At 41.9% G+C, this 259973-nt stretch overlaps 5 protein-coding genes across 6 annotated transcripts in view; 2 read left to right on the forward strand and 3 right to left on the reverse strand.

Annotated features, from left to right (window-relative positions):
* mkxa (mohawk homeobox a) overlaps positions 1–5653 on the reverse strand; it is a 28351-nt gene extending 22698 nt beyond the window's left edge. The window contains exons 1-3 of one of the 2 annotated variants that reach the window (XM_023401872.2): positions 5431–5651; positions 3839–4122; positions 1414–1573 (exon numbers count right to left, since the gene is read on the reverse strand). In XM_023401872.2, coding sequence (XP_023257640.1) covers positions 1414–1573; positions 3839–4014 — 336 coding nt within the window. In that variant the 5' untranslated portion in view covers positions 4015–4122; positions 5431–5651. Of the gene's footprint in view, positions 1–1413; positions 1574–3838; positions 4123–5430 lie in introns of both variants that reach the window. The other variant, XM_023401873.2, reaches the window with a different exon arrangement.
* An 11809-nt stretch (positions 5654–17462) lies between these two features.
* Positions 17463–55326, reverse strand: odad2 (outer dynein arm docking complex subunit 2). Its single transcript, XM_023401874.2, has 20 exons — positions 54518–55326; positions 53972–54129; positions 53318–53513; positions 53001–53107; positions 52295–52431; positions 50432–50548; positions 46199–46416; positions 45506–45643; positions 44441–44594; positions 38155–38301; positions 37622–37831; positions 36343–36576; positions 36010–36120; positions 35690–35844; positions 30933–31113; positions 30780–30841; positions 28236–28350; positions 23777–23965; positions 23329–23550; positions 17463–17665 (listed from the first exon to the last, which is right to left on the reverse strand). Exons 1-20 carry the CDS (start codon positions 54733–54735, stop codon positions 17549–17551), a joined length of 3186 nt encoding a protein of 1061 aa, XP_023257642.1. The 5' UTR covers positions 54736–55326; the 3' UTR covers positions 17463–17548.
* A 13700-nt stretch (positions 55327–69026) lies between these two features.
* On the reverse strand, positions 69027–204446 carry mpp7a (MAGUK p55 scaffold protein 7a). The gene is made up of 17 exons (XM_023401876.2): positions 204255–204446; positions 170817–170985; positions 157413–157531; positions 146489–146566; positions 136907–136987; positions 128435–128566; positions 113668–113749; positions 113077–113162; positions 112291–112365; positions 109991–110187; positions 109278–109342; positions 91661–91831; positions 85801–85881; positions 82090–82183; positions 78631–78739; positions 76670–76813; positions 69027–71451 (listed from the first exon to the last, which is right to left on the reverse strand). Exons 2-17 carry the CDS (start codon positions 170851–170853, stop codon positions 71272–71274), a joined length of 1731 nt encoding a protein of 576 aa, XP_023257644.1. The 5' UTR covers positions 170854–170985; positions 204255–204446; the 3' UTR covers positions 69027–71271.
* Positions 204447–206918: 2472 nt separating this feature from the next.
* waca (WW domain containing adaptor with coiled-coil a) lies at positions 206919–231361 on the forward strand. Its single transcript, XM_023401877.2, has 13 exons — positions 206919–207150; positions 207346–207376; positions 208233–208425; positions 218322–218413; positions 219116–219231; positions 219361–219470; positions 224164–224418; positions 226114–226236; positions 226825–226973; positions 227541–227665; positions 229440–229635; positions 229770–229897; positions 229993–231361. Exons 1-13 carry the CDS (start codon positions 207110–207112, stop codon positions 230060–230062), a joined length of 1629 nt encoding a protein of 542 aa, XP_023257645.1. The 5' UTR covers positions 206919–207109; the 3' UTR covers positions 230063–231361.
* A 6237-nt stretch (positions 231362–237598) lies between these two features.
* On the forward strand, positions 237599–242304 carry bambia (BMP and activin membrane-bound inhibitor (Xenopus laevis) homolog a). The gene is made up of 3 exons (XM_023401871.2): positions 237599–238161; positions 240063–240353; positions 241220–242304. Exons 1-3 carry the CDS (start codon positions 238086–238088, stop codon positions 241633–241635), a joined length of 783 nt encoding a protein of 260 aa, XP_023257639.1. The 5' UTR covers positions 237599–238085; the 3' UTR covers positions 241636–242304.
* The last annotated feature ends 17669 nt before the right edge of the window (positions 242305–259973 follow it).

Consider the following 259973-nt stretch of genomic DNA (forward strand, 5'->3'; position numbering starts at 1 on the left):
CCTTTGACACTGCTGCTGCTATTTGGGTGTCAGCTTGAATGTATGCATGTTTCAGATTGTGTGCGTGTGTGTGTGTGTGTGTGTGTGTGTGTGTGTGTGTGTGTGTGTGTGTGTGTGTGTGTGTGTTCACAGCTCGGCATCCCACTGTCCAACACAAAGCATTCCTCTGCACTCTGCTCGCGCTCACCAAAACAAACAGCTCCATCAGGCCCCCAAAATGAGAACCAGATTAAGCATCGTGGCCGGCGGCCCGAAAAAGCTGCCGCAGACTTTCTGAGGCCGTATCAGTGACCTTGTCAGCCAGATGATACTGTACATACACAGCTGAACGTGCCAGACACGAAACACACTCATATTCACCGCAGGGTTTTCCTCGAAGTGGTCAGTTTGTCAAGTTGTCCACTGTACTCTTGTGTTATCAGTAGAGGGTGCAATAGAACTTAAAGCATTAGAAACAAAAAATACAGTGCAACTTCAGCTACTGTAGAATCAGTGGTGGGTCGGATCTTTTTGGGGTCTCGTGGTGAAAGTGAAGATTCAAGAGACAAACAATAGAATAAGAAAGAAGGAAATATATGTCTGCTACACAAAATTATTTTTATTTTTCAAGATTTTTTTTACTTCCTTATGAAATTCCAAATAATTTAAACAAACAAATAAAACAATATAAGAAACTGACCAGCACTGCTATGTAGACATGCTTTTTTAAAGCAGTCTTAAGTAAAAAGTGTTGGGAAGCACTGCCCTGCCTTTATTTGTGACTGCGCTAAATTTTTCACATAATTGAAGAAGAAGAAGAAGAAAAAGAAGAAGAAGAAGTAGAAGCAGAAGAAGAAGAAGAAGAAGTAGAAGAAGAAGAAGAAGAAGATACATTTCTGCTGTATCTTTTTTTCAGAATCGTTTTACCTCTACTGTTTGTTCAAATAGGAAAAGAGAATAACTTTTGTGTTGAATATGAAATATGACAAGAGTTGACAGGTAGTAATTACTTTTTTAAGGGGTCATAACTCAAAGAGTCGCAGTCACAGACAGACAGGACTGCAAATTTTATTTATGACTACAAGTTTCACGTTGCTGTGAAATAAAAAAAAACAAAAGAAAAACAGGAAAAACTGCCAAATGTAGCATTTGGAAGAAAAGTAGAATTAACAATTCAACACTGCATGAGTGTTGTAAAATAAACAGTTCAAGATGTAAAAACACTTTCTCCTAATTGCAAATGCAAGTTAAAATCCAGCTTTTCAGACCTGATTAGAGAGACACTAAACCACAGAAACCAAATCTCACTTTTCCCCTCAGCGATCACACTCATGAATACTCTATAAATCCCCTCACTCCTTTTTTTTTTTTACTTATTCAGAACCATTTTTTTTAATGTAAGCAGCTTGACCGAGTCTACAGCAGTGGACTCACCTGGACCAGGGTCATTTGTGAGCCGAGGGCCAGCAGGATTTTCTCTGTCTTGGTGGGGTAGGGGTTGTCTCGGTGCTTGTAGAGCCACTGCTTGAGTGGCCGCGCCATGTCCTGCAGGGCCTGGCGCTTGTGTCGCACTTTGCCGCCGCTGGGACGACCCCTGCGGAGAAACAGGTAGAATAATGTTCAGTCGGATACCAGACGATAGTTCGAGTACACTACAGGAAGCTTTTAGTGCAGGATATGCACGCAGAGACATTAATGCCCATTTTGTAAGTGACTTATATGACTATGGAGTTTTTAGCATTTCATTTTTTGATTCAGATATAAATATGAAATGTAAAATAAATACACATGCAGGATATAGTTGTTCAATCATCAACATCAAGCTCAGCATAAAACATTAATTTAAACCAATTTCTCCTTTTTCCAAATTAAAGTAAAAAAAAAAAAGAGCCAGGATTATGTTGTTTATTGAAGTGAACCAAACAGTGTTACGCAGCTGCAAGTGGCGTCCTAAGTGGACCAGCATGTTGTCTGAATTAGTAAGTCATGACACATAGAGTGAACACTCAATACAGTATGCAATTTTCACACCCAGAGCACTGCAATTAGGCTAAGACACGTTGGATTAAAGCAAGAGAGACATGGAGAGTAAGAGAGAGAGAGAGAGAGAGAGAGACTGAAGCAGACAGACAGAGAGAGAGAAATGGCCAGTCGCAGTTTATTTTTCATTGTGTTTCCCACAAACCACCAACACGTCGCAAGGAAACAAACAAAAACATTTTACTCAGGCACACATTTTAGCGTTTTACACCCAAGAGAAGTGGATCGAGAACAATGTAGCCGGGTCACGAGCACAGCCAAGCCATCACACCATGGACTGACAAAGAAAGTGAAATTATACTTCTGGTTTTCCCTTACAGAAAAGAGCTGTGACACATGTCCAGAGGATGCTATAAAAACATCACATTAGGAATAAACCCTGGGTGGAGATTGAAAATATCTATCTGAAAGACCCAGCTCAGCAACTCAGTGGTGACTACAGCTACTATCAGCTCTTATAATAATACTGCAGTGGTTTTTTACGAAATAAAACCACATAATTCGTCAAGGAGAAACATGGACACCCTGTGAGTCCCTAAAAGAATATTTAAACATCTCTCATTGAAGTGCGTCTGAGTCTGTTGGTTTCCCTGAGCTGTGGAGGACTCGGTCTCACCTGTAGCTCCAGGTTTTATGAACCTGTAGATGTCAGTATGGTGCTGTGCTGTGCTGTGCTTCTCCCTTTATCTCACCAAAAAGCTCCATTGACTGCAGATGTAACATATTTTAGTCTAACCTCAAGTCTGCCTGAGGTCCATGTTCTACAAATATTTTCCTTGTAATCTAGATCGGTATGAACATCCTAAAGGACATTTTTACTCCGTGTTCTGAACTTCTCATTTAAGCACTCACACACACAAACACACACACACACACACACCTTTTTAATAATTTTATGTTCTTCATTAGTCCTGATGTTTCCCTTGAGGTGGCACTTTACATTCACATAAGTTCAATAATTCTTAATGTTCCTCTTTATGACTAAGGCTTCCCCTCACATGTGCCCGCTAAACATTCAAATAATACATAAACACACAACATCAGGACATGACCTTTTCTTACACCTGCTCCCTGTCACAGAAAAACGAAAGCAAATATATATTTCTGAAAAAAGCTCTAGATCCTTATGTGATCCTCTAGACCACACAGAGAGTTGAAGGACGAATTTATTTATTGGAAACAGATGGAGACCTCTAACAGACACGCTACTGAACACGGTTGACCTACTTATTAATTTTGAGATTAGGTGTTAACATCAACACCTAAATGAAGACCAGACTGGGAAAAGGGTAAATATTAATTCCCTGATCCATCAGATCTTATTGCATTGAAGCCACATGAAAAACTGGAACAGCAAATTGGTGTTTCAGCCTTGAGGTGTAAAGTGCAAGTAGTTTTCCACATGTAAACGTCATTCCATCTGGATCTTTTATCCGTGCGTAAATTTATGATTTTTGTGCGTAAATGTCTACTTCAACACAGCTGCAGAAACTAATCAATTTGACATTTAATGAACAGTTATGTATTATAACCCAACGATGCTCATCCGCATATATAGATCACCAATGTATCTTTATAGGAATGCGGCCCTATTTGAGCTTGATATTTCATAATCTGACTTAATTACGCGCACAAGCAGGAGAGATAACCACAGAGCTCTCATTGTTGTCCACTTTCTCACTTGTGCTGAGTAAAACAACCGTGAAATAGAGGTGTTCCTCATCAGTAAACCCCCGTGGGGCTTCCCGGACTCCAGTTAATCCACATGTTAATACAAGCCACACATGCTGCGTTAAACTCAGCAGAATGCTCCACATACCCGCTCCGCCTGTGTCTGATGGCCTGGTTGTCTCTGATGGTCTGGTTGCTGGAGAGGAGGTCTGGATGTTGCCCGTCGATGACTTCTAGATAGTTTCTGCTGCTCATTTCCACCTCCTTCGCCTTCTCCTCGAACAGGACCTGGCTGCTCAGCTTGTTAAACACAATGGTGTTCATCTTTGGCCAGAGAGTCCTCCGATTTCTCTGATGCGTAAAAATTTTTAAAAAAGGTAGAAAAAAAAAAGAAAATCTCCTCGGATTTGTCTCAGTGTCCCCGCGTCGCTCCTGTGGAACAAGTGGATATTTTTTTTTTTTTTTTTTTTTTTTTTTATACAAAAGATGGATTCGTATTTAATTCACAAACTGCGGTGTGGTCGTGAACTAAAATATGACCTTTGGTAGGAGAGGAGAAAAAACATGTCCTGACAAGACTTTAATATTAGATAATACACACTTCTGGCATAAATTATAATTTGATAGCTTCACTCTGATGTGTGTGATTAGGTCAACCCCCCCTACAATGTGCCTGCTCATACAAAATAGACCACATTAAACAGCCTGCAGATCATTTTCACTTAAAGCGGACCATGCATAACTGCGCTGTTGTGATGTGTCATTATAAGCTCGCTCTTTGTAAACATTTGCATCTGCGATTCCAATTCAGAAAATATTTGCGTGAACTCATGAAAGCCTTAAAATCCAAATAGTTGCTGGATGTTTTAAGTGTTGGTTTCATGGTGCAGGTATTTTTTGGAGACAAGTTAAAGAATAAAATCCTGAAGAATCAGCGCAGGTCCATCTGGAGTCATTTGGGTAAATACATTTGCGCAGTAATTCCGCGCTTTAACAAAACCCTATTCACGAGTCAAACCATTTATTTCTCTTATTCAACCTCAAAGCTGATTTTATCTCAGCAAAAGTGACAGAATTCCACTGGATTTCTATTTAATATGGTTTCACTTTATTTGCTCTAAACAACTGGGGAGAACAGAGGATTTACTACAGCACAATCTGCAGCACTGGCTCGGCGGTTTGGACTGTAAACACTTGATTTGGCTGAAAAAAAAAAATATGTAAAATTCAAGCGAGAATATTTCTGCCCTTCCTCCGCTGCGCTGCGGTCGCTTGTCGCTGTAAATCCTGAATGGTTTATTTTGGTTGGTGCTCTCCCATTTTAATGCAAAAACAAACAACCCTGCAGGCTCAGAAATGTCACATTTTGATTTTTCCTCTTCACTTTTCATTTGAAGATCTCTCTGTAGAGGCTCCTCATGATGTGGTGCTATCAGCAGCAGCCCGGTGCCAAATATGTAAAGTACCATGTAACAGTGATGTCCACTTAAATAAACAAAAACTTCATCCTGGCAGTGTATTTTGAATCTATGTCTATATCATATATCATATTTAGAAATATAGCCATGAAGACTAATGTCAGAATAAAAAACCTAAGTCCTGTCCATTCAAAGTTGGGTAAACAGGCTTTAGAGGGGTTTATCCTCCACTACATCCCTGCTCCAAACTTTAATAACCTGGATATATCGGTTCAGTCCTACAACAATAAGCAGTGTGAGTCAGTGTATGTCGGTTAGTTACCTGTCCCGGGCCCCTCCTGCGTCTCTCTGTTGTGTGTAACAATAATCCTGTTTCCAGTCGCCCATTCCCTGCTCACATGTTCATGTCCTGAGATCCTGAGCTCAAACCACACGGACCGCCGTCTCCTCCTCCGCTTTATCCAGCGGCCTGCGCTGCGCCGCCCGGGACTCTGAATATCTCACCCTGCTCATGTTTCCTAGCACACAGCCCGAGCCTGCGAACATACTGTCGATGGTTTAAGCCGGTTCTGGGGCCGGGGCCAGCGCAGGGAGGGAGAGGGGAGGGAGAGGGGAGGGAGGCTTCACGCTGCAAAAAGTAGGCTGTCTAAATCATTGAGTCCAAGGTAGTTTGAAAATGTTGTTTTTCTTGAAACAACTGTAACCAACTGACATGGGGCAACTTCCCGTTCCTTTCAGTGCTGCAGGAATCCTCTTCAGAGGAGTAGTTAATGGTTAATAAAACATCAACTAATGTTATATAGATCAATCACAAGCCATTTAAGTAACTGCTTTATGGTGGACGGTTAAATGAGCAGATCACTACCAGTCTTATTTAAATGCAGAATATGGTGCTACTGCCAGCAGCCATTTACCTTAGCTGAGCGCAAAGACAAAAGGGGGACCCTCTGACAAAATCCACTTCCCAGCACCATTAAAGCTCACTAATTACCCAATTTTATTTTTGCTTGTTTGATCTGAATAAAATATAATGTGTAATGCTTCAATAGGCATCAATAGAAATTTCACAACCTGGCAACTCAAAAGTTTTTTGATAGCAATAGCTCCTAATTGACTTTAAAGCTTGTTTTTTTTTTAAAGAGGTAATAAAGCCATTTCTTATAACTTATAAACCCTTAATAATTACATTATATCAGAATTAGTTCCCAATATGGCAGGATTGAACTGTATGAGGGCAAAATTTGCTGTTGGGCCCCTACTGTGACCCCACCCAACCACCTACTGCTCTCTGTGCAAAGTCTATGTACCTGTTTCCCCAATGTTTGCATTAAGTCTTCTACTTCTACAGTGCAGCATTACTTAATTATAGTTTGTAATAATGCAGGATCTTCCTTAGCAGATACAGTGCTTTAGTGGTGCAAATGCCCAAGAACACATTTGTCTTACTAACCTTACTAATGTACAGTGAACTCACTGCCACAAAGGGTCCTGGCCCCCGGTGCAGTTGGTTGGTAATCCAGCCTTGGTACCAAAGTATTTAATCTTGTGCCTGAGAAATTCCTAAAACCAAAGAAAAAACATTGGAACCAAGTAGTCTTCTCACCACAACTGCAGAATTTGTGACTTTCCATACAGAGGAAAAGCTCTCAGTGCTGAAACCGAGTCTCTTTGTGCAAGTGACATTTTTTACAGCCACTGCTCTGTGTATGGAGGAGTTATACCTCTGTCTGCACCAGGCAAACCTTACAGTGCAGTAAACCTGTTTTAAATGCTTGTAAGGATCGTATCATGTCAATTTACTGCAAGATCAAACCTCGATCCTAAATGGTCTCAGGTCAGATTTTTTAGTCTTATTCTTTTGTCACATTAGTTTTGAAACACCTTAGGAGTAACTTTCGTTGTATTCAGTACCTGGATAAAGTAATCTATCTTCTTTTTTTGGAACATCCTCATCTTCCAGCTGCTCCCAGAAGCTGAAGTCAGTTTGAAACACAGACCCAGTGCTTTCCCTGCAACGACAATTATTCCATCAGAATCAAACCAAACACAATCCAAGCTGGTTTTGGTGACATTCAGATTCTTACTGTATATAGCCATGCCACTGTTGATTACTCCCGATGCACCCTCTCATTGACTTCCATTATAAAAGCTGTCACATTATGGGCTCATGAGTCATTGCTTCTGTGGTCCTCAGCTGTGTGTTCCCTTGGGGTTTATCCAAGGTAGTGATTCGAAGGACGTGACTAAGCAGCAAGAGCCATATGAAGGGTTTGGGATCCGTGTAATTATTGTTTATTTGTACTTATTTTCATTTAACAGGGGAAGTTAACTTTTACTAACAGTTTGTGCAAACATGCTATGAATGGCCCAGTCATGTAATCATGTTAATTAAGGTTGGGGAGAGTTTATTTACTCAGGTTATACACAATATGTAAGTTTTTCTTCTCACCTGAAGTGAACTCGTGCTACCTCCCGTGACCTTGTCGCTGGTAGCCAAACCTACGGGTCAGCGCTCTCTCTCAGGGATGGGAAAATGTAGAGGCTTGTCACTAGGCATCTCTCTAATGTTAATTCACCTTCTCCAAGGTCTCTGCTTTGGCTCACTAGATCTGCTTCAGACTCTGTTGTCCAGTGTGGGCGTCCCAAACGATTCAACAGGTAGGAGCACCACATTAATCATGATGTCCTGCTTCGTGGGGGTTGGTGACATGGACTCTGCAGACAAACCCTGTGCACTGCTCTGTTTCATCTCAAGCTGGAGTTCATGAATTACACTGGCATCTGCTTTTGTTGTCCTCTAATCTTTGCAGCTCTACCAGTCACTTGCTAGACATTGTACAGATATTGGCAATTTTTGTGGTCAAATGATACAGGAGCTCTGAAATTCAGTCTTGTAATGGTTCAAAAATAGACTTTCATGTGACACCTGACTCTCTTAGGGAACTCTTAGTCTGGACCCTCTGAGTTTATTTTCAATTTCCAAGGGACGTGATCAACAGTCGTCAATCCAATTGACTCTGGACTCAATTAGATAGACTCACAACCAATCAGAGCATTGGCACATGCGATGTAGCTACCAGCTGGTAAAAATAAACATTTACCAAATCCTATCAGTAGTACGACAAGTACATCATCTTATCGACAAATGCTGTAAGTGCAGTTGTTTGATCTTCTTTTAGAGAAAATATACCGTCCAGTTCATTTAATACTGACCCAATATCAGATTCAACAGACCTCTCCACCTCAGTGGTAGCCATCTGAGTTGTTAATGAAAATTTGAGATAAATGGTTGTGATTGGCCTCACCTGTCTCTCGGTCTGAATGGGCGGGGGGGGGGCAGATGCACATGAGCTTGCTGATTGGTCTGGTTTCCAGGCTAAGGAACTCTTTAACTGTTACCTTCCTGTTGTGTTAGAAAAGGGTTTACACGTTTGGTGTTTGCAGGTCAAATTCACCCAGTGTTTGAATTCATTTAAACGAAAAGTTAAATCTATAAATTAACACATAAATAAAATTTATCCAAAGTGACTGACAAGTGAGGGATAACACTAACGCTTCAGTGCAGCAGGAGACCCTGGTGTAAGTAGTAAGTACTACATCTATTTCATAAGTGCAAGGAGATCAAGTAAAGAAGAGAATCTAAAGTGATAGTGAGGCATGAAAGGGTGTTTCCTTAACCTTCCTACCCTTCCTTCCCTAACTTTAAGTGTTTTTATTGTCTAAACCTTAACACAGACAGGATTGTGGATATGAACCTCAGACTCTGAGACAATGAGTTCACACATTTTATTTCACCATGCTAGACTTTTTACTTCTCCCTGGCATTTTGTTCCCACGACTGCTCTCCAATGAATTCAATAAAGAGTTACTGAAGGGAGAAAAAAGTTCTCCAAGCTACTGAACTCACTAACTGTTAGCCAGGAAGCTAGTTAGGACATGGGACAATAAGTTTTGTGCCATTGACTAATGTCTGCCAACTGTCTGCCAACCCATTCCTCTTTGGAGGAGCAGTTTATAAACAGAAAAGGGTTAAATATAAATGGCTGGAGAAACGCAGCTAATAAGCTACAGTACCATCACCTTTTAAGGTTTAAATCTTTGTGTCGAAGACGCAAAAATGATTCGTGGGGCCATAAATTATAATATCTTTGCCTCTGCAGTGTCAATTTAGACTTTTTGTTGTTTAATAATCACTGGAGTGGTCCTTTAATAGAGATCAAAATTCAAATATACTGATTTGAATCAGTGTGTCTGATATGTTATGGTCTGTATCCCAACATCTGGAGCTTCGTTTTCATGAATGCCAGGAAGGAGCCCTCAGTTTAACGTCACCCATACCTCTTCTGTCCAAGACAATGTAATTTAAATGTCAGAGTAATTTTGGGAGCATGCAGCTCTGTTCTTACATCTAATCTCTGTACATGTTTTATACACATATGTCACGCACTCTTGTATTGTTTTATATCACGTCTACTGGAATTCATTTGTATGTGGGTTTGGTCTGGGCTGCCAGAGGGCGGTTGCAGTGAAAGTTTTATTCCCTTGCACTCATAACATTTGTTTTCTCCGTAAACTTCCAATTTAACTCTGGTCCCTTTAAAGAAAACCCACCACTTACGGAGGCAATCAAATGTTTCTGCTTTTTAAAAAATAAAATGTTGCAGTAATGGATGAAGATCCGCATTATACAGCCTCAAATGTTGGACTTGTGTGTCTTTTTTGAGGCAGTGAGTGTAAAATTGAAAAGCAGACATTCATTACATGTTACAGATCCAGCAGGGAACACCCTGTTTTTGCCTCCGGGTACTTCATCATTCAATATGTATTAAAGGATCTGGCTATGAAAGGTGGCCATTACTTGAAATCAGTGTTAGCAAAATGTCAACACCTCAGGCCATTACAATCCAAATTATTTTTTAAAACCCCCGTCTCTGCACCCATAATCTGCCCCTCATTTAAGATGATGTTTTCACTCCAGACTTGGACTTAATTTCATCATGTAAACCAAGTTGGAACTATGCGCTGTAGCACACAGACTACTTGTAAAGCCACAGACATATTTGTTCAATAGTTTGCCAGCTTTGGTGGAAAATGTGACTGAGGAGAAAATTTGCAGGTTGTTTAAAATGACCCAATTACTGTTTTCAGAGAGGTTTTAAACATTCAGGACACTAATCAGCCAGTTGAAACGTGCGCCGCTCTGTACATGTCTACTGAAAGCAATCAAGAGTCAAAACCAAGTGTCATTAGATGTCACTGGGATTGCTCCTTGAAATTACAGTGGGGAATAATTGCAACTTGGAACACCCAGTGCTCTTTTAGTCCTCCCATCCTCTTGTTGTCTTTCTAAATACAACTTTCCAAGAATACACAAACGGCCAGTAAATAGGCACATACTACTTCACAGGGAGGAGATGCCAGTTCAGTATTCAGTGTACATGGAGGTGATGGATACATCTGTCAAGTAATATGCTTTCATTGTGAACTGGACCCTCAGATTTTCTTGCATTGTCGATCCAAGTTGAATTAAGTCAAACAAAGCGTGCTTTTTGTGCACCTAAGCTTTGCCAAAACTACTCACTCATGTTAGAATAACAAAGAGGCATATTCGACTCGGTCGTTTATAATGCCAGTGTGAAAACTTCAGTGAAATGTTTCAGTTATTCGCGTGTCATCGCCTCTATAATTCTGGTTGTACTATCTTTGGTTGTTGAGTCTCCAGGTATTTTTCTTTGTGAGCAGACAGTTGCAAAGCTCTGAAGTATTTGGGAGTGCTTGGGCAAACTGACAGACAGCAGTGAGCTAGACTGGAACGGGTGGTTATTTATGCATCGCGCAGAGGGAGAGGACATTTGTTAATGTCAGAATTAAAGAAGGTAAAAAAAAAAAAAAAAAAAAAAAAAAAAAAAAAAAAAAAAAAAAAAAGAAAGAAAGAAAAAAACATTGGAGTTTAGAGGTCGAATAGAAGAAAATGTCACATAAAAGAGATACAACACCACACCAGAGAAGAAAAATGCACTTTTGAACATTTGCCTAATTGACCACTTTTACAAATATTATTCTTAATTCTGTGAAGAAACTCAAGCCGGCAGCATCTACTACAGTTTTGTGCTTTGTGCTCATGTCTCAAAGTGTGCAATCAGTTACAGATTTAAATAGGATGTTCTATAATGCCTTGCTGATGATTTGTTGATTTGGTGCTATTCCCCCCAGTTGCATGTCTTCCCCTCAGGTCCAGAGTTGTGATAGCTTGATGAAAAGATTCTGATGAAAACTCTGGGATAATATAATTTTTGGTGGGGTGCCATACGGAGCTCTCAGGTTGGTTCACGATCCAGCGAGGGGAAACCTGGCCGCGCTTATGGCTCACAGCTGTGCAGCTGTGAGTGCGTGCCAATTCATCACTGTCTGCTGTGTGAGGGACTTGGCATTTTTGAGCATCTTTACTAGACAATATCCTTTGTCTGCAAATGAATATAACTGCCTGTTGGCTATCAGTATCCTCTCCTTTCCAGTTTGGTGTAAGTGCAAGGAGAAAACGTCAAGGCTTTAGGTCAAACGAAAACCATTGTGAAGCTGCAAAGTGCACCAAACATCACGTCAAGAGAGACAAGAAAGTTGTAGAGTGAAAAAAAAAACAGTAAATCAGTGTAAAAGAGAATAACTGCAAACATGTTGATGCTTAAAAAAAAGATGCATTTACCTTTTGAGGCCAATCACTGTAATTTTTTTTTTTTTTTAAAAGCTAGAGTCATACCTTCCAAGTTTCATCAAATCAGAGCAGTGGTGTCTAAGATTTCACAATTTCCTCAATTTCAAGGTCATGTACAGAAAAAAATGCTATGATCTGTTAATGCGGTTGACAAGCATGTCCTAAACCCCAGCCCCCCCATCCCTTCTTCTACCTTACACTGACTACAACAGACAGACAGACAACAGATCCGGTGAGTAAAGACTGTTTCATTAGAAATGCCTGGATGTTGAGAGCCGTAACAGTTCAGGATGAGCCAGGATGACTAATCTAACATAAATCCTGCACGGAGCCTTCCTCCAATCTGCTCTGCTGCTCATATTGATGGGAGGAAAAATATCTGTCTCACTATCAAGGCTCACAGTTGTCTGGTCACAGTAGAATTAATCTGCACCTCTGTGAAACAAGTGGTGCTAGAAACTTGGTGACATAGAGGCTCGCAGGGCTGGATGGCAAACTACAGACAATAGCTCTCCTGTCTGTCCCGGGCCTTTTCCTTCTCCCTGTCATCTAGTTCCCTGGTTTTACTCCATTGCATTCAACAAAGAGTTACTGAAGGAAGGAAGGAAGGAAGGAAGGAAGGAAGGAAGGAAGTTCTCTGAGCTAGTGAGCTTGCTAACTATCGATTGAAAGCTTAGTTTATACTTGAACAGGGCAGGCTGAATTAAACTCGACACGGCTTGGAAGCTAAAATAGCATCCTCTGTTTCAGTCTCTTAAGATTCTCTGTTTCCTCAGTGTACAGCGCTGTCACGATTGTTTGCTGTCGGTTAACGGTGCAGATTTGCAAATTTCACCAAAGTTTAACTAAATGCAAACATTGATGAAGTTTTGCTTAGTTCCTGTGAGCACATGAAGTGATCGCTTCCATTGGAATTAACTGAATTTGCAGCACATTCTTTTTGCCATTTTAAATACTGGCATGACCAGGCCTTTACTCTATTAAAACTATCTTCAAGATGAGATTGTCCAAAAAATGTGCACTGTTAGCATGATTCATCACTTCTTCCCCATGCCGCCATGCCAGGCAGGGGGGCAATGCGGCATTCTGGGCACACAAAAGCCAGCACAGGTACTTTATTGAGAATTTATTATGACACAAAGAATAATTTGATTAAAACAAAAATCTCTTCTGTGCTCAATCAATTTATTTGCTATTCCCCACAAAAGCACAAAATAATAAACTCTTTTGCATTCTTTCAAACTGCCGATTTTGAGGGCTCTCAACGCTTCACTTAATGACAGTGATTGAGAGTGCTTATTACTTATTATTGTGTTCTAACAGCAAACATGCAAACACATTTATTGAGCATGGGGGGGGGGGTTGTTTGCACGAATGAAATTAGGCTTTGCATGCTAATAATGTCTGTGCAAAATCTAATTTATGAGCCTGCAAAAACCTTTTTGTGTTCAAAATGTCCTATTACATAATCAGAACTGAGACACATATATAATGCCGTTCAGAGCAGATGTAAAAAGTTTTGTATTTATAGGTGGTTGGGAGACACTTCATAAGCATACTGAGACTTTAAGCTTCTTCTCACAAAAAAGCCTAACACTTGTAATTAACATATATGGCCAAAAGCCGCAGCTGTCATGAGCAATGAAGGTATTATTAATATTTTTGAGACCTTTATGGAGACATTACTCTTGCAGCCTTGAAATCCGACCCAGACGCTGTGGTATTTGCCCACTCATTTCTCTGTTTATTTATTGTCATGCCAGCTTGTTATTTACACTTTATGGAAGGGAATGTCAGGATTCATTAGTGCTGTGAAAGCTCTTTTAAAAATGTTCTCAAAAACCACTGAGAAATGCAAGTGGATCACAGGACAGCGCGTTAACCTTCTGAGGAGCGGAGAGTCGTGAGACGTTGCTGAGCGACTGAGGGGAGGAAACGGATGCAGGGAGGCTGAGCAAACAGCGTGTGAGCGGGACACGCGAAGGCTCACACCAACAGAACTGGTGGTGTGAGCATGCTGTAATGATATAAAAGCTAATTTACAGATTGAGAACAGAAGCCGTGTTCTCACCCTGGTCCTCAGCGACCGGGGAGCAGTGCTCCCTGTTTGGATGGAGCTCTGAGAAGCCGTTGTACACACGTATGTTTTTAATGGCAGCATTGCAAGCAAACCAAGCTGCTGCCACTGCTGTGCAACAGTTTGTAATTTTATATTAAAAATGGCCTTTAGACACTGAAGGGGACGAAAAAGCCACTTCTAATATTTGGAAAGAACTTTTACTGTTCATTAGTTTCTTTTATGAAATATTGCTGTAGAGCGCCTGGGGAGATGTGGGATCTTTAAAAAACATCAAAAGGTTAGTTCCACTTTAAAACAATTGAGCTTATATCACAATACACAGCTGACTCTCTGAAGGACTGCCTGACCAGAAAAATAAGCGATATATATTTATTACTCTGTCCACCCAAAATGTGGACAGACAAATCTCACGACTGCAGAAAGGATATTTCCACACATCACTCATGTGTAATATGTAATAAAGTCCTCGAGCGTGGTTGCATCCATCACCATGACCTATGGGAAACGTCTGCTTCAGTCTGGACGAGGTGAAGGTCAGGCCAATAGTGAGACACACCAGTTGAGATACAGGGGTGTGGCGGATGCCAGGGCCCACATGTTCCCTCAAAACAGGAGCAACAACATCAGGGATATCCCTCCACTATTTGGTTCCCTTCTGTGAAGCGATGAGAAGCACAGATCTTGAATGATGAGCAGGAAGGCCAAAGCCGGACGTAATTGCTGCTTCTGCCGAGGCGTGGAGGCATAACCTCTAATTTCCTGTGAATAATGTCCCTGTGTCGGACTGCAAGCCAGAGAAAGTGGCAGTTTCTTTTCTCAGAGGGTTTGTGGCTCAACTAATACACTCAACTGTGGCTTCATGACCAGTGGGCCTTACTTCTTCCAATGAGCCTCTGCCCTGTGCTCTGCAAGGTTCAACATCAGGTTCAGAAAGGAGAGTGAAGCACTGCCTCTTAACAACAAGTGTTTAAAGATGATAATCAAGGCTCATCAAAGTCTGAAGACATAATGAGAAGCCAGTGCATGGAGCTAGAATATGTTTCTCTTTTTACTGCTCAGCTTAAGATATCCATTCGAAATCTGACTCTACCTAAAATTAAGATTTATATCAACCTGATGTCTGTGTTCATTGAAGGGGCTAGTTCTCTGCTGCCGAACGTGGTTTCTTGCCGGCATTTGGTGGTGGTGATTGTCGCTTGACAAGCGCTTCAGCCATCATTGTCTTACAATACACCCTCTGAGCAGCGCTTCGTCTTCAGGGCAGCCCGGAGGCTACAATGAGTCGCTATCACAAAGTGACGAGACGAGCTGGGGCTAGCTGGTTAGCATGCTACCTTGAGCAGAAGAAAAGAGGTGACGCTGAGCTCATAACGTTTCTTCTAGTAAACAGCAGTTAATGTTAACGTTGGCTATGTAGCAATAGCAAAACTTACAAATAGCTCCTTTAAAGATGACCTGTGGATTTTTGACCACGAGCAGAGCTACAGCAATGCTATTATAAGACAGTTCCTATTTGTTTGTGTTGTTCACTTTCACAATTAGTTTCAGCTATTCCACAGATTGACAGTTTGTGGAAGTACGTAGTGGTGCACCACTAAAAGCAAAGAAGAAGAAGACTGTTAGTAGGGAAACACACATGTAAATAATACAGACTTAAAGTATATTAAAATACTTCATGAGGAAGCCAGGAAGGGATGGAACCTGACTAGTTCTTTCCCCCTGTTTTCAGTCTTCATCCCCAGCTAGCTTAACCACATCCTGATTCCTGCTCTGTACTTAACACACAAATATGAGATTGATACTGATCTTTGTATCTCAGTGTTGGAAAGAAAGCAAATAAGATATTCCCCAAGATATTGAACTACGCCTTTAAATTCTAAAAGGAGAACTAAAAGGAAAAGGAGCTAAAATGACCAGAAATTAAAGAGCGAACTTTAAAAGCATGAAAAAAACACTCAGCAAGAGAAAAGGAAGCAGCCACACATGAAGAAAACAATATGTTTCCTTCTTTGTTTGTTCAAGTGATTAAATGTTTTTCCTTTTAACATTTCCTCTGAATCAGTTCTGACATTAGGCATGCTGCAGAGGCCATAAAGCTTGCTGCTCAGAATTAAAGAGCCATTAATCATTGTGAATTTATTTGCTCTGAATAGTTTGGAGACAGTGGCTTCCTTCAGCTCCTAGTTTTGTGTTTTTGGAGGAAGTCGCTTCTTCAGAGTAATACGTTCAGTCGTGTACTCTCTCCTCCATCTGTGCTCTTCCAGTGACCCTCACTCGCAGCTGGTAGTGTTTAAACTTCAAAGAGTGATGAAGATTTTCAACCACATATTTTCAATGTTTGCTAATTTTCTATCTTAGCACGTGGCCGATATTAATGATGAAAGTCCCATGGGAGTTTGTGGCAGCATCTGTGGTTAGTGCTGAGCATCTAAGCTAACTGGTACCAGGACAGTGGGATCACAGAGACGGAGGGGCTGACAGACATGCTGAAGGGCGGTGGTGGAGGCTTACATCGTTTCACTGAAATGTGCTGTGCAAAAGGCTGTCGAGCCTGACATGGCCTGTTTATAATAAACAAGAACAGAAGACAAAAGGATCAGACGATCCCAGATCAGATACAATGAGCTACACCATTACCGCTGCTGTGTGGTCTGAATATGTACAGTGTAGAAAAAGACAGGATAATAATTAGGGAAATATCATTTAAAGAGATATGCAGCAACAAAAAATAATAACTAGCCTATTTTTGGAAATAAAAAACTGAGCAATTTGCTGCATTTTCCCCAAAATCCTTCATTAGATTGTTTTATAGTTGGTGTTGACTAAATGCCATACAAGTGCTTTGGTACAAAGATATTCCCAACTGGGCAAATATCTACACATTTTTGTTTTTACTGACAAAAATAATGAGCTTGTTTGTAAAATATCTTTTTTATTATTCATAGTAAATACCTCTACAAAATCTGAAATTACTGTAAATAAACTGAGTAATGTGGAAAATCCTGATTTTAAATTATATTCTTGTACATAATATCTGTGGTGGAGACAGAACACACTGTTGTTTTCCTAATTGTTATAGACATTTCTTATCCACTTATGATAACAATGCTGTGTTGTATTTACACACAACATTTGCGCAGACTCCGTGTATTCAGTAAGTTTTTCTATCTAGATGTCTTATTGCAGATTTTGTGTTTTCTGACTTTGAATGTTTTGCAAATATTCCTGAGTGTGGAGCATACAAGCTATAAAAGAGGAGGCTGGAGGACCCAAACAGATGTGGGTCTTGTTTAGATATTGTGGTCCCGTGTGGATTACTGAAGGAATGTCAGTACAGGGAACGCGGCTTCAGAGTGTTTCACTCCGATCAACGTATGGGGTATTTGGCAAAAGAACAAACATGAGAAGCATTTATTTTTATCATCACAATTTCAAAGTTGAGACAGTCAGAGAGCGAGAAGAGGGGCTTCCTAAAATGTTTGTATGAACTTCTGATGAGGTAATTGATGCAAGGATGAAAGTTCCCTACTGAAACGGAAGCAAGAGGGCAAATAAACACTCATCAATCAACACAAAACATTTTATTCAAAACCTTTCTCAGATAATTTGATACATATAGATAGATAAACATTTACATAAACACTTCCTTCAATAAAATAATCTGGCGTTCCTATTAGCCTGAGCCAGAAGTCGGATGTTGCGCACACAACCAGCAGCAGCTTCCTGGAGCATCTCATCATCAGAGCCCATCATCTGGATGAGGGGCTGTGGGCGGACAGGACAAAGGTCACAAGCGGCAGCAGGAACAGATTCTTGAAAAATCATTATTTTCCAACAGTTGAGCGATACACCTCATACACCTCGGTAGGCTGCTGTCCATGTTGCCATGTCAGCACCAGTGACTGCACACTACCACTGGTTATGGCTGCAAAGATATACAGTGGCTGTGCGGTGACAAATTCAAGCTGCACTGGCACGTGTCCCTCTGTGTGTGTGCATGTGTGTATTCATTGTGTGTGTGTGTGTCCTACTTGCAAACCATGCCTCAGCAAAGGGGTTACAGCTGCGAGCACACATGCTTCTGTAAGTTTGTTCAGATGAAAGTCGTGCGGGGCAGGCTCGACATTAAAAACCTGAGCATGAACCACACCACTCGACAGCCTTTCCGCCGCTCCAAAGGTCAGATTATATCCGACTATTAGTGGCTTGTGTAATGGATCTCGTTAGATCTTATTGCAGAACAAGGTTTGTTGCCTTCCAGAAATCTCTAGCTTTGGAAGTTTATTTTTTGGTTACATAAAATCTAACATTTTATGATTTTCGTATGTTCAAAGAGTTGTGTATTATGTAAAACTAAGCAAACAGGAACACACTGGATATATGGAATACCACTGAGTGGCATGTGTTTTTAGGGGTGAGCTTTTTTTTCCTGTTTTATCTGCAGCAAAATCACAACGTTATGTTTGTGGGCGGTTTTGGGGCTGAATCAAAATAAAAGTAAATGTAAGCATAAATACTCTGGTGCAAGGGATGAATCTAAATTTGTTCAATGTGTGCTGTGGGGTAAAATCACAATGGTGTGCCACTGAGGTTTCCTAAGCCACACTTTCAATTATTTTGGATAGTCTTGTTTACATCCATAATGAACCAACAGCAACATTACATCCTTCAACTAAGCACATGAGGACTCCCCGCTCCTACACGTAATTAAGCCTTGATAAATACAGTAACTGAGCGATTTAAGCCCCATATATCAAGGCCTTGTTCTCAACTAAATGAGAGGAGATTCTGAAAAAGATTCTTCCAACAAAGAGCATGCTGCAGCAGGCTTACACTGGTGTTTGGGCACCATCTGGGTAGTTTCCCTGGTTTCAGTGCAATAATGTCACATCCCCGTTGACCCTTCTGAGCAACACAGATGACAATATCTAATATCACTGTCAAAGCAGATGATCCAGTAACTAAGCCTCTTTAAAACTTACATCTATCCACTCGTTTAGATTTAGTTTAAGGCAGCAGGGTAACTCTGAAAACTTCTGGCTAATGTCCATTTTCTCAATTTCTGTCCCATCTTGTCTCCTTATTTAAAACTCTCATCCTGTTCAGTGTTGGTTCCACATGTTAACATAGGAAGTGATGGGATTCCTTTGTCTGTTTCACACAAGTGAAATGTCACTGTAAACTTTAATAATCATTTTCAATAATATTTTGTGCACAGACATTTCCTGATCTCTGTCCAGCTGATCATGTTTTCCTCTCAGGTTATCACTGTGTTCATAATGCATGTCAGAGCAGAGCTGAGGTTGACCCTGACCCTTCTCCATGTTACATGCAATCTTAAAACATTGTGCAGCACATTTGTGTGGTTAGCAAACAGCCAAACAGCCTGGGAGAAGACATTCCCAGGATTTTCAGCACAAAGATAAACAGTGAAAGGAAAACAGATGAAAGACGAGGTGAGCCAGCTTGTGTACGGGCACGAAAGCACTGCGGGCCTACAGTATAAATCCTTCCTGCTGATTATAATCACATCATTTTGTGGGGAAAGGCATACAGCAGTCCAAGATGTCAGCTCATCTCAATGCACCAGTGTTGAGGAGTTTATGTGAAACATTTGCCCTCAGGTTTTATATGGTTTTTAAATAGCATCCAAAACACCTCCAAAAGCAAACTCACATCCACAGGCTCCAGAAAACATGAAGCACACTGGACAAGTCTCTTTTGTGAAAAGAGAGGATGCCTGAGAAGTGCCAGAGGCAGCATTTTTGCCAACCTCATAGCATGTTATTCAGACGTCGCCAAATAAGGTCTCCCGAAGCGCACAGCTAGGCTAAGATAAGCGTGTCTCTCTTTGCTGCCTTTTTTCTAGTTTGCTCTTTCCCTCCCAGCTGGGAGCTCTGAGAATATAATACGCCACTTGTTAGATATTCCCTGACTGTGGTAACATGAACACTTGCCCCACGTTTGAAAACTGGATCGTGAGTTTTTGAGGTTTTTGCACTTCAGAGAGCTCCAGTGAGTCCTGACCTCCAAGAAGGGAGCTGAGGAACAAGCCCCCCCCCCTTGCTAAGAGAGGAGAGGGGGAAGAGAAGGCGTGCAGTCTGGGAGGGCTGCACATATTGTTGCATGTGTACACACACATCCTATCGCACACAGAGGTGTCATGGTGTTAAGTGCGCTCTGTTGGACCGCTTCTGCCTGCAGGAGTTCGAGTTGAAATTCCCCTGTGCCAGGTCTGACAGCCATTATGGCTCCATCAGCCTGTTGCCCTCTTTCCCAGCATTCCCATGTTTTAGACTCCACTGTGGAGGCAAACAGCACAAACAGACAGCAGTGTTTAGCTGGGCTGAGGGGAAGTTGGTCAGGGAAGTCAAGGTAAACAACATTCCCTGCAGCCTCCAGTGAGCCAGAGACTGTTAAGCTGCTTTTCTATGTCTCTAAAGAGGAAGAGGAAAAGAAGGGAGGGCAGCTTTCAAATCAGTGACTTTAAGGGGAAAGTTTCAATCTGAACCCTAAGCCTGTTCAACCTGAAGAATATGGCTTGGCATTTCTGATGTGGGCGTGAGGGAGAGAGGCTTAAGTCAAAGGCTCTAAAACATTACACACCATGGATCTCAACAACATGGTAGTCATAACAGAGCAGGAAACACACAGCGCCTGTATCATCTGCTCACCACACCCACAACCTGAAGTCATGTTACGCACAAACCAAGAGGAAACTTCAAAAGTAAACCTGTGATGCTCTGCTTGGTTTTTACTCCCTCCCTTACATTTGTGTAATTGCTGCCCCCCACAGCCCCACTGCACACTTTCACTCCTGCAGTCTGAGCATGTAAGAGGGAAAAAAATTAAAACAAACACTAACCATGCTGGGGCAGAAGTGTGCTCATGGCAACAAAAGTGCAAACGTTTTTCTCATTTAGATTAGTTAAAGCCCAAAATACATACCAGGACCTGGCAAAAGCCATGCTCTGGAATACCCGCAGTTGAAAATTACCAATAATTACCATCCGCATTTTGTAATTTTCATCAATTTACTTCACAAAGCTTTTCTTATGAAAGAGCCTCTTTAATACAAATAGCTGGCTGAAGCTGTCTACAAGGATTTATGGTTTCAGCAAACAATCCCCAGTCCTTTGGAAGCAATGTAAAGCACACAGGGAAGGAATGTTGATTTTGTACATGACACAAAATGAAGCGCATCCGTATAAAACTGCGAGATACCAAGAGTGGATGTCAAATCAAATGTCCAGAGCAATTCATCTCTAAGACTAAAACTCTCTTTTCCCTGGTATGTGTTTCCTGTGAGAGCGAGCACCTGGGTCACTTTTCTTGAACAAGGCCTGATACGATCCAATACATTCCACAGGTTTTGTCCAAACATGAATTTAAACAGATTTTTTTTTAGATGTTAAATACTCATAGCATTGAAACTAAATAACTGAATGGACAAAATTTGAATGTTTTGGTTGAGGCAGAATAAAAACACTAATATGGGTCACTAATGTGTTTTCCAGTGTGAAATACTTTCATTTCGATTCTTAATTTCCCCTGTGAATCTTAAGGAACTGGCTCATACACCATTATGTATGCTAGAGAGGAAAGTTACTTTCTAAAGCAGCTTTAGAGTAAGAGAGACCTTTGCTCATTCGAAACTGTATACTACACGTGGGTGAACATGTTTTGAGAGCTTCTCTACGGCACAGAAAAACTCTTTAAAATACGGTTGTAATAATACAAGAGGCACTCCAAAACTTACATAGGGCCATAAATTAGACACAGGGTCCTGTATCAATACGTGATAAACCCTCTCCAACCCATTCAGAAGTATTGGAGATATTGTTTTAACACATTCTCTTCACCAGCTGCCTGTATATCATGAAGCTGAGCATTACAGTGCAGACTGAAAGGTGGAGATAGACAAGCTCCCACACTGTAAATGTTTCCTCCGGGGTCAGGCAGGTAAGTATCAGCCGCCCCCGTCCAGACTGGCTGAGACTGAGGCCAGACTGAACAATGAGGCTGCCTGTGTTGTGTTTCCATGTCTGAGATTAGGAACAAATGCAATGCTGGTGCAGTTACGTGGCCTTTGGCAATTAAGCTCTTTAAAAGTCCAAAAATACATTATGGAGTAGTGTTGCAACTCTTAACTGGTACATTAATAAGGGCAAACACAGAGACAGATTAAAAAGGGTGGTATGTTTTGCACACACACACACACACACACACACACACACACACGTAAACACACACCCATAGTCACACACAAACTCACACTAGAATAGCAAATATAGAAACACACACACTCACTCTGAGCAAGAAAGAGGACTTGTCCAGTTTTTGTCGTGGCTCAAACTACAAAAAGCACTCAGCTTAACGACTTTTGCAAATTGGACATAACTCTTTCGGAACACCCAATGTTCAGTCCAGCTACCAATTATGGCTAGTGTTGAACCACATACACTGTAACAGCAGATCAAGCTAAAGTATACCATTTAATGAACATGGGAAAAAAATATCTGGCTGCAATAGCATAACCACTTCATAATTTATATTGCAGTTGTTATTTAGGGGGGGAAAAAAAAGGATTTAAAGTCACTGTGGCCACAAAAAGATTTCTCATGTGAAAGTCTTTGTATGTGAAACTTGATTGAATTAGAGAATGATAGCAATGTTTTCCCAAAATGCTGAAATATGGGTACATTACCATCTTTGACAAGACATCAGTTACGGGGTAATCTTAACATAAAATCTCTACGTCATTGTCAGAAACAAACATAAACAGTCTCTGGAGCTGAGCATGGAGAGGCAAAACAATGCTTGTTTCTTTTTGGAAGTGCACTACACAACTGCCATGATGGAGAAAGCTGGCGGATGTAGCATTACAGAAGAAGAAAAAAACTTGACTATAAAAAAAAAAAACATTGTTCTCTTTTGGTCTTGAACAGCTCTGACTAAACTCCTTGGCCTGAACCATATCGCTGCCGCATTCTACCCTGATGTCCAGGAACAGCCCTTAGCAACAGTTACCCCCAGCTACAGCCCTTTGACTTGTGCTGTAATGGCATCTAGGGTCTACCGGAGAAATGGCACTTTGCACACACTGAGCTGTTTGCTTTTCTGAATTCCCATGACGGCTAGAAAGTGGAGTCATGTTTCCGCCGCTGAATAAAACCCACTTTGTTTCTGCTCCATCGGTCAAAGGCTCTGAAAATAGTCACAGCTTTTCAAAGTTTATTACTCAGTGTTTTTCACACATTGCTAAAACAAGGGTGGTGGGAGGCCAAGACACATTTTCCTCAGTGTAATTATGCCAGATTTAGTCTCCAAAGCACGAAATAAACTAGATAAATAACTACTTTGTTAATTATCTATAATGAAAAGTAGTGAGGAGTTAGATATCCAGCTACAATGGTTCTAAAACTGACCTTGACCACTCCTTTCGAATGCATGGTGACGCAGTTCTGGGGGTCCTTGGACAGCTGATACAGGGCCATGGCTGTGCTCTCGTGGACTGCACTGTCCTTTGACTTGAGGTAGCGCACCAGAGGGGCCACGGCCCCAGCTTCACCAAACGATGCCCTGTTGCTGCCCCACATGCAGCATTGGCTGATAGCGTCAGCGAGGTGGCGACGGAGCCTGTCATCAGTCTGTGGAGAAGAGAACAGGAGACCAGTCTTTACAATGTAGAGCACAAGCTCAGCAAGAGACTCCTGGCAATATCTACCAATGTTCTTCTCATTAGTTGGATTTATGCTTCATTCAATAGGACAAGGCCAACTAAAATACATTGTAAAGACAGTTATTTGTATATTGACAATAACTACAGTGTTCTTGGGTAGTAAAACCCCGTTTCCAGCAATGAGGTGTACTTACTGTGTTAGTCAACTTGGCCAGCAGTTGGACAACCCCATAATCAGTGAGGACTGCCAGATTCTCCTTGTCTTTGGCTATTTTGGCGATGGCGGCACAAATGCTTGCCAGGACCTCGTTGTTTGTTGACTTCAGCAAATCAATAATCAGTCGCAATCCACCGACAAGGGAGCGCACCATTTCCCCTGCATCCTTTAGTCAAAGAGTCTGTTATTAGCTGGTGAGGAAGGAGGTAGTGTAATGGATGAGGAAAGAGAGGAGGCAGACAGGGGCATTTAAGCAAGGCAGACACAACAAAGGACACTAAATAAGTACAAACAAAGTATTTCCATCAGCTCAGGCAACAATCAGGGTCCCATTAGCGCAAACCAAGCATTAGAACTATCTTTAGCTGTGTAAAAAAAATGCTTTCAAAAATAAAAACACCCTCTTCTATAGTACAACTGTGTTTTGAATTCTTCATGAGCAAGCAATAAATCTGACATCTTTGTCAACCTCTCCTCTCACCCCAGCATGTCACGATGAAGAGGAAACATAGAATTTAGAGCTTAGGAGTGACATTTAAACCTTTTGCCCCAGGCTGACACACAGTGTAGACTCAATGCTTCATGGTTTGAATTCATGGCACCAGCTGGTACCACATAACTCCGGGCCACTTATGGGGCAATGCCTACCAAACCAAGAGGCTGTTAGGGAGTGCTGAGGGAACCACAGCGGAAGAGCTGGCAGATACACTGGCTTTAGTATGGCTTGGCACATCAGGCCACTGTTTAAAATCACAACTCACCGTATCGCCAGCCGCAGAAGAATACATCAAGGTGGCTGAGTCTGTAATGTTCAGTGCTTTGAAAATAGAACAGAAATTCCCCCAAAAACATACAATTATGGATCGCTGGATGCAAATCACAAAGCATGCTTAATTTGAGTCCATTTCGACATCAATCTACATGTCAAGAGCTGATGAATGGCGCAGTACTGTGGAGTACAGTAATCACAGAATTTATTATGTGCACTGGATAGTTGTTCTTCGATCTACAAATTATGGGATTTCATCAAATGCAGTGATGAGAAAAAGCAGGCGCTGATTTACAGTTTTAGTGTTCAGCTACTTTGGGGGAGTGTGATGTACTGCTGTGTTCTCCTCTCTAACAGAGAGCTCACAGCTGAGATCAGGTCAGGGTTGTGGTGTATGGGCCCTGTGATGCTGTGCCAGAGGATGAGCCATGGGCAGTGCAGGGTTTGGGGTGGGGGGGGGGGGGGGGGGGGGGGGGGGCCGGGGCCAGGAGCTGACCCCCCGACACACAGGAAGCCCTTCCTCAGGAATACTGATGACGGCTGGCCGGGAGTCCCTGCGACAGAGGAAGCTCTCTCAAGCCACCAGCTGCGATAGACTAGCCAGAATCTCTTTCATGGCCTGGACGGGCCCCCAGATCTGAAAACCACAGCATTATGAGGCTGCACACGGAAAGGTCTTTCTCACTATCCTCTCTCTCCCCTCCTCTTACTCAGGATGAAATGAAATAGAAAACACATTATCTAGTGTGCGTGATCTCAAACTGAGGGGAGCAGGCCAAGCTCAGCATGGCAGAAGCATGCCCTGACCCCTTCTCTGGAGCAATCAGGCTTCTATAACATACATGGCTACTATGTAAAGGAAAAATAAATCAAGCATCTCAATGTGCCTCTGCATTCAGGCAAATTAATGATACACCCCATTACGTGTGACTGGGAGGGTTCTACTTCCTTGATTGGAGTACAAAGATAATTGAATGATTCACTGCTTAGTCTACTGGTATGGTACTAAGTGAGTTGAAGTTGTGGACCTGTGAGCATGGAGCACAGCGTCTGTCTGTGGAGAGGCAGCAGAACTGTATGGAGCATCCACCAGATGCATTTATACCACAGCTCTTTCATAAATCCACTATGGAACTGCTAACTCAAACCACATGGGGTTTTTATCTAAATAACGAGTGCACCAAAGCAGCTGTATCAGGTTCCTCAACTCGATGGGCAAAGAGCACTATTTAGCTCTTGTCGTTGCCCCTGTCTAAGAAAAATCACCCAAAAAGCATGTTCATGAATTTCCCACAAAATTGGCACACTGACGTCCAGACAAACATTGTCAAACTTTGTTAGCGCTCAGTAGTGGGTCTGCAGTCCCCCTTCTCTCTGCATATGGTTGCCATGCATCATTTTTGCTACACTTCTGGGGCCAGAGAAATTCCAGCCAGCAAAAAAAAGCTCTTCGCCCCCAAGACACCTGCCTGGGCCCAATATATATTTAAACTTAACCAGATTGTCCCACTGACAAGCTGTTTACCTTAATCACAGCGATAATCTAATAGAACAACATTACGTTTGTAGTTGGAAATGATACAAGCGCCCAGCAGATCAAAGACCTGCTGATATGTAACTGAAATTAGAGTTGGTTGACAACATAGCTGTGTAATAGTAGGCTAAAGGCCTGCGATGATGGCATAAAGAAGCTCATAACGTATAGGACTCCACTAATTCAGCATTGCACCTATAACAATGTCAGACTCACAATGAACAGTTTTTTTTTAAAGTATTAAAATCAAAGCAGTAGAACCAGAGATATGGTCTTTTTTATTCCACACATGCTTCTTCATTGTCAAAGTCTGGCGCCAAAATTATCTACAATGCAACAAGATCGTCAACAGTTCAGTGGGAGATTTGGGTGTGTTATGCTAGTAGTGGCTTATAGCCTCGAGCCTCTAGCAGAGATGAGGAGCGGGCTACAGAAGTCTGGTCTTTTTTCTGACTCCACACCCCCATTTTTTTCAGTTTCAAACTTAAAGTCTTCAGCCCCAAACAACACTGACTCAAGTGACATCACTTGAGGACATTTGTCAGACTTCACACAGCTCCCTCTGGAGAAACAGAAAGTTTTATATAAATGTTTGCATATGCAGTATTAGTGACCATGATGGTATGTTGGTATGTGTATGTGTGTATGTTTCTTTAAAGAAAACTTGTGTCAAGTTTATGGACCAACAAAATTTCATTCTATGCACATTTATATCTAAAATGATATAAGTAGCATTCAAAGGCATGTTGTGGCTTTTTGCAAGCCATTTGTGCAGTGTTTTCTTTAGAGAAGTGGGTTCACAGAAACTGTGGGCTACCCAGTGCTCTATGCATGTATTGTGTGCCTCTTTAACTAGTAGCATGTTGAGGGAAGATTTTCAACTGGGAAATCAAAAGCCATGCCACAGGATATTACTCAGTCTTTCTCCCTGCGTTCTTCCCAATTCACCAATCCCAGTGTGCCAAGGCGGCTTCTCTGCTTCATATTAGCCCGAGGTTCATGTAAGCCTCCTCTAACACAGCTCTGCCCCTGCTAACCTCCCAGCAGCGGCAGGCTGGAGGAAGAGCTTAAGAGACAAGTATGGTGATATAAGCAGGCTTCGGGTTTGTGAGTGGGATAACCCTTTATTCTGAAACAACACAAACTCTGAAGAACTCTTTGATTTTCAGACCATCTATCTGCCTTTGGTGTGCTTCACTTGCACGGACCAGGCCTGCCATCAGGGGGGGTCAAAGGGTACAGATGACCCCAGCCCAAGCCAATACCAAGGTCACGCAAAGGTCTACGATTTACCCTTCAGTGGGATCAAGTACAAGAATTTACTTACTGACTTATATCCCTGACAATATAATTTATATGTATTTACATATAAATATATAAATAACAACATATGAAATGTGAATGTGAATTGTTTTGAAAACACATTGAAAACTATTTCAGCTTGTCATCTGATGACCCCCCTGGTTTAACTGTGGAGATGGTACGGTCAAAACACTTTTCCCCACATTCCCCTCAAAGAAGACAGCTGCTGGTCAATATCGACTGGTTGTGCAAGTGCATAACATTAATGTAATTTTTTTTTTTTTTTTAACTCTGACGCTGAATGTTTGCTCTCTCAATCCACATGAATATTGAAAAATATTTTCTCTCAGAAGAAGACTCAGAAGGGCTCGTCCTGAAGCGGTGCGGTCTAGACCGGAGCGGTCTGGACCAGAGCTATTAGAAAAAAAGAGTACCTTTGAAGCTTAAAAAAATACATGGGAAAGCTGAACTGTCCAACCTGTGTGCTATCTATCCAATTAATTGGTTTTGAAAATTTCCAGGCCACAGTTGCTGTGGCTGCTGTAGCAGTCAAGAGATGGTCAGGAAGGGATAGCAGCTAAAGAAGAGAGAGATGTTGGAGAGGGGGAGCAGTGCAGCCAACATGCTGCTGCAAGACAGGCAGCTAGGTGAGGTTGACAACAGCAAACACAGAGGATGCGGTGTGGATGAGGGGCTCTATTTTGGAAAATTTGGTCCCACTGTCTATAATTCCTAATGGCTGGCCTGGCAGAGACACAGGACAGAAGAAGAAGACAAATCTATGTCATGTCATGGAGGAAGTAAAAGGATCTTTACTTCACTGTACTGTACCTTTGCATTCTCAATGCATGGACAAAGGGCCCACGCAGCACTGGACTGAACATCTGGATTGGGGTTTTTCAATAAGGACCACACCAAGCGGACTCCATCAAGCTGGTCAATGATTCTGTAAAGAGAGAGAGAGAGTCAGTAAAGTAGTGCGAGAAAGGAGGGAAAGGAATAACTAAACAAAGAATAAGCAAAACCAAGAAAGTGTTAAGATTGTGTTTTCATTTAGATCCTTCCTTCAGCATTATTTCATACTTGAAAGATTTAAGAGAGCGATATTTTTTTCTCTTGCTGTATCAGTCTGGCCAGCAGCAGGCTTAACACAACCACAGCCAAGCAGGATCAAAGCATCAATCGATTTCAACAATGGCTTTTCATCACAACTTGCCTTCAGTCCTGCTCATTTCCTCTCCAGGCTTAAAATCCACCCACTGTCTGCTCACTCAAATCACTCTCCACGGGAAAGCTTGGCGATGCTAGGGCCAGAGGTTAACTTGTGTATCTATATGTCTGTGTATAGTGCTTCATACATGGATCTATAAATAGCAAGTGAGACAAACTTACACTTTATGTTGGTGGCTTGTTTTCCAACCAGAGCCAAAAAGAGGACCTCCTTCCAAATCAAACAGAGGCAGAGACAGGTCGCTCTGTATTTCATAGGGTCTGAGTGAAGTTTACTTAAGCATGAGCTGTGAGCTGTATTTCATGTTGTATACATGACTGTAGTCAAAACTGCAGTCAGGGTCTGGGAACCCAAAGCATTACGCCACAGTGCACCCGTTGTCTGGTATAAATAACATGTAACGTGTTCCCCATGTGTGCTTCCACCAACAAGGCCGACATTGAATGCTGTCATAATTACTTAAACACTCCCTAATCACAGTATCTCCGTGACTGGCAACGAGCGAACACTCATCAGGGACGTCCCCTGCGCCATCTGTCTTCCGTTTGCACATAAATCAGTCTAGAGGGATCATAACATCAGATTCCAGTGTGCGGGGCCTCTTAAATCCGAACCAAAAACAAAAGTGAAGCGTCATATCATCCGCCAAAACAGCTCCATCTTAGCATGAAGCAGGTATGAAACAGATTAGCAATGAAGTTGCAGCTGACAGTGATGGATTAGAGGAGGAGACCACAAACCCTGGAGGCATTAGACAACGTGTGTTCACTCTTGTAGATACACAGGATTCATTGGGGGAAGTGCTATGTCATCAACCACACACTGCCTACTGGTTGAGAAAGAAAACAAACATATGAGTATTTCATGGAAAACTTGAAAGTGATCAGTGCTTGTTTTGGGCTTTCAGTAGTTATGGATGACCTGAATCAGAATGATGATGAGAGAATGATAGCCCTGATAAACAGAGGGTGGTATTTGAGAAAAAGTTTGTGTTGGTAAAAATGAAGTCATGTTAACTGACAGGAAAGTTGTAGCTGCCGCCATAGTATCATGCGTACATCAGCGTAATATATTTGTTAGCTAGCCAAACACCATCAAAACGCTGGGAATCTGAAAAACAACTCCAGCCATGTTGGGTTGGAGCACCAAACAATCAGATGTGAGCTGTGTTCATTGCTCAGCAAACTACTATACATGTACATGTCCCAAAATAAGCTATCACCACAAAACATACACAAAGCAGCTGTTGAAATCAGAACTTTCTGTTTACAGAGAAGTGTAAACGCTGAAAGATTACAAGGTCTGGCCCAAATATATGTGACGTGAGAAAACATGGAGAACATGTTGAACCGGTGTAAAACACTTCTTTTATTGTGTGAAGTTTACCAGAGTTAGTGGCTTTATTTTGACATGTTTCACTTTTTATTCAATCCCTTGGTTTTTGCCTCCAAACAAATGTAATAGGCTCATATGATAGCATTAACAGCTAACTAACAATGTGAATTCAGACAATAAGCTGTATTTGTGTCCAGTGCTAATTAAGAATGGTCTTGTATTCCATAACAGCCTTGTAAAACCAATAGGCACAGATGGAAGGCACAATGTTCTGCAGTATTGAGGGTGAGGTTAAATGAACACAGAACAAAGACTGCTCTGGACTATGGTTCACTGTGTTTTCCCAGCCATGTAGTCTTGGACAGGGCAGGGCTTTAGGTATGTTCATCTGACCAGCTCAAGTCTTGACAGTGACCGCAAAGCTATAGTAAAACACTGGGAATTAAACCCCAACCATATTTAACACAGCAGGTACAATAAACAAAGCTTTTAAAATCTGCCATTAAGCTGGGGATGAAAGAGGAACCTACCTGCATAATTACAAATTAAGAGAACATAGATTTCTTTAAGCATCAGTCCGTGACAGGTTAATAGTACAGGAGTTGGTGTCATTCCCTTGTCAAAACATATGACATCAATACATGGCCAAGAATATGTGTTTGGAGCTAATTCAGTAATGACAGTGAGTAAGCCACTAATCGCATTTTAAGAGACACCTCACACGGGGCTGTTTGCCTTGTATAAACTGTACTGCAAACACCAAAGACCATGTTAGCTGGTTGGATGTACTGGAATAAAGAGCGACTTACGACATGTTATTCTTGTCTGTGGCACAAGCACCCACCGCCTTTGTTACATTCACAAGCAGCGCCTGTGCAAATGACACAAATAAAAATGAATCAATACAGAAACTTGTTTTAAACATGACATGACTGTATGCAGCAAGAGATGATTCAACATGCCTCGTTTGTTCCAACAAGCAGTTTAACTAGGGTCTTGATGCCTCCACACTTGTTGATGACGGCCTGGCTAGCAGGTATCTGGGCAAATTCTCCCAGGGCTCCAACTACATTTACCAGCACCTCTTCAGGCTGATTAGTCAGCAGGCCAACCAGGGTCTCCAGGGCTTTGTGCTTCTGAAACCTTGCGAAAGTGGGGAAGAAGAAGAGAGGCAGAGATCATATTAACTAATTGCATCACATTGATTCATTTATTACATCAAATGAAGGAACAAGAAGAAGAGTCTACAGCCATGCTAGAATCTTAGAGTGGCTGTTCTTAGGTATAGTGGTGGAAATTAGTGCCGAAGACAAAGTACAGCTGAGGATGATGAGAATGCAATGAAATTTGCGGATAATTGGTTATAAACAAAAGTACAGGATATATAAAAAACTTGACCATAGAGAAAGAGTGAGTTATTATAAAAATTGTCCTGAGGGGACCATGAATATCTGTAGAAAAATTGAATGCAATAATGAATGTCTTAAATAAATAACTTATGGTGGCACAATGAAGAGTCAAGCAGTCCCCAAAATCTTTAGGATGCATCACCTGGGAGCCATGAATGTTTGTACCAAATTTAGCGTCAAATTTAAGTCACTCGCAGACAGACAAAAGGACAGATCAACATTGCCATCGCTGGAGCCATCAGTAGTGTAAGTGACAGGTAGCAGTTACAGATCCTCTAGCTACATGGGCACTGATCTCTTACTGTATTCCAGCGGTACAAGCAGTTTTCCCACGACTGCTCACAGTTGTCCCTTGTACGTACTTTGCATAACTGAAGCTTTGCTGTGGCTTGGAAAGTCTCCCTCCCTCTTTTGCCGTGATTTTGCCTTGTTTGCCAGTGCTATAGAGTGGTAAACTATAGTAAACATTTAAAAGGGATATAATGCGGTTGCAAAAAACCTCAACAAACCTCTGATGTACAGTTAAGTTCTACGACTGTTTTTATTCACAGTTACGGTTGCTGGCATCATGGTCCGTAAGCTATTGTAGATGGCCAAGGTCATTTGGTTTTGGTCAGGGTCCACCGACAGACAGCCTATTCTTGCAAGTGAAAACACTGCTAATGAACAGAGTAGCTGCCAAAGTTAACTTCAGTGAAATTCACCATAAAGAAAAACAATGGTTTTCCTATGCCATCACTGAAGTGTCATCAATAGTTGACTACAGTAGAATTATCTTGTAATAACAGACATAACTTTTGATAAATGAATGGTAAGTCATGTCTATTTTTGTTAAGCCAGTCCCAACTCAAGTAATTACGTGATGGCAAGAGTAGCATTACACAAAGCGGCCTGAAGCAGCTTCTACTGCAAACACTGGGCTCCACACAACTGGAAGCTTATTAAAGCCCGTCAGAAGACACAGGAACCACAGTGAGGCTTCTGTGCAGCAGATTTTTATGATTGATTGTCTGCCTTTTCCTTTCCTCATCCATCTGCACTAGTCACACATTCAACTAAGTGCAGAAAGCTTAAATGCTGCCTGACTAACCAGGGTTTTTAGGCCGGCCCAAGTTAAAAATAAGACATTTCAGGGACCATGAGATGCTTAGCAGTAACCATGAAGAGAGATAGACACTCAATTAACCTGAAATTTAACAGACAGCTTGATCTATTTGAAAGAAAACAGCAGAGCAGTGAATAACTTGGGTGAGCACAGAAGTTTTGTGAGGCAAGGAGAAGTATCATTTGGAGGGACAATTATGGTCCGCTCATCACAGGACTGGAACAGAGGTAAGACGGAGGAGTAGTCAGTAATTGGAAGCAAACCCCACAATCTTGACCCTAAACATTACTGCACTGGCAAATAGAGTCCAAGACTTGGCGGTTGTGACTTTCCATTGCAAACTTATTCCCTTACTCTTTTGTTAAGGCTTTTTACAGCATTTTTGTGTCCATAACACCTCCGTATACAGGCTCTTGCAACCACATATCAATGCATCCATAAATCTGCACAAAATTATGTTTGTGTTTCCAAGCAGGACTTTTACAAAGGCAGTAAATATACTATAACCTTGGCACAGGTATCTCATCTCTGTAATGAAAATTTATACAAAAAAACACGAGCTTATGTGGTATTTAAACAAACACGCTTAACTTGAATGTTTTATAATTATATTTCGGGGCATCAATCATCTCTCATTTTGATGCATCATTAATCAGGAAAATGGATAACACATGCTGCTACTTGTCTTGAGTGGAGGTCCCCAGAGCCCTATACTGTCCAGACCACGCAAATCATCAGTCAAACAAAAGAAAAAAACATGTTGTTTGCAATGGACAACAAGGTCTGTTTCATTTGACCATGTACTTAATGACAGAAAAGAGGAAAAAAAATCCACTCTCTGCCTCCCATTATTGCTTTAGCAAAATATATTCCAAAATGATTTTCATTTCAGTACACCACTCAGCCTATGATTGATTCTGAAATGAGCGCATGCCCCTAAAACCCTGTCACCATTAGCAGCCTTGCCTTTTTGACAGTAATGGCTCAGTCACTCCATTCCAAGCTTTTGCCTGACCTAGACATTTTAAGTGATTCAAATAAGCCAGAGAGAGTATGAAAAAACAGATCCACTTACAGATTCAAGTGTGCATTAAAAACATTTGCTGTGCATCATGCTGGTTTCCTCCTGACAAGGAGGCCAATTTTCACCTTCATTCACACCCAACTGCCCACATTATCCAAAAAAACAAAATAAAACATAACACACAGGAAAAAACCACAAAATGAGAACTCTATTCATATTATGGCCCTTTGGGAAGCTCACTAACATACCTCTGTGACATGTTAAATTTAGAGTTGTGATATTTTGTGTTTGTTAATGAAGTGTCACTAAATGTGGTTCACATGTGATTATAATTATTTCTATTATTGTTATTATCAGTAGTAGCATAACTGTTTTACATCGCAACAGTATGACAAGTCATTACGTATGGCACAAGGCCTGTACTGGCAGCGACTGTATTAAGCTGCCACATTACTCATGGCCAGTGCAGTTAACTTGTTTTATCATTACGCCAAGCTGCAGTCAGAAGGGTTCCTAATCTGCGCCAATTTTGTTGTTTTTATAACAGTTTTTTTTTGTTGAAAAATTATTAATAAGCCATTTTAAAAGCTCAATTTTCTACCATCAAAATTGAACTGTCTGTCTAAATAATAACCCTGCTATTCTCTTAATAATGATAAATAATCATTTAAATGAATTCCTCCAAATGATCAAATGATTTCTTTCATGATATGGGTTAAACAGACAGTGATCTGTCCATCTTGCTTTAAAAGAATGTTATCGTCATGCTTCTGCCCCTGCAAAGGAATCCTCGCTTAACTCAATGTGGCAGCAGACACTCAGTTCCAGTTGGAGGACTTAACTTAGACTTTAAATGTAGGATATCATTCTGTCAGTTATGAAATATGACGTGCAGAAAGATCTGTGTGAGTGCTACTGAGCCTTTTTCTTGTTATTTTTAGAATTCCACTGCAATTTGAACTATACAGCATTTCTGAGTCAGAGGAAAAACATTTTCACATAATCTCACCTCAGCGAAAATCCTTAAACCTCAAAAACAGTCTTTATCATAAAAATGATTAAAAGACAATGTCTTATAATGTTCTTTGCTACACTGCAGAGAGAAGGTTTTGAATTGATTAATATGTTACTGAGGTATTAAATCACTGCATGTTTTTATATGTAATATCCCAGGCCTCACACTGAATAAGAAAATAAACACAGCTAAATCATTCTTTCAAGGGAGCACTGGAGGAAATGTATAGGTCTGCCAGGGCACAGTCTCCGGGCATTATTTATTTTAAAGGGAGAAAAATACTGACTTAACAATCATCTAACACTGAAGTGCAAAGTCAAAAACCCTTTCAGAACTGTCACTGCTGAAAGGACCAAGCTAAATGACACTTAAATAAACCTCTGCTTTACATGACAAATGATAAAAGGCTCTGTCAGCCTGCGTCTTCTGACATTAGAAAATCACTATCTTGAGGCTGATTCTTTCAGTATGCCTGCGACTGGTTCAGTACTAACAGGCCTGGACTAACATATCACTGAAGTCTATAAAATCAGCACATTTACTTCAGCTTTTGTTAACGGTGGAAAAGACTGAATTCTAGCGGTAAACACTCACATAAAAGATCAGACTTAATAGAATCCTTACAAAAACTTTACATTTTATGCAAATAATCACTTCAAACAGACACAGCGATAAAAGAAAGGCAGACATGACAACAGCGTGCAAACGGAAAAAGTTACACAACTAGTGATGAATGAATATGAACCCCCATAAAAGTAACATATGTGATGATGGCATGACGACGCTAATGCACGCAAGTTGGCTAACCCCTTGTGTTCTGTATCCTCTGCTGATATTAATATATTCACATACTATAAGGCTGCTGTTAACCACATCAGCGTAGCAATCCTATTTTCCAATAGTTATGGGCACACGTGGGTAAAATGCCTAATTGCTATTAACCCCCTTCTACACTGAGGCTCATTAGCTTGCTGTCCTTAAACACAGTAAGTGATTTGTCAAAGTCGCACTAATCTGTTACCACTAATTACAGACATGTAGTCATACATCCAAAAAGATATGGCTACAATGTGTTTCTGTATCTCTGGTATGTTAAGTTTGGTTGTGTGTTATTGTGTGTGCGTGTGTGAGAGGTAAAACAGTGAGACCCCTGAGCCTAGTCATACTTAGCCACATTCTCCGTGCTGATGGAACACTTCCAGATGGCCCCGGTGGCGGCGGCCAGGAGCTGCTTGTTGTTCACCTTGCCTAGCAGTGAAACCAGTGGCTGCAGACCATTGTACTTGCGCACAAGGTCACGGGTTTGCTTGTCCTCTGCACACTGTAAAGCAAACGAGAGAGGATCAAGATATATATTAATTCCTATATAGTCTGGGTCCAATGAGGAGACAAAGACATGTAAGAAAATTGTTTTGGTCCTTATCCTTTTTTCCGGTTCATTCAGGTTTTTCAGAGCATAAGAGAACACAGTGTGGAAAACAGGTACCTTGAAGATTGCACTTGCGCAATGCATTTGTAGCTCATCGTTGTCACTGTTTAGGTTTTTGACCAAATCGTTGATCATGCCCTCTGTCTGAATGGCAATCCTGTAACTTTCCTGTAGTGACACACCAATTAAGGAACCACAGAAACATGAATAATCTAAATGACATCACGTGTACTAGCACAATTTTTTTCTCATATTTTTCTTCATGTGTTTATTTTTCAAATTTTCCTATTTTAAAGGACAAGTTGTAGAATGAGACTGGCAGACTTTATTTCACAGGCCATTGTCTCGACAACTTGTGCCGCAAAAAGTGCAATCATATACCCCCCTCACCTTTGAGGAACACTCCTGCAGGGTCCCCACCACGGGGATAAGCATGTTCTCATCTCGCGACTTAAGCAATCGTCCAAGCAGCGGAATGCCTCCAGCCTTATGGATGGCCTTCTTGTTCTTGGCGCTCTTGCTGCAGCTCCACAATGCTAAAACTCCACAGCGGGCCACCTCTACATCCTTCTTCTGGTTTGGAGTCAGCGTGTCTAAATTCCAGCTAAAGTCCAACAGCTTTACCTGAGCAGAGACACAAAGTACACAAACGTACATGATGATAAACAGCAGACAGCAGGCAGACCACATATGTTTGAGTGGAAAACCTCTCATACACACATTTACACAATCCTGATGAGCTTGACATAAATTCTAAGACTCTGAAAAGTTTCTTGCAGGATTGGCGTGGTAATGGATGGTGTCAGATAGGAATAGCAAGTTATTGGCTGTGATTAAGGGTATAATTAAAACTCTATTACCACTGAGTCTGCAAGGATGAAAAAGCCAGAGATGTTAGAAGTGGAAAACTGTCAGGATAGATGTTAATGTTAGGCCTGAAAATCCCAGTGTGACGGTTTATGGCCATCATTCAGTGTTCTAATCCATCGTTCCTGGCCAGTGAGACGGAGTAGGCAAAGCTATTACCCACAGCACAGTTCAAAGGTGGTCTTGTAGCATAGCATGAAATTAATCTGCCTACGTGAGTGACTTGCACATGAGAACATCCGATTTGGGGCTGAGGAAAATATACAAGGCATGCAGGCTTTAATCACAGGTCCCTCTGTCAACAAACATGAATGCAGGTCAGAGGATGTAAGGGACATTCTATCTGTTTTACCAAAGCACCATTTCTGGGGCTTTTTACAAATGGATGGGCCACTATCTGGCATCTGCTGTACAGAGTGAAAAGGGCATGGGTGGATGATTGATGCACTGTGCATCAAAACAGTTCAGCAACATTTGGATATATGTTTTACACTTTAAATTAAAAGCAAATAGCAATCATAACATGTTGATTACATTGGAATAAGAAACCTTCCTGTTTTTCCAAACTTTCCAAGGTGTCTGTGGTTTAGCACAAAATGTCTGTATTAAATCAACAACTAACTGGCACAGTCATAAACAGACAAGCGTTTTAATGGAAAATTTGCATGCATAACATTTTTTTCAATAATGCCAACACAGAAAGATCGGGTTCTGGTCGGCAGTCTCTGCTGCACTCCACGCTGGCAGTACAGAGATCATGTTACACTAGCCTGAATTTACAATTTTCTGTCCTTAAACTCACCAGTTTCTTGATGCCGCCATAATGCCTGACGGTTCTCCTTGCCCTGCGGAACTTGGCCACGTTTGCGATAGTCTCAGCAGCTAAGGCCTTGAGTTCCGCAACTGGTGAGTCCAAAATCCTCACGATGTTCTGCAGACCTCCTATGTCAACAATGGTCTGACGGATTTGCACGTTGTGACTAATCTTTCTCAGTATTTTCAGAGATCCAATCTAATCGCAAACACACACACATACAGAAAACATTAATAGTAAGTCTGATACTTTAAAAATTATAGTTTAGTTTGATGGAAACCATTGTGTCCATGCCAACATAAGGCCTCCATCTAATAATAAATAATAATAATAAGAACAGGTTAAAAAACACCCACACATGTCATTAGGCATACTGGAGGGTAATTGCTACCCTGTGTCTTTAGAGGTACGCTCTCTAACCAGAACTAGTGTTTCTGTAACTAAAACACAGGCTGGCACACACAGAGGGCTCTGCTCATGCCTGCAGGCCATCCAGGTCCAGCTTTGGCACAGCTACTCACTTTGCATTTGACTTCATCTGTATCCAGCAAGTTAATGAGGACTTCAAGGCCACCTACATCCCGGATGGCCAGCTGGCACGTCTCCTGCATCAAATCAAAGTCCATCATGGCGCAAAGAGTGAGCACAGTGGCTGTCTGGTCGCCTGCCTGAAATAATAACGGCAAACATGAATGAATGAAAATGGGGAATGAAAAAGGAAGAGAGAAGAGAAAATTAAACATCAAAAAGACATTTGGAAAAGAGAGGAGGATACAGACCTCCCTCCATTACCGTGCCCCCCCCCCCCCTCCATTATACCACTCTTGCTGGGGTTGTATTGTTTATACCACAGCCTGGTAAGTGTTTAGCTTTGTGGTGGTAAGAAATTATTTGCTAACAGAGCACTGAGCTCTAACAACAGTGTCAAGCTCAGAATCCATTAGACTTTGCCCTTAAGATAAAAAAAGAACACTATTAGCAATTTTAAGACCTTAAAGTCCCCTTGCACACATGGGGTAGGAAATACAACTGAATAGGTCTTACTGTCACTGAACTATCATGATGACTAAATAAAAAAAACAATACACATATTTAAAATAGGGCATGTGAGGTCAAATCCTGACAGCAAATCTGCCTCTATTTTACTGTTTCCCAAATCTAATATCTAAATTCTTTGTTGTCTTTTTTCAGATTCTGCTCACGCTGAATAAATCCCTATGAAGTCCGAGCTGTGGACGGTTGTTGACAGCATTATGACACTTAAAATACCAGTCTTATCATATCAAAGTACTGCCCAGGCCGTCAACAACAGTGTTTTTATATTACCATATTTAGTCTGTATCATATGCACTTGCATAACAAACTTTGTTGACATGCAATGGTTTTGATCATGCAAGGGGGAAAAAATCAGTAGTCGGTAGTCAGTAGATAAAACAGAAGTTCATGGCACGAAAATGCAAGAGTTAGCTGCTGTAATACTAGACCTGCTACATGGCTTTGATATGTGACACTGAAACGTCCAGTCCAAAATTTCCTGGCAAGTGAACAATCAAATATTATTTCTTTTTTGCAGTGGTTTAAATGTGCCACAGATAGAATTCTCATTTAGTGGATTCAAGGACGCCTCCACCATTCAAGGCTTCATATGCCTTTATTGGTTGCACACTTCGCAAACAACTTGAGACTTCAGGGCCATCCTAAATAGATTATTTCAACCAAACATAAGAATGCAACATGTCCTGCTATCAGCTACCCACATAAGTAGAAAATAGCCCATCACTATATAGAAAGCTGGGGCAGTAATCTGTTTCATGTAGCCATTGGACGGGATGGCTCATCAGCGTAGGCCTTTCCCAAAGTTTCAAGTGGTGTTTGATCACATCTCCCTCACAAAGCAGAGCTCTGACACAGCAGGATAATGCCCACATGTTCTCCATATCATGACGCTAACCTAAATGTGAACCATTTGCCCATTAACAGCAGTGGATCTACTGCTTCCTTTGTCTCCTCTGTTCTCACTCTTCAAAGGATTCAGCAGGCACAGTTCCTACCTTGTAAAAACAGCAAAAAAAAGAGCTATGTTTAGGAGTGATAGCTGGGAGAACAGAAAACAGATCATATGCTTTCATTTTTGTTAGCTTTGGTCTTGAAGTATTGTCGACATTCTTTAAAACATTGACAACATCTGACAATCTTTTATGGTGAAAGATCTTTGACTCTCTCTGAGCATGATAGGAGCAGATGCTCAAAGTGGAATGAATTCAATCACTGTTCGACCTCTGAACATGAAAATCAAAAATTTGTTTAATATCTTTGCAGTATCATGGCAGATACTGGACGCCATGAGCTGCTGGCTTAGCATTTCAATCCTCAAGTAATAACAATTCTAAGTAAATTTTTTTTTTTTTTTACAAGGTATCGGGAAAACCAAATTTAATCTTTATAGGTATGCTTAATAAACCTGAGTGAGCTTCTACTACTCAAGACATTGGCAAATGCTAACAGCAGTGATGAATGTCTTAGTAAATTTTGCTGAATGGAAAACAAGATTAAGAGTGCCTAGCCATGTTTGCAGCTCTTTTAGGTTGTACTTTGGCACAGTGGTGATTTGAGCTAAATGCAAAAATATTATGGTAACGTGCCAACAATGCCAATTCTAACATGATGGTGTTTAGCAGGTAACACTTACCAGGTTCACAGTGTTAGTTTATCATGTTAGCATGCTTACACATACCAGTTAATACTAAACACAAAGTGCAGGTTGGTACGAGTTGTAGGCATTTCGTCAAAAGCAAAAGAACTGGGCAAGTTGAAATTTCAACATGATGATGGCACTAGATGAAAATTCAGAGGATCAAGTCATTAGAGTCTATGCTCTACGGAACTTGATTATCTGTAACTTTATCTGTAAATTTCACACCATTCGATCCAATAGGTCAAGATGTTTTACTCAAAACTGAAAACTGCCAGATGTAGGGGACATCTGTAGCAAATTTCAAATAGTTCTCAAGATATTTCACTCTGAATCACGACTGTCAACCTCGTGGTGGTGTAAGATGAAAGGTCAGGTAATCAGCAAAGTCAGCTGGATTCATCCTCTGAGGACCACGAATGTCTGTACAAAATATTATGGCAATCTATCCAAGAGTTTTCTGGACCAATGTGGTGGACCAACTGACTGACATTGCCACCCATAGAGCCATGCTGCTAGCATGGCTGAAAAATAACTGAACAATACAAATCACTGAGGTAAAACACAGAAGATTTTATAGATGATTGTATAAATACTTTATCCCCTTGTCTTATGGAATTACATGATTCAAATGGTTTCAGAGCAGATTAAGAAGTATGAAGGAATGAATTCCATCCATGAGGGAAACTTGATATCAGCCACTTAAAGATGCTTTATGCATTTTGTCTCTTCCTTTACTGCAGGTGTCTCGGCCAGAGCTACTAAATAGCTGAAGCCTTCACTCTACTGAATGGAGGTCTTATTCTAGTCTGGTTCCTCTGCAGCAGCAGACTGGATTCTTCAGACACAGACTGCCCTGCCTGAGCCACTCCAGGCCTATAAATCACAGCACTAAGCATGTGGGAGCAGGGATAGTGTTAATAGGGCTGTAAATGATACCCTGTTGACCTCAGGCCCTTTTCTTAATGGAGTTTTGTTGTGTATATTTTGTGCACAAGTGTGTGTGTGGCATGGACCTCATGCCAACAAGGCTGGACATGCATATTGAGTATAAGTGCTCAGATATGTAAGAGTGTATGTCATGCAGACTCGGGCCACTGCCAGTGCTTCATAGAGCTCAGTGTAAGGGAGAAGTACTGGGTCTTGGCAGAGGTCAAGCCATAGAGGATGCATGAGGTTTCATACGTCTCTGCAGTCTACAGAAGACTTAGAGGGAACGCTGCTAATGACAAGAACAAACCCAATCCTCCTGCTCTACTATGGGAAAGGTACTGTGGGACAGAATGAATGATTACTGGTTGTTTTTTACTTCATATTTGACATAAGATCTCTAACAACATAAAACTTGATCACTTAATAGGCCTTTCTGTCATAAAATGAGTGCAGTGCACAGTGAGCAAATGTCTAGTCACATCTTTGAGTTGAAAAGTTGCTTAACTCATGAGAAAGAATGATGTCATTATTCTTAAAAGTAAATTATCCAGATTAAACAGGTAGTGAATGCATTACAAGCAATAACAACAATGTTTTAATCGCATAAAAATGCCTTACTACTGAGAGCATAATTAGCTACAAATTTATTTTTTTTATATTTTAAATGAGCTGATACTGGCGACTGTTCATTAGAGCCAGGAATAGATTAGTGCAGCAATCAATAGAAGGGTTCTGTAGTACTATGACTGCCCAGCAGAGGGGGAGAAACTTTAATGAGTCCTGACACAAAAACATCCAGATCATCTTGTTTATCTATAAAACTTTTACACTTTTATAGTAATAGAAGTAAAATTTTAAAGCTGTGGAGAAATGTTGCACTAGTAGTGACACCTTTTGAAAGCTGTTTCATGAAACTTTTCTTTTAAAAGAAGGATGAAAAAAGGCATCTGCCCAGAAAAACAAGCAAAATATGAAAATTGGAAAAGGTCAATTATGAAAATGTTTACAACACACAATATTGCAATGTTTACCTGTTAACTAGTAACATCTTGTATATCAGACACAATATTTATATCTGTGAGAATATGAAAATTGTTTTGTGTTTGGAAAACCACAGGCCAACCTAACTGATAGCAGCTGGTGAATTTTGTTTTTAAACACAGACAAAACACATTTTGACATTTTCTGGCTTACTTGCTAGAGTTAAAATTGCTAAGATTTTCAGTCCTGACTAGTAAAACAACCCTTTAACCCTTAACTTACCCTTTCTTGTTTCCATAATCTACTGAAGGCCTAAATTTTGTAGATAACTATATAAATACAGTATACAGTCCATAAATATAAATGCTTAAATACAAAGTATGATAAAATGTTTGCTTATACCGTGGCACTGATGCATTACAGAATGGAGTAAAGAGGGTGAAATATGTTTAAATTCATCTCCCATGTCACTATGTTACAGACATCTCTTACAGTACATACACTGCACCAACACAATCACACAATATAAACCTATGTGTGGTAGCCATAGACTTAAAACTACACAGTGGATTTTGTGAGAGACCATGTAACCATTTTACAGGCGCAGATCTCTAGTCATACAGGTTTAAAAACAAAAACATTGGAACCCGAGGCAAATATTCCTACATAAATATCATTAAAACACAAAACAGAACATCCATGTGTCGCTTTACGAAAGTGTTAAACTTCCTAGAGTACAAACGGCTGTCTATAGTGCAAGGGAAAAGGGGAAAAAAGATCTCCTCCTAAAATAAAACAGATATTTAACTTGGCTCATGGTAAGTTTCAGCGTCTGATGGTAATGATATTATAAAATGACTACTGGACAAACCCCATAAATAACTGCGCTGTGCGGTTTCCAGAGAGATAGAAAGCTGGGACATGTTGGTTACTGCAGTGCTGCATCTTGTTGAAGCAGGAACACACACACAAACCTAAAGCTTACAATCCTGCTGAAAAGTATAAAATACACAAACCAGTGAGGTTTTTTTTTATTTTTTTTTATCTGAATTTGCCTCTTTCATATCGTTTAAATCTTTTTTTCCTTTCTGGAAAGGAGCAGCGGCCTGCTTTTAGAGTGGGAATTTCCTTCCATTATATTCTATTTTGCTAAGCTAAAAATATCTACCTCAAATTGAACTTTACAGCGACATTTTCTATAAAAGATTTACTCAGTTGTACTGTGACCAATCTTATTTAGCACCAAGCCACAGAACTCAAGAACACAAATCCTATACTGTAGAAAAATATATGTACACTATAACTACATGTTGAAATACCATTAACTCATTTAATTTTCTTTAAATTGAGGCAGCATTTAAGGTATTTTTACTGCTCAACAGTTTTACAACTTGCAACAAAACAGACTCCTGTCAAAATAAAGTAAATGCATTCCATTTTAATATAATCTGTCTAAATGATATTGTCCAGATAAACAGATAATAGTGAGGCAGGATAATCTCAGAAGTCAAGTGGTCGGAGGTATATTCCCAGCCAGTCTGGGTCATTGGTGTTCCTGTCCTCTTTTCTTTTCCCTCCATGTTTTGACACATTAATATTCACCATATGCCCTGTCAGACCTATCACAGGCGCGCTTCATTTTTATGCTTCTGCGGTGTGGGCAAACAGTGAGTACAGCTGCTGCCGTCAGACAGCTCTTTCCCCCAGCTCACATGTGCAACCAAACAGGCCTTTGTCAGAAACCAGGAATCCACGAGCAGAGCCAACCACTTCAATAGGCATCTTCCTACAAAGTGCCGCTTTAAATTGGAGAAAGCTAAACCTTAAAAAAAGAGGATGTCAAATGAAAATCTGGCATCCTCTTTTTCACTTTGTGACACCTGAGGCAACACAGACAGGTGGGATTGAATGATTGGAACATTACCTTTTGTGATCCCACATAACTAGGTTCTTCTGCACAGCCATTACTAAATATTACTTTCTGTGCTCTGCTGTTCAGAATAAGGTTTTTGAAAATTGAAAACTGATTCAGGTTAGCGTTGAAATTCTTGTACAGATGACAGGAAAGGAGCATGGACTTTACTGTTTCCTGTCAGCTGTGGCCTGCCTTCACCTGCAGTACTACAGCTCTCTGTACAAATTTCTATTTTGGTTTTAAATCCATTAGAAAAAAGAAACAGTCCAGGGGGACATTCCCCTACCTTGAGGTACTTGACCAGTTTCTGGATCTGCCAGTATTCTGGGGGCAGGTCTGTGTCACTCTCCACACGGCGCTCTGACTGCTCCTCTTCCTCCTCACTCTCCAATGAACTCTCACTGGAAAGTTCCACTGGCATGGCGCCTGCTGGGGTCTTACTGAATAAAAAAAAGAGCAGATAACAGTGCACTTCTGACCGCAGATAACAATCTACCAAGGTGTGGGACAGTGTAATAACTGGACAACACATAGCCAGACAAAAGGATGCAATATAATATCATGAAATGTGTTTTCCGGTGTGGAAAACAGCTTGGTCATCCCACACAAGAAGACAGATTAAGGTTTTTGAAATTCAAGTGTCAAGTTTGAACTTCCTCAGAATCAAAGCAGTAGGAAAATAAAGACTGGAATAATGTCATGGGAAGACTGGAGTCGTCATCATATACAGAGCAAAGACTCATGCTAGGCTATTGATGCAAACAGAAATGCAGATGGCTTTTTAAAGTTGCTTGGGCTGCTTGGATAACTGTATCATGAAAATTGGGCACTGTGGAGTAATGAAATTTGGTACACTTTCATATGGGGCCGCTGAGAGACAGTTCCCATGTACATACAAATAGCATTTCCAGGGGAGCATATTAGTGGAAGGAGCCAGCCGATAGGAGGGAGTGTTTTCCAGGAAGAAACAAGATAAACACTAAGCAAGACCTTCATGAAACTGCCAGGTCTACGCACCGTCCTGGGTGGTGTGTAGTCAAAATTGTGACTTAGTGAATGCACCCTGAGGTCTTTGTTGCATGTACACCAAATGATGAGCGGAAAAAAATAAACAGCAGCGAGAATCAGCTGCATCGATTTCTGATGCTAGCAACCATGTAAACAGGTTCTTGTTCAGCACATGGGCTGATAGATTTGCAAGTTTACACTTTCCACTTCAGATTTCATTGCTGGTAAAACAGCATTTTGTTCTTCTTCTCAGTACCAAAATCCTGTTTAAGTTACTCCACCTGCAGAGACAGAAAGAGCCCTGATAGATTCTGATGAGGGAGAACTAACGCAGGACACTTACATTTTCTGGGAGGACAGGCGTCCAGGTATAGAGGACACAGAGAATTCTGCTTTGATCTTGCTCTTGGCTCCCGGTCCCAGCTTTTTCTTCGGCATTGCACCAGCAGAGCTCTTACTAGATTTCTTTTCCTCTGCTTCACTGTAATGATGTGAAATAAGAGTCATTATGCCTGCTTCTATTTTGAAAATGGTTATTTTTCTAACATAATCATTATTTAACAACTTGAGACTAGAGTTCAGCAGGGTTTTTTGTTTTAGCTGTAGAGATACTTTTATCTGGAGCCAGTTTCTCCTCAAATGGGTACAGATATCACAAGGTACAGCTGCAACAGCTCAGCTCTTGCTAGATCTATTTATCAATCAAAGACCATATGTGACAGATCTTTTGGGGATTTTTTTCTAAGAGTTTTTTTGTCTGTAATTGGGCAGAAAGGGTTTCCGCACTGTGAATGTATTTATTAACTCAGATCATTGTGTAATCGGGAATATTTGCACTTGCCCTAAAATTTATAAACCATATAACCATCTCTTTATAATGTGTGACTGCTGGCAGACACACTGAACACATGTGGCAAAGGCTTGGCATCACTGTCATCTAAAGCTCTCCTCCTCAACAAGAGGAATCCCCGCCATGCACAGTATGTGGTAGGCTGAAGATATTTCAGGACACATCTTACGAGGAATTATCACATACCAACTTGGAAACGTGAGACCAAGATTCTTCCATCTCGGACATGGTACATAAAACTTCTCGCGGCCTGTCTTGTACAACGTCTGCTGTTGTCTCGCCTTGTCATGCACATTCTTTTCCTGTTGCTCGTAAGACCTCTGGGGTTGGCCTTGTTCCTTCTTATCAACCGATTCCACATGCTGAATCCTTTGTGTTGATGGAAGTTCTTCAACTGCAAAATCCTGTTTGTAAGGGGAAAAGACAGAGGCTGAAGTATAAGGAAAAAGACTCTCTTGATTTGCACCAAAATGTTATGTGGTGAGATGCTGTGTAGTATAAATTTCCGTATGTACTTGGGTTGTAAATTTCTCTGAATGATGCGTATCAAAACAAAATATTCCTTCTGATGTTCACTTGTGCTTCTTGTGAAACTGTGCACTATACTTTACAAAGTGTTGGCCATTTCATATCCATGAAGAGATTTTTTAAATAAATAGAACAGTATCAGTGACACATGAAAAGCATAAAATTCACATACAACATCATGCAGGCGTGCATAACAATTCAGCCTTTATTGAGGTATTGGAATTAAACCTCACTTTCCTGAATGCTTTACACAGAATAGGTCCCCCTCTGTTAATTGGCTGAACAATATCAAAAAGTTTATTGTTTCTGTACATTCCTCCACCTAAAACCTTGCAGCATGGCACAGACAAAGTAATGCCTTTGTGTCACTGTTCGGTTATGATTTTTTTTTCAAGCTCTGAAAGTCTTTATACCAAACTTTACAACCTATATATGAATGCCAATAAGACACATATGAATGGTTAGCAGGCAGGAGAGTTTTTAATCACAGACACCTGCTCTGCAGAAATAGCTCAGTCTGTCATTGGTTGTTAGGGGCTCAACATTTTTAAGGGAAGGGAAAAAGAATTAAGATGCATTTCTATGGGTTGTGTTCACGCACAAGCTGGAGCCAAGCATGCCCAATCACTTTTCCAAAGGCTTGTTTTTCATAAAACACAAAGTGACCTGCTATTGGAAACATAGAAGTCAATTCACCCAACCACAGACGCACAGTCTGACTTTATTAGGCTAACCAACATTTTTTAATTCTATTATATGTGAAATGGACAAAGTCCATGTGCATACGCAGAAGGGAACAGTACAAATTCCCTGACATGCCACAGTAAAACATCCTATTACAGGTGCCTTTCTGCATCTGAAAACACTATAGGCTTAGAGACAAATGCTGTACTAAGCCAGACTGACGCCTGTAGTTCTACACTCAAAATACATTTTTATAGCAGGTGACATTCAATTATTCGCTCTTATGTATTCATTTGTCTTTTTTCCAAGCAGTTGACTACTAAAACCTAAACCCCAACTATTTACATATGTTTGGGGGCCGGCTTGTATCTAATTACTTGATCCATATTGATGGAAAATCAGCAGGGAGGCAACTCTGAAGCCATTGGCCATAAAACATCTGTCAGTGGCATGATTCAAGCAGTTTCTACTGACTGATTATGACAGTGAGCCAGTCTATATTAATTTCAGGATGTGAATAACAAAAACAAATCTACAACCCAGGGAGTTTTGCTTTTCAGTGAGTGTCTTATGCATGCAAATACACAGCATGTCCAATTTCCAATCACGCTGTGATGTCAAAACAAATCCACAACACTGAGGAAAGAAGGCGAGTCTGCTTCCTCCCTGCGTTGCAGCCCCCGTCTCCTTTGGCTGCCTCTGCTCATCTGATTGAGGCTGTCTAATCTAATCGAACTGTTAAAAAAGACCTGCTTCCTCACATTGGAAACGAGCGGATATGTTTGGAGATTAGGTGTTGTTATCTTTGGCTATCACTCCCCCCAACTTTGGACTCTCCATGTTGCAATCAGGGAACTAAGCCAGGGCTATATGAGATTGTGTTTCTGACAGACACTTCTGCTATTACACTCTCAAATTCAAACTGGAATGGATCATGTCAACAAGATCACAAGATTAACAAGATTAATATGTCAGACATAGGATGCAAATGGCACCATTTAATTGCTTTTGTCATCAATCAATCAAATTAAGATCTAAGCAGTGCATTCTTAAGGGGTGGTTAGCTCAGAGGCAGAGAGAAGATATTCAGCAGTGACTGAAACAAAAGTTACAGGACACCACACAGCACATGCCAAAGAGTTAAGGAATTGAAAAAAAAGACCTTGACAATGATTTGTGCCTCCACAAACTGGTTCACAGTAAGTTTTACTGCGGCTGTCTGTCATTTTTAGATGATCCAGACTCAAGGCATCACTCTTCACACAGGACTCATAGAACATAAAAGCCTAAATGTCTTTTTTTTTTTTTTTACATGGTTCAGCCTGGCATTACTTGATGGTTTGTTAAAGCCTTCACTAACCCCGTTTCAGATTATTATGCCACCTTTAGATCTATCATTTACTTTAAATAATCACGCGGACCAATCACAATTTCACAAATATGAAGAAAGCAATATTATAAGCTATTAAAATGCACTATAAAGATGCTGTAATGTTAACATAAAAAATACTGCAGCCATCTAAAATCACTTCTTCTTCACTCATTCACTACTCCCTATATAATAGACACTGATTAGTTTACCCTGTAAAGGAAAGTAAATTGAGATTCCTGACACTTATCATAATCATTTTGCATCATCACTGACAGGAACAAAATCTCACATATATGTTTTTGCATCCATAAAATGAAGAGCACAGCATTGCAGGATTGTCAGCAAAAAATAGAAGTACTTGTCATGGGCCTTATGTGGTCATTTTTGAGGGCGCTACATGTATAAGCTTTCCACTGTTTTACTAATAGGGAGTGATTGCAGGCAAGCAAGTGGTACCTTAAGCTAAATGCCTATGTCATACGTCATAGTGAGCATGCTAACACGCTCACTATGAAACATGCTGATGTTTGGAAGGTATAAAATTTACCACATTCACTACCTTAGTTTAGCATGTTGCAGAATGTCTGTGCCACATTTTGTGTAATTCCACCTAGTAGTTGTTGCAATATTTCACTGGATAAGTGAAAACTGGTGGTGGAAAAGAGGAAAAGTTAGGAACTCATAAAAGTGATTAGGATTCATCCTCTGGGGAAAAGGAATATCAGTCCAATAGTTGTTGAGATATTTCAGTCTGGGCCAAAGTGGTAGATTGACATTGCTACCAATACAACCATGTTGTGAGTGTGGTTAATAAAAACGATTAAGCGCCAATGGCTGTCAAAGACAACTTACAGCAGTCAGTGTATTGAGTGACTGTCAGAATAAACCTTAACATGGAAAATCCCCTAAATTTTGTTAAACTATTTCTGTTGACTTTTGCCCCAAAAGCACTTTGCAAGCAGAATAGTTAAAATAAATTATCTGGCCCTTCAGAAGTCAAATAGTTTTGAAAAATTATTGGGGGAAATCACATTTACATATCAGTCCTTGTAGACAATGGTAAATTCTTCACTCAAATAGATGCACTATTGATTCTTGCTTTCAGAGTACAATTTGCACAGTGGGTAAATAATATTGTTTTTCATCATCTTTACACAGTTCATGCTCAGAATAACTTTATAACAAATCAAAAACAAAAAACTATACTGTAAAAAGGGTATACTAGACTAGACTATACTAATGCCTTTTCCTTTTTTAATACAAAGAGCAAATGTCCATTCAGAGCAGTAGTGGTCTTTAAAGGCTCTGATGAGCTCGTAATGACACCACATTTTCCAACAAACATCAGCATGAGTGAGAAAAAAAGATCATATTTTCAAATGATTAACAGATTTCTGAGAGCAGCTGGAATATATTATTGAGGTGATTTGTTATGTCATCAAATTATTAAAGCAGGAAATAGCACTACTGAATACATGATCCATATTTCAATGCCTATAAATGTGTGTGTGGAGGGGGTGGGTGGAGGGTGGTATGGGCCTCAGTCTTTTTGATCTTGGAAGAGAGAGGTCAATTCAGAAATTGTTCAGTACAGTGACAACCAGACACTAGCTCACTGGCATGGAACAGCACAGACCCTGATTACACAATCCTAACTCTGTTTATAAATATGAGTCACACAGCATCAGTGATCAAATCAGAGGTTTAGAGAGAAGGACATTGTTCATGGGACAAAGAGGCATTTCAACACCCATGCATCTTTGCTTTGAGAGCTAAAATTGAAGGCAACAAATAGAAGGTTTTAATATGATGATGATAATTGCAACTGCCTGTACCTGTTTGTTTATATTCTCAGCAAAATATGGAGATTGGCTCTTGAGAAGTGTTACCAGGTCTTTGTACATATCACTTGTTCGCTCGTAGTCACTCTCCGCCCTCTCCTGTTTTATGCCCTGTGAAAACAAAGTGAAAAACAGCCTCATTAATCCTAAAAACCACAATTATAATGTGACCCACATGTCAGCTAGAACAGCTGAGGTTAGAAGGCTCAGGGAATCTCTAGCCAGGCTCAAAGAGGAAGTGTAAAACCATGTAAACCACCAAATTAGGTTTAAGACACTACAGCTCTTTGAGGTTTCTTTTACATCAATGTCACCCATTTGGTGTTAGGTTGTAGTTTTTTCACCTTGGCTGAACTATTTCCAGGTGAAGAAACAGATACAGGAAGCCTATGGCTTGTCAGCAAAGTCACTGAAAAAGTGAAAGGTGCTGCAGAATGCAAAATCTAAGAAATGATTGCAGACACATTCAGAGAGATTACTGACACTTAGAAAGTATTTGATAGATCTCTATACAATAATACTTTTACGGAACTTTTGAGGGCACCTTTCAAGGCCAAATACTTAGATAGCTATGTGTAAAATCTTCATCAGTTTTAATGTTTTACTGCTGATACAAATATTATAGTATGTTAACATGAGAAAACATTAATAACTTAAATTTTGTATTTTGTCAAGTGACACTTGTATTGTAAATATTCTAAACCGATAACATGTCTACCTTTCTTAGATTATGGAGATCTACTCTTCATGAATGCACCTATGTTGGATACAGTATACTACTGTGCTCTACATTTTATTACTGGATGTAATTATCTTATACACCACAGTAAGTATGTAGACGTGCCTGGTACAAGGGTCGACTTATACATATAGTTCCTCCTTACCTGTGTACATGTACTGTTTATGTATAGCCTTTGTTCTATGCTCTACAGATGTCAATTCCTCCATTTAGGACAAAGTTGGGCATGAAAAAGCTTTTAAATATGCTGCTCCTTCCAGGTGGAACAATGTACATGGGACTTAATATTGTCAGGAGCAATTACTTGTGGTGAACACAAGTCCGTCTCATTTTTCTGGAAAAAAGCATTCTTGGACAATGTTTTTGGTACTAAATGTATTGTTTTTACTTAATTTTGGTAGTTTTGGAAACTCTTAACTGTTTATATATCTTAACGGATGTCTGTACTCTTTTGTAGCAGGTGACAGTTGTCAATCTGTTTATGTTGTCTGATTTATTGCTGTAACAATGTTTTCATGCTGTCTGCTTGCCCAGGCCTCTCTTGAAAAAGATTTTAATCTCAAAGAGACTTTTACCCAGTTAAATAAATGATCAAATAGAGAATGACAGCTATACTCTGTTATGAATTTTGGTGGTCTGGATTTTGTTTACATTTAGATCACTGATCATACCTTTGGTTAACATGACACCGATTTTCTGTAGGAGCACTGTATTGTTTATTAAGCATTGAATATTATGCTTGTTGTCTAACTTTGTAGTTATGTGGCTCCGGCAGTAATTTATCTAGCTGAATCAATGGTCTGACGGACTGTCACAGTAACTACATTTGGGAAGGTCTACCTGCACTCCTACCTACATTCAAGATTTATGATTGAAAAACAGAACAGAATAAATCTTTTCAAAATCCCTGGAGCGCAATAACATACAGAGGTGAATTAGCTGCCACTTAGCTGACTGTGCAATAATGAATTGGTCTGTCAGAAATTATTTGCCAAAAGGCTGGTTTACTTCTTGATAAGTAACCTCTCTGAACGTTTTCTCACACAGAGAAAAGAAACAATATTACGTCAACTCTTGCAGCTGATGTAGTCTACAGTTCTTTATCTTCTTAGTCTTACCCCATTGACAAAAACTCCGGTGGTGCTGCAGGTAATGTAGAGGTCCTCAGTGTCACAAGTTTCAATTACAAGGTGACAAATCTCACCATGCACCTGTCTCCAGAGGGGGGCACGGCAGCCATTCGTAAATTCATAATCTAAAAAAAACAAGGTAAAAGGAAAAAAAAGATTAAACCAATAAATTTTGCACCAACCTTTATAATATATATTGGAACATGGTATCAAGTCACAACAAAGGGACTAGCAGTGGAGCAAAAAGACAAATCATAAGAAACGTTTGAGCTGCTAAAGAGACTGACATAGCACTCAAAGGTCCACAGGTCTGAGGCATTAGCCCATGTTAGAGACAAAGTTTAACTTGCTATATAAGTCACCCACTAAAAATAGAGCCGCATAGTGACCATCATATTATAAATCTGGTTTGGAGAGTATTTTCATAGAAGGTGTCAATTCAACCTGAAAAAAGGGGACATAACTGCATTTATCACTTGGTGTGCACATGCCGATGGATGCTTTGCTAGGGCATGATAAATACATTGCAATTAAGAAAAAAATATGCACTGACTAATGACTGGAAACCGACAGATATAATGACTTCCATGTCTTTTGGTGCAGCAGAACACAGGCTTCTTATGCTTTGGAGTATACTGCATTAGCGTTAATAGCAATTCCTTGCAACCCAGTAAAATGTGGAGATAATTCAAACCTGATGTGTATCGAACCGACTTCAACACCCTCTTTTCCCCTTCACTGCAGAACCGTTTCAACAACTCCATGTCATTCTTTACTGCGGTGGGGTCAAGCCTGACTTGCCTGTAATGAAAATGTAGAAAAACAAAACAAAACAAATATCCAATTCATCTTGTTCATTCATGGTTACTTTTATAAACGTGCTGCCTGTTCCAATCAGACACAACCACATGTTGGAGTAAATCTGAGTGGATCTGACTGAAAGAGGATGTATGATGGATGGGAAATTTGACTGCGTGTGAGGAGAATAGGAGATAAAAGAGAAGCACCCACTCTGATATTTCTTCGAGAAGCTTGCTGAGGAGCTGTTTGTCCATATTTTGGAGCAAGTGAAAAAGCTTGACCTTGACCTCTGAGTCCTTTACTTGGTCTTTGCCTACCGGATGCAGCACATCGGTATGGGGGCCTTCTCCGTCCAACATGATAGCAAAGCAGGGACCAAGAATCTTCACCACAGGATCTCTATTTTCTGAACAATAAGAGAGGTTAGCCTTATCAAACCTTCAGTATCAGATGCTGCTCAGTGTTTCTAAAAATGTGAGTTGGGTTCATTTTGAAGTAACAATACAGCAGACCTATGATGTACTGTACTGTACCTTTTTTCCACACACATTTCTTTTCACAAACTGAGCCAACATTCCCGCTCTATAAAACATCTACCAGCAATGAAAATGAGTTATAACATATTCATCATGTATACCTCTGTCAGACAAATAAATATATAGTCTTATCTCTTTTGGCAGTGGCCCTAAAGTAAATACATATCTGTAAAAAAAGAAATACCAATGGCAGCATAATTGGATGGTTGTAGACAATAACAAAGAGGACAAAAAAAATTAAGTCTGTGGGTTATGGAGGTATGCTTGTGGCCGGACTACTTGGGATGTAAATGAGAATCAAATCTCATCTTGTGGTCATTGTGCTTACCTTCTAGACATGCTCGAACCTCCTCCAGCTTCTTATCATCTGCCAGATGAACCAGTTTAGAGAGCTGGCTGAAGCTGCGTACATAAACAGTAGGTGGGGAAAGCTTCAACAATGGAAGCCCTTCACTGTCTTTCTCATGGGACTGTACATCCAAGTCACTGTGGAGAAAAGAAAATGAAAGAATTGACACACCTCAGTATTATCTCTTTTATCATTTGTTTTGTATTAGATTATAATAATAACAACATAATAATCATATAAATGCCAACAAGATCAGACTCTGTATTTTTGTTTTTATACTCCTCTGCTTCCCAAATGTGAGCTACAAAGCTAACCACACACTGAAAGTAGACCATACTTTCTGATGAAATAAAATGGAATGTTCTCAGTCTTGCTGAAGCTGAAAAACAAATTAATTATGGCCTACTGCTTTGAGTACAGCAAAGGTAAAATACATTTGGACACCATGGTGACAGCATATCCTGCACAGACACGTAATACTGAGAGCACTGGCCAGCCAGCTGCCTGCTTCATGATTAGACTAACCTGATGTCATAGTCTGTTTTGAAATCAGATGCCACTAAAGTGGTACTCCATTGGAGCGGTGCCTCGAACACATGCTCTGCCTCCTGTGGGTGTTGGGAGCTGAACTGCTCCACAAAGCACAGGATCTCTTTCAACAAGGACTCATTCATCGGTGTGAACTCCAGTTTGCCAGTACCAGAGCTGGTCCACTGGGCTGCCTTGGTCAGTGATGCTCCCATTTCACCGGCAGGGATATTCTGAAACTAAACACAACAACACACTCGCTAACGTGACACCGGTTAGAAAAGCGGACACTGCTCACTAACGTTAGACCCGTTAGTAAAGGTGACACTGATGTTGACCGTCTTTAGTCAACAGTAGCCCAAATACAACCATGTTCAGCTTTTCCTCATTAACATAACATAAAGTATGTTTCTGCCATTATCTGTTACACCCATAAATTAACTGAAGTACAAACTTACCGAGAATTTCAAGTTGCTTTTCAATTTTAAAAAACTTTACCGACAGTTTTCGTCACCGGTGTCCATGGAAACCGCAGGCTCACGTTCCCTGGCATAAGCGTCCCCTTTGGTTGCTATGATACAGCCAAACACAACGGACAGCGAGTTGGGTCAAAAATCACCATACTCAAACTTTGAAAATTTAAAGATGAAACTGAAATAATCCACAAAGAGGAAGGGAGTCTGTGTGTTGCTATTGATATCCTGTTCAGTGTTTGCATTTTTTTTTTTTTTTTACAATTTAGCATATAGTGTCAAATATTCAGTGGTTTTATAAGTCACATATTCAATGAAATGCAGGGTGGCATTCCTTTCAGGCTCAGCTAAAAAGGCTTCTTGGCAATAATTAAATATGCACTGCCAGCATTTGCAATCTACTTGTGTTAAGCCTAACTTTAGATATGGTGTTGTGACCGTCATGGTCAGAGACTCTAAAATGTTAAATCAAATGTTGTCATAATAATAAAAAATCCCTGTGTGCCTTCCTTTTAGAGTGTCCGCATGACCGCATATTTGAGAGCCTATTTCCTCTCTCAGTGCTGGTCTGGCACTGACCTGCAGGCAAACATTGGGTAGTGAAAACAGTCTATTTGGGTGGATACTCTCTGTTTAGACACAGCAAATGAGTTCACTCAGTTCAACATTAATAAACTTAACATCAATCAACACAGGTACAGTATGTTGAACCTTATTCTTGACATGGAGAAGCAGGAGCAACATATTTTCAAGTGGAAAAGCCAATGACACATATTATATTTTTGAACATGTAAATAGGCGATAACACTGTTCTCTCTGTTATATGTTAAATCTTTTCTTTTCAAGACAAAAGCAATGCTCAAGAAAATTCTATGTTGAACTATTTTTTATTGTGCACACTGAGACCATCCTTACTCAAAAGTGATATGAAACAGAAACAGAAAGATATTGTGAAGCTTCATAGTAGGCGGGTTATACAAGTTCAAGCATGCTCCCAGACACATGATTTATAAATGGGGTGCAGACATGTTTTCATTCAATGTGATTAAACTTCTTCCCTCTTAAAGAACAATTCTGTGTCCTTATTGTATGGCAGCTGCCCACCTATGAAGTCCTAAGGCTGACTGAGAGAAGGGGTATCTCATGTCCGGTGAAACCACTGATTTCCTCTGGTACAAGCCTTGCTTGGCATACTGTCTACCAGGAGCGCCAATGGCGCAGAGACCTATCCCTCCAGCCTGGCGTGCATGGCGGCACAGGTGGAACTACTTTATCTCCTAAACCGTTGGGGTAAGTTGGACTGAGCCTGCATGTAAATCAATCACCAGAGATCCCCCGAAGGAGAGAAGTAGTAGCTCATCTCTGGTATCAAGAGATCATTCTGGATGTTGTTGTTGTTAGAGGACTGGATTTATGAGTTTGCTTCCCCCTCCAGGTATTTTATTTGGAACAAGGGGAAAGCTGTCTAAATTAAGAAGCATTGAGAATCTGTAACGTGGTGCTGGAGCTGGTGCGGCTGAAGGCAGTGGAGCTCAGACATACCAATGAGTGAACTCAGACGGAGCTGACGTAAAGCGTGTGCATCTGTGTGTGTCTGAGTCTGAAGCACTTGGGAGAAAAAAGAAGTGAAGAGGGATTGAAGACTAAAAGAAAAAGGGAAGAAAAAGCAGGATAAACGAGGGTCTTAATACATCTAACCCAGGGTCTCATTAGCGAGTCTAATTGCTGTTTGTTAAAAGGGATTAAATGAAACCTTCTCCCCAGCTTGGGTCTTTTACAAAGTAAAACAAATATGCTCCAAGCTCAGAAGCACCTGCTCGCTCTTAGATGTTCTCTGACTAAAACTTAATACAGCATAATAAACACAACTGCTCTCCGCGCTATTTCTCCAGTGCATGAGTTCAGTCACTGATTGAACTGCATGGAAACAGTCTGATGACACACGCAGAAAGGTACAGAGGCCAAGCTTCTTTACACATGGATATCATGATTGCATCCGTTCACAGTGTGTCCAACCTCCACAACACTCCATTAACACTCAGATTAAACATACACAAAGGCTGTGCGTGAGTAACAAGAGTGATGATGAGGAGGTACACAGACTACTGTTCCTGCTCCTGGTCTGGAGAGAGCTAGAGAGCGTGTCTCCTGTATTTTTATTCAGGCATTCGTGATCCACGGGGCTCTGATGTTTTTTCAGGCGTCATGTCAAATCCAGTTCAGTGCGGCTCATAGTTGTGCGGTTAAAAGGGGAAGGAAAGGGGTGACACTGGTCATTGTAATGAGCACCTGCGAGATGTGTCGCACTAATCCATGTGAAGTTCTAAAATAGAAAACAGTAAAAGTGAGTCTAACAAGAGGCCATGACCACATCCCCTGGTTGTAAAAAGCTGCAGAATCCCGTCTGTCCTTTCCCATAATCCTCTGTGATTTTAGGCATGGAGGATAACGGGCAAGTGCTTTTAAACAGGATTCAGCATGGGTGACTTATGATGGACAAGAAGCCTGAAGACCTGTCGTATAACTTTCTTCCAAGGAACAGTTTATGGCACACATGTGGTAGACTGCAATGTACTCTGAGTCACTATTATTTTAGTTTTTCCTTTTTTTAAAAAATCTGACAGACAATGGTGAGATCATTCAGTTGTTATGAATAATTGCCTTGTTCATTGACTGTTTAACTAGGCACCGTGGTTAAAGTAGCCAGTGGGAAAATGTCTAGGGTCCCGCTCACACTGAAAAAGAATGATTACAGAAGCAAAAACAGAAGTGTCAAAGAAAACTGAACAAGATTCCTCAAACACACAAAGCCTGAAGATCATCTCCATGTTAACCAATAATTGTGTGTCTTTACCCATCAAAATAAAGGCAATTTCACATTTGGTAATAACAAAAAAAAAAGAATTACTACAATGTTTGATGCATAATGTTCACTAGATGAAAATTAATCAAAATTGGTTCTAAATGAATCTCAGTAAACAAAACCTGATACTGCTGAGAAAATTTTTTGCAACAATATCGTTGCTTGAGCTTCTTATGAATATAAACCTGCAATTGTGGTTTTCAAATACTGTGTACAGTATGTATTTCAAGTGGCGATCGCATAGTGCCAGTGCTTTCTTTGGAGTGGATAGACGCTTGTCAAATATAGAAGTAACACAAGATTTATGGCCAGAGGGCTTCTGGGGGGGAAACCAATGACAAAGTCTACATCGACATGACTTTAAACACATTTTGTTTATTTTGGTTGTGATCCTGCAAAGCAACACTTGGCTCCTGTTGCAGAATCACCGAAGCGCTTTACAAGAGCTTTTATGTATCCCCAGAAAAGCAGAAAGACCAAATGTAACCACAAAACATATCTTTGAGAAAATCATATCACCATAAACTTGAATATTCCCAGCCCCTGTGACTGTGCTGATGTGCATACAGTGTTTTCTTAAAGTCTGCAGGTTGTCATTTAATATAAAAATAGAGAAACAAATATGCAGCCATGTTAACAGCATGGATGTTATGAGCAGATTAAAATGGGGAGAAATGGCTGCTGAAGTACAGATTATTATATATCTATACTGGATATAACATGATGAACATTTTTGTTGCCTAGCCCGCTGTGTGTTTAACTGAGCACCATGTAGCCCTTCATTTACCTAACTGTACACTTGATATCACATGTTTTACATAAAGTCGGGAGGGCTGGTGAGCTCAGTGCACGGTGTTAACATTTCCATTTGACCCCTGCGTTGGCCAGTGCCAAGGCCTTTTTCTAGTCAGAAGAGTTTTTCCACCAACTGGCCAAATATGAAATATTTAATGCCAAGTAGCTGGTTACAGCTCCATGTCTTGTCAAGCAAACACCATGTGCCAAAGTTCTTAGGTAATAATCCACCAAATCTCTATCAGCACCAGGGCAGCTATTGTTGGCTCTACTCTGAGGGAAACAGAGCGGAGAATTTACTAGAGATCAACTGAGTGGCACATTATTAAAATGAAGTTTCTCAGCCATGTTTTTTGTACTTCAGTCATGGTGACTACTCATGCTCATGTGATGAAGGGGAGATAAAAAATAGATGAAGCCCAGGAAATATATAATAGCAAACACCAAAAACTTTAAAGTCACGTAGACAAGGCACAAAACTCAGTCACTGATGGGCAGAAACCTTCTTAAATAGTGACGTAAATGTGTTGAATGGCAGTGGAAAAGAATATTCAAAAATCAATACAGATGAAATAGTTTTATTACAATTAAATATTACAAAACTATGTTAAAATGTACTAATGTACTAATAAAATGATTTACGATAAAAAACAACAACTATATATCTCACCAATAATTTGGTGAGAGACAACGGTAAGGATTGTTCAGGGTTCCACCATATACTCACCACCACACGCTCTTCACAGCAACTGAATTATTCCAAAGTCCCACTGCTGCTACCAGAATGAAACAACACATCACATCCTGAAGAAAAAATCTACCTGACTCTTTATGTATAAAAAGAGTGAACCCATCTTGCATGGTCATACACAAGAATAGTTCAAACAAAAACCAAACAGTACCCAAATGCTGGAATAATACTACTTGGCCCAAGATTATCTTTGTATCAATTCATTTACGGTAATTTGATTAAGAACAGCTTGATTTGGCAAAACGTACCATTTCTACACAGCACCCCTTCACTTCTTGCACACTTTATTGTTGTAGATTAAATTCCAAACGTTTACAGATGCCATTTTTGCCCCTCAATCCTCCAAAAAAACCCCCAAAATTAAAATTTTTATCAAAATGAAATCTACCACACAACTAGAATTGACGGTTGTATGTCTACACTAGTTGTCCAGACTCGTATATGCTTCACACAAACCTTTGACCCAGCAGCACAAACAATCTATACAATCACCACAGTTCCACAGTGGGCACCCAAGATTAGTGTCACCAGTTTAGGATCTGACCAAATGTGAAATATGGTCCCAACCTCTCCTTCTGTTCCTGAGTTATAGCGTTGTATAATGGTGGAATAATAGGGTTTGTGCAGAACATTATGATGTCACAGTGAAGTTGACCTTTGACCTTTTAGATCTAAAATGTCATCCCTTCATCATTTTATCCTGTTAGACATTTGCGTTTAACTGTGTCATAATTATCGTATGAATTATTGAGTTATATTTTGTGCTGTCAAAGTGACCCCTTGACCTCTGACCACCAAATTCTGATCAGTTCATCCTTGAGTCCAAGTGAACGTGAATGGATGATGAACAGACAGATGGGCACGTCGTCCCTCGCCCTTCTTTTCTAATTTCCCGTCAACTCTCTACTGTGAAAAATAAAAAATAAAAATGCCCCAAAATGGCTTAAAAAAGCAAATGTGAAAGCTGCCTTTGTCTGGTTCATGTGAGGATATCTTGACCCCACCTTGACCAGATAAAGGCCTCTAAATACCCTTGAGCTGGCACAATCCGTTCTGCTAGACTGATTGCTTTGCCTCCGCTCCCCCTTCTACTCGCCCGGAGATAGCAGCTGGTTCTCCTCTTTCAAGACTTTCAGCACACTTAAATAAAAACACAGATCTTCCCTCTCTTCCTTTCCTCTTCCCTTCACCTCCTTGCTCCTCTGTCTCCCTCGCTTCATCTCTTACAGTGTAATTATTATTTTGAAAGTGCGGGCTGAGAGGCCGTCCACATTTGGCACTGCCTCACTCGCTAACGCTCGAGAAGCTCTAATACAATTTGACTTTTACTTTATAATGTCTCCAGGAAGACATCAGGGGCCCTTTGTTCCTTCCCTCCCCTGTGTCAGGATGAAGGAAGAGCTGAGGTAGCAGCTGAAAACAGGAGAGAGGAGAGTGGGCAAGGCAAGAGGCAATAAAAAGCAAGGAGGGAGGGGAGAGGAGTGAGTGGTAGGCCTGTTTTTGGATAGGGGGTGAAGAAGAACACGTGGATGAAAAGAGCAAACTGAGATGAAGATAGATACTGAGTGGAAGATGGAAATGGAAAAGGTGGGGAAGGGAAGAGAGAGTGAGGACAGACAGAGAGGGCGACTTGTTAAGTGTAGCGAGAGATGAATGAGAGAGGAGGCTGGTCCCCTGTCCTCCCATCATCAGAGCAGGGTGCTGCTTCAGACCTTTATGTTGGTTCAGCTCCAGCGCTGGCGCAGTCAGGCCAATCAGAGAGAGGAATACTGCGCCTTGGAAATAATGAGACATCCTTGTGAAAGGCATGAAAAGAAAAAGACTTCCCTGTGAACAGACTAATATAATTTAGAGGAGACTCTGCCTGGAGACAACTCTGTTGTCCATCACATAATTTATTTTTAGCAAAGAACAGCACATTGTCGCCTCTCTCTATAGTCCTGATTGTCCTGATGTTATTCATAAGCAGTTCAGCTGAAGTGAGTTTAACCTTTAAACTTTAGCATTAGTATCAGCAGTAGTTTAGTGATTCGGGTATTTATAATGAAACTGCATCTTTTTTTCTGTAACAAAGATGATCTGAAGCAGTGTTAGAAGTTATAGAACTAGTCTTACCAGCTTTGTAGTATTCGTTATTCACTTTGTGTATGTACAGTATACAGTATAGTTTCAACCTAACAGGGTGATACAAATCATTACTATGACACCAGTTTGAGCGGAGAGTGAATGTTTAGCTTTGGAAGACGCTGTAAAACCTGTCTGAAGTTGAACTGCGCTGTGCTGAATTCCACAACATGCATGACTGTCACTCAGCCTTTTCCTCATGCGCCGCCAAGTCCATACTGAGCTCTAACAGGCAGCCACAGCAGGAGCACAGGTATGCAGTGAGATCAGCATCAGCTGGCTGCCAGGGTGGCCTGCGGTGTCATTACTCATGAGTGATGGCTGTCAGTAGTCTCTGTTTGATCCATGAGGCATTTATGGAGAAATAACTTGAGGGTTGATCACAGACATTAAGTATCATGTCTTTCTCTTTCTGCAGAAATGACCGTGTTACTGCACATGAAGAATGTTCTACCAGGAAACAAAAAATTTGACTGGCTAATGGTGAAACGCATTCAACACTAAAATAGCCAAGGTGCTCCAGTGCAATTAAACAGTCAGATATAGACTGATGCAAGTTCATGTTCCGTCTGAGCTCTTGCCAAGAAGTTGCTGATTCCAACGTTAAGATAACATTTTGGTAATTCACTTACATGTATTTTTACTTAAGTTCTTGCCGGTAATGTAGAAAAACTATAGGTAATAGTAATAAAAATGTTACTAAAAGCCAAATAGGCTACAAGCTATTTTAGCACTATTTATGCATGACGCCATATTTTTAGGGCCATTAAAAGCCTTGTATAACTCAGCATTTTGGCTGAAACAGCCCATTTCAAGCCTTTAGCTACAGCCTAGGGGAGTCACTGCAGAGGACGTTTGAGCATAGCTATCACTTGCCTATTGTTCCCAAACAGTAGCTTTTCTAAAAGAAAAGGACGGCTGCACTTAGGGAGTATCCCACTATAGCCACTTTGAAGTTAAAGAATTTTGGAAATACGATATGTTTCTCTACAAGTTTTCAACAAGCCAAGAAACGGCAGTCAATGTCTGCACTGTTCCAAGGCTAACAATGTAGTCTAATCACAAAGCTCCGAGGACTAATCAGCCTGTCTGCGGCCTGCGTGTGAGCTCCGCTGCTGCTCCGCTGCACAGACCGGGGGGGGGGGATTGGGTTCAGCCTCGCGGCGGGAGCCTCTGTGGAGGGCTGCGGAGCGGTCAGAGTGCCAGGCAGCCAGACTTTGGACCGTGGGCATTTCCTCTTTTCAGATGGCTTCAGTTTAAGGGGCGCTCCATTCTCTCAACCTCTGGCTGGCTGCTCACCAGCCCCTGTGGAGCATCACTCATTACGGGGGCCTGTTGTCCAAAGCCAAAATCTCAACTGCTCCCTAAGCTGCTGCTGCAGCACCACTCCCCGCCATCAACACCTGCTAACACATGACACACAGGCTCCGGCTGACTGCTGGGAAGAACTCCCTACTGCTTTCCCACCTTTGACTAACAAGGCCCTAAGCATCTCTTTCTTTTCCTGACGCCTTTGCTTGTCAGATGCCCCTTTCACTTGTCTTTTTTTTTTTTTTTTTGACCTCATGCTGCATTTCCTCAAAAACGCCTCTGAGTCTAAAAGTCATCACACTTGTGTGTAAAAATAACTGTTATTAGTTGGCAAAGGTGAACCTCTTTATGGTTTGTTTGTCTTAGGGTCCTGCCACATGGTTTCTCTCGTGTGAGTCACCACTGATTTAACAGTTTAACTTGTGTGGAACAGACCTTTTCGCAGATCTATCCTCTGTCCACCAGCTCTGGCCTGGACAAGACCTGGTAGCTCAGTCTCCTGTCTGCTCCACACATAATATACTGGCATCCTCACTGGACCTATGGCTCTTTATTGGAAATTACATCACCTCGTAAAGGGACGTGACCCATTACAAAATCACACTGCTTCTTGTTATTCTTCCTTTGCAAAGAAAAGTCACACTCCTACTCTCATTTAGTTCCTTTTTAATTCTTTCCACCTTGATTTAGTTTGTTTTTCATCACGTGAGCTTCCATCATGCCTTCCAGCTGGACAGGCAGGACATCAAGGCTGGACGAGTGCTTGATTAGAAACACAAACAGCATCCAGGGAGAGTGTACGCTCTTCCTCATACCTCACCATCTGAAAGAAGGATGACAAATTGTCAAAACATGATGTGCAGAGCATGTAGGTTCAGGGGCCGGGCCTTTTAGGATCTGGGAACAAGCTGAGCGATACATCTGTGATTGTCATGATCAGGGTCGAGCCCCTGTCAGCCCCTCACCGTGTTGATACAGACATGCCAAGAGCTCCTAACATGTCACCATGTTCCCCAGTACACGGCAATAACAACGTGAGCTCTACATGTCTGCTACAAGGTCTTTGCGTGCAGCGGGAGCACGCATTGGTGAAAGGATACACATTCTATCAACCTCTAGGGTTTCATTGGAGCGCTTGTTACACAGCTCATTAAGTGTGCCTCTGTTTTCTTAAAAGCACAGATTCATAATGTGATGATGTGTCCGTGTGGGACCACAGTACATGAAATCAAACTTATGTCTTCACATTTCTACGGGGAATCGAGCATATTCCTCCTATTAGCTCACATATGTCTTCTAAGCCGTCAAGACCACATATGTATTTCATATTTGGCAATCAAGGCTATTGTGCTAAAGCCATAATGTCTGCACACCTGCACAAGGAACAGATATTAGATAGAGAATAAATCTTAAAAACAATTAATTTATATCACTAATGGGCAGCTTTTAGCGTCAGATAAAGTAGAGATGATATGATTTGATGGAACTAGTAAGCCACTGCATCCCTCCTATTAAACAGACTCGCTGTCAGTTAGCAACCTTATACAATCAACTTCTGTCTGATGTCTTTTGTGGAGCAGTTCATACTCCAACAAATGAGGGTTCAATGAAAGCCAATAAGCTTCATTAGCTTCCCCTGTTTTGCCTCTGTTCCCTAAAAGATCAGCACTGCCACGACAGTTAGCTGATGGTCAGTGGTTTGATCCTTGTGGAGTTAGTTTACTTTGGATTTTACAGGGAGATTGTGTTGTTTTAAAGGCTGGTGACACCAAGACTTGGAAAAAGACACTACATTTACTCATTTGGCAGATGCTTTTATCCAAACCGACTTACAGGTGAGGCAACTCCGGGTTCAGAGTCTTACCCAAGGACACATCATGTGGACAGGAGGAGCTGGGGATCGAACCAAGAAACCCGCCATCAGTCCACACCCCACTCTACCACATGAGCCAGAGCTTATAGGAGCTGCACATACAGTATATTGTACCTGTGTTTTCACAAGGAAACATCATCACACTATGAATCTCTGCTAGTGTTTAATTTCCTTATTAATAATCATTTTTTTTATCAATGCTGTGGCTACCTTATACGAATCTCAAGGTTTGCTAAAAACAAAGCAGCACATTGCTATTATTACTTGATCAGTGTAAAAGTACAGTTACCTACATGTACCTACAACAAAGCACATTTAAAAGCTGTGTTTTTTTATATATACTGCCCTGTTATGTTAGAAGATTTTTTTATAATGTAAAACATAAATATGCCACTAACTTGATGAAAAATATAAAGCTGTCAGTGGGGAGATTTTGGTCTCATAATCAGTCATTCAGCCAAAAACATAAACTGATCTCTCTAGATCTTTCTGCAGCCCCTTTCAGTCTCAGCTCATCTGAAGCCCAGCGCAGAGCAACAAGCTGCTTACGTATCTTGGAGGTCTGGGCTCCGTCCCTGTGGTGTAGCTGCTGCCACATGGAGGTAACTCTAGCGGACTCAATATTAATGACCAGTGACCAGGGCCTCCTTGTAATCCACTTACCGTCATTACACCGGGTCAGCATGGCTACTGCTGCTGGGCTCTCATACCCCAGCTGGACGCACTGCTACATTCCATTTGAGTGGTGTATGGTTGGAAGGTGGAGAAACACTGTTTTGCTACTTACATTTGCATGTATTGGATTTTACAAAGTTGCATGAACTTGTTCAACTGACAGCGCCGCTGGAAACAAATCAGGACAATACAGACTATTAAAAGAATGCCTCATTGCAATGAAAACAGACACATTTGGAATGCAGGTGATATTTTTTGCCTTTCGTCGGTACTCACTCACCCCTAACAAGGGGAACTCACGGCAGTTTTGAGATGAATTTGTAGCACACTCGAGGAAGGTCCTGACCTCCAGAGTGCTCTAGCTTTAAGGATGACAGTTCAGATCTGTGTAATTAAAACTGCTTCAATAGAGGCCAACAAGGCTCAGGGGAAGGCCGCAGGGAAAGTTTAAGAAAATACAGGTGGACAGCTCCATACTCCTCTAACATAGTCAGTGCCTTTGTGCAACCTCGGCCCCTGTACCCTGCTTTAGCTCCACATGTGTCAGAGGAATTTTCAATGCACAGGACCCTCCAGATGAACTTTTACCCCTTGGACTCATTTACAAATGTACACACAGAGCAGAGTTAACCTGAACAGCCCCGGCAGACAGTGTATAAATACGCCACCCTGCATTAATGACCAACTGCGCTACGGCTATTAGACTGAGTGTGTTGTTATGATTTCCACATATTCTCATCAGCATGAAAAGGTGTTCTCAGGCCGGGGGAGGAACGAAGGGCATCCCCTGTAAATTTCTCACTCACCCACCCTCCCACTCTTAAAGTCCTGAAATTGAGAAATACAGCTCAAGGTAACATGCCCTGAAGACCTTTTGCGTACAGACATGAGGTAATGTTGAGGCTAATTAGGCCAAGGAGACAGGGTGGGCGGAAGCTCCTGGCCTGAAGCCCTATTAGTCTACAGTATAGTCTCCCTACGGTCAAGGGCATTTACCCCAGGATGAGGAAAACAGAGCGGCATCGCTGGCTGGCTCCTACGGTAAAGCCACGGTGATGGACTGAGTCACCACATGAAAGACTAGGCAAAGGCAGGGCAGAGGAATGCTGGAGAAAGAGAAGCGAGAGACTCAGAAAGAAAGGCTCATTCAAGAAAAAGATGAGAATACTCAGCAGGAGTCTAGGTCCCCCTCCTTCTTACCCGGCGTGCCCACTTCTGACGTTCATGATGTACAATTTGTCATGTTACAAAGGCAGGACTTATCACGTTGAGCCCCGTTCAGGATATTGGCCCTGACGCTGTAATTTTAACCTAGTAAATCAAAATGATTGCAGTGTATATCGTAACGCGAGACACAGACGTTTAGCTTTAATGGTTTCCGAAATGCGTCGGGGGACATTGTATGACATGTCGCTGGGCTTGGGACAGGACAGGCTTCCTGAATTTTCCACAACTTAATCCTCCCTTGTCTCACTGCTCAGCCCAATTCTCCCCCTGCCTCTGCCCTGCTTGTCTGGCTCTGGCCCTGATTTGCTAGACAATGGGTTCACTTAATGCATGGATTTATGGACATGAAAATAAATACATCACAAGGGCAAGAAGGAAAGCAATTCATGAGACCTTACTGCAGTGCAACAGGGGCAACATTAATCTTCGGGATCTGAGATAAAAGCTGAACCTTACTTACTATAAATCCTCAGATTCCAAACGCGTCCTGTTAAACGATTATAATCGTCAGACCAAAAGGGGAATAGATGGAGAGCAAGTCTTTGATTTGGTCAATGTCGGCGTTCATGTTGGAGCTGGGGAAACCATCGCTTTGGCCTTTACTCACATGGCAGCTCACTCCTCAAGGAATGATGGAGAAAGATGAATAAAGAGGAAGACGGAGATTTGTTATCTTAAATCAGGCAGGGGCTGCAGCCAGACTTTTATACAACTTTATGAAGATTTATGAAAGTGTCTCTCTCTTTGCTACAACTTACTGTAGGGCAACGCCATTTACTGCTGATTCTTCATCACATACACCAACCCAAATCTACACAGACAATATTTTTCAGTATTACATCATCACTCATCTAAAGTACCTTTGCATATGTGGCTGATCCCTGGCCCTTTGTTATCCATGTCAGGGGAAAACCTAATCTGTGAACACATTTCTGCTCAGTTAAAAGCAAATATAGCACAGCATTCAGGCTGATGCAACACTCATTACTCTACCAATGGCTTGGGCTCCTCAAGGTGCAGGATGATCACACGTCAAGGACCCCGAGAAGCAAAACAGTATGTCTGTCACTACCTTCGATGATGCTGCATCAGGCGCTGGTCATTTGTTACGATATAAAATGGTCCTGGGAGTTCAGGGAGTATCTCGCACCTGTAGGGCAACTGGAGTGCTATCAAAACAACAGCTCAACACCTTTGAAACGCAAGGAACAGCCTTCAGCGGATGAGATAGTAGGTTAGTAAAGACAAGTAGAACTGTGGAGTGAAACAAGACCACAGGAAAGACTAAAAACTGAAGATGGAAAAGGTGGCAGCAGCTATGTTGGCTCCTTCAAGTCTGAGATGAAGACACCTTTACCCGTGAGAGAAAATGTTAAGGAGGTCCTGAGCAACTGGTCTACCTTTTGTATTGCAGTGTGAAAGGAAATGGGGTCAATTCACACTCACTTAGAACCTCCAGTATGTCACTGTCAAAGCATTCCCTCCAATACTGAACTCCCTGGGACAATGCAAGGTGGCGTTTGTCTTGTGTTAAACATGGACCATTGAGCTTGATGGCTTTTGGAAGGGGAAAACATTGCTCACTCACTTACTCGCTCTCTCAGCTTGCCTTAGCTCAGAGGGCACAGTGGGCCAGCGCAGTGTTCCTGTATGTAAAGCTGGCAGCCCCTGAGTCTCCCCCCGTTACTCTGTTATCCTAATTAGGCAGAAAGACAGGGCGAGACAAAGGCATGGAATAGATGGTTCCTCTCTTCAGCCTGAGTGAGTGCCATTACCTCCTCCTGACCTTTTCTGCCACCTCCTCCTCCAACCTCACTGCATCCGCCTTGGCTGTAAACCCTGCCTCCCCTGCTCCACACAGCCATCAAAGTGAGCACTGTGGAAAAGAGGAAATGTGAAGGTTAGGCGACCTGATTTGAATCGGTTGGGGGATTTTTTTTTTTGGAACTTCATCAAGCGGAGGCCTGCCGAATCCTCCGGTGGGTTGCTGGTCGGAGGCTCAAGAGCCAACTTTTATCAGCCCAGCGGACCCCACCCCTTCACAGAACTACTGTTTTCAAAGGTCCAGTGACATCTGAGTTAGCAATTTGGTACACAGCTGCAGCAGGACACTGGGATTTAATTGGGCTGCACTGCTCTGGTGGTTTCAGCAGTCGCTGCATTCAGGCCCATTTTGGTCCAACAAATCTATTTTACGATCATACTCCACCTGGATTTCCGGGTAACAGCTAAAAGTGCATTTAAACCATATTAATTAGCATTTTCTTTTGCAGATTCAAGAAGTTTGTGATGATGACAAAAGAGTTTTTTGCTGCTGAAAATTTTCCTGATCCTTTTCCATCTTACACATCGTTGTTGACTGCTCTCTGTCCAGTTTAAAGACATGATTTAAATCAACACCTTGGAAATACAAGTTTAGTTGGATCTCCTTTAATATAAAATGCAGCAGTTATCAAGAATAATGTAAATTCAAACGCTTTGCCTCATAAACAGCATCTCATTTACAGCAAGAAATTAAAATCATTTTCTGGAGAATGTACAAATATGATTTGGATGAATTAAACAGATTTCAGAGGGGTCATATATGAAGAAATAAAAAAGTAAAAATCTTAATGTGAGATTAAAACAAAACAAAACAAAAAAAAATTGTGTGTTAAAATCCCTTTTAAAATGTATCTTATCTTTACTGAACAGCATATATACTCAAATTACCCTTTTTTTAAAATTGACAGAAATCAAATATATAAATATCATAGTTGTTGTGAGAAGGTTAAATAAATGCATCATCATAAATGATGATGACTTTGCAACTTGTGGTGGACATACAGCTGCTGTACAGCCAGTATAAAAGCCAATTTTAGAAAGTAAAAAAACTGTACGTTTATGGGAATTGTTTGACATTGAGGGAAATTAGTTTACTTGCCTACTTATGCCTATATGTTAAGTATGGCACTAGAGCCAAGAGGTGAATAGCTTAGCTTAGCATAAATACTGGACAAAGTTTAAAGCTGGCAAATTAACACATATAGATACACATACACAGAAACAAGTTCAAAAAATCACAACTTTAGATGCACTACTGAGTGTAGTTTTTAATTTTGAGGAATCAGGCTAGCTGTTTCCCCCTGCTGCCAGTCATGCTAAGCTAAACTAGCCACCACATGGCTCTACAGCATCGTACTTATGTATGTGTAGACATGTACTTCCAAAATGTTGCGCTTATAATCTGTAAAAAAAAAAAAAACTCTTCAACAGAGTGTCATTACATTGGCAGCAAAGATCTACAAAGGCTGTAACAATGTTAATGATAATGATAGAGCCATGATTTATTAATGACTAGCTGCTTTTAAAATCAGTTTCCTAGAAATCAGAGTTTAGTATTGCAATGATAGAAGTTTAAAAAAGAAAAGCACTGAGTAAATTAGACTGGGAATGGGAGACTCAAATTAGTAATATACTTCTAATGCTCATAAATTCAGGAGCGGCTACTTAGCATTTCTCTAAATTAAAATCCTGGAGGTGGGCTATGGACCCCGCTATTAGCAGCTGCGCTGAAGCCACTTTTATGTGAATAAAAATAAAGCCTCCACCCTAATAAAACAGAATTGTGAACATTTTCTTCTAGCAGACAGCCAAGAGTGTCCAGTTCTGGGACTTTAAATGGCAAAGCTGTTATGCTGGGCACCTTCATATGAAGAGTGGCTTTTCAAAATGCTCCTAAATGGAAATATATAACACCTAAATAAAACAGCTCTTTATGTGCTTTGTAGGGGGAAAAACTAGACTAGGGTGATGAAATCAAAACACTTGAGTGAAAGAAGAGATGCCTCGAATGTGAAAAGCTGTCAGAGAAGAGGCGACAGTTAAGAACAAGTTTCTCTAAAAGTCAAGATATGTATATAAAAAGGTATGCAAAAAAAAAACAACTGAAAGATAATAGAAAATATATTAATTTCTCTTAAATAAAATTACACTTATTGCCCTTACTTGAAAGTGTACCTGACAATGTTTTGTTTGGAGCAACAGTCATGGAAGCATTTTAGAAGCACAGAAATATAGTAAGACAGATGGCAAGTATGTTTTCTTTCCTCTCATTTTTCCCCTCAGAGGTTGTTTCTCTCACAGACATATACATGTAAGTTGTCCACCAAGAAGAAATATGTCAATCCCTTTGGTTTCTAATGGTCTAATGTTACAAACGCCATAAAGAAGGGGTCCTGGTTGGCAGGTTGCTCATGTGCTGGCAGGACTGCTGGCGCTACGATGGTCCAGGCTCGTTCCACATTCTGGTTTTGGACCAAAGAGCTCCAGCTCGTGGCCATGGTTGTGTGACCCAGACTGAGACCCAGTTCCATATCCAAGACCCATATTCTGGACGGACGCCCTCTGCCTCAACCCTGTCAGATCTGGTCAGACCTGGAGATTCACATCCAGACCGCAGCCCGAGGTCTAAATCCAACCTGATCCCAGGCAAAAACGTATTATTTTTAGCTCTGTGCACCTCAGGTATGGCGACACAGCAGTCTGGCGCTGTCTTGTTTTATTCCCGTTACTCCACCCACCCCCTCAACACCAGCCGCAGCAGATATAAAAAAGATAAAAACCTGCATATTTTTCTCAAAGCCCTTCCCTTTTCTCCTTTTACAGTAAGTGCGGGTCTCAGGAGTGAGTCCAGCTGACTGGAACCCAGTGAGTTTCCGTCTCAATTTTCTTTAATGCCAACCGCAGCTCACTGAAGGCCGCAGAGAGGTCGTCGTTCACTATGACCTTCTCAAACAGATGACCGTACTGAGTCTCCATCGACTGGGCCGTGCTCACCATCTCCTGAAAGTCCTCCTCCTGCACGGCATGTGAGAACAGAGGGGAGAGAGAGAGATGGAGGTGAATATGACACAAAAGGAGATATATTTGCACAAACCATGAAAAGCTGTTCATTTCAGGCTGTTCATCTGCAGGAAGGAGAAAGCACCAGCCACAGTAAACAAGAGGAGAGATAATTCATATACTGTAAACACAAATTACACAGCCTTGAACACGCAAATAAACATAAAGTGGCCCGCACAGAGCCCGTTATAACCTCCCAGAGACATGGTACCCACACATGAACCCTGGCACTGACCATGCACTGAAACCTCTACATACAACAACCTGACCTCAAGGAATTTTCATAATTTCCTCTGCAGAATACACACAGTTATCCAATTCAAAAAGAAAATACAATATCCTCAAAATAAGCGGAGGAAAAAAACATAACCATAATTTACTAAAGACAGACATGTAAAACGCACATTGCTGCAAGTCTGGATATTATATGTGTGACAGGGTGATGACAGCTTAAGGACAGTGCTGTTTCACTGTCGGAACCGAGATCTCAGGCAAACTTTAGGTGTGCAAAGATTTCTCAAAGCTGGAAGAGGCAATAATCTCGTCTGTACGTGTGCCTGAATGGGCGGAGCACGGGCGTAAGACTCGAGTCATGAATCAGATCATCTCAGACTTGACAAAATCAAAAAACACATTGAAGCTCAGTTTTGTCTCCCACACCGACGACTCTCTGACTTTGGCCTTTCGACTGGCATTGAGCCCAAAGGTGAAAAATGTACAGTCCAGGTGTGACAGGTGTGTTTGGCAGCGCAGACCAGCAGACAGACAGAAGCTAATACCTCGGCTCAGATATTATAAGCAGTTGTAATTTTGCCACAGGAAAACAAACTAAGGTGCACGTGATGTTTTCACTTAAATTTCATTAGATTTATTTGAATGTGATAACCACACATTTTTAAAAAAGCAGAGATTAATGCTTATTAATTAAATGACAATATTAAAGTTCAGAATTTTGACGTGACTTGGGACTCGGCTCAGAACCTTAGAGCCAAGACTTGAGACCTCTGGTACAGCACAGTTTCATCTGACAGGTATATCCTCCATCTTCCATTCACTTCTAGTGTAGATAGTATGATGATGAAGGAGACAATGAAGCACTATGTTTGGAAATGGAAATAAAACAGGTGAGATAAATGTGCCTCAATGCGTTTGTTGTGCACTTCAGGTACTGCAGCATCCGGTAAAAGAGGATGAGGACTGAGATTAGGGAGCTGTATAAAATGTTTGCATGCTGACATGGAGGCTTAAACCGGGGGTCCTCCAGGGAATGGAGAGTTTTCCAAGTCAGTATGCAAATCAGACGTCCAGTGTAAAGAATAAAACCATGTGCTTACTGTGAGGAACAGCCAAGTAACATATTTTTATCAGGCTGGGAGTAAATATTGCCGATCTGGGGCTCCTGTATTCATAGATAGAGTGTTCTGAAAGAGGCCAGGTATCTCTCCGCGGTGGTCCCTCTGAGGCTTTCTGGTTTCAGCTGTGTGGGCCCTGGCTCTTCCTGCCCTCGGTGCAGCAGCAGGGCTGAAGTGGCTGCACTGATTTAGCCTCATGCTTTTACTGGGAACACTCAACTTTAGATTTCTGGACAGATATGGTTTTATAGTGAATCCCTCTGCCAAACACACAATTATAAATACACACAGATGCACATTCATGCGCAGAAACTCAAACACACAAACACTCTCACACACACACGCACACACATGCTCCCACACCCACAAACATGCAGGATCAAGCTGAGTGTGTGTGTAAAATGTGTGTACACACATAAACACAGCCTTATTAAAGCTGAAAACTCCTAAACGGCTCAGTTTTTAGAGACGCTCCTTCCAGCCAGGAGTTCCTTCACAATGTTTCTGGTGGTTTTCCGCTTCATAATGGATTAGCTGCGCAGCTAAATATAAGCACTCATTCACTGTGACACTAAGAAAAAAGCCCTGTCTGCTTTTTTTGGCCTGGCTGTCGAGCATGTATCTACCTTGCAGTAACCCACTCATGCCATTTTGTGAGGAACATGAGATGGTTTTGTCATCCCGTATCTTGGAGGACGACAGGAAGCCTTATGGCGGAAACTGTTCCACTGTGGGACTATAGTCTCTGTCATGTGGACTGAAGCCCCCGCAGGACTTCCACTGTTGGACCAGGACTTAAAGATGACCACTGTGTCCAGCAGCCAGCAAGACAACCCCTCTGACCTGTCCTGGCAGCTGAATGAACCTGGAAGAGTGTGCGCTGCTTTGTGTGTGTGCTGTTTTCCATGTCCAGCAGCGAGTCTCTGAGCCTGACTCTTGTCAGGCCATTCCAGGTAAAAGAACATTAATCACAGCAGGAAGCTGCGTAAGGGACAGCGAGCTGGGCAGAGAGATGGAAAGAGAATCAGAAAACTAAAAAAAAATATTAAGATAGATGTGGGGAGAAATAAAAATGGCAAAATATGAATATAATGAAGGTAAAAGAGGCAAATGGAAAGCTGGGCAAGTCGGAGTGAGTGGATATTCTTTGGCATCCAGTGATCCGTGCTGGATCGCTCTCCTCAGAGGGCAGTTTGAGCTGATGCCACTTCTGGAGGGCCAGACATGAGAAGTAAAGCACCGGGGACTCATTTATCCCCACTGCCATTAGATTGCTTAATTTCCACATGAAATGATGTAGTGTCTTGTGCCTGTTTAAGTACTTCGCTCTAACACAGATAAATGGCAGATTTCATTGCACAATATGAGGCCACTGACTCTAAGTCTGGTTTTTACCACTGATGTTTCTCCTTTGCTACAGGCTTAAGTCAGTGAAATGTTTTTACGGCTTGTATTTTCACTGTTTTCTTTATTGAATTTATTAGATTTGTGATTTTACTGTGTCCGTTTTACTGTAAATTCTGTCTAAAAAGGAAAAATCCCCCTTACGGGACTATAAACCTTTTCAACACTTCAGTGGCACAAAACAGCATGTGTCTGCCCCAGGTATCATCTTTTAAAATACCACACACACACACACACACACACACACACACACACACACACACACACACACACACACACACACGCCACATCCTCAGTAAGAAATCTGATTTATTGACGCCAGTAAAACACACCTGTATTCTCTATTTAAATAAGTGTCGAAAACCAAACAGATCTTTACAAATCACTTTTGAACGATTGTGGTAATTTCACATAATGTGACATTTTCTAGACACAACCACCTAATTTATGTGTTGCATCAGACTGTTTTTGCTTGTTCCTGCATCGCGCTTCAGCTCCTCTTTTTGAAAACCCACTCTGAACCGTCTCCAGCTCAAACAATGAGGCTAAAGTCGGCCCCGCTCTGCTGAAACAATGAGACGACTGTTCCTCAGCCTTTATCATTAAAGCAGACCTGTCTCCGAGAGAAAAACAGCTGGCGGTGGATAGAATCTGTCTGAGATGACTCACCCAACAACAGCTTCTTCTGCGGAGCCTTTAATAGCAAATCTGTTGTGGCTTAAGTCCTGTCAGTGTACATCCACACAGAACCTGGTTTGTTACCTGGCTGAAATATGCCTCCATGTCACACAGTTTTATAGAGGTTTGTTTGTATTACTTGGGAGAATATAGAAGCTAATAAAGGGACAGTGAGCAATAAAAGCAACAACTGCGGTGGATTGTGAGCAGTCATCCTGTTTCTCATTGTGCTCTGGACCCTTGCTGGGAAACAAGGAAATAATAGAAGCTGACTTTGTGTCTGCATCAAGGTTTTAAAAGCTTGACAGCGAAATAAATATCTACGTGATGAATCGCAGTCGACCTTCAACTGAGATCTCGCCACACTCTGAACTTTATATGTGACAGCTCCTGGGTGCATCTGAGGGAGGAGAGCTGACTCTCTGAGGGGGAGGGGGACTCTGGGATCCAGCGGCTACACTCAGCTGGAAGCATGGTGTAAACCAACAGGTGACGCAGTGAAAGGCAGCTTGATTTGACACAAGTGATCCAAAATTTATGGTGACTTTAATAGTTGGGACACTTTGGTGCAGCGTGAGGTCAACACTGAAGCTTTTCAGGAGGTTTTTTATTTTATTTTGGGAACTACAGGTGCTGATTTCATGAGGTCTTTAAGATGCTCACCGTCCTGACAGGTGAAATTGTAAAGAAACCTTTGCAGCAGTAAAACGCTTTTGCCTGAAGGACGTGAGTAAGCGGGGGGGATTATTGTAAAAAAAAAACTATTATCTGTCCACATTCTTTGTTTATGTCCTCAGTAAAGAAACAGATAAATCATACATAAATAAACATTAGGTGCATCAGGTTCATCAACACTTCCCTCCTCCTCACAGCCGAGCTTCAGCTCAGACTTGCGGTCAGTCAGTCTCCATCTCTTTGATGGCCTTGTCTTTCTCTCTCAGCCTCCCTCTCTCTTCACCCCCCCGGCGTCATATCGGGCCACCCCGGGTGTATCGCTGACCAAGACCTTAGCTTTAATGTTGCTTGTGGTGATCCAGACACGCGAGCGAGCAAACGCCGGACCCGGTGAGGCTGGGAAAACCATCATCCACCTTCACTCCCCCTCTCCCACCCACTCCCCCACTCCTCCACCCGTCAACTTCACAGGAGCACACAACGTCGGCTAATTGGTTTCATCTGCGTCCCCGCTGGGCTGGGATAAAGGTGTGTGGAGGGATGACCTCATCACACACGCACGCACGCACACACGCACACACGCACACATCATGTACACACAGGGTCCAGATAGTGTTTCCGTCATTTCTTGTGCTGTTAATCCGTTAGGTGTAAAGCCATGTGTTTCTACAGTATAACAGCATCTCATCATCGGACTCCAAGTGTGTTCACCAAACGCAAAAAGGTTACACCCTGTGCACTCATTGTGTCAATACAAACTTAATAAATAAATGTATTTCACATGTCTGGAAGCCTTTTGTTGTCTGTGTCTATGCTGTATGTTTAATATTTAAATCTTAACTTAATGAAGCCCTTATTAGCTGTATCCTGTTATTTTCTGCTGTAATTACCTCGCAAGGTTCATTAAACTTTCATCTAACTTAATCTAATCTGAATAGCGCAGCAAATCAAACCTGACCCATCTGGTACTTCGAGCAGTTTAAATCTCTCTAAACAAGATATTATGTTGATCAATGTGATTCTGTGTGAGACGTAAACTTTCTCCCGTCTAGACATCCTCTTACCGTAAACGCTTTGGCCGATCCCTTGTCGTCCTTGCCCGATATGATCCTGGCGTTCTTTCTGGTCTCTCTCAACCTCTCAATTGCCGGCGGCTTCACAAACACCACGAAGGGTTTGAACTCGGCCGTCCGTAGGTGCTTTATCGTCTGGACGGAGACAAAAGAGAACAAATATGAATGTAGGAGCCGTGTGTGAAGTGTTGTCATCCAGCAACAAGAAGGGAGGACAGTGATAAAACAAGAATGTGAAAGTAATTTAATGTACATTTATCAATGGCATAATCATGAGGTGTCAAAAAAATGAGGAGTGAACTTAATGTAGGGGTTTCCAGCTTTGGGGGGCCGGGAACTCCCCAGGCGTCACAAATGTCAGGGGTTGTGAGATCATTAAATGAAGGAACCTTGGAAAAAAACTAGAATTAACGCCTTGCAGTTGTAGGTCATGACCATTTGGATACAAAATGTCATCACTTTATCCTTACGGACATTTCTGTTGAATTGTTTCTTGATTAGTGTAGCAATTCATGAGTTACGGCCGAAAAGGTGTTTTGTGAGGTCACAGTGACCTTAAACCTTGACCTTTGACCACCAAATTCAAATCAGTTCATCCTTGAGCCCAGGTAGACATTTCTGACAAATTTGAAGGGGAGATATAGAGGGACAACCTGAAAACACCTTGGCTGTCGCAGCGTGGAGGCATAAAAACTGAGTCTGATCAGTTGCCATGGATGATGTTCAAAATTAACTGACAACTCTGTTGATAATCAATTCATTATTGAAATTTTCAGCAAACATGTCAAACAATTTTTGGTTCCGGTTTTTCAAATGTGAAGATTTGATGCTTTTCTCTGTTTTATCTCATTGTAAATCTTTTTTTTATTTTGGACTGTTTGTCAAAAAAATAAAAGGATATAAATTGAACCAAGAAGCAAAAACTATCAACTAACAGGTCAGATCTCGTGACGACGGGGTTACCGTGTTGTAACGGTGGATGAAACAAATGACCAGCCTCTGTCTGCTCTTCTTCTCTCCTCTTTCTGGTGACAATTGCATGAAATAACACCAAGAATCTGGTCCTCCAGAGGTAAAAGAGAGGTCAGATTTGAGTAGCGGTGGCGTCAGGCTTTGGTCCCGCCTCTGGCTTCTCACTGTGCTAATAGGCAGTGGGTGCAAACCCACAACTGATAGGAAGATGAACAAAAAGGAAGGGACAGGGGAGGAAGCACTGGGAAGCATTCATCGTGGCTGCTCTGTAAGTCAAAGTGGGAGCAATAACATGCTTTGACACTGCCACTGATCTTATCCATGAGTCATGTTGGGGAATGGGCTCATTGTGGAGGTAGGGGGATGACTATTGGCTTACACCAGCACGCCACAAATGCTCACAAAAAACAAAAAAGTACATAAATAAATATACATACACCCACATAAGCTTCCACTGACGGGTTCTCACACTCTTTAGCTCAGGGCTCTGGGCTCAGTCTCAATGCTGCTCAGGCCAGGGTGGTTTGAGAGCGTGCCAGGCTAATCTATATAATGGTGTATTTGTGCCTGTGTGTCATTATCCACTGAGAGAAAACAAACAGAGAGGAGCTGGTGGGGCAGAAGCTGGACGGCAGATACAGGCCCGGCCCTGGATTAATGGGAATTGTGCTCAGGGGTTTTGTTGGGGCTCAGTGACAAGCCGGCCGTTTGTGTAGGGTCTGATCGCCACCACCCAAGACACATAAGCCAAAGAGGAAATCTTCAAATGGAGGAAATTAGCGGTAATTGCTCCCTCAAAATGCCCCCTTTAAAAACCTGCTTTTGGTAACCCAGTAAGCAGCCAAGGCCTCGGGAAACAGCCGGAGAAGAGAGATCTGCTTCCGAGATAGGTAGAGGCCGAGGTGCCGGGGGGCTAAAAATACAGGTGAGTGAGGGATGGTGGGATGACGAGATGCAGAGGAAGGGTTTGTATCACTCACGTGAGGCTGGACGTCCAACAGGCACACTTTGTCCTTGGAGAGGACGGAGCGTACAGAGTCTAAGCTTGTCCCGTAGTAATTCCCTTTGTACTCGCCGTATTCAATGAACCTGAGGTGGAAGGAGATTGGAAAGAGAGAGGGGTTGTTGATCATTCTTAAGTATTTTATGCGCATTAATGTCCCTTAGGAGTAACATTGGAATCCCATCCTAATCTGGCCGACTGTGTCAGCACAGTCCTGAGATTCATATTAGAAATAATGACATATATAAACCCTACAAATCCACAGAGACAGTGGGATCACTCTCTCAACCGCTGACAGATCAGAAGATAGCGTTCTCCAGCAGAACCTAAAAACCAGACACTTTGGCTGAGTGTGTTTTTATATAATCTCCTACGCTACCCTTTCAATCAGTAACACCTGTTTGTTCCAGAAAGACCACAAAGCTCCTTCAATCCACCAGGATTTTGGCCCTGCAAAGCAAACTGCATGGGTGTAAGCAAGCAAGCAAACTCTTTTCCACCAGATAATCTTCCCCCTTTCACACCAATCAGATGTCATGAGAGGAAAAAAAGAAAAGCCACCGGCGTATTTTTAGCTGAAAACAAGGAGGAAAAAAGGCAGCGAGCAGAGTAACGACGTGGAAAGAATTTGAAGCTAATAGGACGCCGTGCTATGTTTGCAGTCAGCTCATGACGACTGTGACCAACGGCATGTAAAAAGAAGGTTTTATGGTAATTCCGCATGTAAGAAAGTTTTACTCAGCTTCTTTTTTTTTTTTTTTTTTTTAAAAGGCAGGTTTAAATCTCAACAAACCTCATATTCCGTTATGGGAAATTCATTTAAGAGCTTACAGAAGCCTGTGTTTAAAATCTCACACCTTGCAGCAGCGTTCTGTGCCGTTTGACACCAGAGGAGAAGGTATATAGATCACAGCAAAGCATGCCAGTGGAGCTTAGTCTATATTAAGAGTATGGATTGTTGCCATTTTGACACTGAACAGGGCTTCCCTTGGGAAAGCTGTTGGAGTTAAACATACGTTGTTGTGGCCCCAGTTCACAGACCTTTTATTTCTGCGCATTGTTTCTGCTGCATGCAATGAGGCATAACGCAAACAAGTTCATCTCACCCCTCGCCTACTTCGCTGCCTTGTAATTTCAGAGTGGAGTGTCCCACGCATCCACCCCACATCACAGCCTGCCACTCACCCCTCCGACTCCCTGAAAAACATTGCATGCCTCGACCTGCACCGCAACATGGCCTAAATATACAGACCCCTTTCCCTTCTTCTCCCTGCATGCTCCGACACTCAGTATGCACTCACCAGCACACTTCCTTCTATGTCATATATGTTTGCGTGAGTAAATGTTGCATGTGCACCATACTATACATCTTTTTTTTCTTCCTCCCCCTCCAGCTCATGTGAGACCAGCACAAAAGGCATCAATCATTCCTATGACTATTACAACTTGGATTTCAATTTGTTGGCCACAAATGTCAAGGCGGGCCGTGGTGTGGCTGCATTCACAGAGAGCGCCTGAGGAAGGGAGGAAGCAGAGACGGGAGACCTCGGGGCCAGTGTCTGGAGATCTGTTACCGACACAGGGCCCGGCCCTGTCAACACCAGCTCACACTCGGTTACAGAGACACACAGACGACAGCGGGGAGGCTGTGTATGAACAGTGGCAGCAAATCCTGGACTAGTCATACTGCTGCACTGCCTCTAGTGGTTCACACACAGCGAGGGATTCTGTTGTTTTCATTAGGGTGAAGGTTCTCAAATGTCACATATTTAAAGGTTTTTCATTAAACTTTGAAATACTAAAACACCACATTAAACATCACATGCATGTGATTGGAAAACATGTCATTTCTTCTAATGTGATTAGCGTTGAAAGATTAGTCCATTAATTAATTAGCTGAAGTAAAAACTCATCAAGCAAAAATGCAATGTTTATACTGTTTTTAAATCACTGTAATTTGAATATCTTTGGGTTTTGGAGTGTTGGCTGGAATATGAACACATATGCTCAGTGTCTTGCAAAGTGCAATGGATTTTTGTCACTATTTTCCAACATTTTCTGACATAACAATTACAGAAAATAATATTTTTCTGTCATCATTATTTTACTGGCTGAGTATTACGGCCACTGTAAGAGAAAAACACATTGAAATTTTGAGAATAAAGGCAAAACATTTGGAGAAGAAGTTGATTGAAGAAGTAATGTTACAGGAATGAAGTTGTAAGTTCACAAGAAAGAGTCATAATACTGGAATGTGAAAATAGTCAACACTGTAGGGGGAAGAAAAAGTCCTATTATTTCCAGAATAAAGTCTAAATATTATGGGATGTTTCCTCCATCGTAGTAAACACACGAGAGCAATCTGTTCAGTTTATGTGTCACGTGAAGGTTGTGGATAGATTTCAACAATAAGTATCTTATTATAGATTTTTTTTTTTTGGGGGGGGGGGCTTTTTATGCCTTTATGACAGCACAGTAGAGAGACAGGAAATGGGGAGGCAGAGAGAGGGGGAATGACACGCAGTAAAGGACCGTCCGATGCGGGACTCGAACCGGGGCCGACTGCAGATATTATTATAGATTTGAAGACACTAGAAATCAAATGAAGTCTTTAAACAAAGAAAAGCATCAGCTGGACACCTGCTTGTTGGACAGCTGAGCCAGAGAGTGCAGAGATCAGCTCATGTTCATATGCGACATTTTGTTCTTGAAATTAAAACCCACTTATTTCATCCTAAATCAGTCAGACTTTATTCTCAGAGCATCATGTCTTTTTCTCGTAAAATGGGACTTTATTCTTGAAATGTTATGAAATATCTCCAATTAAACATATCTAGAATTTCTTTTCCCTTACACTGCCTTTATTAGTCCATTGTGTGAAATAGTAAAGTCCCATTATTAAGAAATAATTAGTATTTAAGATGAACTGGAATCAACTTTATGACTTCATGAAAAAGGCAGTCTAACTGAAAAGAAAATCTTCCTCTCGCCAAGTCATTTCTGTCTTTCATTGACTCCTGGTCTGGCTCTGGCATAATTATCAAAACCTGCGACAGTTCAACACATTACACACATTGCACATTTTGTGTTTGTGTTGTAAATGAAGAAAAGGAGGGAAGAGGACTCAGTGAGACAGAGAAGATACTTGGTAAAAATGGAAGTATTTGCAGAGCGGGGGAATAATCACAACATATGGAAGAAGAGTTGTGTGACCTTATTTTCTCTTGTTTAAACTTTGCTGTGTGCAGCCTGTCTACACTAGAGATTTATTGTTCACAAAGTGGAGCACCTGCAGTTTTAAGGCTCTTAAAGTTGTAAACATTGTTATCATTAATGTCTGTGGTGTGTGTCCACTGTGCCTGTCTTTGTGCATGTGTTGGTTGTGTCACCAGTTTGTTTTTTCTCCTTCTCTTATACCAGTCACTGTGGTACCTACTTGTTGTTGTGGATGTCCGTCTCAAAAAGGTTCTTGGAGATGAAGTGGTACTCCACGCCGTCGCTCTCCTGGTTCCTCTTGGCCCGACTCGTGTCTGAGAGAAGAGGAGAGAGAGAGAGAGAGAGTGATTACCTCAAACCCAGACTGTCTGACTCACTGTTGAGGCTGAAACCATCTGAACTGAGCCCCTTATTAACATCGCTGGAAGTCTGAAACATAGCGCGCTGGGCCATGCCAACCCTTGTATATATTATTGTGTAATAGCACTATAAAATACACAACCTGTAGAGCTGCAGCACTAAACTCAGACACTAAACTGACATTCAGCAGAGGTTTACTGTGTCTTATTAAATTTGTCTCTTGTAATGTGGCTGCAGAGCCTGTAGGAACAGAAGCTGTGGCGTTAGCCGGCAGTGCTAGCCGCTGCAAGGTAATTGAGTTTGGGAGCTCTCATTAACATCAAGTCTCTACATTTACTTGGCCGTAAACCATAAAACCTTGCTGTAAAAAGGGCGGGGGCGGGCGGCACGTGGAGAGAACGTGAGCAGCGCTGGTGGATTTGTAAGGGCCAAGAGGTCGACTCGCACTCCGGCTCGTTTCAGGAACGCTTCAAAGGTCAGAGGGGAGAGGTGTACACCCGTCAGACACTCCGACCAGCTCCAAAACAAACTATTAAACTTTTATCACCTGCAAACAAAACTGCCAAGTTCTGCTTTCCTCTCCTCTGAGTCTTTCTTTTTCGTCAGCATGTGTTGAGGCTGTGCCCTCGTAGTGGACCGGTGCCTTTGTTTTATATGGTCCAGACTGATCTACAGGGTTCATGGAAAACCAATGGTGTGATTTATACAATGTGTCACTAGCTTGAGAAGGAGAGACGGCCATAAATCCAACCGTTGTGGAGAAGACAGTGAAGAAGATCAATGACTTTCTGTCATCAGCCTCAGACAACAGTAGGAAAAACAGGAGAAGGCCTGAGCAGCCGTGTCATAAGATAACATATACTTATACCTCCCCGTTCAGAAACGTGTAAGACGCAGTGCCAAACGGCCTCTCCGTAGTTACACCAACACCATCCACCATGCATTATTTTGGCATCTGCTTTGTGGCACAGAAAATAATTACAGTGCAACAAAAGAATGTGCATCCGTTCATTCTCAATTCATGGAAAATATCAGTCAGCTTGGACTGGAATCAAAATGTTTAACCCCCTACTCTAATGGCTTATTGCAATGCTCCTTGAGTTTCTTAGATGACTGGTTTACATTTTACAGCGACAAGTAGAAAGAGAGAGAGAGAGAGAGAGAGAGAGAGAGAGAGAGAGAGAAAAAACCAAGGCTTAACCAGGGCCACAAGCCGGTGGTCTCCCCAGCTCCGGTTTTCAAATTAACAAAAAGAGGTAATGCTTTTGGGCTTAATCCGAAACAACAGCAAGTGTTAAACACATCCATGTGTCCACTGGCAGCAATCAAACATTAAAACGGAGGGAGATGAGATACTTTCCGAGTCTCTTTCCTCTCAATGAGAGCCAGCACTTGTGCCATACGTCTTCTATATGGGTCAGAATCAGACTGTCTGGGCTCTATTAAACACAGCATCACAGGTCACATTTGAGAGCAATTAACAGGCCTTGTGGAAAAAAAGGCCCCACCGATGGGATTTTAATACCAGGGACATTTCAAGTGTCAGACTTTGACTGGGACACATCCATTATGCCGCACGGCATGTAACAAACACGGCAATTAATATCAGCGGACCTCATATTTCCTCAAAACTCGTGTCGCACTTTCCCTCCAAGCCCCAGATGGTAACTACACAAGGACTAATGCCACTGCCGTGCTTAAATGTATAAATCAGAAAGATTTATTTGTCCCAACATGCTGGCTGTGGGACATCTCAGAGCTGCAAAAACCTAAAAAATGCTGGCAAAGTGTGGAGAGCCAGTCGTTTGCAGCAGGGCTGGATGGTGTTCAGAGTTATGGCAGGCTGTCGTTAGGTCCGTAAAAGGAGAAAAAGGGAGGCGACAGAGTGGGAGAAAGAGACAGAAAAAGACAGAAAGAAAGTGAGAAATAAATTGAGAGAGAAAGGAGAAAGAGTAGCTTGGTGCCAATTCGTGAAGCAGTGGAATGGCATGTCTTCAGAGGTAGAAAAACGCCATTTCCTCCATCATTTGGAGCTTGTCAGGCGGCCTGTGAAAAGCTGACAATTACACAGGAGGAGAACCAAGCGCCCAGGCCTTGACAGTACCAGCCGCGCTGCCTGAGATCTGCTGCCTGTGTGTCGGCGCGAGCCTTCATCGCTCAGGCGGCACAAGCACTGTCACACGCTGTGAAAACTTAACTGGAACAAGTAAGCTAAACATCCTTCACCTGAAGTGATTATTTTGATTTGTTGCTAAAAACTCACAGGGTGCACTGGAGCGCAGTGCAGTCGGAATTTGATCTGGCATCTTGTGCGCTTACATTTCTCTGTGAATGTGTTTCCAATGTGTTTGTCTGGGTGGACAGATGTACGAGAGGCTTCACGGGTACAAATGGATTCAGAAGATCTGAGAGGGAGGTGTGAGATCCACACGATGGGACGGCTGCAGTGTCAGTTGCTTCATGTTTGAGGGGGGGGGGTCCTTCCTCAGGTAACAAACATCAATGATGAAAATGCTGTAGACTTAAAGGCAATTTGTTCTTTTTGCTTATTGAATCTTCAGAAACACTTTGATGTTGTTGTTTTCACCTGGAAAATACTGGTGAACTCTAGAACTTGGTTGTAAAAGTTTTTGTTTCAACATTTCACCTTTTTCTGCAGTAAAAAGAAACCAGATCTTGGAAAGTAAAGAAAAAGTGTCCACTGCTCTCCCTTCTTCCTAGAATTGATCAGCGGTTCCCAACCTTTTCCAACTCAAGGCCCACTTCAATCTCTGAATGTTGGCAGCCCACACGACCACGTTCTCAGAGCACTTTTTATTTTAATGACAACAACTGAACATTCAGGAGTGAACTGAGAGCAGGGGAAGCTCAAGTCTTCTTTTTTTGTTTGATCACTTGTCGATTCACCGTCTGTCTCTTGGCTCTTTCATTTTTATTCTTCCTATTGCTAACCAGCTATCCATCTGATACCGATAGCAAACAAGTAAAACTTCCTATCATAAACCAATGGCTCATGACAGTGATCGAGATTAATATAAGAAAAAAAAACAAGGATCATTTTGCTTTAAAACATTGGTCGGCCCACTTGCAATACCTTTACGGCCCAGCAGTGCACCATGGCCCACAGGTTGGGAACCACTGGATTGGATGAAAATCAAGATGTGACATTCGGTTTGTGGGGGATAATTTGATTCCCTGACCGACTTTATATATTTTTTAAGTAGAATTTTAATGATCTATATTTTATGGAAAGTGTCCTTGAATTATCTTTCTAAGGAGGTTAAGTTTTGTCAGGATAATCACATCGAGCCGATCTCACAGCTCACACTTGTTTTATGAATCTGGCACCAAGTGGAGAAGGTCAAACGGTGTCTTCATTCACATTAAAATCTATTGGCCAATAACTATCAGATCTAAAACTGATCTCGTAAAAAGATTACGGTGGAAACACACACACACACACACACACACACACACACACACACGTAAGACGAACACATACACACAGTAGAATGCTGGATTTGACCACAGGCACGAACAGGGTATAACTCGGTGACATGAATGAACTTACGTGGGATGGTCACACTGAAGTGTTGAGCGTCGGTGATCAACAGCTTCCTCTTAAGCTCGTTGAAGCCGACACCTGTGGGTCCTACACAAACACAGAAACACAGGAAAATGTCACAAGTCTCAGAATCCATCACCACCTCCCTCTGAGCGAACCAGAGCCCAAGGTCCTCTCGTCTTCGCCACAATTTAGGTGAGAAAAAGAACAAATCATGTTTTGATGTGCCTATAATCACATTTAATATGCTAAATATTATCATCAGCATTTTAACAGATTCATCACGCATCAACATATTGTCAATATATTTAAGCAATCCAGTATTGTACTTCCATAAAGCTGAAGGTATCACAAAACACAAAAAGAGAGGCTCAAAAGATATCTTGGCTTTTAGGTCTCACTCTCCAGAAACACTCAATGTAATACAACTTGACAGGATCTTCCAGTTAAGACCCTCCCTGCACAGCAAACACAAACCTAGTTTATAACACAGGCTTTCTGTTAGTTTCAAGCCCAAGTCCATAAACAGGACAGTAACTCAGATGACATCATCTGGGTTATTTTTTAGAGTCGCAGACTACATTAAATTATAAATTTTCACATGTTGAAGAGGACTCATGGCGAGTGAAATGAGTGGTTTTTTCCTTTAAAACAAAAGTAAATAAGACTGTAAATTACAACAATGCACCTGCACCTTGTCTGTCAGTTTTTTTGATCAATTTACCACAGGGTGAATTTCATTTCATATTAAATTAAAAGACAATCAACCCGGTGAAAGCCTTTGGAGCAAAGATAATTGATTTAATATGACAAAGCTACAGGAACTCTACAGTTACAGTTAGTTTTTAACCGATTCCTCTCTCACTGTAGTTTGGCAGAACATTAAACTTCCAATATAAGTTCACAGTGAAGGCAAGAGAGTCTCTTCCCGCACTGATGCAAGTCAGCTGGATTTTCCATCACATTCCCAGTGGGGAAACTGAGGCAACGAGTGGGAGAGGAGAAGGCAGGAGAAACTATTGGAGTATTGACTATTGATGCATCCGTGGCTCCAGAGGCTGAGCATCCCTCTGGCACTCAGCAGAGGCCAACATGTGGAGACGGTAAAGTTCAATCAAACTGAGGAAATAAATTCAATTTAGATATTAAGGAACAAAGAAAATTTGCAAAACTGGTTTGAGCAAATATCTCATAAACCTATGTCGATCCTTATTTCATGCAAAATGCAGTTAGTAGAATTTTTTTTTACGTAACCTTGTTTACACTGGTTTCGATTTGATGGAAGTCACTCTCTCTTTCTTTCCTGTTTTCCCTCTCTGTCTCTGAAAGCCACCCTCCAGTGTTTCTGTTTTCGGTTCTACATCATCCTGATTTGAACCGACTGGCATCACCGTCATCAATGGACCGGACAAGAAATCAGTTTCGGAGTTACAAGTGCATGGCTCTGCGTCTCAGTGTTTTACCACAGCTCTGCAGCGTGTGGACAGTTAGAGACAGCGCTTGATCTGGGCTTGACATTCTTCGCATGCCTGACGTTCTGGGCAGGCACTACAATCGCATCGAACCCTATTGGAAATTCGTTTCTCCAGGCAAATGTGTTTAGCAGGCTGCTCGTCTAAAACAAATGGACAATGAGTTCACTCAGTTATGCGGATTAGGTGGAAAGAGAGGGAAAAAAAAAATATTTAAAAAAGACAAGCTCTGTATTTTTATGAGAGAGAGTGCTCCTGTTTCCTCGTGTGCTATCTGCGCTCTTTCTATACATTTTATTTGAGCGTGAAGGTTTTGGGGTGATCCACAACTGGATAAATAGGTGTGGACAACAAGGCTCTTTTCAGCATAACCTCTGCTTTACACACCAATTCACACCCCATGCATTACCTCTCCTTCTGCACCCAGTAACACATGGTTTTGAGTCCTATTGTGCGACTGCTGTAAGTGATAAAAGCTGTTTCCTCAGTGCCTCACACACAAGCCCGACTGTGAATTCAAAAGGACAAAAAAAAAAAAAAGAGAAAAATACCCCGACCCTCTTTAGAGCGACGGCACAAGGCATTCTGTGGTAACTGTCTCACATAAACAAGCACATGGCCAAGCGAAGACAGCAATCAATCTTAGCAGGGGGAGAGGGACTTTTTCAGTAAAAGAACCTGGGGGTTGAGAGCTCGGGTGATTTATTAAGATGAGGAAATGGAGTTCATTTTGAATTTGTTTCGGGAGCTCGGGAGGAATGCAGCGGTGCTGTTTGAACAAGGCCGTGGACCAATGTTGTTGTAGGTGCTGAAGGTGGCAGAGCGTGGTAATAGAGGCGCTTTTATGAGCCCTATCACAGGGGTGCAGACAGTCCGCCTGGCAGGCCACAAACCTCCAAGCAGGCTTGTTTGCTTAAATCTGACCGTGGACATCAGGGCCCGAGCACAGGGGACCGACTAACGGCCCCACTTCTGCACACTCGTAAAACCATTTTCACCTTGTACATCGCTCCCTTGCTTGCCACTTGCGATATCAATGGTGCATGGCAGCCGGCCTTCTTCAGAATACCTCAGACGACGATTAAAGCTGATTCCAGCTGTACCACCGCCTGCCAAGGGGGCCCGACAGGCCCACCATCAGGTATTTTACAAGCAGAAGCAGCGCCCTCTGGCCCTGTTCCACCGTCTGACCTTAAACACGCCACCTCTTTGTGCATTGTTTGTTTTTAACAATGCCCCAATACAACAGCAACAGTATAAATCTGAACGCCACAATAAAAACAGGCAGAACTCCCAAATTTTCTGGACTAAGCTGCAGTATTTACATTATATTTATGTGTTTTTTTTTCTCCCTCCATCTGTCTCTCTCTCGCGGTACTTCTGGCCTTACAGATCGCTGTGCCAGTAAAAGTGTCAGACTTCATTACCACACTCATTAGAGAAGCTGCCTTTAATATCGCAAGCTTAATAACTTCCAGGCCAAATGTGGAGCGCATCGAATGCAGTCTGCACAGAGAGGACGAGGCCAGGCCCGACGAGGCCGAGCTCAGGGCCCCCGGTGCCTCGACCCAGCCTCAAACCTCCCAGCCTGCCCCACATCCAGGGCAGGCGATATTACAGAGCTTCGCTGCTACCACATTTAAAGGATGACAGTGGTGCAATGTGGTAACCACAGATCATTTACAATCTACTACATTTTCAACAGTCTTAATATAGAGTTCCAATTTTATATATTTGGATACCACATAAACATTCACTTAGGAATTAGTGTATTTGAAATATGTTAGGGCTAAACCCCAAACTAAAAACTTTCAATTCATCAAAATCTTACTGCAAGTTCAGAGGGTCAAGTTACACGGAAATGTGGAAATCAGCACGCCATTTTGTCAAGTTAAATAATCTGATTTCTTTCACAACCACCAGCGGTTGGGTCAAACTGTTCATGCAGTATGTAAAAATATGTTTTTACTGGCTGTCTGATGTTATAAAAAGTATAAAAAACCCAGATAAGCATCTTGATTTGTTTTTGAAACAGATCTCAGACTCCATTAAAATGCAAGAGGTGGGCAGCGGGTCATTCATTAGTTGGTACCGTGAACCTGTGCGTCCACATTAATGAAAAACGCCTTTAGGCTTTAGGAGCGGGAGATGTTTGATATAAAAATAATATTGGGGGGAAAGGCTGGAGCAGAGCGGAAAAAGTACAGGACTGAGGCCAAGTCAGGCACGGAGAGAGTTCGGTCCCGTCTGCAAGTCCTACAATAACGCAGACTTTCCTTCTTCTTCTCTGAAGTACAGCTGATCAAATCTGCTAGTGACAGTTGTCATTTAAACCGACAAAAGCGTCACCTGTTACAAATGAGACGCCTACTTTTGTCAACCTCTGTCTGAAATCAACTATCCACTGTTATCATTAAGAATTTCAATTGTATATTTATAATATTAATTTATATAGCGCTTTTGAAAAAAAAAAAAAGAAGAGTTCATTAAGTTCATTGACAATCGAAGTAAAAGTAACAGAGGTTCAGAAGGCAATATAACAACAGAGCTGAAGGCCAAACAAAAGCAGGACAGAAGGTAAAGTTAACGAGGGAAGATATACAATATACTTCAGTATAAATAAGGTAAATTAGACAGAGTAGATGCCATATAAAAGCAATAAAAGGATGATAAAGAAACGATAAAAAGACGACATCATAAAAAAGCAAGTCTATAAAAATGGGTTTTTAGAAGTGATTTAAAAGAAGTCGTTCCAAAGGCGAGGGATCCCGAGGGCAAAAGCATTGTCACCTTTAGATTTAAGCCTCGACTTTGGAACGGCCAGAAGGCCCCAACCCGAGAATCTACGGCTGCGAACTGGCTCGCATGGGGTTAAAATCTTAAAAGGAGTTCAGGGAGGGAAGCGAGGATCAGGGTGATGTGATGTCGTCTGTTAAAACCAGTAAGAAGCGGAGCTGCTTCATTCAGAACTAGCTGCAGGCAGGAGAGTGCGTATCAGCCGTTATTATCACGGTAAACTGCTGCAAATGATCAATGGCTGGGATTGAGAGCGGTCAGAGTACAGGTCTGAAGCTGTTTTAAGAGCAGATACTTCTCGTGGAAAGTGATCTGAAAACACTTTTATTGAGGAATAACGTGTGCCTGAATAACAGAGAAAAGCAAGAGCAGTCAGAGAGAAAAGAGTTGGACAGAAAAGATTTCTAATAAGAAAAATCAAGAGACTCAGGGGAGATGAGGAAGGAGTGAGGGAGGCAGGGAAACATAAAGCAGATCTTTCCTTGGCCCTCCGCTTCGTTACGTCTGAAATTGTCCATAGGTTGTCCTCCAAAATTCTGGAAGTTAATTGAAAATATTTACATTAGCATGACAGGTGGGAGAGGTTCAGCATCCTCTGTGTGAGGCTGTGACACACTGGCAGGGAAACGGGCTCGCTAATTAGCAACATGCCTGATGAAGTCCATGCTCTGTGTGGCGTATTTAAGTGAACCAAGGCCTGGTTAATCAGGCTAGGAACACCACTCAAAAAAAAACAGAAAGAGTGAGACCTTGTTGCCAGTGGTATTCATTTCTAGATTCAACTCACAAATGCTTAAAAACTGCTGTTGGAATATCTGAAATGAAAAGTTGAAGACAGACTTTTGAGTCCTCATTGATGAATGGAAATAGATTGGAAGGAATCACACTGAAGATTTAGGGAATGTTTTGTTCCATCTGTGTCTGGGACATTCTTGTCATTTTTTTGCTACAAGTAACAAACCTAAAAAGGAAAATGTGGAAAAGCCTAGAACTCACTGATGGTACAGTTGGTCCCAAGAAATATTGAAGTCTTTACTGTCGCACCTGGCCCGGCACGTAGCTCCACCGTTCACTGGCAACACTCGTCTTCCAGCCACAAAATACAGAATGAGAAACCGCTAAATTCATTTCAAGACCTTGGCACGTTATAAAGCTTTCTGGAGGGCTTTGTAACACCCGCTCCTCAGGCGAGTGTTAACAATTCCATCAGCTTGAAAAATTGAAAGGACATTGAAAGTGAGGTGCCGTAAATGAAAGTATTAAAACTGACTGATTAATATGAGGTCTGCTCCTTCGATTCCATCCAGTGCTAAAAAGTCTGAACTAAAGAGGTCCAGGATGATTGTGAGAGAGTCCCCGCGTTGGGAAGCTCATTTCTGGGATGGGGGTCATGGGAGGGCAAGGCCGGGCCACCTGGGGCTTCTAGAGCGGCAGAGCTCTGAGTCACAGAGCCGTTTCTGTGATCTGTATCTGTCACCATGCTGGAAGGTGAGAATCTTTATTAAAATCTATGGTCTCTTCAGTGCCAGGTTTCACAGAAACAGAGGCGGCTGAAACTCAAAAAACAAAGGGTGAGGTAAGTTCTGCTCTCTACTCACCTACTAGGACCACCAGCCGGTGTTTACCCCCGCTCTGCCTGCGGTATGGGGTGACCTCCTCGTACGTGGGAACGTCAGCCATGTCATACATTTCGCTCTTCTTACACTCGTACATGGACTTGTTGGTCTTCTTGTCTCTCCTGCTGAGACGGAAGCTTCTCCTGAACCCAGCTGGAGGTCATGATGAAACGACAGAGGAGACGGAAAGAAACACATTAATCTACGAGATACACACACACAAAAAAGTTTGTGTCAGCACGTGTGTCTATGAGGGTGTGTGATTTCCATCGCGACTGTACGTACACATAAGCCTGCAGCTGTGCAATTCGATTTATGGTCGTTTCAGCGTCTTGGCAAACACCTCCAAGCAGCTCGATGTCCAATACCTAATATTGTATTGTGCAGCTCAGTTTTATGACAGCTATCTTTGCTGTAGGTGAAAGAAGTACCGCCTAACGCTCAGCCAAACAGTTTCCCTGGATATCACGCTCAAACACTTTATTCATATTTTCCCCTGGTGACATGTAATAGATGTTTTTTTTCTTCTTTTGTACGTGCACATACTGTATCTCCTGAGGACTGTGGTGAGGCTGCAGGACTAACAGCTACAGTATGTTGCAGTTTTAATAAAGGTGGGAAGGATTCATCCTCGTGGTTTCTGCAGTCAGATTTCTGTTCAGAAGAAAGTAGAAGTTCTTATCATGTAAGGTGGTTGGTTAATGGTTGTTCACATCACTGTCAGGCTATGATTTGCACTTCATTCACATCGCAATTTTAGATAGTGGTAGGGTATGTACAGTATGTGCCAGGACTATATACTGTATGTGTGTGTCATTTAGTGTAGAGAACGGTTTCCTCATGTGTACGGGACACTTTACAACAGCTGTCATCTCCGATTGGTTTATGGTGTGTGCCGTGTCCTCGGACTGGCTTCTTAACATACCGACATACCAACGGAGAGCGCACACGCCTGGATCTGATGATCTACAACAGTATCAAAAGGAGGAATTTACCCCTAATTTGAGGACTACAGTTTCATATCTATGACAGATGTTGGTTGAAACTAAAAGAAGAGGTAAATCTCCAGAACCCAGGATGTGTAATATCCTATTTCTGCGCTGGGTCATGGTTATTTTCAGCTTTCTTTTCTTCATTATTTCACTTAATCGGTAATTAATGAACTCAAAAATTCGACGCAAGATGCCAGAGTGAGATTAAGGCAGCATGAAAATTATGGACTGAGAGGAGAATCAAGAGCTGACAGAACTCCTGATAACCGCCTCCCCTTAATACTTTCCACAACATTTTTAAACCACTGCGGGGCTGTGCAGACATGCAGCAAAGAGAGAGAGTCTGCATTCTTCTCAGCTTGTTCTTTTCCAAACAGTCCCTTAATAAGGGACGGAGCGACGGGCCTGTGATGAGTTACAAATGAAACACACTGTAAGTCACTGGAGCACAATAATAATGTTTTTGCATGGACTTGTGTATATGTATGAGTGTACACACGTGCCCGAGCGCCGAATATAGTGTTACATTGAACATTGAGGGCAGACTTTGTTCCACTGTGGGCAAGCTGCGGCTTACGTTGTCTGTGCCATTCCTCCTGTGGTTAATCTACTCATTCAGCACCCCCCCCACCCCCCCACCCCGGGGGAGTATTACCCTCTGCCACACAGTGGAAAGCATACGCCACTCATTTCTCCTGTAAAGATATCAAACTGTAACCAATATCCACAGGGGTTGACATCATTACAATAAACAGTGAGAGTATAATGTTAATGCTATTCCACTGAAAGCGAGACGTCAATTTTCTGAAAGTTCAACAACCAACGACCCACAGTGGTCAGACATTTATCATGATATAAACACACTGCTGGCTAATTGGGCTTTAAGTAATACTATGAAAGTCATTAATTCTATCTGTCTTGGGAGTCTGACAAGCTGCCTTCTCATTGGCTCAGACCAAAAGCTCTCTCTGCTACTTTCCACACTGTACTGTAGAGCAGGTGCACAGAGCTTCGGTTCCTCAGTAATCTAGTATCCCTCAAATTCACTTAAACCCTCCCGGAGAGTGCGATCCAAATGATGGAAAGGATGGTAGCCAATGTGGAATGCTATCAGAGCAGGGACGTCCCTCTCTATCTTCAAGAATCTCTTTAAGTCTCATCTCTCATCTCTTCCGAGAGCTCCTCCTCTCCCAACACCTCTAACACCTTAACAGGTCTAATGGCGGGGAACACACTGCCTGCGTTGCATGTGCGTGGTGGCTGCATTGCTGATCTTCTGCAGCTCGCACGTTTGTGTGTGTTCACACCGGCTGCGTCTCTGCCACTGCCAGCTCTATCTGTCTGCATAGAGTTTCAAGCTTATTGTAGTGTCGGATTTCTTTTCATTAGGGGTCCCAGCAGCGAATGGTTGCAAATATCACCCACTTCTCAGGGACTAAAAGTGAAACTAATTGTCCGAAAGGTGGCACTATAATAATGTTTCCTGAAAAACGGCTTGGGCTACAGTCAAAATTCTTTCACCATTTTGATCTCTGAAATTTTCTGCATCTTTGCTCAAACGGTCTTCTGCTTTAAAAACGTAGACAACTATAGTGGAAGGTGTCAGTTTTATGTTATATTGCTGGTATGATGTGGATATGACATCATCAGGTCTTTTCTCTGTCTGTTTCTGCTAGACGCCGAATCCGTTAATCATGTGACGCAGCCGTGGCACACGCCACGCATCCAGTGTGTTCCAGGCCTAACTAGCACTTCCTATGCACTTCTTTTCAGTGCACTTCATCTGATCTCCTTGCACTTTATTACATGTAGTACTGTATATGTAGTCTCCTGCTGCACTGAAGCTTTAGTGACTTGTGAGTCGTTCTGGATAAAAGCATCTTCCAAATAAATAAATCTAAATGAAAATAAATAAAAGCCTCCTGTATCAGCGGGCAGCAACCCATCCCTCACCAAACCCCCCCCCAATCTCCTGTTCAGCACCAATGGAGACTTAGTTTGACAGTGGGGATGGAAATTAATTTGATCCAGAATTAAGGAATGATTCCCGTCTTGTTTGAATGAAGAAAGCCTGCCTGTTTGTCATGAAAAGCCTCAGTTATGTTGGAACACCAACATGTTTGTCACAGGATGATCCAAGCATGAGGGTTACAAGTAGAAAAGGAATGTATGATACTTGTGGTACCGAGATCCAGTACCTCTTCTAATGGTTTGACAGGTCAAAATCTAATTTGTTGACAATAGCTCTGTTTTGAATTTCCCTGGAATGAGAGCTGAGTAGTGGCAGTGTCTTGGAGTGTTTTTCTGCAAAGGAGCGCTGAGTGTCCAGGAATTTGGAGTTAAAGTTTCCTTGCTTAAATCTCTCTCACACACACGCACCTCATAATGGTGTGCACCAGGCCGTGACTGGGTAATTGCCAGAACTGCAACCGAAAACTTGTATGTGCTTGTACGCACACACACACACACACACACACACACACACACACACACACACACACACACACACACACACACATTTTCTCTCAATCTCTCTCTCTGCTCACAAACACATACAGACACTTTGATTCATTTCAGTGAAACAGAAACATGAAAAAAGAGGAGGAAAAAAAAAAGATGAGCATATTTAACACAGTGTAAACACAAGCTGTGACACACACACACACACACACACACACACACACACACAGACTCACACACACAATTGCTTGGAAGTCGCCAGCAGTCCTGCAAGCCCATTTTCCAGTGTGATAATATCTTACAGCCACGTAGGAAATTCAGCGTGTGCGTAAAGAAAGCGCCCGGAGGCCTCTGCAAACTGTGAATACAAACTGCCCACTCGGACACTAACATCCTGTGAATTACTACGACCCCACATCTGTAAAAGAAATGGCTACAACTGTAAAAGAAAAAAAAAGTAGAGTACAGTAAGACAAATGTTCATAAAAAAAATAACAGATGACTCAAAAAGACTCAGGTCGTTCATTTGCCAGTGGTTGTCTGAAAGAGGAGAAGCCTGAGAACAATACAAGCATCAGGTCTTCCAGACGTCACGCGTAGGCGATCACTGAGATGACAACACAGAGAGGAATAAAAAATAACTGCCGTTTTCCCTCCAATCAAACTTTATTTTGTGCGGAAAGTGCGGGGAAGCTGCAGGATCAGTCAAACCACCTGTTGCGAGGCCCCGGTGCAGTGAGGGCCACTGTCTAGGGGCCCGCGGCCCAACCAGAGGAGACCGTGCTGACAGCTGCAGAGCCATCCCCGGCCCTCCCAGCTGGGGCCCTCCCTCCTCAGGACTAATGGAGACGATATCTATGGAATTAACCAGGCATGGCAGCTGGGGATTAAGTGAGTATTACGCCCTCGGCTCGATGCCGCACGCTGCGGTTTAACGCTGTAACACTAAGTCCCATTCGTGGGCACCAAATGTGGGAAGCATTACCGGCTCTCTCGGCCTCATTATGCGTGCCCATTACTGGCTTGGTTGGAAGGGATGAGGAAAGCTCATGGTAGGGAGTTAGGGAGGTGGAGGACGCTTTCCACACTGTCAGCCATTATTACCCCTACAGTGAATAAAAGGAAGAGAAGCGTTGCTGCTCATAATGACAAAAATACAAAGGCCTGGGGTAGACAGACGGAGCGCTCTGCTTGATTTATCACCAACTTGCTGTGCTTGCATAATACAAGGAAGCATGCTGGACTATCAAGGCCAAACATGCTTGGATTTCTGGAGATTTCTGATTATTGTAAAGGCAGAAGTTGGGCCATGCAACTGCGGTTCAAAGTACTGTACTGTAAAAGGCCTCCGGAGGATTCAAGAAGGTCTCGAGGAGAGGAATTGTGAAAGGAGCTAGGAGAGGGGAAGAGAAGAGACGAAAGGAGAGGAGAAATGGAACCAGGAGAGGAAAGAATCAAGAGGAGAGGAGAGGAAGTTGGAGAGGAATAAGGAAAGGAGAGGAGAAGGAGCAGGAGATGAGAGGGGAGGAGAGGAGAGGAGGTGGGAGAGGAATCTGGAGAGGAGATGAGAGGAGGATGTAAAAAGGACAGCAAGTGAAAAGAAGGATGTGGACATGTGTGTGTCCTTCAGATGCTCCCTCCACACAACTGCTAAAAGGCATCTGTGAAAATGATTATGCTACAGTAGTAAAGTGGACTCCGTGGCTGATCTTGGATATTTGATTGTATAAAGAGTCTAAATGTTTCCGGCAGTAGCGTACATATAGAGCACTTATTCCAGCCTTTGGACAGAGCTAGTTTTAGCTGGGTTTCAGTCAGCTGATGTGCTTCACTTCTCTAGGTTTGTTGGTGTGACATTTGAAATATGTACGTGTAGCAGTCCACAGTGGTGAACTCATTAGTGTTATCTGTGGGGAACACATTCAGGGAGTATTTTCCATGGCCGTCGCACAAAGCATTTGGAAAGTGGCACCTAACCCAAGTGTTACTGGCTTATACGGTGAAATAGCGCTCTAGACCTTTGGCTGCAAGAGGTCCATTTGTGTAGAGTGCTATTTGTTTTTCCCCTCCGTCTTATCCCACAGCTCTTTGGGCTCAGGAATGTCTCGTCTCAAAACGATGCCTGATGCCTTATGTGTTGGCAAAAAAAAAAAAAAAAAAAAAAAACACTGCACGCACACACAAGTTCCTCTGCTTCTACTGGAGTCCTTGAAGCCACTATCAACATGCCAAAAGGGGCCGGTGAGTGCCAAAAGTAATGAGGCTAAATGCCTGCTTTCCTGTTTGTCTCATCAGTCTGATGTTCAGACGGAGAAGATGCTCTACAACAAAGCCACAGTGAGGAAATTCCACCTCTCTTTTCCAACTCTTTAAACAACTACAACGGTTGGTTGCTAAAGCTGATAAAAGCTCACCTGTTAAGCCAGTGCATAGACCTGTGTTAACTGTATCCATTAAAATGCATATCATCTTATAAAGCAAGGTTCCTCTCTGTCTGAACCCGGATTGGAGGAAAAACTCACTAATCCCAATGTATTGGCTCCTGCACATCCACAACTACTGAACCTGGAGCTTCCATTTTTTAAACGCAGTGTTTTTGATTTCAGTTTGTGACACTTTTCCATTTTTTCCAGAACGTGGATCTAATTGGATCGTGAGAGGCTGATGGATTTCCCAGCCCCTCTTTGTTCAGCTTTAACTGATTTGGAGCTTCTTGCTTGCCCTCCATCCATCTATCCATCTACTGTCTTTCTCTCTGGATGTTCAGCGTGTGACTTCTGGGATTGTGATAGTGCTGCAGGTGAATGGATTTGAATGGAATAACACATATCTATCACCCTGGGTGTCAAAACTACTCTTTAATTCTTTGGTCGTAAATGAAGAAATGAAAACTGTTTTCTAGAGAGGTTTGATAAGAAGGCATCATGGGACACAGTTTGCCTCCTACTAAGTTTCATTCTCTAGTCTGCTGGCTGTAAAATCAAGTAACATCTGAGCACAGGAATCTGCTCGCCCCCGAGTAGTGCTCGAGGATCGCTTTTGGCAATGGACCTTACAGACGTTGCATCACTGAGAGAGGCATGAAGGGAAAACAAACCAAAAACTAAGGACAACAACTGCCTACCCCCTCCCACCGCCTCCTCTATTTCCCCATGCAACCTCAGTAGCATTGCAAAAGCATCTGTAAGTTCTAGGATTTCAAACTTTTAGGGACGGGCCAACTTTAAATCATACAACCACATCCAACAGGCAGAAAAGCCATGCAGCAAGTACTCTCATAGAGAAGATGTTATTATAACTCACAGTTTTTTTCTTCTCCTCCTCCTGAGGTTCTCTCATTTCACTTAAACCTCATTCTAGGCTGCTGGAGTCCAAAAAGGCTGCTAACCCGCTAGAGTGCTGGATGTTGTTTGGGTACCGAGGAGGAAGAGGAGAGGCTGAGGTCATTGACCTAACAGGGGAGGCAGGGTGACGGTGAGGGCAAGCCTGAAGGGGACAGGAAGGAATGGAAAAAACGGACTGGTGTTTGGCGTAGTTCGGCCTCGGGAAGTGACCCTGATTGAGCTTGGCAGACATGGCTCAAACTTCGTATTTATAAACTCATGTGCACTGGATATCCCGTGAAATCTGGAGTCTAAATGTGTGTAGTGTGCAAAGAGAGTTCTGAGGCGAGTTCACCCCTTGACCTCAACATCTGAATATAGACCGAATGGGAGAGAAAGATACAGAAAGAGAGATGGACAAACAGAGGATTTGTCTATGAGCCAGTTAAGATGGCCTGTGGTCCTCCAGAAGGACGATACCTTATGATTTGTCGGGAAAATGACAGTGGTAATAAAAACATGATGGGGAACATTTTCTGTACAAGACAGAGAATTGGAAGCAGCTCTCTGGAAAGCGCTGCTGAACCAAAGCGGGCCACGGTAATTGTCATTAAGTCTGACTGCGACCACATCAACGAGACCGGGCCTCGGCCGGACCTCCAGAACAAAGCGTGGAAAACAAGCCGTCCTTTTAACCCAAATCCATCCAGAACCATTCTCAAAGATGTCCTCAGACCCACAGCAGAGGCACAACAGGATAACTACTACATTCTGCAAATCCATGACAGGATCTGCCAGTACACATATGCTGTCAGCAAAAGAGCAGAAATAGCACAATGTAGGCTAGTGTTCCACTACAAAATTACTCTTTGTGTTTTTACACAGGAGTCCAAGTTGAATCAGTTGTACCAAAAACACTCTGGGATTCAGAAGAACATGTCAAGTACTTTATAAGAAGCAGAGAAATTATTTCTGTGTAACATGGCACAGACAATAAATGTTCATCTGTGAAGGAAAGGGCAGAAGAGTCCAGGAAACATTAATGGAAGGGACACATGGAAATATAACACAGTCTTTGTCCCTGTCGTCACTGTTTATGCGTCGGTGAAACAGTAACACCAGGAGGGCGTAGGAAAAGATGAGGAGAAAAAGAAAGAGAAGAAGACAACATCTCTCACCTAGGTGGAGTCCGCTATTATTGTCAGCATCCTCTGGTGATGAGAAAAGAAAGAAAGAAGAAGAAGCCAGAATAGAGGCACAACATCATGTTAAAGAGAACAGTCAGACATGACAGCAACAGGCACCGACCCCTCCACCCAAGAAGTCCATAGAAGTACATGAGAAATAACATACAGGTACAGTTAATTAGTACTCAGCTAGTTTGAGTTAATTATGTCCAGATTGATAGCCACTGATGTAGTGGTAAAAAGAAAAGAGGTTAACTATGACCTCTGATGATCTCTATGACACAAATGACAACTATGTGGATAAAAAAAAAAATGGATAACTTCAAATAAAAATCTGCATAAACTGAATTTGGGTTTACACTCCACTACATCACTGGCCATCGCCCTGGATGGCTTTTATAAATAATTTATTATTATGAGTTAGTTCGGCAGGTGCAAGATTACTGGAGGTGCACATGTAAAAGGGATGATTCTCCAGACGATGTCCACTCTAATGAAAATGACAAGTAAGCTGGAGAGAGATGAAGCTTTCGTACAATGCACGAGCCAATAACCTGCAAACTCTCCAGTCTTTAGAGGAGAAATTGAACGTGACATCTGATGTTTCCCCTTAAGAGCGATTAGCTTTGACATGGGAAGACAGGCCAAATGAAAACAGGAAGGATGGAGAGCAGAGGTGAGAGGTAGACCTTTCATTACACACAAGGATAATGGAGGGGGACTGGTCACCAAGGGTTTTACTGTTTTGTTTGTGTATTGAAATGCTATCAGGCATCAGTAAAAGCCCTATCCAGTGGGAGATGTGAGACAAGTAGTACCTTCGATCTCCTCAGCTGTGAATGCAATAGAAGCGAGGGATGGAAATGAGTCACAGTTAAGAGAAAATGTTGGATTATATAAAAGTAAGTTGAGGGACGAGATGAGAGAAAAAGAAGAGAGAACCTACCAAACTCTACCGCCACATCGTCTTAGAAAAGCAAAACAAAAGACAAAAAGAAGAGTTAAGATCTCAACTATTTATGTGAAACATCCTCAACTGAACTATTACCATGTTGCTTTGTGTCTGTGTATTACATAAGATACACTAGTAAACAATACTGTGAGTACTCTGTTAAAATCTTGATACTAGTTGAGTCATTTGTCGTACAAAACTGAAATAGCTCTTGGCTCTATTTCATTTTGTAATGTTTGTGAAAAAATGCTCAACTTCACTACAACACGATTACAATCAATCACTCTATAGGTATTCCTATTGTCTCTACAGGTAAAACGACTACATTCAAAATAACTCAAGGGCCCATTACTTGAGGTTTCAGCCACATCTCCCAGTCTTCATCACAGAGTGGAGAGCTCAGATGTAGGTAAGGAAATTTGGAGGGAGATCGTCATCTTGTGACAAAAAACTGAGCAAATATCTGCTGATGAAGACCATGAAAGGCTTTGGAGGAGGACCTTGAGTTAGTTTTTTTTTTTTTTTTTTTTAAACTGAACTACGAGAATTAACTTTAATACTCTACTAAATGAATATTTCTACTTTTGATACAACACAATTATATCCAGTTACCTAGTGAGACAATGTCTGTGGTGCATGTCTGTGGTGCATCTGGTGAGACTTCACAGAGAGAAACATATTTAGATTCAAAAACTCCAACAGGCTACTAAATATTGATATATAGCTCGATAATTCAGACCAAAATATTAAAGTGACCTAAAGGGGAATGCATTTCACAGGAGTGCAGTACACTCAAATTCAAGAAAGCTTTTGAAATGACTCCAGATGTTTAAGAATGCCATCCAAACAGCTACAACATGATGGTTTCAAAATGGTAGTTGAGGTAGGATCTGTGTGTGTGTGTGTGTGTGTGTGTGTGTGTGTGTGTGCGTGTGTGTGTTTCAAGATGGCGTTAACATTTGGAGGCACTTATAGATGCTTCCTCCCCTTCACGTGTTCCCATTTCGGCCAAACAGGGTTAAATCAAAACATACATGACACCATCTAACACAGTATGAGGGCTCGTCTCGTAGCCCTGCGTTCATTTCCCAGAGCGCACTGCAGCTCGGGGAGATGTTGCATCACAGTCGGAGTTAATGACTAGCCAAAACAGCAGTCAGGACCAATCACTGCAGAGGTTGTTTCGTGCTAGAAATGTCTGGCCTGCGAGCGGTGATTGTTTTGAAGTGTGCAGACAAACGCGTCCGCCTTTATCTGACATCTTGTTTCACATGTTAGTGTTCACGGCAATGTTCCTACTGATGTTGCCCTCCTCCTGTTGTAACGTGACATTTTAAGTTGAACCAGCACCTAAACCACAAAGGTATTTGGAGGGGGGGGGGCGACTTGAAAGAGGAAACAACACACACAATATGACAGTGATAAAGCTATCTAAAATCCTTCCAAGTGCGGCCCTTATTACACTCTGGAAGGCTTTCATCTGGTGCCTATCTGCCACAGGAATGGTTCACATGGCTTAATGGACTTGTACACCCACATTCCCAGTCTAATGAAACACCCTGCGATAACGCTGCAGAATGTAAATCGACAGGACAATGTCTATCTCACAGCGCTTTAATGTTGGAAGGAAAACCTCGTCCTTTTGCCTTTCTGAGAAGTGAAGCCGTGAGAATGAGCTGAAGTCATGATCTGGTGCGAGTGCATGTGGACGGCCAGGCCTGCAGCGACGGTGGCAGCCAAGCCTGTTATTTACTGGGAGCAACGGCTGCCCGGACTGAGGCTGCCAACTCTCGCAGACACCAGTGCAGTCGACCAGTCTACCGGCAGTCAGCTAACCAGCCATACTGGATGCTTCATGGCAGAGTCCCCCCCACCCCCCAAATAGAGACGCACGCTTAGAGGTATATCATATATCGCCCACATACCAAAGATTTACCACAGAGGATGACAGAGAGGGTGAGATGAGGGTAGAGCTGGAAAGACGGGGAAATGACGGATGGTAAAGAGAGAAAGATGAGTGGATGTACCGTTTGTTAAAGCAGAATTCAGGTTTGGATCTTGTTTTAATGGATTGGGATGACCTCGTACTCATCACTGTAAAATAGAGATTCAGGTACCTTTACTTTACTGGATACTACTGGGCTACACTTAGCTTTGGAGCTTCGTGGGTTATACCTGGCACAGTCAACCATCCAGCAGTGAGTCAGTGCTGCACGGCTGCTAGAAAATCTTTCAGCTATCTCCTTACACTGGAGGAAGAGACAAAGGAATGACCCCCAGTCATCGCTCTGTAAATGGCCCTGAGTTATGAGCTGATGTCACCCTCACAAGCAGCCAGCGTACAGATGGCCTTCTCCTTGAAAAAACTGGACGCTGTCACTTTCTCTTTTGCTCTCTGTATATCTCTCTTCTTTTTTAAACAACCAACATGAGACCAGTGGAATTTTCCAGATGACACAGGATGAGATCTTTGTCATTCATCTTTTTGGCCTTTAAATGCAGTGCTGATTATTCAAAGTCAGGATAAGGAAGTGAATAATAGACAGCAGAGCTGGTCTGCATTAAAAGGCTTGACTTTAAATATCACAAAATGTTATGAGTAACTCAGCATTGGGATAATGACAATGAACCAATATGCAGGCGGTTAATGTGGAGGGAGAAGATGACTCGGTCTATAAAACCTTAAGGGTGGTCTCTGTGGGGTTATCTGGCCCCAACCTTTGAGAATAAAGTGGAACTTTTCTCCTGCACCCACTGTGCTTCTAAATCTACTCCTGTGTCTGTAAGTGTTTAAGTTGAAAAATGAAATGGATGGATAAATTGAACACAGGGCCAGGTTCAGGGCCACTTAAGACCAATCTTGGGCGCCATTTCGAAATGGTTCAGTCCCTGACTGGAGAGCGAGGGAGCGAGAGTAAATGGGAATGCGCTATAATGCATGGAGAGAGACGTAGAAAGACCCCAAGGTGAGCGATAAGTGTGTCCACGTGTTTGGCAGACTGCAAACCAAACCAAACAATCAGACAGTGGAGAGGTTTGCATGTCAGACACAGGAACAGACATGCTGTAAGAAAGCCCAGAGAGCCGTCAGGATGTTCAGAGAGAGCAGATGGGGAAGCTGGAGGAGAGCCAGGCATCGATGGGAGGGAGGTGGGGGGTAAAGAGGGAAGAGGCCGCTATGCCAGGATGACCTGTACAGAGGTAAAATAGCTTATCTAACCGGCAGCCGATTAATAATTGGCTTAGACAGTGAAAGTAATGGCACTTTAAACATCAGTTTCATAACTGAGGAATGCATCCACGAAAGCGGCGAGAGCAACAGTCAGGAAAGGGATTATTTATATCTTGCAAATGTTAGGCGTAAATGGACACGGTTAGGCATTGCTTGCCGTAGCCCCTCGCCAAGACCAATATTGTTCCAGCCGACGGAGCTCCCGGGCTGGAAAGAGAGAGAGAGAAAGAAAGGGACCCCCTCCTCAATCACCACCTCTTTTCTCCGCTAGGTAACAGTGGGGTCTCCACGGTATCCTTCAATTAGGTTGTAGTTTATGGTCCCGGGGCCCAGCTGAGCCAGCCTGTATGGGGCCAGGATCCAAACTTTGTCTACTTCCATCTTGACTCAACCACCGCCGCTCCACAGGACCACATCTGCTACCGAGCGCGACCCCTCGACTGCTTCTCTCTCCATCTACTCATCACTCAGTCCATCAAAAATCCTTTTTCCTGCAGCCCCTCTTTTCAGTTTGGACTTTCTTTTACGCCTTTCAAGTTTATTCACAAACTAGATCTAACATTTTTTCCCTAAGTTTGTTTTTTTTATGTTGACCACTGGGAAATGCGTTCTGCAAGAACATAGAGTGAACTGTTATCATTCCTCAGAACAGAGAGGGCCGTGTCAGGGGACTTCCTCCTACTGCTGCACATACAACTAATCCTTACAGCATGTATGACATTCAGAGGAAAGTCTTGCTGCAGCTCAAAAGGAGACTTATATTCCTTTCATAGGGGCTGCAGTGGACTCTACTACATTTTTACACCTGCCCACTGTGCATGGGGGGTGGGTGGAGGTGGGGGTTAAAAATCCCATAACTCACAAAAGGAACTGTGCCATTAAAATTAAATTGCAAGGAAACAGTGCAGCACTGTCTGTCTAAAACTATTTAGCAGGCTATTTTTGGCCATCCTGCACCATGTATGCCAGTATGCGGTTGAACATAACCAGGAAATGACAACATCCATAATTCAACCGAGAGCTTGAAACTGAGGTAAAAGAGACTAATGCTAAGTTTAGAGGTGGTCAGCGTAGCTCTGTTGGTTTTTTCAGAGCTACATATTGAAAGAGTCACGTTACATTAAGGGCTCACCGCCATGTCGAGGGAAACAAGTAGTCAAATGGACATGTCTGTCTCAAAGTGGTAATCTACAGTGAAAAATATGGCCAATAAGAACTAGGTTTTGGTTCAATGGGGTCATTGTGAGACCAGAGCAGGCCTATAAAGCCAAGTACAAGTGTCGTGTATTTTTCTGAGGGTTCATATGTTTCGGAAATGCAGATGAGGACATATGTACTCTTTAGGTCTGAACAAGTGGATGTCACCATCAAGATGTCTGTTTGATTGACAAGCAGGAAGAGAGATGAAGAGGAGGTGAGTAAGATTTGCAGAGGGAAGGTGTGTTGGCAGGAGAGAAGAAGAGATGCTTTTGCAAACGGGTTTTGCAGATGAGATATTGCATGGAGGGACATAAAGGTAACTGCTGAGAAGTGTACATGAGTGAGGTGACTTGTAGCAAAGTCTATGACAGACAAATGATCTGTTGTTACTTTGGTATTGAAGCTGCACTAGAAGAGTTTTCACTGAAGAACACTATTTTGCAAAAATCAAATAAAGTGATCTGAAGACTTGTATGTGTGTGTGTCTGTGTGTGTGTGTGTGTGTGTGTGTGTGTGTTGGGGGTGAGCTGGCCCACACTTTCTGCAAGACTCACAGCAGACACTGGCAACATGTCTTCCTCCTCCAGGCAGGCACAGGCAGTCATGATGCCAGCTGGATGGCCCTCAGTTCACGCACTGTAGCTCACCATATACAAACCAAATTGTTGTTTGGCAGCTGTTTGTAAATAACAACTAATTTCTTTGTCATTTTCAGACTGCATGTCAGGGAATCTTTTACAGAGATTTTCAGTCAGGTGCGACAGTAAGGTCCTGCGAATGAGTGCGGCATAAACAGCCGCCGCAGCAGGTGGGTGCGGTCTGAAGAAATTCAAATGATGCCAATTTGGGCTTGAAATGTTGCTTTTTTTCTGATGTAAGAACATTAAAATTTGAAATCAAATCTAGAAGACTACTCATTGTTGTGAGAAATGTGACTCTTTTGGACACAGCAGCTTTTGGACATGAACTCAGACCTCTACCAGACACTTCGCCCACTACACATGCGTTTCTGGTGGCTGATGAGAGTGAAGCTGGTGAAGATGTTCATCATCATCATTGTAATGAAAACAAAAATTTATATTCCTGCCAATGCAGGAGTGGCACGCTTCTTTTCTTTTATATTTTGATTTGACTGACTGGTCTGCAGCAGAAGAGGACAACTGTGTGAGAATTCAACTTCTGTTAACTCTTTTAAAATGTAATCTATTACTGGCAGCAGCATAAATCCTAAAACAGCGGCGTTGCACTTAAGAATATTGTGAACTGAAACATTTCACATGTGAAAGTTTTTGTTTATTTGGGATGAACGGGTCTTATGTAGAAATATAAAATGTTTTTCATAAGCAGAACTGAGAGAGAGGAACGCTGCGGTTAGGATTACACCTTCATAGGACCCCTCCACCCCCACACTTGTGTCCACTGGGAACACTTCCGTTGTGTTTTAGTACTGAATTGGCAGCGTGTTTGTTAATTTGCACGTGTTGCAGTTTATTTGTGCTTTTGTGCTTTCAAATTGATGAAGATGTTTGTGAATTTTGCATGTGTTTTCTTAAGTTGCCGTGCATTGAGCTCTCAGGGCCACCGTACAAAAGGATAAAAGAGAGTTTTAATGACCGTAACATAATGTAACACAAGGGGGATCGAAAATGCACTGAAAGAAAACACTGTCCCTGTTTCTCACACTCACAATGATACACTTTGTGTGTAACGCTGATATAAAAATTTAAAAGATAGCTCCTGCAGGAGAACAGCTGCCTGCTTAGTCCTGATCCTCTGACAGAAGCTGCAGTGTGCGTGGCAGATGTGCCAGTCTGACTGTAAGGAATATGAATACAGACAGAAGACGTTTTACGAAAGGGAAGTTGTGAAAGTTATTTATATTTTTGTGTCTGCGCTCATAGGAAGAATTACATTTCATGCTTTTTGGCTTAGGATTGGACAAATCAGAGGCGTCGTGTGGCGTAGTGGTCTAAGCAGGCGCCCCATGTGTAGAGGCTACAGTCCTCGCTGCATTTGGCCCCGGTTTGAGTCCCGCATTGGACGGCCTTTGCTGCATGTCATTCCCCCTCTCTCTGCCTCCCCATTTCCTGTCTCTCTACTATCCTGTCCAATAAAGGCACAAAAGCCCCCCAAAAAATATACTTTAAAAGAATTGGATGAATCAGAATAGCACTATATCTTTCCTCACAGACATCCCTCAATCTGACATGGCAGGACATCACATACGCACGCAGACTTATATATGTGTATATATATCTATATATATTATAAACCACCATTATTATTTTTTATCTATTAAATGTATTTCTTTTCTTTTTAGAGTTAACCTGCATGTCTTTGGAATGTGGGAGGAGCCCAGAGCACCTGGAGGAAAGCTACTGAGACACGGGGAGAACATGCAGACTCCATTTATTATATCAATCTATGTGTAACCTTGAAAACCACAATGATTTTCAAGGTTACCCATAGATTGCTGCTTTCCCCTTATTTAGGTAATTTCCTGTGATGTAATTTTGGTATGTCACGGGAAAAGTCCCCGCGCCGCCCCCACCAGCACCACCCTTTAACAAACTCATTGGTCACCATCTGTTTCTGTCATGAAGGTTTTTGTCTGACCTGTCTTTGTCTTATTGGACTGCACCTGACACCTACTGGAGATGGATATCACTTGATTTGTGCTTAATAATACAGCGGGTGGTTTTGGGGGTTAGGTCAACTTTCTCTTCAGGCTTAAACACAACCCTTCTGGTGAAGGTGGAAGCCTTGGTTTGGACAGATTTAGCTTCAAAATTGGAATTCAGTGTTCAATTTGGTGCTTTGCACCTTGGTCTGGCCTTGTTTTTCCTGACTGCTTGGCTGCACATTGGACTTGACTTGGAGCTGAGTGTCAGCTGATTTGTCCTCAGCCGGCTGATTGACTTCGTCAAGGCCTCCCATAAATCTGTGTTCTTCATTTACTCTTTTGGGGAACAACTTTTTGGTGGCTGCTATCTTGTCAACCAATTCCTCATTCTCTGTCTTGTACTCTTCAACTTTTAGTTGGTACACGTTAGCTTGAGCTACTAATGAATCTTATTAGTTTGCTCTCTGATTAGCCACTTACACTTTGGAAGCTCATCTGATCTGGCTGGACGCGCTAGCTGTGACATACTTTGCTTCAGCTCCTCACAATGCTTCGATCCTTAATCCTCAACAGTCTGTCCTTTTTGCTCAGTGGTTTGGTTTTGGTTTCTAGAATATCTCTGAACTCTAAACTTACATGTTAAATTTCACACATGCAAAAATCACATGTTCCAATGGTCACGTGATCACGTGTCCACATGTGATTTTTGCTCAAGTGAAATTCATGCGGTTTTTCTGTTAGGATGGTCATTCTAAAGTTGACAGCGAGTTCACTCACACCTGCCATCACAGCTCCTTCTCTATTAAAAAATCCACCTGATCCAAAGTTTTGCTACAAAACACTTGAAGGCTGCAGTTTTTCTGTGTAAAACCCGGACCTGTGGGCCATCCTTAATTGTTTCTGCTGCTGTCCTTTACTTGTGTAACATGGTTTATGTCTTCTGTCTTCATTAAGAAGCAATCAACCATCTTTGATTTATAAGGGTAATTTAGCCATAATCCCTCCATTTCCTGATCTCCTACATCCAGGCTTGTCATAGCACATTTCTGTTAAGTACTCCAGCTGATGCGTTCTCCTTAACTCTGCTGGCCAGGGTTAGAGTTTGGGTTACTGTACGGGCTCAGATGATAAGGTACATTAATGTGCTCCACAGAGCAGCGCTGCACTTCTATCACATCTGTAGGTCTAGTATCAGATCATTAAGCCGTCATTAGGCTCTGTGAGGTGGTGTAAAGGTTTTCCAGAGTGTTAAACCTCCCCGTTCTTCATATTAAAGCTCCTGCGTTGCTTAGACCACATCGACAAATGGAAAGGCGAAGGGGGACAGTGGAAGGAGAGTCTGGCAACAGGCTGACAGAGAGACTGAGAGTGAAACATGGAGCAGACGGGAAAATAAGAAGGAAGCTAAATCCAGACACAACACTTCCTCTGATGACAAGCGTGACGCAGTGCAACTGTACAGTGAGCTTCAGCAGAGGCCTCAGAGTGAAGGGATGAGTTCTGACTTTCACACCTCGTTAGTTACCGTCCCTCCGTCAGTATTATCTTTCCTAAGGCCATCCACTGGCTGTTGTTTTCTTGTGCTGTGTTCCGGTTTGTTAAGGCCTCGCAGCAGATAATATATGCTTACATGATCGTCTACTGGAGCTCCTCTGGAATGGGAGAGTCGCAACAGGTCGTCGCAGTGCAAATCTCCTGGAAGAGGAGAAAGGAGGATAAAGAAAGAGAGAGAGAGAGAGAGGCACAATAAAACCATCAGTTTTCATGGGTGCATTGGGAATAATAAACACTCCCTGCTACACTACAGAGAAGCCACTCTTCAGTATAAGCCAGTTTCATTGTCAGCTGAAACGGGCAAAAGAAAAAAAGATGAGTGATGGAGGATTGAAGACGTAAAGGAAAAACACACTTGCTGTTGACAAAACTGCAGGGATGAATCTGAATGTTTGTGAAATGCTCTCTCTCTCTCTCTCTCTTCTCTTGCTCTCCTCCCTCCCTTTTTTTTATGCGTGTGTGTTTTTTTTTCTCGGATGGTGCCAAGAAACTGCCCCGGCCTCCTGAGCTCTGTGTTGCACATCAGTGTGCGGCCGTCCGAGCGCACGCTGATGTGCGATTTTCCATCCACTTGCCGTCCAAAGTGGATCGGTACCAGTGCTATCATTTTCTGTCATTACTCATTTCGGGCCAGACATTGTGCGGAAATCCAGACTATTTTGGCAGCGTGAGGCAAGAAAAAAACATGAGGGTGAAAACTTCTGTGACTGTGACAGCAGTAAAGACAGTTGGGCCAGCCTTGTTAAGAAGCAACGGCAGACAGAAGAGGGTGGTCTGGTTGTTTCTTACCTCTCCTGGAACTGTTTGGACGGGATTAAGCCGGCGCGGGGGTTAGCGTCACCTTCAAGTTTGGCCTGCCACCAGGTTGCATCATCTTGGCTCATGATCTGAAGGATGGAGCCCTTCTTGAAGGCGAGTCCGGCCTCCTTACATGGGATAGCTTTGTCCTCCTTAGGGTCGTAGTCAAAAAGTGCCTTCACAAACACCTGGACATACAGCAGAGGAGGGGGGAGAGAGGAAAACAAAGAGCTGGATTGATGGCACAACAGGAAAAAACGATGGTTCACTGTAAATTACCTTTCCCTCCATTTCATGGAGTGTGAACTCCAAGTCATCACAAGAAACACAGAAGGTGCTTCACCAATGCTCAGGGTGAATTTTCTAGAAAGGTCATAGCAATCAGAATTTAAAACCTTCAACCGCCGGCCAAGTTGGTCTCTCCATGTCGTTCCATCAACACTCACAACAGACTAAGCCCTGCCACTGTCTTCCAAGTGTGGTGAGACTTAACATATCCTGAGTCAGAGCCTCCAGTTGGATGTTCTCTCTTTTACCCGCTGACTTTCTCTAATTCTAAACACAAGCTAATATCAGTAATCTTTCCACACCGAGGAACAAACCAATACAGAGAAAGAGGTTGTTTTCTTTCTTTAAGGAGTTGCTGTAATTTGCTTTGGCAGTGAGGGTGGGACACACCTCATCAACACAAAGAAAGTTGGACCATATAGTGGAAAAATCTCTGACATCTTTTCCTGTTGTGGGCGGCGAGCTGCAACCTAAAGCACCTTGCTTCGTCTTCCGTCCAAATTGAGTTCTGTCATGATGAGTTATCACTCCTAAGACACCTCAGTACATGTGGAAAGGAAAAAAAAGAGAAGGAAGGAAAGTGTGTATGTGTGAGAGAAAGAAAAACGTGGTAGAGGGAGGGTGAGATTAAATTTTTCGATGTCCCATTGATTTAAAGGGTGCTTTGTGCCATGTAGTGAAATTATGTTTCAGACAGAGATGTTTTGTTTGGGTCATAACAGCCGTTTTGGCCACTAAACCCTCCAGCAGAATACACTCATACATCTACACACTAAGATGTGCTACATTTCTTCCGTTGGCTCAGCTTTTTCTTTGGCCTGGACGTGTTCAGCCATTGCGCTGCCCTTTGATGCATCTACACCACCTGATGTTAAGAGCAAAGGCTATTTTCATGAAGGAGTGGCTGAGTGTTTGGCACTGGATGACTATTTGTCAGATGGGCTCTTTAAGCAGCCAGACAGATTCAACCATTACATGATGACAAAGGATGTAAGTGGCCCACCCTGTCCTCAGCGCCTCTGTTGCACATGCAGGGTGGGCTGCCGGGGGATGGATGATAAACCGCCTTCGACCCTGGAGCTTAAAGACGGGGAGTTGATCCAGTTTCTGTCTGCTACTGATAGATGAGCGTGTGAGAAATGGTGTATCAACACCCCAGTGGGTGACTGGTGGGCTGGTCGGAGTGACAGCTAAACCACCATTAAAATGGATGGATACAAGGTTCTGTCTACTGGTGCATCTTATTGTAACAGTTGTTATTCGCCTTTTCCCAGAGAGATATTTACAGAAGTCTACTGCAGGTTATTGTGTTGATTAATGTTACAGTATTTAAGGCTAATTTCCATCCTTCACACCACTCATTTACTACCCCCCCCCCATCCTGTCACTGGCTCACAAAGCTAAGCTAGCTAAGCTTCAAATAAGTCTGGCTCTGAATCGCCATCTGGGGTAGTAGACATGTGGCCAGTGTACATTACAATAACAATCAGTAACTACGGTTAAATGAAATTTCATCTAAGCATTAACATGGCTAAAATGCGTCCAGGGTTATCCAGGGGAATACAGGGATGCAAGAGCAACAATCTGAAAGAACTGCAAGGGTGCGAGGTGTGAGGGTCTGGGTCTGGGTTTGAATGCATTTGAATATGTGAAGGGGCATGTTCTCTTAAAAAAGGCTTTATGAAGAAAAATGTTAATATTCCTCAGTGTAAGATATTGCCAAGCGTATAGTTTGTATAGTTTGTTTTTGGTTTCTAGTGTCAAAACATTTCAGTAATGCTCCCTAGTCCTACACCGGGCCTGGTTACTGTATTTCCCCTTCTCATTACCACTATACAACTCTCCTCTTTCCTTGCACATACATCATTTCCTCACTGTGGCTCGAAAACAATGTTCTGCATCCAACAAAAAGGTATCACGCCGGAGCAGAGGAGTTCACTCTGTTTTTTAAGTCAATGAGTGTAACCCAATCAACTTAATGATTAAGCCAGGACGGGGCCTACCTTTGGCTCCTTGGTTGGCGGCTCCTCCTTGACACTGGGAACAACTTTAAAGGTAATGGCTCCTTGTGACTGGGCCTGAATATTGGGAGAGACAAGTTAGATACAGAAGGTTAGGTCGAGACAGAGGGGGTGAGGAAACAGCAGTCATCTGCCCTTGCAAATATTTCACAAAGCACCTAATCCAATGAGAGTCCCAGAATGCAAAGCACAGTGTGATTTTTCAGCAGAGGAAGGGTTATTAGGATTGGATGTCTCTGCTTGAAAGGGAGTGTGGGGCGTGTGGGGGTTAAAGGAGGAGTGTTGAGAGCTATCATCTGCCTTTATGTCTGAGAAGGCCTCTAGTTTAAGAGGCTCTCTCTTTCCTCTCCAGTTGTCCCTCCTGGCAGAGTCCTGGCCCATGACAGAGCTCATTTGAGGCCTGCGGCAGAGTCTGCTTGGATGGAGTACTGAGCATCAGTCTCGTCCAGGGGGGGGGCCCGCGTGGCTCAATGCATGTGGTCTTAAGGCCAGGAAAGACTTGTAGAGAAAGGCCAGTGTTTGGTTTTCAGCGCAGTGACGGGATCCACAGGGTCCTGGATGAGTTAGGGGAGGTTTTTGCCATCACAGACTAGGAATGTTATGTTCTCCAAGGGAGTGGAGCTAAAACACAGGAGACACCCTTGGACATAGACACACAGACACACACACAGACACACACACACACACACACACACACACACACACACACACACACACACACACACACACACACACAGGGCTGAATGAAGTCAAACACATGAGGCTTACCAGAATACGAATGATTTCCTCTGGTTTCTTGTCATCCACAGGGATTCCATTGACCTCCTTCAGTTCATCCCCAACATGAATCAGTCCTGCCACACAGAAACAAAAAAGTCTGCATATCTACAATCACCCTGATATTCCGTTACTCTAACGTCCTAATACAAGTGAGCTACTGTGTAAAAGTCCGGTGCTTACAAAGCCCGGGGATGTGTACAGTACACCAGATTAATGTTTATCGTCATGGTGGCATTTGAGGTTGGAGAGGAATCAAAACATCATTGTTGACACATGTGGAAATTTGCCTTTGGCTTCACTGTGGCAGAGCTGAAAAACAGACTGGACACAATGAATACAAAGTCAAACAGAAAACATGTGGACAACATAGCAGAGCTGCTTAGTATGCTTGTCATTCATGCTCACATTCACAAATTGGAAATGTACAATCTGGCAAATTCAGACTCATAAGATAATTCCTGCATACATCCCCTTCTTTGTTGCACACCGGACATAATCTACTTGTACTGTAGATCACTCCAGACTGCAGCCTCACATGACTGAACCCACACAGGAGAGAAAAAAGAGGTTGGAACTGACCGCTTCTGTCGGCCGCCCCTCCTCTCATGATCCGGGCCACGAGGATGGCTCCTGTGTGTTCGTCACGTATTATTGTTGCTCCCTACGGACGAAGAAAAGAGGAGGATTCCAGTTTCATATCAAATGAAAATGACTGAATCAGAGGTATCTGGTGGAAATTTTAGGAGCTGAACTACTGATAGTGAACCTTTTCTTTTAAATGACAAATAGAACAAAAATCCCATCATCATATTTTTTATATTTTTTTCAGTGACAATGAAATGCAAAAACTGAAATCATGACTTACAATAATCGCAATATAATTCTTTAGCATGTCGTTCAGCTCTAGGTGATGAATAACACAGTGAGGGATCATTTTAAACTGTAAACCAATGCAACATCAGCAAAGGGGACAAAAGCTAAAAGGGGTGTCCACTTCAATTCACCTTTAAACCTAAATTTAAAATTCTGCATGCAATTCTGCGAGGAAACAACAACAGATCAACAACAATAACAGAATATGAGCATTCAGGTGACATTATCCAACAACTGCACAATGAATGATCTCAAAGGATGGGTAGACTGCTGTAGTGTGAATCACTCCGTCACTGCAGGAGTAGTGGCAATCTTTACACAAAGAGCTGGCCTAGACGCAGAGGGCGAAGGGTCAAGCAGGTACGAGGTTGTTGACTCAAAACACATAGAAACACCCACAGTAGCTAAAGCCTTCTCTGTCCTCCTTTATGGGCTTGCTGCTCAGCCAAAAACACACACAGAGAGGAGGATAGTGTTTCAACCTTCTTATTTGTAATGACGGTGTTCAGCAGTGATGCATTTACCAGAAAACCCAAAACGCCTTTTGCATTTACTATAAAACAATAGTTTTAATGGGTGCCAACCTGTCACAGCCCTCCCACAAACAGCATCTAGGCACCAACCTGGCTGGGACTTAGGATGTTACAGAAGAACAAACCGCAACTTAACGTGAGAGTCATCCTCGCTTGGGCCTGATGACCCGAACCAGACAGATGCGTCGTCTAGTCGCGGCTGCAACTCATCCTTCCATCCTCTCCGAGCTGCTATTCCCATCATCCCCGAAGATTGTTTTTATTTCTCTAGCGAGGAAAAAAAAAAAGTAACAGGGCAGGAGCCTTCCTCACCCCGCTCGTCAGCCGTGCTTTATTTCAGCTGTCCGAACCCATTCCCGCCCGGGTCGACCGCTGGAGTACAACAAGCACGGCCCTCTGGTTGGTGATATTTTTCTGTTTGCCTTCCTCTGACAGGTCCAAAGTAGTTCTGGCTGCTACCATCAATGGGAAGCACAGGAGGAGATATCAAAACAACCCCCTCAAAGACCAAAGGAGCCTCTGGTTTGTGCCACTTCGCCGATCTATTAGCGTGTCATCTTGGTTATTTTCATGACCTATTCACACCTAATGGTTTTCCTCGTAGATAATGGTTTCCTCAAGGCCTTTGTGGTGGGTGCAGAGATGGAAACAGGGAAAGACATCAGGATGAGACAGCGGCAGTGTCTGAAGAGAGTTGTGGACCTAATGGAATAATTGGGATAATTAAAGAGACTCGGAGAGGTTGCAGTGGGAGAGAAATCAGAGGAGCAGGTCAGCGAGAGGGGAAGGCACTGTCAGACCCCCATGTCAGGGTCACACATAACCCCAGCAGTGTGACTTAAAGCAGCTGTCTGTGATGCAATGGCCCCCGGCGGACAGACAGACAGACAGACAGACAGACAGACAGACAGAGAGACCCTTTCTGTGTCTGCTTGTCTGAAAGAATAGAGCGCGGCAGGGAAAGAGACGGACTGTGACAGACAACAGGGTGAGATGGGGAGTTTGTAGGAAATCTCACAGGAGTATTCAGACATGTGGTCATTAACTTTCTCTCTCTACTTTTTCTGTCTCCTTCTTCGAGCTGGCTGATGGCCAGAGGTATGATGGATGTTTTTATTGTGTCCCCCGGGTCCCTGGTGGCTGGTGGCAGTTTAAAGGCTAACCAAACAGCAGAGAGGCAGCCTTGGACTCAAAAGTCTGTAACGGCGATGGGCTGCTCAAACTCCACAGACGTGCTCCACACCACATGTCTATGGCTATCTATGGAATCTGTTCACATATGGTGTGTAGATATAAATCGTGTTTTGACACATATGGCTTAAATCACAAGTTGAAACCCTGATGCCATTTAGAAACACCACTTTTACGACTTTTATTGCAAGTGGCAATGGTGATTATAGAGCAGCACATTTAGCATGCAAACACGAAAAGGATGGGGTCATGAACCCAGATCTCTGGGAAGCGAGCAGACCATTATATTCCCATTCAAACCACCATGCTTTATGAGTTTTAACACCAGCAGAGAAACAAACACAGGTATCAGTGAACATATTTGCCCAAACTCGTTCTCTTTATACACCTCACTGACTCTCTACTAGGGCTTCTTTGAAGATTCTCATCTGACCCACTGCCCTCCAACGTAACGGGCCCATGTAGGCGAGCCAAGCCAACAGCAAGGGAGACGGGGATTTATGAGATGAGGGGGGGACCTCCCTTCATAATCTGGCCAGCCCCAGTCTGAACTCAGCACTGGTACAGTAGCCAAATGAGCTCTGTCTGATAAGAGAAGCTGAGGGAGGCCAAAACGCTCCAGTGGCAACACGAGCGAGCCAAACTGGAGGGTAAGTGGAAGAACAGAGGAGGACTGACGAGCTGACTGGGAGGGAGGTGGAGGAGGTAGACGGTGGGTACATGAGAGGGGGTTTTAGTTGAAAGTGAGTGTGGCTGTGAGTGAGTGAGTGAGTGAGTGAGTGAACAAATAAGAAGAAAGTATAAAGTGAAGGGATATGATGAGAGATCATGATAGACAAACAGCAGGAAAGAAAAAGAAAGAGATAGAGGTTAAAAAAAAAAAGACGTGGCATTGTTTGCAGACAGATTTTCACTGGCGCTGATATCCAGCTCAACAAGTCTTTTATTCTTGCATTACGTGCCCTTTTTTTTTTATCTTTATTAAATGAAAAGTTCCGTCTATCACGCCGAGATTTTCAATGCCAAAAGTGAAAACAGTAAAACTGTACTTCAGGCAAGTGAAATTATTTCACCCCACTGATATAATGATTGACTTTTTCTTTTTTTTTAAAGGAGGATTATAAGTCTATGAAATACTTCATTGTTTTTGCTATAAGTCAATTTCACACAGACAGACAGCATGTTGGTTTTCTTAAGGCTGAAACACGCTTCACGTACGTGAACCTGCACTGGTTCAGTGGGAGACGAATGCATGGCTGTTTTTTAACATACATAAAACTTCAACACCTCACCTCAGAGTTTTTTCTATCCTCATTCCCAACTTCCCAACCCAAGTTTTCCCTGATCCTTGATTATTTCGAGTGCACAACACTTCCCCTTCCACCTCATTACAATCTACAGTTCACCTTCATCCCTCAATCCTCCGGGGGTGTAACAGCCTCTCCTGGAGGCCTGACGAATGCCTTGGAAGCACTGAGAGGCAGCTGGAACGAGGAGGGGGTAAATCCAACCTCCTGAACTCGGCATCACCTTCCCCTGTGCCTTGATACCCTATGGGTGCTATCATCAGCATTCAGCCTTGCATGACCACTAATGAGGAGTCCCTGCTCTGTTAAACAAATACATAAACAGTCAGGCTAGAACCTAAATAAGCTGCATAATGTGTGTGTGTGTGTGTATGTGTGTGTGTGTGTGTGTGTGTGTGTGTGTGGCAGGGGGGAGGCATACACAAGGAAGAAACAAGGTAGGTAAAGACCCTCAAGCACCAAGATGGGCTTCCTGGTGTAGCAGCTAAGCATTAGCACAAGGTTTACACCGAGCCTTCAACGCCTGCTGGCACATGGAAGCCATTTCAGACTTTTCCCTGCGTATGGAAACAGTACAGGAAGTCAGAAGGGGAATGTCTACGTCTGTCAAAGCACATACACGCATGAGTGACAGCATGTGTAGGTGTGTTTTTGAGTGCACGCAAGCGTGTCTACGTGTGTGTTTCTATGAGAGCGCCTACCTAAAGTCAGGCCAAACAGGCCCGAGAGAAACCTCAAAAGACTGGATGATTGATGCCGGACAGTCACTAAACCTGATGAATGGGCTACGCTATGTTAGCAATTAGAGACGAGGCGCCACTTAACCATCAAGTAGCTCAACTCCACTGTTAGCACAGAAAAAAGATAGTATTGTGTGTGGATAAGATGGTGAAAAACCTTTTTTTTTTTTTATTTAAGTGTTGTTTGGGACTGATTTGCTCTTCCTGCTGTCAACCATTGCTGCAGTTTGCCCTTTAGATGAGCATAAAAGAGGAAGTCTCTCCAGAAATTACACACTGAAGAGCACAGAAATACACAGTCAAAAATAGAGACGAGAGGGGGTTCATCTTGGACTGAGGAGGTCCTTCTAGCTGTGGTCAATTAGTCATGAGTAAGGCGATCCGAAGCCTCCACTCCTAACGTGATCAGCTCCATATGCAGCCACTGCTCCTAGCTCTATTCCTCAATTTCTAACACATAAATGCCTCCGATTGTTATTGTTGGGCTGGCCCGAACGCAACAGGCTTATTCTCCGCTGTCTGATGAGGAGAACTCGAGTGACGCTTGTCCATATCAAGCCATCACCCCTCCCAGCGAACGCGCTGGAGCACACATGCCGACATGGCAGCCACATTAAGTATGTGATGACAAATGGCTCACACCTCATATAGTGCAGGAAAAAAAGAGAGAGAATAGGGACTAAAATTTGGATCCCCCTCCTGTATGAGAGTGTGTGTTTATTAGAGGGAATGGAATGGAGGCAAGATTGTCCAGGGAACTGTCAGCGCACAGTAGTGCCATGAAACTTCAGCAGATAAGAGGAGTAAGACAAGCTGAATGTTGGATGTCTCATCATGTTAGCTTGGCCCCAACAAGGTTCTGGCAAGCTAAGCCTTTATGGGGCAATCAGAGTGCCCTCTGGCTGATGGACTGGATGGATGGCTGGATGACATGATGGAAGCTGGCTGGCTTGTACTCTGGTTGTATGGATGACGAGAGGGCTGGCTGGCTGGCTGGCTGGCGGTCTTGGCCTGGCTCATCATAAGTCTCGGGGTCTAGTGCAGGCTTTGTGTGGCCTGTCTAGTAAGTGGGATCCTAAGATCTCTTTACCTTAGCCCTGGCCACAACTAAAGCCACTCCACTCTTCCTAACCCACCAGGGAAAACAAGCACGTCGCTCCATTTCAAACACACGGCCCTCGGCCCGTAACGACCACTCAAAACATCGCCCCGTGAACCGAACCAAACGCCGTGGCATTTGACAAACATTATTTCTCCCTCCAAATTGAGAGCGACATGGGAAAACAAACACGAGCGGCCCGGGCAGAGAGGCCGACGTGTTTTGACATGATGTCACTTAACAGCAAAAGTGTAACGGCGACAATAAACTCCTGCCGACTGCTGTGTTGACTGCTGTGTTTAGAGGTATAAATACAAGTGTAGTGGAAACACATGCTGGCGTTCTTCACACCAGATGTCGACCATGGAAAAACCAAATACAAAGTGGGAATGGGCCTCCTGGACATTAAAATACAATTACCTCCAATCATATCTGGTGTTGGAGTGTGTCATTTCATCTTACCTCACTGAGATGGCATAGAGCCCCCCACACATAACGTACATGACCGTTCCACACGCTGGGCCCAGCATATTTATGAGTTCTTACATACTTTCTCAAATGCTGCAGACTGCAGTGCTGCTCAGAAAGAGTAAAATCATGTAATATTAGTATTCGCTTATGATCAGAAAATCCATTTAGCGTTATGGTCACCTATAAAGATTAATACAGTGCTGTAAAGAATTAGCAGGAGCCCAGATGAAAATCTACACTATTGTTGCAAAGAGGAAGAAAAAATAAAGAAGCCGGAGTCCAATTTAAAATCTACTTGAGGTTTTACATCAAATGATTTTTCTAGCTGATGCAAGCCGCTGCAGGCCGATTCCCTTTGGGTGACCCGTTGCATGCCTTTCCACCTGTTTTATTAAATCACTTGTGATTGCAACTAATAAAAGCTACTCCTCCCTCCCCACCTTTTCTCCCTCAGACCTCGTCTGCCTCTCAGACTAAACCAGGCTCTGGTTTCCCTTTTTATTTCCTTAACCTCGGTCTTGACCTACCAGTCGTAATTAACAAGTATACTGAGAAAAAGGAAAATTGCGGGTCATTATTATGATAATTATGGCGAGCAGGAGGGATTCCAGGAGAAGCTGCCAGGTAGTGTAATGCAGAAGGCCCTCTGACGGGACGGCTTACCTTCATTTGTCTTTCTCCACCCCCTCTTTCCTTTTCCTCCTCTGCCTCTTTAAACCTTAATTTTAGAGCAAGTCATTACCCTGTTGCTATGAAAACACACTTAGCAGCCCACCTCAGTACTTCAGACAGGTGCCGGGTGTGTGAATCTGTGTGTAAATGTGGAGCTATCTCACCGAATGTGTGTATTTGTTTCCATACTGTCCACATGAATCACCGTGTAGACAGAGCGGAATCACCATCTCTTTGCTGTGAGCTGGACAGTGCCAGGTATTTAGTCATTATGTACTGTATGTGTGTGTTTCTTGTCTGAGAGCCCTGCCTGGGCTGTATGAGTGCATACAAAGAGACAGTTGTGTCACGGGGAGAGGTCTATCTCTTGCTCTGGGATTGTTTAGCGTTTTCCCTGTCGTTACACCAAGTAAAGAAAACAGCACTTTCACATGTCACTTTTCATTTCCAAAGCAGGCTGAAAAGCAGGGCTGCCGAGGAGCGCCCGGCCCGACGGGCAACAATGCCGGCATTCAGCCTCCGAGCTCCCTGGCTCTCAGCAGAAAGGAGCAGGAGTGTCGGGATGTGTGTCCACGGTTATGATTACACAAGACGGGAGGAAGACGTTTTATTTAAGAGTGCCGTGAGATTAGGATCTGGGAATGCCTCAGATGTGGCTTTGGAAACCCTGTGTGTTTTCACATTCACAACTCAACAGGCTGCGAGGGTGGTGTAGCAGCCGCTGGGCCTCAAGTGCTGTACAAGAACACACATAAGAACAAACACAGGGGCTTTTCCATGTCTGCTTTATGCAATATTGTTTTTCTCTTTCGTAGCCCGGTGCTCTGTGTATCTATAAACAGTCTCAATGGATTTTAAATGAAATAAAAATTTCATATTTTCAGTATTTTATTTGTATAAACTAAGAATAGAGACTTTTATCCTCCTCTACATGGACACATACAGTATTGAGCCGGCATAACCACCAAAGCTTATCTATGATAAAATGTGATAGACTTAATAATAACAGCAACTCTAAATGGAATAAAAATGGTCCTCTCCTCATGTTTTTGGCATTTTGCCTCCGTCAGATAGAGACAATAGAGGAGAGAGGGGTCACATGCATGAAACGTCCAAAGCCGTAATCAAAACTGTTAAATGCATTTTACTCACTTGCTATCTCAAATCCAATAAAAGGCGGATAAAATTACATCATCCTCTCAGTGAGTATTTCTTGGCTGTAAGACGCGCAGTCTAAATGATCCTTTTATTCCCTGCGTGAAGTTTTGAAGTAACTTTGGCTCGACACTCAGCGATAATATGGACATTTCTGAATTATCTCTATTGTGTGTCACGTTGACGAATACACTGGGCCTCTAATCCTTTAACTGAACACGTAGGGTTTTGGGTGAAAAACAATCAACCCTGCAAAAGTTCTGTGCAAAGTAAACATCATATGTATATCACAGCAAATTCTAGATTTATCCAATTAGGTCCAGTTGTCAATCACAATGCATTTACTGGACTTAAAGTTATAACTTTTCCACATTAATAAGTCTCAAAATGACTAGACCTATGTTATATATTTATAGAGTTGTGTACTTACATTATCCCAAATGTTTCCAGCAAATTATCAAACCTATAGAAAAACGTGATTTTAAACCTGGTAACGGTCCCTTTCATTTGGTCTTCTGTCAATAACATCATATTCCCTATGTGCATGTTGTTGTGGTTGCCTGCCAGAAGCTCAAAATCGACTTTTATACAGTTTTAAGTCACATTTTAAGATACACTTTTTGCACCTTGGTCATTTTCAACTATGTATTTTAACCGGAAAAAGCCAAGCAAATATTAGGCAGCTCAGCTCTCAGCCCCTCCTGGTACAAAACCTCCTGAATGTCTGCTTCATAAGTTATCAGAGAAACAGTCTAAACAAAGGTAACCAGTCTCAGCTCCGAGCACTTCCCTGATGTCTCGTGTCCTCCGTACAGCGTCGGCGAAACACTGACTTTAAATGTGAAAGTGCTTTATTCAGTGTTTTACTGGTTATAATCACTTTACAAAATACAGTATGTGTGTGGTAAAAAATTAATGTCTTCATTAGTATTATAGATAACTAATTATTATTAGTTACTTGAAATTTAATAAATTGTTTATATTTATAATATTTGCACTATTATTTGCAGTATTTTCATAAACAATGTGTGGTTGCACTACGACACACACACACACACACACACACACACACACACACACACACACACACACAGATAAAACACCACTGATGCAAAAGAAATAAAATCAAACAGAAATAACTAGACACACATAATAACACATGCACATATAGGTGCACACACACACACACTGGCAGTTGCACACCATGACACACGTGGGCCACTCAACAACAGCAGTGCTCTCCACTTGTCTGTGTGCTTTCGGACGTGGTGCTCCATCTTCCTTTGCAGCACTCCCAGGACACCGCGGCCTAATCCATCAAGTGACAGACGTATTGCTTTTAAAGCACACGGGCCTATCTGTAAAACACTAACATGTGTGCTGTCTGCTCTAATCTCATTAGCTGCTCCATTAATTTCCAGCCAGTGTCATTACTTTCCCCTTGCTTTCCACGTTCTGATGTAAACAGACAACAGACGAGTCGAGTCTTTTCTTAAAAACACACATCTATCTGGTCCTGCGCTTTGATAACTTTCTCAATTCTCAAACTTTATCCACCCTGTAAACCTGAGTTTGTATAGATCCATGCCAGCACAGTTTTAATACATAATAAAGTGGATGGTTTAGACTCAACTGAGAAGAACACTGACCGCAACTATCTGAATGAATGTGTTTGTGAAGGCTTGCAGACAAATGGAATCAGAGCTGCCATGATCCGACCGTCCTAATTGTGTCAGAGAGAAGAGGAGGCCCGTCTGCCGCAGATGAGAAAAGCATGGCATGTAAAATTGCCAATAGTTCATTCCAGCCACAACCATTCATGGAAAACTAAGCTCGTCACAAGCTGAATCGATCACAAGACTTTCCTGTCTCATTGCAATTATCAACTCCCTTATTAAGTAAAGAAAATCCACCAGCATCAATCATGGAGTTGGAGCTTTTACAATAATAATGTTGGACATGTCATCCATATTCTTGTGTGCACTGACTACTATAGCTCTGAAGTCGAACCAGTGCTATTTGTGGGTCTATAATGAGAAGTCCAGCTGATCCACTGGTATCCAGCGGCTGGGGCAGCTGGGTGGCCGAGCCCAGTGGTAGTATAGTTGTATTGATCGGTGCTGGCTGATGCCCTGCAGGACGCTATGTAGGCTGGCACTGCAAAATGGATGGCATGGACCCTGCAATCTAGTGTTTCCATTTAGTTCCACCCAGTGACACCCAGTCGTGATGGGGAAACCAATCCTGTGCAACAACACGGAGCAGAGAGAAAAAGAAGAGCAGAGGAAGGAGAGCGATAGAGCCTGATATTGACCCTGTCACATTCCTGGCAGCAGTGGTTTTATGGTTGCTAATGATGCTTAACAACCTGGGATGGAAGAATCAAGCAAGTAAAGGATGGATGGAGTGTCAATTTTGCACTGGTAATATTGCTCAAAGGCACAACAGGAATGTGGAATAAATGTGCACGAAATATATACCTCTGAACAACAGGTGTTCATATGGACAGAGAGGGGAGAAGGGGGTGACACTTTACTTGAAAGACAGTGAAATACATAATTAAATTGTAATATCTTCCTTTACATCACTTCAAATAAAATGTGTTACCAAAAATTGAAATGCACAAGAACGACCGGAGAAAACGGTCCTGATAGAAAAACCAGATGAATTAAAGAGTAGGAGCAAGAGAGACTGAGACTGTGAGAGATGGCGTGTTAGTCAGAGGGAAAACTTAAGATGAACAGAGTGGGAGAAGTGAATGAACAGCGCTCCGACAGTGATGAGGTCCGGCACGACTGAGTGGCACTGAGCGAGAGCCGACAAGTGATGTACAAAACGAACATGAACACAGCAGGGCATATGCGCCAGCGAGCATCTCCAAGTCTGCTATTAACATCTGCGTCATAGAGATTCAGGAACATCCAAATGTGAGGAACAGAGCCGACCACAGCAGGCTTGTTGGCCTCTAATGTTCTCACATCATAGCGATGGTCACCCTGAGCAGCTGCGGTGTACCCGCCTCTGGGCCTTCAAAGTTGAGTTTTTTTTTTTTTTTCTTGCTATTTAACATATTTTTTGTGTGTGAGGACTCGGATTTTCCAGGATGCTTTGGGATGACGTAGCGGCTCCTCCACGGCAAAGAAATGTCAGCAAGTTCTTCAGTCAGTAATTCATACAGTGATGATTACAAATAGTCCGATACGACATATCACTTCACCAGTACCAAGAAAGTGACGCTTAAGTCTAGATAAATGGTGATTTAAGATTTTGTTATCAACAACAAAAGCTTTAACACTATATAACTTTTTAAAGTGGACATGTTTGTAGCCCATGTTTTAGGCCTCTCCATCCAAGCTCCAAGCTCCTGGATCTGGACTTCAATTGTGTAACACCAGTGCATTTTGGCTCCCTCCAGCTTTTGTCTACAGCTCTGCTATTAGTCAGTCTGCACTCAAGCCCTTTATCACCAGAGGCAAACTTCACCAGTATATCAGCTACACTGCCACATACTCAGCCCTGACCTCACGCAACCTCCTTAACACTCAAGTTTAGACCTCCACCGAAACTGCTCGGCAACCTCATCCAAGATAACACATTCTTTCAATAAGAGGACGTGGCAGAGCTGAAGTTCCTGTATGCGCGCACATGTTTACGCCGCTCTCCAAACCCAATTATTTAATTGTCCTGACACCTGAGCTAATAAATCAGCCGGTTTGGGAAAGCAGCGAGACAGCACAGAGTACAGCAGAGAGAAGAAGAAGAAGAGGGAGGTCGTCCTGAAAGATAGAGTTTTTACTGTTTCACTGAAATGTGGCATGAAGTCACGCTCTGAGAAATGATAGCAATTAATCAGAGCTACTGAATACAAACCACTCAACTAATCACAATTAACTTAATGGATGAGTCACTACGTGCTAACTACAGCCCAGTATACAGACCTCGTATCGTCCAGAAGTATAGAATGAAACAAACTCAGACCGAGAGGAAGACTGAAACAGAAAAATAAAAGAGCAGAGTAAGGAGAGACGGAAAGGAAATTAGACATTGTGCAGCCCCGTTGTTATGATGTCAAGTTTGAGAATTTCAGGTTGATTATACGAAATTGCAAGTTAAAGGGCACATCCAAATCAATTTGGTGCGGCGGTGAATGAGGACCCCTGCACAATTAGAGGGTTTTTTATTGGTTAGCAGAATGGCTGTGACTTCACCGTGAGCATCTGACCTGCTGGCTGTTTCCTTCATGTACGATCTAACTGTTCATTAGGGTCAGTTTCCCTTTATAGATCTGCAGGTTGTCAATCTTCTTGGGGCCAGAGGTAAATGCACAGCCTTAAAATGTACTGTCAAATTAGAGGGTCACAGAAACGGAGTAACTTCACCTTCACAAATGACAAAGTACCCCAAGTGTTTTTTTTTTGTGAGGACTATTAGGGCCAATTGTGCAAGTGCAAAATTTCAACTAATGTCAATGACATGTCAGCACATTTACAGAGCAAGGAGCTGTTGTGCTGGAACAATATTTTTTTGCAGAGCCAGTTCCATTTTTATGTCAAACCTTAACGACCAATAAAAAATAAATGTTATGAAAAGAAGGTGAACATAAAGTAAAGGTTTAAACCTTTTTTTTCTGTTTTTTTTTTGGGAAGGTAAAAGATTATGACAAACACTCTAAAAAAAAAAAAAAAAAAAGAGCTACGTGATGCTAAATGTTTGTAGACTGCAGCAAAGACAACAAGATAACAAGAACCGAGAAAGGAGTTCTCAGAGTGAGGTATGTTCACAGGTGTCACTTTCTGCTGCAAAGCCTTTTTGAAAACATTTCCCGCTGACAGGGAGTGAAAGGTTAATGTGCATTAAAATTCAGGGGCATAAATCTTGTGTGAAAAAGCCTTCAGCTACACAACAGTAGATAGTAGCCCCTGTAGAGGTCCCGCTTTCTTCATGAGAGTGTGTATTACTGCGGCAGTTTGTTTCACTCCCGCTGGAATTAGGTGATAAATGCAAGTCTTACTCTCCTGGGATGTATTAATTCTTCAGTGGTCACAGGACCAAAAGTGTGCAAACACAAACAGGATGATGGAAGTCTGTCCTGGTCCAAAAAGAGGCCAGAGTAGAGTCTGTTCTAATCTTCTTAGGTGACTGAAGTTGCCCTCTCTCTCTTTGTCCTCAACACAGAAACAAAACCATCAGACATGACATTTCTGAGATGGCTCTCTGCCACGATAGCAGTCCTTTAGTAATCATTGTTTTCCTTCATGCATACACAGAAAAACTCATGCCCTGCAGCAAGATCCCACTGTTGTCTACACCATGGTCAGGCCTAAATTATAGCCACAGGAGATTATGGGCAGTAGTTGTGCCCTGCGGGTCCTTTGGGCAGTTAAAGGGCAGCTATGACTCCTAAGAATGAAACCACCCCACAGCGATGGGCAGAAAGTTGCTTCCTGTTACTCCAGTGTGTAATATGTTATTGTGCAGTCTGATTTTGGTTTTCTCACTGCTATAAAATTAGTTGCAAAGGCAGATTCAGGGGCTGTTATAATTACCTTTAGGAATGAAATGTGTTTTTATCTAATGCAAGTTGGAATTATGATGATTTACTGCTATAAAACTGGTGGACTGTTTTGAATCACAGCCTGGTGGTGATACGGATGATATATTGTATTTGGAGAAAAACAACCAATGACAGTTCTTATAGAACTGACCTAGTGTTGACCTCTAAAAGAACAGTGAAGACAAAGCACCTTCTCTATTTAGATACAGTCACAATAACCAGGTTGCACCCTTAACCCATAAACTAAAACTGGGCCACTACTCTACTACAAAAACATATTCTACATAATTAACACCTTCAATGTTGCGCAATAATACACAGCATCACACGTCATAAATGTGTGTTTCAGATGAACTCAGGAGGCAAATCACTTGACAAAAAAGCATCAACTCACGTAATGGAATAACACCAGCTAGATGATTAAGCTGGCTGGGACGGGTGTAAATCACATTATGGTTTCAGGCAATGTGATCCAACATCACGCTCAGGAGAGGCCTTAGCAGGAAGCTGCCGCGACAATGTGTGTTGCGAGGGCGAGCCAGAATTCCTCCAAGCCACATTATTGCGTTCAGCAGCTCCACAGAACATGCAACGGGCAGGAACCCAAAAATGGCTTAGGTGTGTTCTCCTTTCCCCAGGGTGTGGTGAGAGGAGTGTGCCGGCCTGGAGCCAAGATGGTGGTCAGGGTGAAAACCACAAAGTGAAAATAGAGGCGGTCGGGGCCAGGACGGACATGTCCAGCACAGTGGGCAGGGCCTCAGAACACAACAAAGTGCGACGCTGACAGATGGAGGTCTTTCACAGGCCACTGAGAACTTGAGGAATTGAGTTCTTATGTGTCACAGACCAGAGGTCACTCAAGAGAATCGAGGAATCTCAACAAAGGCAAACAGAGATAATTATTCAAGAAAACTAAAAAAAGAGTAAAAAAAAAAACAACAAAGGTATGTGGCGCAACCAAAACCAGCACCAATTAGGTTTGTTGGGGTTACAGAAGCCCACTCCTATATGTGCCTCACCAGCTGACAAGACCAGGGGAATGCCTGGTATGGCAGTCATCTAACAATGCAGACACCCAGGATGGTGAGGGGTGGAGTGAGAACAAGAATGCCAGCCAAGATGTCCCTGCTATATGCTTGAGGCCCTGGGTCTAGACACATGGGTGTTTTTTTTTTTTTTTTTTACATCTAGGACGACGTCTGAAGAGCACGGACATGAGAGGCATGTTACAATAAGAGAGCAACACTGACCAGGGATAGAAAAGGAAGCCGTTCACAGACACCAAGCCTAGACTGGCTGAAAATACTCATGGCCAAGAGCAGGGTAATTGTGGTCGGCTTTGGTGTGCTTACAACTTCAAGGTTGTGGGTTGGATTCCCACAGGCGAGTACCTCAAAAGCAAAAAGTATGTATGGTATTGGCTTGACCTGTGGAGCGGAAACTGCTTTGATACAAGAGGTTTTCAGAAATTTGGGGATTAGTGAACAAAGCCTAGATAACAGGATTTTAACGATAAAAAGATGTTCACCACAAATAATTAAGAACCTGATGATAAATGTGCTAAGAGTGGAAGAGATGTGGAACAACATGCAACAAAAGGTCCCTGGTATTCCCTCACTCGAACCAGGGATGTTGTGGAAAGTGGTCTGCATCTTTACACGTCTTTAGGCAACCGAGGTGTATCGAAGATGTCATTTCAACTTCTTGAAACCTGTTGAAAACAAATACATAAATGATTTCTTGTCACTTACGAGAGGCTCCTTGTTTTTAACCAGTCGTATGATTTTCACTGAATCCTCATCGTCGTCGATGTCTTCAGGCAGCGGAGGTAGCTCGGGGTCATAACTCTTCTGGGCAACTGCGTCGTGGACCGTCAGAAGGCTCTAGAACAAGGAGAAAAATGGAGGGATTGATGGGGGGAAAGAAACAATTGGCAAGGGTTATCAGTCAAACCATAAAGACCTTAGATTTACCCTGGTACAATTAGCAATACAGAGCAGAGCAAAACATGCTATTAAGAGTTCAATCTATCACTTCTTTCTTTGAGCAGAACAGAGAAAATGCAGAGACTGTAAGGAGGATGGTTATGAATTGGGGTTTCTCCCTCAAGTGCTGGGTGATGGATTTGAAAGCATTCAGGGCCAGTTCTTGTAGCTACATGTGCTAATTGTCATTAGGCCCATGCTCTCCCTCCATACATCTCTCTGATTAAAGGCAACCAGCACCCGCCCTGGACCATTGCTCACCAGGGACTGCAAGTGGAGGGGTGGGGGTAACTTTGGCCACTCTTCTCAGTGCCGATGCTTTCCAGGGCAAGGTGGTGAACACTATGAGAGGCGATGTTCTACACTGTTCGGCGGCAGGCTCAAAGCAATGAAGTTCTCAGCCGCCTCAGATATTTCACACATTCACGAGCAGACATAAAAAAGAGACGGGACACAGACAAGAATGATGCCATTGAGACATTCATTTTTCAAACTATTTAACGACTCCATGTCCGGACCAAGATGCAGCTGGACGCGTGCTGCTTTTTCCGTGGTTGAGGAGGGGAGAGAAAAGTGAGAAAAACATCTTCCACCTCATGTGCCAGACAAAAGTAGACAGGGAGAGGGAGGGAGAGAGAGAGAGAGAGAGAGAGAGAGAGAGAGGGAGAGAGAGAGAGAGAGAGGGATATGGTGAGAAGAGGAGCAGTGTGTTTTATGACATGGGAGCATGCTGCAGTACAGCGTTCAAGATGTTGCTAACTGGGAGCAGATGAGTGTAGGAGACATAACTGGGTCTCTGTGGCTGGGATCCACCGAGAGACAAGCTGACCAGGCGCACGCACGCACGCACGCACGCACGCACGCACGCACGCACGCACGCACGCACGCAAGCACAGAGTTTATCTTGTATACTTGTGAGAATTTATTTTTTTTATTATTTATTCCCTTGGTCCTGATGATGATGATTAAAGGATCATTCCAGTTTGTTACAACTTTGGTATTACTTTTGTATTTTTAACCATCATTTCTATCAGTATTAATAACATTATATGAACATTGTATGACAGGGAAAGTCCTGTCCTGTCCTTGATGCACATCATTCCCCATCTCTCTCTTGCCTCTGATTTCCACCTCTCTACTGTCCAATCTTTAATAAAGGCATAAGTTCAGTGTTTCCCAAAGGTTGAGAATTTAAAGATGTCCCCTAAACGCCTCACATGCAGGCTATCGGAAGACACTCGCAAGGTGGGTACATCCAGGAACACCCTGGCTTAACTTTGAAGTGAAGCTCTACATTTAGTAGGTTAAATAATCTATCTAAACTGCTGGCTTGTTCACTAGCTGTCTGATCATCTGTCTGTTTGTGTTTCTTGTTCCTGTCGGACTTTGCTGTAGCACAGATTGCCGTGTTCCCATATCTCAGCGATTACTTTGATGGGTACATCATAATCATAGCCAGTAAAAACGATGGCCAAAGCTAGAAAAGTAATATCCAAGTTGTAATGGACCATCATTTTTCTTTAACTCACTTACCCTAATACCTGATGTCAACTTTTACTCTAAATCTAACAGTGATACTAACCCTAAAGAGGGTTCTAACTCTAAACTAATCCGCCAGAGCAGTGCAGACCAGACAAAACAAGAACAAAAAAATTCAAAATCCCAGAAGAACACAAATTTAATTCCACATTTTTCTCTTTCTCATCTCTCCTCCCTGAATTTCTCTTGTTTTCTTGGTCCTCGTGTCCAAACTTCTCTCAAATGCCATTAATCCTCCACTTCAGTTTTATCTTTCATGGAATTTTCCCAAAATCTTCCCAGCATCAGTTTTTGCGTTTCTCAGAACAGGCCTAACAATGTTTTCCTGGCTTTCATCTGCACTGTTCATAAACACACACTTTTTTGTTGTATTGTATATCTGGGGATGCTGTCATTATGGTATTGAAATAGCCTCTTGGAAACGCTGGAAAACCAAAACTGTTTGCAGATGAGGTCAATAAAAGGAAAGTGAATGGGAATGGGATCTCAGATTTGTGCTCGATATAACAAATAAATTATGTTCATAGCACCATGTCAAGGCAGGGATGGAGAGTCTGCGGTTGCAGTTGTTGTGATGAGATCAGTTATGTTACATGAGCACCACGTGTAAACGTATATGGCTTTATAACGGAGATATAGCCAATGAATGGAAGCAGCACTTGATTCAGTGAATAAAATATCAGGGAACTAATATTTACAGAAGAAAGCTTCTGACTTTGTGGCCACCATTTCTTTTCTGTTTTCTTTACCTTCTTTTTCTCATTTCCCCCCCCACAGGGGGCACAAGAAAACCTATTTTGAATCTGGCATTGTATCGAATTCCCACAGTTTTCTGAAAACATCCTTTGGTGAAAGCTGGCCCAGGCACTAACAACAAACCCAGAGAAAGAAGATTTTTTGAGTTTGAGGTTGAATGCATGCGGCGTTGTGGCTCTCTTTATGGTATCTAACTGTCAGTCACAGCACCTGATCTGTGTCGCGACAACATGTGGGTCAGCCAGGCGTCCATCAGCCTCTCAGCAGGGTGGGCCTGGTGCCCAAGAGGAAGCAGAGCTGCAGTGTTTTTCTTACGCTGTGCAGCATTAGTTCATAGAATGAGACTGAACTGGTGCTGAAACAATTTGTCAATCATTTAATTGACACAAAATTAAACAACAATGATCAATGATTTTGCCATTGTTGGGTATGATTTTCCATTTCTATTTGTGTGTCATTTGTCTGAAACTCAAACTCAACTTGAACTCAACTGTTCAAGTCATAAATCAAACAAAAATCAATAAAACATTTGTTTGATCCAGCTTTTCTCTGTTTTATATCAGAGTAAACTGAAAAACCTTTGATTATTAACTGTTGGTTGACCAAACAAGAAATATGGAATTAAAATGGGCATCATACTATATTCTGACATTCTATAGACTTGACCTTTAATCGATTAACACACAAACAATTAGACTTAGATCAGAGGGAAGTTGGTTGCCACAGTAGTAAAGATATAGTATGAAACATTCAGTTTTTCATAGAAAAATTTTAGTGTTAGGATCTTTCTTTCTACACATTCCCTCCTCAACCTTTCCTCCAGTAACCTGCCAGTTGCTGTTTCCTCTGAACTACATCCATCAGGCCTAATATCCTGACCTCTGAGTGTCCTCTCACTGATGGCACTTCCTTAAATCTGGCATTGCTCCCCACCGCCACATCCTCCCCCATGGCTGCGCCTAACAACCCGTAACAGAGCCACAGCTAATTCCTTGTGAAAACTTTCTAGGAAGTACCAAAACAGCTCCATGCTAATAGATAGCACATGGTACATGCCCTGGCTGGTGACTGTTGACATGGGGAACCACACAGGTACAAATGTTTTACACAACACGCGGTTATATGTGGAAGCTTTCCTCCTGGGCTGATATGAGTCAGTGGGTCTTGTTATGCCTCGGTGTTGGTGGATTAGCTGCCTAATCAAATCTGGAGTCACATCCATGTATAGGCCCTGCAGCTGAGGCCCGAAGAGGAGAGGAGAGGAGAGAGAGGGAAAGTGAGAGACGGAAAGAAAGATGAAGGGAAGCGAAACCACCCTTGTTTTCCAGGCATCCTGTCCTTTCTCGGTTCGTGTGTTTGTGTTCATTAGGCATAATAGGGATCCTAGAAAAACAGATCACTGTGCTTGACAAAATAAACCTGCCCGTACATTCCTGGCATTGGCCTCTCATTAAAGCCCCCGGCCCTGTCACTGGCCCACTCGTTTTTCAGCTGGCGGCACAGGATCGGTGCAGGGTAACTGCTTTCCTATGGCGGGAGGGACCCCGCTGTGAGCGTTCTGCTTTGGAGACACTGCTGTAGGCCAGCTGGGATATGACACTGACGCCCACCCTCTTTAAGCCTTGATCCTCGGCACGCAGCAAGCATGCATACACACACCTCCCTCCATACACGCTGGCGGAAACAGCCGGCCATCATAATTGGCACTTTCATCACTGTCAATATTAGTCTTGCTGAGGGGGGCTAATATGGGCGAAAGTTGTTTTTTCATGTGCAAATCGTAAACGAGAAAGTTTGAGGCAGAAAGGGAAGGCAAGAACGAGAAGGGGAGAGAAAGAGAGTGGGGAGTTTTAAAGAGCTTGATTTATATCCCCACCCTAGGAATGGATCATTTCAGCCATAATTAAGAGTGATACAGTTACTATCGCACAGAGACGCCATTCAAAAGCAACAGCCATCTGCTTGTGTTTTACACCCCCGGCCCTGTGATTTACACTGGGCCTGGCTGGTACGGTATCAAGTGCCCTGGAGGACAGATGGAGGCAGAAAGAGAGCAATGTTTTAATACTTCATTCTTGAAGCCCACATGCTGCCTACGGTTTTAGACCCAATGTCAAGAAAACGGCAAGAGCCTCCATACCTCAGTATAGTACAGTGAAAGCCCTTCCTCCAAACCAAGATGCTGGAACTAATCTACCGTTGACCCAATGTTCCCGCTGAAGCCAGCAGGAGTGTTTAGCCCGGCAGTTTAAGGCACACATGCTCAAAAGATGGTGATGGACTTAAACCAACATGCAAGAGTAGAGGTCATAAAGTTGAGAAAATGTGCAAGTGTGTGAACACATGCAGATGTCAAACGCTGAACTTGACAAAACCAGGTGTGATTCCTTCTCTTGAAAACTGACGTACTGAAGCTCACAGAAGTCAGAAAAGGTTCTTCTTTAAAATGTTTTTTCTTATTCATTTTAAAAAGGACCTCAGGACAGGGAAACAATGTAGCTGTAGATTTATGTCAGAACACATAAAATAGCTTTCTCTGACAAAAAGAGCTTCTTTTTTTTTAAAAAAAAAAAAGAGTTTTTGACTTGTAGTGCTCTATATCAATTCTTTGATGAGCAGGTTCCTGTCCTCAGTTGCTTCTGTGCTTATAACAGTGCTGTCTGCAGAGGTGCAGCAGAGGAAGCAGTAGCCAAATATTTTCCATTGTTTCGCGTAAAATCGTTTGGCTGACCTCGTTCTGCACTGAGAGCTGAGGTCGGCTGAGTGGTGTGTGGAGGTGGTGGGAGAACAGAGCAACAGCATGGAAAAGAGAAACAAAATAAACGAAGAGCAAAAACAAGTAAATATTGCTGTGACTCTTCCTGAGGAGACAAAGCTGAGGTTGGACTTGGTACCAATGCAGAGGTGATAATGTTTTCTCTCATATTTACTGTAACACAAAAAGCCATAAGAGGTTACTGAGATGTTTTATGGGTTTTAATTAATTACGTCTTACTAATGAAGAAGATTTACCATTCAGTAATTTCATTTGCTAAATCAGCATAATCTGATACCAGGCTGAAGGGAGGTATTTTACTGCCCTCTCTGGTTCAGAGTTTCAGGTTTGTTGCATCTGTAACCACGCCTCACAGTGATGTCACAGTGTAGTGACGCACCATGGAGTACAGCTCTACAGCCCTGCATCATCACTGCAGGCCAGAAAGAACAACATTTTCAGCTGCTGTTAAATTGCTCTTTTATCTCAGTAGGGCTGAATTCAGAGGCTTGCTGATGGGCAATGCAATGAACACAAACAGAAATGCTATGGCCATGTTTAGACCAGCTTCAGCCCTGCGTTGAAAAAAAATGCAGCCCTTATTTGGGGGCTCTGACAAAAAAATATGTATATATTCTATTATATGCTGCTGTGCAGTGTTTTGGCTTTGGATAAATCTTCAAACTCTTTAACTAAATTAAACTGCATGGCCATCTAAGTTAAAGGGGCTATTTGTAAGTTTTCTCTGCTGCCGAACATGATTTCTTGTCAGGAGCAGGTGGTGGTGATTGTCACTTGACAAGAGCTTCAGCCATCGTTGCGTTTACAAGACAAGATGTATCGGACATTGACGAGATGGGCCGGGGCTAGCTGGTTAGCAAGCTAACTGAAGTAGCAGAAAACACGTGATAGAGACAAGAGGTAACACTGGTGTTGCTTTCCACCTCTGGAGACAGCTGTTGGTGAGTAAAGGAATGAAGTTTGATGCTGAACTCACAGCATTTCAGCAACTGTTAATGCTAACGTTAGCTATGTAGGAATAAGAAAACTTACAAATACCTTTAAAGTAGAACTACTCTGAAATCAACTTTGGGGCTGTTGAGTTGCCAGGTGGCAGGAACCAAAGCAGAAAAAGGGAAAGAGGAAAAAATGCAGGTACTCTAAGAAAATGGCAATAAACCGAAAACTCCAATCTGTTTGTTTAGATCAAAGTCCAATTGGAAAATATGTGATGCTTATTAAATTCATTTCCACATATGAATGTCACCCAAATGCTAAATATGAATTTTAGCTATGAACACCTGATCCACTAGCTCCATGTCTGTTGGACAGTGTGTGTGTACACCTGGCCCTCAGTCCCGTCTCCTACTTTCACCTCTCCTCACCTCATCAGTTGAAGCTGCTGAGCTTCCCGATCGATGACACAAAGCTTAGTGTTTTGATGGATTGACCCCTTGTCATGCCAAATACCTTCGCCGTAAGCATAATTAAAATAATAAACGCGGGATTTCTGACACAGGCATGCTTCATGGCGAGCGCACTGAATCGTTTGTCGCCGCATTTCACTCTGAGCTTGACAGAGACGAAGGAGATTACAACCTCCCTACGTAGCTAAGACAGAGAGCGGGGCTGTGATATGAGTTGTCTTCAGGATAGCTGCTGTGTGAGCGTTTGTTTGAGTGCGTGTCCATCATTATATGTCAATGTGGTATCATGTTTGTGTTGATTGTGTTGATGATGTCAATTGGGGTTGTCGTGATACTCGTGATTTTTCAATGTCTATACTAGTGATGTAATTCATATTTTAAGGATGCAGTAAGACTGAGTCCTAATGGTACACCATCTACCAGGTGAGCCACCGAGGCGCCCCACCTGGTACAGCATGTACCATTAGGACTCAGTCCTTACTGCAGCAGCCACGGACCTTTGCTGCATGTCATCTCCTCCCTCTCTCACCCTCATCCTTCCAGTCTCTCTGTCACTGCTACTCTAATAAAGGCATAAAAAAAGCCCAAAAAATAACTTAATAACAAAAAAATGCACATATGATAAAATAGTGACAGCAGATGTTTGGCCTTGTGGATCTTTTGTTTATCCCTTCATCTGGTTGCCTTTTCATTATCCATTAAGTGTAACTGTAATTTTTGTACGCCTTTGTGCAGTTACACACTCTCTCCACCTCCCTTCACTATTATTTAAGTCTAATTCATCGGCCAAAAAAGAGACAAAACACACAATAAACAAAGTTAAAGATGAGTTTGACTGATAGCATTACCATTATTTTCTGTTTTCATTTCAAAGTTTTTATAGATATCGCAATGAATATTTTTGGCCATGATAAACGTGAAGTGAAAATCTGATATCATGACAGCCCTAACCTCAATTATTCATGACCCTTCTTTGTGTATTTGTATAATTACCAGTTAATTTTCCTGTGTGTGTGTGTGTGTGTGTGTGTGTGTGTGTGTGTGTAATGTTATACTGGCAGAAATTTAAAAAAGAAAATGAATCATTACATCACTAGTATAGACACTGACAAATCTACTTCTGAGTCTAATGCTTTTGGGAACTCTGTCTCTTCACAAAGCTGATGCTGAGAGGTATTGGATATTTGTATGTACTGTAAGTGTGTGTGTGTGTGTGTGTGTGTGTGTGTGTGTGTGTGTGTGTGTGTATATTGTGGTGGGGGGGAGGACTTCATACTGAGCTGTTGTTTCTGGCAGAGCCCAAATAAGCATGATGACAGTGTGTTATAAAGGAGCTCGTCCAGCTCTCCTTCTATCAGCTCTGTCTGGCTGAGACACCTGGAGGGCCTGACGGATGGCTGAAGTTATGCATTTGAAAATAACAATGTGTAAATTTATTGCGTAGCTGTCTGCATCTGGCTAATGAGGCCAGTGGCTACAGCCAAGAGGACAAGAAAAAGAACGTCCTAGATCTAACAGCTGTATTATTTTGTGTACAGCATGATCATCACATCACTTGCCGGTACTGTAGAAACAGTAAACGGCAATCCACACTGTTTGTGTAATGATACCAGTTAGAATAGGAGCCAAAGTCTGTGTTTGATTCATTTTTTGCTTAACAGAACAGCACCATATTTTGATTTTTGTTAGGACAATACTGTTGTCCTCCACAAAAACAATATGTGGTTATGGACAATAAAGAAGAACAGGAGCCAAACTCACCTTGATGTGGGGTTTGGCCAGTAGTTTGAGAAGCTCCTTGATTTCTCCATTGGCTGGTTTCCTTTCCAACTCCCCAGACAACTAAAGAGGAGAATACACATTGGTCACAAAATGCATCTACAAAACAATATGTCAGGAAAGTATATTAAACATGCTGATAGGAAAATTAGAAATCAAAAATACGACCCCTTTCTTGCCATTTGTTCAACAGCAGTTCTGCCATAAATACCAATGGAGTAGGTTTTGATTTATAAAGATCTATAGCTCACCTGATGATGCATGTACATGGTAAGGCAACACTGTTTTAAATTATATTAATTATTTATTTGGTGATATGAGCGCCAGGGGGAAGGTTTGCCTCGTCTCATTACTGAATATTGCAGTGCAATCGCCATGGTTACAATCTTTCCTTCACTGTGATAAAGAGATAAAGTGATGGAGGTGAGCAGAAGGTTTACAAAAGAGACTTCTGTGCTGGATACTGTAATCCTGAAAAGGAAAAGATAACTGAGATTTTGCTTCACTGAATTCTAATGAATTACATTCGATTTTATTTTTTATAGCACCAAATGAGACCAGCCCGTGTTACAGACCGCTATAACAGGCAGGTAGTTAGAAAGGCTACTTCCCCTGTGGAGTGCCAAGATAAGCCTCTTCAGACAGAGTTTGAACTGTTACCCTCAGGCCGTCGGTTTAGTCTGCCTGTTATGAGAACCAAGAGATAAAAGTTTTCCTTTTTCCCCACTGATATTCAGTTGTTAAATGGCAGATAGTATTTTATTGTTGTCTGGAGATCACTTATTTGCACATACTGCTTACTTTTGCACTTGATCTTGATCAACAAACTCTTACATATCACTCTGGCCACCGAGCCATACTGTTTGTTGATGGCCATTAGGGTTTGGTGCGTTTCTGTGGAGCCTAGCTGCAAAGTTACTTTGAACTAGAACTTGAAATCACAACATTATCTCAAGGTACTTTACAGAGTAAGGTTCCAACCATGAGCAGCACTTGGCGACAGTGGAGAGGAAAAACTCTTTTAACAGGAAGAAACCTCCAACAGAACTTCGGGCAGCCATTGGTCCTGACCGTTTGGGTTCAGAGGAGAGATTCATGTTGGATTCAGTTTCTCCTCAGCATTGGAAATTTAAAGGAGAAAACACAAGCAGCCCAAGTTGACCATACTGATCATAGTTCTCACTGTGTCAACATGGTAACTGTAGCTGCTCCAGTGTGTAGTAACATTTTGTGTGCACAGGCCCCATAGCTTGATGCATAGCTATAAATCCACCTTTACACACACTCACACCTGGAAGCTGCTCAGCACGACCGCAACATTTACGTGTTAAGGGCCTTGATCAAGTGCTAATGGGGAGCAGGGAAAGAGCTGCTCTTGAACTTCTCCCACCCACGTTGTTCCTGTGGGTCCAGGGATCAAACTGCCACCGCTGAGTAAAGATTATGACAAAGTCGAGTTCGTCTTTCTGTTCTAGACTTCTTGAACCTGACTCAGACTGTGTTTAATCAACACCTACACTGACAAACACAATCTTAATCTAAACTCAAAAGCTTATGCAGAAAAAACAGGAGTACACTCGGCGGGTACTGACTGTGCTTGTACTTTCAGGTGACCCCAAACAACAGGCTTCCATCACGCAGGAAAGCTAATACTGTGCTAAATCAGGTGCATCTTAGAGGGAGGTGAAATCTCATCTTGTCATGGGACATCTAATTCTCACCTGTGGCCTCATTTCTTTTGATTGAATTTAGTAAACTTTAGGATTACTTCTCAGATTGTTTCTCAGGAACCAAAGAAATCAGTCCACTCCTCTTTGAAACAATGTGAGCTGTGAGAGCATCTCTGCGCTGGACTACATCCATTATGTATATCTAGTAGCTCTGACACGAGTGACTCTTCCTCTAAAGTGCAGGCCACGCTCCTCCGTCTGCACTCTGATTTATGGATGGTCCTGCTGGATGTGGCTGAATGTGGAATGAGTGTGGAGAGGAGCCGTCCCAACACAAAGACCTGCCTGTACTCATCTGAGATCAGGAGCTAACGTGGACTACAGGAAGAGGGCCAGTGGAAATCACAGGCTGTGAAAGGTGGAGCTATCACACATCCACATTCATGTTTCCTCTCCTGTATATGTGGTATAGGAGCACATGTGTGTACAGATGATCATACTGTACGTGAGGTTATGTGTATTTTGTACCAGATGTATGGGAGTCGTCCCACAGGTGGAGTAATTCAGCTTTTGGACATACTTCAAAGTATAAAGTAAAGAATATGCTCAAGTCAACTTATCTGTTACGTGTTAGGAATTTAAACTACACAGTTAGTGCACTTTGCCTGCACTTCAGAATATGTAAATCGCATCGATTTAAGATTAATTAAATGAAAGTTAGAAAATGAATCTGCAACTACTTTAATAATCAATTCAGGCATTTTTGAAGCAAAATGCCACAGTCATCATTGTAAATACAATATCTTTGTGTTTTGGACCGTTGCTTAGACTAAAGAAATAATCTGAAAACCACTGCGACTTCGGCCTCTAGGAAACTGTAATGGGCACCATACATTATACATTTTATTATATTATATTACAGTTTTCTAGTATAAACAATTAATCAAGAAAATTATTAGTAGATTAAATGATAATTAATATAATAAATATATATAATATATATAAATAATGTCAAGTCATGTAATTTTTAAATAAAATGCACACAAAACTGATGTAAAATATTATGAAAAAATAATGAAAAATAATTAGTGTCACTCAATTAGAGTGATAAATGACTAACAGCTGAAATCCAAAGAGAGAAAGTTTAACAAAATGAAATGTATTAATAATTGCCAACAAATAGAGGATTTTTGTGGTAGATACTCATCAGTGTTTGAGAATTCAAAACATCCACTCAGTTGAAAAATAAACTTCTTTTAACAATGCTGCTCATATATGTTTTTATGAATTTTCTTATCAGCTGACATGCACACTGATATTTCTGCAAAATACTAATATTGGCTGATATATTGGCCTAAATGATTTATTGGTCTAGCTCTACTTAAAATCAGATGTTATCAACTTATAGAATTTCATTGGATTGGTTTATTTTTTTCTCTTTTTCCCTTATCTTTTGAACTGAGGGGCTGAAGATAGACATATGTTGAAACATTAGAAATTTGTAATTTGGGGATTATAAATAAACTTGATCCTTCCTTGATAACATAAAATACTTACATAAACATTAAAAATATACACTAATGATTAAAAAAATGGAAGATAAGGTACAACTGCAATGAAGTTTTTTACTTCAATAAGCAAAGACTGATAAATCTAAAGGTCAAATAATAAAAACATACAATCACAGTGGAAAAAAAAGGTCCAGTTTCTAACTTCTAATTGGATAATAAACACATGCTGCAGTTGTTAAAAGTCTTTGCATAAAGCGGAGGACTCATGGATCATTTTGGTGCCTCTGTTGTCATCACACAGCAGATAAGCTACACAGGGAAACACTGTGTACTCCTCTAAGTGTGATGCTGAGGCGGATGATGACAGAGGTTGGAAAAACCTACAGTTTGTTTGAGTAATGACCCCGGTGGTGTGGGAATAAGGTAACAGAGGTGAGGCAGTGGTAAAGGCAGGGGGCTGAGGGTCAGACTGGGGTTAGGGAGGACGCTATGTCACTTTACCTGAAGACAGGAACATGTGCTTATGTCTGAGGGGGGGTTAGTTTAGAGCCCCCCTCCCTCTCTCCCTTGGGGGAGGGCGGCTAATGAATAGTCACAGTGGTCAAGGTTACTCTAGCTGAACTTCATCCAACCTTGCATTACTTCACTTTATCAAATATGCACAAAAAACCCCTGCAAGGTCAGAGTAAGTGATGCAGGGAGAAAGGGAGGCCACATGTGTAAACGGAGGAGGAGAAGAGGAGATAAAAATGAAAACAAAGAAACAGAGATGGAGGCGAGTCACGATCGGGGTCTTTAGTGAAGGAACATCACTTGCTCTGATTCAGCATCGTCCATCATCTCATCGACGAGCTGTTTACAGCGATGGGGGGAGGCAGAGCGAGGATGAACGGTACATTTCCACTCCCTCATATTGTCCTATTAAAGCACCTTGTCCCATAACTCAGTGCGGACAGATGGGACATATCTGACTACAAACTCTGCTCTCTACCTCCGTGCCTCCCTGTTCGAATCACATTTTCCACCCTCAGACCATCACAGCAAAGGGAGGGAGGGGGCAAAAAAAAAAAAGATGCTGGCCTCCTCTGAGACGGTGTGTATTTCATTTGTTAAATGTCATGGCAGGTGCTGCAGTGTTTACATAAGTTTGATCCCAGCATGTCAGTTTATTGCTCTCCCTTGACCCTGAACGGCTGCGGGCTCACTGCTTTTATATATAGCTGCCAATTCATCAAGCTGACCTTTTTTTTTAATAGCTTTTATTAAAACTATTAAAACATGTTAACCTTTTATTTACAAACTCCGATCTCAGCCAGCCAGCGTCATCCATTTGATCCATGATGGATAAAATGTGCTTTGGCTTCATTTCTTGTAACTGATCAATAATAAACCGGCTGACTACAGTAAGCGTCTCAGGAATTCATTCTCAGGCAGTATTTTGATTTGATTTTACACAGTTATGCACAAAGATGTTTCCCTATTATTATATTTTATAGCTTTCAATAAAAGTTTTAAAGTCTTACGGTCTAAACGCTGGCACTCACACTCTTACAAAAATAAAATTAAAAAGGAAATAATGAATACATGATTTTTTCTCATGCAAATAATCTAATCTAAAGAGACTGAGTGTCAGAAGAAAGTGTTTCCTAAAAGTGACTTCAATCCAAATGTGTTTTTAATGGGGTCCTTCATGAAATACATGAAGTATATCAGTGGATTTAAGATGCAATTGTATTTTAACTAGTAATAATGACTTGCAGGCCTACAGGCATGCTTATTTACAGCTTGAGCTTTCTCAAACATAAATTTAGAAGTTATATGTGTATGATTGCATACTGTGTGTGAGCCCTGTGGAAATCTAACCCTCTGTTTTCAGCTAGATAAGGATAAAAAGAATAAGAAAAAAAAAAGCTGCAGACGCTCCAAAGCTTTGAACAACAAGGTGAAACGTCTGCACGAGTCTGTATCTCAGATCTTAATACTAAAGATGCATGATAAATCAGTGACCGATATATTATCCTTCAAAAAAATGAGAAAGTCATAGTGTTATTATTCAGATAAAGAGGTTTCAGATGATGATTATCTGGATCCTTTTCTTACACTGGCTTCAGAGTTCACTGCAAGTATAATTGGGTCACACACAGTCACATGAAGTTATATTAGACCCTCTGTTAGCATTTTAGGGAAGAAGAAGAAATGTGTTTTCTACAATTTTTTTTATAAGAATTGTATTTACAGTGGGAAAGTAAACGGGTCAATCTAAAGAGGTTGCCCTTAATGTCTACCTCACAGTTTTTCAACCACGAGAGCAATACCACCAGTCACTGCTTCAGTATTAAAACAGCAACAAAAAAGATAATTTTTGATAATCATTACTGACCCTGAAATTCAAAACTGGAGCACAACTTTTCTTTTTTTCTTCATCTTAAATCCTTAGATTTAATCTCTAGCCAACATTAACTGGGTCATTTTCTGATGGCTTCATTTACATTTTTACAATGTTGGGCCAGCCAAAGGCTTGTGGAACGTTAATTTACTGTACAGTAAAAACTAACATTGAGGAGCCACCTGACACTGATGAAGCCCTCTCTCTCCCTCTCTCTCTCTCTCTCTCTGGGTGTGTGTGTTTCTAGTTATAGGTATGGACTGTAGACCAGTGCTCTCTGATGGCACCCAGTGGTCTTCTCAGGTAACAGCAGGTCTTTGGGTGAATATAAAGATGTTGGGAAGCGAGCCAGAGGAGGGGAAGGGCGTTTCGAGGGGAGAAGGACACAACTGAGACACCAGGACGGACAGTCTTAAGTCAAGTGATGGGGCTGGTATTCAGCTTGATGTGGGATGTTTAGCTTTTGACAGGATTGAGAGACACAGATCAGAACGGCAGCCTGAAACTTAGAGAGCAGGTTCATGTATGAGGCTGATTTGCCCCTTTAGATTAATGTAATGTGGTATTTTATATTCCACAATGGGGCAAGAGTGCTTCTATTTCACTCTTAATGAGCGCTATAAGGAGGTTGTGAGTGTAGCAATGAAAGTCTATGTACACCCATAAACGTGTGTGTACAGTCACCCACTGACATGTCTTAATATGGATGTAATACAGCACCTATGCCCTGGGCACTGGCTGTGCTGGGTTGCTTGAGCAGTGGCAGTCACCTGCTGTGTGTGCTAGACAGTGCAACCGGGGGCAGACGAGGGTTGAAGTGTCATTTTATGTTAGGCAATAAATTAAGCCGCCATTACCCGAAACCCAAGCCCGAAAAGAATTTCATCTAACTGTAGATCTCTCCCGTTGCACTTCAGTCCTCATCCACCACTTCAATAGCCTTCATTTGGAGCGGTGACATGGGTGAAAAACAATCTGCTTTAAAAATACATCGCAACGCTCCGGTTGGGAGCTTTTCTTTTTTTTGACTAGCCAAGAAAGGGGGGGGGGGGGCCCAGGACTGCGGTGTGCTGTGAGATGCTTTGATACACCATCTCTGGGCTTTATCCCGATATCTGATAATCCCAGGGAGACGCTTTGCGGGGCATTTACCAGGAAGCATAAATTTGAAAGTCTGTAATTTGACAAAAAGAAGGAGAAAGAAAATCTGTAAAGGTGGGAGGCAAGATGGGGGTTGATTGTTGGGGGTCTCTTCAACAGTCTATGGACTCTTGCCACAACCTGGGGAGGCAAAGCAAAGACTTAGGAAAGAGAAACAGAAGCGATCCCTCACACTCTGTTGTCTGCTTGAATCTCGTGGAGTTCTTGTTCTGGTGTTATCTGGTTAGCAGCGTCCTTTGCCAGTTCTAACAGCAGGGTACAACAAACACAGAAAGAAAAAGAGCAGTAAAATGTATTTTTGAGAATATTGTCCCTGCTGATTCAAGCTCAGGCATCCTGGTTTGGTTAAGGGTCCTGGATGGTTTGGGACTCCTGTCATCTGCACTGGTGTGTGTGAACCCTCCGGGATGGAACGTGCTGGCTCCTGCACTGACACTTGTGGCCTGCAAGGTCAGGAAAACCGCTCTAGACCACAAGACGGCCTAACTTTCGTGACAGTCTCAGGACACTCTGGACTCTCTCCTCCTCGGGCTTTACCCCAACCGACTGTAAGGACTTCAGCCCCTCTTTCTCTCGTCTCTCCCTTGACTCAGTACTAATTAGGATGATGTATGGCTGTGGCCTCTTTAGAAGGGGTGGAATAGTCGGAGGCACTTTGATTACAATAAACAGAGCTGGGGATTTCAAACAAAACCACACACCAGTAAAAGGACTTTTCCTCCTCTCCATTCACCATGCCAGGCTGGTTCTTGGGTTTACACAGGTGTGTGTGTGGGTGTGTGTGTGTGTGTGTGTGTGTGTGTGTGTGTGTGTGTGTGTGCACATGTGGATGTGAGCTTATGTGCACGCACGGCTTTCGATAAATATTGCAGATGAACAATACAGTAACAAATGTCCGGATGCTGGTCATTTATGTAATAAATCAGACTAAATATCTTTCACAGCTTGAGGAGAGTGACTGGGCCAGTGGAAGAAAAGCATCATCAGTGGTGTTTGATGACGCCTCATTTACAGGTTAACCAGTGAAGAAGGAGTGCACACCACAGGCGACGCCGCTATGATGCTTCCTGTCTCTAAATCTGAATATTTCCTGCGTTCTCTCCTTCACCGATTTCTGTTTACTAGACGGAACTCAATCATCTGCTGTTGTCCGTCATGGTGCGCCCATCCATCTTCAGCCTTCCTCTGAATGACTGGCCCTTCTATCCGGCCTGTGCCCAAGGAAAATGATCAGTTTGTCTTTGCAGAGCTGGGTTTTTGATTTCATGGTGTACAGCTAGATGTTTGGGCAGAGAGCATGTGGCAGGGTAGGCGGAGGTGGGTGTAGAGAAGGGACAGTGCAGTGTTATTGTAACAGAGACCAAACTGAGAACCAAAATCTGAGAGGGGGACAGTGCAGAGTTCACTCCAGGGTAAGAGGTGAAAGAGGATAAACATTGTCGAGGCGACTGCACGCTACTGGGACGGGTCAAGGGTATGTATGTGTAACTCTGTGTGGTTGTATGTGTTACAGACACGCGATAAAGAGGCACTTGGCGCTTGTGATCTGAAGTTTCTGCGTTCAATCTGCACAACCGGGCTGTTGTACTGCAAGACAAACTACGTACCTGCTTATACTAAGTCTCTCTGGATTTGAGTATAAGCAAATCATGTCCGCTTGGTTTTTCAAACACAAACAGTAAGACAGAGCAGGCAAGAGAAAAAAGACGTAATGTGAGTGTAGGCGAGAGACAAATTTAGGGAAAAACCTCGATAAACGAGCGGAGAAACATAACAAATGCAGAGTCTTATTATATAAGACAAAAAAACTCACTAAATAGTTTGATGAGTATGAACATGATGTGAATCACAGACTACGGCCTTCACAGTCACCAGATCCCAACCCGACCACACATCTACAGACAAATCTGAGGTTATCTGTGGAAATAAACAAGCCGCCGTTACCGCGGCAGTACCTTCATCTCAACAATTCTCTCAACATCAAAATTTAGTCCAGTTTTCACAGACGGCTCGGCATCTTTCCCGCTCTGTTATCAGCTGCTCCAACAACAAACTGAGACTTTGGGAAAAACAAAAGTAAAATCCACAATCCTCCACTCCATGAAATCAATTTGACTTCACTTAATCTCTGTTATTATTAAATCCTCATGTTTCAAACGCTTTATGAGCTCGCCTACAATGGGGCTGCTATTGACCGAGTGATCTTGTTACACGCGGCTGATGGTGAGCCGCCACCCTGCATACCTCCTGCTAGCTTGGTACATTATTACGTTTCCTGGCTGAAACGTTTCCAGTTTTTATTAAATGGTTTATTGCTTCTGATTACAAAGCAAGGGATCGTGGAATTCGATGATTTGAATCTTAAACTAGCAAGTAATTCCTTCTGGGTTTAATTAGCTGCAACACAGCACTGTTTCACTGTTTCACATCCAGATTGTGGAGGTCAGACAGAAATGTCTTCTTTTTTTTTTTTCTCAAATCCTTTGTCATAATTAGTTTCAGACAGATGGAATAACTTCCACATACACACCTCTCTGTTTCCACTGTCAGTGTAAATGTGTTCAGTTCTGCCACCACAGTAATGGCTGTGGCGCTTGAGGGTGTGACACATGAATCAGCTGCCAGAGTAGTCTGTAGGTTTTTAACCCTCATGTTAGACAGTGCTCTCTAGCATCATCATCAAAACATCAAATGACACACTGACGCTGTTTTGGAGGCGCATCATGGCCCAACACCTTACTGTGACACTTAGTCGTGTTTTTTATTCTTTCATTTGTCAACCATAAGTAGTTGCAACCAAATAAATAGAAGCCTTCCTCCAAAAAAAAGAACTTACTTCATGGGCCAGAGCTGCAGCGCTGTCCAAGACGGGGACGGGTTTGCTCTCTTCGTAATGCTGCAGCCGCTCATGGATCTGAAAGGACAGATTGTGTTCATCAGTGAGGAAGAGAGAAGGAGAAGAAGGAGGTCAACATCGGGCTGCAGACGCCACAGCAAGGCCTTCCTGAGCAAACACCCACACGTGTGAGCCAGGAGTGCACACAAAGACCCATGTGCACAGCTATAAGCACACATGTATGAAAACATGTACAGCCTCTGTCCACACCACCTTAAACTAGCAATGACTCACATTAGATCAGAAGGACTAGAAATCTCACTCTCAGACACCAAAAACACACACACAGACACACACACTTACTCACTCTCTCTACTGAGCACAACAGAGTATTCTAAGTATTTCAGCTAGTGAAGGCGCTGTGCAAACAATCCAGTTTTCCACCATGCATTCGATATGCCCTAGTGGCCCAGCAAGGACTCCAAATCATTTCAACAGTCTGGTGAAATTGGTTAAACATTTCCTTATCAGCCTCAACACTGGAACTGCACAATGTAGGGAGACAAATCTGTGTCTCTGGAGAGTTACTAAAATGGAAAGTAGCCTCGACTCGTGCATTAACGTTTACTCATTTACACACACGAAAACACTTCATCACTCAAAAACTGATATATGAAACTGAGAGGAATAATTTATGCACACAACCGCACGCTTGTGCCCACGCACACGCAGTCAAACACAGTCGCACACTACTTCTCCAGCCTACACACAAAAAAAAATACTACAACCATCCCATATGTGATTTAAGAGCAGCTGTGCAGGAATGCGGCCTACAGGCTGCTGTCAGGTCCCATCAGAGAACAGACACGGACGACCATCCTCCAAAAAGCCACTCCTGAGTCTCTCGTCAGCCCAGCATGGTGAAGGGGAGCTAGGCCATGGGTCTGACTGATAGCTGGGCCCAGGGCCTAGAGATCCAGCTGGATGTCCCAGAAAGCATTCCAGCACGATGGTGGAACAGAAGGCCCTCTGGCTGAGGAGAGAGTGACAGAGAGGCCCCTGGGCCAGCTCAGTGTCTGCGGGGCCAACTCCACACATGTGGGAGCTTATACACACACATGTAGACACACAGATGGAGCGGTGACAGTTTGCCACAGAAAATCATTCAGCGGGACAGAAAGTGACAAGAAAAGCATTTTGTTTGCTGTCACACTCTGAGCAGCTACAGATGCTATGTGCAATTAAAACATCTGTTTTAAGACTGTTCAACATAATTTTTCCTCCTCACTTCGCAAAAGATATTTAGCAAGACAGCATTCTGCAGTAGCAGCACTGTGTGTACTGTGATAATACTGCATGGAACGAGGTGAGTGCTGTGAGATTACACAATCACATGATCGAATCTGTCCCTTCTAATGACTTTCGCCTGGGAAATGTTTTTTTAGTGCTTTTGGCCCCTGGCTAAAAATTTGGGGAAGCTCTGATTAGCAAAAAAGAAATCCAACATGTGTAGATGAGTTCATTTCAGTCTTTTCAAGCTGTCATCTGTCTTTGATAACCACCAGAGAAAACGTCTTGAAACCCAAAACATGATGTCATTCACAACAATACACAAACAAGCTAATGTGAGCAACCCAAATCTCTTTTATGACTCTCTGGTAATAAAAATGCAAGAGAACTATATGTTAAATGCCTTTGCATATAAATATAAACTCCTCCCTTCCCATCAAAATTCCAGTTCAGCTGTCGGCCTTAAACAGGTTGCCATTTCAGCTCGACTTATCCACACAGACCCTGGTGATAAATCACCGCCTGTTAGGACTGTGTCTCGGCCAACAGAGCAGCCATGTTTCAAGGTCAGCTTAGAGGTTCAAATCCTTGTGTAAAGCCGACATTACTCGGCTATAAAACATGGTGCATTAGGCGTGTCGTGGAGGTAATCTGCTGAAGGCCTGAGGGAGGCCGATGGTTGCTCAGCTCAGCTGTAGAGCGCAAAAGGGCTGCAACTTGTGGACCCTCGAACAAGACAGCTGGGATGTGAAGTTAAAAACAAGCAATGCAGTAGGTGTGTATCGGCTTGGAGAGGTGCAGGAGAGTATTGATAAGGTTGGAGACAGATATAAAAACTGGAATAACACAAGAATGAGTAGACTCCAATGTTTAGTTAAACTGTTGTCAGTATGTTCCATGTTTTATGGCATCAAATGTAAGACTGCCACTTTGGGGCAATTGCTGGAAATTTTCATCCTCATCTGTTTAATTTCACATAGCCACATCATATTTGAACAGTTACTCTCTAGCATTCATGAAGTCCCAACAACTCCACCCTGCGCTCTGACTCCTCTCCTCTGTCTGTTCCTCTACAGTAGAAGGCCGTAAAAGGACAGGCAGGCAGCTCCGGTTACTTCATCTGTCCTGATCATCTTTGTAAGAAAACAGATGAAATAAATGAGAGAGGTTGCCAGTGTCTTCAGCGCTCCAACATACCACAGTCCTGGTGACATCTGCTTAGGTAGTTGCTGCTCCACCACCTCGACTTACTCAGTTACTGTGGAATTTCTCCTCTGCTTCGTGAGCAAATGCGAGATTGAAATGCTTTTATTTACAGTTCAGGACACTTTCCAAGTGCCTGTCCATGACGCAGTAATGTATTTTAAAGTCATTACCCCGCTTTTTGCATAGCGCGTTCTCTGTCCCCTTGGTGAGGCAGCAGCTCTCCTGGCAAACACCAGAAGTGGCCTGGTGGAATTTAAAACAGTGAGAGGCAGTGTACTACAGCCAAGGACAGCTTAGCTCAGACTGGAGTGCCGCTCTAGGACACACAGCAGAACCAGAGACTGGGAATCTGAGGCTTCTCCGGTGAGAAATGTAGTGCTACTTCAATGTAAAGTAGAGTCAGGGTCAAAATGCTCAGAACTCGGAGAGGAAAGCTCCCAGAAGATCAGGCAGGGTAAAGATGAATGAATGCCTACCTTCACTGAAAAAACAGGCTACAATAGGAGCGCTGTGTGTCCTGCCTCCACAGAAGCCTCAGACTAAGTAGTGTTTGCTTCCAGAAATACCCGCTGTGCTTAAAATACACACAGCAACACATGAGGAGAATAAAATATGAAGAAAAACACGAACCTCTGTAAGAATTCATATGAAAAAATTCCAGTGAGAGTGGACTGAAACGAAAACATAACATTCATCCATCTTCATCTTCTTCAGACATGATCTACAACCACTGTGAAGGATCACTGTGAAGGTTAAGGGTCAGACACCTTGGAGTCCTGTCAAGAAACCTTCAATGATAAAATTCAGTAATCCAAACTGTATCTACGATCTCTTCATGATCAAAGTGTACGGAGCAGAAAGGAGAACAGTGACGTCTTGCGCCTCGATAGTCAACGTGGACGTATAGGAAAAACATCATGCCTTACAAACACTAATCCAGACACACTGCAGCAAGCACAGTCTGGCACAGAGAGAGGGAGAGAGCGTGCAAGAGAGGGAAAGCTTGATAGATGGAGAGGTTTGCTGATGGAAGGAGAAGGAGAGGTCTGGAGATCACAGGGCTGGATAGTGTTTCTGTTTCTGAGTCCTGCAAGGAGGCTCAAGGCCTCTGGTTAATGTCCACTGCCCAGAAAACTTCACGTCGGGCCGGTTAGGGCTGACGTTCTTTCTCCCACTCCTGTTTCTATATCTACCCACCGGAGCAGATCCAGTATCGGACCTCCGTTAATCCACACGGGTCCAATCTTTTGGTCTGATCCAGAACACCTTGTCAAGCCACGGCGGCCTGGTAGACTAGACCGAGCTAGGGCGACAGGACAGGGGCATTATAGACAGACATACAGGGTTACAACAGGAATAGTTATGAGATGATATGTTTACATAAGAAGCCTAAGAAGAAAAGTGTAGATTTGCTTTTCCTCCTGTCGCAGTAGTTCAGTTTACAAAGTCTTGGCTTTAGCCCTGGCAGGATGGCATCAGGTCCTGGACAATGTGCTGTGGTTTGTGAACAATCCTGCAAATGACAGTACCATTCTCCATAAGTCTGCTGAGGGTACAACTGGCCAATCCTGCAAACTAAAGTTTATGCCCAGCGTCATCAAGGAGTGGCTATTAGAAAAAGAGTATCCAGTCATTAGTGGTTACTAAGTTTACACAAGGACAGCAACTTTAACAATCTTTCCTCATGGATCTACCATCCCCAAAACCTTGTCTCAGACAGTTTTCTGTGCTGGCTGATCGATTTAGACTTTTAATTAGAAATATATACAACACTCCAGTAAAGCTATTAGAACGGTCTGCCAAGAATGTCAGCCAATTTCTCCAGGGCGAGCCTTTATGATTCTGTCGGTATCCCTGCCTTGGAGGGAGCCAATTAAGAGAAGCCTAATAAAACTCTACTTGTCCCGCAATGGGGTCCAAATCCACAATAATTGAAGGACTGGATGATTCTGGGTCAGAGCTGCAACAATTAGTCGATTAATCCAATAGTTGACAAACAAAAAAATCAAACTATTTTGATAATCAATTTAGAATTTCAGTCAAATTTCAAGCAAAAGAGCCAAATATCTGATGGGTCCAGCTTTTTTTGATTGTTGGTGGAACAAACAAAGTAATGTGAAGATATCACTTCGGGCTGTGGGTAATTATGATGTTCATTTTTCATAGTTGTAGCCCTACAACTGATTAATAGACAAATTGGTCATAGTCAAATGATTTGTTTTGTGTGCACTTACGTTATTTAACAGAAAATTCACACAAACAAAAAAACCTTGACAAAGGAAAGGTGCCGGGCCTCCTACAGAGGGGTCTCGTGCCTGAGCTCGTCTGGCCACAATGTGGAAAAGGCCTGGAGAATGTGACAGCTGATTAAGAACTGGAAGTAGGTCCAAAGGATGAGAGAGAGAGAGAGAGAGAGAGAGAGAGAGAGAGAGAGAGAGACAGACAGAGAGAGACAGAGAGAGACACCAGGGCAGCTGGCCAACAATCATGACAGCCATATCATTTAGATAGGAGCTACATTTCCTCTTGGAGCTCTTGGGAACACAGAGGCCCCTGACACACCTCCATAGACACTGTGTATTCTGTAGAGCCAGGGCAGTGCAGGACACAGTCACACTTGTGTACATGCATATTGTACATACCTTAAATCTCTACTGCAAGTTTTCCGTTTGTGTTTCAGCCACGCAGAATAAAAACCTCACCAGCAAAAAACAAAGGCAAGTGGCATTTATTAATCAGGAGCACTCAGTCGCGTGTAATGTGGCTGCTATTGGGAAGCAGTATTATGAATGACCGAGGGCTTAAAGCCAGGACAAATGCATCAGATTACGGAATATGATTGATTTGACTACTTTTCAGGCAGTCAATTAAACATATAAATTTGTCCAGACCATCTTTAAAAGCTCCAGGTGAGCCCATGATGTCTTCAGGCAGTTCCCAGGCCATCAGGGAGCCATAAATACTCTATATGGCACCATGAGCCTCATTTTCCATATTTTGTGTATCGCTCCTATTCTCCATGTCCTATTAAGATTGGCTTGGTATTGTGTAGACCTTCTGGTTTCACTTTGAGTCCTTTTTTTTCCTAAAGAATACAAAATCGGGGTCAACCAAAGTGACCTGGAATAATGGTTGTGGGATCACTCCAGGGATTTTCCTTGATTACCAATACAGACATTTTGAGTGATAGAATGAGGACTGGTGGATCGGTAGGCCTCTCCTCATTTTTACTGTCCCCCTCAGTGCTCCAGACATGGTTCAAGTCAATGAGTTTTAAGGTTATTCAGTAGTCAACAGGCCGTACCACTGCTACCGAGGAGTTTCCCTCCTCCTCTCCCCTGTCCCTATCACAACCTTGCCTTTGGCTTCATCCTATGTCTATTTATCTTGCTCTTCTGGCGCAATTCAGAGGAGCTTGTTTGTGGACGCTGAGCATGATCTTTTGATTTCATGCTGTAGTCGAGACCATTAAACTCCTATGAAAACTCTACACAAAACATTGCAAGGAAGGATTTATTTCAGATTTTACACGAGGTCTTCCAAACCATAAATAACCACTGGGCTTGTGTAAAAACGAATATTTTCTAGCTACAAATGGCGAGTTGAATGACTTTAACCAAAGCCTTCACAACAATCTTTAATTTACAATCACTGACACACCAAAGCCCTAATCTTTTTCAATAAAAATACATGAATCTACAGTGAGTAACCAAACTCATTTACTCAGGAGGCTAAATGAATATGAAGGCCATCTTTTTTTTTTTTTAAGAATAAAAGCTCCCCTCTCTAAAGCAACCTGCAGGTATTTGCTTGTCTCCCCATGAGGGCTCGTGTTCCCCTGAAATAATAAACACAGACCCCAGAGGTGACCACAGACAGCACGAGTGGATCTCTGAGGTGGTATACGTTTACAGGGTGAGTCCTGGACCAGAGACGATTGGGTAGGTTTTACTGCTGCGTAGAGGGTGTGGGGCTTAAATGACTCACAGAGTGCTATTGCAGGAGGGTGAGAGGTTTAGAACAATTTCCTTTTTGTGATCTTCCTTGGTAATGGGGACCAGGAGCAAGGTATGTTTTGAGGTGTGGAAAGGATAAGTTAAGTGCCCAAAGGGCAAGTCTAGGTTTGCTGTCATGGAGTGGAGTTGTTGGACATTACAGGGTGAGTCATGAAACTTGGAGAGCTACCTAGAGCTTGATCCAGTTATTCATTGGATACCAAGTCTGGTGCTCAAAGAATACAGTCCAGTTTGTCTGAAAATGAGCTCGTTCATCAAAAATAGCTGAAACTTTCCACTTGGGTACAAGCGTCAGCTGCAGCACCTTTACATGTCATTAAAAGGCCTGTAGCACCGAAGAACAAACTGGCAAACCCACATCAATATTGCTGTGTAACAACAATGCAAGTGCCAAGCCTATTAGCAACTAACAGGAGCAGATTTAAGGGAAAACTGACTGACCACAAAATGAGGGATCTCAGGGCCTGGCTAAAGGCCTGCTGACAGAAACTTGGTCTCAAAGGAGAGCCCCACCTGAGGCAGGTGGAAATTGAATATTGTATTATATTTCCTGTGGCTTTTTGTGGAGTGGGAACTTGGCAGTGGAACAGTGAGTGTGGTGGAATTTATAGAAAGCACAGTTGAGTAAGTCCCTTTAATTGAAAAGAGGCGAACTGTCTGCGTCGTTTTCGCTATGCTAGCTATACACGCCAGCACTTACATATTATGTCCGCTACGATGCTGTACTGATGAAACGTCTGCAAAATAAAGTGAACCTGTGAGTCCGTCAGGCCCTGCTGAAAGACGATATTAGAAAATATTTGTCTCATCTCTCTGACATAATCGGATTATGTGTGGGATGTGAGAGGGCGTCCAAACCACCCGATGAGGACAGGTGAGGAGAGACAGAAAGGACCTGAGTCTGGTTTGAAGTCTTTGTGCAGCTTTTTCTTGTCTCGTTTTCCATCTATGACACCTCCTCCTCTGGTCCCTCTTTCTCTCTCTAGACAGACTGACCAGTAACCGATGCTCCATAATTACCCAGGTGAGGCCTGAGTGTTTCCATATGAGAGACCTGAGCTGCGGAGCCTGTCAGATTAACATGATGTGTGTGTTTTCTCTGTGCTGTTTAGCCTTTCCCAAAAGTATCCCCTTCACAGCCTTGTGGAATAAAAGGTGGACTCCACAGAGATTTGTTGGTAGGGTTTTAGAGGAAAGGGACAATTACGGTTTTATTAATGGTGTGCCACTGACGTTAGCCATGTTCACCTGAATGTTGCGTATCGAGCGCCGGACTCTGCTGTAAGGCGAGATGATTGTTCTGTACTTCTGTGTGATTCAAAGTCTGCGTGTCTGTCAATTTGGCTCAGTGGATGACAGGCTGGCTCACGTCTCGGTACCAAATAGAAAGCAGAGGAAGCATATAGTTCTGCTTGTCTGGAGCGGGGCAGTTTCCACTTATGCCTCCACATTAACAATAAGAGACGCTAAAAGCAGCTCAGTTTCCCTCTACTGAAAAAAGGGAGAAAACGAAAATAGGTAGAACGGGCTCATTCTGGCAAAGAAATAATGTGGGTCTTTGATGTTCTACTGACGTATTTGATCAGTTCATAGCTGCGCTAACTGTATTGTATTGGGTGTATTTATTCTGCTACAGTAGCAATAGTGAATTGGGTCACATTAGCTTACAATCTTGACTTACTGTACTGCTGACGTGGGCCCCAAAGCAATACCCACTCAGTGTCTAGCTGGCACATGAACAAAGTGGTATTCTAATTTCATAATGGCATTTAGGGAGTTGATTTTACCACTCAACCCTTTTTTCAGACTCACACACAAAATTAGTGCTTGTCAGCTTTTGACAATCAAGATCAATTGGGATGGAGAGAGGGAAAACTACGTCCAAGATCTGCCCAGTGGCATCTCTTTTTGCCATTGGTATGGTCATCTTGTTCTTTTATATTAATCCATCAATCAACACTTGTCTAGTAGGAAGCTAAGAAAAGGAACCAAGACACTCCCTCTCCCAAGCTGCTTTCACCATCTCCACCTGGGCGATCCCAAGGGACTCCTAGGTCAGATTAGATTTCTAATCCCTCATCTTCTGGGTCTTCCCTAAGGTCTCCTGACTGTATTACCTTTACAGGGTGGTATCCATTGACAATACCATTGATATGCCTGAATAACATCAATTGGTTCCTCTCAGTGCAAAGGAGTAGCAGTGTCAGCTCCTCACCACGTCCCAGGATGTGAGCCTTTACATACCGCAAAGAAAACTCATTCATTTTGATTGCTTGCATTTGCAGTCAAATGCTTTCAGTCACTAAACAAAGCTCAAAGACTGATGAGTAAATCCAGAGTTTCTCCTTCATGCTTGGCATGCGTGGTCCTCATGGTCAATCTGATGGAGAACGTTGCAGAGGCAAACTATCTGCTTAGCTGACAATTCAAGGGGAGGTTCTTCTAGCAGTTAATGCAAATCTTTCTCTACTCCAGGTAAATAGGCCACAAGGTTGTGGCTCTTTAGTCTGAACAGCACTTACACTCTCTCCCCTTTAAGTTCCTCTTGAAAGATTATCAAGGTATAATCAGGGGTGGTAAGAGGGCTACAGTAGATGAAGTCTGGGAGCTCCACCCTTGAGCCTGGCTAAATATCAGAGAAATATAATGCCACCTTCATTAGCATCATTCAATCTGCCCCACACTATGCAGTGTTTTCTTTGGGGCCAGCGAGAATGAGAGTCTGAACATGCGCAGGCCCTGCCCATCATTATCCATGTTCGAGATGCCTTATTCTTTGGCCATCCATAACAATCCAGGCATCAAATGAAACCCTTCTGGTTTCCTCAAGTCCTGACATCAGGGTTTTACTTCAGCGTCTGAGGTATGCCATAATTCAGGCACTTTTACATGCTTACATTGGTGCGTTACAACCCTGGATCCTGAACAAACATGCTTACAAAGAAAAGATTTTCGTTAAAAGGGAGGGGATGAAAATTATGTCGATTTTTCTATCCCAGTGGTCTCTGTGACATAATTATTCTTTGGCCAGAGAGAAACAGAGACCACCAAAGGGGGGAATATTTCATGCCAGCACAGGAAAACTGTCTCAGGCTTTCTTTCAAAATAGAGACCATATACAAAGGACACTGTAAAATATAGCTGTAACAATTTTAAAGCAGTTGTTTCATATCTTTACTGGTTGAATAGTGACTGAAAAACAAGCACAAACCCTCTTGTTCCCTTTCCAAAAGCAGGAAACTGAGAGGGAGATTGGCTGCAGGTTGAAGAGACTCCCAAGCGAAGATGAGGTTAGGGCAGACAGACAGAATGTGCTACATTCATTACCCTTGTCTGTCTGCTTGCATATAAAGATATCAAGTGCGCTCATCTTCTCCCCAAACTCCGCAGCTATCTAGTTTTAACAGGCAGTAACTGAACCACAGGCACATTCACGCTGGCAGAGGGGGTGTCAGAGGATCTGGGTGGGTAGGCTGTTGGAATGACAATAAACTTAGTATTGTATGAATGAGAAAGGAGGAAAGGAGTTTGAATAAAGCAGCGTTGAACAAAGGTGCAAGTGTGCGTTTTTTATCTGAACTGCAGAGGTCGGCTCAGGGGTGGGGGTCAGGGGGAGAGAGGGTTCGGATTCGGTCCTGTCCCACGAGAGGAAGGATGTGTCTGCGAAGGCGGGTACGGCAGACACCATTCAACCCAATCCAGATCCAAGGAGAGGAGAGGATTTAAATATACGTGATTATACTGTATATTACAGTATACTGTAATATAACTATATGTTGGTTAAAAAAACACATGATTTGCAAAAATTGACTAAATAAATAAATAATAAATAAACATTTTCTGCACTGCTATAAATAAAAGTTCATAATATGTATTTACAAAGAACTAGAGCTGGGTGTCGAACTTTGATACTTTTGTGGACCAAACAAATTGGCTTGATACTGTTGAGGACTGTAAATGCCTTTGTCATTTGAAACCAAATTTCAATCCCTCAGGAGTAAATGAGTAAATCTCATTAGAGTCAGTAAGCCAACAAGCATGCAGAATGCTTGGACCAAGATCTAATGATGCTGGTGATTGGCTGTTTATTTACACAAACACATCTGAGTGTGTAAGAGTAAAGTAAAATTAAATTTGTACCATAATCAGTATTGTAATTTTCTTTTTGTTAAAATGGATTTGATGAAATTGGTATCGAGAAAAATATCGTAAAGAATCGGTATCAACGTTATGGTATCATCCGTATCAAGATAATCAAACATTTTTTAACCATACCAGCCCCACAAAAAGCTGAAGAGCCTCAACCCTGGTGGCTATGAATTTGTTCTTTGGCAACTGCAGCGTCCTATCAACATGGGTAAACAAACCATCAAACAAAACTTAAGTTCTGTATTTTTTTTTTTTTGTTTTACCTTGACCAGCGAGTGGAGGCTCCTCTCCCCAAACATGTCCTGGAGGAAGGTGTTGTCCTCTGGACGGCTGACATGGGGCTGCAGCTGAGAGGGCAAAGCCGCCAGCAGTTCATACAGACCTGGAGATGGGGGGAAGAGGAAGCAGAGGGTCAGCATAGCAGTGGGAGGTATAAATGCATGCATGCAAAGTCACTCACTCACACACACACACAAAAACACATGTATAGAAACAGATGTGCTTACAGCTGTAGTTTACAGATACATAAAAGAACAGAAGGGCAGTACGTGGGTAGGAATATGTATACTGTAACCTCAAACACATGCAAGAGATAGACACATAAAGCAATGTGTAAATATACAGATAAATGCCAATACTGGGGCTTTTAGTTTCACACACATTTGATTCTCTCTCACTTGTATTTGTTGATCCTCTGTTTCTTTATCTTGTCCTCAGATGCACTCCAAAGTAAACACACCTGAAAGTGCTAGGAGCAACTTTCAGCACAAATAAAAAAATTTAAATCTAATTTTGCTTGTCACTGGAAGCTAAAAGGAAACATAGAGGCAATAAAGCATTTCCCCCAGTCTCCACTTCCCAGTATTGTCCCAGCCTTTCCTGTTGTTTGAGGAACACTGCTGTTTTCAGTCAGAAACAACTCTAACAACTCCATGTCAGGCCACTACAAATTCCACTTTTTGATTAGTTGAAAAGTTCAATATGAACCTTCTTTTCTTATATAACTAAACAGATGGCACACATGCCCCAGGAGGCTTTCCACCCATACATCTTTCCTGCCTGTAAACAATCAATTCTTTGCAGTGAAGTGCACGTGTGTTTGCTAAACAGAGGTTTTGGAAGGAGTAAATTGTCTATGTGGCTGCTGTGCTGGATATGTCAGGATTTCTTTTATTAATAAAGCCTAACATGGAATTGAAGTATTCTGAAATAGCCTTATGCATTTAAAAGAACTGAATTTGAGGTTAAGTGAAGTGAACAGGCTTGGCTTTACACAAACTGATGTCATGAGCTCGCAAGGACAGCAGACTGTTATCCAGGCCTATGTGGCCTATATACAGGTCATCACCATAGCATGAGCACAGTTTGTTAGTGACAGTGAGAGAAACAGGGCGTATGGATCAGCAGGCCCATAGCTGAATCTGAATCCCCTCAACACATGCTGAAATCTGCAAGGCCTTTCGGGGGTTTACTAACCCAGCTTATAAAAGGAAAGAATATTTCAAATTCAATTTAAAGAGAAACAGACTGGGGAGCTGATGGTTTCAAGATTAGGCAGAGGGGAGGTGAAACACTCAGAGGGAGAGAGCACAAAACCAGCGAGTGAGCAGGGTTGCTTCCAAACACAACAGAGTCCTGGAGCACAACTGATGGAGAGTAGTAGCAGATACTTGTTTGCTGTTCTGTTCTGGTCTTCAGTATGGCCCAGATCCACTGAACCAGGATATATTTTAAAGGTCAGGGCCCATAGCAGAGTGTGGTGTAGCTGGGTTATTCGCTTCAAAGACCTCTTTACTAATGCACCAGAAAAGGCCCCCCAGATTCAAACTCCTCAAACACAACCACACAGCGCTCGAAGCCCTTTGAACTAATACTGATCATGTGAAGAAACTCTAAACACATTCACGGCGGAGCCATCGAAACGTCAAAACAAACTCGAGCGGCTTGGCTACCTCTCTGAGAGCGTCTTTCATCAGAGGACAGAGCGAAAGAGAGGAAGGAGAGAGAGAAAAAAAAAAAACACCACAGGCACAACTGAAGTAATTCATAGCTGAGAATGATTGATTGAAAACAATGGTTGACGTCGTTGGCTGAATGAATGATTGACTGACTGAACTGTGGCGGGCCGGCTGACTAGGTTATAGAGCGAGTGTGTGCTGGCAGCTCAGGATGTTTGGCAGGAGAGGCATGGCTTACTAACTTAGCTCATGTCATGCGCTGCTGCTGCTCTTGCTGCTCCTGCTGCCGCTGGGCAGTCAGATAGATGGAGTGTCATCTGCCACTCTCAACCCTCTGCTTTCCATTTGCAGGTGATTTGGGGTTTGACTCTCTACGAGCAGACACACAGGATATATCAAGATAACCTGCCCTGTTCTTCAGCTCACAACACTGATTCTGTGTAGTGTTAGCGCCTCACACCTCACTGCTGCTGAAGCTCTGTGGTAAAGGAAGAAGTATAACAAAGGAGAGACAGATTTTACACACAACACATGTGCACCAGTCTTCTGACAGCAAACCCCATGGTTTTACTCAAGCTTTGTGTGTGATATTGTCCCTGGTATATAATCATCTGATGCCTGGTTCTGTGGTCCTCATCACCAGTAACTTTCTAGCTAACACAAGCCTGTCTGAGGGCAGCTGGCCCCCTCCATCATTTACAACTTGGAACTCCCAACAGAACATCTCACATAATATATTAAAAAAAAGATTTAAAGAGACAGAAGAGAGGATGAGGTGAGGGGTGTAGGAAGGGCGGTGAGAGTAGGGGGAGGGGGGGGGGGGTTATGGTAATGTCATTACTATTGGCAGTGCTGAGATACAGGTAGGAGGGGAGTAGGGTCCCAAAGCATTATTCTCCCCAGGTGCAAAGTCTCCCCTCCTGTCTGCACTCTCAATGATTCAATGCTTTATTCCTTCTGACAACAATTCCTCCCTGTCCATGCGGGGACGAACTAAACAGGCTGTGCGGTGTGAGCCAATGGCACATTATGGGAAACGCATCACCTCCATTAGCTGATCAGAAATAATAACATGATGGGGGAAAAATGATGAAAGACAAGCTGCCACTGTGCTCTACTCTGGGGTCAGTGTGTCAGGCTGAACCCGGTGACCCACAAAAAAACCCAGTTTCAAACAACAACAGAGAGAGCTGTAGAGGAGCCAGGAGCTAAACAAGGACTCTGCAAAGCTGGAATTAAATACAATATTGTATGGGTCGACGAGCGAGGAGGAGAAATGGAGGCAGAGAGTGAGAGAGAGAGAGAGAGAGAGAGAGAGAGAGAGAGAGAGAGAGAGAGGAAATGAGCCAAAAAACAACCACAGTGGTGGTAAAATCACTGTGTGTAGACACTATAAAAAGTGGAGAGAGAAATAAATCTAAGGCCAGATGTATGGACACATATAGATCTGTAACATCAGAAACCGTGTCCAGCACAGACAGTGAGAGACAAAATGAGAGAGGGGGGAAGAAGAAGAAGAAAGGAAACAAGATCGCGCCAACTCCTCACCACTAAAGGGTGGACCGACTTGTTTCTTGCAGTCTGGTTTGGACTCATTTGATTTGTTTTGGCCAGACTATTCTGGACCCTCTCGTGCGGCGGCTGTGTGTAGCGGACCTGGCAGTGTCTTGTAGTGGACTACTACGTTCTGTTGTGGCTAGTGCTGGACCAGCCTGGCTCCGAGGTCCTGAAGACCAGCACGATGTTGCGCAGGATGGCCGAAAGAGCCTTCAGAGAAACCGGAGAGGCCAGTGCCTGCGAAGCTTCCCGTACAGAGGAAGTGACCACTTTAACTGCCAAACAGCACTTCCCCTCTCACGCCCACACCTCCATCGTGGTTAAAGATAATAACAGTGTTTTTCAAAGGTCCCTTTTATGTAAAACACAAAAAAATCCCATACAATGATATTCATTACAGATAATATGGATCAAATTGCAAGTCACATAGGTCAACAACCTCAGGGGTTTTTCTAGAGCAGTGCAAGATGAGGAAATTACAGGGACTAATCTAACAACACAGAGTTTGGATGCTTGTAAAATATGACCCTCGCCATGACATTGTAACTACAGCACTGTTTACTTACACACCACAGTAGGGGCACATAGACTGCTGGGAAACAAATAGCTCTGTCCATAATTTTATGTGTTGGACTGTACAGCTGAGGGACCTCATTTAACCGAACTACATACAGAAAGACAAACTGTGCGTCCGTCTGGTGAAAATGAACTTGTTTGAATGCAGGAAATGAACGCTGGGTTTTCCTCCTGCCCCCCTCCTGCACTTTCTCCCAGGTGCTGAATGAGTTATTGACCTTCCTCATATATCTTTTGGAAACATATAGACAGCACAATGTTCATGAGGCTCACCAGACTGCTGGGGGAAGAGAATTGTGATATGTGGGAGCTTTCTTAGCAGGTCAGTATGGAAAGACTGTCGTGTGAACGTGATAGAGAGCCATCTGTACATAAAAAATGATGGCAGACAGGGGTGGCATCAAGAGAGAAGCAGCTGCAGATTGTGCAGCCTAATCCACTTGAGGTTTCATTAATATCCCTATTCTACATTTGAGAGAGGATGAAAGGCCGCCTGAAGCAAAATAGAACAAGTCAAAGACAGAGAGGGAAGGGAAAAAGGGACACATCTTCTGAGATACACATTGACATAAATAACTACTGATTAAAGCACGTGTGCAGACAGAAGAAGAATGATGACACTAAACCTAAAGAGGAGGAGGAGCACCATGAAAAGACCACGGGTCACGGCTCCCTGCAACAGCAAGAAATAATAATTACAGTGATGATAATTCCTGTACTTATGCAAACACGGTTTCGTCTGAAGGGAGAAACTCTAGACAGACAGTGGGTGGGAAGACAGATTTAACCTGATTCAGGTGCCAAACGACAGGAGAAGTGTTTAGGGCCCCTTGTTCACAGCCATCATTGGAGTATGGACAGAGTATGTCAGCAGTCCACTGGCCCCATGCAGCTTCTGTTGTGTCCTGAGGACGACCTGGGCCGGGCCAATTGTAAAACTGTCTTTCTGCTAAAGTAGCAGGAGCATGGAAAAGCAGGGGCAGCGTTGGTTGTCTGGATTAAGTGACCATTTGACTAGTGTGGCATCAACTGCCAGACATAAAACTATATAGTATTACAAGATGTATTGGCTGAGCAGATGCTGTGATCTTTAAACATAATTTGCAATGAGTCCAGCAGCATTCTGCTCGGGACATAACAGTGGGAGACAGAGGAAGAGCGTGGAGAGAGGTAATATATAAGGCTGGTCCGGGAACGCAATGGCAGGAGTCTGCACTCCATTCAAGCCCACAAGCCTCCTATTACCAGCTCCAAAGACCAAACCACTTCTCCACATTAAAAAGGTCAGAGGACAGAGCCCTCCAACATCATCTTCGATGATATTTCAATGTCACGGTCTCTGACTAACTCCATCGTTTGAGAGGGGAAAAAAGGAGCGAGTAGGCTTTGCAAGATGTTAGTTAGGGCTCCACGGCATGGAAAAATGACTTCAAGTACTGTGGGCCGATCCAGGTGCAATCAACCGTCACTCCAATCATATATCGACTGTATCACTACCGCGGGCTGAACCCTGAATGTGAGTCTTTTCAGGGCCTACAAAGAATCCGTGGCCCTTGCTGAGATCATGTCTCACTGAGGGAAGTAAAAAGAATCCAGGTTGCAGGACCTTATCTCAGTTGCATTTCAGAGCCAGAACGGGCCAAGCTTTTCAAAAAGGATTTACTTTATTGCATCGCATTTCCAACATGCCATTGAATATCACGTACTAAGTGCCTCAGTCCGTCCTGTGCTCCATGCTTCGTCACACCTTCATACTTCAAAGGGCTGTCAACACATTGAAAACAGAGCTCAGGACAAAAGGACAAGTCTAATCAACATAATTGAATGCATATAGTCTGCAGGGTCCATCCACCACCTGAGGAGCCAGTAGCGTTTCAGCTACAACAGTTTTAACAATCACACGGCAGACAAGCGAGGCTTGAGTGGAAGCACCTGCAACAGGGATTGAATGAAGTACCTAAAAGGGAACTTGGTATCTTGTCCAAGTCTGAGTAGTTAAACTGCCCTCCTACCCCACTTCCCGAAAACTCGCAAATGATATATAATGTAAGGAAAGACAAAGAGGGAGAGAACATGAAGAAAAGACGAAAGGTTGGGAATATCTGGGCAGACAAAAAGATGATGACAGAGACAGTATTATGGATAAAGACAGATATATGAGATGAGGAGGATGGAGAGTATAGTAGAGTGCCAGTCTAGTGTTTGTTGGATGCTGCTGAAGTCTGTGGGGAGGCCGAGTTTGGCAGAGGTCATCCAGAACCTTCTCTTTCCCCAGATGGAGATGAAAGGCTGCTGTTTGGCCTAGTCAAAGACGGCTAAGCTTAGATTCTCTCTAACATGGTAGACAAAAAACAGCAGCCACAACAAGTCAGCCAGATCCAAATGACCTGCCACCTCTGCTTATTGTGGCAATGGAACAGCAGCAGACTTTCTGGAACAGGCCTGCATGTTCTGTCCAAAGCTGTGGCCAGCCACTTACTTCTAGCAAGGCTTCCAGGGATATCAGAGGCAGACATGCCAATCCCACCTAAAAGCCTTCATTTTGATCATATATTAATAGCAGCAGTTATGAAAATTTGTGCTTTTACTTTGAATCTTTCTCTGTCTCTGTCTCAAAGTTGCAGACTATTACTCAATATCCCATTGCCTGGTTGTCAAACAGAGCACATGGTCTGTAAAGCTGTTTTCAGGTTCTTTCTAATGCAAGTGAGCATGTCCTGCCCGCCAATGACCGATTTAGTACCCTGTGTGCTTTGGAAGGCAATGGTGGAGGATGTCATCCTACCTCGACAAAAAGAGAAAGAATTCTTCGTATTCAAACAAATAAAAGTCATCATTCCTCTCTCAGTCACACTCACTCGATTTCTTTCTTTTACATCTGCTTCCTTTGACAGTGTTTTTATTTTTTTGGTAAAATGATGTGGAAATTTTTGTTCTGATGTAACTGGAAACAGGGAGCTCTTCCAGTGGCAACAAATCCTTGTGTTTTGGTACTGTATCACTGCGGCACACAGCCGGCTACTGGCCAGGGACCACGACAAATAGCTGGAAGCTCCCAGAGGAACCGCCACCCCCAACCCCCGGCGCAGACAAAAGTCCTCCCCCAACCCTCCCCAACGTCTCCCACAAGCTGAAACCGGCCAAGGCCAGATGCTCAGGATTCTTGACATCAGGATGGAAAAATTTACTGTTAACCTTGACAGAGAAAAAAACAATATGGCCATATTCTTATCATATTGCTCATATTATTCAGAGATTTGTGTTTCTATTTATGCATTTGTCCTACACAAGAGTATGTATGTGTGGGAGCAATGACACAATGACGAGTGTTTCACCATAGGAATATCTGCATCTCATTACCCGGTATCATTATATAGCCATCACCTTCTCCGACAGGGGGTGTTCAGGATTGGAGAGAATAAGATGGCTGGAATCGCTCATCTATCGTTCTCGCACAAACATGCACAGATGCAGCCAGTAAGTTATTAGCGTATCTGGTAAAAGAGTTGTCCCGTCGAAAGATTTCCATGTGTAGTCTTTCATGCGAGTGTCGCCCACCTCCTCTGCAGCTGTGCATGGCTGAACCACCCTTATCTTTAAATGCTGTGCGGGGACCGTAAACCTTGATAGAACATGCAGGTACAGCTTGGAATAACACAGTTAACTTTAATGAGGTTAATAAAAGGGCATCAGGGTCTTTAGAGAGAGTGTGTGCTCAAGGATTTTAGTTAGTCACGGGTGTATGATCTAAGGGGCACTATGTAGTGAAGGTAATGGCACATGGGGGGATGGCGTGTCAACAAACTGTTAGCGTTATGTAACACCAACTGATTTCTGTAGCACATCACAAGCACTTAATTTATCGTAGCAATGAATGTCTCTTCCACTAAATTAACCAAATGGAACACGACCATAAAGCACATCTAATTAAAGAAATACATTTTTATATACCCTCTTTTGATAACCCACCTTACTGGGATGTTCGTAGAGAGTTATATAGAGAGATAGAGATAATTAACTGGTCATAACTGGAAGTTGTAACCCAATCAATAATGGATTTTTGAGGCTGATTTCAAAATATATTTTGAGAGAATTTTATAACAATATATAGTTATCAAATACATGGTGGTACAGTGGATAGCAGCACTGTTATTGATGTCCACATGAATACATAAATCATTCACCCACCGCCCACCTGAACAAATTATTTTTCACGATTTAGAGTACCGCACCCGATCACACATCACCATTATTTCTCAGTGGGATATTATGCATGGTGATATGGTGACTTATTAAAGTGAAGTAGGCTGCTTTTTAAATAATTGAACATTTATTTACAGTAAAAGTTTTTGGTAAAATGAAACTAGCAACAGGTATTTTAACAACAGTCCGACATTAAAATCCTAAAGGTCACTGCTACTTCCTGAACACAATTTAAAAGCTCATGATATGATTGGCCGCTGTCCAAAAATAAAAAATAAATCATGAGGAGTTCAGCAGTCCAAGCACAGAGTCTAATTCCTGTCTGCCGATGAATGAAGCTTAGAATATGTTCACATTTTAGAATGTAATTAATATTTTCCTCCCACCTGCAGCCCATCTGCCGTTAATGAATATGTTAATTTTTATGACCCAGGCCACCTGATCCACAGATTTACTGATAATGATAACTATATATGACAGCTTTAAAATTGTGACCAAGATAATGTGCTGAGCAGGACAGTGGGAAAATAAAACTGTAAAAGTGTTCTTTGAGGAACAACCTATATCCTACATATCTGAATTTTTGTTACATATTGGCTGACATGTACATACCAATATAGCTGTGATTAACTAACATTAGTCAATATATCGGCCCACCTCTCCTGGAAATATCATCATGCTTGTAGGGAGACAGGAGCAATAAACAAAAATATTGTACTATCTCAAACACACAAAACTAGAAGCAGCAAGGTATCGCCCACTACAATCTGAGAAAGATTTAAGTTTGTTCTAATGTCTCCAGCTCTAAATGGCCACTGTCACCCCGTTCAACCTTTCCCCCACAACGGAACCACTCCACCAGGAGACTGTAATCACATAACTCCAGAAGCAGGGATAAAATGGGGCTACAAGGAGCAAAACACCCACTCTCACTCCAGGAGGCTTACTGACCTCTCAATGGCATAAACCAGATGCTGTGTGTCTGAGGGTCTCTGATGAAAGACATTAGGAGCAACTGACAAAGTTCAGCATCTGCAGACAGTGAGCTGCCATTACTGTATAACCCTCACCAAATGAGAAATGAGAAATGCTTGGACACATACAGTATATGGTAGTGTATGCAGTAGACTACATGTTAATATTGAAATGAAACGTCCATTCCAATTTTCTACATCAGTCTTTTTGTGTCTCTGCACATGTCTTCATGGTGTTTTTGGCCTGGAGGCATCGCTGTGTCATTGAGGTTGACTGGACATCCTGTGATGCTGTGATGCAGTGCTCGATAGAAATTTATAACCCACAGTATGAACGGTATTAGTATTAAAACTTAACCTTGGAGCTAATGGAGTTCAGAAAGAAGATAGATGTTGTGTAGCAGACAGAGGAGTGGGCTGGGTTCGTCCATGTGAGGATCCCTGAGCGGGAGCTGAAACTGAGATGAGCCGAGCCAAACTGAGCGGAGGCGTAACAGTTATCTGTCCCCGACTGAGCCCACAACAAAACTCCATCAGGGTTGAACAGGAGGAGAAATGACTAAACAGCAGCTGTCTGGAGGAGAGACGAGACCTGGAGAGCAGCTGCAGAGCTCTGCTAATGGAAGGAAGGAGGCTGGGGGTGATACAGAGTGTTCAGGTTAATCCGAGCAGAGGTCTGAATGTCATCAGCCCTGTGACGTGTTTGTACAATTAAAAACACATTTTTTTCTCTCTCTTCTTGGTCACCTTGTTAGAATATGAATTAATGTGTGTTTGTGTGTGAGGATCCCAGGAATAGCAGCCAACAGAATGTCACATCACAGCCTCTTAAGAGCATGAGGCAGGGTTTTCTGGATGTTGAAGGATGAAGCGTAGAGGTTGGATACACTTAGACAAAATGTTTCAAGCACCAAGAGCAGAGCCAGCATCATCAACTAAAACCCTGTTATTAATCTGCTTCCAAAGCATTTATAAAAATCCTAAAAGTCACACAGGGAAATGAGTCCACAGTAACCCAATCACCACGACAGCCTCTCCAGCACTCCCCACGGTCACATTTTAAGCCTAGTTTTCCAACATTTTATTGTTTTTCAAGTTTATTTTCTCACTATTTGGTTTCATTTATTAGACTCCACTTCATACAGAGACCTGTTGTTTATTTGGGCTGAGACAGAGAGAGAGAAAGAGAAGGACAGGAGAGAGAGAGGTGGTATGATCTTACATGTGCCCTTCCATTTGTCTGCCCATGTGTTTGCTCTCCAAACACTCCAATAATGAACATTTTAATAAGATCTACACACACACACACACACACACTTACATATTCTCCTGCCCAAATCTGGTGATGAAATAGGAGCTCTCCTACTAAAGAATAGTTATGTTAATGATAATATTTCTCCCATTATGTTAAAAGCCTAAGCGCGGTACTTCATCTTCTGTGTGTGTGTGTGTGTGTGTGTGTGTGTGTGTGTGTGTGTGTGTGTGTGTGTGTGTGTAGTGTGTAGGCTGGTGTTGAGGGGTCTGCAGATGGCAGAACTTCTAAAGAAATGAAGCTAAGGTTCTGGCACGATGCAGCAATGTCTCTGTAATTATTGGCAGCCTCTGCATGTGGACGAGGTATTGTTGGCCTCTGTGGATTTATGCTTCTTGTCAGTGGAGGTGTTGCTACCTACACGCCAAAGCTCCAGAACCACGTAGAGAGTCCTGCTGGAGGTGATGTGCAAGTCTTCCAGTTATCTAATAAATTCACAACACTGCCTGATAGTACACAATATCGTAATGCTGGTTTGAAAATCAACACACTAAATCTTACACCACTATAAATCAACAGACGCACTAATGGCTTGACGCCACCTCAATAAATCCATATGTTTAATATTCTTTTACAAATATTTGCCTCATTCTTATAACTAACTGTGCCAGACATTTTTTCTTTACTGTACATGAGGCAAAAATTGACAGGCAAGAGACATGTAATATGTCTGAGTTTTCTGGTTTACAAACACAATTACATCTGGTAATATTTTTTATTTTTGTGGCAACTAGTCAAGTCCTTCAGGGCAGAAATCATTAACTCAAAATCAATAATTATGAATTTAAATCTCTCACTTTGTCCTCAGCTGTTTGCTTGCTGGCGTGTAGGGCTGCACAGGAATTATCCAAAAAAGAAAAACTGAAGGCCCAGCCATTCCACTGCTGAGAAAAATATCTTATTAAACTGGAGATCATCCACTAATTGGAAAGTCGTTGGTTTAACTCCTGGCTCCTCCAGTCGGCATATCAAAGTGCCTTTGGGCAAGATACTGAACCCTGAATGGCCCTGTCCTATCATCAGTGTGTGTGTGATTCTCTTGGTCACCTGGCTGCTCTGAACTATGATCATTTCAGCTGCTTGATAAGGTGGAGGACTATCAGATGAAATGGGGGCGGGACCGTTCTTATATATCGAGTGTTTAATGCCGTTTCCAGCTCATACAACTAACAGTAAACTATTAGATGAAGTACATTTGGTTGGAATACCGGTTGACAGCCATTGTTGTAAACTTTCAAGCATTCTATACATTACAGACATGTTGGCCTTTTTTTTTTTTTGTCTTGTCCCCATCTCAGTATGTTATTCTTATCTTTTGTTTTTTTGTGTGTGTGGTTGTCGTTATATTCATTATAGTTTCCTTCTATTATATTTCACTCAATTTTTTGTTCATTGTGAAAAAAACTATTATCATTATTATTGCAATTATTATTAATAAAAAAGGAAAAGCACAGTCTGTTTAGCAGATGCGCTCAATGAATGTGTGGATGAATGGGTGAATGTGGCTTGTAGTGTAAAGCGCTTTGAGTGGTCGATAAGACTAGAAACATCCATATGTGTTGGTCAACAAATGACTGCTTACTTAAATAAAAAAATCTTAATATTGAATTAATAGCAGATATGATAAGTGATATTAATTGGAGGAGGATTTGGGATCAAGTCATAAATTTCCAAATTTTCATTTAAACCAACACTCTGATGCCCTCACCAATCATATTCTCTTCACTTTTCCTCTACTGTTTTTTTTAAGTCTACACCTGAGATGATTTTACTGGTCAGGTAATATTATTTCCAATACAGATAATTAGATAAACATGATGTTTAATCTCCCTGATCTAACAAAGAGCAGATGGAGCTGAAAGGCTAGTGTTTTAAGGGACAACACGAATGCGACATATTTTCCATCATCCTGACAGAATTTTATCTCTTAAATCAACAGCATTATTGTAATACTACCAGTGTTCTGTGTCAACGTTGGTACAGTGCCGGGGAGTCCCGATGCCAGGCCAGCCACAGGTATTTGTGAGGTCACCGGGCCTGGAGACCAGTGACCTAACGCTCATCCATAATGTTCATCATGTTTCACCTGCACACACAACTTCACAGGACCATCAAGGGGGAAGCAGAGGAGATGAGCCAGAGGAGTCTTGACGTGTTTTATTTGGAAACCTGAGCCCTTGCCGGTAATTGCCCAAAATGACTCTAATCGTAATTGACGGTCTGGCTTTCTACTTTGTCTGTGCAAATTTCCAGGACGACGGGGGCTACAGTAACTCTGTTAAAAGTCTGGACGGAGTAACGCACACACTCTTTATCCATCAGGGCAGGACTTAACGTCTGTCCTCCTTTTGTCCTTTTGTGCTCGCTGGGTTGAGTCCTTTGCATGTGTGTGCATGTGTGTGCATATGTGCGCATCTGTGTGCATATGTGTGCATGTGATGATGTAGCTGGCCATTAAGCCAGACTGAGAGGAGGATAGTGTTCCTGAGGGGAGAGGTGGTGATTTCTGGCAGCTGTCTCGGCGTTGACAAGCTTGACGTGTTCCTCAGTCTGACATCACACACTCATCCACACACGCTCCTCTCAACAGAGGACAGAAAAAGAAGAAGAGATGGAGCACACTTTTCATACCTTGACATTATTTTTGCTCCGTGTTCTTAAACTGTAAATTTGCAACAGTGTGTTTTTCATTTTGCTGGGCACAAAATGAAGTGAAAATGTACTTTGGTTTATTTTCCAACCACAGTTTTAGAAAGGCTACAAAAACAGTCAAACAAAAACGGCCTCAGGCAAGTTAAGAGTAATTAATTTTCTAATTTGATATTAAATCAAGGTACCACTTAAACTTATGGGCACATTACAAGGCCATACTGACATCTAACTGAAGAAGATATATTCATTTTAAGGCTGGGATTACGCTTGGTGCTTGTATTAATTCTTCTTCTGTTTGTGCACTGATGCAGGACGTAAAAATGTGAATTACAGGAGCAGTGTACTTGCAATATTACCTTATGCATTTTACTGGTTTTGCGTGATGTGCAGAAAACCTTGCACTACAGATTGTGTTCCTGGCCGAGTGGTACATACCTGGCTCGTGGCCGGCTCCGGTGGCCAGGGCAGGCATGGCTCCTGCCGGCTGCTTCCTGATTCCCCTCAGGCTGTGGAAAATGACAGCAGGACGTCAGAGTGGTGGGCTTCTCGGCAGCTTTCCCCAGGGACCAGCTGAATCTGAGGACAGGCTTTATGCCATGGAGCCCTGCAATAGAACAAGATTTTAGAGCCTACTTGTCAAATGGCAGAATGGCCACATGCACGTGCGTGTCAGTCAGCTACTGTGCAGTGTGTCTATGTTTGAGTGTGTGTTATGGGATATTGTAGCTACCGGTAGCCATGGATATGAGTATCTACCATAGTGGCAAATATATGGATTTGAGTGTAGGTGAGCCAACGACTGACAGTGAATGACTCACTGAGTGAGTGTGTGTGTGTTGACACTACATTCACAGTTGACTCTGGGTGTTTACAACCCAACACTTTTTTCCTAAGCTGCTGAACATCCTGCTTTGTACATGAGCCAAAATACATATACACTCAGACACACACACACAGCCATCCCGTACTTTCTTCAGCATCCAGCGGAAACAAGGGAAACTTTATCCACTTAGGGGAAAGTAAGCAACCGAATGCAACAGACCTGTGAAATATCAAACAGGCGTGGAAAAGCATCGCTTCGTAAATAACGGCGCTCAACTGGAAAGCTAGATAGAGCAGGAACAGGAAGAAAGGGGGATGTAGAACACAAATAAAAAGTCTGTGGCTCATTGAAATCTCCCCCTGCAGCAGATGAACATGTGCGGACACACGGTAGGGTACAATAAACTCCTGAAACACAACACAGAAAAAACATTTACGATGCATTAATTTGTACAGTGTCAGTGCAGAGTAGAGACTTGAACTGGAGTCAGACTTAAGTCACAAAAATGAGTACCTGAGACTTAGCTCACTATAGACCTGACTTAAGTTTAGAAAAACCCTGAAAAGATAAGACATAATTGGGCAGAACGTACAATGAAAGTTTCTGAGAGTTGCAAACTCTCGCTCTCTGTACTGACAAGGTTTCAGGTTTATTTAGCCTTGCCCACCAACCTTGCAAGCTGACAGGATTGGTTTCTTAGGTTTGTGATGTATGAAACCCAGGCTGTCTGAACCTGGGGGTCTTTAAACTTATTATGCACTGAAAGGACTTGATCGTAGCTGTGTACAAATACAATATTACCAGCTTTGAAAGCTAAATGCAGCGTCAATTTAATTTCACCGTCCAGACACCTTGACTTGCAGTCTATTCAGTAAGACTTGACTTAGACTTGCTCCAAGAGACTTACACACGGTATAGAAAAAAACTCATAACTGGACAGTATCTGATGTAATGTGGCTTCCAAACTACGCAATAATTTGTCAGTCATGAATGTATCTTTGTGTATCTTTGTGACAGCTGCTGTCAACAAGGTGCTGCAAAAAGTAAACTGAAATCATGTAAACTGAAAAATTAGTAGTTGAGGGGTCTCGGAGGATGCCCTCAAGCCCAGGTAATCTGCCCTTCCCTGGCCGTGACTCCGTCAAAACTTATTGAACCTCTTCCCAATGTATACCACATTTATCGCAGGCGCTTTAAAAAAAGGCCAGTAGAAACCTCAACAGGTCCCTGAGTCCAGCTAAGTCCTGCCAGAGTGAAGGCTTTATCTAAAAAAACGAGAATGGAAAACAATTAGGTATGAGTCTTTAAGACCTTTTCAGCATGCATCTTAATGATCCATTATATGTCAACCCCCATGACTCGTGGTCCAATCAAACTCAGTTACCTAAACTGTAGGGTCTTGTGGGTCCTGTTAACAGTTCACTTCACTGGAAGAAAATGCTTCAACTAAACAGCAGCAGAGACGTAAGATACATTCAGTGTCTCCCATGTTGATAAGCGTTGTAAAAATCTGGCTCAGGGCAGACAATGAGTCACGTTGCATTATGGTTATTCTGACGCAGAACCGCTTGGCCGGAGACGGGGAGAGCCAAGACACCTGTGCTCTTCCAGCTCATTGGGACCCCCTTCAATGGTGAGTTGGTGTCAGCCACACACACTTCAAGTCTGAAATGACATCTCATCCATCTCAGTGAGGAAATAGCGGATCAGAAAATCATTACAAATGTGTTTTCAGTAAAGAATCGCTCACTCAGCCCCCACATTGACAGCTGCACGACTGACTATATCCTGGCGTTTTGCCCCGCATGTGTACACACACACACACACACACACACACACACACACACACACACACACACACACAGGTTGAATCTCAAATCAGTCAAGACGGCAGCCCACGTAGCAAAATGTTACCATGCCTGTCTGACATACTGTGATGTGAACTCACCTCAGGGCCCAGCAGACCCCAGGTGGAGCCTTGTGGAAAAAACATCTAGACAGTCCAGAAGATGCCTGAGTGAGCAGGTAAGCAAGCCACTGAGAGCGTATCAGAAAAAGAATATTTCTCTTCTGGATTGAGATGTACAAAATATGGTGCATTCATCAAACAGCACTTAAGTACGGATCGATTTTCCAACGAGAAGTGATCTGGGAGACGAATTCCAAATCGCTTGCTACTATGTCACGCCAGCAACAATTTGTAGGCCAGATTTGTCAGTCATTTGCCTGAGCTTTTCATGATCATAAAGTACAAACGAAAAACCTGGTGAAATCGGAGTTCGTAGCTGTTCAACCCTTTGTGTACTTCAATAAAATAGGTTAAGAGGACCAGCAGAGAAGGGCAGCGGCGCCTCGAGCCATGACCACAAAATCTCTCCAGCAGGACGGTTTGAACAGGGGACCGAACGTAACAGCCACTGAGTTCATGCCAAGACAACTGACCCATGCTAAATCAGTTCAGTGTTTCAGTGAGAGAGGTCTATGGCACGGTTTTGTCATAAGGCTTTGTGATTGGAATGACAGACTTGAGGGAAGACAAGGGAAGCAGGAATGAAGGAGGGGCATGAATACTCTTAAGGTATGCCGCACTGTAATATCAGTCTTTCGCCTTTTGTTGTGTTCAAAGGGGAATGACCACATATTCCCCAATCTGTGGAAGGATCCATCTTTCCATTTAGGGAGGTTTCTGAGGGCCAGGAAGCATGTTGCAGAGCCGGGAACACCTGGGACTTTTAACATGGCCCAAAAGGATCATAACAGACAGACTTTAAGAAACATTCCCCACTGTCAGAATCCTCTAACTGTGCCTGTTCAGATCACACAATATCAGATGGTCCTGGAGGGAGTAAAGGGACACTTTGCCATGTGGACAAGAGATGGGATACGCTTAATTGCCATGAGATGTTCCTCCTTCTACCCCTGTGCAGTTTGACCTGTTCATAAAGCTCTGCCGCCATCTAATGGGATTTTGCACTACTGCAGGAGTATTCAACCTGAAAACCCAGCTGGGACATAGCCTGAAGCACCTCTCTGAACAAAGACATGAATGCATGTATGTCACAAGACGCTGTCTGTGTCTGCTTAGTCTTGTTCAGTGTGTGAAACCTGAGGTCGAATTAGTATTTAAAGAGAAAATAGCTCAGGGTGATGGATTGATAGGTGGAAGGATGGAAAGAAGGATGGAAACAGAGAGGTGTAGGAGACTGTTTTTCTTCTTCTCTTTTCAAAAACAAACCTATCCGTCCAGCCGGGGTAAGCACGGGCGGAGCCGTCTCACTCCCAGCTGGATGTTGATGAAGTTAGTATGAGAAATAACAGTGTCAGGAGGTGAATGACTGACAGTGAAAAACACTCCAAGACCTGTCACTTCTAAGGCCCTACCACCAAGTCTGCTTTGAGTTTAGAATTTTATATTGGTTTTACTGTTAAATCTTTTGCCTCTTCCTTCCTCCCAAGAGTGGATTGGACGGTGGAAAGATCAGAGCAATTGGCCAAAAGGCAACAGGATCCTCATCAGGAAAAGAAACGAGGAGAAAAACATGTCATGCTCCAAATCATTCACAAGGTTTACTGGGTGGAATGGTTCTGCATTCATGCTGCCTCCATCTGGACCTGGACAGGAAGCGCTACAGAAGATAACACTGCAGAGGTCAACTCTGCCACTCAGCACTACCAAAACTTCCCTGGAGTGCTGTTGGGGTGTTGGGTTTTTCTGTTCTGGACTGTCCCACATCGAGTGACAGGAAGGTCAGCTACTGGCCAGGGCTTTTACTGGGCCACCATAAATGACACTGATCCTCTTCATGGCATGACAGACACCCATCCAAAGCCACCCCTGTCACACCTGCTCTGGTTACAGCTCAAAGGACCAGTTTGCTCCAAAGCTATCCACCAGCTTCAGCGTCTGCTGATTCACTCCAATCTGATGAGTTTATCTACAGAGGTCCTTGGTCAGATGATAGATCTCTATAGCAGCCTGTGTGACACCTACTCATGTTACCAATTCTGTACTGTCTGTTGCAACATTATGAAGATTTAGCTCTGCTGTTATCTTAGTGTTTTGGAAAATGAAGGAGATCAGGTTTTATTGACCAATGTGCGGCTGCTTTTGTCTTCATGGATCTCTGTAATCTTGAGCTACTTCACCCTCCAGAAGTCGCACTTTGTGAGGTCTGGATATCATTTTCATTTCAAGACTAGAGCTGATGCAATACCTGTGTTCCAGTAGTGATACCAAAACAATGTTTTGTTTAAAGTGCTATACAGACACAAGCATTGAAAAGAAGAACATCCCGCACACTACTCTTGCAAATGATTTATTGATCATTCTCACATTTCGGTCTCGATATTTGGATGATTAAAGACTTAAGTGCCACAGTCCAACACAACTGCATCTAAGACATTTGGATATGAGTTTATCTTCATCAAGAAAATCTACACACAAGCTAAACTTTGCCTAAATGATATAGTTTTGAACTGACAAAATTATGAATTAAATGAGTGAGTATCTGATCAATGAATAGGTAAAGACTAAAAGGGCACTGAAAGAGTCACCAAGGTAAATGTCAAACAACATACACCAGAAAAAAAGTTCGGTGCAAATTGGTTCAGTACTTTTTATACGTAATCCTGCTGACAAATAAACAGACACGGGTGAAAACATGAGCTCCTTGTTCAAGGTAAAAATGACAAATCTGATTGGACATTCAATGCCAGTTTTGAAACTTGATAGAATCAAATACAGTGGGCAGGCTTCGATTGAAGCCAATAAATCATTGTGGTTCAATACTGCATCTGGGTGCACCTTAAAAAACTGATTAACAAAAAACTGGTTCTAGACAAATGCAAAAAAATAAAATGTAATAATCTCCAATTATTACCTAGATCGACTTCAGAAGACCTATCCTTTTATCTGAGCACACTGCCTACTACTTCATAATCCTGCACCACTGCAAGCATCCAGGCCTTAGACTTTAAGCGCTGCATGTTGAAGGGTTGTCATAAAGAGCACACAAGCATCCAAATATCTGTGCTGTGACGGTGTTTAGAAACAGAAAGCAGGAGTTTGGAAAGGCTAAACAGAAAGAAGAAGAGAGACACATTGCCATGTAGATTTTAAACAATTAATAAAGTTGTTCCTTCTATGGAAAACTATGTTCTTTTACTTAAAGCCCTATTGGACAACTTCAGCTTTGGGGTGTTGGTGTGGGGTAGCTGTGAAGACAGATTGGATGTAAAATCAATTTGTATTTCAGCTACTCTACATCATATTGGCTTGTAGGAACCACAAAGTGCAAAGTCAGACAGACAGAAGTAGATAGAGTTACAGCCACATGCACACAACCATACATGACACAATCATAAGAGTATAATTTCAGTGTATCCAACTGTGGTAAAGGCGAACATTCATTTACACACAGACGTACAGTGGAACTACATTTCAATGGGCTGTGCATAATTGCAGTGTATTAAACTGTGGTCGAGGGGAATGTTCATCCACATGACATTTTGAAATGGAAATACCGTTTCAAGAAAAAAGAAAAGAAAATCAGAAATCCTCCTGATGCCAGGGCTGCATAGGCAGCCCGTTGCCTTTTCTGTTTCTTCTGTGGAAAAACGATTGTTGAATAATGTCTTTCTCCTGCCTTGGCCCAGCGCTGCCAAAATGTCACCACGTCGATTCCTATTAAGTGTGAGGCGCGTGACGCTGGCAGGACGCGGTTGTGTTTTCAGGCGCGAGCCATACGACTTCTTGTTAATAGCCGTTAGCTTTACAAGGGATTGGAGCTGCTTAAATTAAGACTCGGCGGTACCTGGCATGCCTGGTGTTCCTGGAATGACTGACTGCTGTGGAGGAGCAGTAATAATGATGAGCAATAGGAAGAAGTATATGCATACGACTGAAAAGCATATGGAAACAGATTAGGGCAGTAAATGTGGAATATCAATGAAAACTATTAACCCATAGCAAAGAAAAGTTCAATGTGAGAGGTTAACAGAGAAATGGGAAAAGTGAGCTCTCCTCTCTTGGTCTCAGGTGGGATTTTTTTGACAGCTCAGACAGAATCAGCACTCTGCCACGTGTTGCTCATAAGCATCCAGTCTTTCCACATAAAATACATCTGCTTATGTGTATGTACGTGTGTTTTGATCACACACACACGCACCACATATAAATCTGTGTTTAACTCAACCTGTCCTTCCAGAGGCCCTAAAACATCTGAAGTCATTCTCCCCTTTCAGCCACCTCAACACACAAGAGGCTGGAGTGTTTCATTGTAAAAAATAAAATAAAAAAAATTACATTTAAGAGAGATTCATCTAATTTACAAGAGAAATGGAAAGATGTTTTTCAGGAACTCAGGGCTCACTGATGTGGGAGAATATGAGTCAGGGCGCTCCAAGAAAATCAAAGGTGATGCACTAAAAGTCTAGTGCACAAGATATTTATTGAGTGTTACAAGAACTGCTTGTGGGTTTTTCAAACGAGCTATGCGGTTTTACATCTGCTCAATCTCCTGATTCTCACACCTGCAGGTCAGATGTGTGTTTTAATAATAAAATGGGTTATTCTGGTGTTATTTACATTGTATGTGTGATGTTTTAAGTTGTTAATCAATATAAACTGGATGAGTATGTTATAAGACAAATCAGTCGAGGGTCAAAGTCACTTTGTCCTTAAAGCATTCCTGTGACCACAGAAACCCCCATGCACCAATATAAAGAAGCTGTTAAAGCACGATTAGGAGTGAGCAGAGCCAATCACATCTGATCTAACAAATGAAGAAGGTACACTAACACAGGTCATGAAAACAACCAGGAAAAAGGCACAAAAGCTCTGCAGGAGCCTGGGACTTACCAGATCACTTTCTTCCTGCAACAGAAACACTGGTTCAGACGCAGCAGCGAGCACTCCCAATCACTTATTACAGTGCAAACAAACCTCCCATACAGGAAGACACACACACACACACACACACACACACACACACACACACACACACACACACACACCAGGTGCATCAGCTCACCTGAACAGACCTGAAACTCAAGTTTCTTTCCCTGCCTAGAGGCTCACAGGGCTCCGCCCTCTTTTACCTCACACTACAACTCAATTATAAACAGAAAGAAACAGTGTTAACCAGTGTGACCCTGAAAAAAACTGAGACTTTTCCATCGCTTTCCAGGGGCCTTACAGTATTTTTCCTTCCAATTTGTTTATGTTGTTTTTTATATAAAGAAAAACTGTTAAGGGCTAAAGAAGTGTTAATATTACACACCCTGCATTCACATAGAAATTCCCTGATACAGACCTATAACTGTATATTTCCTGAAATGTCCATATTTGGTGGGAACTCTGGTGAACACAAATTCAAATTAAAATGTATTTAATTTATAATTCTTTACTTATTGTACTTGTTTTATGGAGCAGCACCAAAATCAGATATGTTGCTTACAGTACACACGGTACAGTGCAGTAACCTCTTAAAATGTAGTGACAAAGAATGGCCACTAGATGGAGCAATCAGCTCACTAAAAACCTCCAGTCTGAATATTGTGCAGAAAAAAACTATTTTGGAAAGTAGCTGCAGTGTTAAGTCTATGTTGTTGCTTTTTTGGGAGTGTGTGTAATTGTGTGCACAACTGTATGTGTTTGTTTGTCAGTGTCCTCCTCATGACCTCAGATGTGCATCAGGGTGCCAGTAAAGAGGGGCCACCCAGGCGGGCAGCAGAGCACCATATAGGTACAACAGCCTGTTTGGTTTTTGGTGCAGAATGATTCTGCAGCACCTGTCACATCAACACCTTGACTGCTTTAATAAGCATGATTACACACTGTAACTCTTTAATGATGATTTAATAATACTTCCTACTGTTTAGCACAAATCACATGCAGTGCTTTAAATAGTCAAGTGTCCTACCTCATGGTGCTATACTGTATGTAAATGTTAATAAACGAATTGTGTCACATTGTGCTCTTATGTGACTTTGGTAACTACTTTGAACTGCCAGATCTCAAGAGACATGACAGTATTATAAATAAATAAATAAATAAATCATGCGCAGAATCATTTGTAAAATTTGACATGCCACACTAGAAAAACCACGATATATAATAAAAAAAGATTTACAGGACAAAAAAAGCTCTGGGTTATAAGGAATTGTGTTGCATTTAATAGAATAAAACTATAAAACTAATACAATGAAAAATAATTAATTCATAATAACTATTATCATTATTTACAACCCTACATTGTTGTCTTAGCCACTTCCTCGTCTTAACACCTCTTCCACATCTTTGTCCTCCTCCCACCTCTCCCCTCTGGTTCCCATGCAGACACAGCAGCTCTTTGTCTCTCTTTGACCCATTAACAGGGAGAGGAGGCCACAGTCACTATCAGTCACCACTCACGTATTCCTCTCTCTCTCTCGCACGCACGCACGCACGCACACACACACTCACAGTGAGCAGAGTCGCACATGGAATTGTCAATGACCAGTTCAATTAATCTTAAGACATTAAATGGGATAATTATTTATCTTATGAACTCAACAGGAGGACAGAAAGACAAGAAGATGGATTGATTGTGGGTGGTGCTGGGAACGGAGGAGTAAAACACACTTTGCTTAATCAAAAACAAAATCATTGATGTGAGTGCTTTACTGCTTTACTTAAGCCCTGCAGGCCCCAACATGCCTGAATTAAATTGCATTTATTTATAGGGAGGGTGAGGCCAACGCATTAATCCTCTATATAAACAATACATACAACTCCACCTTCCTCTGACATTAATTAAATGATGACATATTTCCAGATGACTGATTTGTGCAGCAAATAGCAATGCACCTGCAATGAGAGGCACAGAGAAAGCAGCAGGTAGCCATAAGCCTCACTAATCTGGAAGTCCTCCTAAATGCCAGTGTTGCTGGGTAACCTACATCCTCACCAGATATTACCGGAGTGAATCAGTACCTGGAGCGCTCGGGCAGACGCAAGACAGAAACACAGCTGGTCCGACATATGGACAGACAGGATAAAACAGATAAGAAAGCAGTGATATAACAGAGAGGGTAACCTCAGGCCTACACCCTTTCCTCTGCACGTTTACACACACACGCGCACCCGCTGTGTGTGTTTACAGGACAAGTTAACAGGACTACAGTGGGAAGTGGAAGTGAGCCCATTAATAGATGCATAATTGATAGAGCCAGTCGAAGGCTAGAGAGTGAGAGGGGAGAGACAGAACAAGAGGAAAGAAGCATTTGTGTTAAAAATTGCAGACTTGAGGCACAAAACTGGTCACGTCAGGCCAACTTCCATGAGAAAAGCCTGCAGATATATCTGTCTGTTGACAAGAAAGTGCAGCACAGAAATGACAAAGATATTCCATAATGTGTCCAAAAGTTTAGTTGCAGTGTCCCGTATAGTAAATATCTTTAGCAACAATAATTTAAAGACAAATTCAGGACATCCTCATTAACATAGAGAGTCTACTCTACGGCAATGGTAGCAGCTCTGTGAGGCTATACTAAACACAAAACACAGCTGATGTTCATGGCAGTGTCATCCGTTTCTGATGATGAAGGAACCATCATAGTCATTCCAATATATACTGAGGAATGTCTGAACCAGATTTAACCAACAGCTGATGACAGAGGTCAGTAGGTCTCATCCTCTGGGGACCAAGAACATCTGTACAAAATGTTGTGCCAATCCCTCCAATAGCTGTTGAGATACAAAACTGAAGTCAAAATAAAAATGTCTATGACTTGTACTCACTTTATGAACTATATTTCATCATCATGTGGAAGAGCTCAGTAGGGTTTTTGTTTATAATCGGATGAGTGTGCAGGATCTGTTTTTTGGCTGGTATCAAGAAAGTTTAGAGGTTCAATATCCAGCCCTTGTCATGAGTCCTCTGTGTCACCAGGGTGGCTCTGGTCAGGGCTAAAACAGTGGACAAGTGGGGGGACTGCTGGGAGCTATGGATGGGAGATATTATAGCGCCTCAGGACAGCCAGAGAAAATATGAAGCTGGTCAAAGTTGGACACCTGATTAAGTTACGGCAATGAAGACCCAAATATATGTGGTGTGACTCTAGAGACAAAAAGTAATAGTGATAAGTGATAGTTTGCGATGTGATTTGCTAACACAGCACTGCCAAACTTACAGTTTTAAACAGATTTAGGTAAAGGGGCAAAACCCAGGGTTCAGACCTAGTAACCCAGTAAAAGCTAAATTGTGTCAATTAGCAGCAGCTTCTGCATTACAGAACTACCATCTAATAGTGATAGAGCAAACTAAAAATAGGGCTTTTATATTGTTAATCCCCAGAGACATGGCTTTTTTGAAATGCTGTGTTTTCACATGGAAGTTCTTCTGTCCTGTGATGCAGAAAACATCCTGAGCTATTCTGGCTCCAATACAAATGTAATTGGATCACTGTCCATTTTGGCCTGTTTCAACAACCAAAGCAAAATGAATCAGGTATCAGTTTCCTGATGCTGCAGAGTGGCTGTAAAAAGCTGTAGAAAATCCCTGAAAAAAGCAAGAGCGAACAATTCAAATCTCTGTCCCTGCCCTTCAGTCCTGCCCTTCAGTCAGCTACTACATGCAGGTATTTGAACAGCACTGAGGCTTTCTTTTGTCCTTTTGTATTTTCACTATTTTTATCCTTGATGATACATTCAAAGAGTAATGCCCAGCTCTCACAGCTGCACAGGCGCTCCAGCCAGGACAATAAGTGACCTAGGAGTGAGACGGAATAATTACATAACTAGAACTGTAACGATTAGGTGATTAATCAAATGGTCGATCGAAAGAAAATTAATTGGAAGCTATTTTGATAGTTGATTAAACTTTTCAGTCATTTTTCAAGCAAAAATGTCAAATATTTGCAGCTGTTCTTTATCATAAGTGATAGTAAATAAAATAGGTGGGTTTCGGACTGTTGGTCAGAGAAATTAAGTTATTTGAAGATGTCACTTTGGGCTCTGTGAAGTTGTGATGGCTGCTTTTCATGGAACAAATAATCAATTAATCAAAAAAATAATCAACAACGGGAAAAATCTTAAGTTGCATCCCTAGACTCAACCTTCCTGTTTTGGCTCGGCGAATAAGACACAAGCCATCCCTCCTGCTCTGCCACAAAAACATTACTTGTAGCAACTGATAATCCTCCTGCTAAGCTGCTTATGATAGAAAACAAACAATTACTCGATGTCACACAGCTGGTGGTGCTGCATGATTTTTGCCAGATACTGCACACTAAAGCAATAAAAAGATGCCCTGCAGTGAGACTGTGTCCATTCAAAACCGGACAGAAATTTGATCCCAGATGACTGAAAAAGAAAAAATTTAATCTGGAAGAAGTTTCCAGAAGTTAGAGCATTGGCGTAGTCCACATACTCCCAATATTTGCATTATTTGTGCATGTAAGCAAAGCCATTTATAAAAAAAAAAGCAAAATGCAACAGAGAGAAGAGGAGAGGATGCAATCATGCAGCCCCATCTGTGGTTTACACTCAAAAACAGGATGAAATGTGTTTCTAGCCAAAACAGAAACACAACAGCCATTTTTATACCACATTTATCATCCAGTAATCAAATCCTACAGTCATTTCAGACTTTTGTCTCTTGTCCACCATGCCAGCCACTGGCGCCACCTCTTCCTGTAAGCCACCACACACAGGGTACAACCATGCCCTCTCTTCACCTCTCCTCCTGTACTGGACACAAACACAGGTGTAAATCAGCCGGGGTGACGGCTCTCCCGTCCGTCAGCGGGAGGATTCCAAACCACTGAGCATCCTCAATGCTCCCTTGTCCCCAGTCCCCCTACTTCGCCCTCCCACACAATGCCCAAAGACAGTCATGGCCTCTTAAGAAGCAGTTATGAAAGGGGCAGGTTTAAATTATGACTGTGCCTGTGAATAAAGGAGTAGTTATAAAAAAAAAAAAACAGTGGGAATGTTTTGTTGAATACCAACATCAGCCCAGGGAGATTCCACAAAGTGCAAAACAGATACAGTTTGGAGAATATACACTGTCCTAAGGAGACAGAAAGTTTGAACTGGTATTTAATGTTACTGTTGACATTTTAAATCAGAAGTAGAATGGCTTCTAAAAGTCAAGGATACCCAGAGAGAATTCAGGCTGTTTCACTTTCTGCAACATTTATTTTTGTATATTCAATTTTAAATGGATAAAATTTCCATTTTTACCCATCAATCTACATTCAATAATCCATACTCAAGTGAAAAAATGTTTGAGTTTTTAGCAAATTTATTCAAAATCAAGAACTAAAATCTCTCATTTCACTGTGCCTCCAAACTGTGATCAGGTGCTTCCTGTTTGCTTTAATTATCCTTGAGATGTGTCTGGTACTTGATTGGATTGTGACACCTGTGGCAATTTGAATTGATTGGACTTAGTTTCGAAAGGTTCACACTTAAAGTCCCACAAACACACTGCAGGTCAGGACACAACTTGAGCCATTAAGTCCAGGAAACTCCAAACACCATGTCTGGTGAACACCAGTCACTGCTCATCATGTTATTTGGGTGGGGGGGGGTTCAGAATTCTGAATTGAAGGAAGGATGAATTCAACCAAATACAGTGAGGTCCTTGAAGAGAACCTGCTCCAGAGTGCACATGACCTGAGACTGGGGGGGCAGTTGACCTTTCAGCACGACAATGAACTGAAGCAAACAGACAAGACAACACTGGAGTGCCTTCAGGACAAATCTCTGACTGTCCTCAAGTGGCCTGGTCACATCCCAGGAGTGTTATGAATAACGTCTCTTAGCTCTGACATAGTCACAATACATCATCCTGTGTCGTCAGCTATTGCTTCAATACACGACTGGGCCTTGAAGACGCCGACACGGTGACAATTCAGACAAAATGCAGGAGCAGTTTACCCAAAAAGCTGTGAAAAACACTTTTTTTTCTACACAAAGACCAGAGTCCATGCATCTTCAAGGGGCAAAAAGCAAACCTTTGTTTTCTCCTCCACCCCCAGCAGATGTAGCCTCTACCACTCTTCACCCTATTCTTCACTTGTAGACTTCCCCACGCGATGTGGACATATGATCCCCTTGAGAGTGATGAAGCAAGTCCTCGAGATGACCCAGACCTGACCCTGACCAGAACACACAGACAGAAAGACAGATGGGCAGCAGCAACCAGCAGCTGAGCCCAACACTTATCCTGATGACACAAAGGAAGCCCATGTGAATGCAACCTCCAAACCCTGCATGAGGGTTGGTAAAGGAAAGCTGGAAAACCCTGACATCTCTAACTGCTGGCAGGGATGTAGTCTTGAGTTTTGAGTTTCATTGAAGTCGTTACTGATTTTAAGGTCTTGCAGCACCATGTTCATAAATGTATTTTATAGTAAAAAAAAAAAAGAAATGTTAACCAGAAAGTACATCCTTTGTGTTAGAAGACCACAGTGAACACGTACTACTGTAATACACACAATTGTATAAAACCTAGCATGGCACGCTTTCTGTAAGACGCAGTGAAGCTTGTGGGCGATGATGCAAATTCTTTCAGACATGTACATGAGCTTTAATATGATGGCTGTTGGTATGGAAACTATTTGGATAGCATGCATCGATAACCAGTCGTGCTTTGCAGGGTAAATTCTCCTGTGTGTATTATTGTATTACCTCAGCAGATGAAACTCTATACTGGTCAGTGCATGGTGACACCAGAGAGGGTCCATCTAGTGTGTGTGCATGTGTGCGTGTGTGTCTAACAACATCATTATCAATTTATACTGACAGTGTATGAGGAGAAACAGCTTGTGAACATCGGTCTAATGAGAGATTCAGAGCTTCACTGAAACTAAACTTTAAACAGATGGGTCCTATGGATGAGTGATATGATGATATAGAGTATGTCATGAGATGACAATTTGAATTCGTCAACCATCAGACTGTATATACTAGGGCTGCACAATTAATGAAAAATATCATTGAAATCGCAATATGGCCAAGTGCAATATCCAAATCACAGGAGCTGCAAATTGTGTCTCAACATTGTTGTGCATTGTTAGCCTACAAATAATATCCAATCATATCCAGACGTAAAGGAACATGTTTCTTTGGTAGAAGCCCCAACAAAAATCATAATTTTTAAAAAATTTGTCAATTAAAATGAAATGCAAAAATTATCATTCCAACTGAAATTGTGATTCAAATCAAAATCGCAATATCTGCCAAAATAATCGCAATATGAATATTTCTGCATATCGTGAAGCCCTCATATATATGATGTCAAACATTCTTTATTTCACCAAGTCCTAATGGTGTTTGACTGGGACAGAAAAGTTCACAGCTGAGACAGAGTAAATGAATAAATGGTAAGTGAGTCATAATTTTTATGCTCATAGTGAACTCACCATCTTCATAAAGGAAGACCTGATTCACATAGGCTATAAGTGTGTCAGACAGCCATTTATGATGATATCACCACAAAAACATGTTTGGCTGCACTTTACTGTGTTATATAATTTGTAAGCCCATCTTTTTTTCTTTTTTTTTTTTACTATTTTAATGTCTAGATAGAAGGACAGTGTGTGGGTATTTTTTGGACATGACAGAGCAAGAAAAGCACAAATGTAAATAACATGAATTAATGGTGCATTCAGTATCCTGCATCCTACTGTCATGATTTACTGGGACACTTGAATAGAACAGAGCCAAGGTTAACATTAATAGGAACCTGTGCTCTTCCTGCAATGACAAGTCAATATGCAATTGCAATTGTGACCAGGCCTGTTATAGTGTTTACTTCTATCTTGTGAATCTCACCTTAAACAGAGGTACCAGGTGTAATTAATCTGTTTTTATTACCTCTGCCCTAACGAGGATTCTATACAGTCAAGACCAGTTTTCAGGTAATTGCCAGGCCATACAGAGAGCTGTTTCTTTTATTTCTCTAAAATCAATTAGATTTATAGATTTGCCAGATCACATTTGCTTCCATTCTGTAATACTGCTCTGAGTCTCAATTGTTAATTTAGTAAACTGCAATATTTCAGCCATTCGTGACTGCTAATGGCCATATGCATCTTTGTTTAATGGCGGTATTTAACTTGTATGACTTGAAACATATTCATCACATACAGCAATATACAAATTGTTCACTGACACAACATAAGCAAACATGGCTGTCATGGGGCAGCAGCAACCCAGTCGATGTTAACTCCGCCTCATTTCCTACCAGATGGAGAGAGTCTGATAGAGCAGACGGAGAAAGGTGGTGAGATGGTGTGAGGGCAGCTTTGCTTGTAGCAGATGCTGCACTAAAGCTGCTCCTCTGGGTACGAAAAAGCAACTGCCAGCTTGGCTGCCATGGTCAGTACAACACAGGAGAACATGGACTCAGACAGCAGAGGCAGAAATGTTAAAATGCAGATACACAAATCTGAATCTTTGTGAAATAAGTGGTTTAGTTTGGCTTACTGAAAACATTCTGCGTGAATGTGTGAGCACTTCTTAATAATCCTTTCAGCACATCACATAGCCAAGATGTTATTACCCCTGAGAGGTTGACAGGGACACACACATGAGCAGATGGGATGGATCTACAGAATCAATCAAGACAATTCAGTGTCATAATGTACACAGACTGACAACTCGACCTTGAAGACTGCAAATACAGCAATTTCCAGTGCAAATCAGTGTTTCACTCACACACACACACACACACACACACACACACACACACACACACACACACACACACACACACACACACGCTGTTAGAATAGAAGTATCATCATAGCCGTCCCCTGGCACACTGACAGCAGCCATAATGTCAGCGATCAACACCTCCCAAATTACCAACCCGCACAGGTCAACCTGCAGCCAAGTACTCTGGAAGTGTGTGTGTGTGTGTGTGTGTGTGTGTGTGTGTGTGTGTGTGTGTGTGTGTGTGTGTGTGTGTGCGCGCAGGGGGGGCGTCAAGCCTTCCGTCTTACCAAATCTCCTTTACTCTGATTGCTCACCCTGATAGGAACTCTCACAGCAGCCATTACAAAGTCATTAAACTCTGTGTGACTTTCCCTGTGATTACACATGCATTGTACTCATGTACTCATGCAGGACTTCTGTATGAAGCCATGCCAACTGCAACAAGAGCTCAATAATCACATCCTGACCCTTGTGTTGCTCATCTTCTATTCTTCTCTCAGGTTCAGGTTCAGGTTGAATATTTTAGCATGGAAAGGGAAGGGAGTGGCAGATCTCAGATGTGTCCTGCAGGACAGTATAATGTGCCGCAGGTTATCTGCCTCCAATTGAAGGGATTGACACGGCAGCGAGTGGGGCTGCGTGGTAAAACTTTGGTCTGTTTTTAGAGTCGGGAGCTTTAGAATCGGGTTACAGGGTAAAAGGGGTAAGCTAAAAATGATGATAGGGTTGATAGTGACTCTGTGTGTGTGTGTCCCTGTCTAGCCACATAATCCTGCCCTCCTGGTTCTTGGTTAGATAAGTGTTAAGCAGTAACTCTAGATGCTCGGGGGGGGGGGGTTCTTGCTCGACAAAACCTGTCAGAGCAAGAACAAGCGATTACAACGTGATCTGAACGTCTATGTGGCTCCACAGCATCCGATTCCGCTTTATTCATACTTAGACTCAAGATCACACAAGAAGCATCAGACATCAATATGTATGTTCCTGAAGTTTGTGTGTTAGATGAAAATCAATTCATAGACTTTTTTTTTTGGAAGCAGAGTAACATAGTTCAGGTATTGGCTTGTAAAAACAGGCCTGAGTGCAGCAAGTCATAAACTGTTTTAGTAGTAACTTGCAGTTTCTGCTGTGACTGAACCAAAGAGTAACATGTGGGAAGGTATAGGGGATAAGAAGGTAGTTTGTTCAGTTCATGAAAACAAAGAATTATTGACGCTAACGGTTAGTGCTCTTCATACCTTGATGATTTTTCAGCATTTCAAATTAAAATAACTAAATAAATCCTCTATCAGAAAGGGGAACTTCAATGAGGGTTTGTTTAGTCACTCAACTACCATCACTCTGGACCACCAAGAGCCTTTATTAATCTCCCAGACTAAAACAAGACATTGCTGCGTGTTTCATCATGAGTCTGTCTTCCCTGTGTTTGCACTGAATCACTTGCTGCTGGTAATTTAATGCTCTTAAGAACAAAATCAACAGTGGGGGAGTTATAACATGCAATGAGCAGTCAGACTCTGAGACACTGTGAAGTTCAGGGACAAAGACAAACAGAGGTATTTACAGAGAGATCAAAGCGGTTCATGTACAGTAAAGTAGATCAATGGCTTTCTGTTGCTGGGAAAGCGTGTGTGTTGAATTCATTTGACGCAAGGAATGAAGGACAGGCTGATCCACCAACAAAAGGCAGGAAATGAATTATGTCTGCTGAATTATTGTGCCAGGAGGCCTGCTATTTTAGTTCCCGGTCTATTCCCTTCTACCAATTAACACATTCCTCCACCCTGCTATGCAGTTCGTAAACATATTAGACTGATAATTGCAAACAAGGGTGTGTGTGTGTGTAACCCCATTTCCTGGTACCTCAAATCATTTCGCATTGGGCTTTGGTTGCTAGGAAGAGGAAAGTAGGGATGAAGTGGGGAGGGGCGTGAAGAACAATGCCTCAATTGAGTATCACAGAGTGGTGCCCCCAAACTCTAAATGTGACTCACCTCATTTAAATACCATAAGTCTTTAAGTGACTGAAGTCTAACAAAGCAATGAAAAGGGTCATGGAGGGACTTTACACCACGGTGGATCAATGTGTCACTAATGTGCGTGATTCTGCTTGAAGTAGAGACTTTCTATTCACTCTTCCTGTAATTGAGGTAATTGCTTGCAGCTCCTTTCAGTTCTGTGTGCACTCCTCCGTCACATCCATCAGATGCTGCCGTGTTGTGAGGTGAAAGGCATTTTGTCCAACCAATAATGATCCTCATTGTCTATAACAGCCTTTCTAAGTGGCTCAGCAGCACCTGTCAGCAGCCTGATAATCACATGCACGCGGAGGAAGAGAATCTAACACACACACCTCTCCATTAATTCTCTTTGTCTCCACCATTTCTGAGGCGCTCTCATCACCACTCTCCTCCACATTCCTAACACACACAATGACACACAGCCAGCACTTCCTCCTCCGCTCGGGCAGATTGGTATTACTTTCCACCACAGCCTGTCTCTCATCTCCCGGCTGCAGTGTCAGCAGTGCAGGCACGGGGAGTTTGTTAAGCCTGGAATACAAAAAATAAAAGTCTCTGGAAGATCAAAGCAGCAAGAGGAAATATTTTATGTTCCTACAATTTATGTAGAACAGAAGTTCAGTGACACGACAAGAAAATTGTGTAACTGAGGTAAAATAGCACCTTTCAAGTGCTTGAACTGGGTTATAAGGTCACTAGATGTATGTTGTGTGGAAGTGTACAAGCTTCCATTTCACAACGTTTTCTTTCTTTGTTGTGTGTTAGAATAACAGAAATCCTGCTGGTTGTAGCAAATAAAGAATCCTGGCTCTGGCACTCGCCTGGCCAACGTTGGACTTGGTTGTTTTGCTGCCAGCATCAGCAAAATAAATCTTGCTGAACCTTAATGTTGTGTCACTGTTTTTCTTTGACCTCATTCAGTGCAGATGCCTTAAATCATTGAAACTACTTTTAGGCCCAACTGGGAATAACAGTGACTCTGCACAAATGAAGAGGGAACCACCTCGTTCATGAACTTTGCAGATGCTAAACAAACAACTAAAACACTTTCAGGGCCTCGGCCTTATACCCTCTGAAAACTTCATGGATTAAGACTAAACTCAAGCTGCTTCAATCACACATTTGCAATCCACATTTCCCAGATCTCCGAGTGTAACTAGGGAGTAGCCGTCACTGTAACACACTGATACTTCTTGGATGTTTCTACATAACATATTCTTGGAAATCCCCTCATCCTTTGGCTGACAAACCACACACAACTCTCAGTGGAGGAGTACCTGGCTGCTATCATCAGTGTAAATGAGGTAATGCAGTGCTGAGAAATGATGCCTGAGCGGCGAGCAAGTTGCAAAACTTTCCTGTGAACAATACACACACGACTCTGGTTAAAATTAATACTTTGAGGCTTAATACTGTGTTTATCTGACGAGACTGTGATGGTAACGAATACTGTACTCATACACACATTCTCAAACACAGGACTGGTGGGACTGGGAGGGCTATTGCTACCAGTGATAATCCTTATTTCTGTGAATGGTTCCCACACTGAAACACTGGAATACCTCATTACGTAACAACTCATTCACTTCTATGCTTCACACTTGCAGCTGTCTAAATCACACAGGCCTACTAAAGCATTTTCCAGGCCTTATTCGGCTTCACTGACCTTAACACAACTGTTAGGGATGAATAATAACTTGTGTGTACCAATATGGACAGTGTACACGCTGATGTGACTGACAGGAATGAGCAAACTGATGACTGACCTTTAGCAGACGCCCTTTGCAAATATACGCAGGTGTGCACAATCCTCACACACACACACAAGATGTGCATAGATACACACATAAGCAGGACACTTTTATCTCACAGTTGCTTAAACACATCCATTTTTTGAGAAGCTTTGTGTTTGCAGCTTTGAGATGAAAATATTTGGATAACTTAGATATTCTGTAAATTATGTCCAATCAGTTCTATTTATAATCTTAATGGCTTTTTAACACTTCAACCTTTTTGATATCCTGTATAGTTTTCTAAATCAGATTGTGAATGAAAACTCAAATTGTTTCAGTTAGTAATACTTGTATCACATGACAAGATAAAGATGCTCCACATTATGACAAAACTGCATACATGTGCCTTTGTAGACATGCAAATGCAAATGTTATTACATGGGAATGCAAATCATGTTAGAGACGTTAAAACTTCCCTACATCTTATCTGTCTCTTCAGGGCTGTGTGTGTGAAAGGGAGGATGAAAATCCTCGACCAAATAACAAAGAAGCCAATTGAGTACTCGTGGTTACAGCTGAACTTCACTGGTGATTGATATAAGGATATAAGAGAGAAGACATCCCATCCATCCAGAGCTGTCAGAGCTTATATACAAACATATCCATTCAGTTTATTTAACACACCCTAAGCAAATGCAAGTCAATCAAGTTTTATTATGTGAATTATTATTTCTTTGCACCTAAATACACAACCACAATGTACTACTACATCAGGAGACTCAGAAAGTTGCAATACTAAAGAGTTATTAGAGGGCAATACCATAGTAGAGAAGAGTCTTTCACTGGCAACCAAACAGACACATGACAGGAGAAAAATTTAAAATGAATTCTTTTACTATGATGAATGATACTCAACAGATGCTCAAAGCAACTGAGGAAGGTTGGCATCCTGTATTTTAGCATTTTAAAAGAGATGACATTGTCTCCTGTTAGTAAAATATATCCATTCCTTTTTAAGGATAGAAAAAAATAGAAATCATCACTTAAACCAGGAAATTTGACCATTTGCAGAAGATGGGCCATTGAATGGTAATGCACTGACGGGGCTTTTTAAGTGTAAGCAAAGTCAAAACCTGCTATAGCAGATGTCTGACAGACAGCTGTATCAGATTTTTCCCACCAGTGCAAGTAAAATATCTGATTCATATCAGGAAGTTTGAACACTGAGTAGATTGGGATGTTTTACACTAAACTGCACAAAGGAAGAGATTGTCTGTGTTTTACTTTTCCTAGTTTTACAGACAGATTCATAGTGTCAGACTTCAATCTACAGCCCTTTATCCACATCTAATGAAACACTGTAAGTGGAAAGGTACTCAGACAAATCTGGTCATAAAGTTTCCTTATTTATGTGTTCTGCTGGAACAAGCCTCTTCATTAGTGTAAAGTATTAAACTAAAATCCTTTTAGCACCAGTCAACCTGAGGCGGCACTGCTACATCCCTTTCCAGAGCCTCTGTCTCATGGTGGTTTCTCCATCCAATGTGATCTGTTTTACCTTGCTGCTGCTGCTGCCTGATAGGTTGTTTCAGTTGGATTATATTAAATAAGGATTCATGTAGGAACGTATAAGGCTAGGTTGTGGATGGTAAGTCATGTTCCAACATACCAGAAAGATCTAACTGCAATCCTACAGAAAGGCTGCCTCCAAGCTTTTAAAGTTAAGCTCAACTTTTAAATAAATTTATGACACGTACCAACATACAAAGGGTGAATCTCATCAGGTTACAATGTAAAATTATATGTCAGAAGTACTCATACATTTCCCCGAGACTCTGTATATTTTTATTCCAAACACTACAGAAGCTGAGCTCACTGATTATTAGTTCCTCTGGTTGAAGCTGTGCTACTCAGCAAAACCAGCTGCAGTGTTTGGAATACAGTTTGTGCTATGTAAGGCCATGACAGTTTGAAAGCTAAGCCTAAAGTAGCTAGCTTTACCTTTGACCCCTTTGATTTGGCAAAATTAGGTATCCTTGAATTGTGTAGCAGCTTTCAAACATCAGTGGAGTACAGCATATACATAAAGTTTAGGGTGAAACTGTCTAGGGTGAAAAAAAAAAGACAATTTTGTTTAGTAAAGTTACACTTGGATTTCAGTGCAAGCCGGTGCCAGGGATCTTATCTTTATCCTTTTATGTAGTGTTTCAACTCCAGCTTGGCTTTGACCTTAAGAGTACACAACAGTGTGCACAAACCTATGTAATGCTGTAACATTACTTCTGTCTCTGAACATGGTTCTATCAGCACCTTGGCAAAAATTTCATACTAATTAGATAAAGAAACAACTTTCAATCAACTTTTCTGTTTGCATTCCACCCTTTGTCCATCCCATGTAGGATCTGATCATTTCTACAACATAAGCAGTTCTCAAGATGAGACATTGGCTGATATGACTCACTGCAAACTGACTTGGTCACAGGCCTCTGTGTGCCTCTTTGTGTAAGTGTACACAGTGTAACTTCAGGACTGGGATGGGAGTGAAACACTTGTACATCACAGCTGCAGACCAGAAACAATGTTCACATTGCATCTGTGTACACACATTTCCTTCAGGTGCAAGTGATGTTACATTTACATCTGTCCTCTGCCAACAACCGCTGTTTTCGTTGTTGCAGTTACATTTTCCATCCAGAGCTGTCAGCGCTTACACTGTATAAACCTATCCACTTTACTTTACTTTTTAATGCATTATCCTGTGACACTGACTGATGACACTTTACATGAAACCGTTTAGCGGATGTTGTATGAAACCCAATATTCGATTATAGTACCATTATAGTACCTAAAATAGAAAAAAAGCCCATCAGAGATAAGGAAATGGTCTCCAGGACAGTTAACATTGAAAACCTGGAAGTGACCCTTTATTTAACATTTGTTAATATCCTTTGCCTGCAGATCTGAACTCACAGTCCACTGGTACTGAGCATTTTGTTCTCAGGTGTACAGTTGGTAAATGTCTCTCTGGCACATCTCCCTCCATAAGATTTTGGAGCTTTAACACCAGTTTCATCCTGTAAAGAACCAGTCTGTTCCACAGTGGCCCACTGGCACACAATACTCCTCTGTTCACCGGATGCCAAATGGTCCAGTCATCAGCCTCCATGCCACCCCTCCCCACCCCCTCCTTTGCTATCTATCTCAGCCTTTCAGTATCTGTCTTTCCCTGACCGTGACAGAAGCTGCTGATGGTCAGTCAGATTAACATCCAGCCGCTGGGGACAACTTCAAAACGGACAAAGAAAGAGCTGCTTTGTCTCTATCTGGTGCTAACGACCCCGGAAGTAAGAGAGGAAAAAGGGTGGATAGAAAAAGCATTACAGTAGTCATTATATTGACCAACTGTGAGAGCCTGAGTTGGTGAAGGAGTGAAGGAGAACTACAGTACAAAACTGGCAGCATCTTGATAATTATTATGTCATATATCACATCAGACCTCTTCAAATAGATATGTAAACTATTTTAGGAAAGATTAATGGTCTAATTCATTTAGTCAAAGAAATGCATTGTTACACTTGACCACTAAATTGGATTGAACAATTGTAAGACAAGTAAATATGCTGCAGGTGCTATAGGTTTTCAATGATCCAGTAACATGTCAATAAATTTAAATTATTCTTTTGCACGATTCTTTAACAATAGTATAATTGATGACTGAAATGAGAAAGAAAACCATGATTTCGTGGATCTGTTCATAGACAATATGTTTCCATCTTCTGAGCAACTACAAAGTCAATTTGCCTCATTCACACTTACACTATTTAAACAAAATAATGCACTAAATCCTCAGGCCCCAGAACAATCAATCATGGACCTGATTTTTTCTTTAAGATCCACTTGTTAAAGGGGTCGTATCTGTTATATACGGAAAACTGTCTCCGCTAACACTTGAAACTTACATGGGAGGAGGAATTTCAATTAGACATATCAGGGGAACAGTGGGAGGAGGCACTGGAGTGGATCCATTCTTTGTCTGTCTGTGAGAGACACAGCCTCATACAAGTTAAGGTGCTACATAGACTACAATGATCTAAATGAAAGCTTAGAGAAATATCCCCAAATATGGCTCCCTCAGGCGAGTGCTGGGGCCCGTGCCAGCATCGCTGACGTGTGTTTTGGAGCTGTACCGATTTGTTGAATTATTGGAGAAGCAGTTTTCAAACTTTGTCTAAAAGGTACTGAACAGGTTAGAGGTTAGGTTTGGTTACCGATTATGTATTTAGAATTAGATGACAGAATATGGTAACCTTGAATAAATCACATTAATCAGGCCATAAACTAAAATACAAAATATTAATAATGTCTGATTATTACAAGCCCTCTTGATTGTGGGGACAGTATCCTGATACACACTCTTTCTTTTGTTAAGGGTAAGGGAAGCTGCTCTCGCTCCCTTTTTTTCCCTTTTATATTAATTTTATTTTATTTACTTAATTTAAATCGTATTAATCAGTTGCATATGGTTTAAACTCCCTCCTGCATTGTGCATTAATTGTATATACAGTATATCATACATATTTTTTATTGTCTATTGTGTTTTCCATGTTCTTAACACAAACAAACCACATCAGTCCTTCAAGGTCACAGTCCTATATTGTACTATGCACCATAAACAAACTCTGTGACCCAGTGAACCTACAAACCAAACCCAGCTCCACCCGGCAAAGTCCATCTATTCAAACTCTATTCAAATCCAGACTAACTCTACAGACTACATGACAGTGCAGTCACCACCATCATGGACAAAGTAAACTACTCCTACACACACTGCTGCATGAACACCACATGCCTTCTGTTATCAAAGCCCAACAATCCAAAGCAAACTATAAATATCACACTTTAATTTTACCCGAGCCGAAAAACCCTCCCCTCAAAAGCATTTCCATAAGGTTAGTTAGCAATTAGTGGTGGGCTAAGAGCTAAGTTAGCACTGAAGCCTGTGCTTTGATATGAGGGTACCATATGATAAGCAGTAGAGAATGATTACAGCTGCTAAAATGTTAAATAAAGGGCAAATACCAAATTACATCTGTGGCAACGTGAGGCTCAAATTATGGCAGCTACTCATGTTTATGTATTATTCATGCCATGAAAAGACAGATTTTGCACATTTTACTAGCAAAACGGATTAGTATTAACTGGCAACTTAAAATAAAATACACACAATTAAATATTAGTTTCAGTTCAGGTACAGTGGCTGAGAGAGCCCATCAGACCAGAACTAAAGAAAAAACATGCAAATAGAAAAAATGGAGAAAATATCTTCACCAATTTGACAACACATACAGTATGTTACCATTAGAAAAAAAAAACACTGCAAATACAGAAGACACAAGAAACATCCATCATTAAGAAACACACTAGAAATATAGAAAACACAAGCAAATACTGAAATTTTCTGAGTCTTACACAACAGACATTAAAAACGAATGAACGCACGCAGATATGCAACATGCCGAAGTCAGTTGTTCATTAGCAATGATGAAAAATGTGCTAACAATATTTCCTCTATGATAACTATTTTAACAATAACGCCTTTGGATCACACGCACAGTGGCAAAAGCACAAGTGTAAATGATGCAGTTAATGATGGCTGATTTCATTTATCAGTTACAGTATCAGGCTCCTGCTATTTTGAATGCTGGCACATTGGCACAATGTCATGGCTCACTGGGACACTTGAATAGAACAGAGCCAGTGTTACTGTTATTAATAACATCCCTGCTATGACAAGTCAAAATGCCTGAATCATGGGGCCTTTGCTGTGTGATGCAGGGTCACTACAGGGGTTCCATTAGGTCTAGCGTCACATTTAAAACAACTGTAACATTTTCACTTGCATTAGCAGAAGTGCTCTTTATCTCAGGTGAGGTGAAGCACCTTCACTATAAAACACTGCAGGACGCCCCTCCTGCAGATATTGGCTGTAAATCTACCAAGAGCCTTTTAGAAAATTACGACCTGAGATTTAGCCTATGGAGGTTTTGCTGAGTGACAATTAAAGGTTATTAGTAAAATACTAAAAACAGTTTAATAGTAGCTCAAGTATAGAAAAGCCAGTTAATAAATCTTTACTTTTCAAAACCAGGGTTACAACGTGCTGCAAAAGGAGCAAAAAAAAAACAATGACAAAAGCAAAAGAAAACATAATTCAATCAAAAACAAGAAATAATATTAAAAGAATAAAAGCTAAAGAGGAACAAATCAGAGCAGGAAGAATCAATAAAAAGAGGAAAGTAGGACTTGAGACTGGTGTTCCCTTGTTCTCATGACCTCAGAGGCCTAGTGGATATATATGGGGTCAGTAATTCATGGATGTGTGGTGGTGCCAAGTTGTGCAAGGCCTTGGCAGTAATTAGGATGATTATGAATCCAATCCTAAATTTGAAAGAGGGCCAGTCTAGTGAGACTGATACCGAGGTGATATGAGAACACTGTTGGCTCTTATTGTACAGTGCATTACAATAGTCCATAAGGAGGAGGAGTGTGTCATTTCCTCTTTTGATCAGTTGGAAGTTTCTGTTGGGTTCTTACGACATCATGGACAATTTGCAGAGTTTTCTGTTGTATGTTTAAAATTGGTGAATGTATTTCTTAATTAGCTTTCATCATACTTATTTCCAGCGTATTTTTGTTTTTGTTTTTGCTGAATGCAACACACGTTGTTAAACAGGTGTTCAGTACGTTTGCCTGGGTTTTCTTAAGCTACAGTGTCTTCAGCTCTCTGCCACCATAGTCTAGTAAGCATTAATGCTAAAACTCATTTTTTTCACCAAATCTGACAAAACCTTACAGACCTAGAATTACAACTGAATCACTGAGACTGTAACACACCAGTTAGTGGACATGAATGGTGGAGGATAATGGACAGTTTCATACAAAAGTAACCGGATTAACAGGGAATCAAGTATATCACACAGACCCTATCCCCTTGTCTACCATCATCCAGAGTGAATAATTTTAATCACATCATACAGCATCAGAGAGTGAAGGTTGCACAGTCAGTGGTTCAAATAGGCTGTTGTGAAGGGGTTTTTCACAGACAAATTGCTCTAATTGCGCTCAATGAGCAACGAGGGAATAGGCACAGACTGGGTCTATGCTGGTCTAAAGATGAATGGCGGCCTGTCTGATACATGAACACACAATCATACACAGAGAGGCTTGAGAACATGTTTTCAAGTTAAAAAACAAAAGTGTGCATTTACACACAGAGACCTCCCTTTTCCAATAATTGATGTGTTGTGGAGTGTAGCAGAGAGGAAAATAAGGGGCAGAGAAGTTAACAGGCAAATGAAAATTCAGCCCCAGGGGGGGGCCTGCAGCCAGAAGGATGTAGTGGGAAACACAGGAACAAGTGTACAGCGCTAAAGCTGACACTACTTGAGACGCCCTATACACAAAGGGGGGATTTAGCGTGTGAAAGGCAGTGTTGCTGTGTGGAAGGTGTCCTTGCCAACTGACAGAAAACAGGCAGCTAGAGAAAACCCTCTTTAGATAATCAGCACTATTCTGATGGGCTCAAGGCCTCTAAAAGACCCCACCCACCGAAACAAAGAACCAAACATACCACATCACTCAGGCTTCCCTATTTCTTCTCTCCTGTCTCCTGCCAGTCATCAAATCAATCCTCGTACCACAGCCATTCACTGAGTAAACGTGTTGAATGACATTATAAATTACAAGATTACAAAGCATCAGAAAGGTAAGCAACACTTTACCATCTGCTCCTTCTCTCTTTGTTGCATTCGACATCAAACATTACTGCAGCTGGGAAACCAAGAGGAGTCATGTGGTGAAAGTAGGATGCTTTACCTGAGGGGTGATCCCTAACATCAAGGCAGCAGAAGAAGGTAGAGGGGGGGCTTATAAGGGTCAGACAAAAAAAACAACTTCCAACATTAGGTCCACTTTTCATGTGGCCTTAACATCCAGAAACTGTGACCATTAGACTTCTAAAACTTGAACAGATAAAGTTGCGTTCCTCTCTGTTATTTGATATCAGCAAAGGCTCTCACAGCAATAAGGAGCAGATGGTGGTGAAATCAGAGTGTAATGTGTGTTATACAACACAACTGTGTTTTTATTACCCTTAGATTAATTACTATAAGCAAAATTGGTCATCCTTAAAGATCAACAGAAGTCACACACACACGCACACATACACACACACACACACACACACACACACACACACACACACACACACACACACACACACAGTGTATGGTAACCAAGCTCCCAGAGCACAAATATCAACACAAGCTACATGAATATTGTGGCCCATCAATACAGCACCGGATACTCATCACTGACAGATGACATAGATCCTCTCATGCTGATGGTGCAGACTTGAGGCTGCGGAGTCAGGTGGCAAAGATAGCAAGTACTTATTTGTTCTGTGCCCTTTGCTCAAATCTACTACGTTTTACATTATCCAGAGACGTCCTTAAGTCAGTTTTCATCACCATGATCATACAATAGTAGCATAAACTACACAAATCAGTTGCTGTGATTTTACTGGACAGAACCACAAACAAGTACACACACTTTGGCCTATTTAAGTTCCGTTTGCTCCAAGTGTGTTGAATTATTCACAGGGCTACCATAAGGGGAATAGGGATAGTAATGCTAGGCAGGGGCCATGCATGGAAAACCCTCATAAATAAAACAATATTGACAAATAAGGTTGACGTCAGTCATGTCATCCCATGCCTCGGTATGTAAGGGTATAGCCTTCACTGACTACTGATAATTAGTCATAAACAAATTTGTTACCAGCATACAGTGTGCCTCCATGTGTTTGTGCAGCAGTTACTTTTACACAATGTTTTAGCTTTAAACAACAGACTACAAACCCTTCAAACATCTCATCTGCAAGCTTGTGATCTAGGCATTTTGTGTACACAGTATACCCACAGCAATAGCTCGTTGTACAAGTTCATGTTTCAGGCTTTCAATACAAACCATGTTGTTAGGCTATAGATGTAGCTGCATAAGAAGATTGTTGTTCTTTACAACTGGAGCATTGCACTCCTTAACAGTGAATGTCTTAGAACAGGAGTGAAACAGTGTCCCTTAACAAAACACCACACTTTCATACCACTCATGTCTGCACCAATATATAGTAACACATTATAGCATAACCTTCTCCCTGGGGAGTCAGGGTCTCACTTGCTTTCCTATACCCAGTACTTTTATTAATGCTACTGCCGTTCACTTAGTCTCTCTGCTTTCTCCATCAAAAGACGACCTGCACAGAGTCATGAGGGCAGCATGCCTGCATGGTGAGCACAGCGTTTTATGTACATGAGCTGGAATATAACGCAGCCAGCATCGGTGTCTGATGGCTGACTACTGCTGGGTGGGCTCATTCCAGCGCAGCACTGCAGAGGCTTAGGTGGTGCTGAGAGAAACCCTACACCTCTGTAGGGCAGGCAGGGGCAAAACAACGCAGCATCACTACTGGTGATGCTTATCAACTGTGACCCTGCCAAGTACATCACTTTAATCTCTCTGTCTGGGATCAGTAGTGCAACAGCAGGCTCACAAGTACTATGCAGACTCGCAACAGAGATTAGTAATACCACGGAGCAAGATGGTGATTATGCATGGACAGAAGGATGGATGGATGAATAGATGGATGAATGGAATGAGTGGCAAATAAGTGGTTTGGTGAGCACTAGAATCAATGAAAGATCAGTTTGATGAATGGAAGGGTGAATGGATGGAAAGACAAATGTGTCAGTGGGCATAAGGATAGTTGGATGGACAGATTGTCCAGCCGTCTGTAAATATACAGCTCACTTCAGCAGAATCATAACTATGAGTTCCTCTATGAGTAAAAGTAGTGATGAGCCAAGGCAGATTGATTCAAACATGATCTTTTCCACTGACAGCAAATTTGTTCTTGTAGTTCCTGGAAGTTTGCTTTCATGATCTTATCATGTTTTAGCTCTAAATTTCAAAACAAAAGACTACAAAACTCTGCAGCTCATGGGTGAATCATGGGAAACCTTTAAAGACCTCAGACAAAAATACATCAAGCAGTACAAAAATATTCTAATCTGTCTGTCTTTAGACTTTATAACTGGACTAAGCTACTGCAGCCACACGCTTGTATTCATATTTCATATGTTGCAAAGTTTAGCAATGGCTGGTAGTAAAATAGGTTCACCTCAATATGTCAGGAGGCAGTGCTCAGAGACCTGAGCTCATAAAGCGCGCAATGCTTGATGAAGAGGCACTGAACTCATTAAAAGCTAATGCTGTCGAAACAGAGTCAGTTATTTAGAGATGAAAAAGCAACATGACAACCTCATTACATTCTCTGGCTGTTTTAGTCTTTTGCTTAACTTCAGTACCAGAATGACCACATTCTGTTGTTGGCAAGTTTCTTGACTTGCTGACGTGTACAAAATACTGAACAATTTGACTGCTTTGCAATAAAAACAAGAATGGAAATTTGACTTTTGTCCACAGTCAAATTGTACAGGAACTAAAGCAATTGCTCAATTTAGCCGTAGTCACCTTTAAGATAAATTAATATTAGTGCTGAGTAAGTAGACAAGGTGACTGAAGTTACGGTTTCACTTCAGACGGGGCAATTTCCTGTGATTCTGAGTTACTGATAGTGATCCAAGCTAATGCTTGGATTAAGAGTCTTAAGCCACTGTATCCCACCCACCCTTAAGCTCCAAGAAAATAGCCTTTCTGCTGACTAGCAGTTATGGAAGCCAACGCTCGGCTTTGTCCATGGCTATGAACAGAGCAATGGCCTGCTGACAGGTTTCTCATCAACACAAACCAGGCGGTTGCAATGACAGGAAGCATTTGTCTCAATCAGCAGGTTGCTCATATTCATTCTGGAAGTTGAGCCCTGCGCACATAGCATTCTTAGTTCCCACACCTCCCTCCCCCTACTCGATGACCCTCCACGCCAGGAACAAAACCCCGGGAATGTGAGCTATGCAGAGCTGCAGCTCGGAGACACCTGTTCAGACAGCCAACTCAGGGCAAAGCTTCCTACGCTGTGCCTTGTCTGAGCCGCTGCATCCAACCCCACCCTGACCTCAGCTGCCTCCATATACACACACACCTCAGCACTGTGTGCATTAAAATAAAGAAAAAGGCATCATTTTCAGTCCAGCAATGAATCATTTCAGGAGGCAACAGCAGCTATTAACACCTTGTATTTTAACTTCAATCAACAGTGAAGAGTCTGTAAAGTGAAAGCATAATGCAGCCATCACAGACTTGTTATAATGTTAAGATGTTGACCTCATAAACCAGAGATTATGAGCCCAAAACAGTTATAACCAAAGTCTCCTAAGAGACCCTCCCTGCCCAGTTGGAATTCAGACTGAAGGCCTCCCACCTTTTTCTAGGCAAGATTTAAAAGAAGAACTAGGCTATTCCCACTGAGAGCAAAGGAGCTGGCCAAAACTGCAGACAAACCATTGAGGTTTCAGAGTTTACACAGAGAAATGTCGGCTCTCTGGAGATTCCCCTCTGTGGCATTCAAATACAAGGGAAAGAAGCTCATCCAAGCTTTTTCTCACAATCACAGCACCATAACAATTTTGGGGATGGGACCAAAAAGAAACAAAGACAACTAGAATGGCACTCAGTAGAGCGCATACCTCTGCCAAGGCCAAACACTCCTACGCACATCTGTCAGATCGAGATTATTATCTGGATTGGCACCAAATTGTACAAAGTCATAGATCTCAATACCATTAATATGTCTGATATTTTAAAACAAGATCCAGACATTACTTCCTGAGAAACTGACGAACAAATCAATAGTTGCAATGTTAAGGAAAGTGATAAAAAATTCCTGGATCCACCCCTTTAAACTCCAAAACTTTTATGGGCTCTTCCCTTGCCCAACCCCCACCCCTCCTCCAAGTTTGGTTCAAATTGGTTTGGTACTTTTCTTGTAATCCTACTGACAAACAAACATACCAACCACAAGGGCACTAAGAGACAGCAGACTTCTACAAAGGCCAGTGTCAGACAACATATACCAGACCTCATAGAAAAAAAATCATATTGATAATGGGTTCTTCCCTGGCCCATGCAACATCCCTCTACCAAGTTTGGTGCTAATCGCTTCAGTACTTTTTGAATAATCCTGCTGACAAATAAACCGACACGAGTGAAAACATAACCTCTTTGGCAGAGGTAATGAATGGTGGGACATTATGTGGATACCACACATGGCAAGCCAGTGAAGTTTCAAACTGATATTTGCAATATTACACAACAGATCTTGATTAAACATTTTGATATGCTGAATAACAATGAAATGCAGCTTTGCATTCGCTTGATTAGTGTGATCTGTAAAGATGCTCCTTCAAGCTACAGTTACACAAGCCAATACATTCTTTTTCTCAAGCCCCACACTTCCTCTGCTAAGTGATGGCTATGTGTGCATTCAATAAGTATGCAGACTGTAACTGTCATGAGGAACAAATGACTCAATGGAATGAAACATAATAGCATTTCCATTTTCAAAAAATTACTCCTGACATCTTGTGCCTCTCTGAATTTTTACCACATTAAGAAATGGATAATATTGTGGCTTTTGGGAGGGTTATTAGGCAATTTCATCTTGAAGTAAAGATACACAGGAGTCTGAGCAATATCATGTGACAAGGCCTCATTCATATCATGGCAGAGCAATAATGGTTATGAAAGAATTTTGGAAAACAAAAACACATGGTGCCCTGTGTCATTATAATATACAAATTCAAAGTATGCAAAACAAGTGGCTGAGTTGGGATGTGATGGAAGCTAGCCAATTGCTGAGTCTCCAGTGAGCCGCCAGCTCAGCTCAGAGGCTTGGCGCTGTCAGCCAGTGACAAGCTCCGTGTCATCACACTTGACTCTGCAGGGCACAAGGGCTCTGTATTCCCCCCGGCAAAGCTGCATGGGCATACTGTACTTCCTGGAGAGTCTCGGCTTTGGGTGTGGGTGTTTTGTGGAAGTTGAGGGTTGTGTTACGAGGAAATTTTGCCATTGTTTTGGATTTTGTGTAAATGTTAGCATACCTAAACTATAATTTCATTTTGTTTACAAGTGTAAGCTATGCGGTCCATGGAGGTTCCACCGTAGCCTACCATTGCAATTACGAAACATTATGTTAGCCCTGCACTAAGCTGCTTTCACTTCACCAGTCCTCAATACAAGACGTCATGGGTGAGCGTTCATTGAAACGTACACCACTACAAAGCCATTAGTGTAAAATTTTGGGGTGTGAATAAAGTCTTACATAGAGCATAAAGTTAGTTTTCTACTGAGTAAAAACCTTTTGAACGTGAAGACCAACGGCTAAGCTCACATACGGTTACTTTATATCATGAACCTGAGCTCACACACCGTACTGTAGCTCTGTATTCCCCATAAAAGCATAATGATATTGAATTAATTTCGAAATTTCCCACGGGAACTGCCTTTTTGTTTCCATTGGCTTGACCACTGTGAAGATAAGTTCTTAACAAGATACAATATGTTGGTACTCACTTTGCATCGGAGGTCGGAGTTAAATGGTGTGTTGTTGGTCAAAGTGTACTCCAACGGTTCCTTCGAGAACAAAACTTTTCAGTTTGTTTATTTTTCACTTTAAAAGCCGTGATTTGTTCCCCCCGTTTATCCACCGTAACTCATCCCCGCTCTCTGTGCCTACCTCTTGGACACAACCTTTCAAAATGTTACGCCTCGGCTTCTTCACGAGACAGATAAAGTGGTCTGTCAGGGCGCTGACTTGGAAACGGTTTGTTTTCTTAGAAACAACGTTAGCGTGAGCGTATGCGACGACACAACGCTGATCTGAGATCTGCACAAAACGGGGCTTTTACCACAGAGGCCGCCCAGTCTGTCCCCTCATTGGTCAGAATTCTTTAGAGCGTGTTCAGTCTTTTGATGCTGTTTCGTTATTGGCTTGTAGTTCTGTCAATCATCAGCTAACGCTTCCATTGTAAATTTGCTTATCCCCCGACAGGAGAAAACAAAACAACCACACTGTGGCATCATAATTCTTCGAGAAATAATGTTTATAGACACATGTAAATATTTATAAGAAACTGCAATTCACAAAATAACTTCTGGGGATTCTGAGTTGCTATTCTATTTTAAGACAGGTTTTAAGACAGCTTATTTGCCTTCAGTTAGGCCTGTTAATTACAACACCAATTAGATCTGTTTCAATTTCAAAATGTATTTACTTTATAGTTTTTGGGCCAGACAGACCCTAATTTCAAACATACCTCAGAGCAACGCTTGCACAAATGTTGGAGTATCTGTCAAGCTTTAGCCTTTTTATATTTGGAAAATCTCCAAATAGTTATGACATCCCTTATAGGTGGAATGAAGTGAACTCGAACTTGACTTTATTTTAAAATAATAATAATTTTATCTTATTTAGGAGAGGTCAGGTAATGCAAGTCGGTATTAGTTGGGTGAGTTTTGTTGTTTTAGTACTAGAGATATAAAAGTAGTTTGATATCTCCCCCTACAGGTCATGATTAAGAAAGAAAGCAACAAGTGGTCAAGGACCGGAAGAGGCACTTTGTAAAGGATTGAGCTGATTCTAAGACTCTTTTAACAAATTGATAAATTAATAAGAACGTGTCTTAAAATAGCTAACAATAGACTGTTGTTTCTTTTCAGTCACCTTCAAGAGTGTGTAATCCTACTGAAATCATAGTCATAGACTCCTAGAATAGAATCTTATATTATTGTAAGACTGAGCACAGACTCACAAAAATCTGTTTCTTTGTCTGTCTGTCTGTCTGTCTGTCTGTCTGCCTACCTGCCTGTCTGTGTGCCTCTCTGCCTGTCTATCTGCCTGTCTGTGTGTGTGTGTGTGAACAAGTTCCAGAAACGTACTAACAATAGATGCACCCCCTTTCGTGCCCCCTTGTCCCCACATTAAAGTGCGTTGTGTGCCAAAACGCTGAACTGCAGCTTCTTTTGTGCTCGGCCTGGGATATGATGTGGGACATATTGTCTGGGAACAATGGAGCCCTGCAGCCCTCCTCTGACAGATACTCACTCTGAACCATTGATACAACCTTTTCAAAGCCACAAAATGTGAAGAGGCTGTTTTGCATGCATACTCAGTTTCATTTCATATGCCAGAGTGTAGACTTGTAAATGGTCATTATACCACTACAGTGCTTCCCATTTGATGAATTTGTGGTTCTCTTTAATGATTCACAAGGATTATATATTTTTTACAATTTCTTGTTATGTCTGTATACTATACCTGTATCATACACTTACTGCTACTCGTATGCCTAATGGTATGTGTAGATTTTATTCATTTCAATTCAGTCTATTTTAGTAGCTACAATGGAAATACTAAACGACAATTTGACCTCTTTGTCATATAGAATTAATGTAAGAATGGAAATTGTGCCTTTAAAAAAAGTAATTTTGTGGGATTCTTTGTAGCTAGAATATAGACTTGTGTATTTATTGTTATGATGATTTCCAGGTAGCGGTGGGTTGCGATATCAAAGTATAACCACTAGATGACAGCAGAAAACAAGTCAGTGCTTGCTGTAGGCCTATAAACATTACGATGCCCACAGCGTTAGGTTGTGGGTGGACTTGATTATTGATCATTGAGGATTTATTCTGACTGTTAAAAGTGCATTTTTAGATAGAAAATGACAACGTATCCATGCAACAGCCAAATTAAACAGGTTTATAAGTTTTTGCAACTGTTCGACACCAGTCAGTGTGTCCCGGATGTTACCATTAGAAGGGGTAGGTGGAGAAGTGGGTTGCAGTCAAGGTTGCCAGGTCTGTACACTACCCACATTTTGTCAAACGTATTTGATGGATATTTCCTAAATACTGCATTTCTTCGACTTATTAAAGGCAAAATCATAATCCTGACACCTAAGACCGACACTAGAGGATCTGGACACTGTATTTTTCATTTTTTGTGTTACAGACTTAGTGTCTATTTAGCAAATTTGCTACTTTTATAATAAAAGTAATAAGGCCTTAAAAACAAGCAACAAATATCTCAAGTTGTTGTTGTTGTTAGTAATACGAATTGTTTAAACTTTTCTCAGTTACCACAAACTTTATGAAGGCTTTCCCATACTGGTAAATATCTAATATCTGGCAACCCGGCGCGCAGCTCCACTGCTACGTTTTCTCGGCAGATAGAGACGCTGCTGTGTGTGTCTGTGTGGGAGATGGACTGAGTGAGGGCGCTCTTCCAACCAGTGCCGCCGATAGCATTGAAATACCCATAAGCTAGTTTTAAATAATTGACGATTTCGGGTCGCTGAATCAACAAGAAAATATAGTACCCTTATCAGTCTTTCACATCCCACTCCAAACACACTAACACGGCATTGATGGTAATGTATGCAAGGAAACAACCGAGACTCGGCGATGGGTAAACATCTTTTTTAACGTTACTTATTCAGATTTTCCTTTTCCTCGTAGCTACGCTTTGACAATCCGCCATTTTTACTGAAAACAAAATAAGTGTCTGGAAACTTGTACGTTGAGCTGTTGCAACACTTTCAGCTATTTCTTAACATTGACATTTTAAGTCTCTTATTCACTGTTGTTTTCTTTATATTTGCAGGTGCGACCGAAGAGATTCTCAGCCCTATCAGGTACTTGTTAGCTAACCGTAGCCTGCTAGCTTGCTAGCAGCAAATAAGATTAAAATGGACACTCTAGTTCAGGCTTCTGGAGAGCACAACAGGCCCCAGTCAGTGCGGAAAATAACGCGAAAAGTAAATGGTTTTGTTTGAAATTGCCGTCTGAGAGCTGTAAATATTTCCTAACGTAAGTATTGCCAGGTAAAGACAACATAGACTGATCGTGTTCGTCGAATTCACCGGTTTTGGAAAAGGTACAGGCGAGTTTTATTGCAGCTGAGAGCTAATGATAGCCTGTTACTGTTAGCTTGCTTGCTAGTCAGTCCGATTAGGGCCTGACCGCAGTCTGTCATTTTAAGGATATAGCTAGCTAAGCTCTCAAAACATCAAAGTAGTCGAAATACATACTGCAAACAAATGTATTGACTTAAAGTTCATATACTGATAATTGACAGTAAAGTTGGGTTATACTCTTATGTCTGATAAAGCGTCCTGTTTACGTCGTCATTATCAGAAATTATAAATGTGTTAGTAGACATAAATACATTGTTGTCAAGTGAGGGGCTACTAAGCAGCCATACTAGTATAGCTATAAGTGTTATTTAGTAAGGTACTATAGAATTCACAGGTAAATGTTCTGCTCACGAATCACATTATGTTGGGTGAATGGTGATTAGCTTTGCTAATATCTGAAATATTAACACTTTGATGTATATATACTTTAATAGTATAGTTATTTGAAAAGCCAAACTAGAGGGTGAAACTGGTTTTAGAGACGTCCTGATGATGAAAGAATAACATCATGGTTCCCACAAGATACTAGATTCTAGTGAAGTCTTTTTTTTTATTATTTATTATGTGTCTACAGACTCTCAAATACTCGTCCAAGAGCCATCCAGGAGGGGACCACCGACATGAAAAGATGCGAGACTCCTCCGATGTCACTCCTCCCTGCAAAATGCTCAGGAGGTCTGACAGCCCTGAAAACAAACACATCGACAGCACAGGGCACAGCAGAGCAAAGGCTGTCCACACACACCGCGCCAGAGACAGGGATGGAGGTGAGACATGGTGGTTGTTGAGAGTAACAGGGGTTTAGCTCAAAAACAAATAACTTACTTTCATGGCTACAGATGATGCTATCATGTAAGAAACAGGAGGTGTTGTTTTTTCCTACCTGTGTATTAGTTTTACAGCTAAGAGCTTCAACGCTGAATCTTTGCAACTGTGTAATTCATTTTTTTTATACTCTCAGACATAAGTGTATCCTGTTTTATGCTTATTTATGCAACAAAGTTGTAGGTGTTTCAGCTTTTGTGGTTTTGGATCAAACAAGCCCCAGCTAAAATAGATGCACAGATGAAATGATTAATTTGATCAAGATGCAGTATATGTTAACCAGTTGAGTAAACCACAGCTGTCAACAGCTGGTAATTTTGGATTCCGTTATAATAATCGCGAACTTTGATGTTTTGTGTATGTATTGAAATTCTACTGCAGTAGCATGAAAGGAACACTACACACAAGCATTCAGATGTTTAAGGAAATGTCTTGTGAGGAGGGGTTAAGTGTCTTTTATGCCTTGTATAGGTTAAGATCTGAATTTGCTCAGTAGCTGGCCAATTTCACTGACAGTATATGAGAAGTAAATTTATTTTTTAGGTTTGAAAAAGTGGGTTTCAGTGACTTCATCACTGTAAACTCAGGGGTGATGGTTTCAAATCTTTTTTTTACAGTTTAAATTTTCTCATGTTTTTCAGTCCAAGATAGCAAACAAAGCTAAACAGAGTATTTCTAAAAAATAGGATGCATTGGCAGTCAAGCAGTCTGATTCATGCTTGTGACATGATTATGGTTAGTGAGTAAGCATTACTGTGATGTGGGGCATAACTGTAGTTTTGGTAGAGAGCAGTATGTTGGGTTGCTACAATTGATTTGGCAAACACAATATTTTGTTTAGTGTATTTTTTTCAGTGTTGCATCGATGAAACATTTTGAGGGCTAATGTTGAACTGCAAAAGTTACTGCTCTGTGTGCAACGTGTCTGTCTCTTGGCAAGAGAATACAAAACATCTGAGGCTATACTAACAGAGAGGCCCATGGGGTTGGTTGCTTTGTAGATCAAGAGTTGAAAATAGGACCCTGAGGAACACAGATTAAGTTATTGGAATATTTTTTTTTAGATATTTGAGATTGACATGGTATGATTGGTTTTGTGTGATACAAAATCAATTTCAAATAAGGAGCTTTTATTATGTCAGCAGAGCAGTCTTTTGCTGTTATGTGCACCGCATAAAGGGGAGATTGTAGCAGAGTACCCTTAAACTGAGTGGGGTTTTTTGTTTTTGTTTTTTTTTTGGTTTAGGCAGCATCACTTACTACTGCTTGATCTGTCATTACATTACAGGTCAGGTGGTTATTATAGTAAAGTTGAGGCTCGGTAAAATGAAATGTAGGTAGTAATGTAAAAAGTAAAAAAAAAAAAAAAAAGTAGCAAAGTGATCCTTTTACAGAAACTTCACACATATGACCATCATAGATGGTGTAAACTATGATGATGAAATAATAACACATGGCAAAACACACATGGACCACATTGGACGATTCTGCCTTTTTTTGTTTTTTAAATTGACAAAATGTCCAGTATTATTTAACAAAATTAATCTGAGGAAATATTTACCATTATCTCCCAAAATTTATAGTCTAACTTCCAAGTTGAGCTGAGTCACAAATGTGAAAACAGATGAGTCTGAGATCAGTATTAGCATCCCTAATTTGCAATTTGTTAACCTTGTTAATGTAAATTGGTGTTAGATTTGAAGTGAGAATGAGCTGTTTTGTTACATTTAAGCTTTACTAATCATGCGTTTACGTGACCAGTAGCTGATATGACTGCCAGTAATGTGAAAGGTGTTGCTTGTAGTGATGTACCTGCAGAGAATGATCTCTCTCTGTGTAATCTCCCACGTCTCTACGGGGTGTTTGCATCTTCAGCTCATTGTTTTGATTTTCTGGCCCACAGCTTTACTGTTGTGGTTGACTCACCGCTGTCATCAGTCCTGTTTCCAGCTGCAGCAGGCAGCTGTTCTCACCAACCAAGCTCTGGTAGACTCATTGTGCACTTATTGTCCATCACCAAACAACAGACAGCAACTAGCTAGTGAACATAGTGAAACATTTAGCAGCTATAGCTCAGGAATTGGTAAAGACTCTAACAGCAAAAGGAGAGTGAATATTGAACTTATATTCTTCAGATGGCAGCTCCCCTCAAAACTCCAAAGGAATGTTAGCATCTGTATAAAAACGCCAATTGTCTGCCAACACTTTAGTCCTGTTTACTTATATAAAGCCATTATATGTCAAACGTGTGATGATCTTATATTGTGGACAATCTTACTTTGGCATATGATCTACTTTTCTATTAAATCCTATAGATTGTGTCATCAAAGATGTTATATTCAGATTTTTCATTTTAAAAGTTCAATCAATGCTAACCAGCCTATTGTTAACTGTTAAACAGCTAGCCAGCTAACCGCAGCTGGCGACAGCAGACCCTGTTCTGCTCTCCAGCTTCGGTGAGCTTGTTGTAGTGGCAAATGTGACAGTTCTTCACTTGAGCAGAACAAGAACCACCATCAACAGCTGCAGTCCAAGACACTGGAGTTGAAGTCCGTTTGCAGGAAGAGAGAGACAGGCAGGGAAACCAGAAGTGGGACTAGAATGAATACTCCATATGAACTAAGCAAAAAGTAGCAGCATTGTAGGCAAAGAATAGTGGCAGCGGAAAAAAATCCGAAAGAAGCGTCAAAGCAAAGGAAAGATACAAATCACAAATTCCAGTTGTGACTTTCACAATAAAATCAGAGTGAAGACAAGATGCAGATCGTGATTCAGACTGTGGATTGCAATTCTACCCAAAAAGGTCGTCATATGATCTCTTTGCCTGATTGCCCATCCCTAACCTCTAGTATGGGGAGCAAAGTACCTCAATAAAAAATGCGTTATGCAATGTAAGTAAGCACCACCAGATACATTTAATAAGCATTTTATGTATTTAGGCATTTTATGTATACAAGCTGTAAGCATCATGAACTGCCACTCAAAAAAGTTTTCTTTTTGCAAGTTACTTGCAGATGTTGACTGCTAAACCTTATTAGATGTGATGAGAGGATTTAGATTTAGTTATTCAAAAGGGCTTGGGTCCTGTTGGTTTGATAAAATGCTACCGAACAACAGCTGTCACGACCAAGCTGGGAGTCATAGGCCAGAGAGAAGCTAAGGAGGAGCGTTGCTTACGAGGAGCTTCAGCATGGTGCTGCACAAGGTGGCAATGCTCAGCAGATGTAAACAATCATGCAGGTTAGAGAGAGTGATTTTCCTGTTTTCAGAATGGTTGTTGTTGCTCCGCTCTGAGTCCTGTTTGAAACCTTACAGCATTGTCTCTGTAAAGTGAGTCTTTGCATTTTTAAAGATATGTGAGAAACTTCACTCTAAAGTGCAGCGTGACAGGCATCACATCATTTGGCATGTGACATTTGACAGCCATAGCACATAATAGACAACCCATACATCGTACACTAGCTGCATTGTGCAGATCCAGTGAGTAAATGTGAATAAATTACTCTTATACTTTTCATGGTAGTTGAGATGTATTTGTGCTGGAGAAGAGGACAGTGCCGTATTCTCAGAGAATACCAACAGTGTACAGGCTTATATTGAAAACAGTGTGTTCTGCCCTTTAGATCCCTGTTTTCTGTTATTATTCAAAAACAAACTTTCTCTTTAAAGCAAAACTGCCATCTGTGTAGATGAGGATCAGTAATGTAATCATGTGTTCTTAAAGGTGCACTATGCATTCTTGCATGGTTTCAGTGCGATTTTATTTTTGTCTCAAATCATAGGCATCTCCCCTTGATCCACTAGCTGCCTGCCCCCTGAATACACTGTCAAATAGCGCGGTCTCTGGAGACAACACAGGCGTCACAAACGGCAAACAAACACTAGGGGCTGTGCCCCAAAACATAACAAACCACGTTCCAGCCAATCACCAACAAGATGGTTTGGGGAGGGGTGGGGGTTAGAGTGCGTGCACATATGGGGGGGGGGCAGTGAGCAGAGTTGATAGAGTAGCGTGAGTATCTGAGAGTAGATAGCTGGACGGCGCCGTGAAATAGGTCTAACAACTCAACAATATATTTTCGGAAATGGCCGAGGCACGGACACGACCAAAGAAAAGACGTTTGGATGAACATTCGGCGAGGAGGAGAGAAATGGAGAAGGAACGAACGAAGACCTGCATTTATATTGGGGAATCGATTCAAAGGTGGCGAGAACTCCTGCTGGCAGAAGGGCCTCCAGTCCAATGCAAACATGGGGGGGAGGGGCGAGCTTGCTCTGTTTTGTTTGGTATTTACGTCGAACGTCAACAGAAGTGACGTCATGCAGGAATGCATAGTGCACCTTTAATGATTTTGCTGCAGCTGTGAGGACATTAAATGGTGACATAGTGTCTTAAAGGACTGTGAAAGGGTGATATAGTTGTATTAATTTATTTGCAATTAGTCTCGTCTGGTTGACAGTGTGAGATGTAGAGTTGAATTCCTGCTGCAACAGCGGGGCCAGCCCTATAATTGTGAATGTCAGTGACTGACTGAATGGTCATAGCTTCACATTTGGTCAGCTGAATGCCATCTGATTGAGTTTGACTTTCCCCATTGGCCGTTGCTCTTTCAAAATGAATTGGTGCAAACTGTTTCTATTAGGGTGTTTACAGCCTGCAGTTTTGGCCACCTCGGCACATTTGCTGCTAGTTTTAGAGACTTTCAAATAAGCTTTAGGAACAAATCTAGTGACTTTCTGGACAAACTTTGGCTCCTTCAAAGAGGGTCGCCAGTACTGCCCTATGTGTGTCTATACTGTTCAGCCAGTGGCAGAGAGGCGCAGCAGCTGTTTCATATACAGACGGAGGCTGTGTGAGAGACAAAATAAGAAAAATATGCTGCCGGTTCTCACTTTCGCTCTGAGAGATATAGCCAAAATCACAGTACAGTGTTTGTCTTTAACTTATCTATATAGTGATTTTTGTCAGATGATATTGCAGTTATAAAATCAGGATTTCGGCAGCAGAGCAGCAGCTTGGAAGTTAACGAGCAGCGTTTCAGTCAACAGACAACAGAAACCAAAAAAAAATGTAAATAAGAACAGCTTTATTGAAAATTCAGCTGTATTCAAATACTGTATTTGAGAGCACAGAGAGGAGGAGAGGAGCAAACAGATAAAGGGCTGAAACCGGCTTACACTAAGCAGGATGCAGATTCAACACGATGTCAGTTGTTTACAACAGTATCACAACTGTTTTCAATTATGTCCTCAATTTTGCACATTGACCATACCATACTATACAGCATCCCAAGCTTATTTTACAGAGGCTAACTCCTTTCTTATTGAATGCTTCATCTGTCTTTGAACCTTTAGTATTGGAAAAGAACAATATAGAAAGCATTTAGTTAGCATACTTAGCAGTTTTAGCTGTCACTGACTGAAGCTTTCGCTGCATGAACTTAACCACCAGCATATTATGTCAACTGTAGGTAATCCAAGTTCTGTAATGGCTAAAATGAAACTTTTGGCTGCTGTCTGGTTAATACGCTTTCTGCAAGTGTCTGCACTCAGCCAAAGATAGCTGTTGGCTCGACTTGACTCTACTTTGCTTTTTTGGTTTTCCATCGGGTAAAAGTTGTGGATAGTACCTGGTACCTGTTTTTTTTTTTTTTTTTGGTATCACATCTAATGAAGTTCCAAGTGACCTGAGGTGATACCAGAAGGTGATGTGAAAACACTGTAGAGTGCTGATTGGTCAGAGAAAAACGTATCAACATCACGAGAGGTTGGATGTTCGGACCAAACCCACCATTTTTAAGCAGCTAATCAACTGTACACTGCTCACTGTAGCCTGTTACATTTCTGTTATTGTGTTATTAGTTATTGTACTATGCTTCTAGTATGGTAACCCCCAAAACTACGCCGTGGTGAATTACGGAGGTGCTGATGTTTCTCTGTTTGGTATACCTCCATTGTTCATGTGTGTGTCACATTGAAGATGACTGCACGATAGCTTTGTGCGTCGTCGCTATAGTAACGATACCACATTGAGGGGGTGCTATCTGCAGTACTTGGAACCAAAAGCAAGTAGAGGCAAGTCAGTACCATGCAGTGGAAAATTGCTATAAGACCAGTAGAGTGTTCTTCTGTCCAGAGATGACTTAGCTAATCACATTGCATCAATTTCTGAGTAATCCTTCAGTAGAATAATCACGGTAGAAATGCCAGACAGTTAGTGTTACCGTTTACATCTTTATTATCACTATAACCATGGCCGATTCCCATGATAAATTTCTGTGCTTAATTTCCCTCACGTTAGGTTCTATAAGGCTTCAACTAGCAACAGTCTCTCAGACACATGCTCAGCGTGTCAGTCAAAACATGGCATAAGGCAGCGACATTTTTCAGCTTCTGAAAACTTTTTACACCAAAGTTAGCGGGTATGAGCAGGTTTTTTTAAAAGCGAGTTACCCTTAAAAAAGGCGATTGACTCCTTTTACAGTCAGATGAGTTTACCTCTCTGTTCGGAGCAATGTCACATGACCACAGAGCACACACACACACACACAGACGAAGGAGAGAAACATTGAGCTTTAGCCGCTGAGCCTCTGTGTGAGACGCTCTGGTCAGTGATTGTGTTTTTATAAAGGGCTGCAGCTCACTGTCATCCCAGAACACAGTGTAGCTGCTGTTGTCTAGTTTAATGGCACCTTGCTGGACAGGTGACAGGTGTGTCGACTGTCTCTGAAAGATGGTATAGCACGGGAAAAAAATGAATCTGCTATTCCTTTGTTTACAGAGTGCACATGCAGCAGGCAAACCCAGTGTAGTGTGTTGGACATGTTATTGTTTAAATGCAAACATTCACTTGCTGAAATGATTTCAGGTTGTAATTTAATTACTTTTTGAACATTTTCAGCGTATTTTAATAATACCGTAATATTATTGATTACTGTGATCATTTTCGTCACTATAATCATGATATGAATTTCTATACTGTTTCATGTCTTAAGTGGATGAAATTTGAACAGCTTCTCTTTGAACAAATTTCAGACTGTACAAAAGTTCAAATGCAATTTGTCACCAACAGCAGGACCTCAGAGGTGTGGTATACCTGCTAAATGCTGCTGAAATCAAGCATTTCTTTGCCCCAACGTTGGTCTTTGTGTGTTGACACACACTGACATCATTCATTGAAACTCGAAGCTACTGCTTTTTTATGCATGTACATGGGTTCACATAGGCTACCCAGTTATCTTGATCAAAATCAAACACTTTACTAAGTCAGGAAAGTGACTTTGAAAACAATTTTCATTACTTGAAAGATAAAGGATTCATGCATGTGTCAGATCCTGCAGGTGACATGTGGGGAGTCTGTTTATGTGCCACCCTGACATACCCCATGTTGGGAACCTGAATGTAAAACAAGGCCTTGGTGCAAAATGGGTAATGCATTTCGTACCTAATGTGATCTGTTAGAGTGGTTGAAAGTAACAAAGGTAAATAGGATGAAAAGAGGCAAGATGAATCAAGGTGTTAGTCTAAAGAATATCCAGTACACCAACACTCTGAGCAAGAACATTTTCATATTCCTCTCCTAAACCTCTCTCACTTTTTTTCTGAGGTTTGCTTGTACAAGTGGGATTCACTGAGCTCTGATAATTGGACAAATTTGTAAATCGCTTGTTTCAGCCTGATGAATGCCACCTGTTCATTAGGAGGTGCACAATTGTGAGATTTGATATTTAACATTTAACAGAGTCAACGCCCTTAAAATCGCCTTCAAAGGCAACCTGTTCTGCTCCAGTTGTGGGCAGTTTCATTCACAAAAAGATAACCAATTCTAAGTACGAGTAAATTGGTGAATGCCACAAATTTTCTTAAATCGCTCATATGTGCAACATATGAACAAATCTGTATGAGTGGTTCATGCATGAGGCCCATTGACTTCCATAGTTTGGAAACTTACCTCAAAGAAACACTGTTTGGGGCTGTAATGACTCCTGTATGCACAGAAGCTAAGTTTCTATAGGTCCCTTTTGGGAACAGTATGCTGTCCCAGACATGGTTTGCATGAGAACAAGTAATGGAAGTGACACAATCATTTTCTTTTTCGCCAGTTTAATTTTTGTGTTTTAATTTCGTCGCAAAATTGACATAGTGTTTTTCTCCAAATAAGATACCATTTAGATTTTATCTCTTGTGTATTGTTTTTAATTGCTCAGCTGCAGGTCAGTCAGAGTAAAATGCTCAGTTAAGTGCCATGAATTACAAGCAGAAGTGTTTATTTTGCAATGCTGAACATGCCACAGATTGTAACAGACACTGTATGTTTTGGGATTGCTATTTCTGTATTGGGCCACAGAAGTTGTTAAGTCAAGGTCAGTCGTGCTCAGTGCATCTGTCCTCTCCTTCTGCTGTACGTGAGAAAACCTTTCATTCAAGCGTATATTCCCTGTCATGGTCTCCCTCACTGCCATATAATTATATTCCTGAAGCAATTCAGAAATTGTTACAAATGTCAAAATATCTGACAGAGCTTTCATTTGAAGCATCTGATAAGTTGGGCAGAGCTTAGAGGATAGGTTGAGAAAAGCAGGTTCAGTCCTGTGTGCTGGCAGTGTTATTTTCACTTCTATTGCCAAGAGGGCAGCCTAGTTCAGGGACAGGTTTTTAAACGTAGGATGCTTTGTTAGGCAAACAGGTGTAGCAACAATATAAATTAAAGCTGTTGCATAAATGAATAGGGTATGACCTGTATATTATCATGTAGTTTTAGCAAAGGTATACAAAAAATCTTAGTGAAATCAACTTCAAAAAATTGTTACTGTCACATCAAGACATTCGGTGAAATTCCTGTAAAACCTGTAGCATTGTTGTACTGGAAAAATTAACTGGGATTACATCGTTGCTTTGTTGTCTTCACACACTTTACCAACAGGAATATTTGTTACAGAGCATATGACTAAATCAGGTGGCTCCTTAACTACCAGTAGCTCAGAGAATATCGTATGTATGGTATGTATGGTATGTATGTACAAACCATGGATGCATAGTATAAACTTAAAGCAACACAACTTCATACATACCCATACATACCAGCTTCTGACACTTCTAAGTCAAAGACTTTGTTTATATCCAATCTGTTGTAGGCAACATGCAGTGATGATGACTCTTCTGATAACAGAACAGATATAAACCTTTCCAACAAACAGAAAATACAGTATGTTGCCATGTATGAAGTGAGTTAAGCCGTGAGCTTCAACTTGAGCCCTGTTGTTTGTTTTTGTTTTTTTTAGCCCATGTTTTACATTTTTGAAAATTCAGTATACTGAATTAGCTATTTTAAGTTTATGTACCACTGGATATACTGACAACTATCACTGGATTAGTTACAGAGGAGCTTTTCTATGATTTCCAATCTGATTTAAGGATGTTTATTTGCAATGGTGTTTAATGTTTGTGTTCAGGTTTGACTGAATCATGGCTCAGATTTTTGTCTGATGTGAGTTTCAGATGTTTTTGGTACAAAATGTAAGTTTTGGATATTGATATTTAAAGACTTGTTAAAGATCTTATTTCTCTGATTTGGAGTCAGTTTGAGTGTTTTGATACAATTTATGAACAAATGTAACCAGTAATACAAGAAATGAGAAGCTCTCACCTCCTTTTATAGCTTTCAGTAAAAAAGGTTGGAGACCCCTGGTTTAAATATTAAACGAATTCAGTAATTTCAGGCTGATGAGTGTGCTTTTGTTCTCCGCCACGCTTTTATATCTATGAATATGGCATTTTACAGTTGTTGTCTGTTGTTGTTACTGACAGTGTCTTTCCCTGTTCTTGTGTGTTGTTACAGGGACCAGTTATTCCCCACAAGAAAACTCTCACAACCACAGCTCCCTTCATAGCTCCAACTCACATTCTAATCCCAGCAAGACCTCAGACACAGTAAGTGTTGCCTCTGCCTGAGCACAGAGGCAGATGATGCACTGAACATAGTTTTTCCATCACAGTTTATAATACATAGTTAATTTTGTACGGGACAGTCTTGATTGTTTCTTGGCAGCTGCTGCTGTTCAGTAGTTTCACAGTTGTTGCATCTTCTTGACGTAAAGATCAAAAGCGTTAAGATACACCACTGCTTAGATAACAATGATAACATCATGGAAAAAAATGTTATATTGTCAGAGCAAAATTAGGCAAGTGGATTACATTTCTTACATCGTTCTCTTTATATTTTCTCTCTGTTTATTTAAAATGTTATGTTATTAACATAAATTAAAAGACCATTCCATCAAAAGTTTTTTAGTTGCTTTATTACATGCTTGTGCCAAAAATGCCAGTTGAATTATTTTTTTCTTCACTTTACATGTTCACTCTGTCAGTTTATTAGGAACACGTAGCTAAAACTGATGTAGTCTAATAGAAAAGTCTGGCAGTAAATCCTTCATGTTCCTGAAATAAAAAATAAAGATTCCCTCAAAGATAAAAAAGAACCAGCTAAAGCTGTCTGCTTTCAACCCCATGTCTCTTTTGTACATTTCAGGTTACATTACAAGCGCTTGCATCAGACCCTCTAAACACACATGCACACAATTGCTTTCTGTCTAGTTGGCCTCATAAAACCAAAACATTGGCTCCTTTTTTCAGCCTTACGAACCTGGTGACGACTGGTCAGAGCACATCAGCTCATCCGGGAAAAAATACTATTACAACTGCAGGACAGAGGTGTCCCAGTGGGAGAAGCCCAAAGAGTGGCTGGAGAGGTAGCTATAAATCCTTCTACACAAACCACTTGATAATGCACACTATATTTTATTTGAACCGATGTCAGATAAACATGGGTTACATGGCTAATATCTGCTTGCATGCATACTTGTATCTGTGTTTGACAGAGAACAGAGGCAAAAAGAGGCAACAAAGACTACAGTTGTCAACAGTTTCCCCAAAGACAGGGACTACAGAAGGGAGGCTATGCAAGCTTCGGCAGCCCCTACTGGTTCTAGTAAGTCATACACTATTCAAACACATTTTCTCCTCGCCAGTTTGCAGTGACTGATCTTAATGAATCACTCATTGTTTGTTTACATTTCTGTAAATTTTCTTTGTTGGCTCATCCGACGTATGAAGTATGAGCGTTCTCCATCTTTGTTTCCATCTCCCTCAAATCTGCCTCTAAACCCTTCAGCTTAAGCATTGTTGTGATTGGTTAGTCAATGATGACTATTGTTGAGCTGACCTTTGGCTGATGAATGCTAATGAACTGCTTACCAAAAGACTGAGACTACCAATGGCTGAACCATGCATGCTGCTGTGGCTTTAAACAATGTACTGTGGCTGTGCGCTAAAACTAATCTGGTGACCCAACTGACTGGACCATGTTGGACCAAATCCATTACAGTCTTAAAGTCAGGCCAAGTAGTGTTTACTGTTGAGAGATGAAATGATAGTGAGAGGGTGAATTATTCTAATCAGTTGTCTGTTGTTCTCATTAGCATAATTTTAAACATAATTTTTACGTGTGTGTGATTAGGGCTGTCAACGAATGTTCTAAATTTGATTATATAATCGAATTTTAAAGAAAAACTGACTTCAGATTGTGAAAATTAATATTTGATTACGGAAAAAAAAAAGCAGCACTACCGCGGCTGTCTGCCTCATGACTTTTTGTGTGAGTCTAGACCTGCACTGAATGCACTGCATGACAGACATTGAAATGTAGGTCAAGCTGAAACGAGCAAATAATTCAACAACTGTGTGGTAATGATTGAATCTTAACTTGGCCACAGAAAGAGTGGTTTGCCATCTAAAAAGACCCATTTAAAAATAGTTTGGATTTTGTTCAGTCGACAGAAAAATTGTGTTGAGTGGTATGCAAATTATATAAGTTACAGTAAGCGTAGCCTACCATTCTAGCACTACAGCAACGTTGGCGCACATCTTAAATATGCACCCAAATGAGCACCTGTACAAGGAGGTCTGTCTCTTGTTGTATTGGTTTGCCATTGTCTTTTGGACATCATGCACAAACATAGATATTCAAATGGTTCATACCTATGTTTTGTTTTGTTTCTACGGACTGGTTTCAACTTAGACAGCGCTACTGTGACTACAGGAGAGACTAAAACTGTCTGGAAATAGTGAGCCAACAGTGAGAATTGTATTATAATTTAGTCTATTAGATTTCATTGCAGAGCCACAGGTCACTTGAAATTTGCCTCACAGTTGTAATTAACTCACCTCCGTCCAGCTCTCTCTCTCTCTGTACAATTGTTGGCCATGGATCATCATCTACCATTTCATCCAAATTTAGCCTTTCTCCTCTGTTCCTTTGCTTTTTGAAATAAAATCAATAATTAGCATTAGGCAAACGGTTTGAAATGGACATCCATTTCTGTTTTAGTACCTTGTACAGTGGATTCATAGTGACACAATTCTGATTGTAGTCTCAGTGTTGTGTTGTCCTGTGTATTTACTCAGTCAGTCAGTATGTGCTGCTATCTGGCTGTCAACATGTGTGTATCCTGGTGAAAATAGCTGTTATCTGTAAGGAGCTCTTTGCATGTTTCTACAGTCTTATGGTCTGTTTCCGTCTGTAGTTGTTCTGACACACACAGAGCACTCAGCATTGTATCACACTCGTTGCCTAAAATTAAAGGTTTCCTCAGGTACAATCTTCTGTCGTTTTCAGCTTCTTCAGTCACAATTTTCATTTGGAATTATCATTTTTGCATTTAATTTCCACAAAAAAAAATCAAAAAATGATGATGATGCAATTTTTATCATATCACCACAGTGCTTAATTTGTGGAATATGGTGACACATTTTACCTTTTTTATAATTTAAAAAAAAAAAAAAAAACGGCAGCTCCTGCGATTTAGATATTGCACTTAGCCATATTCAGTATGGTAATATTTTGATTAATTGTCCTAATTATAGACAAGAGCCGGAGCTTGATCCACAATAGTGTACCAATCGACCTGAGGAACTTCTTACAAGTATTCATTCAGTTTAGTTAGACTCTTGGTTGGTTGTCAGTCCTTAAATGTTTTCATTTTGACTACATCAGGGCTGGACGCTTACTTCTTTCCAATGTGCTCCTAAGTTGAAAAATTTAGGAGTGCATAAATAACTTATTTCACAACAAAAAGCATAGAAAAAGAAAAAATTCAGCCCAAGCAGCCTCTTAGTTGATAAAACAACAACAATGACACGGACACTGCACTGAACCAATGTTGTTCATTGATGAAGTCACGTGACCCACTCGTCTGTGCAGTCCTACTGTGAACTGCTGGCTGAGCTCAAAGCAGGTCAGGTGACCTGCTTACAAAAGCAGCATCCTTCTGCATAAGTCAGTGAAAATTTGCGTGTGGAAGTGAAATATTCATTCAGTGACACTGGGGTTGGAAACATATACAGGTTCACTAAGCAATGATGTTGGTAATCATTAACAGAGCAGAGTAGAAAACATTCAGCTACAGTTTCTCATTTAGCCGATGCTGAGTGCCAGTTTCGGTGGTTAAAATGACAAACAGCGGCTGCGGTATGTCACATCAGCTGTCACTAATTAATGTTAATTCTGTCAGTAACTTGATGACAGCCCTAAATTAAACTTGGCTGTTGTTGGTTTGTGTGCTCTCTGCACACCCCTGTCAGTATTTATCAAAGATGGTTTGTGAGGGATGAAGCTCCACTCTGTAACACCATTGTAAAACCATAAATGAACTGTGTTTCTTAAGTTCCAACAGAGTGAGACATCTTCTTTCTAGTGCAGGGGTCTGCAACCTTTCCTATTAAGAGTAATTTTTGGCTCCTCTCCCACAAATAAAAATCATCTGAAACCACAAAACCTACTCGACCCTTAAAATGAAGATAACACAGCGTTATGCATTATTGCATTTATGAAATGATAGAACTACAAAAAAACTGTTGACATTTTATTGCTGTTTTTACCTGTTATAACAAAGAAAAACACAAAACTCTTATGAATACGAGAAAAAAACACTGGCATGTGTATGCCTACTTCTAAATAAAACACAGAACTATGCAGGCCTATTTGAGTAGTTCTCTTATTTGTCAAGGATTAAATTCAGAATTAAGAGGGAAGGAAGAGAAATTAAACTCTATTTTCCTCTGAGAGTTTTCTTCATTCACATTTATCAATGGGTTAGCTTACCGTGGGTCCAAAACTCAAGATTAGCCACCTATTGGCAGCAGGAAGAGGCGGCAGCTATTTTGTAGATTGTATGAATAATATCTGTAAATAAAAGTCCATATTTTAAATTAAGTAATTTATTTACACCCAAATCTTAGATAAGACGATACATTTGGTAATGATTGCAATGCTGTTGGGCTCGTGTATGCTTTGAGACATATTTTGAGTTCTGGTATTGAGCTGGCTTTCCGATCCCTCCTTTATAAGGAAAAATACATTATTTCATACATTTTCATTGTTCTCGTAAAGTTCTTTATGTGCTTCTAAATTTTTTAACTTGGGAGCTCAAATGCTCCTTGGGGAAAACAGTGTAGAGCCCTGACACTGCGTACCCAACCACCTAGAAACTAATGATAGTGGAAGGGATTACTCACCTCCAGCACACACCTTTTCCTGCTAGGTAGTTTTTACTGTTAGCTAAAATTCCATTAGAGGAACAATAATAAGTAAATGATGGATAGTGTTTGATTTTGTGTGTGGCTACAACTTTTGATCAGTGATCCCAGAGTAATACTTCTTTCACAGCGATTTGCTGGACAATGCTGAATTGCGTGTCAGTAAATAACAGGGTCATCAGAGAAGTAGAACCAGGCTCGAATTTTGCCAGACAACTCTTCCTGTTTTTTGTCTTAAGTCTTGTGAAAGAGTTTCATGTGGGACCATAAACCTTTGAAGATGATTCTTGCTCAGCCAAGTATTCTGAAATTTTGTATGTATTTTGAATTAGATATGCCACAAAGAATGAACAAGGAGACTACATCCTCTAGCACAAACAACGCTGCTGGCCTGGCTCCTTTCAAATGAGAGGGCTGCGTTTTTTTTTTTTTCACGCAGGGCTTTTGGTTGTCTGAACTAGAACCCAACCCATTTATCAGTTGGCCAACTTTATCGGATGATATTGGCCTATCACAGATATATTGATATTGACGCATATATTCTCCAATATGCGCTGGTATGAATACTTTTATTAAGAAGCAATAGTGCAGTGGAAATGCATTTCATGTATATTTGATCTTTTGTTTTCATTAAAGTTATATATACACATATTTGTTCTTATGTTTTTTATTTATAGTTATTTTATTTAATTCCCAGTGAAATTTACAGTTTCAGTGCACTTATGTCATTTTCTACAATAAAGTATATTGTTAAACTGTAAAATATCATGTTTTCATTACATATCTTTTTATAAGTGTTTTCATATATCGATATATTCATATATATTTTCATATATCGATATAGTAATTTTCTTACTCCCTAGTATCTGTATTGGCCCCAAAAATCCAATATTGGTCGGGCTCTAGTCTGAACATGGCCTGAGGGTGTGATTGCAGTCCAAAATGGAACTGATGTTTGCATGAGACTGTTAGTCGATTCCTTATACCACATTTAATGAATATACAGTATTATCAAAAAGGACCTACATTGATTTGTGAGACTGCCTCTGCCTCCTGAAATGACATCGTCCTTTCTGCTGACTTCACAGAGTCAGCCCAGGTGGAGAAGCCATCAGCGACCCTTGCCACCCAGTCCCAGTCATCATCCTCGGGCTCAGGGAGCTTGAACCCATCATCAGGGCCCCCTGGATCGTCAGCGTCCACGGTGCCTGTGTCTCCAGTTCTGCAATCTCCCGCCCCTCCGCTACTCCAGGACCCCACCCTGCTTCGCCAGCTTCTCCCAGCACTTCAGACTGCCCTGCAGCTCAACAATGCCAGTGTGGACATGGCAAAAATCAACGAAGGTAAGAAAAACACAGTTCTAAGATGCTTATGATTCATATATACATTCAACCAGTGTCAACATTCAGACTGCTGCAGTGGTTACATTTGATGAGCAGTAGTTATAGGGAGATGGTTTGAAATTATATGCTGCACTGCTGTCAGCTATTTGTCTGACTGCTCAGGCTTTGACATGACATGTTAATCTGTCCTGCTGGTCTGAGCACAGTATTGAATCATATCTCTGTGCTGTGTGTATTGCTGTCTGAATGTGTGGATGAAGACTCCCTCATGGCTGGGACTTGTTTGTACAGCAGATCATCTCGCCATGTCTCAAGGCAAAAATGTTAATAGCTGTTCAAACTGTCACAATGGCAGGTGGGATGAAAAGCTGGCTCCAACAGAGTGGCAACACAGTAATGGTGGATATAAATGGCCTGCAGACTTATCCCACTTAAGTTTGCAGGCATGAGAAATAGTCAGACAGGCTACTTCCACACTACTATGTTTTCGTTTTAAAACACATTCCTCCTGCCATCCACACAACTCCGGAGTTTTTGAGCTCCGAAAACAAAGAGTTTTGGAAACGCTGCTGGACCCGTTTTTAGTTTGAAAACTCCAGGGTTGTGGTGTTGTTTGGAAAGGTTAAAATGGAGACCTTTGGAAATGATGATGTAAACACCCGCGGCCCCTCCCTTATCGGGTCTTATGAGCCTCAATTATCAGTGGTGAATGCAACATGAATAACGAATTACAAGCGTTACTGACCTTGTTTTTGTTCTAGCAGCTGTTGTGCAGTTCAATTCTTCCTTTTAACGCTACTGCTGTCTTTGCTGTTCCTCGTTGGTAGTATTTTGTGTGACTAATCAACTGGAGAGTAGAAAATCTACTTCCTGTGCCCAGGAATGGTCTCATGAGATGTGCGTTTTCAGGTGTGTTAGTCTGGACGGGGATTGTTTTTGATACAGAGCTAAAATGGTTGTCTGGACAGACATCGTTTCCATTTTAAAACACTGTTTTAAAATGAAAACGTAGTAGTGTGGACGTAGCCACAGACGGCTCATCCAGCTGATTTGTCTAGCAGGTGTTTATGTACATGGTCAGCGCTCTGCTGTTATGTACGCCCATAATAATTAAGCAACTGTACATCATCATAACAGCTCTCTGAGTCTTGGTGGAAAGGTAGTGCTATTGGCAGTTTTTTGTGGGGGCAGACATACAGCACGTTGTCATACGCAGCACGCTGTCATGCGCACCCTGAATGACAGGCACACAGAGGGCCAGTAAAGAGACTGACTGGGCCGGTAAAAACTTGAAGGACATTTTGATGGTTCACCAGGATTTGTCGCAGTTTGCACGATGGCCAGTCCTACTCCAGAGCCTATTGTTGTACCTGGGTGGTGTATATCAATATATTAATCTAATGTTAGGTAGTTAAATCCTACCTTTCTCTCTCTTCTCTTTCTTTTCTCATCTTTCTCTCCCTCTCATCACGGTCAGGTGTTGCCACATTTGCTTCCTCAGTGGCAACATGTTAATTTTGTTTCACCATCGTCTGTCCAAGCTAAATGATGTCTTCTACTTGGCACATTTAAATAGGTCACATTTCTGATTTGGACAAATTCACTGTGATGCAGTACAGAAACCATTCTAGTAGCAGAAATTAGTACAGTATGTCAGTGCTCAGGGTAACGGTGTGTCTGTTTGCTATTTTGTAGTTCTCACAGCTGCTGTCACACAAGCTTCATTACAGTCGATGCTCCATAAGATCCTCACTGCTGGACCATCGGCTTTCAATATCACTACTATCCTCTCTCAAGCTGCTCAACTCTCCAACCAAGGTAAGTGAAGCCCGCGCAGAAACATCTGTTCACAACTGTGTGGAGATATAGTCAGTTAGGTGTGTTGTATAATTTTGGCTGACGAGCAGAGTTGAACTTATGGGTTTCCTGTATGTTTCCTGTGAGTTAAACACTTCTGATTAAGTTGATATCATCAGGTGTAAGAAAGTCTGTTTCCTGACAGTTACAGTTTAAGATTTCACTGGTATTTACTCATGCAGTTCTGTAAGTATTTGAACACGCATTTCATTTATTTTTTGTTCTGCTCAAGAAACATTGATCAGCCAAGTGTCCAATTACATTTGAACCACAAAGTTTTGGGTGCTATGTGTTAAAAGAGCTACATCTCTCACTCATTTCTTTCTGTACTGATGTAAACCTGCTCAAATTAAAGCTGAGACATGGTTCTTTAATATAGTCTCCATTATTTTATTTCAATATATGCGCTTCAGCTCAGAGCCTGTGGAACAGAAAGCGTGATTGTCCAAATACTTACGGCCTGGACTGGAGAGTGGTAGTTTCCTGCTGGATATCGAATTTAGTGGATTGTATCGATGTCTGTATTTTTGTTGGTGTGTCTCCCAACAGCTCAGCAATCGAACCAGTCACCAATGTCGTTAACATCAGACGCCTCATCGCCCAGGTCCTATGTTTCTCCGAGGATCAGCACACCACAGACCAATGCTGGTCCTCTAAAGCCCCTCCTCAGCACGCAGCCTGTCATATCACAGACAAAAGTAAGACAACAATCAACAGTGTCCTCAGTAACAGCATAGAGATAGTTGCAACAAGTAGTAACATTTTCCTCTCGGAAAATAACTGTCACCAACAACAACTCAACGCTGAAATGGATAACATTACTTTGCTAGTATTGTACATGCTGAAAGAAGGTAATGAAGCAGGAAGTAAACGTTCTCTTGTGTCACACTGAAAAAAAGTGATTGAGATTTCACTCATGCTTTTCACTGAAGCCTAGTGTGTATGGCTGGAGTCTAAAGTCTCAGCATATACAAGAAAAGAAAATTAAATTATACAGATTTATTGCAAATGGAATCAGATACATCCTTTTTTATTAAAAACAGTATTGTATTGTGGAACATATTGAATAATGTGGTGTCCTAACCAGACATTTTGAATGGAAACGGAGATCTGTATAAACAGATTTCTTAACTGATGCTTGTTAATGATTAATGGAACAGGCTCTGATGAAAAGCTGGACAAAATATTTTTTTTAATATCTGTAATCTGTATCTTGTGTCTTGATGACATGTTTTGATGAAGTGTTTCTAACTTGCTGCATTCAGGTGAGCACGCCAGCAATGAAGCAGGCATCTCATCCCCAGCCCACATCCCAACAAACCCTCTCCAGCGATAAGCAGCACAGTCATGATGCCACCACGGCCTCCCCACGCACCCTGCAGCGCCAAGGGTAGGTACAGCCACACCACCTGCTCAAGTTAACAATAATAAGTACAATGAGCAGTGAAATAAGAGACAGCTGTGGGTAATATTTGCTGACATTTGAGGACAGGTCCTGAGATATCATGGAATATGTCTACTGTTTATGATATATAGATAATTATTGTTGTAATTTAATGGTAAAGCTTAGTCTGTCGTCGCGCCCCCCCCCATGCAAATTCTCTGAGCAGTACATCAGTGTTTAAATATTTAAGACATGACCTGATAAAACATAAACATCTATGTGCATTGATTGGGTTTTCTGCATCAGCACTACGTCGGCACCATCTGCTGGTCATTAATGGAACAACAGGTGTTTCCCTTCATTCATGGAAGTCATGCATTTGTTTGAGGAACAATTTCCTAAAGGGAGACTATTTATAAGTGTGTGAGCTGGATAAGAGATGTTTATTTAAATTAAGTGAGTGTGGATATATTAACTGATTTTCTTTGTGCATTTGGTGGATGCAGACATAAATTCACATAAATATTAAATCACATATGGCAAAGTTCTTGAGTGTTGCTGATTCACTGAAGATCCACACTCTACTTATTAGCTCACAAGTGTCATAACTAGGGACGCAACTAATAAATATTTTCATCATTGATTCATTGGGTAATTATTTTCTCAATTCACTGATTAGTTTTTTTTATCTATAAAACAACAGAAATTAAAATTCATAAATCCCAGAATCCAAAGTGTCTTAAAATCTTTAAATTTTATTTTACTTTTTTTTTTAATTAATTAATTTATTTTATTTTTTTTTATCAACAATCAAAAACACAAAGATGTTCAGTGTCCTTTAATCTTAGATCAGGAAAATTAATTGACAAGTCATTGTCGCTGTAGACACAACCGACTCCTGATGTTTTAAAACATCATCTCACTCAGACTTACTGGGTTTCCAGCCAAGCAGCCAAGCATTTGGCTGTTATGTACCTTTTTAGTTTTAAAGTACATTTCTTCTGCTACGTGTGCTCCTGGCGTCCGCATGACTGAGTTTTCAAGACTGTAAAACAGAGACTTTTGGAAACTCTGCTGGAACTGTGTGTTTTAGTCTGGACAGGCAAAAATAGACCTTTGGAAACAATAATGTAGACACCCACAGTCGCTCTCTGATTGGGTCTTATCAGCCTCGACTACCAATGGTGAATCCGGCATAGATAACGAATTACAAGTGTTACTGACCTTGTTGTCTTTGTTCTAGCAGCTGTTGTGTCGTTAAATTCTGCATTTTAATACAACAACATTCTTTGCTGTTACTACTACTACTAACTAATCAACTGCAGAGTAAACAATCTGCTTCCTGTTTACACCGGCTCGCACATGCCCAGTGTTTGTGAATGATCTTCTGATGGTTTTCAGGTGTGATTGTATGGATGGATTTGATTTCTGATATGGATGTAAAATGCTCCTCTGGACGGAGATTGTTTTTGTTTTAAAACGTATTAGTGTAGCTGTAGCCTAACACCAAGTTGTCCATTTGACACCTGTCCATTTTCACCATGTCCACCTTTTTAACCAGTGTTGGTGTCTACATCAGCTGTATAACGGCTCACATTTTATACATCTAACTGCAACCCAAAGTGTCTTTTGGCCGTCAAATCTATTTCGACTCTATTTGGTTATCAGCTTCTTAACATTTCCTCTGAGAACAAGTTGATTAGTCCTGTTTGTGTAGGGAAAGCAGTTTTAGAAAGCTCAGGTCTGGAGGATAACATTCTTCTTCGTCTGTTGATTGCAGCAGTCAGAGGAGTCCCTCCCCGGGTCCCAACCATGTCGGCTCTAGCAGCAGCAATGCATCCAACTCTGCCTCCGCTCCCCCCACTGCCTCAGCAACCCGGCCCTCCTGCTCCTTCACCCCCACTCTTGCTGCTCACTTCAATGAGAATCTTATCAAACATGTGCAGGGTTGGCCTGCGGAACATGCAGAGAAACAGGTTTGTACCACCTACATGTTACCTGCACTGACATGATTGAACTGGAAATATAATAGTTTTTGTGCTGGTTCTGGTTCGTCATAGCAACAAGTATTAAAGCTCAATTTTGTGTGTGACAAAAACTGATCTTAAAGGCATCAAGACTACGTGAAGAGGCTCACACCATGGGGAGCATCTGCATGTCTGAGAACTGCACCGAGCTGAAAAACCTCCGGTCTTTGGTCAGAGTCTGTGAAATTCAAGCGACATTGCGTGAGCAGAGGTGAGAACACAGTTTTACTGTTAAGACCTGCAGCTGTTGACGTTTGGAGTAAACCTCAACACAACTAATTGTCGTCGTCTCCATCTCTCCCACAGGATACTGTTTCTGAGACAGCAAATCAAAGAACTTGAAAAGTTGAAGAATCAGAATTCTTTCATGGTCTGAGAACTTCTGGTTTGCGAGTTGAAGCGAGCGTCGGGGGGGGGGAAAGGGGGGAAAAGACCCATTGCACATAGTTGGAAGCTGGAGGGAGATCAGTTGTTCAGTTCCTCTTGAGCCCAGTCTTAAAACACACACAGGAGCGGCAGTCGGTTTGCCTTTGGACCGTTGGGCTGGGAGAACCAAGAGGGAAAACATGAAGAGCTGTTGTGGGAGGGTTGGGTGATTTACAAGTTTTGTAAAAAACCCTCAACGGAAAAAAAATGTAGATTTCTTGTAGATGTTATTATCTATGTTGTAAATATGTTTTGTAGATTGAAGCCATGGAAAGCCATGCCTATCAAAGCTTTTGACATCCAAACTAATCAACGCCTAGGCGGCTACATTCATTAGCTAGCCTTTCCTTCATGTTAACTCGTCTGCAGACTTAAAGCTTCATTTTGTCAGTTCATAGATCATTGAACCATTGAGCACGTGTGGCCTGCATGTAAACGGATGGAGGATGTTTGAAGCCATTTATTTACACAGAAGCCTAGCATAAAGCATAACACACTGGTGTCAAAGTAGTTCTTTCCCTCAAATCTTGGTTAAAGTGATGACTGTCTAGATTCTCTCCCTGTGCCCTCTCTGGGCGAACTGTAACATGTACTCAGGCGTGGTAAACACCCCCTCTCCGCAGGTCTGTCATGTCCGCTCACAGTGGTTCAGTGATCTATTTGCAGCTTCTGGTGGCCCTGCGTTTCCCAGTCTGAAAAAAACAGTGCCTGGTGGTGTGGTGGAGTGAGTGATTTAAAAAAACAAAAAAACAAACAAAACAAAACAAAAAAAAATTAGAGATGTGATGGCGTGCTGCTTTGGACCATTCCCACTACCCTCCCCTGGCCTCAGCCCTGCCCTGTCCTGCTGCACCCTCTCCTGAGACACCAACACTTCACACCTTCCTCCTCTGTTCTTTTTTTTTTTTTTTTTTTCCAACTTTTTTTGTTCCTCTTTGTCCCTCTCTGACTTTTTAAGCTGAGGTGGTTCCACTGGTTCATTCCTTTGTACAGTCGCTAACATAACAATGAAGTTTTAAGAAGAGGACGCAGAATAAAAAGGTTTTATTTATAAGAGTTGTAGTGATGGAACGGTAAATCACTATGATATCCATGCATTGCATTTTCATTTGCACCAAGTTCAGGAGGGGGATCACAGGAGGTTAGAGGCAGATGTGATGTGGATCACCTCTTCAGTCAGCACAGGGCAACAAGAGGTCACAAGGTCAAATGTGAAATGTATGTATTGTAATAAACATATTAAACTGAAGTGAGCACTGGTTATTTTATTGGAATATTAGGTTTGGTTCATACGCTAGTGCCTTGTTGAAAGTCTTAAGCCTCATTCACGTCTTCTTTTATCCGGTTTGACCAACAACAGTAAGATCTTCAACAAGCATGTCGTGCACAGGGTTGTTTTTCAAGCACGTCCCATCCCTCTCTTACTTGTTCATCCCCCACTGATGAAGAGCAGGGTCCTATGCTGCAAAGGCCTGTTTTTTTCCACCATACTATCTATTGAGTCTATAACTGAGCTGCACCACACATTCAGTAAAGGTGACCACATCATTGCTTTGTATATTGTTTCCTGAAGTATATTGACAAATGAAATAAAATATGCCTCTCCAGGGCCATGTTGTTCTTGGGTTTTAGCTTCAGTTTGTCTCGTCTTGAGTTCAAATAGACATGTTCTGAATGGGTTCAAGCTGGGACAGGTTCAGTCAATCAGACCTTATTTCTATCGCACTTTTCATACAATGTAACACAAAGTACTTTACATAATACAAGCAAAAAAGAAACCCACTAAAAACTGGGAAGCAAAGATATAGAGTGATGATGATAAAATACTACAACATGTACAGATGTACTGAGGTGAGTAAAACCATAAATGAAAGCTATATATTAATATAGATATTAAAAATAAAATAAAATTGAAGCCAAGATAGAGATAAAATAATAAAATGCCTAAAAGAGGAGATGTTTGGAAGAGAATAAAACTAGAAATAAAAGTAGGGTATTGAAAGGGGAACAGTCCACAAAATAATCATAGAATAAAAGGACATACCAGTAAAACAGCTTAAAATATATAAATAAATAGAAAGATGAATAAATAAAATTCATTTAAAAGCCAGACTAAAAAAGTAGGTTTTGAGTTTGCTTTTACAAATATTATTTAGCAGTGTTTTTTATGTGAGGGAGATCTGGCAGTTCAGTCTGTAGTTTCAGTATAGATGACAAAGCTGAGTGATTTCCAATGCTTTAATAATCAAAAACAAAACAAATGGCATGTTCTCTTTCTGCTGCCCCCTGCTGGTGGCTTTATGTCTCGCCCTGCAGACTGGGAGCTCTGACCTCTCTAATGTTATCAGATCAAAAATAACTTGTTCACCTTCCTCCTGTGTCCCGCTCTAGTCTCAGTTTGTAAAGCAACTTCTTTCTCCTTCCTCAGAAAGACATTTTGGTCATTTTGGTCTTAGGAATTTTAAATTTTAGAAATGTAGATAATGTGCTGTCAAGGTCCAATCTAATCGTAAAAAAAAAAAACACCCACCACAACAATCACTTTATTTTACACCTGTTTAGGATTAGTTTATGGTTTTAACTGTACAATACTCTTCATGCATTTAGCCAAACTTGTTATGTTTTTATCTTTAAACACATAATCACGTGCTTAATCCTCAGAGTACAGTCCCTTCATATTAGCATAAATCATAGAATCAATCCAATCTTTACTCTGAATTTCTAATTACTTCAACTTAAATTTAGACGTGGCAACAAACTGTGGCAGACGCAGAAAAAAGCAAACTGATGCAGTCAAGTACAACCACAATCATAATTTTGTAATTCACCATCACTGTGAGAGCAGACGCCTCAGCAGAGTCAGACTTCAGCCTAAAATATCTGTATTTATAACAATACAAGACATTTATTTAATAGAAATAAAATTAAAAATATCAATTGAAAATCTGACTTCTGCATATTGTGCACTGCTTCTCTCAATGCTAAATGACGGTTGCTAAGTCTGTTTTGAGAACTTTGAGAAGTGACTACTGAATGAATTAAAATCGCAACAGTGATTAAATGTATTTATGATCTAATTGGACATTGATGTTTTCATTTTGTGTGTGATGTGAGATTTCAAGGGAAAACAGAATTATATAGCATCAAAAGCTGCAGTAGGTATATCAGGGTCATTTTCCAGGTTGGTAGTACCATCTGTCTTCGACCTACAGGGGGCAGTAGCGCCTTTATGTTTTCTCCTTGTCATGTATGGAAGTTGCAAAAAGCTGCTAAGTGAACATAGTATTCATTTTATTTTGAAAATATGCTTTTCCCAAGACACTTTTTCTCAAGATACCTACACCTATGAGATTTTACCTAAAAAATATGTATAATTTTGACATGCTTACCCAGTCAACTCCGTCTGCGTCTGTCGATTTATTGGTTAATACACAGTTTTTTTAAAATATATATAGTAATTATTATTTTATTTTTTTGTTATAGTAACGTTTATTTTTTAGTTGTGGGAGTTTTACTTTGACAAATTAAGAAAAAAAAAGTCAGACATATAGCGTTAATTTGTGTCCTGGAAAAAAGGATATCATGCTTGCCAGTTAAAAATGTGCTGAACTAACACGTTTATTTAATCTTAATTATCTACATAATTCTTCTCTGTGCATCCCTACATTTAAACTTCTGAACAGGTATATACCAGTTCACACTTTCCAATCAAGACAAAGCTTATTTATGGTAATGAAGAACAAGACATTGTATAAATTGAACACTTTTTTATACCAAACAGTTTCTTTCCTCCTTATTTCCCTTGTTAAAAAAATAAACTGCATGAAACCCTGTACTGCACTTGCAGAATAAGAATACAGAGACGTTATTCTCAGGTCAGACTCTACTGTGTGAGGAGGCATCACAGGAGCAGAGCTTGATAATCAACCTGATGATCAAACACAGTTTATCTACAAAGTCATCTCTTCATGAGGATAAGAGAACAGAGAGCTACTGGATTAAATCTCAATATATTACAAGTAAAAACAAAGCTGGATGCCATCAGTTTCCTGTCTCAAAGCACTCTAGATAAAGTCTGCATGAACGCCCGTAACCCAATCTGTAACATCAAAGCTGCTGTGAACAGTTTCCCTGTGTGTCTACCCACAGACTCGTCGAACCCCTCACTCTGATGCAGAGAATACTTGCTCCAGTATCTGAAGGAGAATAAAGTAGACCACAGAGGATGGAGACAGTCTGCCTCCTCTCCGATTCTTCAGAGACCTTGATATGGCTCACATCAAAGAGAGAAAAGGAAGCCGGGAGGTGTCAGAGGAAGTCTGTCTGACCTCACGTGTGTCCTCATGCATCATGGGGAGTGATGCCAGTTTGTGGTTTAGATATTCAGATTTGGGATATTTGTGCAAAATCAGGTCATTTTGCTCAGTCCGGACTCCTTCAGAGACTTGTTTTGGAGCTGGGAGTTGTGTTTAGGGTTAAATTTACCATCTGAGTTAGACTTGACTTCTGCCCCATCCCCCCTCACCCTTATCTGCAGCCACCTATGGCCATCGTTGCCCCGGCACTAGGGTCCTTTTGTTAAGCAAAGTCCCTACTGTCTGTACCAGGTCACACCTACAAGTGTCTCTTAATGTGTGAAAGCAGACACCATGTGGGGTGTAATCACTCCCTAAAAGGCCACTTACACAAAATCCCCCCTGAGCTGAGAGCTTGTCGACGTTCATCCTCTCAGCATGGAAAAACACACAGTTTTGTTTTCTTACTGGTAAGTCTCATGCTTCCCAGTCTGGCGGCTGGGAGAAGGTACACCTTGTTATCCTGTCGTGACATCACTTATTTCTTCTTCTGGAGTCAGAAAAAAAAGAACTAAAATTAAAAATCCACTGATTTTATACATCAAGTTCAGCTTCTTTCTCATGACCACTCAGCTTGTGAAAACTGTTGCATAATGTTTCCTCCAGCCGGTCTGGAGCTGGTTTCTAAAGCCTGAGCAAATAACCCTCATGATGTCACACAAGAACAGAAGGTCTAACAAAAGGTGTATGAAATTGCATTATGGGATATGAAGGATCCAGTGTTTTGAAACTTGACCCATATAGGGATTAAAAGTCTGCATATCTTGACCTCTGCTGCACAGAGTCCTTTATCAACTTGCCTCTGAACTTTATGAGACAACAATACTGTAATACTATAATTTCATGTTCATTACTGGATTTATATACATTTTGAAAAAGAAATACATACTTATTTATTTTTATAAAGGGGTTTATTACCAGTTTCTACCACCAGATGGTGATGTTTAGCCACAGGTAAAGGCACACTCTATTAAAGGGACATTTCTCATTATATTTACCCGAACAAACAAAATCCAAACATCTTATGTCAAATGCTTTATAAATCTTAATGATAGCAGCGTGTCATAGAAAACTGCACGTTATAGCACAGGATGTTTCCAGGCGTGTACCCGCGAAATTACACCCAGTATCACAGAAACTGGTGAGGTCTACAGCAAGTCAGCGGTCATGAGAATGAAGCCACTTGCAGCCTTGTCATGCAATTCTCGGTGTAGATAAGTGATGTAACGCCAGTGGTGGACTGGCGCCTCTGTGTAACTGCAGATAATTACGGTAATTGCAGCGTGTGGATTTTTCTATGTTCCCTGAAGCTGTGTGTCTCACCCTGTTGTCTGTTGGACACCGTTGACGTCTGTGGATGCTTCATTTCTACAAACATAGAGCTCTGAACGTAGAAATCCCGGGCCTTATCACCCCCCCCCCCCCCCCCCCCCCGTCTCTGGACATAATATTACTACACTAATCGACACTTTCTGCAGGTGAAGGTTTTTTTTTATCTCTCACAAATGTTTCTCAGTTTCAATTGTAAAATAAATAAAACTTATAAATGAACCAAATAAATCTGTACATGTGATGCATTCTAATTTTTCTTTTAATTCTGATGAAAGCAGTTGGTGCAGATACAGATCTTGTTTTGTGTTGCCGTTTAAATGGCAATTGTGTCTGGGCGCGCGCTGTATGTGTGTGTATGTGCATGCGCGCGCATGTGTGTGTGTGTTCCTGTGTCGTCTCGGTGGCGCCATGGATTGCTAATTTCTGTGAGCGGCTGTCCGCTCCTCCCTGCGGCAGCAGCAGCAGTCTGGTAGCCTGGAGGAAAGCGGCTCAGCGCGGCGTCAACCTGGCTGCCAGCAGGATGACACTGCAGGTAGCTGCTGCTGGCTGACTTCACTTTAACACAGCTGTTAAAATATAAAATGCAATAATGGTTCCTGGGATGACTACATACATAGAGCTATATTTCACCATGCAATTAAATCATTGCGTGAAATATCCTTTCAATTAGCCTAAATACGTCCAGGAAACTATTTTAATTCGCTTTAAAAAGCTGCCGATTTAACATTTATAACGTACATAATGTATTTCCTTTTCCCTAAATGCAGTTACTCATACAGAAAGCGATACGTTAGTATTTTTTTGTTGACAGCGCGCACTTATTTCACATTTGATACACAAACAAGCGAATATATTTGAATATATTGAATATAAAACGTCTACATATTTAATATTACAAATTACATTACTAGTAGTAGCCTTATTTATTTGTGCAAAGTCTGAAACAATACAGTCAAGCGACACTGTCAGTGAGTCAGTGAAGTTTGTATCCACACTCAGTCTGTTGACCTGGTGGAGTGACTGCCTCCCGGACCAATGGTATCCAATAATGACATATGGAATATGGTATTATGGAAATGAAGGAGGATGAATGAAGGGACTGGCTTGACCTGAGACATCAAGTCAGAGATTGACAGACAGAATGAGACCGGAAAAATAGTTGATTTAGCCTAGAAAATAAAAGCATCAAGTTTGTCCCTTCAGTGAGAAATTGACGACACCTAATGTGTTATAGTGCCAATAAGTGAAACGGCTTAAAATAGTATTTGCTGATAAAGGAGAGCCTTAACCATGGGTGTAATACGTCACAGTGTGTGTTGATGTAGGCCAAGTAGACCAACAATAATGTTATCATTAATAGATAATATTAACCTGCCATTAATTAGTAATTCCTCCACCTGTGTTCAAAGTCCAAAATTCTATTGATGCATAAAGAGCTTTTACTGACGGATTTATTGCACTTCCACTTCCAATGATACATAGTGGGACCAAAACAAAGTAATGCGCTTTTAATTTTACATTATTTAAATGTTTTTTTCTTTTTATGAAACGTACAATTTGTTTAAAGTCCACTTAATTTTATTTCATTTATTCTGTTTTAAATGTTGTTATTTTTACTTTCATTGCATTGTGGGGTTTTTTTTGTGCCGTATGTTACAAAAAATTGCTTTATTTTGAAAGGAAGTACCGGATACAACGTCGTTACGTATTCTGCCAAACTTCTCTCTCGGTGGTCTGACCAATCAGGTTACAGGGGGCGGAGCTCTGACAGACCACAGCTATTTCTTCTGCTAAACCTCGTCTGTTCCGAACCTGTGAGCGGTCTCTGGTCCAGCGGAGTCGTCCGTCTTTTGCTAACTTTTCTCCGTCCAGGATTTACAAACTGATGCTTCATCGTGACCGGCAGCATAGACAGGCAGAGGAGGACCGGCGGTGACAACTTTATCTGACATTTTAACTCTCTTCAAAGGAGTATATTTCTCTCTTTTTTTTAAACTTTTGGCTTGAAGAAGGAGACGTTGGTGTTTTGCGTTTCCAGTAATGTCGGACCGCTTTTAAAAACAAGAACTTTTCTGTCTCCATGCGGGAGAGGAAACATCTCGGGGAGATTTTCGGCCACGGTGTGTTTCAGTCTGGATTGTTGAGCTGTCGTGTTTCGGCACAGGAATGCCTCGTTTCTCGCCGTAGCTCCATGTAAAGCTCTTTGTCGTCCAGCTCTTGTCGCCCAGCGGACTCCGCCGCTGCCACTGGATATACGAGGACCTTCTGCGCAGTAATTCGGTGTAAATGGATCGACAGTCCAGTTTCATTTCCATTTGGCTACAACTGGAGCTCTGTGCCATGGCTGTGCTTCTCACTAAAGGTATATATAGACTTTGGTCCGCGGACAGGACGTGTTTGTTTTAGCTTCTTCAAATCAGGCTAAACAATATTTAGAAGTGATAAAACCAGATTGAACTTAAACCTCACTCAGCTGCCCTCACTGGCGACCCAAGCTCCAAAAAAAAAACAAAAACAAATTTGACACAATAATGCAAACGTATTTTAAGAAAGGGGTAATATTCTATATGCTAATATTCTTGAATTTACGTAGTGATTCAGTGACTTGTATTTACTTCAAACATACTTTTTAAACCGCCATGGAAACAACTATCATGATCCCAACCACAGTTTTTGACTTCTTTGTATAAAAGTGTTTTTATGCCCTATAGCTGATTTTTTTTTCCCAGCACAAACTCCAACTTAAACTTCCAAACTCTATGAATCATTGTTATTGATAGCCCAACACACATAAATACTAAAATCCTGTCTCATCTTCGCTGCCGTGTTTCACTTCACTAAACTCATGTTTAACTCAGTTTTGAAGCTGCCATTCATACTGAGCCGGGGCTAAAAAGCTTCAGTGCTTGGCCTGTTTCTCTGCCCCCCTCCCTCCACACCACCTCAGCCCACAAAGGGGCCTCTCCTTTCTAATGAAATATTCTCCAAATGACCTGCCCGGGCCCTGCTGCTCCAATCATTCACAGGGAAAACACTGATCTGATGAATGTGGCCCTGCACTGAGAGTTGGTGCATTCAAAGAGCAGCTACCACTGAGAGGAGCAGAATATGTTTCTGAAACTTTCAGGTGGTAGTTTTAGCTCAGTTTTTTATGCAGGAGATGGAAACACAAGGGATAACTTTTGTTTCACTATAACTGCCTTGTTTGTGGAGCTGTTTCTAAAAAAGAAATTCTGTTTTCATTTTAACTAGTTTTCATGCAAAACAGTCACCAGACAAATGAAGAGTATAGAAATCCTGCAACATATTTTGAAAGGATAAAACATATATAACATGACATCAGAAGACAGTAAAAGTCCATAAATATAAGTTGTGAAAAGAGGATTGAAGTCATGTTTTGGTTTTGTTTGGGCAGGTCCTTGGCTTAGATTTATATTGTTGCAAAGTTTGTTTAAAAAAAAAAAAAGGCCATGGATGAAGTAATGAGTGGGCCTGTGTAAAAGCAGACAGCCCTAATGATAAGGTTGCTGGAAGCTCTGTAGATGGGACCCCAGTGGACCCCCCCGTCCCCGGGCAGTCCTGACCACAAGTAAAGCTTTGCGTGCAAACTGGGGTGAAAGGAGACTCCTGCGCCGCGCTCCGGCCCCCCTCACTCCCTCCCTCCCTATTTGCAGTTTCCATTTGGGTTGAAAGAAATTGACTTTGGCAAACAAACCACTAATTATAAGCTACACGGTTCCTGTTTTATAATTCAGACAAAAATGAGCATTTGCATGAAAAACTTAAATGACGGCATAGAGGCCGAATTAGTGCAAAAGTGGAATATTCCCGTGAGGTCTTTTAAGTAACCTGGCTGTTTATTGCAGGGCGTAGAGGCCGCGAACCTTTATAATAAAGCGCTGTAGGCTACAGGCTGAATTTGACTTGGCTGAATCTGGAAAACATCACCAGAAAAGTAGTATTGTTGTTGGATATGTTCTGGTATAACTGCACTAAAAATAATCAAAATGATGATGATTAGGGAGCTGAGTTAAATTAACCTCTTGATGAACCCTTTCAAGGATCTTTGAGGGTCTCTTCAGCCCAGTTTGGGACAATCCTGACAGTCATTCCTAAACTCCTAAGCTCAGGTTCAGGCAATGCTACATCAAACAATCAGCCGAAATGTGACTTGTCAGAAATGTGTTTTAAAGCTATAAGTACAACTATAATCTTGGCACATGTTTCCCTAACCCTGCCTATTTTGCCTCTATGCATTTCCAGGAGAAATAAGGTGTTACTGTGACGCCCCGCACTGCGTGGCCACCGGATACATGTGCAAATCGGAACTGAACGCCTGCTTCACCAAGGTCCTGGACCCACTCAACGCAAACTCACCCCTCACTCATGGGTGTTTGGATCCCATCGCCAATGCTGTAGACATCTGCAGCAGCAGCAGCTCGAGGGCCGCGGATGCCCTCAGTGGGGCCGTGGGCACGACACTGGAGTGCTGCCACGAGGACATGTGCAACTACAGAGGCCTGCACGACCTGGCGCACACCAGGGATTCAACAGGTAAAGAAGAAAGTTGTTTCAGGGCTGAATGACTGGCTGTCAAGATGTTTGCTTTTCACTGAAAGCTGAAATATGAAATTCGCTTTAACTGGTTTTAAAATGATTTGACTCCCTGGGGGATTTTACGATTCCTCCTCAGCAAATATTCACCATGTTCCTCTTTCCAGAAGCAATATATTGAGCTGTAGGGTTCTTCAAACACGTTGCTGTTTATGAACATACAGGCCACCCTTGCCCCCCCACCTACTTCTTTTTCTACTTCCCAGCTTTACAGAACTTCAATTTGACTTTTAATGGGGCCCAGCTCTGGGCCTGGGAAGGCAGGGAGCAGCCAGTTTACCTTAAGCACTTGGAAAGAGATCAGATATATTCTTTTTTTTTTATTATGTGTGCACTATGTAATTTTCCAACTGAGTAGGTATGTGCCTTGTAGAATGAATATTCCCTGACAAGTCTGCATGTTGGGCAGAAATACTGGCTTGGAGAGTTATGAAAGGGTGCATAGAGAGGAAGGGGAGCTCTCCTGAGGGGATTTTCTGTTGTGACCCTGACCAGAGCAGACTACAGTTTATTAGCTCAAATTAATTTCTGGCTCTCGGGTCGGGACAAGGTGACTCATTTGTTTTTGGCCCTGCTGCCCTTTCTCACTTCCTCGCTCTCATCCGTCTTATTTCCTCTTTCTCTGTGGTCACTGACATCACTATAGAGGAGAAGCAGCTCTGTGAGAGCTTCTCATCAAGTATCAGTTCCTTCTGTCAAAGATTACATTTGCACTTAAATCAGTCACTACAATACATAAATCTGTGTATAATAATGTGTAACACATGAACATGCATTTGAACACATGAGTGTCTCTGTGTGTACAGATAGCCGGTTCCAGCCGGACAGCAACAACAGGAACCTGGTGACCCGGGTCCAGGAGCTCGCCTCGGCCAAGGAGGTGTGGTTCCGGGCAGCGGTGATTGCAGTGCCCATCGCCGGCGGCCTCATCCTGGTCCTGCTCATCATGCTGGCGCTGCGAATGCTGCGCAGCGAGAACAAGCGGCTGCAGGACCAGCGGCAGCAGATGCTGTCCCGGCTCCACTACAGCTTCCATGGCCACCACACCAAGAAGGGCCACGTGGCCAAGCTGGACCTGGAGTGCATGGTGCCGGTCACCGGCCACGAGAATTGCTGTCTGACCTGTGACAAGATGAGGCAGGCCGACCTGGGCAATGACAAGATCCTGTCTCTGGTGCATTGGGGGATGTACAGCGGCCACGGCAAGCTGGAGTTTGTATGACTTCCTGCTGGGAACTATATGACTCACCTCCCCACAACCACCCAGGACAGCCTCTCAATCGTTGGCTTTTGTTTTTTAACTTTAAAAGACATTCCCATGTTTTTCGTCCATTGGACTTTTGGGTTTATGTTTATGTCAGTGGCGAAAAAATACGAGACTGATCTCATGCCGTGTGGTTTTTGCTAGAGGAGCACTTTACTTGAAAATGAAAGGCAAAGCAGCAAGAAGCTGTATTTAAGCTTGAGAGAGGGCAGGACTGAGGTGGAGTGAGAGCTCCATCACTGCTCCTGAGGATCCTGGACTTTTACACTGAGCGCTGAAGGATTCCAAATCTGTCTTATTTGCACATTTGTAAAAAAAAAAAATCAAAAAAAGTTGTTGTTGCTTAAAACAAGAATTTTACACTGACACCAGGGTACAAAAAAGGACTTGTTTGAGGAGGAAAAAAAATTCAGTGTTTGACTGTAGGTGTGCACACTCCTCTGTGTACGTTTCATGATTCAAGCGTATTGTAAAGATTTTAAATATATATATATTTTTGTCTGATAAAACTGACTGGTGTGTGTGTGTCTTGTTCTGGGTGAATGTCCAACATCTCTCTGTGATCAGACTATAAGCTTGATTGTGAGTGTGAAAGAAAAACTTCCATTAAAAGTGACTTTTTATTTATTTCATGATTCACTCTTGTGTTTTTTTAACCATCCATGTACTTTACACCTCACTGCTGTGATCATCGCCTTTTTCCTTTTTAGAAAGGGGCAAGTGAGACGGTCGCCCTGATTTGACAGTGAGATGTTTTCCAAGCGAGGTCTTAGTGTGGCCTTGGCATGCTCTGTGTGTGTGTGTGTGTGTGTGTGTGTGTGTGTGTGTGTGTTGTGGTCCTGCCAGTAAGGCCTTGTTTTACAGTAAAGCTGCGGCATCTGTCTCAGTTGTTGTTGAACCCACTCCAGAGGTCAGAGGTTTTTTTATTCTGTCCTCCACCTCCTCACTTGCTGGATTTATCCTGGAAGTAGTGACAGTATTTATTTTATACTCACTTTAATGCCAGTAAGCACCTCCCCTATTCTGCCTGTCTGCTGAACACTGTCTCTCCTGTGTTCAGCAGCATGTCAGTAAAGGGGGACTTCGATATTAAATATATCCTGTTAAGTCTGTTAAGTGGTTTGGGACTAAATTCCTTTATTTCTGTTGCATTGATTTGCAGTAGCTACAGCCATGTTTTAAAATTTAAAACAAATCCTATGAAAAACCAGCAATGAATTGCACCAGCTAACAAGTACTGTGTCTGTATCAGAGCCTGATATATCTTGTGTTATTCCTTTGTGCTAGAGAAGCACATCAGCGAGCCACACTGCTTCTCTGGGTGACATGATTTGCTGACAAATGGCCTTCGCTGCCAGATCAGATAGTGTCAGGCACAACACTTGCTCATATATGAAATGACATATTTGTGACCTGTACTTAAAGAGCTATGTCTTCAGTAAGAACAAGTGAGCTTCAGCTAATACAGAAGGCTTTTCAAGGGATTTGTTGACAATGAAAACAAGTAAAATAACAATCTTAGTTATTCTTTGCTGTTAAAGGTTTAGTTCGCCTAAATTCCAAAGTGGTATCTAGCAACACAGATTTCTTTGGTTTTGTTTGTCCAGGTTTTCTGCCTCTGACATTTCTACCAACTACCCCGATACAATGTAAGTCAATGGAATCCCTTTTTTGAGGTGCTTGAACATTGTTGTTGTATTTGAAGAGTTAAGCAGCAACAGGTCTTTCCAGAAACAGTATCCCTGCCCCTCATTGGGACTATTTCTTTGGTAGAAAGTAGTTCCAATTAAAACATACGTGGATTACCCACAGGATTGTCATATGTAATTTGAGCCTTTAAGGATAAATGGTCTATAGAATAACTTAAAGGGACACTGGGCAGAATAATAAATTTATGTTATAATGTCATAAATGGTGCTCCACCAATTAATGGAACAAAGTATTTCTAGCCAAAATAGGAGGCAGCCACTTCCTGTCTGAAATATTGCAAAATGTGCAGTGCAAACAGCAACAAGTGGAGCGGTAAAAGCCTGGTTCTGACGGTTTGTTTGGAGCCGGGGGTTTAGGTTTCTGTCGTGCTCATTCCTCGGTCGTTTCTAAACTCTAGCTGAATATTTACATTTCCAGGAGACCACATGTCGCAGTAATCATGACAGGGCCGCAGCAGTTGGCGTATTATGCACCGTGTGCGTCACACAAAGCTAGAGACGGGAACGCTCGGGTTGAAAAGTTCACACCCTACACTGCTCCTAGTCACCATGGAAACCGCAAGTAAGACATCCTGTAAGGAGTTTAAAGTCGAGGTCCGCTTCACTGAAGAGTGTGTGTCTCTGTGCGGAGCGGTGACCCTTGTTTCTTTCCATTAGGAGGACAGGAAAACACTATTAGCAGCTAACCACTTAACGGCAGCTTGCATTAGCGAGGCCTAGCCCACGCTCAGGGCCTCCCCCAGGACTATTACCCTTGTAATAATAACAATGTCCTCTGCCTGGCCTGCCTAATGTGACTGCTGTTTTCTTTAGCCTGATTCCACTTTGCTGGCTCACCCATGGGTGTCAGGTGGCTACGGGAAGGTGAGGACATCAGCATGTATAAGCCTAAAAGATGTTTGTCTTTAGCTTTACCTTAGCAGACACAAGGACACACCCTTCTGCTTTGTTCTGCATCTTAACTCTCACCACCTAGACCACCACACACACACACACACACACACACACACACACACACCAGCACAGAGTCTGCAACCGCAGCCAGGCCTCCTCCGACATCCAGCAGTCACAGCTCAACCTCGACAAAAGCCGGAGCCAACAGCGGCGGCACGGTCATTAGCATCGGCCATTTTGAGCAGCACTAGGCAGTCAAGTTGTTTGTATTCACATGCAAATTTAATGAGGTATCCAACCGGCCTCCATCAAAAGAGCTCCAATTTGTTTTGAAGCGACTTCAAGCTGCCCCCCCCCACCACCACCACCACCACCACCACCACCAGTTTGCCAGTGGATTTTTATTGATGACAGAAATCTTTTTTTTTTTTTTTAAATCTACCTGAACGGCTTCACCTCCAGCCTCCAGCCTGCAGGTCTGAATGTTCTCCCTCCTTGGGGGTGACATTCCTGAAGCAGGGTTTACAACACACAGCGATCTAAAAGCGAGGTGCTGCCACCGTGTTGCCCCGCTGCTACCCTCACAATAACGTAGTAACAGCCCAGAGAGGCCTTGTACCCACTGTGACGGCAGCAGCATGTGAAACAATATATGAAGTGTAAACACACATGGAACCTGTTAACACCTGAGCACGGTAATGGATGCACACCTCCCAGGGTAGTAACAGGCCTTTCTAAATCCATGTATGTTTTTCTTGGTTTTCTTCCATTCACCGTGTTTCACCAGCTCCCCTTTTCCCCCGGCTGAACGCACACACTCAGATTTTTGCTTTGCCTCAGTTTTCGATACAGTTAGTTGATTAATTGATTCCTCAATCTCACTGAAGATCAGTCAACAACAATTCTGCTCAAATAATTGTTTGAATCTTTTATCAGCAATCATTAGCTGCTCCCAGCTTCTAAAACGTGTGAATTTACAATGTGTCGTCCACCTTCGTCTAAAGGCCAAAAAGCTTTATACTCGTCAGGAATGTCTGAAGCGGAGGTGGAGTGGAAAGTCTGCAGTCGTAGCCTTGTACTGGCTAAGAAAACAAACAAATTCAGAAAACATCTTCATCCGTTTGTCAACACACTGCACTGCAAATACTGACAACACAAGCAAATACACAAACGCACCGCACGTAGCGCAGATGACAACGGAGGTGTTTCCTGGGGACAGTGATGTCGCCTTGTTCAAAGCGTTGTGACCTTTGAAGTTAAAAAACGAAATGGATATATTATAATACATCAATGCAAGTGTGTCTCAGCCAGGTTCATCACTTTTTAGTGTCCCCACTTGCATTGCGTTGGGAGTATTTGCACGTGTTGACAAATTGATGAAGTTGTTTTTCTGAATTTGTTTGTGTTTTTTTTTCTTTGCATGTGTTTTCTTAAGTTGCAGTGAATTGAACTCTCAGGGCCACCGTATAAAGTGGTCGTTACAGCAGACCGAAAACAACCTTGTGATCCAAGAGGTCCTGTTAGAGTAACAGATACATGAGTTCAAGTCTTATCAGATGGTAAAAGACTGTATAGTGGTTTACAATACCACGAGGAAGGATTATAATGCCCTAAAATGCTGTCATTGCCAGTATCTTTCATTACAGTCATAATTCAGCATACGCATTACTGCAGCGGGTGTGTGCTTCCACATGTTTAGTCAGCCCTGTCAGATTCCACTGCAGTTTGTTTTTACAAAAGTTGAGCTTTACAATAAGACTACCACTTTATGAATAATTAATAAGTTGTTATAACACATTAGATAAAAAGGACACCAGTGACCTGTTGCTTGCCAAATAGTGAGTCCACATGTATCTGTACTGTTCAGCCTCATATCTCTTTGTTTTCTCCATCATCCAGGATTCGTACCTGCTGCTTCATCGCATATTTGTTACCAGTTATAAATACTAGTAATTCATTAGTAGGATTAATGAGTAATAAGCATTAACTTGTTCTTGCCAAATAGTGAGCCTGCATCAATGTATGACGTCAGACGGGAGGCTTCAGATGCTGTTAGACAATCCAACAAACACTGTGTGTGAAGCTTCTGGAGACGTTTACTTGAATATCTTTTGGCTTCTGGATAAAACAAGCAAATCAAAGAATTTACCTTGAGACCTGGGAACATATGAAGGGCATGTTTTTTATAGACTAAACAATTGATCAACTGATCAATAAATAAGAATTGCAGATCAATTGACAATGAAAATAGTCTGCAGCTCCACAGCTTCTGTCAAGGCCCCTGTGTGAAGTATTGTCTAAATCCTATGACTGATACTTGAAGGCTGTTTACCAGTCATCCGACCACAAACAAATAGAGACGTTCCGGCAAATAAACACAACTTGTCATTCTAAAAGACAGAAAAATTAGGATTTTTAATTGACAAATCTGAACGGCTGCAGAAACAAATCATCCTCTGTGTTGACAGACATCCGCTGGAATAAGACGTGATCTAAATATTTAGCCAATTCATTTCCTTCCAGTGGATAAAACTACGGCTTTAGTGCGTGTCCTCATTTACCTCACCCCCCTCCCCCATCTAAACATTTACCCCAGTGTGTTGTTAACATTTAGATATAAATCTGCTCCAAAAGAAAAATAATAATGTTGGGAATGTTTACAGGAGGGCCCGGGCTTCTTCAAGATAAATGTCAGAGTATGTAAATAGCGAAAAAAGAGAAAGTTTTGTTTTGCTCCTAAACGAGGGATTTCCAGCAAAGTCGAGCAGGAAAGTCTAAACAAAATGGCTCATATGCACACACTCTTGTCTGCAGGCCTGTAGGCATCTCAGATACAGGGTTTTAGTCCTTGGTGATGAGCTGTCAGCTGTCTGAAGTGTCAGGTGCAGGTCCACTTTCTCAGGAGCTTCATGGTGGTGACACACGTCGTCCTCTTTGTGCAGCTAAGGGCACTCGCTGGCCCCTATCTGTCAGCTGAGGGCCCCTGAAGACAGATGGCAGAACAATGTGGGCCCCCCTTTTACTGCCCAAGAGGCCGACAGTCCCTCCAACCACTCATCCACCCGTACGTGACATGAATGGGACCATGTACTGTACATGAGTGGTAGGAAAAATGAAACCACCACCCGAACTCTTTATATATGGAGTATCACTCTTCAACATGTGGAGAAGACCAAAGCTTGACTCGCCTAGTTATGGCAACAGCTGTTACAGGAACTGGGAGCAGGAGGGAGGGCACCCAGAGGTGTGGCAACCTCCTAAAGCTTGCATGTGTACTAAAAGGCTCCCTCAAAGCTTTTGGACTTGGCAGCAGGCCAGTGCTCTCTACCTGGCGGGGATGTGCAGTGTAGCCTTGGGACTTGATGCTTGCTGGCTGGCTCTGATGCGTGTTCATTGTGTGTGTTGATCCCAGGGATTACCGGGCTGAAAGCAGAGAGGTTTGACAACGTCTCTGTGTGCGCGGCTAAAACCACTATCAGAGTTTAGGAAGGGGTCTAAAATAACATGTGGTTGGTGAGATAGAGTCTAATCCTGTACCAATACAGGAAGTTAAACTCCAGGATTTTAGCTGTGTCCCAATTCCACACTGCATACTAATTCCATCTAATTCTAGTATCAGTGAGTGTGCTATGTTGTTATTGTCACCATAAACTGTGGGTCAACTGTCTATGAAGAATAAGAATCTGGGTTGAGTCACAAAAATAGATTCAGGTGCTTTTATTTACAAAAATAGTGAGGGGGGAAAAAGCCACCCCCAGAGAGCCACACCCTCGCGAGCCTCAGTAGCCCCTCCCCCTCGACCAACCAACAGCTGATTAAGTCAATTATCTTCTATTTCATACACTCTGCACGTCTGCTGCCAGTTCTCACAGTAAACACACATAATTCATTAAAGGAAACACAATCTCTGAGTTAAATAACTTAAAGAAACCCCAAAACTGTGCCACAGTTTCATGAATTAAGTAACACAACCAGTGAACCCAGTTAAACATGGTATCATCTGCCATCAGCACACCTGTGCAGGTCACCACTGCCTCTATATAAGACAGCATTATGCAGCAGCTTTGTTTCAGTCCCAGGGACTGTGGAGGAGAGATGCATCAGATTATGGTGAGACTTTGGTGCGGTCTGTAATCAGTGACAGGGTCTTTGTCACATTCTTTTTTACATTTTGTTATTTTTTTAATCTAATTTTGTGGTGTTAAAGCAGCGTTATGAACACATAAGAAAATAGAAATAACCATCAAATCTTTGGGGGAAAAATCTTTTTATATTAAGTTAAATTGTTAGTGACACTCCAGCATGATTGATATGCGTCGCCATGTGTATCGTGTCATTTCCTGTTGGTATAAAACTTTTTTTGCTAACTGCTAAAATAGTAGGCCTATACTATGACATTTAATATATAGTACAATCTGTAAACAGTATGTATTATTTTCATTTTGTAAAGTATTTGGATTACATATTTTGGTGTGCAGACATCTATCTGATGAAGGCAAGATGGCCGAATGCATTTGTACTGTCATTTTGATGGAATGACACAGTGAGGCTGCCAAGCAACCAGCTGAGACTATAAATTAAAGAAATTAGATATGACATGTTAATTAATTAGTGGTAGGCAGATATTGATTAGTTGGGACCGAGCTAGGCTAGCTGTTTCCCCTTGTTCCCAGTCTTTATGCTAAGCTAAGCTAACCAGCTGCTGGCAGTAGCATCGTATTTACTGTGTATGAGTGTATTTCCTGTACCACGTATACAGTTTAATCCTCTTTGCATTAATGATAGAATACTGTTAGAACATGGTCCTTCTCTATAGTTTGATTTCTAATGTCAGACTCAGTTTCATTCTAGTGTTTGAACTTTGTTTATTGTATTTCTTATCTGCCTCCTTCAGGTTGCTTATCTCTTCTTACGTTTCGTGATTTATGTGACTTGGCTGCTGTAATACTGCAGTTACAAAGTACTCTATCTCACTATGTATCTTTACCAGCACGAAAACAAAACACAGCACATACAGGTGCTCATAAAAACAGCTTTTTCCAGCTGCGTAGCGTGATCATTTTTTTAATTTTGTAATGCTGCTACAGTAGAAATACTTTATAATTCAATAGATGATATAATGACTCTTTATATAATATCATACATGGTTTTCTGGTTGGAGGACAGTCACTTTTACCTCATGTTGCAGCTTTAAAAGGAAACAGCTGAAGGTGTATGATGAATAATTTTTAGCTGTTGACAACTTCACAGCCGTGACAGGAATTTAATCCACTGCAGCTCACTGTGATAAAGACTCTTGCAGACTAAATACTGCGGGCTGACTGTATAGCTATACATATTTTTTTACCTCTCCCTCTCCATCTAGTGTTTACTCTGGCTTTGTGGAGTGGAGGCAGCCGACAGAAATAATGCTCCGGCGTGTATTTTGACAGAGAAGACCCACCACTTCACGCCGCCAAAGGAGTCTACGAGTGATAAAAGCAAGTGGAGCGCTGAAATCCTCTGCTGTCTGACAAAATGAATGTATCTGTTTGTTTATGTTTGAGCGCTCGCTAACTGACACAGCTACCACACGATGAGTGTACTGCCTCAGGCATGTAAAATATAATGTCAAAAGAGCTGCTGTATGTTGGGGGAACACTGGGTAATTATTCTCCTGCTGAAGGCTTCATGACATTTCCTTGGGAACGTTAAATGCCTGAAATTAATTTTTTGGGAAAATGTCTACATCAACCATGAGAGACTGAGATAGAGCAGTTAATACTATGGGGCTGAGTGAGATGTCAGTGTAGCAGAATGTTTGGGAAATAAACAAAGTCTGGGTTTATAATGAGCAGGGAACATAAGTGGATGAATTGAGAATATAGAAAGGATAGCTTTAATGAATGCGTGTATCAGTAGTAAACTACAAAGCAACAGACACCGACATCACCACCACCACCTCTCTTTCCAGTCTTGTTCCCTTGGGGAACGACCGGATACTTATTAGCCAGTGATCCAGCACGAGGCCCTTAACCTGCCCCCTGTAGCACAGACACTTCAGGGTCAATGCTTCCCCCAACATACCCTCATCTGCTGCCCCCAAAGCACACTTACATACAGGCACAGAAACCTGATTAGGCCTGAAATGTACCGTCAGCGTGAAGGGTTGAGTTAAGGAAGTTGTTTGAGTTTTGTACACTCATCTGCTTTAACATGTGTCTTTACCTTCAGTGTGAAAGCTCATAAACTGAGGTTAAAGTGACACAATGGATCCTGGAAATCACTGTGTCATGATCCAACTTATTATTGATAAAACTGTTGGTTATATTGTTCTTGATGTTGTACTTTAGTCTGTGGTTTTTAAACATGCTCTATGAATTCATTTGACTTGATCATAATTTTTTTTCATAAAAAACAGATTCAATTTCTGTCACAACATAAAAAAAGTTTCTACCTTACACATAAACTTAATGAATACTTGGTGGGACCTCATACATTTTATTTGAATTACCTGGTAATTTATGTTGTAACTACAAGATTAGCTAAACTATAGTTGCACTGCAGCCCATGAGATGTCAGGGGCCTATCATACTTATGGTTTTACGTCATGATCTTTTATATTTTTATTGTCCTTATTGAAATATTCCCAAACTGTATGTTTTATTATATAAATACTTCTACTCACCGCTTATTTAATTAAGTTATTTTCTTCTTAAAAATTACAACATGATGCTTGCTGGGAAATCCTAATTTGACCAATGAGCTTGCGATAACTTGCGTGAGTGGACGTCAATTCTTTTTTTCCTCAACCTATTAGCAAAAACAATGTTCTTCAGCTAACGGAGGCTTATGTTAGCAGCGTAATGTCTTAGCAAGCCCCAACAATAAAACGTCGGGCAGAAGACGAAGAATAACAGAGAACAGGAGGAGTTTACTGCTGAACTGACGACATTAGTTTTTTACTCGCCATGTTTCAAGTTTATCTAATGCTAGCTGTGTTGCCGTGCAGCCGGAAGCTAACGTTAGCTGGAGCGAGGCCTGGGATTTGGACATGCGCAGTGTTGTTTACGACTTTGCTAAACAGCGGACGAACTTCTAATGGGTGAGTACAGTTTTCAGTTTTTTTTATTGAGCGGGATCAGGGATTTAAATGTACGGTATTGTCATTGTCGCCTTTCATTCGTTGGAAAACGCGCAGCTACTGTAATTTGTGAGTTTTAACATGTGGCTGCTGTGGTATTGATGATTAAGTCTATCAATACAAGTGATTGTGCGATCAGGTGCTGTCATCCATTCATTCATACCGTGTAGACCCAAAATGAGCTGCTGTGCTTTTCTTGATGTTTTTTTTTTGTTCTATTTTTTGTTCTGATCAAAGGCTAGTTTGCAGGATGGGAGCATCTTCTTTCAGTTTGAGCCAATGATGTCTTATCAGTTATTATTGACCTTAAACACAATTAAAAAGTTCAATTGCAAACTGATAATTCAGTTCAGATAATATGTAGATACAATATACATAATTGAGTTACTTGAATTTTGAGCAAATTGTAAAATTTGTAATGATTTAAAATTCTAAAAGATGTTGCACCAACTCAAAGGCAAAACTTTTTGAATATTTGATATTAATATGGATTTTTCTCATGTTTTTCATTTGTACAGTTTTATATTTTACTCTTAAACATATATATATATGTCACTTGCTTGGATTGTATTTATTGCCCCATATGACTATGCTGCTATAATAGTTTTTTTTTACCATGGCAAAAAGTAACTTTCTGAATATAGAAAGTAAATTCATAAGCACAAACTAAATATAATAATAGAATATTTGTATCATTCCACAAAAACCCATAATGCTTGACTTCTATGCTGAGTATCACTCAGACATCTTAGTCAGCCAAGAGCCATGTCCACCCAGAAGGTTTACGTGGTTTGTCAGTAGAGTCCAGGCCTGCACCAGGACTCTCTGTCCTGTTTGTAAATCAGAGCGTGCAGAGATAAATAGCAGTTCCTCTGCTTATCTGACCCTGGATCTGCTCTGAAGCTCCCTGAAGCCTTGCAGGGCCAAACTGGCATCCAGAGGGGAAACGGTACAGGCAGGACAGGTTGTTTCTTTACTCTGTGGTGCTGTGGCTGTTTTTCTAGGCAGGTTTGGTGTGGCTGGTGGTTGCAGTGTTAAGCAACCTCATCCTAACCTCGCAGCTTGAAGCTCTCAGCAGGACGCCTCTTGGAGGTGTGTACCTGTGTAGCTGAGGACAATTTTCAGTTTTCACACACAGTCTTAATAAGAACATCTGTGAAGCTCTGGTAACTATTGCAACCACTTCCATATTGAAAACAAAGTGGTCATCTCCAACTACTCCCTCCTTGAGGAAGATACTTCAGATCCAATGTGTTCCAGGTGCTTCACACTAGCTGGCTGACTTTCCAAGAAACAAGAATTTCCCTGATGGTAAATAAATACAAAAACAGCTCGAGTACAGATCCCAGGGTACCTCCTTTACCTCAGGACAGAAGGGGGAAGTTGACTTCCAAACATAAATATGTCAGGACGCAGACTTGTCTGTGGGGATTTCCTCTGACCAGGTCAACGAAAACAAACAGGGGGCTTCCTCTGTCCACTCCTCACTGAACTGGGAATCGGGAGGTTCCCTGTAGCTAACAGAGCCTCACAACACTAAACTCCATCAGTCAGGAGTGTCTACAGTAAGTGTGTATTTGTACAGGTGAAAGTTAAAGAATAGACCACACTTTAAACAGTCACTGCACAAGATTAGGTGATCAGAGTCATAAATCCCTGCTGTGATGAGGCTGAGAGACATTTATTTAAAATTATTTTTGACCAGAACTCATTTGGATTAAAAATCTCTTCTTGAAGCAGCAATAACAAGTTAGAGACAAACATCATAGAGGTAACAGAAAATATGCCAAACTTAAACAAGAATGTGATTATAAAATCATGAATCATGACATGTTGCACCTCGACCAGTCGCAGCTTTATGGCTTTTATGACCGTACTACACTAGATGCTACTTTATTTGTCCTCTAGTCTGACAAGCTGCATGAGATATAAGGAGCAATATAGTTTTTATTTCAGTGCTCCATGCCTGTTGGCTGCAGCCATTGTTGGGCTGATAATGTGTGGTCTGATCCTGGCATAAGGCTAGTCAGTCAAATCTAATGAAAGACCTCAGGTCTTCAGTATTTTCAAATTTAATCCATTGGTTTCTACGGCACACATGGTGAAAATGGGTGTCAGAAATATTGTACAGTTATTTTTTAAACAATCTCCTAAAACACTGTACTGCACTTTAGTTCTTGGCAAACATTACTCAAACAGTAATAGCACATTTGTGAGGGACTGTTTTCAGCTGTGGATTAATACACATTTGGTGTTCTTGTGAGTGTTTCCAGCAGCAGGATGGTCTATATGTGTTCCAATCAAAACAAACTACAGAGTGTTTTTATGGTAATGAAGGAATTGGCAACAGTGGCGCTCCATGGCAAAGTATATACACAGTAGATATGTGTTTAGGAGGATCAATTAATTGTGGGTTTTTGCTGATAATGAAAAAAATACAATATTCACAGAGTTGAGAACAAAAGCAGAAGCTTAAGTTAATTGAAATGCCACCTATTCTCGTCGTGCAGTTGAGGAGTATGGAGGGAGGAGCGGGGAGACAGAGGGAGAGCAGCAGGCCTTGCCTCTGCGCCCTGCCCAGCTCTGCTATTCATCATCAGGTGGAAAGACTGTTTACTGCCGGGGTCAAGGTCCCAGGCACATGTTTACGGGCGCTCTCAGAAGAGCCATTGTTGTTAAAGCATACCCCGTGCATGCAGCGGCCACACTGAAGATCATATCTAACAGGGCCCCTCTGCCCTGGGGCAAAGAGGAGCCCATTTTAACCATATTCATAAGTTCAAGCCACAAAAGGACATTTAAAACCCATTTAGTTTCAGGATAAGACATCCGCCATGCTTGGTTATCTGTCTCCTGTGGCCTTCTCCACCCTTATTTATTCCTCCAAGTTAATGCAAATGTCATTTTATTTAGCCCTTGATTTCCCTTGAGACATGTTGAATTAAACATAACAGTACATTTCCATGGCCACTCTTTATAATTCCTGAACCTACGAGCTGGAAGCAGGAGCTCTGGCATTCATTTGCAGTCTTTTCTCAGTGTGGGAGGTTGTGTGACCACTCTAACCTTTTTAACATTAAAGTTTTTTCCCCACTCAAAAGATCTTTGTGATAATCCTCTCCTTCCCCCCTCTCTGCTCCTTTGATTCCCTGGTGGGGTGTACAGGAAAACGCTTTTACTGCAGCCCTGCTTCTCTCCTCTGTCCGTCACGTCTCTCCTTTCAAGCCCAGCAACACCACACTGTTGCTCAGCCCGGCTCAGCTCAGTGCAGGAGCCAGGCAGGAACGTCCTGTGTGGTTAAAGTGGCGGTGGCGTCCCTCATCTGTGGAGCATTAGGGGAGAGAGACAGATTGAGGCTGTCTCCCCAACACTGGGCAGACCTGTGCAGTCTGCAGCCAGTGTCCGAGGGGGGGGCTGAGGCCGTGGTCAAAGTAACAAACTAAACCCATTTTGACTGAATGTTAGTTAGTCATTTTAAATCAGGATCATCACTTCAACATTGGCAATTTGATTCACTCAAAGGACGTGTTTGGGATTTATTTTAGGGTTAGGGTCAGAATTTTTCTAGTGTATTTTAAAGGAATAGTTTGACATTTTGTGAAATATTCTTATTTGCATTCATGCAGTGAGAGAACACTGCAGGCCAGCTGATTCTGTTTCTAGCTAAACTAAGCTAACTAGCTGCTGGTGGTCTTTGAAAGTTGGAGTCTTTTTAGAAAGATTGAAATATTTCTTGTGTTTCCTTGCTCATCTGACATCATCTTACAACTAACAACTGTAACAAGCTAATTACAGCTTCAGCTAAATAATTTCCACAGAATGAGGGCTGGGGATGTTGTTCTGTTTTTTATAGTATAATAGGAGAGGAGGATTGATTACTGACCCATAACTTGTTCGCCTGAAAGGACTGTATGAAGTTAGACTTAAAAGATCCAAAACTATCTTTTGAGTTTATTTTTAACTCTGTAATTTTACCTCCACTGAGGTGACTTGTCGGGACGTCTCTGCTGGAGCAGGGGATCTGGTACTCTTTCCAACCCTGTGCCGGAGGGAGTAGTGACAGGGGGAGAGGGATGTGGGCATGGGGATGATGGCGGAGTAGGGAGTAGGGAGGGGGGAGAGAGGGTGAGGGTTAGTGTGGCAGTCTGGGACAGAGAGACATAATTTAGACCAGAGGTGGAACCTGAGAGCCCCGCAGTCTGACAGGAAGCACTGGCTTAACTCCTGTCCCATTGAGATGACAGGAGGCCCGGCCTGGCCTGGTACGGGGTGGCTTTGATGGGATCTGTGCTACCTTTAGCTCGAATAAGCCTCAACTTTTTACACTGTTCAAAAATAAATTTGTATTTAATTTTTTTTTGTGTATTTCTGCATTTATATAATATATTCCAGCATCAAAATATAAATCTGTCTTGATTCAAGAAATTCCAACCTATTTCTTTAAACCGGATAAAGTCTGACAAAGTTTTAACATCATGTTTATTCAACATAATAAACAAACTGAAGCTATATTTTTACTTTATTTGAACTAATGCTGACGCATTGTTTACACTCTCATTTGCTATTCCCCTTGGGCATTGTCTATATACTTGTAACACATGAAAACACTGCAGTTTCTCAGTAAATTAACGGGATCGAGCCCAGGCTTCACCCAGCCTGCGTTGGGTACCCCATCTGAGAAAAAACAAAACAAATCACACCCACATCTTGTTCTGAGTCAGTCGCTGCCTCCGTATGAAACACTGAGTGATTGACACCATCACTGATGTTCTTGTTAATAAGTCCATAAACACTGCGAGCTGGCTGACTAACAGACTGGTGCCGTGTTAGAGCCTCTGTCTGGCACAGTGGAAAAAAAAAATCATGAAGCCTGTTTAACTGCCTCTGCTTTTAATATGGCGTTGCAGGGAGAATCTGCTCCTATTAAAATAAAATGCTGCATTTAAAGCAGAGCCGTGTTGAGTCTAAAGAATCTGCAGTCTAGTCCAGCAGCTTCGTCATTTAAAACCAGGTTTGTGAATATAGGTAGAGCTTTGTAAAAGCAGGAGGTTTTAACAGGTTTATGCTTTATCAATAAAAGTGGAAAGTTATAGGTTAAAACTACACAACAGCGTGTGTAAAGCACATACAAAAACATGCAAACATTACCTCAAGTCACATGAACTCAAGTCCCTTTGTTATACTTGCATAACGTCAGAATAGTGAGCAGTTCGTGTGTGTGTGTTTGAGCATTTTAAACACTTAGTCCGAGTCTGCTGTGTACATGTGAATGAGAGAAAGACAGTGTGCCCCTACGACTGGATTAGTGTGTGTATTTGTGTGTGTGTGTATTTGTGTGTGTGTGTGTGTGAGAGAGACATATCCGCTGTTGGCGAGACCTTTCTGTTCTCACAGCAGCTTCCAGGAATTTTTCATCGTCCATTTCCCTGTTTTCATGACCAAGGCTGTGTGATGTCATCTCCATGAATCTCAAACACTATGACGGTTATTCCTCTGATTTCCCCTCTGGTGCTTTTTGCACATAACCGTACTGTAAAAATCAAATTAAACTGGCTGGACTTGAATCTCCACATTCACCGCTTTTACAGCCGGTGCTGCTAATGCTGCTAATGCTAACTTTGTGCTCTTTTGTTTACATCTTATTTTAGCCTAGCTGTGTCCAATTACGTGCAGCTGCAACAATCCAGCTTCACCACAAGGATCATTAAAGTTTCATCTAATCTCATCTTAACTCAATGAAGACCACATTGTCACAGGAGGGTTTTTGTGTGTGTGTTTCTTTTGACTGCAGGATGGCGGAAACTCCACGACAGCACTCTGTCCCGTTGTAGTGTCCCTTGGGCAAAGCTTGAGTTAACAAGTGTCTCTGTTTGTGCAGGCAAATGAATATGCAAGTGGTGTTGGGGGGGTGGTGAAATCATGAGCATGCTGAGGGGGACATGGCAGCAACCCTGTAAAACTGCAAACAGGAACCAGATGAGGTGCGATTAGCGCTGACAGACTGACAGGCAGCCCCCCCCCCCAGCTTTCTCTGCTGAGGAGTGAAACGCTGTTTGGTCCGACCACAGACCCAAAACTGTCCCGGCTACATGGTAACTTTACATCACATCTCCCCAGTGAGGATCATATTGAGTAAAATGGGTTCATTACGGACTGGTGGAAAGGTCTCTAGTGTGTAAATGAAGTAGCATCCCGATGCCAAACCATTTGAATCCCAGCTGAATTACGAGTCGTAGAAACAATTTGTCCCTCATTTGTAAGCATCTGCAGCATCACTCCTCATCCAAGAGTTTCCCCTTCTGCAGGATTCATTCGCACTAAATCAGAGCTTCAGAAAAACGGCCTAAAATGAAACATGAATTCATAACCACACTCTGGATCGATTTCCACATTTTCTCTCAGTTCCCATGGCCCCGCTGCGGTGAGGTTTCTGGACTCTCCTCCTGAACCGGTGCAAGCAGTTGCACAATGAAGACAGCTGTGGAGTGGTCCAAGATGCTGGGTCTCAAGGTTGGGCAGCCAGTTTCTGTTTAATTAGATTTAAGACACAGACACCGACATAACCAGGACAGGATGGTTCTCACGACCTGTGGAGAACTCACACTCTGCTGGCTTATAATCACATTTACGAAGTCATTACCCCGTCGTGTTCACGAGAAGAGGATGTGACTGGCACTTTTAGCCACGCTAGCATCAGGGCTGTAGGGGTTGATTCAGTGATGAGGAGTAACAATGGGCGTAGGTCTGCGTATGTACAGTAGGGACTACCAGTATTTGAGTGAGCTCAAAATTGGAGTGAAGTCATATTGGATAATTCCGATGTGCCCTCCCAGAGGCTACATCTCCAAGACTACCGATTTTAAGCATTCTTGTATTTGATTGGCTGAAAGGGCAGGGCCTATCTGGAGGCTCACATCATGTAGAAACATCACACCCACTGCCAAACAGCAGTGAGAGAGGATCAATGTGCTTGAAATTGCAGATGACCCCTTTTCCTCTTCTGCCTGAACTACACAGCACACATTTTTTATCCATTCTAACATGTTTTGTACTTTGGAATAGTCCTGCAATGCATATGAGGAAAATTTGTGATGTTCGCTAACACTGTTCAGTGTTGCAATGACTTGCGATAAATAAACAATTATTGAAGTGTACATTTACAGTTTTGCTGAGTGTAGCTGAATGAAGAACACAGACAAACGTCACTATCGGTCATCTCCTCCATCCTCCTCCCTCTGCTGCACCTAACCTTGCTGAGAGGGGCGGCTGCTGTCTCAGGCTGTGGTTATGTTTACAAAAGTTTGTGTCAAATGAAGCTGCAGTCTACACACAGAAAATCTTCCTTTTTAGCTTATTCATAACAGTTGACTATTAGCTTAAGGTTAGCGCGCTGCGCTCGTGTTAAACCGTGGTGGATGTGAGAAATTTAAATTTTCTACGTGTTTAAAGCTTGTTGAACAGGTGGTGCAATGAAGGACACTAATTGCTATTTTCCCCCGCCTCTGGGCTGTCAGTCTTTTGCGATGTGTTTATTGCACATGTTCAAATGGCGATGACGATGAAAATGTGATTTATTGGTCAGCAGTACTACCTTCTAGCCACATGTATTTAAAAAGAAACCCTGCTAGCTACCTAACGTCACGAGCCTCATTGCTAATACTGATTCATCACTGGATTAGCAGCATTTTACTGTTGTAGCTGGTCAGAGTGGCGCTTATGTTAAATGTGAAATCAAGGGGTAAAAGAGGAACTGCAGCACTGGTCAGCTCCTGACTTTTATATTCAGTTGATGTCAGATGCTTTTTCCTCTTTTACTGTTGACTGTGTATAGTTTTTATCTAAATGTAAATACAGATCTTATATGTTCATAAAGCATTCGGTTGGCAGCATTAAAATGTCCTCTTTGTTTTGGTGGGGCTGTTGTGTTCCCGACCAATATTGAGACCAAACCTACACACCCTTGGTAGTAACTACATATACACGCAGGTCCACCACGCTGCAGTTTTACCCAGCACTTCTCACTGTTCACACATACAGCCGATACTCTCATGCTCCCTCCACCACCCCATCATTTCCATATTGTTGATTGAACTAAGATTTAATGTTGTGGCATGTTTGTTAGAGGAGGATTAGCTCTCCAGCAGATCCTCGTTCCTCTTTGGATTCTGACAGTAAAACCATTTGCTATAAATGACCAATTCCTTGATGTGAGTGTACTTGAGTAGGTTTTTGTCCTGTTTCAGCGTCTTTTTAATCTTCATGACAACGGCTCCAGACTCCGGCTCCAAACATGTCCGTGTGATTAATGGTCCTCATAACCTCATAGAAAATCCCGCGAGGATGATTTTCCATATTTAGTTATTCCCTTTGAAGCTTGTTTTCCACCAGTGTGTGTTACATTGCGATGCCTCGTGTCGCGCGCTGTTTATTCGGCCGCCTCTTATTTAACAGTTCAGTGTATTTCTGCTCCAGTGGCAGAGTGAGTGACAGGGGCCCGCTGAGCGCTCTGCTAATGAAACTCATTCCCCTACATGTCTGTCTCCACAGTAGCTTTACCCCCCACCCCACCC

Source organism: Seriola lalandi, unplaced genomic scaffold, assembly GCF_002814215.2.
Source record: "Seriola lalandi dorsalis isolate HSWRI2012SDOR001 ecotype SW California unplaced genomic scaffold, Sedor1 jcf7180002053798, whole genome shotgun sequence".
Lineage (NCBI taxonomy): Eukaryota > Metazoa > Chordata > Actinopteri > Carangiformes > Carangidae > Seriola > Seriola lalandi.

Bases quoted from the DNA above. Each gene is read 5' to 3' on its own strand.
- odad2 (XM_023401874.2), bottom strand. From the start codon at position 54,735: ATGGGAGCATCACTGACCAAGGCAGCCCAGTGGACCAGCTCTGGTACT. The intron at 53,514-53,971 runs GTAAGCACAATG...CTTATTGTTCAG, and splicing joins GGTTCGAGCATGTCTAGAAG to AAAATAGAGATCCTGTGGTG. The intron at 38,302-44,440 runs GTAGGGGAATGT...TTATTATTTCAG, and splicing joins AACTGGTCAAGTACCTCAAG to GCAGGCGACCAGACAGCCAC.
- mpp7a (XM_023401876.2), bottom strand. From the start codon at position 170,853: ATGCCTGCCCTGGCCACCGGAGCCGGCCACGAGCCAG. The intron at 157,532-170,816 runs GTATGTACCACT...CCCCATCTCCAG, and splicing joins CGGAGCCGGCCACGAGCCAG to GTCTGTATGAACTGCTGGCG. The intron at 76,814-78,630 runs GTGAGTGATACA...GTCTCCGTCCAG, and splicing joins TGTTGGACGTCCAGCCTCAC to ACGATAAAGCACCTACGGAC.
- waca (XM_023401877.2), top strand. From the start codon at position 207,110: ATGGTAATGTATGCAAGGAAACAACCGAGACTCGGCGATGG. The intron at 218,414-219,115 runs GTAAGTGTTGCC...TCCTTTTTTCAG, and splicing joins CCAGCAAGACCTCAGACACA to CCTTACGAACCTGGTGACGA. The intron at 229,898-229,992 runs GTGAGAACACAG...TCTCTCCCACAG, and splicing joins GCGACATTGCGTGAGCAGAG to GATACTGTTTCTGAGACAGC.
- bambia (XM_023401871.2), top strand. From the start codon at position 238,086: ATGGATCGACAGTCCAGTTTCATTTCCATTTGGCTACAACTGGAGCTC. The intron at 238,162-240,062 runs GTATATATAGAC...ATGCATTTCCAG, and splicing joins GGCTGTGCTTCTCACTAAAG to GAGAAATAAGGTGTTACTGT. The intron at 240,354-241,219 runs GTAAAGAAGAAA...CTGTGTGTACAG, and splicing joins GCACACCAGGGATTCAACAG to ATAGCCGGTTCCAGCCGGAC.